At 50.0% G+C, this 279,955-nt stretch overlaps 15 protein-coding genes, 1 long non-coding RNA gene and 1 pseudogene across 40 annotated transcripts; 7 read left to right on the top strand and 10 right to left on the bottom strand.

The window, feature by feature from the left end:
• Window positions 1–54,942: 54,942 nt before the first annotated feature.
• LYPD3 (LY6/PLAUR domain containing 3) lies at window positions 54,943–59,332 on the bottom strand. The gene is made up of 5 exons (XM_030874068.3): window positions 59,210–59,332; window positions 58,520–58,651; window positions 57,581–57,751; window positions 57,174–57,335; window positions 54,943–56,313 (listed from the first exon to the last, which is right to left on the bottom strand). The coding sequence occupies exons 1-5, from the start codon at window positions 59,298–59,300 to the stop codon at window positions 55,793–55,795; spliced, it is 1,077 nt and encodes a 358-aa protein (XP_030729928.1). The 5' UTR covers window positions 59,301–59,332; the 3' UTR covers window positions 54,943–55,792.
• Window positions 59,333–64,436: 5,104 nt separating this feature from the next.
• On the bottom strand, window positions 64,437–84,351 carry PHLDB3 (pleckstrin homology like domain family B member 3). Its single transcript, XM_030874058.3, has 16 exons — window positions 84,297–84,351; window positions 83,465–83,829; window positions 82,608–82,790; window positions 82,247–82,384; window positions 79,190–79,318; window positions 78,784–78,942; window positions 77,671–77,781; window positions 77,426–77,509; window positions 77,002–77,112; window positions 71,100–71,199; window positions 70,858–70,948; window positions 70,687–70,774; window positions 70,377–70,433; window positions 66,847–67,066; window positions 66,154–66,239; window positions 64,437–64,864 (listed from the first exon to the last, which is right to left on the bottom strand). Exons 2-16 carry the CDS (start codon window positions 83,696–83,698, stop codon window positions 64,730–64,732), a joined length of 1,926 nt encoding a protein of 641 aa, XP_030729918.1. The 5' UTR covers window positions 83,699–83,829; window positions 84,297–84,351; the 3' UTR covers window positions 64,437–64,729.
• Window positions 83,764–105,182, bottom strand: ETHE1 (ETHE1 persulfide dioxygenase). 3 transcript variants are annotated; one of them, XR_009560184.1, is made up of 9 exons: window positions 100,395–100,541; window positions 98,701–98,845; window positions 98,444–98,592; window positions 88,193–88,322; window positions 86,446–86,535; window positions 85,973–86,089; window positions 85,685–85,744; window positions 84,297–84,363; window positions 83,764–83,829 (listed from the first exon to the last, which is right to left on the bottom strand). XR_009560184.1 is itself a non-coding variant. In XM_030874070.3 (7 exons), exons 2-7 carry the CDS (start codon window positions 98,843–98,845, stop codon window positions 85,692–85,694), a joined length of 684 nt encoding a protein of 227 aa, XP_030729930.1. In that variant the 5' UTR covers window positions 105,030–105,182; the 3' UTR covers window positions 85,553–85,691. The 3 variants fall into 3 exon arrangements, 2 of the variants coding, with proteins under 2 accessions (XP_030729930.1, XP_030729929.1); XM_030874070.3 differs by lacking the exons at window positions 83,764–83,829; window positions 84,297–84,363; window positions 100,395–100,541 and adding an exon at window positions 105,030–105,182 and having other exon boundaries at window positions 85,553–85,744; XM_030874069.3 differs by lacking the exons at window positions 83,764–83,829; window positions 84,297–84,363 and having other exon boundaries at window positions 85,553–85,744.
• Window positions 99,684–99,940, bottom strand: LOC115862364 (small integral membrane protein 30-like). The gene has a single exon (XM_060289827.1). The coding sequence runs from the start codon at window positions 99,916–99,918 to the stop codon at window positions 99,751–99,753; it is 168 nt and encodes a 55-aa protein (XP_060145810.1). The 5' UTR covers window positions 99,919–99,940; the 3' UTR covers window positions 99,684–99,750.
• Window positions 105,183–105,373: 191 nt separating the features above from the next.
• Window positions 105,374–108,179, top strand: ZNF575 (zinc finger protein 575). 4 transcript variants are annotated; one of them, XM_060289824.1, is made up of 4 exons: window positions 105,374–105,549; window positions 105,828–105,912; window positions 106,335–106,446; window positions 106,919–108,179. In XM_060289824.1, the coding sequence occupies exons 3-4, from the start codon at window positions 106,365–106,367 to the stop codon at window positions 107,575–107,577; spliced, it is 741 nt and encodes a 246-aa protein (XP_060145807.1). In that variant the 5' UTR covers window positions 105,374–105,549; window positions 105,828–105,912; window positions 106,335–106,364; the 3' UTR covers window positions 107,578–108,179. The 4 variants fall into 4 exon arrangements, with proteins under 4 accessions (XP_060145807.1, XP_060145806.1, XP_060145808.1 ...); XM_060289823.1 differs by having other exon boundaries at window positions 105,828–105,934; XM_060289825.1 differs by lacking the exon at window positions 105,828–105,912.
• PINLYP (phospholipase A2 inhibitor and LY6/PLAUR domain containing) lies at window positions 106,381–142,623 on the top strand. The gene is made up of 6 exons (XM_060289826.1): window positions 106,381–106,464; window positions 138,701–138,858; window positions 139,982–140,098; window positions 141,755–141,907; window positions 142,144–142,287; window positions 142,478–142,623. Exons 2-6 carry the CDS (start codon window positions 138,789–138,791, stop codon window positions 142,621–142,623), a joined length of 630 nt encoding a protein of 209 aa, XP_060145809.1. The 5' UTR covers window positions 106,381–106,464; window positions 138,701–138,788.
• Window positions 113,045–137,583, bottom strand: XRCC1 (X-ray repair cross complementing 1). 2 transcript variants are annotated; one of them, XM_030874061.2, is made up of 17 exons: window positions 137,447–137,583; window positions 136,544–136,636; window positions 127,695–127,805; window positions 120,939–121,097; window positions 119,950–120,024; window positions 119,748–119,853; window positions 119,477–119,586; window positions 119,291–119,396; window positions 117,775–118,033; window positions 117,364–117,480; window positions 116,374–116,467; window positions 116,084–116,216; window positions 115,341–115,395; window positions 115,110–115,246; window positions 113,788–113,878; window positions 113,311–113,386; window positions 113,045–113,208 (listed from the first exon to the last, which is right to left on the bottom strand). In XM_030874061.2, exons 1-17 carry the CDS (start codon window positions 137,495–137,497, stop codon window positions 113,095–113,097), a joined length of 1,887 nt encoding a protein of 628 aa, XP_030729921.1. In that variant the 5' UTR covers window positions 137,498–137,583; the 3' UTR covers window positions 113,045–113,094. The 2 variants fall into 2 exon arrangements, with proteins under 2 accessions (XP_030729921.1, XP_060145805.1); XM_060289822.1 differs by having other exon boundaries at window positions 115,341–115,392.
• Window positions 142,624–149,099: 6,476 nt separating the features above from the next.
• On the bottom strand, window positions 149,100–160,207 carry IRGQ (immunity related GTPase Q). Of its 4 annotated transcripts, none has more exons than XM_030874038.2 (3): window positions 159,848–160,207; window positions 151,839–152,370; window positions 149,100–150,581 (listed from the first exon to the last, which is right to left on the bottom strand). In XM_030874038.2, exons 2-3 carry the CDS (start codon window positions 152,366–152,368, stop codon window positions 149,258–149,260), a joined length of 1,854 nt encoding a protein of 617 aa, XP_030729898.1. In that variant the 5' UTR covers window positions 152,369–152,370; window positions 159,848–160,207; the 3' UTR covers window positions 149,100–149,257. The 4 variants fall into 4 exon arrangements, with proteins under 4 accessions (XP_030729898.1, XP_030729896.1, XP_030729899.1 ...); XM_030874036.2 differs by lacking the exon at window positions 159,848–160,207 and adding an exon at window positions 152,829–152,982; XM_030874039.2 differs by lacking the exon at window positions 159,848–160,207 and adding an exon at window positions 152,652–152,821.
• ZNF576 (zinc finger protein 576) lies at window positions 152,400–156,734 on the top strand. 10 transcript variants are annotated; one of them, XR_011376949.1, is made up of 3 exons: window positions 152,730–153,334; window positions 153,837–153,937; window positions 155,229–155,719. XR_011376949.1 is itself a non-coding variant. In XM_030874052.3 (3 exons), the coding sequence occupies exons 2-3, from the start codon at window positions 153,853–153,855 to the stop codon at window positions 156,011–156,013; spliced, it is 513 nt and encodes a 170-aa protein (XP_030729912.1). In that variant the 5' UTR covers window positions 152,979–153,203; window positions 153,837–153,852; the 3' UTR covers window positions 156,014–156,734. The 10 variants fall into 10 exon arrangements, 5 of the variants coding, with proteins under 5 accessions (XP_030729912.1, XP_060144570.1, XP_060144568.1 ...); XR_009559907.1 differs by having other exon boundaries at window positions 152,731–153,484; XR_009559906.1 differs by having other exon boundaries at window positions 152,973–153,675.
• Window positions 160,208–161,579: 1,372 nt separating the features above from the next.
• ZNF428 (zinc finger protein 428) lies at window positions 161,580–169,467 on the bottom strand. Of its 3 annotated transcripts, XM_060288584.1 has the most exons (4): window positions 168,874–169,170; window positions 167,468–167,483; window positions 166,197–166,401; window positions 161,580–162,139 (listed from the first exon to the last, which is right to left on the bottom strand). In XM_060288584.1, the coding sequence occupies exons 3-4, from the start codon at window positions 166,270–166,272 to the stop codon at window positions 161,616–161,618; spliced, it is 600 nt and encodes a 199-aa protein (XP_060144567.1). In that variant the 5' UTR covers window positions 166,273–166,401; window positions 167,468–167,483; window positions 168,874–169,170; the 3' UTR covers window positions 161,580–161,615. The 3 variants fall into 3 exon arrangements, with proteins under 3 accessions (XP_060144567.1, XP_060144566.1, XP_030729914.1); XM_060288583.1 differs by lacking the exons at window positions 167,468–167,483; window positions 168,874–169,170 and adding an exon at window positions 169,236–169,467; XM_030874054.2 differs by lacking the exon at window positions 167,468–167,483.
• On the top strand, window positions 164,364–166,108 carry SRRM5 (serine/arginine repetitive matrix 5; the record flags this gene model as incomplete). Its single annotated transcript, XM_060289446.1, has 2 exons — window positions 164,364–165,478; window positions 165,511–166,108. Coding segments are annotated over exons 1-2 (1,713 nt in total), but the record flags the coding sequence as incomplete, so codon positions are not given.
• Window positions 169,468–171,568: 2,101 nt separating the features above from the next.
• On the bottom strand, window positions 171,569–185,380 carry CADM4 (cell adhesion molecule 4). Its single transcript, XM_030874040.2, has 9 exons — window positions 185,260–185,380; window positions 176,228–176,374; window positions 175,768–175,920; window positions 175,364–175,498; window positions 174,785–174,949; window positions 174,568–174,658; window positions 173,996–174,168; window positions 173,114–173,242; window positions 171,569–172,608 (listed from the first exon to the last, which is right to left on the bottom strand). The coding sequence occupies exons 1-9, from the start codon at window positions 185,321–185,323 to the stop codon at window positions 172,499–172,501; spliced, it is 1,167 nt and encodes a 388-aa protein (XP_030729900.1). The 5' UTR covers window positions 185,324–185,380; the 3' UTR covers window positions 171,569–172,498.
• Window positions 185,381–193,902: 8,522 nt separating this feature from the next.
• On the bottom strand, window positions 193,903–215,765 carry PLAUR (plasminogen activator, urokinase receptor). 4 transcript variants are annotated; one of them, XM_070044228.1, is made up of 10 exons: window positions 215,663–215,765; window positions 214,272–214,471; window positions 208,906–209,044; window positions 208,366–208,502; window positions 206,654–206,764; window positions 205,238–205,378; window positions 198,499–198,651; window positions 197,719–197,853; window positions 195,357–195,503; window positions 193,903–194,459 (listed from the first exon to the last, which is right to left on the bottom strand). In XM_070044228.1, exons 4-10 carry the CDS (start codon window positions 208,415–208,417, stop codon window positions 194,206–194,208), a joined length of 993 nt encoding a protein of 330 aa, XP_069900329.1. In that variant the 5' UTR covers window positions 208,418–208,502; window positions 208,906–209,044; window positions 214,272–214,471; window positions 215,663–215,765; the 3' UTR covers window positions 193,903–194,205. The 4 variants fall into 4 exon arrangements, with proteins under 4 accessions (XP_069900329.1, XP_069900328.1, XP_069900330.1 ...); XM_070044227.1 differs by having other exon boundaries at window positions 208,366–208,461; XM_070044229.1 differs by lacking the exon at window positions 206,654–206,764 and having other exon boundaries at window positions 208,366–208,461.
• Window positions 215,766–224,257: 8,492 nt separating this feature from the next.
• Window positions 224,258–227,871, top strand: LOC138842452 (uncharacterized). Its single transcript, XR_011377005.1, has 3 exons — window positions 224,258–224,355; window positions 226,258–226,398; window positions 227,815–227,871. It is a non-coding gene; the product is annotated as an uncharacterized lncRNA (long non-coding RNA).
• Window positions 227,872–245,327: 17,456 nt separating this feature from the next.
• SMG9 (SMG9 nonsense mediated mRNA decay factor) lies at window positions 245,328–278,444 on the bottom strand. 2 transcript variants are annotated; one of them, XM_030874028.2, is made up of 16 exons: window positions 278,183–278,444; window positions 275,354–275,509; window positions 273,045–273,119; window positions 272,692–272,956; window positions 272,517–272,614; window positions 270,902–271,014; window positions 268,598–268,709; window positions 265,463–265,558; window positions 264,975–265,060; window positions 262,206–262,312; window positions 261,388–261,495; window positions 261,089–261,217; window positions 260,631–260,775; window positions 254,940–259,620; window positions 250,661–251,618; window positions 245,328–245,524 (listed from the first exon to the last, which is right to left on the bottom strand). In XM_030874028.2, exons 2-14 carry the CDS (start codon window positions 275,501–275,503, stop codon window positions 259,542–259,544), a joined length of 1,563 nt encoding a protein of 520 aa, XP_030729888.1. In that variant the 5' UTR covers window positions 275,504–275,509; window positions 278,183–278,444; the 3' UTR covers window positions 245,328–245,524; window positions 250,661–251,618; window positions 254,940–259,541. The 2 variants fall into 2 exon arrangements, with proteins under 2 accessions (XP_030729888.1, XP_060144988.1); XM_060289005.1 differs by lacking the exons at window positions 245,328–245,524; window positions 250,661–251,618; window positions 254,940–259,620 and having other exon boundaries at window positions 260,637–261,217.
• Window positions 250,287–251,686, top strand: LOC115862349 (interferon-inducible GTPase 5-like). Its single transcript, XM_030874032.2, is given in 4 exon segments — window positions 250,287–250,476; window positions 250,479–251,109; window positions 251,111–251,375; window positions 251,377–251,686. Coding segments are annotated over 4 exon segments (1,362 nt in total). The 3' UTR covers window positions 251,653–251,686.
• On the top strand, window positions 254,014–257,155 carry LOC115862551 (interferon-inducible GTPase 5-like; annotated as a pseudogene).
• Window positions 278,445–279,955: the final 1,511 nt, after the last annotated feature.

Below are 279,955 nucleotides of genomic sequence, written 5' to 3'. Positions count from 1 at the left end.
AGCGACACAAAAGAGGATGTGCAGAGAAGGAAGCGATAGGCATTCGGGATATCTAATTCTGTTAAATTAGTGAGAAGCCTTTGATGTAGAGAAAGACATTAAACCAAGAAACAAAATGCAGAGAAATACCCAGATTCAGACAAAAGAGCTGGAGGAGGTTCACTTTCTTTTGTTTCCAAAAGGGAGAAAAGCCACCTTCACAAATTCTCTCATTCCACCTCCCTTTAAAAACAAAAAGTCTATTGGATTTTCTGCATAACTAATTACATCATCTGGAAAAGGAGAATGCCACAGTATATTAAAAGATGACTATACCATATCCAAGTTGAATTTTTCTAGGGAAAGAAATGTGGGCTCAGCATTAGAAAATCTAGCAATTACATCAACAGATTAAACACAAACATCACACAAAATCAGGAGCGCGAGAGAACATGATTCAGTTTTTCCTCCATCAGCTGAGGGGAAGTTTTAATTTGGTGTCACTGACTCACAGAACTAAAAGTGACAGCGATAACAGCTAACATTTACAGAACACTTACAATGAGCCAGGAATACGCCAAGAGCTTTACAGGCATTATCCATTTAATACTCAACCTTTCATTCCCACTGCAATCCTCTGAGCAAGATATTATTTATTAACTTTTTTATACAAAAGGAAATGAAGCCTCAGAGAGTTGATATAACTTGCCCAAGGTCACACAGTAAAGTAGCTGAGCTAGTTTTTTGTTGTTGTTGTTCTTGCTTTTTAGCAGTAGAATTGTTTTTTAAAAAAATAGCATCTTGGGGCTTCCCCGGTGGCGCAGTGGTTGAGAGTCTGCGTGCCGATGCAGGGGACATGGGTTCGTGCCAAGGTCTGGGAAGATCCCACATGCCACGGGGCGGCTGGACCCGTGAGCCGTGGCCGCTGAGCCTGCGCGTCCAGAGCCTGTGCTCCGCAACGCAACGGGAGAGGCCACAACAGTGAGAGGCCCACGTAAATAGAATCTTATGTCAAAACCCTCTGTATAAAACAAAGCAGAACTGTGGGTGAACGCCCTTAAGGCAGTGCAAAAACACTGATAGTTATCATTAAGAAACATACCTTGAATTCTTCTGCTAAAAGTACCTCTACCAGTTAGGCTGCTTTGATTACTCCTGTGCCCCCGTGCTCAGAACAGCACCTGGCACATAGGAGGCATTCAATAAGTATTCCTGAATGGGGGGAAAAATATATATATATATATATGTGTGTATATATATATATATGTATGTATATATATATATATATACACACACACACACATGTATACAAACACACAATCTCAATAGTTATTTAAATATATTTGATAAGCTTTAAATAACTCCCCATTATTAAATAAAGCATCTTAAAATAGAAACAAAATATTCCTTTAACTTGCTAAGAAATATCTTTTCCAAATCCACATCCAACATCATAAGTCATGGTGAAACACAAGAGAAACACAAGTAAAGCAAAAAGCAACAAAACATAACGCTCCTAAAACAAGGGCGCCACCTTTAGGAAATTTGACATAATTCACTAGGACAGAATAAAGAAGCATAATATATAAACATTCAAAAAGAAGATAAAATATTAATACTACTTTTTGTTGGTGGAGTTTTTAGCTTTTAACATTATGTTCAGAGGGGTGTGATTTCATCATCACTATATTTCTTTTTTCTTGTAACTTCTATCTTCAATCTATCCAAAGTATACCTTTAATATACTCACCTGCCTTGTTTTTTTTTTTTTTTTGCAGTACGTGGGCCTCTACACTGTTGTGGCCTTTCGCGTTGCGGAGCACAGGCTCTGGACGCGCAGGCTCAGCGGCCATGGCTCACGGGCCCAGCCGCTCCGCGGCATGTGGGATCTTCCCGGACCGGGGCACGAACCCGCGTCCCCTGCATCGGCAGGCGGACTCTCAACCACTTCGCCACCAGGGAAGCCCAACCTGCCTTGTTTTTGTTAGCTGGCTATAAGCTCCTGGAGAGGAAAGACTGCTGGATTGGTACCTGGGTATTCAGGGTGTATAGCAGGGAAATTTACACCTAATAAACAAATGAATGAGTGCTGCATTTGGGGGTGCTGTGGAGGCAATAAACACCATTTTCATAGGGACTGAAACCAAGCACAACCCTTTGGGACTCTCCCCATGTCCCCTGTCTCTTGAAGTAAAAGACTTTGCTTCAGGCCGCCCCTGAGTCTCAAAAGGCTGGCTCAAGAGTTAATGATTAGGAAAATGTGAACATGTAGTAACAAAGAAAAACTGTTGGGCCAGGAACCTGGTAACAATTTAAACAGTAGGTCAGCCATATAGCTGAGTCACAGGAGTTTTAGTTCCCCCCTAAAGGACACAGATAACAATGTCTGATGCATATTACTGGTTTTTTACAGAAACCAGACTTTCACCAGATGGAAACTGCTAACTACAAGCACATGGACCCCAGACTAATTGAGACCAGAAGGTTGATGATGTTGATGCCCCAAATATCCTGTTACCTCACTACCAACCAATCAGAAGAATGTCTACCAGCTGAGCAGGCACCCTGCAACCCACAACCCTAAAGTTGCCCTTAAAAACCCTTGCCTAATCAAAACTACAATGAGGTACCACCTCACGCCAGTCAGAATGGCCATCATGAGAAAGTCTACGAATAACAAATGCTGGAGGGGGTGTGGAGAGAAGGGAACCCTTTTACACTGTTGGTGGGAACGTAAATTGTTGCAGCCACTATGGAAAACAGTATGGAGGTTCCTTAAAAAACTAAAAATAGAGTTGCCATATGATCCAGCAATCCCACTCCTGGGCATATACCCAGAAGAAACTATAATTTGAAAAGATACATGCACCCGTATGTTTATAGCAGCACTATTTACAATAGCCAAGACATGGAAACAACCTAAATGTCCATCAAAATTGAACAGATAAAGAAGATGTGGTGTGTATATATATATATATATATATATATATATATATATACACACACACACACACACACACACAATGGAATACTACTCAGCCATTAAAAAGAATGAAATAATGCCATTTGCAGCAACGTGGATGGACCTAGAGATTATCGTACTAAGTGAAGTCAGAAAGAGAAAGACAAATACCATATGATATCACTTATATGTGGAATCTAAAATAAGATACAAATCAACATATCTAGGAAACAGGAACAGACTCACAGATATAAAGAACAGACTTCTGGTTGCTAAGGGGGAGGGGGTTTGGGAAGGGATGGATTAGGAGTTGGGATTAGCAGATGCAAACTATTATATATAGGATGGATAAACAACAGGGTCCTACTGTATAGCACAGGGAACTATATTCAGTATTCTGTGACAAACCATAATGGAAAAGAATATATAATATTATATGTATGTATGTATGTATAACTGAGTCACTTTGCTGTACAGAAGAAATTAACATAACATTGTAAATCAACTATACTTCAATAAAATTAAAAATTTAAAAATTAAAAAAAAAAAACAAATCAAACCTTGCCTGAAAGTCATCAGGGAGTTCGGGTCTTTTGAGCACTAGCTGCCCATTCTCCTTGCTTGGTGCCCTGCAAATAAACACTGTACTTTCCTTCACCACAACCTGGTGTCAGTACCTTGGCTTTGCTGTGCATCGGGTGAGCAGACCCAAATCCAAGTTCAGTTACGATGTACAACACATTTTAACAAATTCTAAAAGCACAAACCTTTACATTCTCAAGGTGTTTCTTCTCTATTATTAATGTGTGAGGGATGTTTCCCGCCTCAACCCCCATCCTCAGGCCTGGGAGGGCAGGCATCAGTGCCCACTACATAAAATCAGGAGGTGTATGGTGCCCACCTGGGCTCATCTCATAAACGGTGATTGGTCATTCCAATCAAAACTCTATTCACTCTCTGAGAACTCATCAAGTCCTCAAAAATTCTAAATCTTTTGCTACTTTTCCCCTTAAAATTTTTAATAGACTTTATTTTTTTCAGAGCAGTTTTAGGTTCACAGCCCGAGTTCAATCCCTGATTGGGGAACTAAGATCCCACTAGCTGCGTGCCAAAAAAAAAATTCCAAAAAAAAAAAAAAAAAAAAAATTCCATACACATAGAAAAGTTTAATGAATAGAACAACACATACCCATATGCTCCCCACCCAGGTCAAACAATTATCAACTTTTTGCCATATTTGCTTGCTCTCTCTTCCTCCCCACCCTGCCACTCGTACTGTTGTTGAATCCTTGAAAGTAAATTTAGACATCATGACTTTTCACCCTTACACATTTCAACATGCATCTTCCAAGAATAAGGACAATCTTCTATAGAGACACAATACCATTATCACATATAAGAAAATTAAGTCTCTGGAAACCCAAATCTTTACACGTTTCGTTAAAATGTACATCTCACTTTCATTACTTTAAAAACAATACGGCTGTTACTTGCAATAAGTTTTCCATCCCTGGTAGCAGAAACTACTTTCAATAAGCATTATAAAAATAAAATGGCAAGAGAGGACAAAATTATCATAATCATCAAATTAAAAAAGAACAAAAAGTTAACAATAGTTTCATAATATCATTGAATATATATCTTTGTTTGAACATTTCCAAATGTTCCAAGAATGTCTTCTGAAGCTTAGTTGTGTTTTAACTAAAAGGCAATCTAGGTCCATGCACTGCATTTGGTTGTTATGCCTCTTTAGCTTTTTTTTTTTTGCAGTACGCGGGCCTCTCACTGTTGTGGCCTCTCCCATTGCGGAGCACAGGCTCCAGACGCGCAGGCTCAGCGGCCATGGCTCACGGGCCCAGCCGCTCCGTGGCATGTGGGATCCTCCCAGACCGGGGCACGAACCCGTGTCCCCTGCATCGGCAGGCGGCCTCTCAACGACTGCGCCACCAGGGAAGCCCCGCCTCTTTAGCTTTTTAAATTTAGAATAGCATTCACAATTTTCTGGGGCAAGACTTAGGCAAGAGGGCACATTTTAGAGTGTCTCACACACACACACACACACACACACACACACACAGATCTGGCACTCGGCAATGGTTCAGGACAACCCAAAACCCTAAGCATCAGTTCTTGTGTCTAACACCAGTCAGGCCTCAGAGAAATACTTCTCCACAGCCCTTGCCCTACGTTCTTGAAACAAATATCATAAAGTCCTGTGAGTTGCACCATTATCAAAGCCAGAGATAAACACTCTGTCAAGCTTTGGAGGATGGGAAGGAGTTGACTGACAGAAGCACCTAGGTAAGAGAAGAGAGGAATTTTCCTCTCAGATGAAAGAACACCGAAAGTTATTGCATAATAAAATATTTCCCATCAGTGAAAAGCATTCTCTCTCTCTCTCTTTCAAATAGTCCAAGTTGTGATTCTGGAGGGATTCATAAATGAGTTTGATATTAGTAGTTGCTCAAGGTAGCTGTGTGGGGTTGAATAGTGTCACCCCCCCAAATTCTTGTCTACTCAGAACCTCAAAATGTGACCTTATTTGGAAATAAGTTCTTTGCAGACATAATCGGTTAAGATAAGGTCATACTGAATATTACAGTGGGCCCTAAATCCAATGACTGGTATCTTTATAAGGAGAGGAGAGGACACACACACACACACACACACACACACACACACAGAAGAAAGCCATGTGAAGATGGAGGCAGAGATTGGAGTGGTGCAGCTATAAGGCAAGGAATGCCAAGAGCATTCTTTAATTTCTTTCAGCGATGTTCTGTTATTTTCATTGTACAAATCCTTCACTTTCTTGGTTAATTCCTAAGTATTTTATTCTTTTTGATGCTATTATAAATAGAATTGTTTTTGTAATTTCCTTTTCAGATTGTTCACTGTTCGCGTATAGAAATGAAACTGATTTTTGTGTGTTGAATTTGTATCCTGCTACTTTGCTGAATTCACTTGTTAGCTCTGAAAGTTTTTTTTTTTTTTGAAAGGTTTTTTTTTGTGTGTGTAATCTTTAGGGTGTTCTACATACAAGATCATATATGCAAATAGAGATAATTTTACTTCCTCCTTTCCAATTTGGATGTCTTTCATTTCTTTTTCTTGCCTAACTGGTCTGCTAGAACTTCCCTAGTACCATATTGAATAGAAGCAGTGAAAACAGACATTCTTGCCTTGTTCCTGATCTTACAGGAAATGCTTTCAGTCTTTCACCATTGACTATGGCACTGTGGATTTTTCATATATGACTTTAATTATGTTGAGGTAGTTTCCTTCTATTCCTAGTTTGTTAGTGTTTTATCATGAAAGGATGTTGAATTCTGTCAAATGCTTTTCCTGCATTAATTAAGATGATCATGTGTGTGTTTTTTTTCTTTCATTCTGTTGATGTGATATATTACATTGATCGACTTTCATTTGGTGAACCATCCTTACATTCTAGGAATAAATCTCGTACTTGGCCTTGGTTTATAGTCCTTTTAATATGCTGATAAATTATGTTGCTAGCATTTTCTTGAGGATTTTTGAACCAATGTTCATAAGGATATTGGCCTGTAGTCTTCTTTTCTTATAGTATCTTTGTCTGGCTTTGGTATCTGATTAATGCTGGTCTCACAGAATGTGTTAGAAAGTGTTCCCTCCTCCTCAATTTTTTAGGAAAAGTTTGAGAAGAATTGGTATTAGTTCTTTTTTAAATGTTTGGTAGTATTGACCAGTGAAGCCATCAGGTCAAGGGTTTTCTTTGTTGAGAGATTTTTCTTATTGCTGATTCAATCTCTTTACTAGTTACAGGTCTTTTCAAATTTTCTATTTCTTTATGATTTAGTCTTGGTAGGTTTTGCGTTTATAGGAATTTGTCCGTTTCATCTAGGTTACCCAATTTGTTAGAGTACAGTTAGTCACAATCCTCTCTTATAATCCTTTCTGTAGAATCGGTAGTAATACCCCCAGTTTCATTTCTGATTTTAATAAATTAAGTCTCTTTTTTCTTAGTCCATATAGGTAAAGGTTTGTTAATTTTGTTGACCTTTTAGAAGAACCAACTTTTGGTTTCATTGGTCTTCTCTACTGTTTTCTATTCTCTATTTTGTTTATCTCTGCTCTAATATTTATTATTTCCTTCCTTCTGTTAGCTTTGGGCTTGTCTGCTCTTCTTTTTCTAGTTCCTTAAGTTGTAAAGTTCGATTGTTGATTTAGTATCTTTCTTATTTTTTAATGTAAGCATTTATAGCTATAAATTTCCCCCTTAGCATTGCTTCCACTACTTCTAATTTTCCCCATGATTTCTTCTTTGATTTATTGCTTGTTTAAAAGTGTTGAAAAAAAAAAAAAGTGTTGTTTAATTTCCACAACTTGGTGAATTTTCCAGTTCTCCTTTTGTGATTAATTTCTAACTTCACGCCGTTATGGTCAGATAAGATAAATACTTTGTACGTATCTTTCTTTTAAATCTGTTGAGACTTCATTTGCCACCTAACTTATGGTCTATCCTGGAAAATGTCCCATGTACACTTGAGAATAATGTGTATTCTATTGTTGTTGGGTAGAGCGTTCTGTATACGTCTGTTAGAGTTAGTTGTTTTTTTTGTGTTAAGTCCTCTATTTCCTTACTTATCCACTGTCTAGTTGTTCTATCCATTAGCATGAATGGAGTACTGAAATCTCCAACTATTACTATTTCTCCTTTCAATTTCAGTTTTTGCTTTATATATTTTGATAGTTGGTCATTAGGTGTGCATATGTTATAATTTTATATCTTCTTGCTGTAGTAAACCGTTTATTAATATATAATGTCCTTCTTTGTCTCTTACAAACTTTTGATTTAAAGTCTATTTTGTCTGATACCATATAGCCACCCCACTCCCTTTTGTTTAATGTTTGCATGAAATATCTTTTTCCATCCTTTCACTGTCAAGCTGTTTGTGTCTTTGGATCTCAAGTGAGTGTCTTGTAGACAGCGTACAGTTGGATCATATATTTTTACCCATTCTACCAATCTCTATCTTTTGATTGGAGAGTTTAATCATTTACAATTAAAGTAATTACTGATAAGGAGGGACATGCTTCCGTCATTGTGTTATTTGTTTTCTGTATGCTCTTTAGCTTTTTTGTCCCTCATTTCCTGCATTACTGTCCTCTTTTGTGTTTAGTTGATTTTTTGTAGTAAAATGTTTAAATTCCTTTCACATTTCCTTTTGTGTATATTCCATAGCTGTTTTCTTTGTGGTTACCATGGGATTACATTTAACTCCCTAAAGTTATAACAGTCTAATTTGCATTTATACCACCTTATCTTCAATAACACACAAAACTCTGTGCGTTGACAGCTCCATCCCCACCCCCTTTAGGTTATTAATGTCACAATATTACATTTTTAAATATTGTGTGCCCCCTAAATAAACGAATAATTATTTGTAATGGATTAGTCTCTTCAATAAGGTAGAAAACAAGACTTAGAGTTACAAACCAAAGTTACAGTTATACTAGCTTTTACTAATAATTGGGGTTTTTCTCTTTAAATGTATTAGTTCCTTAAATCATGTAGAAAACGAAAAGCACAGTTACAAACCATTGTTACAATACTAGCTTTTATAATTGCCCATGTATTTACCTTTATTGCGATCTTTATTTCTCCATACAGCTTCAAGTTACTATCTAGTGTCTTAATTCTACTCTGCAGGACTCACTTGAGCATTTCTTGCAAGGCAGGTCTAGTGGTCAGGAACTCCCTCAGCTTTCATTTATGTGGGAATGTCTTAACTTCTCCCTCACATTTGAAGGACAATTTTGCTGGGTATAGAATTCTTAGTTGACAGGTTTTTTTTCCTTTCAGCCCTTTGACCCTCTGTCTTCTGACCTCCAAAGTTTCTGAAGGGTAATTTTCTGGATATCTTATTGAGCATCCTTTGTATGTGATGATTTGCTTCTCTCTTGCTGCTTTCAAGATTCTCTCTTTGTCTTTTGAAAGTTTGATTATAATGTGTCTCAGGGTGGCTCTTTCTGAGTTCATGTTACCTGGAGTTTGTTGAACTTTCTGGATATTTATATTCATGTCTTTCATGAAATCTGGGGATTTTTCAACCATTATTTCTTCAAATATTCTCTCACTGTGCTCTCTCTCTCTCTCTCTGTTTTCTAGGACACCCATGATTCGTGTGTTGGTTTCCTTGATGGTATCCCACAGGACCCTTAGGTTGTGCTCACTTTTCTTCAATCTTTTTTTCTGTATCTCATACTTGATAATTTCCATTATTTATATTCAAGCCCACTAATTCTTTCTTTTGCCTGATCAAGTCTGCCTCTGAATCCCTCAACTGAATTTTTCACTTCAGTTATTGTACCTTTCAGCTCCAGAATTTCTTTTTGGTTTCTTTTTAGGTTTTCTATCCCTTTATTGGTATTTTCATTTTGTTCACACATTGTCTTCTTGACTTTCTCCATATCTTCCTTTAGTTCTTTGAGAATTTTAAGACAGTTGTTCTAAAGTCTTTGTCTAATATATCTGCCATTAGGTCTTTTTCAAGGACAGTTTCTGTTAATTTTTTTTTCCTTTGAATGGCCATACTTTCCTGTTTCTTTGTATGCCTTGTGATTTTTTTTTGGTTGAACACCGGACATTTGAATCTAAGGAAGTGGTAATTCTGCACGTCAGATTCTTCCCCTCCCCCAGGGTTTGTTGTTTTTATTGTTTTCATGGAAGTTTCGGGTTGTTGTTGTTTTTTTGATTGTTGTAGGCTGTCTCTGTGCAGAGGATCAGCCTGAGGTGTAAACTTAAGTTCTTCTCAGGTCTTTTCTGAGCCTCTTCTTGGATATGCACTGTCGCTTCCTAATTTTCCCCATATGTGTAGTTGTTTTTCAATGTCCTTGTTTTTAATGTCTGGCTCTCAAAAGAGGAAAAAGTAAAAATGAACGGGGGAGAAAAGGTACCAGCCAGGTAAGTCGCCTGGAAGTCAGTTTAGCTGGAGAGAGAGGGGCTCACAACAATGGGGGAAGGTGCAACAACCTCAGCTGCCCACCTCTTTGTCTGCGATCAAAGGCGGCAATCAGGGCTTCCCTGGTGGCGCAGTGGTTGAGAGTCCGGCAGGGGACACGGGTTCGTGCTCCGGTCCAGGAAGATCCCACATGCCGCGGAGCTGCTGGGCCCGTGAGCCATGGCCGCTGAGCCTGCGCGTCCGGAGCCTGTGCTCCGCAACGGGAGAGGCCATAACAGTGAGAGGCCCGCGTACCGGAAAAAAAAAAAAAAAAAAAAAAAAAAAAGCGGCAATCAGTGATCAGAGCACAGATCCCCGACATTTGGAGGACAGGGTCCTTGCTGCCCTCTAGCTCCCACAAGCTGCATGCAAATTGCTCCTGGAACACAACATAGCAGCCTGTCACACGGCTGGGGGTGTTGGATGGGTAGCTGCTACTGTGCTGAGAGATGAGATTGACTGAAATGAACCGCAATTTACCATCAAGCTTTCCTCTGGAAGTTGTTAAGCCTTCAACAGACTCCAGAGTTCCAAAACAGTTATATCAGACAGACACTGCCAGTGCAACTGTTGTCCAGGTGGGGAGACAGATTCCTAGTGCTTCTTACTCTGCCAGCTTCCCACTGTTTGCCATAGTTATTTAGGCTGAACAGCTTAGATCGGTAGTTCTAACTACAAAGTAAAAGGGAATTTGTGGGGCAAAGGAGCACGTTAAATGACACCACAGGGATACGATCAGTGAAATCCAGACTGCAGGAACTCTGAAAGACAGTGACCTAGCTTTGTCAAAAGTTCATTTTAGTGGAATAAAAAGAGACAGGAAGGAAGCTACAGCTTAAAAGAGACTTAAACACACAAAATCAAGTGCAATGTGTAAACTTCACTTGGATCCTGACTTGAAAAAACAAGAAAAGATATTTTTATGAGACAGGTAAGGAAATTTATTCATTGATTGGCTATTTAACCATACGAGGTATTTTAAATTCTATTAGACATGAGAACTGAAACTATGCATTTCAACATGACTTAATGGTTTGTTCCAAGAAAGTCTTGCCTAGAAGGATAAGTCTGAAAAAAAATAATTCATTACTTACCCCCGGAAATGCATGCGAACCAATTTATCTAAGCAAACAGTTTATTCACCTGGGCAAACAGCTCCCCTTTCAGGATTACAGATTGCTCACGTAGGCAAAGAGCTCACTTATTACACTACAGTTTGCTTATCAAGAGGCTTGTTTGAAGACTATCGATTCGTTGTGTTCACCAACCCTACATTATTGTGCCATAATCGTTGCTTAATCTTATCCAGTTCCTTGCTTTGAAAAATCCATCTCAAGTAGCCTTACTTAATTTTCCCCTTTGTGGCACTACTGACATTCTGTGGTCTTTGTGAGAGCCAACTGTTAACAGGTATAATAATATTTTTCTGGCATGTTTATTTAAAAGGGGGGGGGGGGCTTAACGTATCTGGACAAAACTGTAATTCAAAAAGATACATGCACCCCAAAATTCATAGCAGCACTATTTACAATAGCCAAGACGTGGAAGAAACCTAACTGTTCATTGACAGATGAATGGATAAAGAAGATGTGGTGTATATATACACAATGGAATATTAGCCATAAAAAAGAATGAAATAATGTCATTTACAGCAACATAGATGGACCTAGAGATCATCATACTAAGTGAAGTAAGTCAGACAGAGAAATACAAATAGCATGTGATGTCACTTACATGTGGAATCTAAAATATGACACAAATGAACCTATCTATGAAACAGAAACAGACTCACAGACACAGAGAACAGACGTGTAGCTGCTAAGGGGGAGGGGGTTTGGGAAGGGATGGATTAGGAGTTTGGGATTAGCAGATGCAAACTATTATATACAGGATGGATAAACAACAAGGTCCTACTGTATAGCACAGGGAACTATATTCAATATCCTGTGATAAACCACAATGTAAAAGAATATAAAAAATAACATGCATATATATATACATATATATATATATAACTGAATCACTTTGCTGTACAGCAGAAATTAACACATTGTAAATCAACTATACTTCAATTTAAAAAAACAAAAAAAAAGGGGGGGACATATTTTTGAAGAAATAGACTGAAGGACTTACAAATTTCATGAAACAAAGTCTGAGATTTGCTTCAATGTAATATGGGATGGAGAGAGGTGGGGGCATAGAAGAAATAACATCGACCATAAGTTGAAAATTGTTAAGCTCATTGGTAGCTACATAGGGTTTCCTATACTATTTTTGTCTACTTATGTATATGTTTGAAATCGTCCAAAATAAAAGTTTTTTTTTTTAAGTTGAGAGTTACTTTTTTTTTTTTAAATAAATTTATTTATTTTATTTATTTATTTTTGGCTGCGTTGGGTCTTTGTTGCTGCGCACAGGCTTTCTCTAGTTGCGGTGAGCGGGGGCTGCTCTTCGTCGTGGTGCGCGAGTTTCTCATGGCAGTGGCTTCTCTTGCTGCGGAGCACGGGCTCTACGTGCGCGGGCTCAGTAGTTGTGGCGCACGGGCTTAGATGCTCCGCGGCATGTGGGATCTTCTTGGGCCAGGGCTCGAACACATGTCCCCCGCATTGGCTAGCGGATTCTCAAACCAGGTGGATTGTTCCCTGTGCCACCAGGTAAGTCCCCAAGAGTTTTTTCGTTTTGGGGGGTTTTTTGCGGTACGCGGGCCTCTCACTGTCGTGGCCCCTCCCGTTGTGGAGCACAGGCTCCGGACACGCAGGCTCAGCGGCCATGGCTCAGGGCCCAGCCGCTCCACGGCACGTGGGGTCCTACCGGACCGGGGCACGAACCCACGTCCCCTGCATCGGCAGGCGGACTCCCAACCACCGTGCCACCAGGGAAGCCCTGCAGGAGTTTTTTTAAGTGTGCTACTCAAACCACATCATTGGAGCTATGCTGGATCTTCCTCTCCTACCCTATTAGCATATCGAACCTTCAAATTTCCTCTAGAATCTGACCATTTCTCATGACCTCCACTGCTACTTCCCTGGTCCAAGCCACCACATTTTCCTGCCTTGGTTATTGCAATGGTCTCTACGTTTCAACCTTTGCTCTTCCCCAATCCCCTTCTATTCTCAACACAGCAGCCAGAGAGATCCTTTTTAAAAATAAGTCTAGGGAATTCCCTGGTGGTCCAGGGGTGAGGCCTTGGCACATTCACTGCTGGAGCCCAGGTTCTATCCCTGGTCGGGGAACTAAGATCCCCCAAGCTGCGCAGCGAGGCAAAAAAAAAAAAAAAAAGGCTAAGAGTCAAGGTCAAAGTTCTTACAACGGTCTACAAGGTCCTACAGTCTCTATACCAACCCCTTTCTCTCTGACCCCTTCCCCTAAGACACATGCCTTGGGCCCCTCTACCCCGTCTACTCCAGCCACATTGACCTTTCTGTTCTGCTAAGGCACCAGGCACACTCCTACCTCAGGACCTTTGCACGTGCTGTTCCTTCTGTTGCCTCCTTCAGGTCTTCACACAAAAGTCCCCTTCTCAAGGAGACCTTCGCTGACCACCCTATATAAAACTGCAACCATCTTCCCCAACCCAGGCACTCCCTCTTCCCCACCTGTTTTCTCTCCTTTGCACTCATCACCATCATATGTCAAACTTTACAGTATTTAGTGTCTCCCTCCTTAGAAAACAAGTCCCACATGAGCAGGGATTTCTGTCTATTCTGTCCCTGCAGTAGCCTGAGTGACTGGAACAGTGCCTGGAACAGAATAGGTGCTCAGTAAATATTTATCCAATGACTTTGGTCACTATTGTCTTCCCTAAGGTGTCCTCGGCCACTTCACGATTCCTCCAGTGTTCAAATTTAGGTGCTAAATCCAGATGGGATACTTGGGAAAGCAAGTTTGAATTTTTAAAAAATTATCCTAGTGGAAGAGAGGCAGGGCCTTAGCACTGCAGTCTACAGCGGTGCATGGAAATGACGCACCGTGGAGAACACTGTGAAGGGTGCCTCTGGGGTGGTGCCCCCCAGTGGTGGACCCAGGTCTTCAGACAATGGCATTACCCATAAATGATCTAGTGTGCCAGCAGATTGGAAAAGATGCTCAATTTCCCTCCCTGGGAACCCCGGAAATGCAAACTAAAACACCAATAAATTACCGTGGCAGCTTTCCAGACAAGGGAAGGAACTAGTCAGAAATGAGCAAACTTTGTTCAAGACAAACTTTGAATGCAGTGTTCTGATTTTCTCAGCATGTCTCAAGACAAATGACTCAGATTCCTGACTCATTTTAAAAGACAGAAATAATAGGAGACTTCCCTGGCGGTCCAGGGGTTAAGACTCAGCACTTCCACTGCAGGGGGCACTGGTTCTATCCCTGGTCCGGGAAACTAAGATCCTGCATGCCGCATGGCTCAGCAAAAAAAAAAATAAAAATAAAATAAAAAAATTATATGGTGGAGTTGAAAAATACCAGTACCCAACTTTGAAAAAAAATGTTTGGCAGTACCTACTGAGACTAACATACGTTTGCCCTATGACCTCGTTAATTCCACATCTGGGTATATACCCAAGAAAAATGAGTGCATATCTCCATAGACAAGGATGCTCTATTCATAATAGCTAAAAACTGGAAAAAACCCACATGTCCATCAACAATAGACTTGGGTAAATAAGTGTGGTACGTTCATAAGATGAAACGCTTCACAGCAATATTTTTTTTTTGGCTGTACCGTGCCGCTCACGGGATCTTAGTTCCCCCGACCAGGGATCGAACCCGGGCCACAGCACTGAAAGCGCCGAGTCCTAACCACCACCAGGGAATTCCCTTCACAGCAATTAAAAAAATAACAATACTGCTACGTGCAACAACATGACTGAATCTCACAACACAATGTTGAGTGAAAGACAAAAGAGTACATCATTGAATGATTCCTTTTATGTAAGTATCAACTCACGGTGAGAGAAATCAGAAAGTGGTCACCCCTGGGTGGTACTGACTGGAAGAGGGCACAAGGAAACCTTCTGGAATGATTAGAATGTTCTATGTCTGGACCTAGGTGGCAGTGACATGAACGAACACATATGTATACAAATATAAATGCATCAAGCTGAACACTTTGTACTCTAAGTTATGCTGCAATAAAAAGTTTAAATTTTTAAAATTTTAAATAAATAGAATAGAATAAATGATTAGTATGCTGGTACTTTCAAGACACGAAATGCCAGAATGCAGGACTGGTCGGGGGAGTACACACATGGAGAACTGGGCCCAGGTTCTTAGATTCCCACTCTCACCACTAGGTGGCTCTCTCTCCTCCCTCAAGCCTCTCTGACCAAGTCTCTGGGAGGGAAAACCAGCTGAAGATGACATTGCCCACTTAGAAATATCACTGGTGGTGGAGGGTTGTGTGCTCCAGGAAAGGAGAGCATGGGCCTAGGGTGGGAATGCTGAATAATGATGCCGGCCTCACTACAGAGGACTGTAGCCCTTTCAAAGCTAGGTTTTGAATCCCAGCTCTGTCATTTCCTAGCTGTGTGACCTTGGGAATGTTTCTTAACTTCTCTGTGCCCCAGTATCCTCATTTATACAGTGGAAATAATAGTACTACATACCTTGTGGTGTGGTTGTTTTTGTTCGTGTGAAATGAGTTAGTCTTCATGAAGCTCTTAGAACATTACCTGGCAAAAAGGAAGAGCTCAAAGTCATTAATTGAATAATCTTAAGAGATGAAATCTCAGTAACCAATAAGGGAAGACCTGGCATCCCACTTCTTCAGAGACCAACTGGGTATGGGGAGCTTGGCTAAACTGGAGATGCCATTCTGGTTTCTATGTTCTCTTCCAGAACCTGATGGCCCAATCATAGCCACCACAGCCAGTGCCGGTCCAAATCTGTGGACCAGAGGGTTTCACGAATCTTTCTGTAGGTACCAAACTTGTGTGCCTCTGTGTGGGAGACAGAATAATGCCCTCCCTAAAATGTCATGTCCGAATCCCTGGGACCTGTGACTATGTGACCTTACATAGCAAAAGGGATTTTGCAGGTGTGATTAAATTAAGGATCTTGAGATGGAAAGATTATCCTGGATTATCAGGAAAGGTCCAGTGTGACTACCTAGGGTCCTTATAAGAGGGAGGCAGGAGGATCAGAGTCAGAGAAGGAGATGTGACAACAGAAGCAGAAATCAGAGTGACGGGGCCAGGAGCCAAGGAATACAGGCAGCCTCTGGAAACTGGAAAAGGCAAGGAGTGGATTCTCTTCTAGAACCTCTTTAAGGAAGACGGCCTTTGATTTTAGCCCAGTAAGACCTATTTAAGATTTCCGACCTCCAGAACTGTAAGTAAGCCAGTGTTATTTTATGCCACTAAGTTTGCGGTCATTTGTTACAAGCAGCAATTGGAAACTGATACCCTCAATTCAAGCAATGTCTGGACAACTTGGTGGTGTTTGCAGTTGTACGTCTGAATTTTCTTTATTCAAACAGGAAATACAATCTCATGGTTCAAATACTGAATTCTCAAAATTCAGTAAGTATATCCAAGTACCGTGGAAAATTGTTTCTCGGTATTTAGCTAAACATATGCATACCCTTTAACCCTGCACTTCCAGCCCAGCCTAGGTACTCAACAGGAGTGCACAGGTATGTCCACCAAAGGACCTCTACAAGAATGTTCCTAGCAGCAATATTTGTAGTTGCCAAAACTTGGAAGCAATCCGAATGCCTGTAAACAGTAGAATGGATAAATAAAGACTCAGCATTTCACACCCAGCCACCCTGGGCCCTGAATCTTTCCCCTTTACAGCGTGAAGGAGTGAGTATCAATGTGCCTGGCAGAGTATGATGCATTATGAATAGTTAAAGTATCAACAGTCAGTATTTATGGGGGGGCTTCCGACCACAGCAGGGTTTGAAGCACTTTACATGGGTCCACTCACCTCTTCCTCACAACAACACTGTGAAGGCAGTGCTTTTACTAGCCCCATTTTACAGATGAGGAAACTGAGGCACAGAAAAGTCTAAGTAAGATGCTAAAAGCATGCTTACTAGTGCAGAGCGAGAATTTGAACCCCAGCAGTCTGGCTCCACTGTGAGAGACACAGAAAGCCAGGAGTAGGGTATAGCCTGGGGGTGCCAAGATTGCCCCTAGGCAGCTGGGAAATGTGGGACCCTCAGGACTCAAGCTGCAAGAGGCCAGCTGCCTCAAGGCCCTGTCTGGAAGCACCTTCTAATCATTGGGCTGTCCCAACAAATGGGCAGCCTTCCCAGGAGGCTGATGGGCACAGGCTGAGGGTGACAGAGTGTGGGGCTGATAAAGTCCTTCCAGCTCCACGCTGGGTGATGGGACATTTGTTCCTGGTGCGATGGTCAGTGCTGAAGAAGCCCTTAGGGATGCAGTGATAAGAGTGGGGAGAGCTGGGAGCATCTTCAGCGTTGCAAAAGCCCAACACTTAGACCAGGTTCTTTGCTCTGGGCCAGAATAGTATCTCTGAGTGGCTGGGACATACCTGTGTCTCTCAGTGCTCTGAGATCAAGAACCAAAAAATCTGAGTTCTGGGCTTCCCTGGTGGCACAGTGGTTAAGAATCCGCCTGCCAATGCAGGAGACACAGGTTCGAGCCCTGGTCCAGGAAGAACCCACATGCCGCAGAGCAACTAAGCTCATGCGCCACAACTACTGAGCCTGTGCTCTAGAGCCCGTGCACCACAACTACTGAGCCCATGTGCCACAACTACTGAAGCCCGCAGCCTAGAGCCTGTGCTCCACAACAAGAGAAGCCACCGCAATGAGAAGCCCGCGCACCGCAACAAAGAGTAGACCCCACTTGCCACAACTAGAGAAAGCCTGAGGGCAGCAACATAGACCCATCGCAGCCAAAAATAAATACATTTTAAAAAAGAAAAAAAAATTGAGTTCTGATTGGTAAAACACGGGGAAATTAATTAACACTCCAAATGCACCATGAGGGACCAAATGTGCAAGACTGAGCTTGGGTTTGCCAGGTGAGCTGTAAAAGGATCACTGTTCTTACGGACTTGAGCTTCTCAAAGCCTATGAGCCCTGAGGATATGAAGGTTACTCCAGACCAGGAACCAGGAAAAACACACACCCACAGTTACTGTAAGAATGACAGCTGCAGAGAGACCAGTCCTGCCATTCTACATCCTGTGGTGCTGGAGAGATGGGAGTGTTACGGGAACCACTGACTGAAACTGCTCACCCTGGCCAGGCACCACAGTAACCATTTGCATGAGTTTCTTAAACAGGAGGTCCTGGTAAGGAATGTGGAACTCACTCGCTACCACCAACCGGAAGAATTCAGGAAAGGTCAAAAGGAGAGAGGAGACTCCAGTCCATATGTCCTACCAGCCTCCCAGAGTCCTCGCTTGAATCCATCTTGGTTGAGTGATGCGAGCTCCACCAGGAAGGACTTATAGTCAGAGTGATTGGCCAGAGAGAACCCGGAAACTAATCCCATTACCATCAAACCCGAAACTGCAAGCCACGTGGCAGAGCAGTCCTCCTGGGTTCCCTTACCCTGCTGCTCTCCGCCCAGGTGCCCCTTCCCAGTAAAGTCTCGTGCTTTGTCAGCAAATGTGTCTCCTTGGACAGTTCATTTCCGAGTGTTAGACAAGAGCCCTGGAAGGGGTCCCCGCTCCTGCAACAGGAGTGTGTCTGAATCCCTGCCTCATGCCCCTGTGCCAGGACAGCTGTCTCTATTCTGCTGGTGACAGCGTAGCCAGCCTCGCTTTTTGTATCCAGGGAAGTTCTAGAATCATCTGGGTCCAATCATTTTTACAAGCAGCAAAAGTTCTGGGAAACTGGCTTGTGGAAACCACTAAATCTTCCTGGCTTGTCAAATGGAAATAATCGTAGTCTGGCTATATAGAGCTGTTGTGATGATTAAGTGGCTTCTGCAGGGCATGCAGCATGGAAGGCGGGTTTGCAAAGCCCAAAGCTTACACAAGAACTAGGAGGAAAGGTTTTGAAATGACTCAAAAGATCTTAGGATGCATGAAACCCCCATCTGCACCATTATTTACAAACCCAGGCTTCACTGAGCCAAAGACAAAAATTCAGAAAAACATAGCCAATGTATAATTGATTGATAGATAGATCTAAATTAATCCATTTAGATGAAAAACCTCAAATCAGATAATGCCATGACTATGATCAACTAAAGCACTCACTCCTCAACCAGATAACGTGGATGGCTTCCAAGCTTCCAGCCAGCTTCCTCTAGGCAGCCACACCCAAACGAGAAATGCAGACACAATAGCTTCTTCCCCCATCCACTCTCTACTACCTCGTTCCCTTCCCCCCACACAAACCCTGTCCACCCTGACCCTGAGTGTTTCCTTCAAAGAAGCATGAAACGGGAGCTCCCTCGGACCCTCTGTCAAATGGCCTCTGACCTCTCCTGCTGGGGAGCAGAGCCCAAGATCTTTCAGCGGATGGGAACTATGGTAGATTGTACTTTTGGCCCCAGTTCCTCACCCCTTCCTGTATCCATGCTCTTGACCATGTAACTTTGTAGCTATATGACTCTGGGTTGGCTGTGTGACTTGCTTTCACCAGCAGAATGAGTTGGAAATGACAGAGTGCCAATCTCCAGCCTACGTCTTAATGGAGGGGCCTGGTACGTTTTTACCTGTACTTTTGCTTCCATGAGAACAAGCCTGGGCTAGCCTCTTGGAAAGGACAGACATGTGGGGCAAAACCAAGTCTCCCAGCCACCCCAGCCAAGACCAGGCTAGATCAGCCAACACCAGATCCCCGGACATGTGGGTAAGCACAGCTGAGCCCAGGAAAACCATCCAGCCAAGCCCAGCCTAAAACTGCCCACCACAAACTTCGTGAGCTAAATAAATGCTACTGAGAGTCGGGGTGGTTTGTTACACAGCATTATTATAGCAAAAGCTAAATGATATGGGAAACCTGCAGGCCCCTGGTCCAATCTTTAAGCTGGGCTGCTTGGATCTGAATCCCATCTCTGCTGTTTGTCAACGGAGTGACTTAACCTCCCTGTGCCTTAGATTCCTCATCTGTAAAATGGGATGATAGCAGTTTTACCTCGACAGATTGTTTCCATCACTCAGGGTCCTGATGTTTATTGAGCTCCTATTGCTCTGGGTGAGGAGGAAAGGATGGTGAGACAAAGTTCCCGCCCTCATGGAGCTGACATTCATGTGGGGCAGTTGCATAAAAAACAGATACATGTACAATAGGATGTCAGAAGAGAGAACTGCTACGAAGAGGGGTAAAGCAGAGTAGAGGGCTGGAGGGCTGGGGGTGTGGAAGAAGAGATGCTGTTTCTCATAAGGTGGTCACGCTCCAGCCGACATGAGAATGAAAGACAGGAAGCCGTCCAAAGATGGAGAGAGAGCTTTCCCAGCAGAGGGGATGGCCGGTGCAAAGGGCTGGGGGTGGACATGAGCTTGGTGTGTAGGAAGAATGGGAAGCAGGCTGCAGTGAAAAAGGCAGGAAGCAGGAGGCAGGAGGTTATATGAGTGGCGGGAGGTAATGTGTGAGAGCGGGGCAGGGACGGGATCATGAGAGTAAGGACTTTGCATTTTACTGTCATGACAATTAAATGAGTTAATATGTGGGCAAAGCTCTGGACAGCGCCTGGGTCACGATGAGTGTTCAGCAAGTGACAGCTTTCACTCTACCGCTGGCGTTTTCACCCACAAAATGCAGTGTCTCCCGGTTCCGGAGTCCCTAAGAGGAAAATCCCCATGGCATGGTTGCCCCTGCTGCAACTAAGAAGAAAGAGACTCACCAGGGAAATCTTTTTCATCTTTATTTATGAAATCTCCAGAATACAGGAAATAACCATAAAAATAAAATGAATTAGTTTTAAAACTGATAATAACCTAAAGACCGAAGACTTCCAAATTTATTCCCTTCTATCTCCAAGCTCATCTACAGCCTCGCACGCCTTGACCTCATTCCCAGCAGCTTATTCCCACACTGACCTTACCCTAGCAAATGCCTTTAACTTTACTCATTCCTTCTATTAGGGGCTTTCCGTGACTCTCGACTCTGAGGGTACAAGAGTGGGAAAAACAAACTCAGACCCTGCCCCAGAACATTCCTTAATACACAGTAGGTACTCAATAAATGCTTTTAGAATTAACAAAATGGTCTCTCTCTCTCTCTCCCTCTCTTTTTTCTTTAAGTCCAAACTGGCAGAATAAAAAGTTGACCACCCTATGTCTGACCTCTAATTTTGTCTTTGAAATTTGCTGGTTCGCAAGCTCCAAAGTGAGTTATAGGACAAAGTCCCAAAGCCAAGGTACTTTCCCAAATGAGTCCTGACCTATTTCCCCAGCCTCATCGCTGGGCTTTCCCGGACACAATGCTGCACCCTCTTCCCAGAACAAGGCAGATTCTCTCAGGCCTTTGCTACTTGTCACCTGCTCCAACGTCACCTCCTCCAAGAAGACATCCTGGAACCCAGGCAGAGTCCATTTGTCTGGGTCTCCGGTGCAGGATTTAGTTGAATGTTGTCCACACATTAGCCAAATAGAAGTTCTCTGCAGAGACAGGGTAGATGCTAACTCAGCTGACAGTGCTCCTCCCAGCCACCAGAGGGCGCTTTCGAAACACCAACCTGACTTCTTGGCTTAAAACTCCCACAGTGGCTCCCAGTTAGTTACTCTTAGCAGTTCAGATTCCTGCTGGTTCAAATCCTGGCTCAGCCACTTCCTCGTTCTGAAACGCTGAGCTAGAGACCACCTCTCCAGACCTCTGTTTCTCCATAGGGTCATCAGGTGGATTAAATACATTGTTTCCCGTAAGGTAGAGAGCTAGTGGGAAGTAGCCGCATAGCACAGGGATATCAGCGGTGCTTTGTGATCGCCTGGAGGGGTGGGATAGGGAGGGGGGGAGGGAGGGAGACGCAAGAGGGAAGAGATATGGGAACATATGTATATGTATAACTGATTCACTTTGTTATAAAGCAGAAACTAACACACCATTGTAAAGCAATTATACCCCAATAAAGATGTTAAAAAAAATACATTGTTTCCTATAAAGCTCTTGGAAGAATGTCTCTTAGGATGTTCTCAGTACAGTTAGCTGCTGCCTCACTCAGAGTCTAAGCAGGAAACAGCAAATCCAAACTGATCGACTGGGGAGAGTTTAATAAAATGATTATTTACTATTAGCCACAAAAAAATGAAATATTGCCGTTTGCAGCAAAATGAATGGGCCTAGAGAATATCATACTAAGTGAAGACAGAGAAAGAAAATATTACATGATATCACTTATATGTGGAATCTAAAAAAATAATACAAATGAATCTATCTACAAAACAGAAACACAGTCACAGACATAGAAAACAAACTTATGGTTACCAAAGGGGAAAGGGAGGGGGAAGAGGGATAAATTAGGAATATGGGATTAACAGATACAGACTACTATGTATAAAGCAGATAAGCAATAGGGATTTAGGGCATAGCACAGGGAACTATATTCAATATACTGTAATAACCTATAATGGAAAAGAATCTAAAATACACATACACACACAAACACACGCAAAACTGAATCACTTTGCTGTATACCTGAAACTACACAATATTCTGAATCAACTATACTTCAATTAAAAAAAATAAAAGACTATTTCCAAAGATGGAGCAGTGAGCAGGGAAACCACAAGGGTGATGCAGCACTTCAGGTCTAGAAAGATGGGAGCTTTGATTACCCCCAGGCCTGAAAGAACCCAGATGTGTGTGGAGTGGACCTCCAGACAGGAGCTGTGGCCTTGGGTGGAAAGACACAGTCAGCAGGAGGCAACCGCCGTATCAGGGAGGGAGTTGGGGAAATAAACACCCCTCCTTCCAATCTCTTGTCAGTGTCCCCACTGGCCAACCCACAGGAAACTAGAGGTCAAGAAAGCCCATGGTAGTCCACAGTGATCAGCCTCCCAAGGTTGGATCCTATTCCTAAGAGTATGACAGGGAAAGGTGGAGAGCGGACCTGAAAGAGCAAACAAAAAAATATCCAGTATATCATCATCATCATCAATAGTAGTGATCTTACTACTAAACTCCTCATCATGGTCTACGAGGGCCTTCAAGGTCTAGCCCCCATCTTTCCACTGCATTACTCCTATCTCCCCTACTCCTTTCTGAAACCCAGAAACGGACCCAGAAGGGGTGCAAGGAAACCTCTAAATGATGGTAAGTTTCTGGTTCACGATAGGAATCTGGCTGGCACAGAGCTACACCTGCGATAGCGTTGAGAGGGAAGTGGTGACATCGACTTTGAAATGCATCAGAAAAATCAGAGGGAGTGACGGATAGACAGAGAGATGGAAAGACGGGTGGATGTGTGATAAAGCAAACAGCAGAGTAAAATGGGAATGGTCAAATCTAGGTGATGGGTACACGAGTGTTCACTGTGAAATTAGTTTAGCTTTTCTCTCTGTTTGAAAATTTTCATTAAAAAGGTTTGGGAAAATGTAAAAATAAAAGTTGATGACGGTGGCCTCAGCAAAGAAATCTGGGTTGAATTGGTTACAGGAGCCAAGAAAATAAGAATTTCTCTGGAACTTTCCACAGAAACCACAGCCACTTCCTTGCAGCATTCAGGAACGAATTATTATGACAACTGTCAAGTCTTGGATCAGAAGGAAGTTCCCCCCCTCCCCCATAGAAAAATGAAGGGAAGAGAGCGGAAGAGACAGCGTCCCACTTCTCAGAAGTCCTCTGATGGGGACTTCCCTGGTGGCGCAGCGTTAAGGATCCGCCTGCCAATGTAGGGGACACGGGTTCGAACCCTGGTCCGGGAAGATCCCACATGCCGCAGAGCAACTAAGCCCGTGCACCACAACTACTGAGCCTGCGCTCTAGAGCCCGCGACCCACAACTACTGAAGCCTGTGCACCCAGAGCCCGTGCTCCGCAACAAGAGAAGCCACTGCAATGAGAAGCCCGTGTACCACAATGAAGAGTAGCCCCTGATCGCCGCAACTAGAGAAAGCCCGCGTGAAGCAACAAAGACCCAACGCAGCCAAAAATAAAATTAATTAATTAAATTAAAAAAAAAAAAAAGAACAGCAGGGAGCAGGCAAGAGAAGAGGAAGCCTGGACTCAAGCAGTAGAAACAGAAGACATGAACAGATTTGAGAGATATTCAAGAGTCACACAGAATTCTGTACCTGCTGGCGATCTCTCCAAATTTCTTATTCTAAAAAAGCAATCAACCTAGCACAGGGAACTCTGCTCAGTATTCTGTAATAATCTAATTGGGAATAGACTCTGAAAAAGAATAGATGGGGCTTCCGTGGTGGTGCAGTGGTTAAGAACCCGCCTGCCAATGCAGAGGACACGGGTTTGAGCCCTGGTCCGGGAAGATCCCACATGCCGTGGAGCAACTAAGCCTGTGCGCCACAACTACTGAGCCTGCGCTCTAGAGCCTGCGAGCCACAACTACTGAAGCCTGCGTGCCTAGAGTCCGTGCTCCGCAACAAAAGAAGCCACTGCAATGAGAAGCCTGCGCACCCCCCTGCTCACTGCCACTAGAGAAAGCCCGCGCGCAGTAACGAAGACTCAATGCAGCCATAAATTAATTAATTAATTAATTTAAAAAAATAGATGTATGTATATGTATAAATGAATCACTTTGTTGTACTCCTGAAAGTAACACAACACTGTTAATCAACTGTACTCCAATATAAACTAAAAAGTTTAAAGAAACATAAAAGTAAAAAATAAGAAAAACCAACCAACCAGGACTTCCCCGGCGGTCCAGTGGTTAAGAGGCCACGCTTCCAATGCAGGGGTTGCGGGTTCAATCCCTGGTCAGGGAACTAGGATCCCACATGCTGTGCGGCCGAAACAAACAAACAAAAACAAAACGAAACAAAAACAACAACAAAACACAATCAAAATAACAATCAAGCAAAATGAGGAGATGTTGGTGAAAGGGGACAAACTTCTAGTTATAAGATGAACAAGTTGTGGGGATTTAACAACATATGGTATGGTGACTATAGTTAATACTACGTATTGTTTACTTGAAAATCGCTAAGAGAGTAGATCTTAAATGTTCTCACCACCCACACACCCACACGGTAACTACAGGAGGTGATGGATGTGTTAATTAGCTTGATCGTGGCAATCATTTCACAATGTATATGTATGTCAAATCATCATTTTGTGCACCTTAAATGTATACAACTTTATTTGTCAATTATACCTCGATAAAGCTGTGGAGAAAAGCAATCAGTAGCTGTGGGGACAAAACATGGGCTCTGAGGGCTGCTTGGAGTAGCAGCTAATGTGAGGCTGCCCGAAGTTTTTCTAAACCAGTGCCATCCAACAGAAATATAATGCGAGCCTCACGTGTAATTCTACATTTTCTAGTAACCACATTAAAAAAAGGCAAAAGAAACGGGGGAGATTAATCATGCTTTCATCCAACACATCCAAAATATTATCATTTTAGAATGGGATCAACATAAAAATCAGGAATGATTTAGTTTACATTCTTTTATTTTTCATACGAAGTCTTCAAAATGCAGTGTGTAGTTTACATGGCTAGCACACTTCTGTTGAGACCAGCCACACTTCAAGGGCTCAGTTGCCACGTGGGGGGCTAGTGGCTACCCTAGTGGACAGAGCAGATCTAGTCACATTAGCTAATTAGGATGTCTTCACAACAGCCCTAGGAAGTAGGAACTGTTTCCATTTTATGGATGAGGAAACTGAGGCACAAAGAGATGAAGGGACTTGCCCAAAGTCACAGACTGGCAGAGGAGCAGGATTTTGGACCAGGTGATGGAGCTCCTGCCATGTAGAACCAAGACGGGCTCCTACACAGGTCACTTATTAGGCTGGGTGAGTGACAGCCCACAGGAGCCCACTCCCCACTCACCAGAGGTCTCCGTAGAGAGAGAACGATCATGGTTCTTGAGACTCCTGAAGGGGAGACCCACAGGGGGACCCAAGCACGGGGGTGTGGTTGGGAATGCAGAGGCCTGGGAAAGGACTGGGTTATCTTGCCTCTCACCCGCCAGAGATTGCCAAGGAGTTAGGAAAATCCCCTTGTGCATCTCACTGCAGACTGGTGGCTGCAAATGCTACTGACTCTTTTTTTTTTTTTAAGTGTAATTGATTTACAATATTGTGTTAGTTTCAGGTGTACAGCAAAGTGATTCAGTTATACATATATATGTATATATCTATATTTTTTCAATTCTTTTCCATTATGCTTTATTATAAGATATTGAATATTGAATATAGTTCCCTGTGCTATACAGTGAATCCTTGTTGTTTATCTATTTTATGTATAGTAGTGTGCATCTGTTAATCCCATACTCCCAATTTATCCCTTCCCCCCCGCTTCCCCTTTGGTAACCATAAGTTTGTTTTCCATGTCTGTGAGTCTGTTTCTGTCTCATAAATCAGTTCATTTGTGTCATAGTTTAGATTCCACATATAAGTGAAATCATATAATATTTGTCTCTCTCTGTCTGACTTACTTCACTTCGTATAATAATTTCTAGGTCCATCCATGTTCCTGAAAATGGCATATTTCAGTCCTTTTTATGGCTAAGTAATAGTTCACTGTATATTTTTACCACATCTTCTTTATCCATTCATCTGTTAATGGGCACTTAAGTTGCTTCCATGTCTTGGCACTACTGGAAATAATGATGCTGTGAACATTGGGGTGCATGTGTCTCTATATCGTCAGATAAAGCAGAAAGTTGGAGTGAGTTCTCTGTGAAGACCCAGACTGGGGGGGAGGTAGGGCCTCTCATTAACGGCCCATCTGCTGTGCCAGCTCCAGAAAAAGAACTCCAGTCTCCCTTGTCATGACCCTCCCTTTACAAACGGGGAAACTGAGGCTCAGAGAAGACACATGGCTTGTCCAAGATCACACAGGAAGGATATAAAGGATGCATCAGGAGGGATGGGAAAATCTCCTCCCACCCCCATCCCGTGGCCACCCGATTCCCTTTCCAGAAGCAAGAATACAGTGATTTCCTGCGATATTTTAGGCATATACAAGCATTCACACACGAGTCATGTTTTTTACACCATGGTAGCACACAATTCTGCATCTTACTTTAATTTTTCACTTAAGATTCTCTTCAGGCTCTCTCCAGATGAATACATAGAGCTGTACCTCATTTTTTTTTTTAATGCCCTTAGAGCATCACACTGTCTGAATGTACTATCATTAACTTAACCAGACCCCTTTTAATAAACACTTAGGTGATTCCTAGTTTTATTGCCATTACGAACACTACTGTAATTAATATCACTTGGGCATACCTCATGCTGGCCATATGATCCATGCCTGTAAGATAAATTCTGAAGAGGAAAACTGCCAAGTCAAAAGTGATGTGCATTTGTCATTTTGAAAAATAGTTCCACACTGCCCTCCAAACTCCTCCCTTTGTCACTGGTTGACTTCCCGTTTCTCAAAAGGGCTTTTTGCTCTCTCTATATATTGTTCGAATGTTTTACAGTGGGGAGGTATTCGTGTATTACTTATGTAATTAAAATTAAATAAGCCCTTCATTTAAAACACAAACCTGGGAAGAAGAGAAACCAGCAAGGCCAGTTCGGGCAGAGCCTCCCCTGTGACAGGTCCCCTGTCACACCTTCCTTGTCCCCAACGAGCCCTGCCTTATGTTGAAATCCATTTCTCAAGCACAAACCAGGGACCTCAAAGATCAAACCTTGGAAAAAATACAGGAATGCGATTACGTCATTTCCTTCTCTGTTGCTTTTTATGCAACTATATTCTCCTGCTCTTCATCGTCTTTCTCCTCCTTTTCCTTCATTGTGACCTCTGTTATGGTGAGCATTACACTGAAAACATTTTTAAGCTATGTCCAGTTCAATAAAAGAACACTTAACTTATGCAGAATCTGGCATTTCTAACAAGGAACAGAAAAGAAAAGGAAAGAATAGCTAGGAGCTTCAAAGTAGAAATTGGAAGAGCAAACCAGTAATCTATTCTATTTTAAACACATCAATCTCTTCCTCTCCTTTCCTATCCTGAGCACAAGCAAGTAGGTGTCTGGAAGAGGGGTTGGAGTAGGGGCCACACAGGACCCAGAATAGGGTGTCAGGACCCAAATGTGGTGAGCAGGGCCTCCACCTCAGGGGCCAGGGGTGCAGGCAGTGGCAGCCATAAGAGATTGGTTACTTTCAGGGGGATCGAATAAATAAGTAAATATATTAAGGGCACTGGGAGCCAGATTTCTCACTGCTGGAGAAATGAGCTACAATTATGTAAAGGGAGAAAACAAGAATAAGCCCTGTAGTGCTGGGTTGGAACTGGAGTTATCAGTGTAAACTCATGACTTTCACTATAGAGAGACAGATGTAGAAAAAAACACAGATGGAATATTACTCAGCCGTAAAAAAGAATGAAATAATGCCATTGGCAGCAACATGGATGGACCTAGAGATTATCATACCGAGTGAAGCAAGTCAGACAGAGAAAAACAAATATCATAGGATATCACTTACATATGGAATGTAAAAAAATGATACAAATGAAGTTATTTACCAAACAGAGATAGACTCACAGAGACAACACACCTGTGGTTACCAAAGGGGAAGTGGTGGGGGGGAAGAGGGATAAATTAGAAGTTTGGGATTAAAATATACACGCTACTATATATGGAGTAGATAACCAATAAGGACCTACTGTATAGCACAGGGAACTATAGTCAATATCTTGTAATAACCTATAATGGAAAAGAATTTATAAAAGAATGTATATATATGTACATGAATCACTTTGCTGTACACATTAAACTAATACAACATTGTATCAACTGTGTTTCAATAAAAATTTTTTAAAAAAAAGGAGCCTAGGGGACTTCCCTGGTGGTCCAGTGGTTAAGACTCTGTGCTTCCAATGCAGGGGCCACAGGTTCGATCCCTGGTGGGGGAACTAAGATCCCACATGCCGCACAGCATGGCCAAAAGATTTTTTCAAAAAAGAAAAGAAAAGAAAAGCCTAGGCTTCTCATCAAAAGACTGGCAAATAAACCCATATCTGTATGTTTTAAGTTAAAATTTTTAAAAAAGGAATATAGATGTAAATCTATATCTACACATATACACACATACATTCCCTACCTCTGCCCACTCTGAGAGAGCCTGGGTACAGGAAGAGGCAATAGCAGTGGCCACATGGAACTCCCAACTCTTGGTTTCTAAACGTCATTCTCCAGCAAAATAGCCCAGGGCTTCCCAGAGTAAAGACTAATTCCAGGACTGGGACAGGGAAAGTACTAGGCGAGCCTGGCACATCTTATTGTGCCAGGAAGCAGAAAAAAAGTTTAAAGAATGATGGGATATATAAAAAAACATAACTAATAAGGACCTACTGTACAGCACAGGGAACTCTACACAATACTCTATAATTGCCTATATGGGAAAAGAATCTAAAAAAGAGTGGATATATGTATAGGTATAACTGATTCACTTTGCTGCACACCTGAAACTAACACAATGTTGTAAATCAACTATACTCCAATAAAATTTTTTTAAAAAAAATCAGTTAACTTCTCCTAAAACAAACAAACGAAAAAAGAATGATGGGGACAGGCGAAAATGACACAGGAGCCAGCTGGAAAGAGCTCCCACAGGTCAAACTGGAAACAACTGGAACATCAAAATAGACAATGACTGTAATAGATTACAATCCCTTGACGCTATGAGTCTATCCTGACATGACTAAATAAATGAATAAATCAAAAGTCTGACAAGGAACAGGGTATTTACATGACCCCAAAAGACCTCCCCAGAAAACACATTAATCACAAAGGGGAAAAGGGGAACTTTACAGCGGAGGAGCCTGAAAGACACCACCGTTAATGAGAATATCCTGATGGGATGTAAGATGCTAACACCACTTTTGTGACGCTCCTGCTCAAGATGCCCGACCAGAATCTGCTCATGAGAAGATATCAAATCCATGGCCATCCTACCCCAGGACTGGGCTGTAATGTTCACAAGAGTCACGAAGGTCAAGGGAAGAATGAAGAATTTTTCCAGACTAAAGGAAGCAAAAGAGACGTGACAACAAAATGGAATGCGAGAGTCTAGATTGGAACCTTTGTTGTGAAAGCCGTTATTGGAACAACTGGTGACACTTGAATGGAGCGTGAGGATTAGATGGTAGTAATGTTTTAATGCTAATACTTTTTAGTTTTGAGGTTGTACTTCGGTTATGTAGGAGACAGTCCTGTTTGTAGGAAACACACTGAACACCCATAGGTGACGGGGCATAATATTGGCAACTCATTATTACATGGCTTAGGAAAAATAATTTCTTTGTACAGTACTTGCAACTTTTCTGTAACTCTGAGATCTTTCCAGAGAAAGAAGTATCATGAAACAAAACATATCTTTGCTTAAAAAGATAATAGCAGGTAAATCTACTATACTTCAATAAAATAAATTTTTTTAAAAGATAATAGCGAATGGACCTAGAGATTATCATACTAAGTAAGTCAGACAGAGAAAGACAAATACATGATATCACTTATATGTGTTACCTAAAAAATAATACAAATGAACTTCTTTACAAAACAGAAATACACTCACATGGACTTCCCTGGTGGCGCAGTGGTTAAGAATCCGCCTGCCAATGCAGGGGACACGGGTTCAAGTCCTGGTCCGGGAAGATCCTACATGCCGTGGAGTAACTAAGCGTGTCCGCCACAACTACTGAGCCTGCGCTCTAGAGCCCGTGAGCCACAACCACTGAACCCGCGTGCCACAACTACTGAAGCCCGCGCACCTAGAGCCCGTGTTCCGCAACAGGAGAGGCCACGACAACGAGAAGTCCGCTCACTGCAACGAAGAGTAGCCCCCGCTCGCCGCAACTAGAGAAAGCCTGCACGCAACAACGAAGACCCAACGCAGCCAAAAATAAATAAAATAAACAAATTTTTTAAAAAAAGAATGTATGCATGTGTATAATTGAGTCACTTTGCTGTACAGTAGAGACTGGCACAACATTGTAAATCAAGTATACTTCAATAAATAGTTTTTTAAAAAAGAATGTATACCTGAAACGTTTTGTAAATCAACTTCAATTTTTTAAAAAGGTAATATCAAATATGGTTTTATAAATTGTTAACATAACACAGGAAAATATATTCCAAGAGACACAGTAAAGAAACAGACCTCAAAAGCACTGGTGGAGACTTACTAAATTGATTTCCTGACCTACAATTTTTGTCCAGTCTTTTCACAAGCATAGTACAAGAGCAAACACATATATAGGTTGTATCATGCCCCAGGCACCGTTCTAAGTACTTTATAGATACTGCTTAATCCTCACAACTATCTTATGAGGAAGGTAACTTTCATTCCCATCTTAAAGTTAATGAAACTGAAGCCGAGAAAGGTTAAGTAATTTGCCCAAGGTCACATAGCCAGGAAAAGGTGGAGCTGGTTTAGAATTGCAGCCTGACTTCACAACACCTTGCAAAAGGAATATGATTATCCTTCATATGACACATTGGGTAACCAAGGCTCAGAGAAACTAAATGGCCAGTCCATGGCCGGGCTGATTCTGAAAAGCAGAGACTAGTCCCCAAGAACAGACTTGGAGAAATTATGTCAATGCTTAGATCCCAAACCAGGAACCACTGTTTGTTCATCAAACTCAATTATAAGAAGCAGCATTCCACTTGCACCAACACTCAGTCTGTGGATCAAGAGCTTTGCTGTCCAACATGGATGCCACAAGCCACACATGGTTGGTTAAATTTAATTCAAATTAAACAAAATTGAAACTTCAGTTTCTCACAACCAACCACCTTTAAACATGCACTCATGAGCTCGGTGACCACACTGCACAGCATAGACTACAGGCCACTTCCATGGTCACGGGAGGTTCTATTGGACAGGGTAGACTCTAGAGATTGCTTTGCAAGGGCTCGACAATTATTGTTTCAAAAGGGGAGACTGCGATATTCTAGGTATTCTTTAATTATATGCAAGAGCACATTCTATCAGATTTTTTCTTAAACACATTTAACTGTGTTTTCATTGAAGTGGCATTGTCAGATTTTTCAAATAAACAAGGCAGAAAAGAAAGCCCACAAGTCCCAATTTGTGTTTCAATCCACGGCCGTGATACCTGACAGTGCTTGTGAACTCCTACCTTGTAGATTTCTAATCCATCAGCTTGAAACCCCAGATACTGCTTCTGTATGGGGCATTCTGTGCCACACAAGGTATGCATTTCCCTGAAGAATTACGGGTGGAGAAAGCAGAAAACAAAGTGTCTGCAAATAACAGCAGCTACCAATTACTAAACGCTCTGCCGGGCTATAGGGCTCTTACTGACCTAATCGTCATCATTCTCACGCTACCGCTAGGAAGCACATGCGATGATGCTCATTTTACAAATGAGACACGGTGGCTCAAGGAGGTGAACTCACCTGCCCAAATCCACACAGGTAATAAATATAGACTATGAACTTAGATCTTTCCACCCCGAACTCCACATTCAGCTTTTTCCTGTGAGTGGATTTACCTAATCTAAAGCAAAACGAGGAGAGACACTGATTCCAGCATAAAAAGAATTCTGGGGCTTCCCTGGTGGCGCAGTGGTTGAGAGTCCTCCTGCCGATGCAGGGGACGCGGGTTCGTGCCCCGGTCCGGGAAGATCCCACATGCCGCGGAGCGGCCGGGCCCGTGAGCCATGGCCGCTGAGCCTGCGCGTCCCGAGCCTGCGCTCCGCAACGGGAGAGGCCACAATAGTGAGAGGCCCGCGAACCGCAAAAAAAAAAAAAAAAAAAAAAAAAAGAATTCTGACTCAGCCCACTGGAAAGTTCATCATGATATGGATCAAAGCAATTAGGGTTACAATAGACTAACAATTGAATTTATGCTGATGGTAGGTCAGAGGGAGGGTGGAGAGTAGGAAAGAATAACAGCCATATGGGGGCAGATGAAACGCCTTTAAAAAAAGATTAAAGATAAAAGTGAGGGGAGGAAACACCCAGCTGGTTATATTTTTTCCCAATCTGTTGCTGACACACCCTCTAACCTGACCCCAATGCTCACCAACATCACCACCACCATGTGGATTGAAATTATAGGTCTTTTCCATATTACCCACTAGAGTCCAGCGCTGTGATGGGAGAAATTTTCACATATTGAAGTATGGGGAAGTCATTCTGGCTTATACATGACCTAACTTAAACTTTTTTTTTTTTTTTTTTTGGCCACACTGTGTGGCTTGTGGGATCTTAGTCCCCCTACCAGGGATCAAACCTGGGACCTCGAGACTGAAAGCACAGAGTCCTAACCATTGGACCACCAGGGAATTTCTAACCTAACTTAAATTATGCTAATTAGAACAGCCTGTTTTGTGGCCTATCAAAGATCCATTGTACATCTGCTTTGACCATGAAAGAAAAGAATGCATTTAAAAATCAAAATGGAGTAACTGTGGTTCAGGCATTCAAAATGGCGCCAGTTGGCCATCGTGGATGTGATTTCAGACATGTTCCTGCATCACAGAACTTGAATTTTCTGAACTGTATCAGACCCAAGGACACCACCAGCCGTTCTCAAAACAGTGTCTGCTAGCTGCCAGCTGTACCTTTATGGTCTCAAGATGTCCCCTTGTAACTAAGCAACCATTTTTGACCCCAACCAATCCTTGCTTAACAAGCACCGTTACTTCCTGCCAGCTCCAGTCTTGACTCCGTGGGACTCGAGGGACATTGTTCCAGCTAATGATTAAGAACTCTCCAGACAATAGGGGCTTCTTAGACAATGGGTGAATTTCCAGGATGTCCGGCCCCCTTCCGAGAAGGAGGGAGATAACAAAATGTAAAAAAGGTGTCTGTCAAAGACCAATCAGGCAGCTGGGGAGAAGGAGGGAGATAACAAAATGTAAAAAAGGTGTCTGTCAAAGACCAATCAGGCAGCTGGGGACAAGTTCCCTCTCTGGTCCGAGCCTAAGCCGGGACCAATCAGCAGGAGAACACAACCAAATCTATAATTTACTACGGGGAAATGGGAACCTATAAAACTGACATATTCGCGCCCCAAAGGGTTCCTTCTTCGACCTCCTACGTGAGGACCAAGGAACCCCGGTGCACCGGCCTTCAATAAACCTCTTGCGTTTTGCATCGGCTTCCGACTCTTGTTGTTTCCTGGGCGAGTCGAAACTCCTAGGAGACCGCGCAGGTCTAACATTTGGGGGCTCGTCCGGGATTCCACTCGCCCCGGACCACAAGAACATCGGGAGTTGGAGGTACCAGGTAAGCTCGAGCTTGATTGTCTGTTTGTCCCTTGTTCTTTGTGGGCCATTATCGGAGGAAAGCCGTAAGAATCGGCTTATTATGGAATCTGTATCGGACCTCTGGCTAGGCAGACGTGCTAATAGCCGGCGTCCATGAGCCCTAGGGGACGCCCTGGTGGCTCATCTGGAAGGAGAGGCAAACTCTGTCTCCCCTTCACTCGGTTTCGGCAGTTCCCTTGGTGATAACTGCCATCTGAAGAGGTTTCGGTTTTGAAGCGAGCTCGCGGTGGCCCATGTGTATATGTGTTTCGTGGAGTTTTTAACTGTTTCTGTATTGTGGTCTATTCTTCTTCTCTGACGGACGACAATGGGACAAACTATGACGACTCCTCTTTCCCTTACCCTAAGCCATTGGACCGAAGTTCGGGCCAGAGCCCATAATTTTTCGGTAGAGGTAAAGAAAGGAAAGTGGCAGACTTTGTGTGCCTCTGAATGGCCAACATTTCAGATAGGATGGCCCCCCGAAGGATCCTTTTTATTAGACAAGATTAAGCTGCTGAAGTCTAAGATATTTAATATAGATCCCCACGGACATCCAGACCAAGTACCATATGTCTTGGTCTGGGAAGATTTAATTCTCTCCCCACCTCCGTGGGTCCGGCCCTTTGTTTCCTCAACAGGTACGTCCGCGCACACATCAGCAGCGTCGGAGATATTAGCCTTAAAGAAAAACCCCAACACGGAGAAGCTACCCGACGCCCCGGATCCACCGAAGGCGATTTATCCTGACCCGCAGTCCGATTTGCTTCTTTTGGATTCCCCACCCCCTTATCCTCCGGCCCCAAATCCCCTACCACCTAGAGGACCCCCAGCTCCACTGCCCTCGGCACCAAAGGAACCATCCATGATGGAAGAAGAAAGGGGTCCCTCAGCGGGCACTAGGAGCCGGAGGGCTATCTCCCCGGACTCCACTGCCCTACCTCTTAGAGAATATGGCCCCCCCGACGGCCAAGGGAATAGACCTCTCCAATATTGGCCCTTTTCCTCTGCAGATCTTTATAATTGGAAAATGCATAACCCAACTTTTTCCGAAAATCCACAGGCCCTTACCGCTTTAATAGAATCTCTTGTTTTCTCCCACCAGCCCACATGGGATGATTGTCAGCAGCTGCTTCAGACTCTCCTAACGACTGAGGAGAGGCAACGGGTTCTTTTAGAAGCCAGAAAAAAAATGTATTAGGCGCCAATGGGCAACCTACCCAGCTGCCTAACGAGATTGATGCTGGTTTCCCACTCGTCAGGCCAAACTGGGATTTCAATGCCCCGGAAGGTAGGGAGCGCCTGAAAATGTATCGCCAGGCTCTGGTGGCGGGTCTCCATGGAGCGGCCAGACGGCCCACTAATTTGGCTAAGGTAAGGGAAGTAACTCAGGGGCCCCAGGAATCGCCAACTGTGTTCCTGGAACGTTTAATGGAAGCCTTTAGACGCTTTACCCCTTATGATCCAACTTCGGAGGGACATAGGGCTACTATAGCAATGGCTTTCATAGATCAAGCGGCCCCTGATATTAAGAAGAAATTACAGAGGCTAGATGGCTTGCAGGGATTTTCGCTTCAGGAGTTAGTAAAAGAGGCAGATAAAGTATATAACAAAAGAGAAACAGAGGAAGAGAAGGAAGAAAGAAAGCAGAAAGAGCAGGAAGCCCGTGAAATAAGACGGGATAAGAGACAGGAGAGGAATTTAAGTAAGATACTGGCCACTGTGGTTGGAGGAAGAAATATAGGGGATAGAAATAGGCAGGAAGGGCGAACGGCAGACAGAAGGCGGCCATTAGACAAGGACCAATGTGCCTACTGTAAAGAAAAAGGACATTGGGCGAGAGAATGCCCTAAGAAAAAGAATGGAGGAAGGCCAACCAGAAACAAAATCTTAACATTGGAAGAAGACTAGGAAAGTCAGGGCTCGAACCCTCTCCCCGAGCCCCGGGTAACTCTTAAAGTGGAGGGGGAACCTGTTCAATTTTTGGTAGATACCGGAGCCCAGCACTCCGTCCTTCTCCACTCAAAAGGTCCTATCTCAGCTAAAAGGTCATGGGTACAAGGAGCCACTGGGAATAAACAATATTCATGGACCACACGAAGGACAGTAGATCTTGGGATTGGACGAGTAACCCATTCATTTTTGATTATTCCGGAATGCCCCTATCCTTTGCTGGGAAGAGATTTACTCTCCAAAGTAGGGGCTCAAATCCACTTTCAGCCAGAAGGTCCCACCATAACTGATAATAAGGGAAGGTTACTTCAAATACTGACTATGAAATTAGAAGATGAATATAAATTATACGAGCAGCCTTCATCCTCACGAGTTAATGTTACTGATTGGGTAACTCGGTTCCCTCAAGCCTGGGCAGAAACTGCCGGAATGGGGATGGCCAAAAATCGGCCCCCGGTGCTAGTGGAACTCAAGGCAACTGCCACCCCAATAACGGTCCGTCAATACCACATGAGTAGAGAAGCCAAAGACGGTATCCGTCCCCATATACAGAGGCTACTAGACTTGGGCATCTTAATAAGATGTCAATCAGCATGGAACACCCCTCTCCTGCCGGTAAAGAAACCAGGAACAAATGATTATCGGCCGGCGCAGGATCTACGAGAGGTAAACAAACGGGTGGCAGACCTGCACCCCACAGTTCCAAACCCTTACAACCTCCTGAGCACTCTTCCACCTCAACATACGTGGTATACTGTTTTGGACCTTAAAGATGCTTTTTTCTGTTTAAGACTCTCTCCCCTGAGCCAACCCTACTTTGCCTTCGAATGGAAAGATCCAACATCGGGAATGTCTGGTCAGCTGACATGGACACGGCTACCTCAGGGATTTAAGAACTCCCCGACCATCTTTGATGAAGCCCTCCATCAGGATTTGGCATTATATAGAGAATCAAATCCCCAGGTAACATTACTCCAATACGTTGATGATATTTTATTAGCTGCTGAGACCCAAGAAGATTGTATCAAGGGTACTGAAAAACTGTTAACGGAACTTGGAACCCTGGGATATAGAGCCTCAGCCAAGAAAGCACAAATATGCCAACAACAGGTCAGTTACCTGGGGTATCTATTAAAAGGGGGGCAAAGATGGCTCACGGAGAGCAGAAAGGATACGATGGCCCAAATTCCGGCTCCCAAAAGCGCCAGGCAGGTTAGAGAATTTTTGGGGACGGCCGGATTCTGTAGACTATGGATTCCAGGGTTTGCTGAGCTGACGGCCCCATTGTACCCCCTAACCAAAAACAGCACTCCTTTCGTTTGGGGCGATAAGGAACAACGGGCTTTTGACCAAATCAAACGAGCTTTACTTTCAGCTCCAGCCCTAGGACTGCCAGATGTAACCAAACCTTTTCATTTATATGTGGCCGAAAATAAGGGCATTGCAAAAGGAGTATTGACTCAGAAATTGGGTCCCTGAAATCGCCCAGTTGCTTATTTGTCAAAAAAATTGGACCCTGTGGCATCAGGATGGCCCACCTGTTTAAAGATAATCGCTGCAGTGGCCGTTCTAGTCAAAGATGCTGACAAACTAACTTTAGGACAAAATCTAACGATAACAGCTCCTCATGCCCTGGAAAATGTAGTCCGTCAACCACCGGATAGGTGGCTAACTACTGCCAGGATGACCCATTACCAAACCCTGTTGCTAAACTCAGATCGCATCAAGTTTGCTCCAGCCACAGGACTCAATCCAGCCACCTTGCTACCTGATCCTGACTTGGAAGGCTCCACCATCATACATGATTGTCAGGAAGTACTAGCCGCAGCACACGGCAGTAGGCCAGATCTGATGGACCTGCCCCTCCCTGATGCTGATTTCACCTGGTTCATGGATGGGAGCAGTTTCCTGGAGGAAGGTAAGCGTCGAACTGGGGCAGCCGTGGTAGACGGAAAACAAGTCATATGGGCAGCGGCGCTACCACAAGGGACCTCAGCCCAACGAGCTGAATTAATTGCCCTGACGAGGGCATTAGAGATGGCAGAGAATAAAAAAGTAAACATCTACACAGACAGTAGATATGCGTTTGCTACCACTCATATCCACGGTGCCATTTACCAACAGAGAGGGCTACTAACTTCAGGTGGCAAAGAAATTAAAAACAAAGACGAAATCGTGGCTTTGTTGACTGCACTCATGCTTCCTACTAAAGTCAGTATCATCCACTGCCCTGGACTTCAAAAAGGAAATACCCCAATAATTAGGGGAAATAATATGGCTGACAAAGTGGCCCGAGAAATAGCATCGGGAGAAGTCATTTTAGGACTGTCAGATAAAGTTCCTGAAAAACGAGGCCGCGATGAAGAAATCATCCCGGCCACAACAAAAGGAACTTTGTCCCCTCAGCAAGCAGAATCCATGTTACAACAGATGCACAGATGGACACATTTGGGGACTAAAAAGACGGTAGCCTTGTTACAAAAAGCCGGGTACGAAACCCCTGGAATGACAAAATTAGCTGAACAAATTGTGCAGGAATGCGTCCCATGTCAACAGGTAAATGCTCACAAAGGGAAACTTGAAACTGGAAAGAGACTCAGGGGGGACCGCCCAGGAACTTACTGGGAAGTGGACTTTACCGAAGTGCGTCCTGGAAGGTACGGTAATAAATACCTTTTAGTTTTTGTAGACACTTTTTCAGGATGGATAGAGGCTTTCCCAACAAAGAAAGAAACAGCTGCTGTAGTAGCCAAGAAGGTTTTAGAAGAAATTTTTCCTCGATTTGGAGCATCAAAGGTAATAGGGTCTGATAATGGTCCAGCCTTCGTCGCCCAGGTAAGTCAGGATGTGGCCAGATATTTGGGGACTGATTGGAAATTACATTGTGCCTATAGACCCCAAAGTTTAGGTCAGGTAGAAAGAATGAATAGGACTCTAAAAGAGACCCTAACTAAATTGTCCTTGGAGACTGGCGGTACCGATTGGACGGTGCTCCTTCCTTTGGCCCTATTCCGGGTTAGAAATACACCTTCCCGATACCATCTTACTCCTTTTGAAATATTATATGGTGCCCCGCCTCCCCTCCTCACTTTAGGAAAAGAAATAAAACCTGATTGTCAAAATAACACTGACTTATATGCTAGGCTACTGGGACTCCAATTGGTCCAGAAAGAAATATGGTCCCAACTCGCCAAGGCCTACCAACCGGGAACACCGGGAGAAACTCATCCTTTCCAAGTCAGAGACTCCGTATACGTCCGTCGGCATCGAACCCAGACGTTGGAACCTCGATGGAAAGGACCATACACCGTCCTCCTCACCACCCCAACGGCCATAAAAGTGGACGGCATCGCTGCCTGGATCCATGCTTCACATGTGAAGGCTGCACCAGCGACGGCATCATCAGGATGGCGGGCCCAAAGAACCGACAACCCGCTCAAACTCAAGCTTCTACGAACCTAAGACTTATAATTTTGGTTTTACTGCCTTTACTGACTGTAAGTGATTTTAGCCCTCACCTCCCCCAACGTTTAACTTGGCAGGTAATTTCTCAGACTGGAGATGTAACCTGGTCCATTAGTCATACTGCACCCCCCTGGACCTGGTGGCCAGATCTTTTTCGTGATGTTTGTAAATTGGCTATAGGAGCACCTTATTGGGATACAGAAGATTCTCATGATATGAACACTGCCCCTTCCAAAGTTTCGGAAACTGATTGGTTTGGGCCGGGTTGCAAAAATGCAGGCAAAAGAATGATGCTTGGTATCCTCACTTTCTACGTATGCCCCGGGTTCCCCCGCCCTTGATCTCTGAATTATAAATGTGGTGGAACTGAAAACTTTTATTGCAAAAGCTGGGGATGTGAAACTACCGGGGATACTAATTGGAAACCCACCTCAACTTGGGATTTTATTACTGTAACGGCTAATTATTCTCATAATGAGGATACCGGACACCGGAGTAAATGTTCAGGATGGTGTCATCCCCTTAAAATTTCCTTTAGTAATCCCGGAAAAAGAGATAAAAAATGGATAAATGGTCATTCTTGGGGCGTTAGATTTTACATGAGGGGATATGATTTAGGAATATTAATGACCCTTAAGCTAAAGATTGAGACTCCTTCTCCTATATCAATAGGCCCAAATCCCATACTTGGCCCCCCTTTGCTTCCCCCGGCCCCTTCAGCTACGTCAACAAAGAATGAGACTAATGAAACCTCTGGATCCAAAGAACCCACAGTTAAGCCTGGGACTCCTCAGGATAGGATGCTTTCTTTGGTGCAGGCAGCCTTTACGGTTCTCAATGCTACAAACCCAGAGGCTACAAAATCATGTTGGCTTTGCTATGCTGCCCCTCCCCCTTATTATGATGCTATAGGATATAGCTCCAACTATACTAATTCTACCTCCTCCGACCAATGTCGATGGAAGCAAGAAGGGACCAGTAAATTAACCCTGTCCTCGGTTTCTGGAAATGGTACTTGTGTAGGAACACCTCCCCAGTCCCATAGACACCTTTGTCATGATTTCAGCCTCCCTTCAGGCTCAGGATATCTTGTACCTCCTCAAGATGGATGGTGGGCATGTAACACGGGGCTCACCCCTTGTGTCTCTTTAGAGGTTCTTAATACTTCAGCTGACTTTTGTGTGTTAGTGCAATTAGTCCCTAGACTTATCTACCATTCAGACTCATCCTTTTTAGATGAATATGTAGAAAAAACAAAAGAGAACCTGTAACCCTCACATTGGCTGTCCTTCTAGGACTAGGAATATCTGCCGGGATAGGAACAGGAACCACAGCCCTCATACAACAACCCCAGTATTATGCAAGTTTAAGACAGGCTGTAGACATCGACCTTCGAGCATTAGAAAGTTCCATAACTCAACTAAAGGAATCACTCACCTCACTTTCAGAAATGGTGTTGCAGAATAGAAGAGGCCTAGATTTGCTGTTTCTTAAAGAAGGGGGATTATGCGCCGCTCTAAAAGAAGAATGTTGCTTTTATATTGATCATTCAGGAACCATTACCAAAACCATGGATAAACTAAGGGAACGCTTAGATAAAAGGCAAAGGGAGAGAGAAAACGAAAAAGGATGGTTTCAATCATGGTTTGATAAGTCCCCCTGGTTTACCACCTTAATCTCTACTCTGTTGGGACCTCTTATTGTTTTATTGTTGATTTTAACTTTTGGACCATGTGTTCTAAATCGCTTGATAGCATTTATTAGAGAACGTATCAGTACTGTACAAGTTCTAATGTTAAGACAACAGTACCAAAGTTTACGAACAGAAGGTTGAGATTCCATGATTGGAATCAATAGTCACAAGAAAAAGGGGGGAATGTGGGACTCGAGGGACATTGTTCCAGCTAATGATTAAGAACTCTCCAGACAATAGGGGCTTCTTAGACAATGGGTGAATTTCCAGGATGTCCGGCCCCCTTCCGAGAAGGAGGGAGATAACAAAATGTAAAAAAGGTGTCTGTCAAAGACCAATCAGGCAGCTGGGGAGAAGGAGGGAGATAACAAAATGTAAAAAAGGTGTCTGTCAAAGACCAATCAGGCAGCTGGGGACAAGTTCCCTCTCTGGTCCGAGCCTAAGCCGGGACCAATCAGCAGGAGAACACAACCAAATCTATAATTTACATACGGGGAAATGGGAACCTATAAAACTGACATATTCGCGCCCAAAAGGGTTCCTTCTTCGACCTCCTACGTGAGGACCAAGGAACCCCGGTGCACCGGCCTTCAATAAACCTCTTGCGTTTTGCATCGGCTTCCGACTCTTGTTGTTTCCTGGGCGAGTCGAAACTCCTAGGAGACCGCGCAGGTCTAACAACTCTTGACAAACAATTTACGTAATTCTGTGGTTTTTGCTTTTATGAGCCTCCTGCATTTTGCAGTCCAGCGAAACAGAATTCAAGTGCTTCTCTTTTTTTCAAGTGCTTCTTGAATCTTTGTCTCCTGGGCTATAGTCCTCAGTTTGGCTGAAATAAAAACTATTTTCTATTCCTATTATAGATTGTTTATTGATTATTTCCATGGACAGCTGTAATAGTGGAAAACTTTATGTCTGAAACTGTTCATACAATGGCCACATGTGGTTATCTGAGCACTCGAGGAGCAGTGAGGAATTGAATTTTAAATTTTATTTAATTTTAATGATTTAAATTTAAATGTATGCAGCCACATGTGGCTGGCGGCCACCCACTGAACAGCACAGCACTAAATGGTTAGGGCATGGCTTTCCCATCTGTGTCCCCCAAAACCTAACATGAGAACTAGTTGTTTTGGGGGGCACCCTCTAGGGTCAGACTCCCTGGGTCCAAATCCTAATTCTGGGAAACCCTGAGGAAGCAACTTAATCTTGTTTGTGCCTCAGTGTTTGCATCTGTTAAATGGAGTACCATAAGTGGGCCTCACAAAAAGTTAAAACTAATATGTATATGTATAAGCGATTCACTTTGTTATAAAGCAGAAACTGACACACCATTGTAAAGCAATTATACTCTAATAAAGATGTTAAAAATAAATAAATAAATAAAAGTTAAAACTTTTTGAATCTAAGTGGAGGGAAAAATGTCCATTGACAGACAAATTCTCCAGCAAAATAGCCCAGGGCTTATAAAGAAGCCCTGGGGTAAAGAAGATATGATAGGCACTTCCCTGGTGGCGCCGTGGTTAAGAATCCGCCTGCCAATGCAGGGGACATGGGTTTGAGCCCTGGTCCAGGAAGATCCCACATGCCGCGGAGCAACTAAGCCCATGCGCCACAACTACTGAGCCTGCCCTCTAGAGCCCGTGAGCCACAACTACTGAGCCCACGTGCCACAACTACTGAAGCCCACACGCCTTGAGCCTGTGCTCCGCAACAAGAGAAGCCACTGCAGTGAGAAGTCCACGCACTGCAACGAAGAGTAGCCCCCGCTCACCGCAACTAGAGAAAGCCTGCGTGTAGCAACAAAGACCCAACACAGCCAAAACTAAATACATAAAATGAAATTTAAAAAATAAATAGGGCTTCCCTGGTGGCGCAGTGGTTGAGAGTCCGCCTACCGATGCAGGGGACACGGGTTCGTGCCCCGGTCCGGGAAGACCCCACATGCCGTGGAGCGGCTGGGCCCGTGAGCCATGGCCACTGAGCCTGTGCGTCCGGAGCCTGTGCTCCGCAACGGGAGAGGCCACAACAGTGCGAGGCTCGCGTACCGCAAAATAAATAAATAAATAAAGTGAACAATTTTAAAAAAAGATGTGATACACACACACACACACACACACAGAGACACACACACTGGAATATTACTCGGTCATAAAAAAGAATGAAATAATGCCATTTGCAGCAACATGGATGGACCTAGAGATTATCGTACCGAGTGAAGCAAGTCAGACAGAGAAAAACAAATATCATATGATATATATGGCTTATATGTGGAATCTGAAAAAATGATACAAATGAACTTATTTACTAAACAGAAATAGACTCACAGACATAGACAACAAACTTATGGTTACCAAAGGTGGGAAAGTGGGGGGAAAGAGGGATAACTTAGGAGTTTGGGATTAACATATACATATACACACTACTATATATAAAATAGATAACCAACAAGGACCCCGTGTATAGCACAGGGAACTATACTCAATATTTTGTAATAATCTATAAGGTAAGAGGATCTGAAAAAAAATATATATATATATATATTTAAAAAAAACTGAATCACTCTGCTGTATACCTGAAACTAACACGACATTGTGAATCAACTATTCTTCAATAAAAATATAAAATAAAATAAAAAATAAGTGGTGGGCAAATGGATGTGCTTTGCATGATCTTTCCAACCTGTCTGTAGGTGTGAAATTTTTCATAATAAATGTTGGAAAGCAAAATGCTAATACTATTTTACAAGAAAAAGTGCTCTGAATACTCAGCTGTGCCTGGAAAGTGCTTCCCATGGTGCTTGGCACATAGAAACAATGGTTGCTTTTAAAAACTGAGCAAGCATTTATCTGGCAAATATCTACTCTTTGTAAGGTATCAGAGACATAATCATACAAGAAATAATAACGTTCAGTGAGTACTTCCTAGATGCCAGGTACTGTCTTACCTGTTTTATAGATATTAGCTCTTTTTTTTTTTTTTTTTTTGCGGTACGCGGGCCTCTCACTGTTGTGGCCTCTCCCGTTGCGGAGCACAGGCTCCGGACACGCAGGCTCAGCGGCCATGGCTCATGGGCCCAGCTGCTCCGCGGCACGTGGGATCTTCCTGGACCGGGACACAAATCCGTGTCCCCTGCATCGGTAGGCGGACTCTCAACCACTGCGCCACCAGGGAAGCCCTAGCTCATTTTTTTTATTTAAAAAAATGTTTATTGAAGAGCAACAGACATACAACAAAGTACATGAATCAAGTGTAAAGTTATATAAATTTCCTACACATTATTTATATTTCTATTCACCTGAGTAATGACTTCATGAATCAAGATATAAAGTATTTATTACACCCCAGATGACTCCCTCATATCTTTTCACGGTCAAGACTGTGCACCACCCACACTCATGCCACAGATATAAGCACTACTTTGAGGCTAGTTTTGCTTCTTCCTGAAATTCATATAAATGGAATCATACAGAGTGTACGCTTTTGTCATCTTTCCCTTAGTATATCATCTTTGAGACTCTCCAAAGTGGCATTATCTTACTATAATAAAGAATGTTTTTGGCTAGGATGCAATAGTTACCGGAAAGATGAGCACAAGACCAATGGCCAAGGTCAGTGCTCTGTTGCACTTGACATTCAGACCGACATGTGTTGTCTGATGGTGCAATTCTCCCCCCATTCTTGTCTAGTTTTGTTTTGAGATTATAAACACCGCAAAAGCACAAAATAAAAAATTAGGTACTATCCTGAGAGAGATATAGATATAGATATATATGCTCCTTTTAATCTTCACAACTACTCTGAGGCAGGTATGTTATTATTCATTTACTTTTAGCCTAGTATAATATGACTAGTTTCTGTTATTTTTCTTTTTGAAGTGTTTGACATAATTTCAGGCTTATCGAGAAGCTGCAGAAATGACACAAAGAATTCCTATATACCCTTCAACCAGGTTCCCCAAAGTTAACATTTTACCACATTTCTTTCTATCTCTATAGAAATATTTTTTCTCTCCTGAACAGTTTGAGAGTAAGAGGCTGGCAGGTGACCACTCTCCCTCTAAATTATACATCAGTGTGTATTTCCTAAAAACAAAGACATTCTCTTCCATAATCACTGTACATTTATGTAAATCAGGAAATTAACATCAAACATAAAGTGTCTAGTTTCTGGACCTTCTTGAGATTTTTGTCAACTGCTTAAGTAATGTCTCTTGTAGCAAAAGAAACTCCTTGTTCATGCAGTGCATTCGGTTTCCAAGTCTCTTTAAATCTTTCTTCTGTAACAGAGCCTCCATCATTCTTTGTGTCCCATGACAGCGATATTTCTGCAGAGCAGAGGCCGGTTACTTTGTAGAATGTCCCTCCGTTTGGGCTTAGCTGATGTTTCCACGTGATTAGATTCAGATTGTGCCCATTTTGCCCAAGACCACGGAAGCGATGCTGTGTCCTTTCTCAGTGCATCATATCAAGAGGCCCGTGATGTCTGTTTGCTCCCTTACTATTGATGTTAACTTTGATCACTTAGTGAAAGTGGTGGCTGCCAGGTTTTTCCTATTTTTGTCACTATTTCCCCCTGTGTAATTAATAAGTATCTTGTGGAGAGATAATTTGTGACCAGGGAAATATCCTGTTACTCCTCAAACTTGAACCCACTAGTTTTAACGTGTATGGATGTATGTTCCCTCCAACACCACCAAGCAATTAACTTAATTCTGACACTATCTACTGGGAGATAGCATCAGATTCCACAGGTTATAGACTCAGTCCTACCCCTGCCCGCCACCTGCAGATGCCAATCACAAGTCCAGTTTGTCACCTGTGCTTCTGACTGACCGGCTATAGCTCAGAGGTTCCCACAACCCGCTCTGTTGATTAATTTGCTTGAGCAATTCAAAGAACTCAGAGAGACATTTTACTTAATGGATTACTGGTTTATTACAAAAAGATGTAACTCAGAAACAGCTAGATGGAGGAGATGCACAGGGCAAGGTACCGGGAGGGGGTGGGGAGCTTCCAGATGTGCCACCCTCCCAATACCTCCATGTGTTCACCAACCCGGAAGCTCTCTGAACCCCATCTTTTTGGGGATTTTGGTGGAGGCTTCATTACATAGACACCATTGATTAAATCACTGGCCGCTGGTGATTGATTTCAACCTCCAGCCCCTCTCCCCTCCTGGGAGGTGGGGCTTGGGGAGTGGCTGAAAATTCCAACCCTCTAACTACATGGTTGATCCCCCAGGCAACCATCCCCCATCCTTAGGTGTTTTCCGAAAGTCACCTCCTAAGCATAACCTCAGGTGTGGTTGAAAGGGGTTTGTTATGAGTATCAAGACACCTTTAACACTCATCACTTAGGAAATTTCCAAGGGCTTTAGGAGCTCTGTGCCAGAAACCAGGATGAAGACCAAATATGTTTCTTATTATAAATCACAATATCACAGCATCTATGACTGAATCTTACCTGAATTAATTACCATTATAAAGGTTGCCAAATGGTGATGTTTTGATTCCATCATTCCTTCCACATCATTCATTAAGTTTTTACTCTAAGAATGCGCTCTCTCCTTTTTATTTATTTTCATTGATTTTCTATCAGTTTGTAGTCACGGATTCTTGTTTTATTCAATGGGTTATAATCCTTTACTCTTATTATTTAATCTGAGCTTCAACTTGTTCCAGATTTGGTCATAGGAAGCCTCTTTAAGATGTCTTCCTGTGTCTCTCTGACACACCCGCATCATTCTTTGAGTATGTCCTTATTTCTAACTCACTTCTGTTTTAAAGATGGGGAAACCGAGGCACAGAGAAGTTGAGTAACTTGCCCAAGTTATCCTGGTGATAGCTGGCAGGACCAAGATTTGAATGCAAGCAGTGTGTTCCAGAATCCAAGCTCTTAACCACTCAACCATGTTGCCTCCATGACTTTTTTTTTTTTTTGGCTGTGCCGTGTGGCTTGTGAGATCCTAGTTCCCCGATCAGTAATCGAACCTGGGCACTCGGCAGTGAGAGCACAGAGCCCTAACCACTGGACCACCAGGGAATACCCTTATATATATATATTTTTTATGTATAATATATTTTTTATTTATTTATATATATAATATTTATACACACACACGTTTGGATTTATTCTGGCATTCTTTTTCTTAAATTGAAGCATAGTTGATTTACAGTGTTGTGATGGTTTCAGGTGTGCAGCAAAGTGATTCAGATACACACGTATATATATTCTTTTTCAGATAAACCATGACTTCTTGTTCAAAGCCATCTCCCCATCACTCAGCATGATGCCTGACCCATAGTTAAGTATTAAATGAAAATGTGTTGAACAAATGAATAAATGAATGAATTTTGTCATATCACTCAGGTCCTTCCAACTTCCGACCTTAAATTCCACTCTTCGTCATTGTAATCACAGCTTTTGCCATATACTCTCAAGTCCCTGGCTTTGTCCTATTAGAAAGGCAATCTGCCAGTATCCAACTTTCTACCCACTCAATGCTTGTACCAGAGTGATGTAAGTGACCAGAGCTGGTGTCAACCAAAAAAAAAGAATGCAGGAGGCTGCAAATAAGAAAAGAGTTTATTGGGGGTCTTAAGAATGGCAATTTGGGAGACGCAGGTTCAGGTAACCCCAAAAGAGTGTTCCAAGGAAGAGAAAAAGTCAGGGGCTCATAAAGATAAAAAGCCACGAGGCTGTTGAAAGTTGCCTGGTGAGGGACTTCCCTGGTGGCGCAGTGGTTAAGAACCCACCTGCCAATGCAAGGGACACGGGTTCGAGCCCTGGTCCGGGAAGATCCCACATGCTGCGGAGCAACTAAGCCCCTGCGCCACTACTGAGACTGAGCTCTGGAGCCCGTTAGCCACAACTACTAAGCCCGCACACCTAGAGCCCCTGCTCCGCAACAAGAGAAGCCACCACAAGTAGAAGCCCACGCACCGCAAGAAGAGCAGCCCCCGCTCGCCACAACTAGAGAAAGCCCGTGTGCAGCCAAAAGGAAATAAATTAATTAATTAATTTAAAAAAAAAGTTGCCTGGTGAGAATTGTGATGGACTCTAATGAGAGTCAGAAAATGTTTGTCCTTAAGGAATCACAAGGTGTTTTAGGGCAGGAGTCCAATAAGTAGATAGACTGCCACGAGTCATTTTAGGGTAGGGTCTGATAAGTACCTTGAGTTTCTGGCAGGTGATCTGATCAAAAGATCAGATTTCACCCAGGCTGAGATGTGCACAAGTCACACTTCCTTAACGTCCTCCTGGCTCCAGAGAGCTCTCTTAGCAATACCAGCTCCATTTTGATTTCCCTCTGACACTGGAGGAAAATCACACAACCCTGATGAAAAGTCTGACTTTAAATCTGTGGTATATAACCTCCAGTGAGCCCTTAATTCTGCCTAGAAATCAGCCTAGACTTTTTGGGTCCATATACTTGCCTGCTTTCCTATTTCATCCCTTCTCAATGCTCCACAAAGCTCCTCCCATTATCCCACTGGATACCACACTAGTGAAAAATTACTCTGAATGATTAGGGACTTCCCTGGTGGTCCAGTGGTTAAGACTCCGTGCTTCCACTGCAGGGGGCGTGAGTTCCATCCCTGGTCAGGGAACTAAGTTCCCGCAGGCCATGGAGCACGGCCAAAATAAAAAAAAGACAAAACAAAAAAGATTAGACTTCAGGGAAATGCATATTAAAACCACAATTAGGTACCACAACACACCTACCAGAATGGATAAAATTTAAAAGACCTATTGGGACTTCCCTGCTGGCACAGTGGTTAAGAATTTGCCTGCCAATGCAGGGGACACGGGTTTGAGCCCTGGTCCGGGAAGATCCCACATGCCGAGGAGCAACTAAGCCCGTGCGCCACAACTGCTGAGCCTGCGCTCTAGAGCCCGCGAGCCACAACTACTGAGACCACGTGCCACAACTACTGAAGCCCACATGCCTAGAGCCCGTGCTCCACAACAAGAGAAGCCACTGCAATGAGAAGCCCGTGCATCACAAGGAAGAGTAGCCCCCACTCGCCACAACTTGAGAAAGCCCGCGCGCAGCAACGAAGACCCAATGCAGCCAAAAATAAATAATTTTAAAAATTCTAATAAATAAGTACAACTTTAAAAATAAAGACCTACTGACAACACAATATGTTGATGACAACACAGAGTAACAGGAATTCTAATTTTAGTAAAATAGTGTAGGACAGTGAAATAGGATAACCAATTTTGAAAAGGGTCTGCTGGTTTCTTATTAAACTAAATATTCCCCCATTCTTTGACACAGTAATTCCACTCCTAGTGTTTATGCAATGAAAGCCTATGTTCATAAAAACAAGTATACAAGAATAGTCATACCAGCTTTATTCATGATAGCCCCAAACTGGAAACAGGTGTCCATCAATAGAAGAATGAATGAACAAACTGGGATAATACCACATTCCAGGACTTCCCTCGTGGTGCAGTGGTAAAGAACCCGCCTGCCAATGCAGGGGACACGGGTTTGAGCCCTGGTCCAGGAAGATCCCACATGCCACGGAGCAACTAAGCTTGTGCGCCACAACTACTGAGCCTGCGCTCTAGAGCCCGTGAGCCACAACTACTGAAGCACACGAGCCACAACTACTGAAGCCCGCGCCTAGAGTCCGTGCTCCACAACAAGAGAAGCCACCGCAATGAGAACCCCGTGCACCGCAACAAAGAGTAGCCCCTGCTCACAACAACCAGAGAAAGCCCGCACGCACCAACAAAGACCCAACGCAGCCAAAATTAAATAATAAATACATAAATAAGTTTATCAAAAAAACCCACCACATTCTGTTGAGTGAAAGAAGCCTTACACAAAAGAGTACAGTATACAGTATATTTCCATTTATACAAAGTTCTGAAGCTTTAGATATTGAGCACTGGAGACGTGACTAGTGTGAATTGAAATGTAATATAAGCATAAAATACACATGGAACTCCAAAGACTTAGTACAACTCCCCCCAAAATATCTCACGAATAACGCTTTCATACTGACTAGAAATTTAAATAATACTTGCATTAAAATATTTTATTAAAATTCATTGCTTCTTCTCTTTTTACCTGTTTGATGTGAACACTAAAAAATTTTTAATTACATATGTAATTTAAATGTTTTGCAATATACTTCTGTTAGGCCATGATGATCTAAAACTTAGAAATAAAACAAAAGGGGAACCACATATAACAGACCCACTCAGGGATTATCTGATTCTCTGGGGGTAACAGGAATATGTCTTACTATTTATTATTGATTAGGGCCCAAACTCTATAAAGTTTAGATATTAACTTTGCAAATGATAAGAAGATTGGTAAGCTGCAAATGGTTTTTGTCTGGTAAAGAGGCAAATGCTTTCTGATGGAATGATTTCTGCCCAGTAAACAGTAAAGCCCCAGAAATTAAGGTTTTATCACCCTGTAAGACCAGAATTCATTTTGAATCTCAGTTTTCAATCTTATTTCAGCATTCTTGCTTTCGATGACTAAATATACTTCATCTCATCCACAAGCTTTTGAATTAACTGTACTATCTTGCTGGTTCCCTATATTCTGAGCACTTACTATATGCCAGGCACTGTACTTGACTTACATGAACAAGTTCAAGTCTCAGAAGAGTCCTAAAGGCAGGAACTATTATCCCCATTTAAGAGATAAGGAAACTGGGACTTCGAGAGAATTTCCCAGCTCAGTTTCACTCAGAATAAAACAAGGTATAGAGTAGTTACACAGCTGAGATTTAAACATGTCTGACACAAGTCTGGCCTCTCAGTCTCTATTCTACACTGTGTCTTTGTTATGAGGGAAACTGTGCCCCCCTCAAAAGAGGTATGTTGAAGTCCCAACCCCCCAGGACCTATGAATGTGACCTTATTTGGCAATAAGGTCTTTGCATATTTTATCAAGTTAAGATGACTAATATCTAATATGACCTCAGAAAAAGAGGGAAATTTGGACATGTGAAGAATAGTCATACCAGCACATACCCATGTGAAGAAGAAGGCAGAGACTGGAGATAGAAGAAGAAGCCAAGGAACGCCCGGGGCTACCAGAAGCTGGAAGCGGCAAGACAGGGTTCTCCCCTAGAGGCTTTGAAGGGAGTATGGCCCTACCAACACCTTGATTTCGGACTTCCGGCCTCCCAAACGATGAGTCAATAAATTTCTGACGTCTTAAGCCACCCAGTTTGTGATACTTTGCTACCGCAGCCCGAGGAAACTAACATAGTCTCTGAAATGGACAACATTAGGCGGCTACATGGATGTGGAGGTGAGAGGGGTACCACCAGCAATATGGGACCCACACCTGGAAGGCATCTTTCCTCCGTCCCTCATCTGTGCTCGCAAAATGCCCTACCCCAACTCACAGGGCGCCGTGTCAGGACAGACTGTGTCGGGGCCTTCACAACACACCGGGGGCTTTCAGAGGTAAAAGCCTTTGTAATGGGCAGAAGGGATTACTGGGTGTCCTGTCTCGCACAGCCTTCTGGGTTAGCTCCACCTTTCACTGTCTTAAACTATGATAGTAATACTAAACCGATGGTAAACTGAGAGCAATGCAAAAGATTCCTGCCTGGCGGAATACAGTTGATTATTTCCCTGTGGTTATTGACCAGTTCAACAGCCACTCATAAATTTATTTCAGCATTCCCGAGCTCCTACCTGTGTGTGTTCTTGGAATTCTCCTTTGAACTGGCTGTAACATTGTATGGGTCCCCTCATTCATAAATGAGTGAAATGAAATCTTTGACACGTGTTCATCTTGTATCTGTATAAGAGCTGATTTTCCTTTCCAAAAAAATATCATCCTTCCTCACCTGCTTCCCCACTTTGGCACCTCCTCCAAAGATGAGAAAACACCCGCACGGAGTGACAGGTAATAAAAGGAGGATTTCCAGCCTCAACACCCTCAGAAACCCCGGAGTCCTCTGACCTACGCCACCAAGATGGCAAAAAACAGACTCGGAGTTACCTCTGAAGAGTGTTAACACGCTGGTTAGCAGGTCCTGCTTGTCAAAGCAAAAACTGCACGGGACAAGTTGGACAGGCAAGAAGTCTTCATTCAAAGTGTTCCAAAAAGAGACAGAGGCCAGAACTCAGTCTGAACTCAATGCAGCTGAAACACAAGGCAGTTGGGTTTTTAAGAACTGAGGTGGGGGGCTTCCCTGGTGGCGCAATGGTTAAGAGTTCGCCTGCCAATACAGGGGACACGGGTTTGAGCCCTGGTCTGGGAGGATCCCATATAACGCGGAGCAGCTAAGCCCATGCGCCACGGCTGCTGAGCCTGCGCTCTGGAGCCTGTGAGCCACAGCTGCTGAGCCTGCGTGCCACAGCTACTGACACCCGTGCACCTAGAGCCTGTGCTCCGCAGCAAGAGAAGCCACCATAATGAGAAGCCCGCACACCGCAATGAAGAGTAGCCCCCGCTCACAACAACGAGAAAGCCCATGCACAGCAACGAAGACCCAACGCAGCCAAAAATAAATAAATAAAATAAATAAATTTTTTTAAAAAAAGAACTGGTGTGGGGGTTGAGGGGGTAGTAGGTCATGTTTGAGAATTGGCTTCACCTGAAGGAAAAGGAAACTTTCCTGCATCTTCCGGACAAGGGGTAGTTTCACAACTTGGAGAAAGGTCCCCACTGAAGTCAGGCTTCTAGGGAAACCGGGAGATAGAGGTGCTATCTCCTTTGACGTTTATATTTCAAAGAGATAGCTCCCAGGTCCTTGTGAAACACATTTCCTGGCTTGTAAAACTGGCAAGAGGCTTTTAAACAGATTCATATACATCTCAAAAGAGCAGAGAAAGAATTTACAATGACAAGTTTTCTAAAGCAAATGCTCTAAGAAACAGGAGGTCCGGGGCATCTGTGGTTAGGTCAACTGGATTCTGTCAGGGACCAGGGTGAGAGGGAGGACAGTACTTTAGAGGCAGGAACAAGTCTATCTAAAGTTTAGTTAAGCTGAGGGGAAAGTTACAGCCCTCTTGTTCATGCTCTATAAGGCCGGTCTGCCTGGGTTCCAATTCGGACTCCGTTGCTTATTAGCTGGGTGACCCGAGGCAAGTTACTCAACCTCTCTGGGCCTGGTTTTGTCATCTTTATAAAAAGCGGATGATTAATACTTAACTCATAGGATGGTTGTGTAGATTAAATATGTTAATCCAAGTACAGCATTTAAACCAGTATCTGGCACATAATAAATTTATACTTGCTGTGGGTTAAATTACTTTACCATTCTGAGCCTGCGTTTTCCCAATCATCCCATCTGAGAATTTAAATGGAAAATTAAGTGAAATGATGGGTGCAAACAACCTTAGCCCAAGCCGGCCATCTGGTAAGACTCTTTTAAATGATTAACATTCCCATAACTATAGTTACTATTACTGATACTGATATTGTTTGTTGCTCAGGCTCTTATTCCCTATTTTGTTACTATAATCACTATTTACTGTTATTTTATTATTAACTCACACTACTCCCTACTATGAATGGTAATATCAGCAGTATTACTTTTTTTTTTTTTTTTTTTGGCCGTGCCACGTGGCTTCCAGGATTGTATTTTCTGGACCAGGGATTGAACCCAGGCCACAGCAGTGAAAGCGGGGAGTCCTAACCACTGGACCACCAGCGAATTCCCAGTATTACTATTATCTCACCATTCTGCACACCTGCTTCCCCTCCATCAAGCAGTCCCGAAGCCTGCCACGGTCTTCCTAAGCCAGGCTTTTCCTCCCTGGGCGCCCAAGCTTTCATCTGATTGGAGGAGATGGTGGTGGGACTCAGGCCCGAAGTCCCCAAGAGGAAGCAAAAGTGGACAGCGGCACCCACAAGCCCTCTGGACAGGTGGGATGCCGGGGCCAAGCCACTGAATGATTCTTTTTTTTTTTTTAATCATTAAGCTAGGCTATTTTTTTATATACAATTTTTTTTTTTTTTTTTTCTTCCGGTACGCGGGCCTCTCACTGTTGTGGCCTCTCCCGTTGCGGAACAATGGCTCCGGACGCGCAGGCTCAGCGGCCATGGCTCACGGGCCCAGCCGCTCCGCGGCATGTGGGATCTTCCCGGACCGGGGCACGAACCCGTATCCCCTGCATCGGCAGGCGGACTCTCAACCACTGCGCCACCAGGGAAGCCCTATATACAATTTTTAAAGGTTACTTTCCATTTACAGTTACTAAAAAAATATTGGCTATATTCCCCGTGTTGTACAATGATTCTTAAGAAACCAGATCGATGAGGGGCTTCCCTTGTGGCTCAGTGGTTAAGAATCCGCCTGCCAATGCAGGGGACATAGGTTCCAGCCCTGGTCTGGGAAGATGCCACACGCCGCAGAGCAACTAAGCCCGTGTGCCACAACGACTGAGCCTGCGCTCTAGAGCCTGTGAGCCACAACTACTGAGCCCACGTGCCACGACTACTCAAGCCCGCGCGCCTAGAGCCCGTGCTCCGCAACAAGAGAAGCCACCGCAATGAGAAGCCCGTGCACTGCAGCGAAGAGTAGCCCCCATTCGCCACAAGAGAAAGCCCGCGCGCAGCAACGAAGACCCAACACAGCCAAAAATAAATAAAAATAAATACATTTATTTAAAAGAAAAAAAAACCGACGGCAAAGTGGTGGGGCCTGAGGACCGTGTACAAACCTGTGAAACAAAGCTCCCCTCTGCTCCCAAACATTGCTAAGAGTACCATTCACCCCTTCATACTGCTCAATGGTCTCGCCCGGTCTCCCCCTCACCAGTGGGATCACCCATAAGCACGGCTAAACCTCAGGAGGTGAAAAGTGTTCAAAACCAACGTCCCTCGGGGCTGCGACTCCGGATCTCAGTTTCTCCATTTCAGTCTTGGCATTCCCACCCTAGCTCAGCTTCAGGAGGCAGAAATATCTCAGGTAGGTTATACTGAGGTAGGTCAGCAATGAGGTAGAAATAACTCCTTTAAAACACTATACAAAGTAATTAAACTTTTATTGAAGCCTTATGTGCCAGACATTGACCACACTGAGGCGTAAGGCACAGTCCCTGCCCTTGAGGAGCTCACAGTCTATAAAAGAAGACAAAGAAGATGCCAAAAAATGATTCCCACAAAGATTCAGGGGCAGGAGGCAGAGCCCTCAGACCCCATCTCTCCTATTCCAGGTTGACTGTGAGAAAGCGAATACGAAGCTTATCACTGTCTCTCCCACCTTCCCTGGGACAGCTCTGACTTCCCTCTGACCTAGGCACCAGGAGAAGACCAGGGAGAGACAAAGATGAGGGGGATACAGTTGCTGCCCTCAAAAAGCTGGAACACCCTGGCAGGATATATACAATGGTAACTTTCTGTCCCAAAGCCGCAAACCAGTGCAGCAAAAGCTAGGGAGAACAGGGGCTGGGCCAGCCCAGTCCAGTGGTGGAAGAGGGAGTAATGGGAAGGGAGGGTACCCATGGCCAAGGAAGTAGGGCAAGAGGTAGAGAAGTTCATAGTAAGGTGACAGTAGCCACAGCCAACAGAAGAGCCACCCACCCCACTGAAGGAGCTGCCGAGCCTTTATTAGGGGGCCCATCTTTTATGGGGTACTGCCCAATATTTCTACGGTCTTGGTGGCCACTAGTACCTCCAGCCGAGGTAGATTCCTCCACCTGGGAGGTCTCAGGTTCGACCTCTTTTGGAGAAGTCTGGCTGGCTGGGGCTGGGGTGGGTTTGGTGGTGGAAGTGGAGGACGGGGCTGGGGTGGGTTTGGTGGTGGAAGTGGAGGCCAGGGTTGGGGCAGAAGTACTGACAGAGTTGTTTGCAGCCAGAGTGGTGGACCGAGGAGGGGGCAGCAGGACAAGGGGCGGGAATTGAGAGGAGAAATAGGTCTTGTTGCGGAGGTCCGAGTTACAGCGGGACCCCTGGCAGCAGGAGCCGCTGAGCGTGAACCCTGGGCCTGTCGCTGAATCCCGGGTGCAGGACTCATCCTGGACGCAGCCCCGGACAGGCAAGGATACAGTCACATTAGCTGCAGGAGGGAGACACAGGTAGGTCCGTGGTTGGAGGGAGGGGGTAGGCACAGCCAGAATGAAACTTAGGGGCAAGACAAGAGCAAGAAGACCCAAAACAGGGGACAGAAGGACTCTGCATCCATTAAACCCAAAGTCTCAATTAGGGCCCCACTTTGAGAAACACTGTCCCACTGTCTTTGGCACACGGTGGACCACATTTCCCATAGTACTTTGAGAAGAAAAATGTGTAGAATGAACTACAAGTCCCACAATGCCTTGGAAGAAAGGTTTGAACTGGGATACAACACCTCTCACACGAGGAAAGAGCAGAAGACCATTGCCTCCCTCTCTCCCCCCACCCCTCACACCACCCCCACCAAAATTCAGTCTTAGAGTCAGAATTACATTTGCCATAATACACCTGGCAGAGGATGGAATTTGAAGAACATCTCCCATGGTTCCCTGAAGCAGAGGCCAGGAGGCTGAACTACATCTCTCCTAATACTTTGGGACAAGTGGGGACACTAACCCTTCAGTTTTAAGGAGTCAGAACTACACTACCCACGATGCCTGGGCAGAAGCTTGGAGGCTTAAATACATTTCCCATTGTACATCCTCCCATTCTGCACCTGGCAGGCCTCTATGAAAATTGTATTTCCCCAAAAACTCTAGGACAAAAGCATTCCTATTCCCGTGCTATACTGGGAATAGGACTGCATTTCTCAAGATGCTCTAGGACAAGCCACGAACTTAGGCCTTCAGTTCCCAGAATGCGCTGAGGTGGGGGAACCCTTTGGGTAAAGGTCTACCTACCACCCATGAGGCCTCAGAAAGGCTACCACAACCTGTGAAGGCCCGGTGCTTCGAGCTCACTCACCTGCCGTCAAGGTGACGTTGCCGTCGAAACAGCCCTTGTACAAGTGGTCGCTGGCGTTGTAGCACCTCACGACGGGCGGCGCCGTACCCTGGCACTCCTTGCGGCTCAGCCCCACGCAGCTGTAGCACTCGACCCCATTAGGCTCGTAGTCACTCTCATTGCCTGCGAGAGGGGCGGGGAGGAAGGAAGGGGTCGAGAGGGTTCAGGAAGCACAGCCCTGCTCCGCGTCCCTCCAGACCACGTCTCCGCCCCTCGACGGACACTCAGCTCAGCCTATAATCCCGCCCCAGGGCGTGGCCCCGCCCCCAGCCCCTACGGAGTTCTCCCGCCTTCCCCTTGCGACCGCCCCTAGCCGCTCAGCCCAGACATGGCTCCGTCCCTGAGCTTGCGGCCCTGCCCCCACCGACCTGCGGGGATGAGTGCTCGCGAGGTGAGGTTGAGCTTCGCGTTGCAGCGGTCCTGGGAGCACTGATGCAGCTGGACGAAAGCCAGAATCCCGTAAAGGTCCAGTCCGCGATCATTCTTGCCCGGGAGTCCCGAACCGCAGCCCCGCACTGCCACCGAGAATTGCCCGTGGACTGCGGAGAGGGGAGGGGGCGGGGTCAGAGGGGCGGGGCCTGGAATAGACCGGCACCAGAGAATAGGCCAGGGTGGGAGGGCTAGGGCCTCAGAAAGAGCCGATCCGAGGGGAAAGAACAACAGACCGAGGGGCGGAACCTGAAAGAGAGGAGTCTGAGGGGACAGACAGGCTGATAGACACTGAACACAATCGACGCGGGAGTGCCAAGAGTGGAGCTAAGACGGAGCACGACCATAGGGAGTCGGAACCGCAGGAAGCAGCATCAGAAGGAGCTGAGACCGACAAAAAAGGCACAGGATCAGAGACGGATGGGGCCTCCTAGGAGCCGTGGCCGCAGACAGGGGCGGGTCAGAGGGGCGGAGCCTCAGCCTAGGGATTTTAGGAGAAGACCTCTAGAGGGATCTCCATCTCCAAGGGCCCCATTGGATGGGGGAGGCTGGGGTGGAGAGGATTCTGGCAGGGACAGAAGTGGGTAGGGAGATCTCAGTGGTCCAGGGCAAATGGATAGGGTGTGCCCTTGAAGGAGACGAGGTCCCAGATCAGGGTTCTCCCAGTTCACGCCACTCATGCGCAACTCTCCGTCCTCATCCCTCTAAGCCCTAATGGCGTGGTTGTGTTGAAGGGCCCACGCCAGGCTGAAAGGGAAGGATGGGGCTGCGTTCAAGGGGGTGTGGCCAAATTCAGAGGGAGGGGCGGGACCATAAGGAGGAGGGGCCCAGATGGAGGAGCGTAAAGGAGTACGCAAGGACCCGGAGGCCCCACTCACTAGACTCCACCGCCCCTACGGCCTCTGTGCAGACGTCCATGCCTGGCGCGCACTTCACCGTCTTAGTCTTCTGCGGAGAGCATCCGTCATCGGCTTTCTGCACGCAGCTGTAACACTCCAGGGCCTGCGCTCCTGGGGGTACAGAGGCAGGTAGAACTGAGCTATCCCTACTGAAGCCTCCAACCCCCAAAGGAGAAATAGTCGTTCCCACTCCCTCTGTCCCTGTGCAATCCTATTGCACACCCTTTTCCAGGGCGGCGTAAGGAAAACCTAGCCGCAAGTCTGAGGCCAGGAGATACATTGTGACCCTTTCCGTCAAACGTCCTATGCCTGCAGTGGGAGCATCTTTCCCACAGCCCTTTATGCCCAAGGTGGGGGATCCCTGCCATAGACGGGGGTGGGGGCACTTCTTCCTACAGTTCTCCACTCAGGATGGGAGAATTTTACCCACAGTCAAGTCAGCTCGGTGAGGGATCCCTTCCCACAGCCCCCCGTCTGCTTAGGATGGAAGAAATTTTCCCACAGTCCCCTCTGCCCAGGGTAGGGAACCTTCCCGCAGCCCACCCCCTCCCCCGACCCCTCTGCCCAGGATGGGAGATACTTCCCACAAGCCCGCTCTGTATGGGGTGGGGGAACCCTCCCTAGAGCTCCCACTCTATCCCCTCCGCCCCCTTCCGGCAGCAGACTCACCTTCTAGAAGCAGCAGCGGAGGCAGCAGCAGCAGCAGCCAGCCCGTTGTCCAGATCGCTACCCGGGAGCCTGCTTTCCTGGCGGGGTCCATGGTTCCGTCCTGCTCTCTCGGCTTCCACTCTAGCTGTGCCGCCTCCCAACCCGGGTCCTCTTACGTGAGCCCAGGATGAGTAACCTCGCCCCAGGCAACCCTGGCCTTGCCCAATCAGGCCAAATCAGCCTCAGCTGTGGGGCGTGACACCCGCCCCTGGATGCGTCACGCACCACTGCCAAGGAGTGAAAGGGCGGGAGTCAAGGTTCCCTGGCAGTTCCCAGGAGAAAGTCTGTGTGTTTGTGGCGGTGGGGAGAGGATATAAGGCTCACACAGAGGGTCTACTCAACATTCAACACTCAGTAAATGCTGAATGAGTGCAGGCTTTGGGCCGGGTGATGCTGGAGACTAAACAGAACCAGTGCTGGTCTTCACAGAGCTCACAGTCTGATGGGGGAGACAGATATTAATCCAATAATCATACAAATTGTTATTTACAGCGAGGACAACGAAGGAAGAAGTGTAGGGAGCTACAAGGAGGTGTGGCGTCTAAAAGTGGGGGCTGGTCAATGAAGCGTCCCTGAGGATGTAAATCATCCAGGTGCCTTACGATCTTAAAGACTTGGAGGTTTAGCCAGTGAAGCAGGTCGGGATGGGGGCAGAGCACATTGCAAAGCAGAGGGGTCAGCACGTGCAGAGACCTCGGCTGGAAGCAGCATGGACCCTTCGAACACAGAGAGGAGAGCAGTGTACCTGGAGCTCCTGTACCTGGAGCTCAGGAGTGAGGGGGAAACTGAGGCAAAAGAGGCCATTCCAGGCCCTGAGGAGAGGTTTGAATTAATTCTGAGAAAGATGGAGAATGTTTCACGGGGTCTAAGTCAGCTCTGAGACACAATCAGATTTGCTTTTTAAACTATCAATCTGGCAAACGATGCAAAAACTTATCAAGAAATGAATTCACTAATCCCAGGGAATTATGCAGCAATGAAAACGGACCAACTACTGGCCTGGGTGCCAACGTGAGTCTCAAAAACTTTATGTTGGGAGTTCCCTGACAGTCCAGTGGTTAGGACTTTGCCTTCCAATGCAGGGGGTTCAGGTTCAATCCCTGGTTGGGGAGCTAAGATCCCACATGCCTCGCGGCTAAAAAACAAACAAACAAACAAAAAACAGAAGCAATACTGTAACAAATTCAATAAAGACTTTAAAAATGGTCCACATCAAAAAAAAATCTTAAAAAAACCCCCAACTTTATGTTGAGCTCAAAAAGCCTTAAACAAGTAGAAGATACCATGTGACTCCATTTCTGTGAAGTTCTAGAACAGGCAAAGCTAATCAGTGGTGATAGAAATCAAAATAGGGGTTACTTTGGGGAGGGCATTGCCCCAAAGGAGTAATAGTAAGGAACCCCTACTATCTTCATCTGGGTGGTAGTTACACATGTAACTGCAAACATGTTAAGAATCGACGAGCTGTACGCTGTACATTTTACATTTATGCACTTCACTGAAGGTGCACTATTCTTACTATGAAATTTTACTCCTGCCTCTGCCATCCTCTTGGTGTGTGACCTCAAGCAACTCCATCTCCCTCTCTGAACTTCAGCTATTCTTACGAAAAGAAAAGGGTGGGGGAGGAGTGCCATTGTGGCCTCAGTAAAAAAGGAAAAGAGTAGAAGGGGCACGAGAAGGCCAGGAGACCGGGGAGGGAGCAGGGCAGTCTCCCGGGTAAGGGAACAAGAGCCTCTGATGGCTGGGAGTTGGCTGGCGGCTCACAGCGATGTCTGGGTGCTCTGTTACACCCCTGCACCAACACATATGCGGCCACACTGTGACCACGATGGAGTGAGACACAATCAGGACCACTGCCTTCTGTGTCTGAACACAGGAAAAAACAAGAACACTGTGCAAACCACAGAATGACTAAGCTTCCACATATATAAGCTAATAGAAGTGATTGCTTGTATTGGGTTGGCCAAAAAGTTCGTCTGGGTTCTCTGTAAGAGGTTACAAAAATCCGAATGAACTTTTTGGCCAACCCAATGTTATGTATTATTTATATTATATTATTATTTAAACTACAGCTTTAGCCTTGCTTTGTTTCTCCTGACTCACAGATAAGATTTACCTATGGCAGGAAAAATAGCGGCTGTGTTCATAAAGGTTTTATCTGTTCTCCGGACCCCATGGGGCACCCCCATCGCCAATAATGACTAGCACCTCAGTCACCTAGGTTGGGTTGCTTGTCATCATGCTGAAGCTCAGAGAGAGAAAGTGAGTGGCTGTGAAGTCATTCAACACTTCCCCCTACCTCCCTGCCTCCCAGCCTTGGAATCCCAGCCTCACTTATGGTTTGCTGTGTGACCCACTAAGTGTCTTCACCTCTCTGAGCCTCTGAGGTGTCTGTTTTATAATAAAGGGAGGAGAGTCTTTCATGGTGGAGTGAGGCAGTGGACAAAGTATTAAGTCTGGAGTCAGACAGACTGAAATTTTACTCCTGCCTCTGCCATCCTCTTGCTGTGTGACCTCAAGCAACTCCATCTCCCTCTCTGAACTTCAGCTGCCTCCTTTGCCAAACAGGTCTGAAACCCCCTGTCTCCAGAGGGATGGAGTGAGGCAGGGCTACAATTCTATTATTATTGTGCACTCAGGAGGCCCTTCAGGTCCCAGCCGTGTGGGAGAGTTTCAGGGAGGAACCCCAACTGGCCAGACCAGAAGATCTGGTGTCTTGGGAGGGAGTGGGACCCAGGGTGGAGAGTCTCCTCTTGCTCAGGCCTGCCGAATCCCGGGTGCTGACACCAACCGCCGCCCCCCCACCCCAAACCTGGCCCAGGACCAAAGAGCAGAGGGAGGTTTAAATACCGGACCTCTACTTAAACCTACTCTGTGACTCTCCCCAGCTCCCCTCCACAGGGGTCACTGCAACGAGGTTTAGAATTGGTTCCCCAGAGAGATGAACAGAGGAGTCAGTGTGGAGGCACCTGGTCCCCAGCCCTGGAGTTCATGCCAGGGCCTCAGACAAGCCTGGGGCCATTTCCACTATGGGTTTCGTGTCCCCTGGGGAAGGGCAGGCTCTGAGCCCAGTGATGTTCCCAGCCTGCCTCAGACCCACTCCTTCTGGGATGTGATGTCTGGGATGCGTCAGAGAAGGGATGGGGTCAGGGCCCGGGCTGGCTACATAATTTGCGGGGCTCAGTGCAAAATGAAAATATGGAGACCTGGTTCAAAAGGCAGGAAGGAGTGTCATGAAATGTACTAAAGGAGAAATGCTCTTTTCCTTTCTTCCTGCATCTCTCTTGACCCCATACGGTGTCTAATGTCATGTTCCCTCAGGCACAGGGATACTGGTGGGGCGAGCACAGACTCTTACAGGTGTCTAGAGACCCTGCCCCACAACTAAAGCAAACTGGTTGCTGGATTCCCCTTCCACCAGCCGCCCGCCACTGTGCCCCACCTGAGATGCCAAGAGGCACAAGTGCCTGGATTTCCCGTGAGCACTCAGGCCCTTGTCGGGGCTGGAGGATGGCGGAAGTCACAGGGCAGAGGCAGGGAGGGGAAGGCAGACAGAACCTATTCCGGGGAGGTGGGAGATGGCAGGTGTGGGACCTCATTTGAGCTGAGGCTCCAGTCCCCCCAGCTCAAGCTCCACACCCTTCAGACTTCACTTACAAAACACAAATTCAAATACAAAATTAAGAATTTCCGGATGGCAATCACAGATGATTAAAGCCGAGAGGGCTCTTCTGAACATGGGACCTGTCAACTGCACTAGTCACATGCCCGTGAAGCTGGCCCCAGTAAGGGGACAGTTTGCAGAGGGGCGAAGGGATGAAATGATCCAAGAATCTAGATGCCTCACACCTGGAGGTAGAGGCCAAGGAACACCTCGGGTCCCCAAGGGCCTGGGGGTTGGAGTGTTTGCATTCCGGGGTTTCAGGAGCACATCTGGATCCTTAAGGAATCCTGGGATGGAACACCCAGGTCCTGAAGAGATGGGAACCAGAGGGACTGGATGCCTAGTTCCAGAGACGTTTAAGGGAGGAAATGACTTGTACCACACAGTGACAGCCTAGAGTGGTCAGGGAGTGGTCCTGTAGTCGGGGAGCTCAGGGGACTGCGGAAGCCCACCAGGGATCAGGGAGAGCTTCCTGAAGGAGGAGACACCTTAGGTGAGATGTAAATGATGAAAAGTTCTATGCCTGTCGTTCACCATCGCCCCATCCTCAGCGTCTTTCTTATCAATTTATTCCCTCAACACCTAGTTTGCCTACAGGCCATTTGCTGTGTGCCAAGCACTCAGTAGTGATGGAAATAGCCCAACCCCTGCCTCCTGGGGCTCCCGCCTAGCACGGGGAAACACCCATCAAACACACGGATGACCCAGAGTAGTCAAAGCCGTGATGGGGAAGGAGCAGGCAGAGTGATCAAGGCTGGGATGGGAAGCCCAGAGGGAGCATCTGACTCAGCCAGGAGAATCAGGGAAGGCTTCCTGGAGAAGGAAACATCTGAGCTATGACCTAAATGACGAGTAGGGTGGAGTGGGGAAAGGTGACTTAGCAAAGGGAACGTTACATAAAGACCCACAGGTGAAAGGATAGCTTTTTTTTTTTTTTTTTCCACTTTCATGGGATGAAATGTGCCCTCTGGTGCTGGGGACACAGCCATGACCAGGACAGCCCTGGCTCTGCCCTCAGGGAGCTCCCAGTCCGTCAGGACATAGATCCATCACCAGTGATGACCCACGATGTTCAGGAATGGGACAGGAGGGCTCAAAGGGGGGTACCTGATCCAGCTGAGGGAGTCAGGAAGGGCTTCCTGAAGGAGGGGACATCCCAATTAAGACGCGAAGAATAAGGAGCTAGGTGGTTAAGGGAAGGGCAGAGGGAATAACATATGTCACGGCCTGGAGGGCAGGAGCCTAGGAGTTCCTAGAAATTGCCAATAGCCCGGTCACGTCCAAAAGGGTGGAAGCAGGCGGGCCCACAAACTGAAAAAACAAAATTGCCACAAGACTAAGGACGCATGCCTCCCCACACCCCCGCCCCTCCCGGCCATGACGTTGGTGTTGAAGGTCTCCATTCCTAAAGGGTAGAACAGCTAAAGGATGCATGGTCTCCGAGGTACCCGTAATTCAGATGTCCTGCCTAGGGGTCGAGGGGCCCCGTACGCCTGTGCTGGGAACCTCAGCAGTAACCACTGTTTTTCCTCCAAGTTTAATTCAGTATCACAGGAGCACCAATAAATAGTTCCTTCCCGCCCCCGCAATCTTCCTCCCACCCAGGGCAGAGCCTCAGCGGCTGGCTTCCGGTCCGGGAAGACACCTGCAGCCCAGAACTGCGCAGCTCAGACCTGCCGAACCGCCGAGCCCACAAAATTCCCGGGAGAGTTCCAAAGGGGCTGGCCCAGGATTTCCAGCAGTGGGCGTGGCTTCGAGGCAGCGCGTGCGGGGCAGAGCCTCGCTGGGATGTCCCCCTGAGAGGGTATGTTCACTCAGGGGTCGTGGTTCTCGTCAGCCGCTGTCACGATGACGTCCATCCAGATGCGCATGGCTTCTGGGCTTGGCGCCGCCATGTAGAAAAGGCGTTCGTAGGTTTTGACACAGAACGTTAGGCGAGGGTTCGGGCTCTGGAATAAGAAGCGGAGTGGAGATGGTTATGAGTCCACCCTAGTTGGAATCCCAGCCTTGCTATTTATAGGCTTTGTGGGGTTGGGCACGTTATTTACACTCCCTGAACGTTTCCCCATCTGTCTTCCTAAATGATGCTACCTACTTCGTTGGGTTATGAGGATTAAATGAATTAACACAGGAAGGCGCTTAGAATTATGGGAGCAAGAGGAATTCAAAAAGAGGATGGGGGCTTCCCTGGTGGCGCAGTGGTTGAGAGTCCGCCTGCCGATGCAGGGCACACGAGTTCGTGCCCCGGTCCGGGAAGATCCCACATGCCGCGGAGCGGCTGCGCCCGTGAGCCATGGCCGCTGAGCCTGCGCGTCCGGAGCCTGTGCTCCGCAATGGGAGAGGCCACAACAGTGAGAGGCCCGCGTACCGAAAAAAGAAAAGAAAAAAAAAGAGTACGGACCCATGTCCCAATCCCCCAGCCTACCTTCTCCTATATTAGAAATAAATACAGACACTCAAATTTCCCCTCCCCCCAAAATCTAGGTCCCCCTGGTTTGTAACTGGGAAAATCCTAGTGTCTACAACCTATTTACTGAGCACCTAGTTGCCAACCCTGAATTAGGTAAATCCTTTACGTCCATTATCTGTTTCTAACCTTCTCAACTCTGAAGAAATGGGCTGAAGAGTGCCGATTCTGCAGGTGAGAAAACTAAGGCTGGAGAATGGAAGTCACTTTCCTGATGTCCCACAGCTCGGATTCCAGACTAAGCTCTAAAAAGCCACAGTTGCTCTCCAGAGCTTTCTAAACATTGTATCAGTTTCTGGCACTGCACTTTTATTGTTTACTTATTTTTATTTTTTTGCACTTTTATTTTTATAGAAGTTCCAATTCCTGCGTTCTCTGGGGAAAAATAAATATGATATGACACCATGGGGCCCATCACCATTTGGCAATGATGGGCAGATGCTAACGAATGATCGTCTCCTTTAGATGCTCCCAGGCTGCCTCAGTCCTCACCCTGCCCAATTCAGACATTTATTCTCAACTTGGCATCTGCGTTTGCCAAATTTCTGCTCTAAAACTTTTGTTCCAAGAAAAATATCAGTGGGCTGAGAGCCAAAGACTAAGCTCTTGATTTTTGGTCCCTGCAGTGAAATGATCTGTTGGTTTCCTGTGCTGGATGGAGTACCACTGGATGGAGTAGGGGCTGTGGGTGGCCTTTCCCAGGGATAAGATCAGGCTTGACAGCCGGGGCTCCAACCAGGAGGGCAGAGCAGCACCAAGCAGGGGCTTCACCTTGAAGGCACAGCGTAAGTGGTCGTAGTAGACTTCCTCGATGGCCTGGAAGTAGATGACGCCTTTGAGCTTGGTCTGTTCTTTGTCTGATGGAGGGAGGTGAGGGAGAAACAGAGCCAGTGAGAGGTGTGTATGGTGGGGGGAGCAGGGGAGTCACTGGGCCCAAGTCCCGAGACTGGGGTGGGGGTGAGGAACATGGTGGCAGAGTCTGTAGGTCCCTAAAGTACTGTGGTTGGGAGGTGAGTGCATGTTGACGGGAGACTAGGAGGGAGACTGGTGTGGTGACTGGACAAGACCGGAGAATGAGGTCTGGGGAGTTGGAATCCTAGGTCCCCTAGTGCCTTGGCCCCTGAGAAGGGCAGGGACTCAAGGAGAGATTCAGCATCATTGATTCTCCTAGAGAGGAAGGAGGAGGGGCCTGGAACCTAGATTTGCGGGCTGGGCACGGGCAATGCTCCTCTAGGGCACCTTAGGAAAATGGGGTCTGGGGAGCCAGAGTGGTACAAAACTGTTACCCACGTTACTGAGGAGGGCTGGCTCACTAAAGGGGAAAGGGGCTGGGGATCCAGACTCGTGGGCCTGAGAGAGAAGGGGGCTGAGGGTGGGACGCCTAGGTTTCTGGGGTGAAAGTCTGTTGTGGTTTCTTCCAGGGGCCTGGGGGCCCGGGTCCCAAGGCAGCCAGGGTGGGCTTACCCGTGTAGTAGGCCAGGCGGCGGGCCTGGCGGTCAAAGCAGAACCACCGCTTCCTCCAGGTCTTGATGCGGCCTCCCATCTTCACCAGGGGTCCGCGGCAGTAGCCCCCAGACACCCGTATGTGCGGGCAGCTTTCCGGGTTGTGGCCCCAGCGTTCCAGGTGTTGCCGGAGATCCAAGACCCGAGGGCCAGGAGGGCGGGATGGGGCTGTGGGCGGGGCCTGGGAAAGCAAGAGAAGGGGGCAGTGACTTCATGGGGTGGGGGGGCAGGTCCTGCAGCCTGGACGCCCCCGAGGGGTGCTGGTCAGAGTAGCTCGAGTATAAGGCCCAGCACAGCCTTTCATTAACAATGACGATCAAGATGATATTTCCAACAGCTAAAGCGATGAACTGACACTCTGCCCAGGGCTTTACCAGCATCCGTTCCTTGACTCCCCACGGCCACCCTCGGGTCAGGGCTACTATGAGCCCCATTTTTCAGATGAGCACACTGAAGTACAGAGAGAAAATAATCCACCCGAGGTCACACAGAGCTTCGAAGTGGCAGAGCTGGGTGGCAAACTCAGGTCTTCCTGACCCTAGCGCTTACCCTGAAACACCGGAGATGTGTTAGAGAAGTGATGGACCCTGGTGGGACCCTCATCTACTGTCTCTGTAAAACAGGGACCAGACAGTGAGTGATCAATAAATGAGAGCACTGTTTCCATCATTATTATTATTGTTATTATTCTTGTTGTGATGAAATTACTGATTATTACCTGTGCTAACAAAACACTTTATAGGTATAATCTGTGTCCTCTCAAACACTTTTCAAGGGGTAAGTACATCATTGTCCCCATTTTACAGATGTGGAAACCAAGGCTCCGAGAGGTTAAGTCACTAGGCCCAAGTCACACAGCCAGAGCTGACGAGCCAGGACTCCCCAGGCAGAGTGTCATCTCAGGAGGCCATAAAGGGGAGAAGAATGAAGGTGATCAAAGTGTCTACTGTTACAAGGCCCAGCCTGATCATACCTATTCTTCCCAAATGATCCCTGCAAAGAATGGTATGATCTCTGTGGTCAAACTGAGGCCTCAGACTTCAGCATGCAAGGGGACCCCCTAGGGATTTTGTTAAAATGCAGCCTGGGATTCAGTCATTCCGGGGTGGGGGTCTGGGGTGAGGGTGAGGTTCTGCACGTCTAACAAGCTCCCAGGGAACAGGGACGCCGATGCTGCTGGTCCGTGGACCACACTCTGAGTATCAAGGGCTGAAAACACTGAAGCAAGGCCAAAGCAAGAATGGATGAGAAACAGAAGTGAGACTCATTGGATGGAGACAGGGGAGAATGAGGAGGAGGGGAAATGGGGAGGAGCCGGGGAATGCACAGGAGGGGAAGGGGTGCTTAAAAGGGAACCCACCAGGGCTACCCTGGTGGCGCAGTGGTTGAGAGTCCGCCTGCCGATGCGGGGGACGTGGGTTCGTGCCCCGGTCCGGGAGGATCCCATGTGCCGCGGAGCGGCTGGGCCCGTGAGCCGTGGCCGCTGAGCCTGCGCGTCCGGAGCCTGTGCTCCGCAACGGGAGAGGCCGCAGCAGTGAGGCACCCACGGGGTCATCTCACCAAAGCCACACGGTAACACTACTGATCACCACGTATGGAAGGTCCCACTCTGTGGCTGGCACTGTGCCAAGTGATCGCCTTGCTGCCTCTCCAAAACAACCCATTACTGCCCCCATTTGACAGACGAGGAAACTGAGGCTCCTAGAGAGGAACTGACTCATCAAGGTCACCCAGGTAGGATGTGGTGGAGCCGGGCCCCAATCCAGGACAGCAGGGATGAGCTTGGGACTGTCAGCTCCCCCACTGCCCACCCGTGTCACCTCCAGGGAACGCCTGCCCCTCTCGGAGCCTCAGTTTCCCTACACTGAAACTACACTGAAACTCGGCGGTGATCACAGCACCCTCCACATGGGGCTGTTTCACGGATGAGCTCGCTGCTGTCAGGCTCCCTGACCTGGTGATTCCACTTCCAGGTGCGAATCCCGGAGACACACTTGCTCACGGGCACGAGAAGGCAGCTTGAGCCGTAAGGGGGTGGGGTGGGGGGGACAGTGCAGTCAACAGGGAACCGTTTAATAAATGATGATGCTACACAGCAGGAGTGCTTCATTTTTAATGAGGTAGAGCTTATGCCTGAAACCAGAAGGCCCCACTGCCCTTCCCAATTTATTTTATTCCTGAACTCTTATCAGCACCTGACGTGCTACTGATTTTACTTACTGATGCTGCTTTTTGTCTCTCTCCCCTGCTACACGCCAGCTTCTCCAAGGGCAGGGATTGTCACTCTGGCCACTGCTATATAACCCAGGGCCTACCACGCAGTAGGCCCTCTGTAAATACTGGATTGAAAGGAATAAGAATATGCCAAATGGTTGAGAGAACCAAAAGCAGGTTGGGAATGATGTGCTCGATTACAAGGAAAATAAATTCACCAAATATGGTTTGATCGGTGTACGTAGGAAAGTATTAAAAAAAAAGATTTGAACGCTTCTCCGCGATAGAAAACACCTGCACTTCTGGAGGTAAGATGAGGGGAACTTCACTTTCCCCAATTCTGAAGTGTCTGTTATAACAAAAAGTATTCATGTTCTTAGTGTAGGTAGAAATAAAATTTTAATAAGGAGCTGTCAGCTAAATCCAGAGTGTGAGAAATTCTACAGGATAAGTGACTTTTCCCACAAATTAATGGCATTTTTTAAAGCAGGGAGGGAGGACTCTATCTCAGGGTTTTAAAAGACATTTTAACTAAATGCAGTGTGCATACTTTGTTTGGGTCCAGATTCAAATAACCAACTATAAAAAGACATTTTGGAGACAATTAGGGAAATGTGAATACGGATCATGTATCAGAAAGTTGCAGAATTATTAATAATCTCATAAACTATGACAGTGGAATTTTTGTTATGTTAAAAAAAACCCTTATCTATTGGAGATACATAGTGAGATATGAATGAAATGTCTGGAATTTGCTTTAAAATATTCCACTGCAGAGTGGGAATTAGGTGAGGATTCAGTACAACAAAGTTGGTAAGTAAAACAAGATTCAACATTGATGATCACTAGAGCTGCGTGGTGGGGGGGTACATGGAGGTTTATTACCTTTGAATATGCTTGAATATTTCTATAATCAGAAGTTTTTTAAAAGAATCAAATAAATAAAACAAAAATTCAAATAATATTTGAAAGCCCCAGCACATGGTTACCCTCATTCTGCGGCAACTGCTGACTCTCTGACACCGGGACCCACTTACAGAAGAGGGGACCCAGGCACAGAGAATGGAGCGTGTCACCCGAGGACACGCCACGAATACAGACGACCCTGATGGGAACAGGAACTAGGCCTTTCGAGTTCCCTTTCCACTTGCCAAGCCCAGGATACCTTCCTGTGCCGTTGGAGGAGACTGACAGGGTGAGATAAGACAGGGCAGAGGCCAGGGTAGCAAGACAGACCAGGGGAGTAGTGGTTGGGGAGGGTTAGGGGTGGGACTGACCATGATAGCAGGTACAGGGGGGTCTGAGGCACCTTCCGTGCTCCTTCTTGTCCCTTCCTGTGAGTGCAGAAAGAAAACATCAACGAGAATGCTAACCAATAATAAGTGGGAAAAACGTACTGGGTTCCTGGGTCCTGAGGGAGGAGGGGTCAGGGGCCTGGACTCCTGGGTCTGAAGGAGGAGGGGACAGGGGTCTGGATCCTGGGTCTAAGCGGGGAGGGGCCGGGGGCCTGGATCCTGGGTCTGAGAGGGGAGGGGCCGGGGGTCTGGATCCTGGGGCTGAGGGAGGAGGGAGGGGCTGCCGTCTCACCCTGGCCTGGAGCAGCCGCTCCCTCTCTGCCACAGCCTGCTGCAGGAGGTGTTCCATACGGGCAATGTCCGGGTGGAGGGCCCCACAACTGGGAGCAGAGAACAGAGATGCGCAGGTTACAGCAGCCCGACTTCTTCCCCCCATCTCCCCACCTTCTCCCTGATGTCTCACCTATTTCTGGGGCCACAGTTCAGCAGCTGATAGAGGGGGTGTCTCCCGGAGTCTCTGGCTGAGGGCGGGAGGGCCGAGGCCTCCAGGGCTCCTGCGGGGAAAAGGGCTGGGGGGCTGGGATGCTCCCGTGTCTAAGCCCCCCCACCTCTACCCCAACAGAGGCAACCAGGTTCCTCCATCCTGTGCTGCAGGAGGGTGGTTAACGGGGGAAGAGCCTACGCAGGGGAGGGGTACGTACGCACCAGTACAATAGAAGGACAGGGGCCGGGGGGATCCCCTCTGGCTCACTCTCTCTCCCCTCTTCCGGGGCAGGCTTCCAGTCCCCTGGAGGCCAATGGAGCCCTGAAAACACACAACGCCCACGCACACAAGAAAAGATGCTCAGGCTCCACCATGAAGCTGGAGAACTGCCAAGTAAAACCACCGTCTCACGGGCACAGATCAAAAAGCCACTGCAAACGTGATGCTGAGTGAAAGCAGCCAGTTACAAAGGACCACACAGTGTAACGTCCAGAACGGGCAGATCCAGGGAGACAGGAAGCGGGTTAGCGGTTTCCAGGGCCTGGGAGGAGAGGGGAACTGAGGGGTGATGGCTAAAGGGTATGAGGTTTCTTTAGGGATAATGACTATGTTCTCAAATTGATTGTGGTGATGGCTGCACAACTCGGTGACTAAAAACCCCTGAGTTGTACGCTTTAAACGGGTGAATTGTAGCATGGGTGAACTATATACCTCGATAAAACTGTTAAAGAAAACCCCAAAAGCCCGCAGTGTTGATGGGAGTGTGCGAAACCCAGGTGTGCTCCCACAATGCTGGGGGCCGTTTTATTGCAACAACCGTTATGGAGGCCAGTTTGGCTCCTTTTTTAAAGTCAATGAAAAAAAAAAAGAAAAGGAAAAGAAAAACAAACAAAAACAGAAAAGAAAATCAAAATGACAAATGCATAGGTAACTTTGAGCCCCAATTCCACTTCTAGGACTATGTGGAGACACTCAGACATGTGCAAAATGACCTGATTTCAAGGTTAATCCCCAAAGATGCCCGGAGACCACCTAAGTGCCCGTCAAAAGGAGGCAGGGATAAACTAGGGATCATCTGCATGGAGGAAAACTCCAAAGCATATAAAAAGGAGGAGGATGCTGTTTATATCAGACAGAATAACAGGGCTTCCCTGGTGGCACAGTGGTTGAGAGTCCGCCTGCTGATGCAGGGGACGCGGGTTCGTGCCCCGGTCCGGGAAGATCCCACAAGCCTCGGAGCGGCTGCGCCCGTGAGCCACGGCCGCTGAGCCTGCGCGTCCGGAGCCTGTGCTCCGCAACGGGAGAGGCCACAACAGTGAGAGGCCCGCGTACCGCAAAAACAAAAACAAAAAGAGGGGGAAAGTATATACATGACTGTTTAAATACAGAGGATCTCTGGGAAGACGGGAGACACTAGTAACCCTGGCCACCCCTGGGAGGTGAACTGTGTGGATGAAAACAATGGTGGGAAAGGTCTTTTCTCTGACTCTCCTCCCATGACCTTTGAACTTGGAACAAAAGGAATATTAGTTCAAAAAATAATAATAAACATGATAACCAAATGCAACCTGTGTTCCTAGGTCAGAAAAAATTTTTTTTTCTTTTTTTGTTTTTTGCTTAAAAAAAAATTTGTGGGACAATTGGCAAAAATATGAATCACATCTGTGGACTTGAATAATATTGTCTCAAGGGTAGCTTCTGAATGTGATCGCTGTACTGTTGTTATGTACGAGAATGGCCTTGACCTTAGGTAATAAAAGTAGAAGTATTTAGGGGTAAAGAGGAATCATGCTTCAGAAAAGAAAAATAAACTGTGTGTGTGTATGTGGGTGGGTGTGTACAGAGAGAGAATAAGAAAGCAAATGTCCAATGTGGTAAAATGTTAATCACAGAATCTGGGTGACAGGTATGCAGGAATTCTTTCTACTATTCCTGCAATTTCTGTAAGTCTTAAATCATTTCAAAATTAAAAAAAACTACCAAAAACTGAAAACAAAATTATTTGAGAGTAATCAAGACAGAAAACTGAAATAATTTCTTAAAGAAAAAAAGAGCAAAAACTCTGTGTGGATAATAAAAATAAATAAGTGGCATAATTTGAACACCAGTAGGGATACTCACTGCTCAAATATATGTAATCCACAAGTTAATAATAATACTAAAATAAAAATTGCATTGGTCACCTTGGAGGATGCAGGAGAACCAACTCTATTCTGAAGACAGGAGAATGAAGTGAAACCATTAAGCATTTTCCCTGCATGTCTTACAAAAACCATATCCCTGGGTAACCAAATAATTAATGAAGGCAAGTCCCTCTTTTTTTTTTCTGGCTGCACCACCCGGCATGTGGGATCTCAGTTCCCCTCCAGTAGAAGCTCAGAGTCCTAACCACTGGACCGCCAGTGACCCCCTGGATGTGATTTTCTAGATTCGTATTATTTTAAAACGTTTTTTAGAATAGTGACTAACATTTATCAAGTGCCTAACAGTGTACTTGGCCCTCGGAAGACCATTTCAGCTTATAAAAGCCCTGGGAGTCGGGAAAGTTTCGCTCTGCTTCACAAAGAGGAAACCGAGTCCCAAGTTCCTGTGGTTCTTCACTCTTTCCTTCCTTCAACTGATATTCCCAGCATTCCCCAGCCGAGAGACCTTAGATTGTTGGCACTGAGGGAAAAGGTGGGTAAGAGAGACCCAAGCCTTGTCTCCATGGCGCTCACATTGTAGGAACTGAATGAGCCATCATATAAATAAGTGTATCATCAGAAATTGCTGTGAGTGAAGAGTGTGTTATAAAACGGTGATATAAAAAAGGATCACCTTCCAACTGGAAGACCAGGAACAGCCTTCTGAACGCTGGACCTAAGGCCCAAAAGATAAGAGCTGGCCAGGGGAAACTCCCTGAGAGTCCAGCGGTTAGGACTCCGGGCTTTCATTGCCAAGGGCCTGGGTTCGATCCCTAGTCAGGGAACTAAGATCTCACAAGCCCTGTGGTGGGGCCAAAAAAAAAAAAGTTGGCCAGGGGAGACTGAGGGGAAGGGTGTTCCAGGTGGCAGGATCAGCAAGTGCAAAGGCCCTGAGGCAGGAACAAGTATGGAGTGCTGGTGGGTCAGTGCTCCTACAGCTGAGCAGTCAGTACAGGGAGGGGGATGGTGAGAGGTGGGCAGGGGTCAGACCACACAGGGACTTGTGGGCCATGGTGAGGAGACTGGGGGAATCATGGAAGGCTTTTGGTGGGAAGGGCTGAAGTAGGAGGGATGAAGATCACTCTGGCTGTTGTTTGGGGAATAAATTATTGGGAGACAAAAACTAAAATAGAGAAAACCGGTGAGGAGGCTGGTATAGGGTCACTAAAACCAGAGATGAGGGTGGGAGTGGGTGGAATAAGAGTGATAAAATTACAATAATACCAATCAATATAACTCTAATCACAGCAACAGGTGCCCACATTACTGAGCACCTGTTATGTGCCAGGCATCAATCACACTAAGAGTTTTAATGCATTAACCAATGAATGCTGTTATTATTCCCATTTTGCAGCCAAGTAAATTGAGGCACAGAGCTGTCTCTAAGGTCAGCCAGCTAGGATGTGGCAGAACAGGTACTGGAACCCAAGGTACTCTTAGTCATCACATGATCCTGGCAAGAAGGTATAGAATTTGAGAAGGATTTAATAGGACTTGGAGGGAGAGAGAGGAAGGGGCAAGGAGGAGTCATTTGTTAATCCCTGCATTCATTTATCCACTTGTTTACGGTTTATCTGGCTGAGTAAATAAACACTCCCTGGGCTCCTCATGTATCCCGAGGTCCCCGGTCGCTCCCTCTGAGCTGGTGCTAACCAGTCACCCACTTAGGTTCTGAAGGATCCCTGCGAAATCCTCATCTCCCGAAAGGCACAGGCTGTGGAAACAGGCAGCCTGGCTTCAAACCTAAGCTCTGCTGCTTAGCTGGGTGTGTGACTTTGGTAAGTCACGGCTCTTCTCGGGGAGATTCCCCCTCTGTAAAGTGAGCAACGTCCCGCTGCCCTGCCAGGGCTGATGCAAGGATTCAACGAGTGACCTCATGCAAAACACACAAAAGAGTGCCCAGCACGGCCACCAGCGTCCAGGGGTCAGTGTCTGGCCCCCAGGTGACACCCAGGTGCAAGGTGGGTGTGGGATCCACGCCGGTGGGTATAGGGTCCACCTGGCCTTAGAAGTTCCATGTACACAGGAGCCAATGACTCAGGTAACACCTCTATAGGAATGGACCCAGCTTCCCACCAAGTATTGATAGATATGCAATTTACTTATAAGGGTCATATTTACCCTAAGTCACGTTGCCTGGCAACACAGCTGACCGTCCACCTTTACCAAGCTTCCAGCTAGAAAGTTACAAAAGCTCTGCTAACCCTTTACCCAGATAATAACAAGACCTACTTCTGCAGGTTCTTCTGAGCAAAAAATAAAATTATATATACATAAAATTTCATGAATATGTAACGTATATTATTGAATTGTATATCCATGAAACAATAATTATATAATATAATATTAGTATATAATAATATAATATATATGAGGTTGAAGCACTTCAAACTGTCAGTATTTGACTGTTTCTCACCTCCAAATAATAGCAACTTCATGTGGCTCGAAGGCATAAGATGGTTTTGAGCAGATCCTGGCCTACGTTAAGCTCTTAAAATTAATATTAATATGAATATTGTTAATATTAATTAATAAGATAATGTTGCATATTATATTAGACAATAGAAACAATTAAATATTATAACAGACAACATTAATTAGATAATAATTGATATTAATTTGTTATTATTATTGTGGGTACAAAGACACACATACATGGATCTTCCTAACAGCATTGCTTAAACTGCAAAAAAACTCCAATCACTGTCCTCAGAGGGAGGGCTGGCTCAGTGCCTCCACGTAGAAGTGTGTGCCACACAGAAGCTCAGAGTGGTTCAGAGCATAGGCTCTGAAAACAGAGTGCCTGGGTTCAAATCCCAGCTCTGCCGCATACTAGCTGGTTAAGAAACTTCCCCTTTCTGCCTCAGTTTCTTCATCTATAAAATGGAAAGAAGAACCCAACTTGTAGGGTTGTTGCAAAGACTAAATGAGTGAATCCACGTGAGGCATTTAAAACAGTGCCTGGCATGCTATGAAGACTCCACAAATGTTAACTGTCATTATGGTTGTTATTGTTTATATCATTATTACAGAGCCATTGAAAAGGAAACAGCAGCTCTAAATGTCTCAGTGGAAAACAATCTCCACGACAGAGTCTTAAGCTAGAAAATAAAAGCCAACTAGTAGCTAATAGACATGTTTCTGAAAAAAACATTTACATGATAGAAAAAGAGCTCCCAATTTCTAAGCGCTGGCCCCCTATCCACATGACTGAAACAAAACTCTTTTCATTGACTATTCACCCCTACCTCACACATAGCACTCTGCCACTGTCTACTCTATTTCATTTTAAAAGGTGGTAGCCGGACTTCCTTGGTGGTCCAGTGGGTGACACTCCACACTCCCAATGCTGGGGGCCCAGGTTCCATCCCTGGGTTTCATCCCTGGTCGGGGAACTAGATCCCGCATGCCGCAACTAACAGTCCTCATGCCACAACTAAAAAAGATCTCACATTCTGCAACAAATATCCCGCGGGCCACAACTAAGACCCAGCGCAGCCAAAATAAATAAATAAATAGATTGATAGATAGATAAATAAATATTAAAAAAAAAGTTGGTAGCAACATACTCAATAAATGTTTTAACCCACTAATAAGCTGGGATCCCCGGCTTTAAGAAGATCTGGAGGAAAGGATATTCAAGAAACAAGTAGCTGCCCTGCTTTTGCGGAGGGAGCCAGGGGCCAGTGGGGTGGGGGGAGGAGGCCTTCTTATCAATATGCCCTGTTGGGTGGCTTTTAAAATTTACACCTGGGTAGGCACAGTCCCATTTCTCCAGGGGAGGGGTGGGGTGTTAGGCAGAAGAAAGAAAATGAATAATAAAGCTGGAGGCTGATAAACATTAATACCACTTGATCGGCCTTCCCTCTCCCCCAGGTGCACTGCAGAGAAAGCCACAGTTACCAGTGAGACCCGGGGTGACGAGGCATTGGGGGGGCACCTGGATGGAGCTGTGAACGGAGAAGAGGCAGGAAGAGGTGGCGGCGGCAGCGTGAGCAGTGGGGTCCTGGAGAACCAGCAACTGGCGATTTGTCTTCTGGGTGAACAGGAGCTGCAGGAGAACAGGTGGGGTGGCTGGCCACTGGAAGGATGCTCTGGCCCAAGCCTCCAGAGCCAGCCCATTTCTTGGATGGAAAAACAAAGGCTCAAGGTCCCAAGAGAGCTGAAACGTGGTCTTCGTGAGGGAGGACTATGGGCAGAGATGTCTGGTTCCCTGAGGAACCTGGAGGCTGGACCTCCTGCGTCCCAGGGGGAAAAGGGATTAGGGGTTGAGAATCGTGGATCCCAAGGGAGAAGGGGGCAGGGGGCCTGGACTCCTGGGTCTGAGGGAGGAAGGGGCTGACAGTCGCATGAAATCCCCATACCTTGGTGAGGGCCTGGCTGGGCTCAGAGAAGTCCTCGCCAGGGGTTCCCTGAAGGCAATTAAGCTTGAGAAGTCTGCTCCGTTCCTAGGGGACAGCAAGACATCAAGGGCTGCCACGCCTCAGGGTCGGAAAGGGCCATCCCAGCAGCTCTCCCTGATGCCAGGAGACACCTGGGGTGCAGGGAGGCAATGGGATGCCCTAGGGGGAAGTGAGGCAAGTGGGACAGGTGCCTGGGGTGAACTTACCTGGGTCAGGGCCTGAAGGGCCTCCTCCTTCTTCTGGCTCAGCCCCCGGCTCTCAGCTGCCATCTGCTCCCCCAGTGACTTGAGCTGCTCCTCCAAGACCTGGATCCGGCGCTGCAGGGCACCCCCAGAGCCCTGGTTACTCAGCTGCCCCAGGGTCCCCAGGCTGGTTCCCCCAGAATCAGGTCCTCCTTGAGAGCTTGGGGCTTGTTCCACCCCGTAACAGAGACCCTGGCATTTGGGTGCCTGGGAGGGGGTGGGGGACTTAGACTTAACCTCCGTGGTGTCCTCCTCCCCTTTGGGGGGGGTCCAGAGAGACTTGAAGTTGAGTTGGAGGGATGGAGGATCCAAAATCCAGAGACCGAGGGAGACGGAGACACAGAGAAAGTCACCGTTGCCAAGAACAGAGAGAGAAAGAAAGGGAAAGACAGAGACAAACCAGAAGAGATACAGAAAAGAACCAAGACAGACCCCAAAAGACAGAGATGCAGAGACAAGACAGAAACAGCACAGAAACAGACAGAAGCCGTGAGACAGAAATGGGAAAAGAGAAAGTGACAGGAAGAAGGTCCAGAAATAGAGGTGGGAAAGGAGACCCACATCAGAACTTTCTAAGCCAAAACCCTGGGAACCTTTGTATTTTTTTTTTTTTAACCTTTGTATTAAATACAGTCAAAATGTTGCTTTTTCCATTGGGACTTGTCAGACCCTTGAATGTGAAGCCCCCAGAAAGGACTAGTGAGAGCATCATTTGGGATGAGGGCTTGAGAGGCAGGGAGCCTAGTGGCGAAGATCTAGTGGGTTCAGATCCCAGCTCTGTCCTTTATGAACTAAGTGACCTTGGAAAAGATTACTTGAGCACCTTGACCTTGAGTTTCTTCACTTATAAAATGGGAAAAAATATTAAGACGTGTCTCCCAGGATTGTTGTAAGGATTCAATGACTCAATACTCGTGAAACATTTAGGACCAGCACATGGTAGATGCTCAATAAATGTCAGCAACTGTCATTACTATTTTGAAGTACGTGACACAGGGAAGACACGAGGCCAAAGAAGGGAGCAGAGGAGACAGAGGGCAACGACGAGGGAGGCAGGGCTAGCCCAGCCCGACTCACCCTGTGCTGCACCACGCTGGCCTGGAGTTCCTGGATCTTGGGGTCCAGTGCCCGGGCCCTGGGACTGTCCCAATCCTCCTCCCACTGGCTCTCCCGCTCCAGCTGCTGGAATTCCAGGTCCTCATAGGCACGCTGGGCCACATCCAGCTGTTCCTTCATCTGTGGGGGAAACACAAAAAGGCTGGAGGCCTGAACCCCTAGGAACCAGGAGGGTAGTGGGCTGGGGCCGGGAATCCTGGGCAATGAGGGAGGATGGGGCTGAGGATCTAGATTCCAGAGTCCTGGGGGTTAGGGAGCTGGAGCCCGAGCTACTAGGTGGGTGGGAAGCAGAGGACTGAGGGCCTGGATGTCTGGGTCCTGAGTGGCCTGGACACCGGGTCCCTGAGTGGGTCCAGTGGACCCTCACCTCCTGCACTCCCTGCAGAAGCCGCTCACGCTGGTCTTCCGGCTGCAAGTCGAGCTGCCCCTGGGCCTCCCGGAGTCTCTGGCGAAGACCCTCCACACGATCCCGCTCCTGGCTCAGGTGCCTCTGTTCCTGAATGAACAACCAGGCTCTTAGCCTCAGCCTGAGCCCAGGGAGGGAAACAGAGGCCAGCAGGGGCCAGGCCAGCCAGATCTCAAATCCCTCCCTGTCTGGGGTGTTGGCTCTATGAGGGCAGGGACCCTGTCTGACTGGTTCACACTTACACAGGCCCACCCAGGGCAGGTGTCAAGTAAACAGCTGTTTAAGAAATGAATGAGGGGACAGATGAATGGATAAAGAAGATGTGGTGTATATATACACAATGGAATATTACTCAGCCGTTAAAAAAATGAAATAATACCATTTGCAGCAACACGAATGGAACTAGAGATTATCATACTAAGTGAAGTCAGAAAGAGAAAGACAAATACCATATGACATCACTTATATGTGGAATCTAAAATATGACACAAATGAACTAATCTACGAAACAGAAACAGACTCACAGACATAGAGAACAGACTTGTGGTTGCCAGGGTTGGAGATGGGGGAGGGATAGATTGGGAGTTGGAGTTAGCAGATGCAAACTATTATATACAGAATCGATAAACAACAAGGTCCTACTATATAGCGCAAAGAACTATATTCAATATACTGTGATAAACCATAATGGAAAAGAATATGATGAAGAATGTATATATATATACATATAACTGAATCACTTTGCTGTACAGCAGAAATTAACACAACATTGTAAATCAACTATATTTCAATTAAATAAGTTAAAAAAATGAATGAGGGAATGAGTGCAAAATATATCCAGGCTGGGTGATTGATACTGGGGACCCAGAAGGGGGTCTGACCTGGGCCCTGTGCTCCAGCAGGGGACACAGCCAGTTACAGTCTGGGACAATCAGGGCAGTGAAACACAGAGACTGTGGGAACCCAGAACGCGGGGAGCAATTTCTACTGGGGTAATCCTAGGCTTCCTGGATGTGAGGATTTTAAGGTGAGTCTCAAAAAAACAGGGAGTATCTGGGAATTCCCTGGCGGTTCAGTGGTTAGGGCCCCATGCTTCATTGCAGGGGGCATGGGTTCGACCCCCGGTCAGGGAACTAAAATCCCACATGCTGTGTGGCGTGGCCGGAAAAAAAACCCCCAAAAAACAGGGAGTATTTAGACTAGTGGAGACAGAGGGGGCTGGAAGGGCATTTTGGATAGAGGGGAACAGCATGGAGCAAATGAATGGAAGTTGAAAAGTACAGGAAGTGTAGGGACAAACTCTGGTCAAGAAGGGAGAAGGTGGGGTGGAGGGAAGAGATGGGGAGCACAGGTGGGACACGACAGTGGAAAGGCAGGCAAGGTGCAGCCCACATTCGGTTTGGCCCACCAGGCTGAGGAGCCCTTATCCTGGGGCAACGGGGAGTCATAGAAGGACTGAAAGGATCTAGGTGTGGAATCATCCCTCTGGGAGGTAGGCTTGAGGGGTTGAGACCAGCTCCTTCATGAGTCCTCCAAGCAATGAGTGAGGTGAGGTCTGAGCAGTGCAGATGTAAAGGAGACAGATTAGAAAGAGAGGTTCAGGGAGCACAAAGAACAGGACATGGTGACTGACAGGCTTGGGGTGAGAGATAAGGAGGCACGCAGAGCGAGGCTCAGGACTCTGACCTGGTGGCCAAAGGGACAGTGAGACAGGGACAGTGTGGAAAAGGGAGTTGCTGAGGTCAGCTTTGGATAAGGTGAATGAGAAGGGGCCAGACTCCTGAGTCTGAGGGAGGAGGGGCTGGGGGCCTGGACTCCTGGGTTAGAGGGAGGAGGAGCTGGGGTCTGGAATCCCAGGTCCTGGGGGAGGAAGGAGCTTCTAGGAACCAGTATCCTAGGAAGTGGGACACGTAGGTCTACATTTTGAGAGGGAAATCAGGGCTGGGAGAAATATAGGCTCTTTGAAGTAAACGAAGACTCAGGACCCAGCCCCAGGAAATTCCAATATATAAGGGCAAAGAGAGAGTTTGATAGAATTACAAAGTTACCATTTTCCAACCTATAGTGCCAGCTGGTCCAAGCAATGACCACCAATGGGTGTTAAAGCCTTTAGGTAAATAACTATTACGAAGGGATCAGACTGACCTCACTGAGGTCTGGAGGACCAGAGACAATGTCCCCCTGACCCAGCACACAGGAAGCACTACAGCACATCTGAATTTGACCCAGCCTCTACATCTAACCAACCACCCGCTTCCAGGAAGAGAAATGAGATAAAGGACACCCCAGGCATGCAACCGGTCACACACTGACCATGGAACAGAAGACTTGGTTTCTCCAACAAATAGTACAGTTAGCAGGGACCATTAGACGTGAAACAATACACACAAGGCATTTCACCAACTACAATATACTGGCCTTTGGGGGACCAGATTCAAACAGCCAACTGTTAGCTGTTTTTGAGACAACCTCGGACCCATGAAAACTGACTGGAAATGAGACGGTGTTAAGAACTTTAATTCTTCAGGTGTGACAATGATATGGGGATAATGTTTTTTAAAAGCAGTTCTTATCTATAAGATAAGAACTAAAGCATTTACAGGCAATATGATGTCTGGGATTGGCTTTCAAAACTAGGGACAGGGAAGCCAATTGGGGGATAGGAAACAGGAACGGAGGATTAATCCCTGCTGAAGCTGGGGAGCACGCCACCTGGCAGCCCATCTGACTCCTCTATCTTTGTTGGTTTGATGTTTTTCACAACATGACATTTAAAGAGCAGAGAGAGATGGGGCAAAGGAAGATGAAGCAGTGAGTCAGGCCCTAAAGTCATGGACAAGGAGGGAGGAGGGAAACAGGAAGAGGCATAGGCCCACTCCCCGCGCCCTGCCCCCAGCCCAAGGATCCCCGTTTGGGGAATGGGGATAACCTCAGGGCCCAGGGCCCAGAAGCACCACAAGGAATGTCTATCCAACAAGGAAGAAAACTGAGGAGGAAGACCCAGCAGGGCAAACAGACCTGTTCCCGCTGCTCTTGGACGCCCTTTTCTGAGTCCACCTGCTGCCCCAGCAGTTCCCAGAGCTGCTCCTCCTTGCGCCAGACGGCCACTCGCTCCCCAGCCAGTTCACCCCGAAGCAGGGCCACCTCCACCTCCATCTGCGGAGAGAATATAAGGCCTGGGACCCAGAGGCCTGGGTCTGAGTAGGAGGGGGCTGGGGGCTCGGACGCCTGGGTCTGAACGAGGGACCTGTGAATCTGAACTCCTGGATTCGGAGAGAGGATGGAGCTGGGCTCCCGCAGTTGGAAAGGACCGGGAGTCTGGCCCTGCGGGGTTCCCCAATAGTTGGGGGCAGAATTCCCAAGAGGTCTGCAGCCTCACCTGGATCCTCAGTTCCTTCCTCTGACGCTGTAGCTCCCTCACTCGCTGCTCCAACAAAGCCACGCGAGTCAGTGCCTCCAACTGCTGGGCTCTAAGCCGCCGCGCCGCCCCTCGCACCCCTTCCCCAGCCTGAGAGGCTGCGGGTGGCGTGGCCGGGATCTGAACGGAAGGCGAAGCCTCCACCTGCGGTAGAAGAGGGCGTGGTCAATTGGGGAGGACTCGCCCCCTGCAGTCACTAAATAGGTCTGTTCTCCATCCCAAACATCCCCTCAGGCGGTCTGAGTCGGCGCTTAACTCTACCACCAAGTTCTTTTAATTCAAGGAGGGGAAGGTGCAGGTCCAGGGATCGCTCGGCCCCGGGAGGTGGCCCAGGGGCTCGCAGTGCCCAGGGGCACAGAGCCGACACAAGGATGGTGTTTCTTTTTCTTTATCCAGTTCCCATACTCTTGGCGTCACGTCTTCGAAGGTCCTGCATCTCTTTCTCTCCCCCCGGGTCTCCTTGAGTCTTTCCCCCTTTTATCTGGGCTTCATCTTCCTGACCCAGTATCTGTCTTCCGTCTCTGAATCGCTATTTCTCTTTCTCCCTTGGAGTATCTCCGTCTCTCAAGGTTTCTCTGTCTCTCTTTCTGTTTCTCTGAGCATCTTTGTTTCTGAGTCTGTGTCTCTATCCCCATCTCTCTGAGTCTCTGTCTCTGGTCTTTCAGTGTCTCTAACTCTTTTGGGTCTGTCTCTCAGTCTCCCTGTCTCTGGGTCTCTGTCTATCTGGTTTTTCTATACCTGTCTCTCTGTGTCTCTGTCACCCGTTTGGGTCTGTCTCTCTGGGTCCCCCCGTGGCTCTCGCCCTCCGGGTCCCTCACCGCATCGCGGCTGCTCTCCGTGCTGCTGCCTTCTCCCGCTTCTTCCTCTTCCTCCGTCTGCTGCTCAGCCCCTTGGCCGCTCGGAAGCTCTGCTGGGGCCTCGGGCACCTCCTGCTCGCGGGAGTCCTCGGGGAGCTCCCGGGGCTGGGCGGCCCCTTGAGATCGGACCTCCGCGTCGCACTCGGGGACCGCGGGCGGCGGGGTCCCCTCGTCCGGGCTGCTCCGTGTCTCCATGGCCTCTGCGGACTCCTGTCGGGTGGGCGGAGCCTGGAGTTCGGGAGGCGTGGCCCGGTAGCGTGGGGGCGGGGCCCAGGAGGGCTCAAGGCCCCGCCCGAAAGCTCTGGAGAGCGCTCCAGAGGCGGGGCCTAAGAGTTCAAAGGAGGCGACTGAGCATTCCTGAGGCTCGGCCTGGAGTTTCTAGGGGCGGGGTTCGATGGCTCCTAGGGCGTCACTCCCTCGGAGGCTTGACCAGAATTTGAGTCCGGGGTCCTAGTCCGCCCCCTACCGGCCTCTCCCTGCTATCCAGGTGTCGAGCCTTGTACTCTCCCAGCAGCCCCGCACAATCCCTTGGACCACTCTAGAGGGACCCCAACACCTTCTCCTTCGCGGACTCAGGAGTCGGGTTCCGCCACGTCCTCTCTGGAGCCCAGTAATCTCAGCTCCGACCCCACTGTGCAAGGGAGCGGGCCCCCTGCCGCCTCACCGAGGGATCCAGGAGTCGGGGCTCCTGGTCTCCCTCTGGACGAACCAGGGGCCTTGAATCCTCGGCTCCTCCTGGAGCTAGATTCCAGAACTCCAGCCCCCTCCACCACCCAAGCCCTGGCCCCCTCACCGGCTCAGGCTTCGGCGCGCTCCCTTCTGCGCTCCGGCGCTGCAGTTTCTCCCCACTAGACAGGTGGCTGGAGAAGAGGGAGGAGAGAGAGGCTGCTCTGTCCCCCTTCCCAGCAGCCCGGAAGTGGATGGGGACAACAGGTCCAACAGCTCTCGAGGGAGGAGGGAGCGACCAGTTTGCCCCGCCCGCAGCCGCGGCATCCGGCCATCCCGGCCCCACCCTCGGAAAGCCCAGCATGACGACCCCCCAACTCTGCCTCCAGCACCCCCGTTCCTCCCCCCTGGAGGGCCAGGCGCCTTGGTCACCTATGTATAATGTCCAGACCCTGGGAATCCTGAAAGGAAGAGAGGAATGGAGATAGGGGCCTCTCCCCTCTAACGAGCCCTTTAGAAGGGCCCCGACCGGTTTGGGGAGCTGGGCAAGGGGCGGGGGGGGGTGCCCTGAGCTGAGTCAGAGACCCGCCCAGAGACAGGGGGAAGTATGTTCCCCCCACCACCACTTTGCTATGGGTGGAGGGCGAGGTTAAAGGTCTCAGCCAGACCCTTTCCTCTCCGGGCAAAAACAGGAAAACAACTGGTATGTGAGAAAGGGTCACTGGGTATCAGGAGCTATGTGTACAAAGTATAAACATTTTACACGCATTAATTTATTTCATCCTTACAGCGGCCTACAGTAGAGAAAGGGATTACTATCTCCATTTTATAGTTAGGAAACTGAGGCTGAGGGGGACAAGTGTCCGCAAGGTCTACACATGTTAATGTTAACACCGTATTTGTTCTCTCGAAAGTCCGTGGTCTTTACCATTAGGCATCCTGTCACTCAAGCCAGGAGGTGCCTCAGAGCTCATTTCAAATGATAGTAACAGTAATAGTGAACACTGATAGGAAGTCTGCTGTGCAGGCAGTGTACCAAGCACTTCATACATATGGACTCATTGGATCATCACAACACCCTATTATTATTACTATTATTCCCATTTTACAAATGAGGAAACTGAGGCTTGGAGAAGTGAAGTACCTTATTCTGGGTCTCATGGGGCAAGTAGTTTAACTTAAGACTGTTCTAATCCAAGGAGCTGAGGAACCCTGCCCCAGATATCTGTTTGCTTCTATCTTATGAGTTAGCAAATCTCCTTCCAGGCTCCCAGGACCTTTACGCGGCCTTGCTCCCTGGCCTATCCAGGGACCACAACTAACCACAGGCATCTCAGCCCAGAAACCCATTGGGTCCCCCAGAAAACAGAAGTCAGATTCAGAGGGAAAAAAATATATATTTTTTTTATTTAAGAAGCTTGAGAGTCTGGTAAGGGAGGGGAAGATAAGAGAGGCTCTGGTGATGGCACTGTGCCCCTCACCCCACCTAGTGCATTATTAACTGGATATGAGCACCTGAGAGTCAGGAAGCGGGTGTCTGGATCCCACAGCGCATGTTAGCTGGAACCGCAAAGTCTGAAAGGAAGAAGCTAAGGGTGAAACCAAGGGGCCCAGGCAGACCCTCCCGCTCTCTCTATGCCCCCACTGGGGACCCAGAAATCCTAATAGTCCTTCTTTGGGAAACTAGAGTTCTGGCCCTGAGGCCCCTCCATCCCTCACACCCAGGAGTCCAGATCCCCAGCACCTTCTCCCTCAGACCCAGGAATCCAGACCTCAGCACCCTCCTCCCCCTCAACTGCTCACCTATCTGCTGAGGTTTGGGCAAGTTCAGTTTGCTCATGACCTTGACAAACTCCTCACAGCTGAGGGTGAGCCGAGGGTTTAGAGTCCGCTCCTCCTCCACAGTGGATACTGTGAGTCCTAGTGGCCAAGAGAGGGGGAGGAATGTTGAGCCGTCCAGTGCCTTGGGCCTCCCAGAACTACATTTCCCAGGAGGCCTCAGGGTGCCTTTCTGGCTCAGGACTAACAGATTGCTTTCCCTCCTCAACGGGCACTATGGGAAATGTAGTTTCCCACAGTTCCCTAAGTTCTATAAGGAAGTCCCAGGAAAGCCTATGCCTTCTAGATTCTAGGCATCGTAGTTTCTACATCCACACTCAGTACACCTAAGCACTTGATCTTTTGGGCCAGAGGAGTTCCTGGGAATTGTAGTCTGCAAGCCACAGCAGTTTGGTGCTCCCTCTCAAATAGTAGGTTATGTAAATCCCACACCTCACCATGGTAATCATGAGCAGGGTAGATCAGACAGTCTCCTGGAAGTGTGAAGATCTTTTCATGAACTGAGTGGTACAAGGTCTTAGCACAGCCTGGGGAGGGAAAACTCAGAGGTCAGTGGAGCAACAGGATGAGAGGAACTCCCAAATCCCTTCCCTTCGGGAAAAGGAGAGGATAAAAATCACTGTAGCTAAACCGTCTCCCTCATTTTCTGCCAGTAGTCCTTTGACTGGGTAGAGAAGGAGAGGGAAGGGCATTCTAGGCAGGTGGAACAGCATGTGCAAAGAATTGGGAAATGGTGAGAATCCAGCATGACTGTAAACAAGGTTAGGATATGACCCTGAAGCACCAAATTCCCTCACTCTGGGGATGCCAAGAAAGGATTCTGGGCAGGGAAAGTGGATGGGAAGATAAGAAACTGAAGACATTAGGCCAAAGAGGAGGATAGAGCCATGGTTCTGACAAGAAGCTCTGAGTCCTAAGTTGGGACAGGGACAAACCTCTCTGGAACGTTCTGCCACCTTTCCTTTCAGCCTAAATCTTTCGATCTCATGACTGTGTTGGGGATGCATAAATGGAAGATTAGGAGCCTCAGAGAGAAAAAGATAGAGACCAAGACGGAGAGATAAGGAAAGAGGAAGAAAGAGGCAGCCTGGGGATCTGGTTACCCACGGCCAGCTCAGCTCGCTGTGGCTCTGTCTCTTCTCTCTCGTCCAGCCTTGCTGGCCTCCTGCAAGGCAGCTAAATCCTCCCAATCTAGTGTCCACCTCACATTCACACACATACTCAAATCTCATACCCTGATATTGTGAAAGTAAACACCCTTCCCGCAGCGAAACCCCTCAATCTAATTGCCCCCAGCAGCTAAACCCCAAATGTAACACCACCTCCTAGCAATTAAACCACTGAATCTAGCAACCTTCTAGCAGCTAAATTGCCAAATCTAACTTCCCCCAGCAGCTAAACCCCTGAATCAAACTCCACACCCCTCCCTGCATCAGCTAAACCCCTTATGGGGGGTTAAAAATATGCCCATGGACACTTTGAAACTCTTCTCTTGAAACTGTGACACATAATTCCCCTTGCCTTGACTTAGTGGTCTGGACTAAGTGACTTGCATCTAATAAATAGGATATGGCAGAACTAACAGAGTTTAACTTCTGAGACAAGCTCATTAAAAAAAAAAAAAAAATTAGGTCTTCTGTCTGCCTGTCTCTCTGATTGTTCCCTCTGGGACAATCCAGCTGCCATGTCATGAAGACACTCAAGCAGCCCTATGGAGAAGTCTGCATTGTGAGGAACTGAGGCCTCCTGCCAACAACAAGCGTCAGTGAGCCACCTTGGAAGTGGATCCTCCAGCCCCAGTCGAGCCTTCAGTCAGCCCTGGCCAGCAGCTTGGTTGCAACCTCACACAAGACCCTGAGCAAGAACCATCCAGTTAAGCTTCTCCCAGAGTCCTAACTCTCAAAACCTGTGTGAGATGATGTTAATCATTGTTTTAAGGCACTAAGTTCTGGGGTGATTTGCTTTACAGCAATAGATAACTAACACACACTCTTGACTCTAACTGTCCCCCAACCACTAACCTCTGAACCCAACTCTCCTCCACTCCGGCAGTAAACTCCTTGAATCTAATCCTGACCCCCTAAAAGTCTAACATTCATCCATTCATTCTTGCAACTGACACTTAAAACCCTGGCACCCACATAACCATACTAAGACCTCGGGCTGGGGAAAGGGGCCTGTGACCTTGCTGGAAGTCTGTCCGCCCACACCCTCGGATAAGCAGGGTATCTCCAGTGAAGGCCATGCTGTGGTCATCCAAGACGAAGGTGACACAGCCTGGGGTGTGGCCCGGGCTGGCCCGGGTCTCCAAGGCCTGGAAGAGAAGGAGAGTACAAAGAGTCACCAATAAGGCTGTGGCTTCACTCTCATGGTGAAACTGGCCTCAGAAGCCCCCCACCCCATCCCATCCCAGGGTCACATCTAGATAACCTCTTTTTGATAAAAAAAATACTGACGTTAGATCCCGGACTTAAACCTCACTCCAGAGTAAACTCCCCCAAAATTAAAAACTTAAAGCAAGAAAATAAAATCATAAAACAGTGACAACAACAAAAATACAAATAAATATATGATCTCTGGTTAGAGAAGAACATCCATCCCAAAAGTCATAAATCATTAAGGGAAAGATCAATGGTTTGAATTTAAATACATTTGATGTTTCTGAATGGCAACAACATCATAAACAAAATTTAAAGGGAATCATCATGGTGGCCAAATATATTTGTAACACAAACACACCACATAGTAGTCAGTGCACTTTATGTACAAACAGATCTTATAAATCAGTAAGAAAAAGATGAGCACACTAATATAAATATGGAATACTAAACAGTCATTTCAAATTGTCAATGAAATAAAATTCGATGATGCTATACACAAACATTTAATGGCAGGAAAAGATATTTACTATCCCGTAAGTGCAAAAAACAGGTTACAAAGCAACTTATACAATGTCATCTCTTAAAAAAAATTTTACTCATTAACTCAAAATATTTTTTTTCTTTAGGCTTTTCCTGTATCATCTTTTTTTTTACAGTAAACATGTCATTTTATTTATTTATGTATTTTTAAAACACGTCATTTTATAATAAAAAATAAAACACAAAATTCACAATAAATGAAAGATTTAAACATAGAAAACCCAAAAAATTCTAGAAGGAAATATAGAAGAATATATATATTTATAAATACATATATATTTATATATATAAAATCTTGAGGTAGAAATGGTTTTTCTAAGCATGATAGGAAATTCAGAGGCCACAAGGAAAAACAGGAACAGATGTGACCACATAGTTTAACTTCATTACAGAAAAAGACAAAAATCAGAGTGACAAGACGAAAAAACTCAAGAGACAACATTAGCACATGTATAAGAGAGTATTAAAAAGTGTGAATAGTCATAATATATAAACAGCCCCTAAGTATCAATAAGAACCCCCAAAGAAAAATGGGCAAAAGAAAAAACCAGGCAATTCATGGTAGAGGGAACAAATAGTCAAAAAACATCTGATAAGATGTTTGATCTTCCTTAAAAGAAAGGAAGGGAAGGAGATATCTAAAAGCCCTATTTTTCACCTAACAGATTGGCAGTTGTCAGAGTTGCTTAGGATGCTTGAGGCAAACCCTTTCATCCCCTGGGATGTGAGTACAACTCAGTATAGCCATTTTAGAGGACAGCTTAGCAGCGTCTAGCAACATCGTAAATGCACATACTTCCTGACCCCTCAAAGTCACTTCTAAGACTCTGGGGGACACGGGTTCGAGCCCTGGTCTGGAAAAATTCCCACATGCCATGGAGCAACTAAGCCTGTGTGCCATAACTACTGAGCCTGTGCTCTGGAGGCCGCGAGCCACAACTACTGAGCCCGCGTGCCACAACTACTGAAGCCCACGTCTAGAGCCTGTGCTCCACAATAAGAGAAGCCACCGCAGTGAGAAGCCCGCGCTCCACAACGAAGAGCAGCCCCCGCTGGCCGCAACTAGAGAAAGCCCCGTGCAGCAGCAACAAAGACCCAATGCAGCCATAAATAAATAAATAATAAATAAATTTATATATATATATAAAAAGACTCTGCGGTTAAGAACCCCTGACACATGAACACAAAAACACCATCCAGGGAATCCCGATTATCTAAATTCCCATGCTCAGTTCAGGGAAGCAACTGTCAGAAAAATCTAACAATCACTTAAAAGATTAGTTCCCACTCACATATCGCTCCTCCTCTCTTAATAGAGGCCTCTCCCACCAATTAGCATCCTCATCCAGGTCAGTCATCTGCTAATTGTTGAAGGACACCATGTGCAGACTCTGTTTTGACACCCAGTATCCATTCTAACCTTCCCCACTCACAGATCTCCAATTTGGTCTGGGGCATCAGTGTGCCCCGCCGAGCACTTTCCCAGCCTCCCTGACAGCTTGGGTGGCCTCTGGCACAGTCCTCTGGCCAATGAGATCTCGATAAGTCTCCTGAGGATTTCTGGGAAAGCTTTTCCCTTCCTGATAAAAGGGACTGGCACCTGCCCTTTCCACTTCATCTGGCTCTGAACACAAGGTGTGATGGCTGGAGCTGCAGCAGCCATCTTGCAACCATGAAGAAAAAAAAAGCCAAGAGAATCCCACAAATGATGGTGCTGCCAAATCGAAGAGAATAGCTACATTCTTCCAAATTTCCTGTTATAGGAGAAAAATAAACTATTTATTTAAGCCACTGTATGGGTTTTTCCGTTACTTTCTGCCAAACACCTTCCTAGCTCATCTACAATAGAAATATATGGGCAATGCAAAACAAGTGCAAAGCAAAATCACAAATCTTGCAAAATCTTGTGGGAAAAATCACATCCCCTGGCCCCCAAAATTAACATTACCTTTTTGTAGTAGAGGGATGATCTTTCACTTTTTATTTTGTATGTTTCCATACTCTCTGAATTTTTTTTTTTTTAAACAAAAAGCATGGGAGTCTTTTGAACTAAAAAGGGGGATGGATATTCAGGAGTAATGTTCAAAATATTTAACCATAGTTATGGCATGGGTATTGGCCAATCAGAAGGACGTCAGTTGTAAACAACCAGTAGTTAGAGTATATACAGTTGACCTTTGAGTAACACAGGTTTGAACTGTGCAAGTCGACATATAGACAGATTTTTTTCAGTAGTAAATACTACTGTACTACACGATCTGGTTTGGTGAATCTGTGGATGCAGAGGAACCACAGACAGAAGGACCAACTGGAAGATATACCGCAATTTTTATTTATTTTTTGGTAGTATGCGGGCCTCTCACTGTTGTGGCCTCTCCCATTGCGGAGCACAGGCTCCGGACGCGCAGGCTCAGCAGCCATGGCTCACAGGCCCAGCCGCTCTGTGGCATATGGGATCTTCCCGGACTGGGGCACGAACCCCCGTCCCCTGCAGCGGCAGGCGGACTCTCAACCACTGTGCCACCAGGGAAGCCCAATATACCCCAATTTTTGAATGTGGGGAGGGTCAGTGCCCCTAACTTCCTAGGTTGTTCAAGGGTCAATGGTATATGGTATATATAATTGTCTTATGTGTATAAATTGAACAAAATTTTAATATCAATTGAACACAATCCAGCTTGCCACATAGATCAAGATCCCCTAGGCCCTTAGTGACTGAGTCTGTGTCTCAAGTGGCTTTGCTGATATCAGCCTCCCTGTTTATCTTTCCCTTCTCTAGAATATCTAGAATTTACCCTCTATCAACCCCCATAATCCTGCCCATCTCAGGCCTCTCCTGCTTGGGCCCACTGACAGCCTCCTCCCTGGCCTACCAGCCTCTAATCCACCTCCTACATGACCCTGAGGGGGGTTTTCTATCACCCAGATCCAATTTTGTCCCTCTCTGCTCAAAACCCTTCCCCAGCTTCCACCGCCCCCAGGGCAGAGTTCCAGCTCCTCAGCCCCTGCTCTGGTGCCTGCTCACTTTTCTAGCCCCATGTCCTATAACATCCTCCTTTCCCCAGCTACTCCGAACCCCAGAGTCATTTCCAGAAAATAGCACACTTCTCCACACCTCTTTGCCCCTGCAATTTCCTCTTCTCCCATCAGTCCTGTCTACCTACTCTTTAGAAGCCTGGCATTGATTACCCTTTTTCCTGTACCAGGCTCTCTTCTAAGCACTTTACATGACTGAACTCATTCAGGCCACACACATCCGTATGAGGTAAGTACCACTCCTGTCCCCATTCTACAGATGAGGAAACTGAGGCACAGGATGAGAATGAACAAACTATAACTATATGCGACAATATGGATGACTCTCACAGACGTAACCATGAGCAAAAAAAAAGCGGGCTAGACATAAAGAGTGGAGTGGGGAGGAGTGAGATAAAGTGGGAAATCTCAGTGTGCCTGGTACACAGGAAGGGTAAGTGGTATTTCACGCAGCTGAGGTTTCAGTGCTGAATCCAGATGTAAAATATTTCTCTCTTGGTGAGGGCACATGGATTAGTGGTTAGGAGCAGTCTCTGGAGCCGGGTGACATGGGTTCTAATTTTGGCTCTGCTATTGCTAGCTGTGTGACCTTGGGCAAGTTACTTCACCTCTCTGGGCTTCTCTGCTCATTTGTAAAATGGGCATAATAATTGTCCCCACTTCATAGGGCTATTATAAAGATTAAATTATTTCATGTATGTAAAGCATTTTAAAAATGCCCAGGGAATTCCCTGGAGGTCCAGTGGTTAGGACTCTAAGCTCTCACTGCCATAGGCCCAGGTTCGATCCGTGGTCAGGGAACTAAGATCCCATGAGCTGCGTGATGCGGCCAAAAAAAAAAAAAAAAAAAAAAAAAGCCCAACACAATAATTCCTATATTATAAAAATAATAATGTTTTAAAATTCTAAAAACACTGATCTAGTGGAAACACCAGGTCTCCTGGGTTCAATTCCTCGCTCAGCCACTTTCTCAGTATAACTTTTGGGCAAGTCACTTTCCCTCTCTGCACCCCCTTCTCTGTAAAATGGGGAAAATGTTTCTGATCTCACTATGTGGTTAGGAAGGTTTAATGAGATCTATCTATCAGAAAAGACACAGTGGAGGCTCAAGAACCAGGTTCAGCCATAGCAATGTTTTGTTTGGACTGCTCGGTAGTTATTAAAAGTCTGAATTTGTTGTTTACCCTTAACATTTGGAAGATTTTTAAAAAATGTATATTTGCAGCTTCTAATTAAAAAAAAAAAAAAAGGCTTTAAAGTAGACAGACTACATTCCCAAGCATGAATAATCAACTTGAATTATGTAGTGAGTGTCCTCCATAAATGGGGCACACACCCCAACACTAGCCACGGGTCCCACCTCTCCCTGCTCCCAGGAAGTGATATTTGATTCTGAAAATTGTGTGAGATACATGCTGAGAAAATGCACTTTCTCACAATGCTAAGTGAGAAACAAAACACTCAGTATTTCTTAACTATTATTAAGTTATTTATTATTATTATCATCCAATACAGAAATATCTGCAATCTACTTCAGTTAACAGCAAAGAGAAGTTTTCAAAGAACAAGTTAAGTAACACCAGGAGGAAACAACCAGACACATCCAGAAAGTGGGATATTCTGCAAGACAACAGGCTGGGAGCTTCAAAAGTCAATGTCATGGGGCAGAAAGGGTCTGAAACTGTTCTAGATTAAAAGAGACTAAATAGACCTAACAGCCAAATGCCATGTGTGAACCTCCATCGGGTCCTGGTTCATATAAGCAGCTGTAAAAATGATTCCTAAGCACTTGGAGAAATTTGAACATGGGCTGGATTTCAGAACAATTTAAGAATTATTGTCTATGTCGTTAGATGTGACAAAGATTTTGTAAAAAGAATGGTTCTCCAAGTGGTGTAGTCGAGGGAACCCTGAGGGTCTGCAAGATCAAAACTATTTTCATAATAGTGTGAAGAGGTCTTTTGCCGTTTCTCACTCTCATTCTCCCCTGAGAGTTCAGTGCAGTTTTCCCAGAAGCTCCATGACTTGTGATGATGTCATCACTCTGACAGCTGATGGAATGTGTGCTTGTGTATTCTTGTGTTTTAAAACAAGTCTCACAGGAATAAAGACACAGACCTACTAGAGAATGGACTTGGGGATATGGGGAGGGGGAAGGGTAAGCTGTGACAAAGCTAGAGAGAGGCACGGACATATATACACTACCAAACGTAAGGTAGATAGCTAGTGGGAAGCAGCCGCATAGCACAGGGAGATCAGCTCAGTGCTTTGTGACTGACTGGAGGGGTGGGATAGGGAGGGGGGGAGGGAGGGAGACGCAAGCGGGAAGAGATATGGGAACATATGTGTATGTATAACTGATTCACTTTGTTATAAAGCAGAAACTAACACACCATTGTAAAGCAATTATACTCCAATAAAGATGTAAAAAAAAAATTAATAAAAAATAAAAAAAGTCTCAGTTTCAACTTCTGATACAGTAAATATGTTTTGCATATCTAAATACTTATTTTTTATTTCTTTTTTTTTTAGCCTCACCGCGCAGCTTGTGGGATCTTAGTTCCCTGACCAGGGATTGAACCCAGGCCCTCCACAGTGAAAGCACAGAGTCCTAACCATTGGATCACCAGGGAATTTCCCATTTCTTTTTGAAATTGAGATATAATTGACATGTAACTAATACAGTAAATATTCCTTGATAGAACCCAGGTAAACAAAAGCTTTTTAGGGCCCTCCATAATGTTTAAGAGGGTTAAGGAATCCTGGGGACCTGGGATTAGTATCTTGAGCAGCACCCCCTCTATATCGCTGTATTTAACGGGCAACACTAACTTTCGGAATCCGCCAACCCTCTTGGGAGTTAGAATGTTCGAATCTCAATCATTGCTTATTAAAACAGTAAATCTATTCTACAGTGAAACCGTACAAATTTGGCTCACTGTGAATATAAAATGTAAAACCAGTTCAAAAAGATGTTTGGGGCTTCCTTGGTGGTACAGTGGTTAAGCATCCGCCTGCCAATGCAGGGGACACGGGTTTGAGCCCTGGTCCGGGAAGATCCACATGCCGCGGAGCAACTAAGCCCGTGCGCCGCAACTACTGAGCCTGCGCTCTAGAGCCCGCGAGCCACAACTACTGAGCCCACACGCCACAACTACTGAAGCCCACGTGCCTAGAGCCTGTGCTCCGCAACAAGAGAAGCCACTGCAATGAGAAGCCCGTGCACCGCAATGCAGAGCAGCCCCCGCTCGCCGCAACTAGAGAAAGCCCGCGCCCAGCAACGAAGACCCAACACAGCCAAAAATAAATAAATAAAATAAATAAATTTGTATATTAAAAATAAAAAAAGCTGTGTGGCAGTTTCTGCTGAAGTTAAATATGTATCAGTTCTAAGACTCAGCAAGCCCACTCCCTGGAATTGAGGGGAATGTCCACCAAGAGATTTGTACAAGAATCTCCAGAGTAGCATTATTCACAATAGCCCCAAACTAGAATCAACCATCAAAAGGAGAATGGATATAAATTGTCATCAATTCACACAGTGAAATGCTCTACGTCAGGGGTTGGCAAACTGTGGTCGGTGCACCAAATTTGGCCTGCCATCTGCTTTTATAAGAATTTTCAGTGGCCATAAATAAAGTTTTACTGGAGCCCAGCCATGCTTATTCATGCATTCATTGTCTGTAGATGATTTCACACCAATAGGAAAATTAAGTAGTTACAACAGGGACCATATGGCCTGCAAAACTGAAAATAGTTACCATCTGGTCCTTTACAGAAAAAGGTGGCCAACCACTGCTATACAGCAAAAAAGGAAAGAACTACAATTATACACAATAGTAGGTAGAGTGAAAGAAGCGGACGTAAGAGTACACACTGGTTTCTGTTTATAAGGTCCAGAACAGGCAGAACTAATCTACGATTAAGTAAGTCAGAAGAATGGTCCCTTGGTGGGGCTGTCAATGGCCAGGAAGAGGGACAAGGAAGACTTCTGGGGCGATGGGCACGTTCTGGATCTCGATCTGGGCAGTGGATACTCAAGTATAGACATATGTTAAAATCTACAAAGCTGTACATGTGTAATATGTGCCCCTTTTACTGTATAATATGCATGTTACAATTCAAATTTTTTAAGTGGGAGGAGGAAAATGAGAGGGAAAAAAAGTGCCCATCTCCAAAGGTTTACAAAGAACTCGGAGGAAAACCAAACAAAATGCTGAACAATCATAAAGACAGATAATACAAGTGGTAACAAGGATGTAGAGGGACTGGAACCCTCACACAACTGGTTATGGGAACATAAAATGGTATAGCCACTTTGGATAACAGGTTTTTTTTGCTTTCGTTTTTGTTTTTTTTTTGCGGTACGTGGGCCTCTCACTGTTGTGGCCTCTCCCGTTGCGGAGCACAGGCTCCGGACGCGCAGGCTCAGCGGCCATGGCTCACGGGCCCAGCTGCGCGGCGGCATGTGGGATCTTCCCGGACCGGGGCATGAATCCGCGTCCCCTGCATCAGCAGGCGGACTCTCAACCACTGCGCCACCAGGGAAGCCCCCGGATAACAGTTTTTGATAGCAGTTTGGCAGTTCCTCAAATTGTTAAGCAGAGTTCATATGATCCAGTAATTCCATCCTAAGTATATACCCAAGAGAGATGAAAACATACATCCACACAAAAATTTGCACATGAATATTCATAGTGGCATAATTCATAAGAGCCAAAAGTGGAAGCAATTCAAATGTCCATCCACCGATGAATGAATAAATAAAATGTGATATATCCATACAATGGAATATTATTCAGCAATAAAAAGAAATGAAACACTGATACATGTTACAACATGGATGAACTTTGAAAACATTATGGTCAGTGGCAAAAGCCAGTCACAAAGGGCTTCCCTGGTGGCGCAGCGGTTGAGAGTCCGCCTACCGATGCAGGGGACATGTATTCGTGCCCCGGTCCGGGAGGATCCCACGTGCTGCGGCGCGGCTGGGCCCGTGAGCCACGGCCGCTGAGCCTGCGCATCCGGGAGCCTGTGCTCCGCAACGGGAGAGGCCACAACAGTGAGAGGCCTGCGTACCGCAAAAAAAAAAAAAAAAAAAAAAGCCAGTCACAAAGACCACATATGATACCATATTTCTATGCAATGTACAGAATAGACAAATCTATAGAGACAGAAAGTAGTTTAGTGGTTAGTAGCCCACGTGCCCACGTGCTGCAACTACTGAAGCCCACGCACCTAGAGCCTGTGCTCCACGACAAGAGAAGCCCCCGCCCGACGCCACAAGAGAAAGCCCACGCGCAGCAACGAAGACCCAACGACCCAATGCAGCCAAAAATAAATAAATTTTAAAATAAATAAATAAATAAGCCAAGCACTAAAGCTAAATCTTCCACAGCTAAGCCCTTCCATGTTGATTCATTGAAAACATCACTCATCCAGTTTAACAAAGGGCTCTTCTTGACACAAAACTCCAACCGTTTCTAACACCTCTAAGGCTTCTCAACCCAAGAAATGCTTGTTAGCACCTGCTTATTACGTACAGTGTACCTAAATGTACAATGCATTTTCTTTTTTACCTGCTTCCAGAAAAAGGCTTGAAATAAAGAGGCTGTAACCAGTGGAGCTAAACCCTCTGATCCCACCCACAGCCTTTATTTCCCCAAACCATCTGACTCAGTTTAACTGGCCTCGGTTAGTAAAACCCTCTAACCTGGAGGTCAAGTCCAAGTGACATTCTGTCCCCAAAGCCAGCCAAACTCTCTAAGTCTTTAGCAACTTTGATCAGGAAAAAGTCCTGCCAGCTGTTCCCCCTCCCTCTGAGGGCAACCCTAGCACCTCCTCACCCATCGTATTTCCCTGGGTTGAACTTCTGGCCAGAAACCTGCTGATTCTGCTTGAGGCAAAGAAAGGAGAGGAGGTAGGAACCTTCAGACCTTTCCTGTGTGAGGCAATAGCAGGGCTGGGGTTAGGGTGAGGCAAGCAGGCTCCTATAGGGAGCAACATTTAAGGAGGCGCCCACTAGAAGGTGCCAGCTCTGCCTTTGCACCACCCTGAGAATGAGCGCCCCCTTAAATGTTGCACCCTGGATTCCTCTCTTGCCTCACCCTAGTCCCGGCTCTGGGCTCTGGGCAACTGCATGCGCCTTCCTCCAACAGTGGCTCTGGGAAGATAGGGCTGGGGCTCTCCCTCAGCCATGACCTTGTAATTCCAGCTCCCAGTCAAATTTTATGAGACTCCAGGCCAAAGGAGTTGCCCCAAGGTTATAGGAAACGCCATAGATGTTGTTGACTTAAGGGGATGGGCCAGAGACACACCTGCCCAGAGCCTCTTGGCTCAGTTTTTCACCTGGGTTTATGGAGCCCTTCTCCCTGAGACAGAAACTCAGGAGTCAGGAGTCCAGGCCCCCAAGCCCCTCTTTCCTTTAGTCCAAAAACTCCAGGCCACCACCCTCTCGGGGACCCAGCATCCAACTCACGAAGCGCCCGAAGCGGATGGGGTCTCCATCTTCAATGTGCATGTCAGCCTGGGCCCCACTAAGGCGGGAGATGACAGAGCGGCAGCCGGGGAGTAGGGACCGGAGCAGCCCGGAGCCGGTAATGTGGTCCGCATGGCAGTGGGTATTCACTGGGAGAGAGAGGAGAGCCAGGTTCAGGAGGGCACAGAGAGGACGCAGGATTCCCAGCCCCCAGCCCCCTCCTCCCTCAGGCCCAGGAGCCCGGCCCCCAAACGGACCAGCATACAGCAGCTGTAGCCCCAGTTCCTTGACCAACTGGGCATCCCGATGCGCTGTCTCCAGAACCGGGTCGATCAGAATGGCCTCTCTGGACTCTCTGTCACCCAGGAGGTAAGTGTAGGTGCAGCTCTTGGGCTCAAACATCTGGAAAGGGGGTGGGGACAAGTGAGAGCACAGATTCAGAACCCCCCCTTACTGTGGACCCAGGAGTCCAGGCCTCAACTCCATTCTCTTCCTAAGATCCAGAAGCAGAAGCCCCTGTCCCCCCCCTTTTTTGTTTTTTACTTAATGGGTTTATATTTAATATAGTACTTCTCACCATGGAGATGTTACCCGTTAATATAAAAATTTTTTTGTTTTTGTTAAACATTAAATCTCTTCTCCATTTCAATGTCAATATAAAGTATTTTTTTACATTAAATCTTTTCTCCATTTCAACGTTAGGTACAACGAATACATTTTCTAAACTTTTTCCCCCACCAAGAGATAAGTTTTAATTTTTGACCAACTGTATTTAATATCTACGTACAATATTAACTTGGGAGATAACGAAACAAAAATCCATTAAAAATATGGAGAGTTAAAAAAAATAAATAAATAAATAAAAAAATAATAAACTGTCGTGAAAATCAAATGGAAAAAAAAATATGGAGAAAAGACTCCTCAGTGTTGCAGAAGGCAGTGATTATAACTAAACAGTGGCAGTTTCCTAGGATTCTGGGCAAGAGTTTTCTTCTTCCTATTGAGAATTCTTAAACTATGAAATATTACTTTTGCAAAGTTCAGCCTTCTCACTTCTTTGACCTTCTTTCTAACTAGCAAATGCAAATTACAGATGGCATTTTTCAGTGCATTATTTGTTGTGAAGAAAACGTTTTGTTTTCCATTTAATATAGTATACCAATTTGTTCCTATTTATAGGGAAACCAAGACTATGAAACTACCCTATTTACTGTTTCTTGGGAACTTTCAGACACCAAAACTCAGTTCTGAACCTCAACAGCACAAAGGTTTTCAGGACAAGGTTTGATTCAGGAGGTCCTTCAAAGTCACATCTGTCCATTTCTCCTTCGTGCATATACCCCCAAACAAGCATAAATGCCTGTAATACTGAGAACGAGAGCGATTGCATCTCTGGCTTCTACTGCTTCAACAACAGGCAACACCAAAAGCAATGAAAAGAGGACTGGGAACAATTGTGTTGAAACTAAGATCATGATGTTGAGATCTTGAGGTGACTGGTTCTTAAAGGCTGAAGGTTTCAAAGAAAGCGGTATTTGTTTAATTCTATCAGTTCAGGATGCTGAGGCTTAAGAGGTTCCACGTGACAGCGCCTTCAAGTTAGCAGCCATTACAGGAATCCCCCTGCCCGGAGTCAGGAGTCTGGGACCCCAGCACCTTACTCCGTCGGAACCAATGAGTCCCAACTTTCATCCATCCCCAAACCTGGGTCCCCGTCATCCTCTTCTGTAATGGAAGCAAGAGTTCAGACCGAAGCCCAGATCGGGGTCCCATATCTGGGACCCAGATCACTCCCCTTTAAAGGACGCAAGAGTCTAGCCCTACACCCCTTTCCGCAAAGATCCAGGCGTCAGGGCCCGGGTATCTCTCCGGATTTAAAGGACCCAGGCGTTCCACCCCTACCGCCACCCAGGATCCAGTAATCTCGCTCCCCGGTCCAGCCACTGCGAACCTGACGTAGGAGGATGGGGGCTCCAGACTCGCTGTATTGACTGAGCTGCCGCCCAGCGACCCTCAGTGCAGACCCCGCCATAGCGCCCGAGGCTGGAGACGGAGCGGTGCCAGCGGAAACCGAGCGCACCTAAAGCTGAACCCCGGAGGGGCGGGGCGGGGCGGGGGCATGGGCGGGGCCCGCCTTAAAGGGGCCACAAGTGCCTGGGGCCGAGGGAGGGGCGGAGCGGAGCGGAACGGAACCCGGCTGAGGACCGATGGGGAGACTTTAGAGACGGAGAAGACAGGAAGACCCAGAGGAACAAAGAACAATCACCTCACACCAGTCAGAATGGTCATCATCCAGAGGTCTACAAACAATGCTGGAGAGAGTGTGGAGAAAAGGGAACCCTCCTAAAGGCTGGTGGGAATGTAAACTGGTACAGTCACTATGGAGAACAGCATGGAGGTTCCTTTAAAAACTAAAAGTAGAGCTACCATATGATCCAGCAATCCCACTCCTGGGCATATATCTGGACAAAACTATAATTTGAAAAGATACATGCACCCCAATGTTCATAGCAGCACTATTTACAGTAGACAGGACATGGAAGCAACCTAAATGTTCATCGATGGAGGAACGGATAAATAAGATGTGATATATATACACAATGGAATATTACTCAGCCATAAAAAAGAATGAAATAATGCCATTTGCAGCAACATGGATGGACCTAGAGATTATCATACTAAGCGAAGGAAGTCAGACAGAGAAAGACAAATATCATATGACATCACTTATATGTGGACTCTTAAAAAATGATACAGATGAACTTATTTACAAAACAGAAGCAGACTTCAAAAACAAATTCATGGTTACCAAAGGGGAAAGGTGGGGGTGGGGTGGGATAAATTAGGAGTTTGGGATTAACATACGCACACTACTATATATCAAATAGATAAACAACAAGGTCCTACTACATAGCACAGGGAACTCTACTCAATATTTTGTAAAAACCTATATGGGAGAAGAATCTGAAAAAGAATGGATGTGTGCATATGTATAACTGAATCCCTTTGCTGTGCACCTGAAACTAATACCACATTGTAAATCAACTATACTCCAATATAAAATAAAAATTAATTTTTTAAAAAACCAGAGAAACAAAGAACAGGGAGACATTCAAAGGGCAAGGGAGACACACTGGGAGAAGCACAGACTTCTCTCCCTGGAGAAGGAGAAACCCAACAAGAGACCCCAATACACTCATAGCCCCAGGGCCATTTTATAGGAAAAGCAGGTGGTTGGACCTTCATTGTTACAAAGAAAAAAAGTTTGGTTCAATGTCATTAGTGTCTTGAGGGGCTGTTGGTTGAGTGCCTGGTCCCAGAAGAAGAGATTATCCCATTAAACTTTATTTAAAAATCACTTAAGTATTTTACCAGGAATGTTTATGTCTTCCCAGGAAGAAATCATTAAAAAAAAAAAATTTTCCACAATGTCTTGTAAAATCAGGTTGGGGATCATTTGGCTTCTCTTGGAATGTGAACCTCTAAAAATGGCTTTTGTTCATTTACACCAAGGACCTAGAGTTGAGACAATGTCTAGTCATGGGCTGTCTGAAAGCTTGCTCTTTGGAATCATATCAGTAGTGAGAATAGGGCATCCCACTCTTGTCTGGAGGATCTAAGTCACTTTGTCACAGATACAGAAGGCCAACTGTACCACACCATTCGATATAAGGGACTTGCACATTTGCCAATTTTGGTATCCATGGGGGTCCCGGAACTAACCCCCTGTGGATACCAAGGGAAGACTGTGACTCTCCCTGTGTTTGGGGAGACAGCCCGTACTCCCTCTGCAGTCCTCTACCCTTAGCTACAGCAAATCAATAAATCCCAACTTTGCCAGACTTCTAGTATATTCCTGGTGGGCTTTATCAGGGGAGAGACTCAGGGAGCCACTCAGAGACAAGGAAGATGCTGAGACTCAGTGATAACAAAGAGAGAGAGAGAGAGATCTGGAGAGACTTTCAGAGATACATTGGGAGATACAGAATTGAAATGGGGTGTCTGTCAAAGAAATATGGTCACTTAGATACACTCGAAGATTCTAGGAGATCGTGGAGGTGGGAAGAGATGTGGGGAGCAGGGAGCATTAGAGAGGGGAGAAATGTACAGGGAGAAGGACAGAATCTCTCAGAACAGGGAAACACCAAGAGAGGGGAGAAACAGGCAGAAAGAAAAGCTCAGACTCAAGGAGAGAACTTGGTTCAGTTATTCCTCACACTGAGGTCTCCTGAACGTCTGGCTCAAGCTGAGCGAAACTGGAGGCCCAGAGGTGAGTCCTCAGTCTGGTTGGTCTGGTTGGTGGGGGAAAGAGGTGCAGACATCAGGGCTAAAACAAGGAGAGGTACAGGGATTGCCTGGAGCTCAGGGGAGAGAGAAGCCAGGAAAACAGGGACTCTGAGGCACACTTTACTCTGAGGGTCCCCCAAATAAGACCTCTCCACCCTGGGGCCCATTTCTAATTGTTTCTGCAGGATTGGTAGACGCTTACTTGTCCCTTGAAGGCGTGCACACCCTCTGGGGATTTTGTAGAGTCAGCTGCGAGTTATCCTAAGAGTTAGAAACTGGTATCACCCTTCCCAAATGTGTGACCTCAGGCTCAAAACTAAACTCTTCTGGGCTTCTCTTTTTTCATCTGTAGATTGTGGTTGAAAATAGTTCCTCCCTCACTGTGAAGATCTAAGAAAAGATACATGTGGGGACTTCCCTGGCGGTCCAGTGGTTAAGACTCTGAGCTTCCACTGAAGGGGACACGGGTTCAATCCCTGGTCGGGGAATTAAGATCCCACATGCCGCACAGCCAAAAAAGAAAAAAAAAAAAAAAAAGATACACACACCCCAATGTTCATAGCAGCATTATTTACAATTGCCAAAATACGGAAGCAACCTAAGTGTCCATCACATGAATGGGTAAAGAAGAGGTGGTATATATATACAATGGAATACTACTCAGCCATAAAAAAGGAATGAAATTTTTCCATTTGCAGCAACATGGATGGACTTGGAGGGCATTATGCTAAGTGAAATAAGTCAGACAAAGAAAGACAAATACTGTATGATATCACTTATACGTGGAATCTGAAAAATACAACAAACGAGTGAATATAACAAAAAAAGAAGCAGACTCACAGATATAGAGAACAAACTAGTGGGTCCAGTGTGGGGAGGGAGGGCAAGATAGGGGTAAGAGGTTAAGAGGTACAAACTACTAGGTATAAAATAAGCTACAAGGATATATCTTACAACAGGGGAACATAGCCAACATTTTATAATAACTATAAAGGAGTATAACCTTTATACATTGTGAGTCACTAGATTTTACACGTGTGATTTATATAGTATTGTCAGCAACTATACTTCAATTTAAAAAAGAAAAGATCCAATGAGTTCACACATACAAAGAGTTTGGGAGAGGACCTGGCACAGAACAATTGCTCAGGTGTTGTGCTCTCAGGGAGGTGGCTATCACTATTTCATCGTCATCCGTGACTCCTTCCTCCTCTTGCTACTTCCTCCCAATTCATTACTAAGCCCTGATGAATTAACCTCTCCAACCAGACCACTTTTCCCTCATCACGCCCTCTGCCCCAGTCAAAGAGGCAGCAAAGCATAGATGCAAATTACATGGATTCCAGGGTCAGGCTGCAAGTGTTCAAATCCTGGCCCTGCTATTTCCTGGCTGAGTGACCTTGGATAAGTTTTAGTGCCTCATTTTTATCTCTGTACAATGGAGATGATAGTAGCGCCTCCTCTTGAAAAACTGCTGTCAGCATTAAATGAATGAACATACATAAAACACTCAAGACAGCTTCTGACATATATCAGATGCTGTAATTAATAACATAATTATCATATAATATAATTATCGATATCATATAATAATATAATTATAATAGTACTTTTTAATAATTACTAATATAATTAATATATAACAGCCGCCTCACTGGCTTCTGTCTTCCACTCTACCTCCCTGTAATCCATTTTCCACGCAGCAACCAGTGAACCTTTTAAAATGTCAATGAAGACACTGAAAAGTCAAAGCAAACAAATTCAACTTGTGGGTCTTGTTTAAGTACTGACTGAAACAAACCAAGTGTAATAAAAAGATTTTTATGGGATATGAGGTCTGGTATATAGCTTCAAAATCATCTGGGAGGAGTGAGTGGGGAAATGAGCCCAAATAATCCTTCCGTGTAACTCCCACGGCTCCCAGGGTTCGCCAGATCTTGTGGACTATCAGACTGAAGACCCACCCATGCGGGGGTGGTTTATGGGCACTTCACGGTCATTCCTGTACGGGGCGGGACGGTGCACCATAACTTCCCAGGGGAAGGGTGCCAAGCAAGCCACCCCGGGCCTGGCACCAGGAGCTCCAGCGGGGAACAAGGGGGCCCGGGTACCTGGAGACCGCCGCCCTTCCGGCCCCAGGGTCGTAGTATTAGGGTGGGAGGGGCGGAGAATCCAGAATCACCCAGCAGCGAAGAGTGCCGGGCGCTGTGCAAATAACGTGACTTTTACTGGGCATCAGCTCGCTCTGAACCCGTCCCGCTCCCTCCCTCTCTCGAGGAAAAAGCTAGCCTTTACTTGCCAGTGCCTTGAGGGGTAGAATAGGCAGCGGGCTCTTGAAACTGATTCGGGAGACGGAACTCAAGCTCCGAGCGGAATTCTCGAAAAGAACGGGGACATACAAAAGGGAAGTTGTCTCAAGAAATCTCTTGAGTTAGGTTTCCCCGTGTTAACTCCTGCACGTGCTTGACTCCAGTCAGCCACCGTAGGCCCTGCAAGCCTCGGCACACTTTCCTCCGGTCCCTCAGCCGGTATTGCTCACCAATTGGCTTGCCTTGCGCACCCACCCCCTCCTTCCATCCCGTCTCCCCCGCTGCAGCCTCCGCGGGCCGGACCGCGCATGCGAACTAACGCCCCCACCGGGGCGGAGGAGGAGGGAATGGAAATGAGGCTGGGCCCAGCAGCTAGCGCGCGCTCCCTCCCCTGCCCTCCCATCTCAGGGCGCGCGCCGGGCGGTGCAGAGTCCGAAGGCAGCGCCGCAGTGGCCGCGGCCCCCGAGGGAGGGGCCCGGAGCCCCGCCCCCAGGGAGGAGCCGCCCGCAGGTGAGGGGTCAGCGGTCTGGGCACAGACGCCAGGGTCTTCGGGAAGTAGACTGGGGGTGCTGATCGCCAGAACTCCCGGAACGGGGGAGGGTCCTGATGCATAGGTTCTGGAGGGGCTGCATGGGCGCCTGAGCCTTGGGAGGGTGCATTGGTGCCCGAATGCCATGATCCCAAGGGGTGCGTGGAGGCTCGGAGGCTTGGGACCTCGAGGGAGAAGTCCATTAGGGGGTCTCAGAATCGCAACACACGAGCCACGCTCTTTCTGTGTCTTCCTCCAGGTCTCCCCTCTACCCTCCACGGTTCCAACTCCACGCAGGGGTTGAAATTTAGTGACAAGAAGAAGGCAGTTCAAGCGGCGTCAATGTGAATCCCGCCCACTGAGCTCGTAGGCCCCTCCCCTGGGACAGAGTTGCTGAGCAACCGACTTTGGGTCTTATTAGTATAGCTCCACCCATTCCCGTCTTAGGTTCCTCGGCCGGTTCCGCCCACTCTGGACATAGGCCCCGCCTGCTCCGCGCTCTGGGGCGGCTGGGAGTTAGTTATAGAGGCCCCGCCCACTCCGCTCGAAGGCTCAAACGCTGAGGCTAAGTTCCAAATAGACTGCGTCTGGGTCGGGTTTGCATAACCCCGCCCATTGTGCCCTTAGGCTCCGCCCACCCTCGCCTTATAGGACCCCAGAATTAAATAGACCCTGCTCCTAAACATACTGAGCCTTGATTGTTAGGCTCTCAGCCCTTCCCCCAACAGCCTGATAAACACCGGCGTCGCCCCCTCTCCCACCCTAGGCCCTCCCTTTAGGTTTCTGGGCCAGCAAGATGCTGGAGCGGGACGCTGAGTCTGTGGCCCGGGGCACCGATCCTAGTCCCACTGGCAAGGAGCCTGTGACCAAAGGAGAAGGTGAGGGCGGCTCCACCGGTGAGTAGGGGGGCATTCTCCAGGAACTGGGGCCAAGAGAATCGTATGTTGAGGGAATCTCAGGGTGAAGTTTTGAAAGCCCAGGGTGATAACCATTTCGGATCCCCAAGAGCGCCAAGTTCTGGGGAATCCTCCAGGTTGTCTTGGAGGGACCCCTCATTTCTAGGGGAGATGACATGCGGGATTTCAGGGTGATCACTTGGGAAGATACTAGAAACGGACAGTTTAGTAGCTTTGGGGAAGCCTTAGCTCTGGGGTTCCAGCGAGGTAACCCTTTGGAGCCCCTTAGGATGATGCATGGCAGGGGTGAGAAGCAGGAACACGCCATTTGGGGAATCTCAGTATGACCCTTCAGGTGTCCAGACACACTAGAATGTCAAGGTCGAGGGGGAGCCTGGTGTAGACTCAGGGCGTTGGCTGCTTCCTGGAGCACACCAACCCTCCTGTCCCCTAGCTCCCTACCAGGGCTCGCCGCAGAAGCCCAGCCAGTTGGTTCCAGGGCCCGCCACGTCTGCGGGGGCGCCTTCCCGACCCCGCCGGCGGCCCCCGCCCCAGCGCCCGCACCGCTGCCCCGACTGTGACAAGGCCTTCTCGTACCCGTCCAAGCTGGCCACGCACCGGTTGGCACACGGCGGCGCCCGCCCCCACCCATGCCCCGACTGCCCCAAGGCCTTCTCCTACCCCTCCAAGCTGGCAGCCCACCGCCTCACGCACAGCGGCGCCCGTCCGCACCCGTGCCCGCACTGCCCAAAGGCCTTCGGCCACCGCTCCAAGCTGGCAGCCCACCTCTGGACCCACGCGCCCACCCGCCCCTACCCGTGCCCCGACTGCCCCAAGTCCTTCTGCTACCCCTCCAAGCTGGCGGCCCACCGCCATACGCACCATGCCACGGACGCCCGTCCCTATCCTTGCCCGCACTGCCCCAAGGCTTTTTCATTCCCCTCCAAACTGGCCGCCCATCGCCTATGTCACGACCCCCCGACGGCACCGGGTAGCCAGGTCACTGCCCGGCATCGCTGCTCCAGCTGCGGCCAGGCGTTTGGCCAGAGACGCCTCCTACTCCTTCACCAACGCAGCCGCCACCAGGCCGAGAGCCCAGGGGAGCGGGAGTGAACCCTCCCTTTGGCTCACTGGCTCCCTGTGCTGCCAGCCCCAGTCAATAAAGAGGTGGCATCTCTGAGCCAGGCTGTATGGACTTGCCTCTTCCAGGTAGCCGGAAGGGAGGTTGGCCCCCGCGCTGGACTCAGACTTAGCAGGAGGAACTCGTTTCTGGGAGGGGAAAACATCACCCACAGAGTTAGCATGGGGCCCCAAACCATGGACCTGGAGGTGTGGTTTGAAAGCCCTGGCTCTGGTTTTTCACACCTCTTCATATGGCAAAGGTTAAACATCTGCTAGCATCCTGTGCTGCTGAGGAGTGTGGCGAGACAGGCTCTCCTCAATGTTGTGAGTTTAAACTAGTGCCTCCACTTTGGCCATTGAGTGTATGTATAAAAAATTTTAAATGCACGCATGCTCGTGTCAACGATTCCACTTCTAGGAATTTATCCTATAGATAAGCACGTGAAAAAAGGTATAAGATTAAGGATGTTCACTGCAGTGCGACGGCAGTGGCCAAAGATGGGAAACAACCCGAGTGCCCATCAATAGGGGACCAGCTAACGAATTTACAGTACAGCCAGAGAATGGAAGATGTAGCTGTAGGGGAAAAAGTCAGCTCTACATGCACTGACGTGGAAGTATTCCCAAGATAAGCTAAATCATAAAGGCAAGAACAAGGGGTGTATACCAGTAGAGTAAAAACAATTTGAAGGCCAAGCTTTGGAGCCAGCCCTGACCCACTAAAAAGCCGCAGGGCCTTGGACGAGCTTGTCGCTTCTCTGAACTCAGATGCCTTATCTATAAAATGGGAGGGTTTTTTGTTTGATGCTGCGGGTTTTTAAATTTGGCTGTGGCTTGCGGCATCTTAGTTCCCCGACCAGGGATCGAACCAGGGCCTCGGAAGTGAAAGCACCAAGTCCTAACCACTGGATCGCCAGGGAATTCCCAAATGGGAGTATTATAAGGCCTTTACAAGCAACTTCTCAGGCAAAGATGGTTCCCCTCTTGGAGCCTGTTTCTCCAGCTATAAAACAAGGATGACTGAGCGAACATGGGACTGCTCTTCGTTCTACAGATAGGAATTAAGCAGGTACCGTGTGCCGGGCCCTGCACAGGGTGTTAGGAACACAGCAGTGAACAAGACAGACCTGGTCTAGTGAGGGAGGTGGACACCAACCAAGTAGTGGCAAACACAAAGTAAAGAAGCCAAGTCCACTTTGAACAACAAGTAGGGGAGCCTTGCCTCCCTTCATACCAAGAATTATTACAAAGCTGTAGTAATAGGACGGTGGTGCTGGCTTGGGAATAGGCTAGTGGGAGGGCACTGAGAGCTCAGGAACAGACCTGCGCTTACGAGGTGCTAATAGGAGGTGGTCCCCACCTGTAGATCAGAGGTTGGCAAGCTTTTCCTATAAAGGGCCAGACAGTAGATCTGTTTAGATTTTGCGGGCCATACTGCGTCTGCCACAACTACCCGGCACTGCTGTTGTAGCGCAAAGGCAGACACATGCATTGTGATATGTGGACGAGCGTGGCCGTGTTCCGATAAAACTTTATTTACAAAAACAGTAGGTGAGGGCTTCCCTGGTGGGCGCAGTGGCTGAGAGTCCGCCTGCCGATGCAGGGGGCACGGGTTCGTGCCCCGGTCCGGGAAGATCCCACATGCTGCGGAGTGGCTAGGCCCGTGAGCCATGGCTGCTGAGCCTGCGTGTCCGGAGCCTGTGCTCCGCAACGGGAGAGGCCACAACAGTGAGAGGCCTTCGTAATGCAAAAACAAACAAACAAACAAACAAACAGTAGGTGGGCTGGATTCTGCCTATGGAGTGTAGTTCGCCAGCCCCAGCTATAGATAAGTGGGGAAAGGATAGCTAATCTGTGAATGAGCTGAGAGATAGGGAAGAAAATTAAATGAGACCCTGTGGTAGGCAGAATAATGGTCCCCCAAAGATGTCCACATCCTAATCCCCAGAACCTGTGAGTGTGCTCGCTTCCACACAGCAGAAGGGACTTTGCTTATGTGATGAAGGATCAGCTCTTAAGATGGGAGATTATCCTGATTATTCCAGTAGGCCCAGTGTAATCACAAGGGTCCTTACATGGGAAAGAGGGAAGCAGAGGAGTCAGAGGAGGTGTGCCAATGGAAGCAGAGACTGGAGTGATGTGGGACCACGGGTCAAGGAATGCAGTCAGCTTCTAGAGGCTAAAAAAGGCAAGGAAATGGGTTCTCCCCTAGAGCTTCCAGAAGGAACACAGCAAAATAAAAATTTAAATAAGTAGATAAATAAAATAAAAAATAACATTAAAATAATTTTAAAAGACAGAAGGAACACAGCCTGGCCAGCACCATGATTTTAGCCCACTCAGACTGATTTTGGACTACCGACCTCCAGGACTATAAAATAAATTTGTGTTGTTTAAAGCCTATGATTTTGGTAATGTGTTACAGCAACATAGAAACTAATGAGGCTCTCTACCTCACAGCATACACGGAAGTTTCTAGTGATTTAAGATCTAAGTCTGAAACACAAAACTCTAGAGCATTTAGATGGAAATAAAGGAGAATCCCTTAGTAACCTCAGAGGCAGAGAAAGTATCTTTAAGACACAAAAAGTACAGATCGTAGAGGAAAAGACTGGTAAATTTGATCATAAGCAAACCAAGATACAACGATGATAGAGAGACAGTATTATGAGGGTAGACCTGGCAAATACGGTTAGATATAGAGGGTGAGGAAAGGCCTTCTTGAGGAGCTATTGTTCAGAGCTCAGATCTGAAAGCTGTGGAGGATGGAATGAGAGATGGTTTGTGGAATCTCCAGCATGAGGCTGGAACCAAGCAGACAAATGGAAATCAGGGGGCCTCAGGACTGCAGGCTGCTCAGCAAGGCCCTCGGGGGAGGGGGAGAGGCAGCGGAGGGGCAGGCTCCCTCCCCCAAAGCCAGCAGTATGGCTTGTGTCCATATTTACCGTGGAGCTGCCCCGGAAGATTTCCTCCAAAGCGACCCCACCACCATCAACGTTTCAAGGACACAAACTCATCTTGGGGGTGTCCATCCGGCCCAACCTTACTTTGTCCAGATGGGAAAGCTGGGTGCAGGAGGGATGGGATTTGCCCGCAACCAAGCAAGGGACAGTGCTGAGTCAGGGTGGATCCTGGGTTTTCCTGGTACCCCGCCCAACACCCTGCTACTCCTCGCACTTGTCCTGCCTGAAGACCTCTGCACTTGCTTTTCCTCTGCCTGGAATGGTTCCCCCGGAACCTCCCTTACTTCTCCCAAGTCCCTGCAGACAGGCGAGTCCTCTGAGACACCTTCCCTGATGACCCGATCACTCTCATCACTGTGTAACACTGCCTGGCTTTATCTGCTCACACAGCATTTATCGCCACCCCACAATGCGGGACACTTGCCTCTCTCTCCCCCAGCAGAATGTCAGCCCCGTAAGAGCAGGAGACTCGTGTCTGTTTGTTCACTCTGCAGCCCCACTGTCTCACACATGGTGGGTGTGGTTGGCAGAAAAACGGCCTCCCAAAGATGGCCACATCTTAATCCCTGGAACCTACGGATATGTTATGTGGCAAAGGTTGAATTAAGGCAGCATAAGGAATGAAGGTTCCTAAGTGGCTGGCTTTAAAACAGGAAGATTATCCCAGGTTATCCAGCTGGGCTCAGTGTAATCACAGGAAGAGTCAGTGTCAGAGTGACACAGCGTGAGAAGACTCGACTGGCCATTGCTGGCTTTGAAGATGGAAGGGGCGTGGGTCGTGGGCAGCTGCTAGAAGCTGGAAAAGACAAGAACACGGATTCTCTCCCGGAGCCTCCAAAAGGAGCGCATCCCTGCCTACACCTTTTTTTTTTTAAATTTATTTATTTGTTTTTAGCTGCGTTGGGTCTTCGTTGCCGCGTGTGGGCTTTCTCTAGTTGTGGAGAGTGGAGGCTACTCTTTGTCGTGGTGTGCGGGCTTCTCACTGCAGTGGCTTCTCTTGTTGTGGAGCACGGGCTCTAGGCACATGGGCTTCAGCAGTTGTGACTCGCAGGCTCAGTAGTTGTGGCTCGCGGGCTCTAGAGCGCAGGCTCAGTAGTTGTGGCGCACGGGCTTAGGTGCTCTGCGGCATGTGGGATCTTCCTGGACCAGGGATTGAACCTGTGTCCCCTGCACTGGCAGGCAGACTCTTAACCACTGCGCCGCCAGGGAAGTCCCCCTGCCTACACCTTTATGTTTAGCCCAGCGAGACCCATTTTGGACTTCAGACCTCCAGACCTAGAAGGTTACACCTTTTTTTTGTTTTAAGACACTAAGTTTGTGGTCATTTGCTACCCAGCTCTGACCCTGCCCTTTGCCCTTCGACCCCTTCCTGACCTCCCCAGGATGAAGTCCAAGCTTCTCAGCCTGCTGTTCACAGTGCTTCTGGACCGTCCTGTCCTGCTTTCTACAGCGAGGGAAAGGCTCTCCATCGGTGCTGTCCAGCCCAGGAGCCAGTGAGCACTTGAACTGTGGCCAGTGTAACTGAGGAAGTGAATTTTTCCTTTTGTTTCACTGTCCTTAAGTTTATTTTATTCATTTATTCATTTATTTATTTATTTATTTATTTATGGCCGCACCGCGAGGCATGTGGGATCTTAGTTCCACAACCAGGGATCAAACCCGGGGCCCCTGCAGTGGAAACACAGAGGCCTGACCACTGGACCACCAGGGAAGTCCCTGTCGTTAAGGTTAAATAGCCACCTGTGTCCAGTGGCTACTGCATTAGACGGCACAGCTGCCAGGACTGTGCCCACCTTTCCAGCTAGGTCTGCCCCTAAAGCCTCGTCACCAGAGGGGCCGTGCTCCTTCAACTGCCCCCTGGGCACCAGGCTGGCTCCCACTTCCCGGCCTTCACCCACACCATGGCCCCATCCCAACTTCTACCCTGATTCTCTAACGCCCAGTTCAGTTCCCACCTTAAATGTGGTGGATCCTTGAAGGGGGTTCAGGATTTGGGGGGGGTGATTAAAATGCCCCTTCCCCCAATTCTACCTCCCAAATGAGGTGATATCAAACCAGGCTGGTGACAGTTTCACAGCTACTTCTGAGAGCCCTGGAGAAAGGGAGATGTCCCTGGCCCAGAGAGCTGAGACTTAGAGAGAGAGAGAGGCCTATCCCATGAATATGCCAGTCCCCAGTCCAGGACCCCCAGAGGGACAACCGAGACACAGGAATGGGCTCCAGGGGGGTCAGAACCAGCTGAGGGTGGTGCTATCAGATTCCTAATTCCCTGCCACCTGCCACCAAAGGGGGGAGGGGCCCCGAAGAAGTGACAAAGAGCTCCTTCCCTACCAGACCCCAGATAGAGAGCCCTTCGTTCTTTCCGGGACCCCAGCACAGGGGTCATTAGGCAGCCCAAAGACCCGGCCTTCAGAGGGGAAGCAAAACCAAACATAAGACAGAAAGCTGGGAACCTGCTGTGGGTTCTGGGAGACACAGGTGAGAGGGGCAGCTGCTCCAGACCACGTCACCTTTATTAATAAACTCGTGTGTGAGAGCACGTACTTCATGCCTGGGGCACCACCCCGTAGAGCTGGTGGGGAAGCAACTTCTGCTTCTCGTTGCAACTGTAGATCCACCGGGGCCGGACGAACACCAGGGAGGGGTTGTCCATCAGGGCCTGCAGGGGGGGGCGGGGGGCGTGCAGGAGCATGTGAGCCAGGAGGGGTCGGGGGATGTGAGGGCAGGTTGGGCTCCCTCTCCCTGCCCCTTCAGGACTCACCTCCTCAAAGCTGGGGTCCCACTCCTGTGCCGTGATCACAAACTGGACCCGGTCGCTCATATAGTCCTCAAGCTCCCTGGCAGGAGAAGAAAAGGGGCAGAGAACTGGTGTCCCCTCTCTTGACACCCTACTCCCCAGCCATCCTCAGAGGCCGTTCTCCATCCCCACCTGTGTCCCCTATAGGCCGCCTTTGGGTCCCCCACTCTCCCACGTGCCAGGCTCGCCACAGCCCCGAAGCCAACAGCTCCCGCAGGCGCCAATCCTTTCAGAAGGGCACTGTGCGGCCTCGCTTTAGAGAAGAGGAACCCGAGGGGAAGCTATGCATCCAGGGCTGCCCAGCGGCGTGAGCAGGTCTGGCACAGAACTCCACAGCCTGTGCCCAGCCTGGGGGTACGACCTTCTCCATCCTCCCGAAGGCCTTTCTCCCCACGACCTACCACACCTCCTCCCCTACCTCCCCTGTCCCCGGAGACTGACCCGTTGAAGGCTGTGACGTAACGGCTGAGCGTCCGCCGCTCATCCCCCGGGAACTCCCCGTACAGGAAGAAGTGTTTGCCCTGGAAAAAGTCTGCAGGGGAGATGGCAGGAGAGCCGAGCGTGAGGCCCCTGGAGTCCCAGGGCACCAGCCAGGAGCCACAGAACACGCAGAGGCAGGACAGCAAGGCCGGCGCAGCCACCGGAGGGGGAAAGGGGTGTCTGTGTACAGCCTGGCATGGGAATAATCCATGACAAGCAGTGGTTCCCGGCCAGGCCCATCTGAGCCTCTGGGGAGTTTTGCTTTGTTTTGTTGCAAGAATGATAAAAGACGCAATTATTATTATTGCAACATGTTTCTTACACCAGGTCAATCACTTCATTAGCTTGGCCTGGCTTGGAAATTTCACATCCTGCCGCTTCCTCGCCATGGCTGTCCCACTCCTTTTTAATCAGCGCCTTCTCTGGCTCTGACCTTCAGGGTGGTTCTTCGTTCCAGTTTGACATGATTTGCCATCAAGTTGCCAATGCCGTGTTTGGGGCTTTGGAGGATCAAAGTACTTTCCTGCCCATCACCCATGAGGAACCGAGCAGAAACGGCTTCTTCCAGTGGCCACTGACCCTCACCTCTGCTCAGACCCTCTGACTGCCCGGCTCTCCCTTCATTCTCTCTGTTTTTTTTGGCCTCACCGCGCAGTATGTGGGATCTTAGTTCCCTAACCAGGGATCGAACCTGCGCCCCCTGCAATGGAAGCACAGACTCCAGAGTCTTAACCACTGGGCCGCCAGGGCAGTTCCCCTCTCCTTTCATTCTTGACCTGGCCCTGACCCACGCCCCCCGCAATCATGTCTGGGGTGACGAATAACAATGCTGGCATCATGTAGGTCCCAACAGAGATCAGCGCCCACGCCCACAGCACCTGTGTTCCCCAGGCCCCACCACACAGTGACAAAGCTGAACCTGGGGGGTGGAGCCTGGGCACCTGCAGATTTTAAAAGCCCCTGGGTGATCCTGAAGCCTAGGGAGTGGGAGGCCCCCGGCGTGAGGGAGCGGAAAGCCAAAGGGGGTCTCGCCTGGGGCTGGGCTGTGATGCAAGCGGTCACAGCAGAAGTCAGGACAGGGACGGAGAGGGAAGTCAGGAGAGGATGCTGAAAGGAAGGGAACAGGCCTAAGAGGACAAGGAGGTGGCAAAGGCCAGGGACTGGGGGTGAGGAGCCTGAAAGACAAGTCACAGGGGGCAGCAGCCAGCCCAGGACCGGCTGGGGCAAGTCACGGCAGAGAAGTAACAGGGCCAAATCCCACATCAGGAGGGAGGATTTCCCACCTGGGAGCTCGGGAATCGGCAGATTGGGAGACTCCGGGGGACCTTCATTGTCCGTGTTCTCATCCGTGGATCCTGCGTACGGGTCCTTGCCATTCTCCTCGCCAGAGGGCGGCCTTTGTTCCTTCTGCTCAGCCACCCTGGAGAGGCCAAGAGGGGTGGGGTAGGAGCATGCAGACCAGATGCCCCTCCCCGCAAGGCCAGGGCCACCCTGACCCCCAGCCCAAACCCTACCTTCTCAGCTCGTCCTCGGTGTCCCCAGAATCTTCTGCCCCATTGTCCTGTCCTTCTGCGAATGGAAGCTTAGTCAATGCAAGGCCCATGCCTTCTCGTCTGGGAAGACCGGTAACCTTCCCTCCCAGTCTCATGCCTGAGCACAGATGCAGGCATTCCAACCCGCAGGCTCAGTGGCCCTCCAAATCCAGTCAGGGGTTGTGGGGGGTGGGACAGCCACCCTCTACCCCAGATCCATTGCCTGGAATCCAGCCCCTCCTCCCTCAGACCCAGAGTCCAGGCCCCCAGCCCCTCCCCCCTCAGACCCAGGATCCAGACCCCCGGCCCCTCCCCCCTCAGACCCAGGATCCAGACCCCCGGCCCCTCCCCCCTCAGACCCAGGATCCAGACCCCCGGCCCCTCCCCCCTCAGACCCAGAGTCCAGGCCCTCAGCCCCTCCCCCCTCAGACCCAGGATCCAGACCCCCGGCCCCTCCTCCCTCAGACCCAGAGTCCAGGCCCCCAGCCCCTCCCCCCTCAGACCCAGGATCCAGACCCCCGGCCCCTCCTCCCTCAGACCCAGGATCCAGACCCCCGGCCCCTCCTCCCTCAGACCCAGAGTCCAGGCCCCCAGCCCCTCCCCCCTCAGACCCAGAGTCCAGGCCCCCGGCCCCTCCTCCCTCAGACCCAGGATCCAGACCCCCGGCCCCTCCCCCCTCAGACCCAGGATCCAGACCCCCGGCCCCTCCTCCCTCAGGCTCTGACCTGACTGCTCCCCCTTGGTGTCAGTATCTTCCTGGGGCCCTGGTGAGGGTGGTTTGGTCTCTTCTGGGGTTGGGGGTCTCTGCGGTGAGCTAGGTCCTGCTGCCTGAGAGGGCTTGGCTTTGGTCTGGAGGCGCTGAGGAGGGAGGGTGGGTCAGCAAGGACGGAAGGGGCAGCGCGGGTGTGAGCGTGGGGGGCGCCTGCAGGAGGCAGGAGTGGAGAGTTTGGGTACCATGACACACCCATGCCCCCCCCCACTCCACCCTCCCCCGCCCGGGCCGGGGGCATCAGACCTTTCCGGGAGGCTTGGGGGCTTCATCCCCACTGCTGCCGCCATGAGAGCCCCCCTCGTCCTCGCTGCTCGAGTCTGGCCCAGCCATGAGGTACCTGGGGGAGGAATCAGGCCTCAGACAAACAGCAGATGTGTCCTCCGGGGGAGGTGGGGAGGGGGCTTAGGAAGCAACAGGCACTGGCTGTTCATTCAGTATTTACTAAATACTCAGGGTGGCAATCGTGGCTCCTCTCCTAGCCCACCCTCCTCCCAGCTCCGGAAGGGCCCCAGAGACCCCCAGCCACCCACACCGGAGACCAGAGCCCTTCCTGGCTTCCCTTCCCTCTTTGGGAAGAAATGACTCATTTCAGAAAAGGAACAACAAAAAAAATCAGAAATAATTCTCCCCTTTGAGAATCAAAGTCAGTTTCTCATTAGGCGCTGAGTGCCCCTGCAGCTCCTCTGGGCAGACACCAGGCTGACTCCAACCCCGGCTCCTCCGCCCAGGCATGCTCTCCGCCTCTGTTCAGCCTGGCAAATCTGTTCTCTTCCTTGAAGACCCCTAGCTCACTGCGGTCCTCCCCTTGGGCCTGCCTCCAAACTGTTTTAGAGCTAAGTCCGGCCCCTCATCAAAGTCAGAGGCCTTCGAGGGCAGGACCCGACGTCGGGGGCCAGCATTGCACAGCCCAGCCTGGCGCCAAGCAGGGGCTTCGGGTGAAGGAATGTGAACGGGCGGGCGCTCTCTGCCCTGAGGCTTGGGAATGCTGTGTCTCCAGCCTGCAGTGTCCTTTTCCTTCGCTAAGCAGACTTCCCAGAGCCCTGCACGGACCGCCCCCCCTGCCCCCCACTGTGTCTCCCCACCCTGCCCCTCCTCCTCTGGGAAGTCTGCTGACTCTGGGCCAGAAGGGCCTGGCCTGATTTCTCTCCAGATCCCTGACACTGCCCAGCATGGGGACAAGGGGCAGGGTCGGGGTGTGCGTGTGTAAACCACATGCGCGCAGCGAGGCCTCACCTCCGAGAGGGCAGCCGCCGCCGCATGCGGTGACAGTCCAGCACCCACTCTTTCCGCACGATTCGGCCTCCGAGGCCTAGGACCTGGCTGTACTTGGGGGTGTTGGCAAAGGCGCAGCTGGCAGAGAGCGGAATGGAGGGTGTCAGCCCGGTGTGATCTGAGAGGTGAAGGGCAAAGAGGGACAAGGGGCACAGAAAGAGAGAGACAGGGAGAGACACGGGGCAGATGTGGGAGAAGCAGAAAAGACACAGGGAGGCCAAGGGGAAGACTTTAAGAATCAGAGGGAAGAAGAGAAAGAAAACAAGAGGCAGAGGATACAGAGAGGCGAAGTAAGAGAGAAGGCAACACAGAGGAGACGAAGGGAGGCAGAGGAGAGGCAGCAGGGAGCGTGGGGAGGGGTCGCAGGCCTACATGAGGTGGGTGCTGTCTGGAGTCCAGTCTGGCCGATACTTGGCCCCCAGCTCCAGGGCCTTGTCCCGGAGCTCCGAGCGGAAGGGGTTCTGGAAGCCGCTCAGCACCACCACCACACCCTGGAGGATCTTCGCCAGCTCCTGCGGGCCGGCGCGGGGGGCCCTGGGCTCGGCACCTTCTCCTCGGGGCTTCCCTGGCGCCGCCCCCCGTGCTGCGGCAGGGACAGGGGCAGTGGCTGGGGTAGGGGTGGGAGCTGACACTGGGGAGGCCAAGGAGTGGATTCAGTCAGTAGCTGTAGGGCTACACCCCCAGCCCTTCCCTACCCAGACCCAGGATCCAGGCCCCTGGCTCTTCCTCCCTCAGACCCAGGATCCAGACCCCCGGCCCCTCCCCCCTCAGACCCAGGATCCAGACCTCCTGCCCCTCCCCCCTCAGACCCAGAATCCAGACCCCCGGCCCCTCCTCCCTCAGACCCAGGATCCAGACCCCCGGCCCCTCCTCCTCAGACCCAGGATCCAGACCCCCGGCCCCTCCCCCCTCAGTCCCAGGATCCAGACCCCCTGCCCCTCCTCCCTCAGACCCAGGATCCAGACCCCCTGCCCCTCCCACCTCAGACCCAGGATCCAGGCCCTCGGCCCCTCTCCCCTCAGACCCAGGATCCAGGCCCCCGGCCCCTCCTCCCTCAGACCCAGGATCCAGACACCCCCCCCCTCCCACCTCAGACCCAGGATCCAGGCCCCCAGCCCCTCTCCCCTCAGACCCAGGATCCAGGCCCCCGGCCCCTCCCCCCTCAGACCCAGGATCCAGACCCCCGGCCCCTCCCACCTCAGACCCAGGATCCAGACCCCCTGCCCCTCCCACCTCAGACCCAGGATCCAGGCCCTCGGCCCCTCTCCCCTCAGACCCAGGATCCAGACACCCCCCCCTCCCACCTCAGACCCAGGATCCAGGCCCCCGGCCCCTCTCCCCTCAGACCCAGGATCCAGGCCCCCGGCCCCTCCCCCTCAGACCCAGGATCCAGACACCCCCCCCCACCTCAGACCCAGGATCCAGGCCCCCGGGCCCTCCCTCCTCAGACCCAGGATCCAGACACCCCGCCCCTCCTCCCTCAGACCCAGGATCCAGGCCCCAGGCCCCTCCTCCCTCAGACCCAAGATCCAGACCCCCGGCCCCTCCCACCTCAGACCCAGGATCCAGACCCCCGGTCCCTCCCCCCTCAGACCCAGTATCCAGGCCCCCGGCCCCTCCTCCCTCAGACCCAGAATCCAGACACACCCCTCTCCCCTCAGACCCAAGATCCAGACCCCCGGCCCCTCCCACCTCAGACCCAGGATCCAGACCCCCGGCCCCTCCTCCCTCAGACCCAGGATCCAGACACCCCGCCCCTCCTCCCTCAGACCCAGGATCCAGGCCCCCGGCCCCTCCCACCTCAGACCCAGGATCCAGACCCCCGGCCCCTCCCCCCTCAGACGCAGTATCCAGGCCCCTGTGGGAACAAGGAATCCAGTTTGCTCACATTTGGTTCTCTTGAGGGCGGGTGGTGAGGGCTGGGCGGATGGTTTGCTGGGGGTCTTCTTTTCTTCGTGGCTCAAATCCAGCTTCCTCTTGCCTCTGGGGGACTCCTGAGGATGAGGGGGTAGGATGGGCCGAGGCCTCCAGCTCATCTCCTCCCTTTCCACCCCACCAGGTCCGATGATCTCACCTTGGAGGTGCTGCCTACTGTCTTGGAGGCCGGAGAGGCAGAGGAGGCGGCACTGGAGGCCTGCAGTGTAGCAGCTGCATAGCTGGGTCCTGCTGGGTCACTGGCTGCGACTGCAGAGGGAGAAAGTGGAGCCAGGTCGAGAGGGCTAGACCCTCAGATCCTTCGGCTCCTATCCATGGGACACAGAGTGTTGTTCCCAAGACCTGAGAGTGACCCAGGAGTCCAGGCCCCCGGCCTTTACTCATTCAGGACCCAGGTTTCCCGCACTCACCTGGAGGGGTCTTGTTGATCCGGCTGAAGAAGAGAGCCCCGGGTCTCAGGGAACTGGCGCTCTCATCCTCCTCCTTCACGCGGAACTGGCCGAGCTTGGTCACTTTCTAAGGTCCCACAAGGTCAGCGCAGTGGGAGGGCTGTCAGCAGGGTGGGGTGAAGAGGTGGGGAGAAGGCTCTGGGCGGTGGCAGGTAGAGCTTACCTGGGATGAGGCCTCGGCCTCCTCTTTGTCTGGGGGGCTGTGAAACCTTACAAAACTCAGGCCATAGGGGGCATCCTGGGAGAGGAGGGGTGGGAATCAGGGAGTGTGGCCAAGGACTAAGGCTTGGCCCCAATCCCTTTTATTTACAGAAACCCCTTTCTGGCTCTTTCCCTCCTATGGACACACACATGCGGGGAAGTGACCGCATGATAATGACAAGGATGATAACAGCAAGCTGTCATTGAGCCCTAACTTGGGGTCAGGCTCGGTGCAAAGCCCTTTACATGCACCAGCTCCTTAAGCCTCAGACCAACTGGCAAAGGCTGCTGGGTGTCTAAGCAAATCCACTCTGCGTACCAAACTCCTGCCTGTGGAATGGGAGGGAGGCCTGGGTATCACTTCTGGAACTCAGAAATGCTCCAGACTCTTTCCCCTTCTGCTGGGTGGATGCAGAGCCATGAGATGGAAGGAGACTGGGTCCGGGATGACTGGCCAAACACCTCCCGGGACAGATCCAGAGGTATAAGAAGTATACCTTTACTGTGTGCTGTCATTACATACTCGGGTCTCGTCACCACAGCTTAGCATCCCTAACTTACAGCAACCCCATAAGGATCAGCAAACTGAAGCCAGAGGTCACACAGCTAAGGAGTGGAGAAGCCAGGTTTTAAACCAGCGTTCTGACTCCAGATCTCGTGATATTAACTCTGAGGCCCAATTCTACGAGGCCCCATCTCCAACAAGTCAGCAGCTCCCTCTCCCAATTCCCCTGAGGTCTTGCAGGTCATCCTTCCTCATCTCCCTCCAGGAAGCGAAGATTCCTATATGGGGAGGACCTCAAACAAATTTCAGAGAACGCAGGGACCCAGCCTCCTTGGAATCCCACGGGGAGACCAACTGTCCGGTCCTCCCAGCCCTCTGGGACTCAACATCGGCCTCTCGTCTCTCTCGTGGCTCGGGACCAAGGACCCCACTCCCACCCTGGGTACCTTGCTGTAGGGCTGGCTGCAGACAATTTTGACGCGGTCCCAGCGCTTCTCTGCTGCTGCCCGGACCAATTTGTCGGGCCCAAAGATGCGAACGCGGTTGGAATTTGAGCCACTGCGACTCTCGGAAGGGGACATGAAAGACGAAGTGACCAGAAGGACCTGGGGAAAGGCACAGAGGATGAGAACCAGGCCTGGCTGGTTTCAGTGACACCTCCTGGGGGCTGGAAGAGGGCAGGGGCCTGAGCAGGGACCAGGGAGTCGCCAGATCTAGCTGTACCTCAATCTGCCTCAGGGCCTCTAGACCCTTCTCACTTCTGGGCCTCCAGTCAGTCCTTCCCTGACACAGGCCCCAGAGGGGTCCTTCTAGTGCCAGATCTGAACCACCCTTCTCTAAATTCTTCCAGAGTCTTCCATATCTGGCCACATGGCCGGAACCCTCAGGACAGGGAGCTTCAGGAACCCTCACCAGCAGAGGATATTCACAATGACTGGCACAATATTCATACACCTTATTGTATTTTTTTTTTTTTTTTTGGCCGTACCACACAGCTTGTGGGATCTTAGTTTCTTGACCGGGGACTGAACCTGTGCCCTTGGCAGTGAAAGCGTGGAGTCCTAACCACTGGACCTCCAGTGAATTCCCTCAAACACCTTTTTGAAATGCACAGCTGAGTCAGCAGAAGGGAATTATTCGAGGCCAGAAATTACAGTGCAGAATCCAAAGAGGTAGGGGAGCTGCACCCATTACTAAGTGGCTGTCTCTCAGTTCAAACCCGCCCTCAAAAAACAAACAAAATAAATAAATAAATAATAAAATAAAATAGAAAAAATACAAAAGAAGAAAAAACAAAAAATATTTTAAAAAGAAAAGAAAAGAAAAGAAAAGAAAACACCCCACCCTTGGTAGCTCAGCTCTGGGATGCTGGGGACGTTTCTAATCTCCAGCTGCTCCTTGTCAGGCTCTGCCAGCAGGGGGAGCTAGAGAGACAGGCTGGAGGAGGGAGGCGGGACCTGAGCCGCCTTGCAGATCCCCCGAGCAGCACCCAGGTGTGCTTCGCTCCTGCGTCTGCAGCTGTTGTTCTTCCCCCGGGGCGGCAGATGAATCCAGTTTGCAGCTTCCCAACACCTGCAGAACTGGCCTCACTGCACCCTCTCAGGGACATACCAGAACCAGCCAGGGAGCTCCCCTTCCTCAGGGTCTGAGTTTCAGCTCCAAGGGCCCCACCTCCAAGCTTGGAAACATCTACCCTTCAGTCATGCCAACCTCTTCCTTTTGTTCCTCCAACCCTAAGGGCGGTGACTGCCCCCTGCAGTTGCTTCCGCGTCCTGCCTTCGTCTTCTGGCCTCTTCAATTCAATACCTTGTTACTAATTCTTTACGTTAATTCTCTCTGTTAAACTAACTGGTGTGGTTTCAGTCTCCTGGTGGGACCCTGACTGATACAGTGGGTGGCACTGATGTTGGTGATTCCCGGTGGCACAGAGCTTGATTTTAAAGGGCTCTAGGGGGTGGTAGCAGGAGAGACCAAGAAAGAAAGCCTGTGCTCCAAGTCAGGAAGAAAGGCATCTTGGGGACCGTGCCACAGAGCAGAGAGCTGGGCCTCTCCAAAGGGCAACACCCTCCGTGGGTAAATTAGGGAGGAATGTGCCTTGTGGGAAGAGTCAGTGGGAGGCTTTAGCTCTGGGGGGACAGCAGAGAAAAGCTGAAAAATTCTCTCTGGAGACTCCTAACCGCAGGTCTGTACTCTCAAGGATTTGCAGTAAAAATCCACACTAGTTATCTGCGTGGAAAAACCCAAGGTGAAAACTTTAAGTGGTCCCATGTATGTAGTATCACCTGGTGCCGGGGCAAATCCTCTTCGGAGGAACGTACTTCAAACCAGGCCCTCAAAGAATTCCCACAGATACATTCCCCAAAAGCAGAATCCACACACACACGCACGCACGCACGCACGCACACACACACACACGCGCACACACACACACACACACACACGCACACACACACACACACGCACACACACACACACACACGCACGCACACACACACACACGCACGCACGCACACACACACACACACACGCACGCACGCACACACGCACGCACGCACGCACACACACACACACACACACACACACACACACACACGCACACGCACCCCCCCCCCCCCATGAGGCATAGGGAAACAGGCTGCCATGATTTAGGGTCAGCAGAAACTATAAACTGCAGACTCAGACCCACAAAGACTGCACATATTGACATTATCAAACACACAATGTAAAAGTAATTGTGTTTAACAGTCTAAAGAGATAAACGGAGCTATTAACAGTATGACGAAGGAACAAAAACTGACCAGGCAGTTTTGAAAAGCAGTGCAAGAGCTGCGTGCCCAACACTAAGGGATGAACCATGATTGGTCCAAGTGGTCCGGTTTCCTCTGCCAGTGGCTGGTCCAAGGATGGGCAATTTGATGTTAAGAGGAAGGCTGCTGGAAGCTTTTGGGAAAGATTTTCCTTCTTCATTAAAGAGAAACAGAGGATGGAAGAAAACCACTGCTTTTCTGCCATTCCACTCCTCCGCTTTCTGCTTTGGATGCTACTAGGTGATGGATGGAGCCACAGCAACCACCTTGTGACCATGTGGGCAAAGCCCAAAAGAATCAAGAGGTGCCCAACCAAGCACCCTGACTTTGTTCAGTTGCCCAATCAACTCTGGGTCTGCCTAATGCTGGACTTCCCTCCTAAGGAAACAATATATATTCTTAGGCAGTAAGCCAACTTTAGTTGGGTGTAATCTGTTACTTAGCCTCTTTTCTAACTGACATGCTGTGAAATTAGAAAACGAAAGCTTTTTGCTGGGAAAAACAGAGACTGTAACTAGATATCTCTTTGTGCTCAGCTCTTGATTATGAAAAGGAAACAGCAAAGATGACAAAAATTATACAGAAGGGAAGCCAGCTCCCTGGCCTTGACTACACTTGTTTATAAAAGGGCTGATTCTGAGCCGATGGGAGAGCTGAATTACCATCTAGTGACTAAATGAAGGGGCAACGCAAGCTGTGGTTGGCAGCTGCCACCCACACTAAGGGGGAGCCTCCCTCTGAATATACTCTCCTCCCACTCATTGTGAAGAGAAAACAACTCCAGTTGTTTTATTATCCAATACTGTCTTTAAGGTTCTAGGATTAAACCTTTATTCTCTAGACTGCGCTAACCTTGCAAGCTTAGATATCCCCTTTGCAGAACTTGGAGGGGTTAAAAAAAAAAAATGTTGGGACTCCCCTGGTGATCCAGTGGTTAAGACTCCGTGCTCCCAAGGCAGGGGGCCCAGGTTTGATCCCTGGTCAGGGAACTAGATACCACATGTCGCAACTGAGACGTCCGCATGCCGTAACCAAGACCCAGCACAGCCAAATAAACAAACAAATAAATAAACAAATATATATTTTTAATGTTGATGATTTTGTAGAAAATGTCACTAGTTATTAAAATACGTGCCTTTGGCTTCGTTTGTATGGGTGACATCAACACGGACCAGCCCTGCTCGGCCCTTTTTCCTTTTCTTTCTTGACTCTTCCAACCGTATCTAGTCTCTGGGCAGAAGCCAGACCTTATAAGTCCCAGAGTCTTTAATTCAGTCTTGGCTAGCAGTTATAACAAAACTTCCAGCAGAAGTTTAATTAAAAACCTTGACAGGGGCTTCCCTGGTGGCGCAGTGGTTGAGAGTCCGCCTGCCAGTGCGGGGGACACGGGTTCGTGCCCCGGCCCGGGAAGATCCCACATGCCGCGGAGCGGCTGGGCCCGTGAGCCATGGCCGCTGAGCCTGAGCGTCCGGAGCCTGTGCTCCACAACGGGAGAGGCCACAGCAGTGAGAGGCCCGCGAACCGCAAAAAAAAAAAAAAAAAACCTTGAGAGAATGGGAGACTATTGACAGAGGGGTTTTCAGACTCTGAAAAGATCAAGCCCTAAGCTAACCACTCCACCTTTCTAGGTAGATAAGATAAGAATAATAAAGAGTCACATGCCCGATTAGATAAAGTTTTAGCTAACAATGCACTTACCCTGTTTCCATAATTATAAAGTAGAATTTTGATCTAAATCTGTTTGCCAAGAAGAAAAGAAAACTTTTTTTTTATAGTCCCAAAGATGGTTGATTTTATTTAAAATTTTAAACAAGGAGGCCATTAGACTCAGTGACTCTAGTGCTTTAGGTAGCCTAAGTAAACCAACCAAAATCTAAGCCAGAGTTGGTGTACTCGAATCTAAGAAAATGAAATCAACTAATCGTGAATAGCCAAGTCACTAGATTTTCCCAAGTAAGGGAACCATTTAAGCTCTAGCCAATTAAATAATTGCTTTGCTTTGCTTCCCTGTTTTCTCTCTAAAAATCTCTGTCCTAGCCCATTGACACAGTACCCCTAATAATTTTTCAGTTTGGGCTGCCTGATTTGAATTGTTTGCTCAAATAAACTCTTCAAAACATAATGTGCCTTAGTTTGCCTTTTTACAACTTATAGAACTTTTATTTTATTATTATTAGTTTTTTGGCCACAACACATGGCTTGTGGGATTTTAGTTCCCCGACCAGGGATGGAATCTGGACCCTCGGCAATGAGAGTGTGGCATCCTAACCACTGGATCTCCAGGGAATTCCCTAGAACCTTTAGAATAAGAATGTGTGTTCAAGGAAAACCTCACTGGTTAAAATGTACCTTGTAAGGTGGAAAAAGCACTTGATAAAATTCAACACATATGCATTTAAAAGACTGGCAATATCAAGTATAAGTAAGGATGGGAAGCAAAAAGAACTCATATACTGCTGAAGGGAATATAAACTGGTACAACCATTTTGGAAAACTGTCCATTTCTAATAAGGTTAAAACCTATATCTACCTGAAGACCCTGCAATTCGACTCTTACGTATTTACCTAAAAGAGATCTCTATACAGAGGCTTGTACAAGAATGTTCACAGCAGCTTTTTTCATAATAGTCAAAAAGTGGTGGACTTCCCTGGTGGTGCAGTGGTTAAGAATCCGCCTGCCAATGCAGGGGACATGAGTTCGAGCCCTGGTCCGGGAAGATCCCACATGCCGTGGAGCAACTAAGCCCGTGCGCCACAACTACTGAGCCTGCGCTCTAGAGCCCACGAGCCACAACTACGGAGCCCACGTGCCACAACTACTAAAGCCCACGCGCCTAGAGCCCGTGCTCCGCAACAAGAGAAGCCACCGCAGTGAGAAGCCCACACACCGCAACGAAGAGTAGCCCCCACTCGCTGCAACTAGAGAAAGCCCGCGCGCAGCAACAAAGACCCAATGCAGCCAAAAATAAATAAATAAAATACATAAATTTATTTAAAAAAAAAAAAGTGGTGGGGAGTTCCCTGGCGGTCCAGTGGTTAGGACTCAGCACTTTCACTGCTGGGGCCTGAGTTCAATCCCTGGTTGGGGAACTAAGATCCTGTAGGCTGCACAGCATGGCCAAAAAAAAAAGCGGCAACAGCCCAGATGCCCGTCAACAAGAGAATCGATGAACAAATTGGGATCTACGCTTACAGCGATTCGGCTCAACAATAAGGTGGAACAGACCGCTGACATGTATATGATACGTTAGAACACCAAAAAAACCAGTACGTTGAGTAAAGCCAGCCACAAAAAAAGAACACATGCTATAAAATTCCACTTATGTGAAATTCTAGGAGACAGGCAAGAAAAGAGATGAGTGGTGGCCTGAGATGAGGGTGGGAGGAGTGACTGCAAAGGGACACGAGGGAACTTTCAGGAAGGCCAGCGATGCTCTACGTCTTGATCTGGGGGACAGTTACGCAGGTGTGTACATCTGTCAAAACGCTGACCTGTGCATTTTATTATATGCGAAATATACCTCAACTGAAAAAAATTTTTCACTGCAAGAAAACTGATTTGTTCACTTAAAATTGTAACCTCTCTTTTTCACAGTAGGTTTATTTTTACCCCAAATCATTTTGCTGATTGACCAGCTGGCTCGTTATGATCTCACCACTCTGGCTTGAATTCATTCAACTGGTTAAAAAAAGGATTGGGCCGATTTTTAAAATTCAGTAAGTCCCCTACATACAAACTTTCAAGTTGCGAACTTTCAAAGATGCGAATGTGCCCCTGTATGCCAGCTGTTGTACTGTACTACTGTACTTTTCAAGGTACTCTACTGGAAGATTAAAAATGTTTTCTTTATTTTCTGTGTTTGTTTTTTATGTATTATTTGTGTGAAAAGTATTACAAACCTACTACAGTACAGTACTATACTACTGTGTTAGTTGGGTACCTAGGCTAACTTTGTTGGACTTACGAACAGGCTCTCGGAACGGAACTCATTCATATATGTAAGGGACTTACTGTATTTGTAATAGAGCAAAAGGCTTGTAAACATTTGTCACAAATAAAGTAACTAAGAGAGGCACCCCAAGCAATTCGGAATCTCAACTGGCTGCGACATCTCTGAGAAGTTCTGGGACCAGAAGCAAAGGAGTTTTGCTCTCAAGCAGCGACTGAATCGTAGAACGAACAGGTGCCTCTGGTTGTTTCTGCAACCATGTTGTAATTTCAGCCAAATCCCTGCTGCACACAGCTTATCACCTGGGTCTGCTCTTTGTCTCCGGGAACCCTGGGCTCCTCCGGAGGGCCACCGTCAGTGTGACTCGCCTCCACCCTGGCCTGGCGCCTGGGAGGCCTGAGGCCTCAACGGGGGCAGCTGGGGCAGGGATCAGCAGGGGGCTTACCTCGTAGTCCTGCTCTCCGGCCCCTCCAGCTGAGCTGCCCACCAGCACCTCCACGAAGGCCGAGCCGTCGTTCCCGATGTCCACGCTGTGTATCTGCTCTTCCTTCTCTAACTGCAGGGGAGGGAAAGCGCACTGTCAGTGCCGCTCTGCCCCCCTCCCCCAGCTCTCTGTGGACCTCGGAAGAGGGATGACCCCCATCCGGGCCCCCTCGTCTCCTTGCAAAGTCAACTCGGTGACAGTGAAGACAGGGCTGAGTGGGGCCACTGCGTCCCCTGCACGCAGCACAGGGTGTAGTCAGAGCTCGAAAATATTCACCGACCGACTGCATAAGCTCCCACACCCACTTCCCTGACTGCCAGACTGCCGGATGGGCCGCTAACCCGCCACCACGGAGGTCTCCTTGGTGGCGCTATGCAGACAAACGGCACATCTGTCACCCCCGACCCCAATTACACAGGGCTCCGGGGAAGCTCCCTGAGGGGAGGGGCCTAGTCTGGTTTGGCTCACCACTGATTCCTGGGTTTGAGTCCCGGCTCTGCCACACGCTAGCTATGTGGCCTTGTCAGCTCACCTCTTGGAGCCTCAGTTTCCTCATCTGTAAAGTGGGGATGGTCACCCTATCTAGGATTATGCGCATAAATACTACGGCCTCAGGGCCTGGCATGTAGCAGGCACCCTGCCACTGCCAGTCAGGAGGCAGTATTAGTCACTGCTCGATGACCGTTTGTCAAAAGAAGGAAAGAGCAGACTGTAGGATGGCTTTTGCCCCCAAAGTTTCTGCCATTCCTGTCTGACAGTAAAGGCCACGTGGGGGTGGAAGGCAGTTAAGAATGGCTGAAGCAAGTCTCCTGCTTTCCACTCTGGGGATCTTTTATTTGGCTCCTAGAATGACACGTTACTACGACTCCCAAAGGTACCTAGTCTGCCACCCTACACCAGGATCATCCGACGGTCCGATCTGCCCTGTCACCTCCCTGTCGGGAGGTGGCCCGGACACTGCCTGCACCCTGCGGCAGGAAGGAACATCCCTCCGGGGAAGGAAGGAGCCTGGGCTTGTGGGGAGGTCAGCCTGACTTCAAATCCAGCCCTGCCACTGCCAAGCGGTGCAGCCCTGGGGGGCGTATAACCTCTCTGAGCTGCAGTTTCCTCACAAGTGAAAGGGGAGGGTCATCGTAACAGTCCTCCTTCCGAGGGGAGTCTAGATGACACATACTAACCACTGCAGCCCACAGCCACTGCAGCGGACGTCTAAGTGCTCAGACGTGGCAGACCCATAATAGCTGTATCTTCTCTCCGCCCCACAGCTCTTCGAGAGACAGGAGATGTTATTATCTCTATTTCACACGTAAGCAAATGGAGGCAGGAAGCGGTTGTGTCACTTCCCTGAGGTCACACAGCTGGCGCCCAGGCAGCCTGGCTGGGCTAAAATAAAGGTGTCAGCAGGGCTGCATTCCTTCTAGAAGTTCTGGGGGAGAATCGTTTCCTTGTCTTTTTTTTTAATTATTATTAAAGCTTTTTTTAAAAATTATTTTATTTTATTTATTTTTGGCTGCGTTGGGTCTTCATTGCGGTGCGCGGGCTTCTCACTGCAGTGGCTTCTCTTGCTGCGGAGCACGGGCTCTAAGCTCGCGGACTCAGTAGTTGTGGCACATGGGCTTAGTTGCTCCGTGGCATGTGGGATGTGGGATCTTCCAGGACCAGGGCTCGAACCTGTGTCCCCTGCATTGGCAGGGGGATTCTTAACCACTGCGCCACCAGGGAAGCCCGTTTCCTTGTCTTGTTTCCAGCTTCTAGAGGCCCCTGCATTCCTCGGCTGTGGCCCCTTCCTCCATCTTTGGAGCCAGCAATGGCATTGCTCCAACCTCTGCTTCCGTCTTCACATCTCCTCTGACTCTGGTTCTCCTGCCTCCCTCCTTCCCTTATAAGGACCCTTGTGATTACGCTGCACACACACACCCCCACCCCAATCATCCAGGCCAATCTCACCATCTCAAGATACTCAGTTCATCACATCCACAAAGTCCCTTTTGCCACGTAAAGGACATATTCACAGGTTCTGGGATTAGGAGGTGGATATCTACTGGGGGCATTATTCTGTCTACCACACTTAGCTGAGCTCTTCCTGGGCCAGGCATCACTGAATCCTCACAACCACCTTGGAAGGAAGGGTCTGTAACTCTCCCAGCTTCACAGATGGGGAAACGGAGGCTCAGACAGGTAAATAAATGGCTCACATGTCACACGTAGCTAGTGACTGGAAGAGAAATTCAGACCCAACTGCCTGATGACAAGCCAACACTGCTTCCCAATTCCCCAGTTTCAATCCTTGACATAAAAACTCAACAGCGTGGGAATTCCCTGGTGGCCCAGTGGTTCAGACTCCGAGCTTCCACTGCAGCGAGCAAGGGTTCGATCCCTGGTCGGGGAACTAAGATCCTGCATGCCGTGGGGCGTGGCTGAAAAAAAAAAACAAAAAAAACCTCTGCCTCTCCCACATTTAAAGTATGGGGCCCTCCATCTAGTAGGATGTATATATGTATATTTTTTAATGAATGGTTCTTATTTCATATACGACTACTTCTACTTTAAACACACACATATACTCCCCTGTCTTTCTTTTGATAAATAAAAAATCTCTTATAAAAACATGGAAACAACCTAAATGCCCATCAGTTTATGAATGGATACACACTGTATGACATTCCCTACAATGGAACAGTATTCAGCTGTAAAAAGGAACGAAGCACTGATCTAAGCTACAACATGTAGGAACCCCGAAAACCTAATGCTAAGTGAAAGGAGCCAGACAAAAGGCCACATGTTGGATGGTCTTATTTATATGAATGTCCAGTATAGACAAATCCATAGAGACAAAAGGTATAGCAGTGATACATGTACACACTAGTATATATAAAGTAGAGAACCAACAAGGACCTACTGTATTGCACAGGGAACTATACTTCATATTTTGTAATAACCTATAATGGAAGAGAATCTGAAAAAAAATCTAAAACTAACACAACATTATAAATCAACTCTACTTCAATTTAAAAAAATTGGAGGGACTTTCCTGGTGGCGCAGTGGTTCATACTCCATGATCCCAATGCGGGGGGCCTGGGTTTGATCCCTGGTCAGGGAACTAGATCACGTGTGCATGCCACAACTAAGAGTTCACATGCCACAACTAAGGAGCCCTCAAGCCACAACTAAGGAGCTCACTGGCCTCAACTAAGGAGTCCACATGCTGCAAATGGGGAGCCGGCGAGCTGCAACTGAGGAGCCCGCCTGCCACAACCAAATAAAAATAAATAAATGAATTTTTTTTTAAGTTTAAACTAAAATAGTAATATATTTTTTCTTGAAGATTTAAAAATTAAAAAGAAGGTTAATATCAAGTGTTGATTTAAATGTACACCAGCAGTGTTAAATGCAGATTAATTCAGTAAATTCACTTGAGTGAAAAAAATTAAAATAAAATAAACAATTGAATTCCCTATTTTAACAAAAGTACATCGGTGGTTGCCAGCAGCAACCTGGGGAAAGGGGAATAGGGAGTGATCGCTTAATGGTTTTCGGTTTCTTTTTGGGGTGATGAAAATGTTCTGGATTAGACAGCAGTAATGAATGCAGAACATTGTCAATATTCTAAAAAACCCTGAATTGTACACTTTAAATGGTTAAGACCCTTACATTACGTGAATTTTACCTCAAGAAAAAAGACGTGAGTGTTCAGTAAGTATCAGCTGTGAGGAGAAAGGCTTAAGCACAGGATGAGTCATCTGTGGCCCAGGTTTGTGTGCGCCTTTCCCAGGAAGACAGAATTCACGACAGTGGAAGAAATGAGACATGGAAGGTTTGCAAAGTCCCAGAGACATCTTATTAAAAAAACTGTTCCAAGACAAACATCATATTTTATTGCTTATATGCTGAGTCTATAAAAAAAAGATACAAACGAACTTACCTACAAAACAGAAAGAGACTCACAGACTTAGAGAACGAACTTATGGTTACCAGGGGGAAGGGTTGGGAGGAGGCACAGACTGGGAGTTTGGGATTGACATGTACACACTGCTATATATAAAATAGATAACCAACAAGGACCTACTGTACAGCACAGGAAACGCTGCTCAATACTCTGTAATAACCTGAATGGGAAAAGAATTTGAAAAAGAATAGGTACATGTATTTGTATAACTGAATCACTTTGCTGTACGCTTGAAACTAACAGAATATTGTTAATAAACTCTACTCCAATATAACAACAACAAAAAAACTGTTCCACATCCATGAAAGAATAAGGTAGAACTTGATGCGCCGTTAAAAAGAATAAGATAGAACTTGATGCACCATTAACGAGAATAAGGTAGAACTTGATGCCATGACAATGGATCTCCAAGATACAGTTTCTTGGAAGAAAACAAGGGCGAGGACTGTTTACATACAGTGTACTTTTTAAAAGGCCGGGAGGGGTGGATATATACGCTTGTACATGGACAGAGTGACCAGGGGGTAACATGAGAAACGGCTCACAGTGGCTGCCACAGGAGGGAAGACCTGGGCAGCAGAAATCGGGAGGGCGGGGGTAGGGAATGGAAGCAGGTGGTGGGGAGGAGTTTTCCTTTTCACTGTATACCCTCCCTTTTGTGCCTTTTGAGTTAACCACCATATGCATATAACACCCATTTGATAAGTAAAGTTAATAAAATCTCAGCTGTTATCTCCAACAATGGAATACTAGGAGGCCGCACCCAGCAAGGAGGATGAAACTAACAAAATGAAACTAAGAAACAATGTTGGGAAAGAAAAGAGCAGTCAGAGGTGAAAGTACTATATACCGTGATTCCATTTATGAACAATTCAAAGCCAGCCAAAGCTAATCAATGCTGTTAAAAATCTACGCCATGGTTACCCTTGCCGGGGAGCAGTGACAGGAAGGAGCACGAGGGGGCGTGGGAGGGGGTGTGTTCTGTTCCTTGATCTGGTTGGCAGTACACGGGCTGCAGTTGGTGATGATTCACTGGACTGTATGCTTTGCTGTACGCACGTGTCATGTCAAAAGAAGGTAAAAAATTTTAAAACATCACAATGGCAAACTGGGCGATGAGAAAACCACTGAAAAACAGAAACAGAACGTGTCCACCTTGCTACTGAACATTTTTTCTAAAGAACACGCCTCAGCGGGGGGGGGGGCAGTTACACCTGGGCTGCGTCTCAGCCACTCCCACCGGCCCAGGAGCGGTTAGCAAAGAGGCTGGAACTGCCCTCCTGGGAGCAGGTGATGGGTTGGCGACAGAGCCTCTTTCGGCCACCGCAAACGAAAAGGCGTGTGGGGCTGTCACCACAAGCAGAGGGCTGAACCCCAGATGGTAATACAGAGATTGTGAGGTGCTATTTGAGGGGAAAAAAATACAAGTAGTAGGAAAATCCACAGATCAATCTACGTGTCTTGGTGTCCTGAAGTTTCCTCTCATCACTTGCTTGAAAAGAACCGAAATTAGCACTCGGTGAGCCTGGAGTCACCCTGCATGCTGGCAACTGGCAAACGCCATCAGATTTTCCGAAGGGTCTCCGACGCGAAATAAATCGACAACCACTGTGACAGTGCTGCCTGCTCCAGCACTTTTCCCCTGCAGTTTATTCTCAACCTGGAAACCTCACAGAAGATTCTGGGAGAGGGGGCTTCCCTGGTGGCTCAGTGGTTAAGAATCCACCTGCCAATGCAGGGGACACGGGTTCGAGCCCTGGGCCGGGAAGATCCCACATGCCACGGAGCAACTAAGCCCGCGAGCCACAACTACTGAGCCCGTGAGCCACGACTACTGAAGCCCGTGCGCCTGGAGCCCGTGCTCTGCAACAAGAGAAGCCACCGCAATAAGAAGCCCTCGTGCTGCAACGAAGAGTAGCCCCCGCTCCCCGCAACTAGAGAAAGCCCGCACGCAGCAACGAAGACCCAACACAGCCAATCAATCAATCAATAAAAGATTCTGTGAGAACCTAAGTCACATTCTGTTCCTCCTCTGCTCAGAGGCCTTCCACGGCTCCCATCTCATGCAGAGTAAATGCTTAATTCCTTACAATGGCTTTTAGGCCTTACGTAGGTTAGGGGTCCTCTACCCCCACCCTATCAGCACCTACCCCTCTCCCCTGTCAACTCCACTCCACCCACACACAGGGCTTGCTGCTGTCCCTCCAGCCCGCCAGACACCAGCCAGGCACCAGCCTACCAGGCACCGGCCTACCAGACGCCAGCCTGCCTTGGACTCTGTTTCTTTCCCAGGTACCTGCATAACTCAGGAAGGCCTTCCCTAAACCCCTATTTAGAAAAAAACCTCTTGCCACTGCCTCATCTTCCACTGGAGGCATTTCTCATTCCTCTTTTTTTCTTTTTTTAATATTTATTTATTTATTTGGTTGCACTGGGTCTTAGTTGCGGTAGGCGGGCTCCTTACTTGCGGCTTGCCAGCTCCTTAGTTGTGGCCCGTGGGCTCCTTAGCTGTGGCATGCGAACTCTTAGTCACGGCACGCATGTGAGATCTAGTTCCCTGACCAGGGATCGAACCCCAGCCCCCTGCATTGGGAGCGCAGAGCCTTAACCACTGTGCCACCAGGGAAGTCCCTCCTCACTTCTCTTAACCATGTAATTTCCTCCCTAGCACTCATCACCTGACATACGTACGTTTTACTTATTAATCGGTCAGTCCTTCCTTGCCAACGTAAAATCTCCACAGGACTGACGTACGTTTGTCTTGTGCCGTCCACTGCACTATGCCCCAGTACCTACAACAGTGCTGGGCCTACACAAGGTGCTTCTATGAATGAATGAACAAATGAATCCATCCACTCCCAAGTCTCCAGGGCCTGTCCCTGTGCTGACAACTCCTACAGCCCTATCTCCAGCTCCATGTCCAATCGCTAGCTGTCCCCTGGATGTCCCAAAGTCGTAGCAAACCCGGACATCCCAACCAATGTGTCACCTTCTCAAGCTGCCCCTTGTCGAGGTTTCCCACTTTGGTGACAGGTGCAATACCCCCTTTGGTCTCCCAGGGCGGAGAATCCTGTGGCTTGTCTGGCTCCCTCGCTCCCCATATCCAGTTTCTTCTTGTTCCCAGTGCAACCGGGGTGCAGACCCAAATGGGATGTTCCTGATCATCTCCTGACCAGAGAGCCCAGCAGACTCAGCGCCCAGTAATTAACACATGAATCCCTCCCTTTACACAAACACCTGCCTGCTGACAGGGCACTTTTGCAAACATTACATCACCGGATTTTCACAGCAACCCTGGGCTCAGATCACATTATTCCCAATGGGCAGATGAGAAAACAGGTTCAGAGAAAAGAAACCATTTGCCTGAGGTCACAGGGTGAGTAAGAGGGACATGTGGGGTCTTAAATCCATGTCCCAAGACTAACTAAAAAAAACATTGGCTCTAGGCAAGTTGTATAACCTCTCTGGGCCTAGTTTCTTCCTTGTAAATGGGGATAATAAAGGACTCGAGGTCATGGGGTTTTTATGAGGATTCAATGAATTAACCCATGTGAGGTGTTTAGAATGGTGACCGGAAGTTGTAATTTTTTTTCCTTTTAGTTCCCTGACCAGGGATTGAACCCGGGCCCTCGGAGCATAGAGTCCTAACCACTGAACCACCAGGGAATTCCCAGGCAGCTATAACGTTGAATAAATGTTAGCTCTCATTATTCTTACTATGTTAGGGACCTAGGAGATATTTAAATTCCTAAAATCATTCAGAAAATCTTGTGGGTCTGTGTATTTTTCCTGGGAAGAGAATTCTCAGATTCTCCCTAATTCTCAAAAGGTTCTGTGAACCAAAACTTTTTCAGAACCACTGGGCAAGAGAGAGACAATAATATGTTTTAACACAATCAGGTAAGCCTTGCCCCCAACATCCCTCCCCAAACACCCCCTACATTCAGAAGGGAGGAATGTGGCCAAAATCAAGAAAGCCAAGGTATGAACACAGAGCAGCAGGACAAAGTGGCTAAGAACACCCACAGTAGGTTCAGGTCTTAGCACCGCCATTTATTAGTGGTGATAACAGCCCCTACATTATCCAACTCCATGAAGAGTCGGGTCACACAGGTAAAACACCCAGGCCGGCGGCACCAGGCAAAGAGCAGATGCTTGGCAACACACCTAGTTCGCTTCTCCCACCAGCTTCTTATGCCGGAGAGGAACAGCCTGTTTGGAATTCTGTAACCATCTTGGGTCAAACTACCCTTTCGTCTTTGCCTCCCTCCAACTTCACAGAGAATGTACCAACGCGCTCAGCATTCCAGACATGGTAGCTTAGACTGGCCACTTCACTTCGCCCTGCCCTATGCCCCAGTTGCCTCATCTTTAAAATGAGGTTGACTGTGGACTTCCCTGGTGGTCCAGTGGTTAAGACTCCACACTCCCAACGCAGATCAGCCCGGGTTGGATCCCCGGTCAGGGAACTAGATCCCGCATGCCACAACTAAGACCAGCGCAGCCAAATACATAAATATTTTTTTAAATAAAAAAAATAAAATGAGGTTGATTGGCTTAGATGATATGAGACAACTTCCAGCCCTGAGCCCAGAGACTTTAGAAGGCAGGATACATGGCAATGATTCACTCTGTTCCAGCTGAGAAAACTGAGGCCCCGACAGTAGCAGCAACCTAACTGGGCCACACACTGATTCACCCCTGGCCTAGTGCCTGGATCACATTTCTCCCCTGTTAGGGGGCACAGGGATCACACTGCCCATTTTCCAGGTGAGGAAGCTGAGGCCCCTAGGGAAAGTGCCTCAACTCACTGCCAGTTAACTCCAGACTCCTATTAAGGAGATGGGGGGAGGGCAGAATCACCTGGAGCACCACAGAGATGGTCTTCTCGCCCGCCTTGGCCGCGCGCCACTTTCGGTAAGTGTCTGCCTTGAGAAGGTTTTCTGCACAGTAGGTCTGGAGAGAAGAGTGGGAAAGGGCAAGTTAGGGTACAGAGATGACAGCTAGGTCCCCAGCTCTCAGATTATTCCATTGAGATCCCCCAGATTTAAGTTTCCCTATTAATCCCCACACACTCTGCCTTGAGTCCCCTACGGCATTTTCCCCTGGAAATTCTCCCCTGGGCCTTCGAAGGAAGCTCCCCTATGCCTCCTTTTCTCTCTGAAAGTTCCTCTATCCCACATCTCTGTAGAATTCCCTTATGGCCTCTGAGAAATTCTCCCAGGACCCTCCTTAGAATTCCATAAAGTCCCTTTTGTGAAAGGAAAATCAAAATGAAGTCGGTATTGCTAAAAGCGCTCTCTAAAATGGAGCTGGGTGGCCACCAAAGGAATTGGGACCACGCAGGTCTCAGCCTGGATGGAATGTGACCTTTTGACCACTTATTGCATTCAACACAGGCATCCAAGACATCTACCAGAAACTCGATACTTATCGGACACTTACCGTAAAGTAACTCATGACACCCTATTCTTTACAGCCAAATATTTCTTGTATCAGAGGCAATTACAATTCTCTCTAGACAACTTTAACCACCTGGTGACCTTTGTCCTCATAAGCCCCTGACTCTCTCTCCCAACACACTTTAGGTTTTACGGAAATCTGTGTCTCTCTAATATCAGTTCCTAAAACCCCAAATAAAGTTCTTTTTCCTTCGCAGCCCGGAAACTGATTATTGTTCAACCCCTTTTGGGCTCCAAAAGTTCTCCTAGAGTCCCCTCAAGAATTCCTTTACTTCTTCCAACCTCCTCCACGCCAGTCCCTCACCGAGTCCTGGCTACTGCAGGATACCACATGGCGGAGGCGGATCTCCGGCATGTCAACGTCGTGGGCTTCGCCTGACCAAGAAGATGCTGGAGGGTCTGAGTTTAGGGTGCAGACAGCTGGGGCGCCCTGCGCGGGCTTAACTGCGCAAGCGCACGAGGCTCGGGCCTTTCAAACAGCGGCGCGCCGGAGGTCGCGTCAACACTGCGCAAGCCCAGTGCGTCTCTCCCGAGAGAGGTGAGAGGGGCTGAGTTGCCTAGTAACGAGCTTCTCCCGCCTCCCTCTGGCCAAACCGCTCTCTAGCTCCCCCTTCCGGTGACTTTCACACTAGGTCTTCCGGGCGCCTAGCAACCGGCGTGGCCTCCAGGACTGGTCCCCAGAAGAAATTCGCCATCCTCACCACCCCAACTTCAGTTGGAAAGCAAGAGGCCAGCAAATCTGAGTGGATTTTTGCAGGGAGCCTGGAGCCTACCGCAATAGGATCTCCTCCACCGGTTGCTGGCTACCCTCCCCATGCCCGCCACCAACACACACACACACACACACACACACACACACGCACGCACACACAATCTCTGATCTCTCAAGCTTATGCCTGCGGCAGAGAGAGTGGGTAAAGAACCTAAATAAAACACAATGCATGTGCCCAAACACACATCCAGCTTTGAGTGCTTCCAACCATGCCTCAGTTTTCCAATGTGACCTATGGGCATCTGTCTCGTACCACGCCCACCCCTGCCCGGTGACAAGCACCCCTCTGTTCCGTCCCCGAGAGACCCAGAAGGGCATCTTGGGGTGGGGTCGGAGCTAGAGACAACCCAAACACGGAAAAGTGAGTATGAACCAAGCGTGCCCCTACAGAACATGCTGGACACTCCCAGGTAGGGCCCCACCCACGCTGGGCACCTCCTTGGGAAGAGAAAGAAGGGTATCTCAGTCCTAGCAGCCGCCCTACCCTGCAGGGAATCAAATGACCCGATTCTGAGATTCTGATCTTGGGCCTCAGGTCAGAAAAAAAAGAAAAGCGGGGATGGGGGGGTGGGGGGGTGGGGGGGTGGGGTTGGGAATGTGAGAAAATAGGGAAGTGATCTTCTGGGTCCTGACGGAAGAGAAGGCTGGAAGTCCACCTGGGGTCCCCGTGGAGGAGGGGGCTGGGCACAAGATGCCCATGTCGCATTCGGATTCTGGTTCTGCCTCCCCACCCCAGAGCTACAGAGACCTGCCCCCAGATCTTACGTCACTTCTTTCTCACCCTAGGGGTAGGGTGGGTCCAGACCCACCCCTCCTCAGCTTCCTATAAGAAGAGCTGGGGACCTGGGACTGCAGGTTCACTCACTCATCCATCATGAGGCTTTCCACGAAACCCCAGACCTTCCTGCTGGCTTCCCTGCTGCTCTGCACCCTCCTGGGTCTGGGTAAGTGACTAGGGGCCTGGAATCCTGGGACCTTCGGAAAGAGGACTGTATGAGAGGGGCATTCAGCAAGGTCCTTCAGCGGGGAGGGGGAAAGAGGAGGTGTCCTGGGAATTCAGATTCATGGCAAAGGCAGAGGGTAAAGGACAGAAAGACTGGGGCCCCAAGGGAAGAATAGCTCAGAAACTTGTGTGTGTGAATCCCTGAGAAAGAAGGGGATTTGATGAGCTTTGAATCCCCTGTCCCCCAGGCAAGGTCTCAAAATAAGCCATCTGGGGACTTCCCTGGCGGTCCAGTTGTTAAGACTCTGCGCTTCCACTGCAGGGGGTGGGGGTTCGACTCCTGGTTGGGGAACTAAGATTCCGCATGCCATGCAGCTCGGCCAAAAAAAAAAAAAAAAAGACGTCTGAATTCTAGAAAATCAGAGTGTGATTAGAAAGGGAAATTTTTTTAAAAAAAATGATGGGGCGGGGGAGAGATTTTCTTTCTCCCAGAACTCTAGGGAGTTCAGACCCCTGGTGTCCTCCCCTAGATGCAGGAATTCAGGCAAGCCCCACCTTCCCCAGGATGCAGCTGCCCAGTGTCTGGGCCCCCAGTTGCCTCCTCTCTCAGTACCAAGGGGTCCATGCGCTTGCCCTCCCGGTCCGTGCTCTCCCTTCTTGACCTGGGATGCAGATCCCAGCCTCAGGTACCCCTGCCTGGGCTCCTACTGTCTACAAGACCTACGCGTGGTACCTACAAGGAAGAGGATCTCACTTCCGAGAACCAGCTTGACCTGAAGCTTCACAAAAGTCCATGGAAACCTTCACCAGGACCCCTCCCTGTCCCCAAACTTTCTCAGAGGACCCTAGCATCCAAAGTCCCCAGCCTTGTAATTAGGTAAACTTGCTCCCTGGTGGAGTCGCTTCCCACCCCTGAAAGCAGCTTTGCTGGAGCACCACCGCGTCTCTGCGGGAGCTTCGGACAGTTCCCTGGACAGGCGCCAATGCCCCGCCCAAGAACAATCAGGGAGATACCTTTCCCTCCTCCCTCAGACCACCCCCCCCATCCCCCTCTGGACTCCGTCCGAAGTCTTGGTCCGCAGACCACACCACCCTTGACTAGAGCCCTGCTCTCTACACTGCAGGGTACCCACTGAGCTGTGAGGTGTGTACAGGCTCCGGACCCACGTGCAGTGGAAATGTGCAAACTTGTGACCCCGACCAGGACTCCTGCGTGGTCATCGTGGCTCACACCAACAGGAGTAAGAGCTCAGGGCGTGGCGTCAGATCCTGGGGAGGGGGCTGTGCTTTCGGGGTAGCAGATACCAGCACGCGGGGAGGAACCTTCCAGTGGTGAGCAGGCAGGAAAGAGGGAAAGGCAATCTCGAGGTGGATGGAGGGAAGGGAATCCGATGGAACGACAGAAACCACTGTTGTCAGGGATTTCTGAAAATTAGACTCCAAAGAGTTGATGGGGTGGGGGTGGGGGGGGGCAGATATAGAGACTTTCTTAGGCAGGAGGGGATTAGGGAAGGAAAGGACAAGGGGGAAGAGAGAAATCGCGAGAGGGGGAAAATCTAATATGCAAGAGGTGGAGGGGGGCGTGTAGAGGAGAAGGAAGGGGCTGGGGTGGGTTGGAAGGAATGTGACCAGGTTGACCATTTGGGGTGGGAGGGATCCCCTAGGGATGCAGGTTGGAAGAGACCATTCCTGACAAGAAGAGGAGAGATGATATTGGGGTAGAGGGAGAGATATAAAAGAACAGACAGGAGAGGGAAGATATTCCTGAAGCATGGAGCAAGTTATCACAAAGAAGTGGAGCTGCAGCAATGGGGAGACATATGAGTAAAATGGGAGAGGAGAGGCAAGACTTAAATGGAAGGGACTCTCCCAGGCCTCAGGGAGGATGGGGGAGAAGGGGCGCAAAGGAAGAAACCACGGGGGGTGGGGTGTTCATTCAAAGCTGAAAGAGACCCAGAAACCCTTAGTTAAAGGAACATGGTGGGGCACGGCGTGAGACTGGAGAAGGAAGGATGTGATGGGAGGTAAGGCCAATGTTGAGTACGGAAGGAACCATTCCGACCGGAGGGGATGTGTAAGGTAAGTGGGATAGAAGATTGCACGCTGCCCTACTCACCTAGCAAGAGTGGGCAGGTGGGGGAAGGACCTGAAAGTCTTGCAGAGGCCACCCAGGAGTATATGGGAGGGAGATGGGACCCTGGGACCGCAGGAGGAAGTTGGGGGGGAAAAAACACCTTTCTGTGGGGTAAAGAGGGGAAACCCTAGGGTTGGAAGAGACCACCGTACTGTGGGGAGGGGGAGGGGGAAGGCTGTGGAGGCTGGACGAGACCACTTCAGGCAAGACCTGAGAGTACCCAAGGAGGGCAGCAAGAGACCATCGGTGGGAGGTCTGGGGAGTGACCCTGGGGAAATCTGGAAGAGACCACGTTAGACAGAGAAGGATATGGGTGTTACAGGGTGCGGGGGGGGGGGCGAGGGTGGCATTCCAGTATTTGGTGGAAGGGATTCCAAGGGTCAGGGGAGGGCGAAAGGCTGGAAGAGACCATTTCACACCGCCATGGAGATAGCCATAGGCGGCCTGAAAAAGACCACTACAGGTGTGACCCTTAGAGGATGGCAGTGGGGTGGCGTGGGGCGGAAGGGACCACTCAGGCAGGCACCAGGGCTTGCCGATGGGAACTGCAAGAGACCACCAAAGCCTGGAGGGGGTGGGGTGGAGCGGACCTAATAAACAGTCCAGACCATGCCCCAGGCAGATAAGGGGGTATGACTCTGGGGGGCTGGAAGAGAACTCCCTAGACAGCAGCGGGCTGGGGCAGCTGTAAGGTTGGGAGAGACCTGGAAGCCAGGGTCCAGGCCAGGGCCCCTGAGCCCTCCCCTCCCTCGCCATCCTGCAGAGGGCCACCAGTCGCTGAACACCTATAAGGGGTGCATGAAATCCAGCGCCTGCAGCTCAGGATTCGTCTCCATCACCATGGACCCTGAGAACTACATGGTGTCCAACACACGCTGCTGCCAGAGCGACGTCTGCAACCACGATCCCCTGCCCGGTAAGGGCCAGCTCAGCCCCACAACTGGAGTCCCTTCCTGCCCCGCCTGAGAGCCTGCTGTGAGCACCCGCCACTGACCCGCGCTGTAACCTTTGGCAAGCATCCTCCTTGCTCTGAGCCTCAGGTCCTCGCCTGTAAAATGCAGGGTCCATTAGCAACCGGCGTCCCCAGGGTTGCTGTGAGGTTGGGAAAGGGTTTAACGTCCCTTACACCTTACACTCCACCCTCCTCCCCAGCTCCTGAGAACAATCGTACGGAGAATGGCCTCCAGTGCCCTACCTGCATCACCCACTTCAAGGAAACATGCTCTTCAACTGAGAAAGTACTCTGTGTCGGCCAGGAAAGCCACTGTATCACCTGCGCTGGCAAAGTGCAGACTGGTGAGGGGCACCTAGATTTCTGGGGGAGGGGACAGGGAGGCTCCCAGAACGGGAGGCTCATACTTCCAGATTCTAGGGGAGAGAGTGGGTCCAGAGAACTGGGTGAGGAGGTGGCAGGGGCATGACCCCGGGTCATGAGGAGGGAGGGGTTGGAAGTCCTGACTCCAGGCTGAAACCCCTCCCCCAACAGGTGTCATATTTGCTACTCGGGGCTGCGCTACGGAGAATGCCTGCCACACCAAGCCTGGGACCCTGGTGCCCGCGGCCTCTCGTGTCTACACCATCACCCAGGCCGACTGTCTTCCAGGCCCCCAGCCTTCTGGCAAGGCTAAGTGAAGAACCGAGGCGTATGCCACGTTTGGTCTTGATCTGTTCTCAGCTACAGCTTCCCATGGGCCAATATATTATTAAACAACTTAACAGAACAAGCCTGAGTCCTGGTGACGTGATGCATTTCAGGGAGGTGGGATGCAAAAAGCAGGGGTCTCAACCTTTGGAAACCCCCTCTTTGGAAGGAAGAGAGGGAAGACCCTACCTTTTTGTTAAGGGATTACTCCCTGCTGGGTCCCCATGCTAAGGGTTTTCCTGCGGTACCTCATTGCATAGTCACAACAACTCTGTGAAGTTGAAAGAATTGTCCCCATTTTACAGAGGAAAAAACTGAGGCACAGGTTGCGGTGTCACTTGGCTTGGGTCAAACAGCTAGGGAAGATCAGACTCCAGAGTCCATGATCACCTCTCTGGTTAACCTCTCCCTCTTTTGCCTCCGTTTTCACGTGTGTAAACTGTGGCTATTAATAGCCATAACCTCAAAGGGCTGTCTTAAGAGTCAAATGAAAGAAAACTGAAAAAGCACTTAGTGCAGTGCCCCGCACCTTTAAGACAATGTTGGTTCTGGAGACAATGTGTCTGGCCAAATAGTTATCGTCCTAATAGCTGCCACTTACTGAGCGGCCATTAGTTGGCAGGTGCTGGACCCTGGCATCAGTCAGGACAGAATCGATTATGCTACAGTAACAAACAAGTCCCTAATCTCCGTGGTTTAAAGCAACAAAGTTGTATCAGTCGATTCATGCTGTAGTAATGCTTGTGTAACAAACCACCCCCAAGCCGAGATTGTAACAACAATCATTCTTCTAAGGGTTTGTAGGTGGCTGGAGGAGCTCTCCTTCTGGCTGTGCTTTGATGGGTTTGGGTCCCGTTTGGGAGGGGATTCAAGTTCTCCTCCATGACATTTCACAGTCTTCTGGGATCAGCGGCTCCCTGGCTGATGTCTTTCTCATGGCAGATCACGGAGTCCTCGGCTGAGGTCGGGGGTGCTGACGTTCCATGGAGTAAAGTAAATCATATGGTCAAAGCCCACAGCAGTGGAGCAGGGACATATACTCCCCCTCCAGTGGGAGGGAGAGGAGTGGTATTTGCTGAAGAAGTACCCATTCACAAAAGGTTGATTTAAGGGACCTCCCTGGTGGTCCAGTGGTTAAGACTTTGCCTTCCAGTGCAGGGGGTGCAGGTTCGATCCCTGGTCGGGGAACTAAGATCCCACACGCCTCGCAGCCAAAAAACCAAAACATAAAACAGAAGCAATATTGTAACAAATTCAATGAAGACTTTAAAAATGGCCCACATCCCAAAAATCTTTAAAAAAAAAAAAAAAAGGTTGATTTATCCTTGACCTTCCATGTCTAGCACCGTCCACAGGGCGTTCTGCTCATCATAATCGTGGAGCAGTCACCAACTTAATGCCGATTTCTGCACACAGGAGAGAGCCCAGGAAGGTTTCACGTGGATGATTAAATGCTGCCCACCCAGAAGTGACCTGACACAATTCACTGGGTGGAGCTGGTCACAGGACCCTACCAAACCCCACCGGGAGAGGAGGAGGAAGCACAGTCTGGGCCCCAAATGCCCCACCTGAGCCCCCGCCTGGCCAGACACATTTCATAACCAGCACGAATGGCCACCATGACCTTTGGGGCAGGGTCTCATTTTGTCTTCACAACTACTCCACGTGATAGGCGCTAGTATTCTCATCCCTGTTTTCAGAAGAATCTGAGGCTCAGAGAAGGAATGTCACATTGGTGGTCGTAGCAGCTAAAAAGTGGCAGAGCTTAAGAGTTTAGTCATTGGGTCACATTGAGGGGAGAAAGAGACCACATCACAGAGAGAGCGGACAAGCCTGTATCAGTTATCCTTTGCTACGTAACAAGCCCCTCCAAACCTCAGATGCTTAGAATAATCGGTTGGCAATGTGGTCTGGGATCAGCTGGGTGATGGTTCTTCTGGTGTCTGCTGGGTTCAGCTGCTGGTCAGCTAGGCAGCTCTCTTCCAGAGGGTTGACACTGATTGGGGTGTCAGGGCTGACTGGGCCACATGTCTCTTATCACCAGCAGGTTAGCCTGGACTTCTTTTTTTTTTTTTGGCCACACTGTGGGGTTTGCGTGATCTTAGTTCCCCAGCCGGGAATGGAACCCGTGCCCCAGAAATGAAAGCGCCGAGTCCTAACCACTGCACAACCAGGGAATTCCCTAGCCTGGACTTCTTGATGTGGTGGCAGTGACAGGGGTCCCCCGGGTAGCAAGAGAGGAAGTCCCAATGCATGAGCACTTTTCAAGCCTCTGCCCATCATCTTTGCTGTTGTCTCAGTAGCCAAGCAGATCCCATGACCAGGTCTAGAGTCAGGATGAGAAGGGACAAACCAAGGGCAGGGCTGCAGAGAAGCTGAACAGACTGGGGGCATGCATGGGCCAAGCTGGTTCCGGAGCTAAGATGTTTACCATCACAGCCCCCAAGGTGTAAACAATTAATAGTCCGCTCCAGCCCCTCCAGGGTGGCAAGACTCAAAGTCTCTCAATTCCAGCCCAATGGATTCTACGCTGCACAGACTCCCACTGTCCCTCCTCTCCGGGGACCCAGGAGTCTAGGTTTCCAGCTCCAGTCAAAATCCCAAGTATCTTTTTTTCCCTTTAAACCCCGAAAGAACAGACACACAATGGAATTTCTACTTTTTTATTCACTCCTCCAAAAAGCACCACAGGCCAACCCACCCTTGATTCACCCGCCTTCATGGTTTCCTACCTCAGTGGATACACGTCTCTCCATCATTATGCAGACAAGTATGAAACTCAGCTAAGGTAATGAGGCTTTTGTGCCTCTTCTGCTTCTGGCGATGGCAACGCCAAGATTCACCATACTTTTCCTTGAATTTCTGCCTTCAAGGGCCTTCCAGCCTGCAGGTGCCTTGTAGACACACCCTGATGGCAGTCAGCAATCCATCCAAAAGGGAGCCTTAGTCTTTTCTGCTTGGATGCTCCCAGAGACAGATGCCTCACTAGCAACTTGGTGCCTCTACAGAGCCTAAAATTCAATCCCTTTAAAAGTCATGATTTAAAAGGCAACCACTCTAAAAGATAGTCGTGACACCCAAGGGCACCAATGTGCAACTACATAAACACAATCAGCACACTCCACAACGGACAGCAACACGCAAAAACAAAACTGGGTCTTGCTTTCTCAGATTTGATCTCAGGCATGATTCCCATTGGCATGAGGGAAGAGGGAATTTGGAACAGAGGCACGTAGAGAGCAGAGATGTCAGACGGGACCAAGTTAGAGATGGTGGCAAAGCAGCACGAAGAGAGGAGGGCACTCCGAGCAAAGGCATGGGGGTGAGGCGACCGTTCGGGCTCCCAGTGTGCCGGCTTCCAGGAGGGGCTGCAAGTTCGTTGCTGTGCACGAGAGAGAATGCATGCACATACGTGCATGCACTGAATTCTCACCATAACCCTGTGAGGTAGATGCCATTTGCTGAGTGACTTGCCCAAGGTCACCCCCATGGTCAGTCAAAGGGCTGTCTGACCCTAGAGCAGTGTGCACAGAGTTCTCTTTGATAATGGGAAGTGTTCTAGGGCAGTGCTACTCACCACGTGTGCCTGGTGCAACGGGGAAACTGCAGTTTACATTTTAGTTACTTCTGATTGATTAAAAAATTGCTACTCATCTCAGTTATTGGAAAACTATCCAATATAATTAGGACAACTTGGGTATATGAATCGACTTCTCCAAATATGAGTTTTCTGAAATCTAAATTGAGGTCAGATATTTCTGATGAAAATCTATCATCTGAATTGAGATGTGCTGTGAGAAATACACAGCAGATTTCAAAGACTTAGCATCAAAAGAATGTGAAATATCTCATTAGTAGTTTCCTGTACTGAGTACATGCTGAAATGATAATATTTTGGATATACTGAGGTAAAACATACTAGAATTAGTTTCACCTGTTTCCTTTTCCTTTTTTAACGTGGCTACTAGAAAATGTGAAACTACCCGTGTGGCTCACATCCTGTTTCTATTGGACAGCGCTGCTCTGCGCGTCTCCTGCTTCTGCACGCGGCAGGCAGGCTTAATGCAGATGCTTGAACGCTGGACTTGAGGAGGGGACAGTGTTGTACTGGGTATTACAGATATGGATGAGGGACATTCTCCTAAGGCCAGAAGAGCTTTGAGGACGATGCTTGGAGCCATTCAGTATAGAGCCAAATGCTTTTCCCCATCTTGGCCATCTCAACTTTGATGGGACAGATTGTGCCGGTGGTAGGAGTTCAAGGTAGACATGGTGGAACCGCCCCTCGGATTGGTCACCCTTGCCTTCAGCTGTCCAAGGAAACAGGATCTCGGAAGTGTTTATTGTTCTTGTCCAGCCCTTTCATTTCACAGGTGGGAAAAGGCAAAAAAAGGCACTGGCCCAAGTCACCTGGAGTGACAGTGGCAAAGCTGTGTTTGCTTCCCAGGTCCCCCGACCTCAGACAGAAGCTTCCTCTCCCACGAGATACTTGTTTCTCCCCCATTTCACACCTTTTCCCTGTCTTGTGGCAAGAGGCTGATGACCTAAATTCCAGCCCTAATTCTGCCACTGATGAATGAATTAAATATTTACTGAGCACCTTCTGTATGTCAAGCACTATTCTACGTGCCGCGGGTACAGCAGAGAACAGGACAGGTATAGGGATAATAGCCAATAAATAGGTAAATAAATAAATAAGGTACTTTTCTACAGTAATAATTGCTACAAGGAAAAATAACCGGCCAAGACAAATAATAGGGGTGGGGGTGTGAGCTACTTCAGTTACAGAGGTCAGGGAAGGCTTCTCTGAGGGGACACTTGAGCTGAGACTTGATTGACAAGAAGGAGCCAGTCGTGGGAAGATCTGGGAGCAGAGCATTCTAGGCAGAAATAACAGAAAGTGCAAAGGTCCTGAGGCAGGATCCCAGGTGGCCCACTCAAGCATCAGAAGGAAGATCAGGTTGATTGGGGGGACGGGAGGGGGCAGGAAATAAGAACAGGCAGGGGCCTTGCTGCGTGCTGTTGGGCCTAGAGCCTGCCCTCTCTGGGCTTTGCTCTCCCCATCTAACATAACAGAGATTCTGCTGGATGGCCTCTCAGGTCCTCCCTTTCTGTTTTCGGCATTGAAGAGTTCTGTGACCTGTGGCTTCTCCTCTACTTGTAGCTGGCAGCTTAGAACATTCCAGGCACTGTGGTTTTCTGCCTTTGCCCCACTGTGGCACATTCCCACGGTCTGGAACACCTGCCCAGCTGCTCCGTGGGTCCCTTGCTCACTGTGGCATTCTCTGTGTCTCTCTCGGGGACACCTGAGGTAGCCAACACAGAAGCGTTGGGATCAGTGCAGCAGTACGGTTGCTTTTCCCAAAAGGCAGGTGTATATAATACCAAGGTCAGAAAGGGTTAAGGTTTAATGACCAAGACCAAAGCCAAGACCAAAAAAAGATAGAAACCCCTAAAGGAGAGAGGGACAGACGAACAGAGTCCCCAGAGAGCCCCATAGTCGCTCAGCACCTATAAAATGGGGGCTGTCATATCCCTTTCCAGTCCAACTCAGAGAAAGGTAGCTAGTTACCAGGATCCAAACCCATTAGGGACTTTGGGGAGATACCTCTGAGGGAGGCGTTTCTGTCCTTCCACACCCAGAAGGCCTCATTCCCGGTCCCTGGCTACCCCCCAGAGCCCACCATGCCCAGAACGCTTACTTCCTCTCATTTTTGTGGTACCATTCTCCCCACAACAACTGGGAAAGAAATCTGGGTCACCAGGCCCCTGGTGGAGCAACTTTTAGAGACCCCTCTACTCCCCAAGAGGAACCAAAGGTCTCCAGCTCTCTTACACAGCCCTCTATTCCCCCCTCTAGATGGAGACCTTCCACCACCCATGAATTAGGAACCAAGGTCCACAGCCCTCTTGGGAGACAGGAGTTCTGAGACTCCAGAGATCCTTCCTCCCCCCAATGAAAATTCAAAGCCCCCTTTATATGCAGGCCTATCCCCCCACCCCGCAGAAACCCAGACCTTATACCCCTTTGTGGCTCAGAAGCCCAAGGATTCCAGCTCCCTGGGGAACCCAGACCCCCTCCTCCATGCTAGAGTCCCCGGTGTGATGCAGACCCCCTTCATCAGGAATCAGGGCTTCCACCTCCTCTCCCCGTGGAGGACTAGACACCTAATAGATCCAGTTTCTACTCTTTGGAGACCAAGATATATCCCCTTAGAGGAGTCCCAAACCCTCAACTCCCTTCAGGAGTTCAGGAGTCTAGGAGTCTGAGGGTCACACCCTCTGGTCCCCCAGAGAAATCAGGAGTCATGTCCCCCGAACTCTATTCCCCTTCAGGACCCAGGAATCCTGGTGACGAGAAGTCACACATTCCAATCGGTGGTCAGACCCTCATCGCCTTCAAGCATCCAGGATTCTGAGTGGCGGCCCCCGCGCCCCACCCCCCCCCCGCCCCCCGCCCCCCGCTCTGTGACCTCACAAACCCAGACATCCCATACTAGCATGCCAGAGTCTGGATCACCACGCCCTCTCCCTCTTACGGCAACTTGCAGTCCTCAACCCCTGACCAAGCCGAGCAGCCGGGACACGGGGCACCCCGGAAGCCCCGGCCCTCAACCCATCCCCTCACTGCGTGGGCACCTGCGGTGCCAGCACTGCTTCAGCGTCGGCCCGCATCTCATCGAGCGCCTGCAGCAGGACGCCGTGCGCCGCGCGGTAGCCCAGGCCCCCGGTGGCCGCCGCACCGCCCGCCGGCCACAGGAAGGAGAGCGCGCCCAGCGCCGCGCCCCCGGCGGTGCCCTCGCCCGCCCACGAGCCCAGCCTCGCCTCCACTTCGGCGCGCGTCACCGGACCCGGGAAGCGTGTCCGCTCGGCCAGCTCCCCCGGCGTCAGGCCCAGCGCGCGCTCGCGTCGTGCCAGCGCCGTGGGTTCGAGCCCCAGCGCCCGCCGCCACTCGGCCAGCTGACCTCGCAGGAGCGCCACGTCGCAGGCCCAGCCCAGCCCCGGTACTGGGGCCGCCGCCGCCGCCAGGCTAGCCAACAGGGCCGGCCGCCACGCCCCGGCCCGCAGCGCCGCAGCCTTGGTCCGGGCCGCGCGGGGAGACGCGGGTGGCAGAGCCAGAAGCAGCGCCCCGGCCTGGGCCGGGGGTAGCGCACGCCGCAGCCACTCGCACAGCCCCGGGAGGCCGCCCGGCCGCAGCGGGAACACCGGCGGCGGCGCCTCCTCCAGCACCTCCCACGTCTCATCTTCTGGGCTCAGTGCGGCCGCGCGCTCTGAGTCCCCGCTGCCCGGTTTCTTCACGCCGACGCCAACCGGCTGCAAACTCTCGCTGCCTGCATCCTCTGAACCTTCCCCACTGCCTGCTTTCTGCGATCCAGGGCCACGTTTCTCCCTCCCCTCACTGCGTGCATTCTCAAACCCCCCTCCGCCTGCGTTCTCTAAGCTCTCGCCGCTCTTTTCCTCTTCGTCCAGGGACTCCGGATCCTCGCCCTCGCCGTCTGTTCGCACGCAGACCAGCGGCGTATCTGGTAGCACCAAGGGCCGGACTTGGGCCCAGTCCTTCTCAGTGGGGGCCCCAGGGGTGACGAGGATGAGAGCGTCGTAGTGGGTTGGGTGGGGGGCGGCAGCAGTGCCCGCGGAGCCCAGAGGCACGGTCCAGAGCACCACATTGGGGCGCTCTGGGGCCGGGTAGGGCATGGGCTCCGCGGGCGCCGAAGCAGGCACCGCACCTGGGTCGTCAGGATCTAACCCGAGTAGCATGTTCAGCACAAGGCTCACGTCAGCCCTACCGGCCACGGCCAGGTCCAGGCGCGCGCTGCCCAGTCGCTCCAGGCCGGCCCGAACCCATGACAGCGCCGCCTCCAGGCCACCCGTCTCGAAGGCCTCGCGCACAGCCTCCAACTCTGCAGCGCCCAGCACCTCGAAGCCATCCTGAGCCGGTGGCAGGAGCCTGCGGGGAAAGGGAGGGATGGGGTCAAGGGCAGAAGAGGGGCTAAATGCTGGCGAGCTGGGCTACGGGGACAGGACTGGGCTATGATGACAAGGCGGAGCTTTCTGAATAATCAGGAAAGGGAGGGGCCAGACTAATGGCACATAAACAGAATCTGAGGCTATGAAGAAAAGGGAGGGGCTTAAAGAAGGGGTGGGACGGCTGGATTGAAATCAGAAATCAGGTTGCCAACAGAGTCGAAAATGGGGACCCGGCTAAGCCTTCCCCGGGGTTACACTCTGCGGGAGCGGGTCTTTCGGAGGGACCTGCAGGATTAAGAAAAAGCCCTGCTGGGCGGGGCAAAACTCATAGAGAGTGGAGTTTAGAGCAAAGAAAGAATGGCGACTGTATTGAGGACTAAACGAAAATCGAGCCCTATTCGACAAGGGCAAGGTCACCAAGGGCGCTCTTTCCTGAGACTAGGAGTTAGGAGGGCTGTAAAGACAGGTGAGGGGAGAACCCTCATCTACTAGTTCTTACCAAGGGTGTGTGGCTAAGGAAGAAAGACGAGTGGTGGGCCTGGGGAAGAGGCTGCCCCTCCCTGAGCCTCGTTTTGACGTCTATAAAAGGAGGCCGCTTGGGGTTGGGGGAGAAAATTCACGAGGTAGCCAGCAAGTGGACACAGAAGCGAAAGGGGATTAGAAAAAGGAAGTGGGGGAGGGCCCCCGAAACGACAAAGCTCGCTTAGGGTGTGGCTCTCCGGAGACTGGGGTCGCTTGAGAACCAAGCAGATGGTGAGCAAGAGGGTTAAGACTGGAGAGTGGAGTCTTCGGGTAAAAGCTTCGCGGGGACCACCAGCTTGCCTGGAGAGAGTGAGCCCTCGTTCACACGTTGGCCTGGGGGCAGTGTTTGGGCGCTAGGTCCCGGTCCCTCCTAGAATTCTCGCGAGGGAGCGGGGGCTCAGGACCTCAGAGCGCTCGCAGGAGGCGGAACCTGGAATGACAGGTCCGGACTTCTAGCTGACCCTTGGCCTAGATGATAGAAAAGGGTCAAGCACAGAGCGCTAGTTTGAGGTGGAACCTCGTGGACCTCAAAACCTGCGCTGAGGGTCGGGATTTGGACGAGGGAGCAGGGCTTTCAGCAGATATCCCGTTAAGGTTGGCCCCAAACTCGCTGAGGGCGGGGTCTCGCAGACCTCAAAGAGCACCTTAGGGGTGGGAGGTACAGACTAAATAAAGCACCAGTCCTCTTCAACCCACCCTGAAACGCCGCGCTCACCTCTGCAGCGCCTCCGCCTGACTCCGCAGCGTTGCCCGCAGGCGCTCCAGCTCCTCGCAGCCGTCGCTGCTGCGGCAGTCGGTCTGTAGCACAAAGAGAGTCGCGGCGCCCAACCCGGCGCTGTCCAGCCGGGCTGCGGTCTGATCCCGAGCCTGGGCTACATTCTGTGACTCCTCGGGACGAAGGTTCCGCACAGCCAGCAGGGGTGTTCCTCGGGCCAGGGCGGCCCGCGCTGCCTCCCCCAGCGCTGGGGCCAGGGGTTCCTCATTCCCCTCAGGGCCGGGCAGCACCAATACCAGCACGTTGGCTTCCGCCGCCCAGGGCCCCGGCGCTGCGGGTGGGCAGCTCAGCTCGCCCAGGAAGAGGCCTGGGCCTGCAGCTCTCAGGCTGGGGAGCCCGGAATCCGGCCGTCCGTCGGGGATCTCTACCGTCTCCACATCCTTGTCGCACAGCGCTGCGATCACAGCAGACTTTCCCGAGCCCGGAGGCCCCAGGAATAAGACGGTCACGTCACCCCGCGGCGGAGGCATGGCTGGAAAGTGGGGAGAGAGGAAGACCCGGGTCACGGAGCACCCAACCTTTTTCTTTCGTAGCTTCCCCACTCTGGTCTCAGACTTCAGCCTTTTACCCTGACCACTTCTTTCCTTCTCGGGTATCACTGACAGGCACCTAGAAATCTGGCGCCCAGGCCCTATTCCCCAGGGACCTGGGAGTCCTGTCCGCCCTCTTTCTGGATGCCTTTCCCTTTACGCTTCAGAAACTCAGAAATCGCCCTCTAGCCCCCTCCTCCCTCAGGGACACAGATGTTTTTACCCCTCACTCCTCCCTTCCAAATCACCGACCGAGCAAACAGCCGGCACACGGGACTGCGCAGTCGGTAGCAGTCGGTCAGCCGCTGAGAAGCTCTGCCTCTGGGGTCCGAGGACGGAGGCCCATGAGGCTAAAGCGCCGGGATTTGGGGATGTCCAGACCCTTTCCGGGGGCTCTAACCTGACGTCATTCCTTTTAGGAGGGGGTGTGTCTCGAAAGCTTAACCTCGGGGACAGGGCCCTTTGCAGCGCCTGCGCAGAACGGCCGAAGGGCACTCTCTCCTCGGCGGTCGCCGAACCTTGAACAATGAGGGAGCCAAAGCGCGTGCGCGTCAGGAGCGCCTAACACACTTGCGCAATAAGCTTAGGTCTGCACTGCAAAGGAGGCTTGCAACGTCATCATTACGCACCCCAGTGCAGAGAAGGACCCCTCCCCTTATTTTGAGGACCGGGTTGGCGCGACTGAATCACTGCAGTCGGATGGCAACCCGAGATCTGGGCTTCGAAAGGCTCATCAGGCGAAAGGCCGTGGAAACCACCGGGACTTTGAGACTCGGTGGGCCCTACCCCGCTTCACTTCGGGTGACGGCGCTGTGACGAGCAACTGACAGGCGCAACGAAAGGCAGCCCTCTGCTGTCTGGAGAAAAGCAGAGGCCTGGGCTACCAGCCTCGGGAGGGAGCTGAGGGCAGTGTTTGGGGCAGCGGGTCACAGCGGCTGAAAGCGCGCGTGGGAAGCGGGGGTTCTAGGTGCAATAAGAGTTTCGGGATGTCAGAGAAAGATGTCTCCCGGAAGGAGGCAGGCTAAAGCGTGGGTACCACTACCTGCCTCAAGACAGGTGGGAGAGAAGGGGATGAGGCTGGTGTCAAAGATCAAGGGTCCCGCGCTCTGAGTTCAGGGAGTTAGTTTGATGTAGGAGGCATAGGTCAGAGGTCTCACGCAAGTGAGAAGGCTCTAAGGGGAGTCACAAACCGGGGTAGTTGAATCTTCTGGGAGGACTGAACCTTCTCTAGCGAGCTGCTCTATCAGGTTAGAATTCAAGGAGATGTTATCTCGTGGGGGGTCGGCCAAAGGCTGGCAAAGCCAAGCCTGTCAAAGGTCATAGGATTGGCGGGCCCTCTAAGACTCGCTGTAGATAAGCGACTTCACTTGATTTACTGTTCTGTCATGCGTGCTCCTCTCTTGACCAGAGGGGTCTCAGTCACCATGGAGGACCGGCACCCCAAAGAGACCATGGAGCAGGAGGATTCGTCCAAGGAGAGAAGTCCCCAAAGTCCGGGAGGTGACATCTGTGAGTACTGCTGACCAGAGATGGGTGGGGTGCAGGAGCTGTGATGCTAAAAGGATTTCTATAGCATTTCAGTGTCCAGGGCGTTGCGGGGATTTGCCTGTTGGGAAGGAGCTGTTAATGGTCCCTGAGCTGCTCTCCCAGGACCTGCTACTCCCTACCCCTACCCTTATTACCCTCTGACGTACCCATCCTGCTCTATCCACATAAGCATGAATGGGATGCAGTTCAGAGGCACAGAGTGGCATCCAGAGAGGCTTGGGGTGGGAGAGCTGGCTGGGAAAGGGCAGAGAGCCCCAGTCCCAACTCTGCCCCAGACTTTCAGTGTGACTTGGGCCTCCGTTTCCCTATCCGTCAAAAGGGCTTGCCACTACTCACCTCATGGGGCTGGCTGGTATGGGGTTTAGCGGCAGAAAAGGGGAAAGCTTAATGTTAATGAAGGCAGCCAACTTGACCTAGGATAATAGCAACAGCTTCTACTGAATGCTTATTATGTGCTAGGTGCATTCTAAGAGTTTAACGTTTGTTATCTCATTCCGTCCTCCTAACAGACTCTGTGAAATTGGTAATTATCACTTTCACATGAGGGAACCGAGGCAAAGAGAGGTTAAGTATTTATAACGATGAAAGCCACAGTGTCAATGCTCTCCAGCCAGAGACCACCAGGAACACACCTGGAGTTGACCAAGTTGGGCTTATTGCTCACTGTGCTGAGGAAGCACACATACTGTGGGGCATCTCAGTAATAAGAAAGGACTTATTACAGGATTTAGGCTGTGGTAGGTGATTTGGGGAAGGGTTCAAGAAAGGGGTTTTGCTGTGGATGGATGGTGCCAGGAAGCAGGGGCAGTTACATGGCTGGCTATCTCAATACCTAGAAGGAGGGAGGAACAAAGCAAGGCTCCAGGTGTAATTGGCAAAGCAGCAGCAGGCACTCATATTAGCCATGACGGGCCGGGGGAGGGTGTCTGGCCATCTTCGTGGCTTGGACAGTGTTCACGTTTTGTCTGTGTGTAGAAGGCATCATGGCATGGTCTTGTCTTGATTCGTCTCAGTCACAGCATGGCCTTGTCTGACGATGTTCTGTGAAATTGTTTATGCTGAACAGAACACCGAGGCCTAGCTGTGAGTGCCAGGCCAGCTCCTAGCTGTGGGGCTTCTTTTCTGTCTCAACGATAATTATTGCAAACCATTGTGTAGCACTGTTCTAAGCACTTTTTATACGTTAATTCGTTTATTCCTTACAACAGCCCTGTAAAGTAGATACTGATATGGTCGTTACCCCATTTTCCAGATGAAAACGCCGTTTCTACTTGCCTCGGAAGTGGTAGAACCGGGAGTCAGTTCCAGGCGGTCTGGCTCGAGACTGTGCTCTAATCACATGGCTCTGTAGGAAGGGCGGACTCCCCGGGTTCCAGTCCCGACTCCGCCATTTCATTTCCTAGCTTCATGACTGTCGGCAAGTTACCTAACCTTTTTGAGCCTCAGTCTGCTCATCCGTAAAACAGGTCCAGTAAGTCTGCTGTCCAGGCCCGGCATAGCACCTGGCACATAGTAAGCCCTGCATGCTCACTGTTGGTGCGATTCTGAGGCTGGGAGAGGCCCTCGAGACTCCTGCTGGCCTCCCCCAACCTCTCCTCATGTCCCTCAGGCCACTTGGGGGCCCTGCAGTGCACCCGCTGCCTCATCACCTTCGCAGACTCCAAGTTCCAGGAGCGTCACATGAAGCGGGAGCACCCAGCGGACTTCGTGGCCCAGAAGCTGCAGGGGGTCCTCTTCATCTGCTTCACGTGCGCCCGCTCCTTCCCCTCCTCCAAGGCCCTGATCACCCACCAGCGCAGCCACGGTCCAGCGGCCAGGCCCTCCCAGCCGGCTGCGCCCACCACCACGCCACCCACCTTCCCCTGTCCCGACTGTGGCAAGACCTTTGGGCAGGCCGCTTCTCTGAGGCGGCATCGCCAGGCGCACGAGGCCCACCCCCTTCCTGGCCCCTTCGCCTGCACTGAGTGTGGGCAGGACTTTGCCCAGGAAGCAGGGCTGCATCAGCACTACATCCGGCATGCCCGGGGGGAGCTCTGAGTGTGGCTCCAGCCCTCCCTAGGGCAATGGAAGCTCTGTGGCTGGTGGGACACCCATCTGATATGGGATGGGAGGGATTTACTTTCCTCCCTGGAAAGGCAAAGGACTCCTGATCAATAGGACCCAGAAGATGCTCATTTAGAGCTTCCGTCTTTGGAGGACACAAAAGCCTTCAGGGAAACAGTAAAATCAAACAATAGTGAGAAAGAAAGAAAGAGGGAAATTTGTTATTTGTATCTTCCTCGTTCCCAATGAAATAGTTTGAAATCATAACTAGCTGCAGATTGTGTTATCACCATTAATTCTTCCCAGATGGAGGCAATGGGGCTGCAAGAGCCAAGTGCCTGGATCTGGGCCTGAATCGGGGAGGGAAAGTGAGGTGTTGCCTGCCTGTAATGCCACCGAATGGGTCCCACACGTGGAGCAACTTGAGCCTTTGGGGATGGGACAGCAAAGTCGGAGGCGGCACTGAGTCACGTGAGGGTTGCAAACTGGGCCCTTGTCTCTTCCCACCCCCTGCCAGCCTTTCCCACTCAAGGTGGGGCCGTGGCATTGGATGGCTCTGCCTTCCTCCCCCCCAGATAATTTATTGTTCATTGAAATAATTTTATGTACCATTCTGGTCACGGAATATTTTTTGTATGTGTAGGTGAGATGGCATGAATAAACTAACAGAAGTAGTATCTGAAAACAAAAGGTCCATAATAAAATGTCTAAACAAGGAACTCTGGCTTTTGAGCAGGAATTCCCAGAGAACATAAGGGCATGGGGAGTGGGGAGCTCAGGGCAGACCTGGCCTGGCCCTATGGTTTGGAGTCAAACAGAGATACCTTCTGTTTCCTGTTGTATTTGGCCAACACAGGGAGATATCCCATTAAGATCCTATTTTCAGCTCTTGAAAGACCCAACCCTGGGCTGAGTTCCACTGGACCAGTTTTACTCCCTTGCATTACCTGCCCTGCCCCTAGAGACGATGGTCAATGCCCTGCATACAATAATCACAGCCCTGCATACAACAATCACAGACTCTGCTTGAATTGAGGGATATTTTGAAAGCCCACAGGTGAGATGGATATGGTAGAGAGTGAGCTATCTCCCACTTATTAGCTAGGCACACGGTGGCTACAAAGACAGCCTTTCCCAGATTTCCTTGCAGCTAGATGTGGCCATGTGACTGAGCTCTGACTAAATTCCTGGGTAGAGTCCTCAAGCTTCAGAAAGGAACCTGCCCTTCCTCGACCTTCCCGCCTGGAACGTGGACATGGTATCCAGCCATCTTGGACCATGAGAGCGACAACAGGATGGCAGAGCAAGGAGACAGCAGGGGGCTGGGTCTGCTACCACGACTGCTCCCCCACCCTTCCAGTCTCTCTACGACAGACCACCCCCTGTGTATATGTAAGTCAGCTTACATCACTCCTCATTCAAAACCCTCCAACAGCATCCCATAAGTAACATCCAAAGGCCTTACCCAGGCCCACAAAACCCAACAATGACGAGATCCCAGCCCACTAAGCAATCTCAACTCCCTCCCGGTTCTGTCTTTTTCACTACACTCTAGCCACACGTGCCAGGCTGGCATCTGCCTCAGAGCCTTTGCACTTGCTGTTCCCTCTTACCCAGAACTTTGCAAGGCTTCCTCCTCATTATTCAGGTCTCGATACCTGCCACTTCAGAGGACAGCACCTCCAACCCTTAGCCTGATTTAGTTTATTCCCAGCACTCTTCAACACTTAGAATTATCACACCTGTGTTTCTGTCATCATCTGTGTCCCTCCTCTAGAAGCCAAGCTTCTGAGGGCAAGTGGGTTGTCTCCCTCATTGCTTCATCCCCAGCACCTAGGACAGCGCTTACCGTGGAGGCTCAAGAAAGAACTTGACTGCGCCCAGTCGTTTACCTGTTTCTCAGCCTCAGCCCGCCCTTCCACGCTGCTCCATGAGGCTGGGCTTTCTGCAGCTACGCTTCCCAGACTCCCTGGAAAGCTGGCTTCCTTAAGTTCATCCCACAAGAGGTATGGGAAGAAGGAAGGTCGGAAGAGGGGAGAAGGGACTCACCTTGCCTTAGGCTCCTGCTGGAACCCCTCCAGCAGCAGTTCAGGCTCCAATACCTGTCTACACTCTCAGCACAAGGCACCGTGCCCCTCTTGGGGTTTAAGCAGCAGCCGTGTGGCAGCCAGCCCCTGCACCAGCCATACACGTGGCGTGGCCTGCCCACCAAGCTCCCACTGGGTTCTGGTCATTGCGCTTCTCCTTCTGCATCCCAGTCCTAGAGGTGGGAGCTTCTTGCAGACACTAATTTCTCAGTTACCTCACTTTTCCAAGTTTGTGCTCTCAGTGTTTTAGTACCTGTGTAACCAATTCCTGGTACTGAATCCTCTGGAATTCCTAGCTTGGTCTCCATACCCTGCCTGGGCCCTGAAGAACTGAATGACCCCACTGGCAGGAGACTAGGTCTCTTGATTCCCAGTCTCTCGAGATCCTTAGGAACTTCTGATGATGAATGGATAATCTGCTACTTCTGTGCTTAGAAAGCCCCGTCTGAGGGCAGAAGAGGGCTTAGGCATGCTGCTCCAGGAAAAAAGATGCATCCATGTGGTTTTAAGGAGCTGTGGATTTCTGCTGTGATGATTCTGAGATTCAGTGATGCTAAGCTATAGTGGTTATGAAAGTCTCAAAGAGTGCATAAGTATAAGATTCTGAGCTTCTAGGATGAAAAGTATGGGTTTTGAAAGATGCTTTGGTCAAGGTCCTGTAACAGGCGTCAGTGTGAATGCTCTTTGGGGCCAGGCAGGTACCATAAATCAGTGAGGCAAGCAGGGTGTAAGGGGCCCAGATGCCAGGCAGTGGGGACTGGGCATGCGGGAGGGAATGCCCCATTAATAGGAGGTGACCCCTACTCAGCTCCAGCAAACTACTGCCCCATGGGATTGTGGGTTCAGCAATCAATCTCACAAGGAAGCCAGAAACTTCCATTTTTGTGTCAAACCTGCCCATTTTTAAATGTTGGTAACCAACGTGATTAAAAAAACCTCAATAACTCTGGAGACCAAATACACTCCTGCAAGTCAGATGGTGGCTGTGGACAGCCATTTCTGGTGTGTGGCTTAATGGCTAAGAATGGGTGCCTTAGCCCTAGTTGTCTGGATTCAAACCTTGCCTCTGCTTCTTCCCAGCTGTGTGACCTCTAGAAGATTACTCAACCTCTCTGTGCCCTGGCTGTAGCAGTTGTAAAATGGTCGTGATAGCAGCCCCTACGCCTCTAAGAATTATGATGATGACGACACACTCGGAGAGAAAGTCAGAGTCGGTATTAATGGCCTGTGTGACCCGGTCCTCTTCCCCTCTGCTTTTCTCTGCCCGTCTCTGCTCTTGTGTTCCCACCAGTCTTCCCCCTGCCTTCCTCAGCAACAGCCTTGTGGCCCCAAGTGCTCTTCAACAAACATCCCAAGCAGGTTCCACCTCAGGGCCTTTGCACTTGCTGTTCCCACAGCCACATGGCCCGTTCCTCCTCCTCTAGATCTCTGCTTTGATGTCACCTTTTTAGTGAAGCCTTTCCTGGCTACCCCATTTGAAACTGCTTCACACACACACACACAAGCCTCCCCGTCCCCCTTCTCTTTTCCTCCACAGCACTTATAACCTTCTAACATTCTAAACATTTTACTTAAATATTCAAGTATCTGTTTTCCCCTTTATAATATAACCTCCACAAAGGCAGGGATTTTTGTTCATTGTGTTCACCACTCTACTCCCAGCTCCCCAAATAGTGCCTGCATCTCCTAGGTATTCAATAAATCACTGCTGAATGAATGAGTAATAAGTAACAGTCCCTACCTCATAAGGATCCGATGTGATCGTCCATATAAAGCGCTTAGCCCAGGGCCTGGTCCGCTGTGAGCCATTATGGTAATTCAGGTTCTATTCTTGAAGGTTCTTAGTTGCCAAGCTTCTATGAGTTAACACATGTAAAGCGCCTTAGAACAGAGCTTGGCACACAGTAAATGCTCAGTAAATGGTAGCTATTATTATAATTAGGCTTCTATTTTCAAAGGAGCTTCAGTGCCAAGCTTCTGTGAATTAGTACTTCCCATCTCAGAGCAAGAGCCTGTGTTTCCACAAGGCTGTAATAAGCTGACCCTCTGTTCCCCTCTGACCTCATCCCTCCAGCTCTGCCATCCCTTATCCCCTCCAGCCACTCTTGCCTAATTGACACGTGGGGCAGGCTCCTGCCCCACCCCCCCTCGCCTAGATCGCTCTTCCCACCCGTGTGCCAGGCTCCCTCCCTCCCTTTCTCAGGTCTCTGCTTAGGTCTCTGTCACCTCCTCAGGGAGGACTACACTATTTAAAACTGCACCCTCTTCCAGAACTGGTCCCCCTTCTCTGCTCTATTTTTCTCCACAGCACTTACATCCAGCATATGTCACATCCTTCTTGCTTACTTTTTGTTTACTATCTGTCCCCACCGGTGGCCCCCTCCCACCTCCACGTAAGCTCCACGAGGACAAGGATTTTATTTTATTCACTGGTGTGTTCCCAATGCTTAGCACACAGCAAGTATTCAAAAGATATTTGTGAAGTGAATTAATGGATCACAGTCCCTACCTCGCAGTTATTCTAAGGACCCGATGATCTCATGTAAATAAAATGCAGCACTCTGTAAGTGCTGGGAAAATGGCAGCTGTAATTATAATTAAAGTTCTATTTTTGTAAGTTCCTAGATGCACAACTTCTCTAAGTCAATATACATAAAGCTCTTGGACTGGCACTTGGCACCCAGGAAGCACTCAGGAAGCGGAGCTGTGATTATAATTAAAGTCCTCTTTGTGAAGGTTCTTGGATGAAGTGGCAGAGAGCACGGGCTGTCTTCCACAAACCATTTTCTGGGCACTTGCTTAGACCGCCTTTCCCAGACTCCCTTGCAGCAGGCTGTGGCCATGTGACTAATCTCTCAGCAAAGGGACGTAAGTGGAAGCACTATGTGCCCCCTCCAGGCTGGGGCTTCTAAGAGAACATGTGTACCTGTCCAGGCTCTCTTTCCCTGTCCTCTGGCAGAACCCAGGCCATGGACACCCAGCCATGACCATGTGAATGCCAAAAGGCTTACAGGATGGCCTGGGTCTCCAAATCACCATATGGAGGTTACCTGCCAACCTGAAACACCCATCCTGGACTATGACGTGAGCAAAAAATTCTGTTGTGTGTGAGCCTGTGCATCACGGGGTCCATGATGAAATAATGGGAACCACACTGAACATATGCACTTAGTAAACGTTAATTATCTCAGCAACAACGATCCTTAGCTCTCCCCAAGGAGCCCAGGGATGGTGAGGTAAACGCCCAGGCGCATGCCTTATACACTCGAGCTTACACACACACACACACACACACACACACACACACACACACACAGACCTCAAATGCACACTCGGCCGACACACAGAATTTGGCTTTTATTCTGGCTTTCACACAACTACTGCTAAGACGACACAGATCAGTGGGACCCCATCCCCGTGACCACCGCGACCACCCCGATGTCCTCAGCCCCCTCCTCCCACCCCACCCGCCCCACCCCTCTGCCAAGCTCCCTAGGTCTGGGCGCTCCCTACACCTCACCCCGGGCATGCAGCATGAAGTGCCCGTGCAGCTCCCCGAGGTTGTCAAAGGAATCCTCGCACTCGGTACAGTGGTAGGCGCCGCCCTCCTCCTCCTCCTCCTCCTCCCCCTCCTCCCCCTCCCCCTCCTCCCCCCTCCCAGCTGGTCGGCCCTCCCCAGCCCGAGGCGGCTCCTCCTCTTCCTCCCCGAGGGCCCTGCTTTCAGGAGCTGGCGCTTCCTGGGGGGCTGTAGCGGGGCAGCAGAGCCGGCAAGGTGGGGTGCCCGGTGGGGCCTCCCCAAGGGCGGAGCGGCCACAGAGCTGGCAGGGCTGGGCTGGGGGGCCCGGGAGCTGGGCTGCACGGGGGGCCCGACGGGATGGGCCCCCCCGGCCCCCCCCCAGGCGCTGCTTCACCTTGTAGCCAGGGTCATATTCGGGGTCATCAGTGGTCTCCTCTTCCTCCTCCTCCTCATCTTCTTCCTCTTCGGAGTCCGGCTCTGAGAGAGTATATTCGGAGTCAGAGGAATGCTCCGGGCCTAAAGGGGGCGGAAGAGGAAAGACGGCGGCATCAGGGGACAGAGCGCTGTGCCCGGCTGTCCCCTCCCTGAGCCCCGTTCAGACTCGCCACAGTATGGAGAGGGCAGCCCGGGCCCGACCCTGCGCTCCCCACAGATGGATCCCCATCGTGCAGAACAGGCAGCATCTGTGTGTCAAGCAAATGAACGTCTTGCAAGAACTGCATCTTAGGGGTTTAAAGAGAACAAAGGAGGAGATGTAGGAGTAATAAAAGCAACAATGACAGTGTCCACTACTGTTTTAAGAACCTTGTTTTTTATATATTAACTCAACTAATCCTTACAACAACCCTGAGGGAGGTACTATTATCCCTAAGTGACAACTGGGGAAACTGAGGCACAGAGAGGTTAGGTGACTCACTGGCCTCCAGTCACACAGTTAAACGGGGAAAAAGCTAAATGTGGGTGATGGCCTACACTGGATCATTTTAGGGAGACAAACACGTGAACAGGTACTTCAGCAAATTAAAACACATACACATACCCATACTCTGATATATGTGGTTTTTTATATATATATAAATATATATATATATATAAAAATATCTAGTTAAGTGAGTTAAAATATTTATTTGTAAATATAGATATATTACTGTGATTTCATGGGTATGAAGGACATGCCTAGGACAAGTTTAGGTTTAAAAAAAAATGGAAAGTCACTGTACAGGAAGGGTGACACCAACAACTGTTATGGGGGGTGTGGAGAGGGAAGCCCCCACTACGGCGGCAGCAAAATACCGGCTTCTACAGACGTGGTGGCAGAAGCCTGCCCAAAGCATCTCCTAGGACTGTGACAGCCTAGCCCTGTACCCACTGGCCCCCCTTCCTCAGTTTCCCCCGGCAGCGTACAGGGACCCCGTTACCACTGAGCCAGCCCCACTGCCTCCTCACGTCCCTCAACTCCCCGGGCCAGCACCCAACTCAGGGCCTTTGCCACCCTTTCTGCAGAGGGACTAAGGCTTGATCCCTCCCCTCTGTCACATCTCTGCTCAAGTGTCACTTCGGTGAAACCCTGGTCAGTCCGTCTAGCCAGCAGTCCCTCCCTAGCACTCTCTACGCCCCTAACTCTGCTTTATTTTTCTCCTCAAGGTATTGTATGTAACACCTGCTTATACGTTTACTGCCTGTCCCTGAAAGCAGGGACTTCGTCTGGCTCATGACTGCGTCCCTAGCATCTAGAACACTTTCTTTGTGCCTGGCATTCAATTTGACAGGCTTTTCTGCGGCTTTCACACATGCCATTCCCTCTGCTGGGAATGTCTCCCGTTATCCTTTAAGGACCCAGAAGGAGGCTTTCCTCCCTGGTGAGAGCATCCCAGATCTCCTAATCCCAGGCAGCCGGTCACTTGCTCTTGCCCCCTGGCTGTCCTAGCCCCGAGCCTGCAAGGCTGTGGTCACCTGTGTTCCAGTCCTTTCCCCACCAGCCCAGCAGGCAGGCCTGGTCTGACTCAGCGCTGGGTCCCCGGCATCACCCAGCTCAGAGAACAGGTTATGTTTGCTGAGGGTCCGTCCTTCCCTGCAGCTCTCTCTGTCTCTTACGTGTTCCTGCCTCTGTCCTGCTGTCTGTCTGCCATTTAACAAATGTTTCCCGAGGCCTTGGCGTGGGCTGGTCCCTCTGCCTGGAACGCTGTTCCCCACTCTATCTGCCTGGCGATCTCCTACTCATCCTTCAGGGCCCGGCACAGGCTCTGTCCTCCATGAAGTCACCACCCCCGATGACTTCAGGCAGAAGATCTCTCCCCTGTTCCCTCCACCCTGGCTCCATCTCCCCTGTCACTGTTCTAAAGGCTGTAGCCATCTGGGCCCCAGAATGTCTCCTCCTTCAGGCTAGAAACCCCTCAGGGGCAGCTCTGACTCATCTGGGGTCTCCAACGGGATGTGTGGATTGAATGAACAAGGGTGGCCCTGCTCTCCCTCCTCCAGGCCTTCGCGTCTGCTCTTCTCCCACCTGGAGCGACCCTCTCCTTCTCGACTAGCAAACTCCTGCTCCTCTTTAAGGTGCCAGCTCCACGTCACCTCCTCTGTGAGGTCCTCCCTGACTGCCCAGGCGGTCAGTGCCTCTCTCGTCTGGGGTCGCCCTGCCCCCTAACACACCCTGACAGCCTGGACGGTGACGGTCTGGGTCTGGGTCTGGAGACTCCTGGAAGGCAGGACCTGGGTCTGACCCATCTCTGTGTCCCTAGCAATGCTGAGCATAAGGCAGCCTGGGGAGGCATTTGCTGAATGGCTGCAAACCACAGACGAAGCACCTCCAGCTTTGAGCTGGGGCTCCACCCCTCTTTCTCCTCCCATCTCTGACTTCACACCACCTGCCCTCCGGAGTCTTCACTGCCCACTGCGACTTCATGAAGTTGGCCTGGGAAAGGCAATCAGGTGGTCACCCACGGCTACCAGGCCTTTTGTGTCCACCGTGACTTCCTGGACCATAGGCCATTTTGCAGCCACCCTGCCTCCTCCACCTGCGAGAGCCCGGAAGCCCAGCATGTCTCCGGCGTCCGTGGGACCCTTGATGCCCACAGCGTCTCCCAATCCTCCTGCCTCCTTGAAGACCACCAAATCGGCCATGCCCAACAGCCCCTCTGTGTCCACCAAACCTGTGACCGCCCCTAACTCGGTCACGAGCCCAAGCATGTCCGAATCTCCCAAATGGGCAAGTACAAAGGCAGCCCCTTCTAACCAGCCCAGCAACAAGTCCCGAGCCCACGGCACGGCCCGAACGCCTAGCAAAGCCAGCACTGACTCCAGGACCAGCAAAGCCAGCAAGGCCAGCAGGGTAAGACGCCCCCGGCGCAGAGGCACCCACGGCCGAGGCAGAACTCCCGGCAGAAGCGGAAGCCGCAGCTCCAAGAGGTCAGCCAACAGGGCCAGCACTCCCAGCAGGAGAAGAACTAATGGTGCCAGACCAGGTGTGCCCAGCAGGGTGAGAACTCCTACTTCCCAGCGAAAACAGAGTTGGGGGAAGAGTTACAGCCAGCTGAGAACCGACAACCGGGAAAGGAGTGACAGCCAGCCTAGAAATGTGAGCAGAAAGAGGAGCTGCAGCCCCCCAGGAGCCTTGGATGTGGGGAAGAGCTCCAGCCTGGCTGGAACCCCCAGTAGGGCAAAGAGTTATCGCCCCGCTAGAACTCCCTTCGAGGAGAAAGGTCACTGCCCGTCTCCAGCATCATCGAGGAGGGTGAAGGGTTATAGTCAGAAGATCACCCCCAGCAGGGGATGGAGTTACAGCCCTACTGAAGTGTTCAGCAGGGTCGAGAGTTACAACCAAGGTAGTGCACCCAGCAGGCCCCAAAGTCACAGCCAGTCTAGCACCCCAGCCAGCCCCGAAGTCGCAGCTGGTCTAGAATGCCTAGAAGGGCAAGAAGTCGCGGTAGGGAGAGGGCCCACGGCAGGGTGAGAGGTCACAGCTGGAAGAGAAATCATAGCAGGGCAAGAAGTCGTACCCGGAAGGGAACTCCCAGTCAGATGGGAAGACACAGCCACTCTAGAATCTGCAGCAAGGGGAAAACTTATAACCAATTTAGAACCCCCAAAAGGGAAAGACGTTACAGCCAGTCTAGAAGCCCCAGCAGGGAGAGAAGTCACAGACGATCTAGAACCCACAGCAAGGAGAGAGGTTGCAGATGGTCTAGAAGCCCCAGCAAGGAGAGAGTCCACAGCCGATCTAGAACCCCCAGTAAGGAGAGCGGTCGCAGCCACTCCAGAACCCTCAGCACGGAGAGAGATTACAGCCGAACTAGAATCTCCAGCAAGGAAAGAGATCACAGCCGATTCAGAACCTCCAGCAAGGAAAGAGATCACAGCCAATCTAGAACCCTCAGAAAAGAGAAAGATCCCAGCCAATCTAGAACCCCCAGAAGTCTCAGCAGGAAGGGATCCCCTAGCAGGGCACAGAGTCCTAATCAGAACAGAAAACCTAGCGAGATAAGGAGCCACTCCCCATCAAGATTTCTCAGCGGAGCCCCAATCCCAAACCAGGAAGATCGTCAAGCCAACACCACCACCTCGAAGGCCATCTCACCTGGAGAGAGGTCCTCATCGTCTTCCTCCAGGCTGGCGTAGCCCCCAGTCTCGGCTGGCTCACGGGTTTCTGTCATGGCCAGGGGAGGGGACAGGAGACAGGAGCAGAGCAGCAGCTGGGCAGTGTCCCTCCCTGGCCAGCTTTCCACAGCCACACGTCGGCCACGAGTCCTCTGATGCAGGATGTCAGCAGGTAGAGAGGGATGCTGGACAGGGGAAGGAAAGGCCTGTGATGACTCAATAAACTTTTACGTAGCATCTGCCTCCCCGGGACTCAGTGTGCTCAGACCCCAACCCTGTCCTTGACTGCCTGAAGGGCCTTGACTGCCTACAGAGCCTTCACTGCAGGCTCTGCCCCGCCGCAGGCCTTAATTTCCCCATCTGGTTCTCATTCAATGGGGTGGGGAAGGGTGATATTCCAAATATTTGACAGCGAGCACCAACATGGGCACCAGTCAGAACTGAGAGGGGAACGTGGGCCTATGCCAGGCATGAACCCTTTGCTTGCTAGGCTGTGGGAAAGCCTGGGGCGGGGGGAAGAGTCCAAAATGGCAGCTGGGGGTGGGGATTACTTGGAAGAGTGGTGATATACCAACCAGTCTAGAAGTAGTTCTATATTTTAAAAACTAGTACGGTTGCACTGATTTGTGAATGTGAGCCCTCTTTTTTTTCTTTTAATTTAGTTTTTATTTATTTTTGGCTGCATTGGGTCTTTGTTGCTGCACACAGGCTTTCTCTAACTGCGGCGAGCGGGGGCTACTCTTCATTGTGGTGCGCGGGCTTCTCATTGTGGTGGCTTCTCCTGTTGCGGAGCACAGGCTCTAGGCGTGCGGGCTCAGTAGTTGTGACTCGCAGGCTCTAGAGCGCAGTAGTTGTGACACATGGGCTTAGTCGCTCCACAGCATGTGGGATCTTCCTGGACCAGGGCTCGAACCCGTGTCCCCTGCGTTGGCAGGCGGATTCTTAACCACTGCGCCACCAGGGAAGCCCCTGCCCTAATTCTTCATCAATTTACACCTTGGCAAGATGATGCCTAGGTTTGAATCCTAAATCTGCCACATTCTAGCTGCGTAGCTTCAAACAAAGGACCTTTCTTCTCTAGCCTGTTTCCTTCTAGGTACAAAAAGGGCTTCTAGGGCTTAACTTACATACTTGTAACCACATTGAGACATTATTATCTCCTTTGCACAGATGAGGAAATTGAGGCACAAAGAGAATTATCATACCAACTGGTAGGTGGGTGAACTAGGATTTGAAGCCATGTCATCCTACCTCTCATAAAATGATCCTTCAGCGGAAAAGATTTTTTGAAGATTCAGTAGGCTCGTTGATATAAATTGGTGGTATGTGGCAGGTACTCCATTAGCAGTGGCTATTACTACCCGCAACCCCAACCCTCTATAAACCCCCACCATTCCAGACTTCTCACCTCTCCCTGTGCACAACAGGACTTTTCACATCTGTGGGTCTTAGTAAATCCTACAACTGCTGTCTAGAATGTGCTCCTTCCCCCATGTCTGCCTGGAGAACTCTTACTCTCTCTCCAAAGCCCACCTCAAACACAAGAACCTCTATACTTCTCCTCAGCCAAACACCACCTCTGCCTCTTCCAAGAAGCCTTCTCTGACTCTCTCCTTTCTCTCCCTCTTCATCAATACTCCCTACACACACACACAGACACACACACACACACAGCACTTCTTTTTCTCCCACTGTGCTCCCTGAGAGTAGAGAGCCAGGCAGAGCAAGTTATGAAGGGGCTGGCAGCCTCAGCTGCACTTCTTATGCCTGTGCTGGGCACTGGCTAATATGGTGGAAAACGCATGATTCCCTTCAAACTCTAGGTGTCGAGTTTAATGCCGGGGACTAAAGAGAAAAAGATTAGGATTGAAGCCTGGAGGAGGCTGGGGCACGGGAAAGCTGGCATCAATGGCAGGTGAGCTTTCTAAAGACACTTGGATTGGGCTTTAAGGACAGAGAGGATTCATAACCGGCAGAGGAGAGTTCTCATAATACCCTATTGCCTATAGGGCTCCATTTAAGTTGGGAACTCTACTTTATGCCAGGATAGGTTGCCAGATTTAGTAAATAAAAGTATACAATACCCAGTTAAATTTGAATTCCAGATCGAGTCTTTTAGAAATGTACACCTCAAATACTGCATGGAACATGGGTATATTAAATAGTTCTTTGTTGTTAACCTGAAATTCAAATTTAGCTGGGCGTTCTATATTGTAACTGGCAACCATACACCAGGGACAATCAGAACTTCCTATGGGATTAGCAGGAGACATTGCTCACCAGTGCAGCCTACCCTTCCCCAAGCCCACATCACACAAAGCCCCTTCCAGAGTATTCCAGATGTCAGGAATGGAGGTAGTCCTTGGTGCCCAAGTCCCATACCTACAGTGAACATGGCGGCCAGACAGGCTTCTACGATCTGAGAGGGGCATAAATGAGGTTCTCTCACTACCATAACGCAAACCGTGCCGGAGACCCCACAGTGTCATGAGCCTACAGCAACCAACTCCCAAGATGCCATGCGCGAACATAATAGGCACCCATTCCCACAACGCTAGGGAGAGGAGGCAAGAACAAAACCTTAGACAGGACCATAAGGCCCAGTCCCCCCTGCTGCTGCAGTTTTCCCCAGGATGCCTCGGGCCTATAATGACCACCTTCCAAGGCGCTCTTCGTCGAAGCACTCCAAGCTTCCAGGATGCTCAGCGGAAGGTGTATGACAAAAGGCACGGTTCCCCACAAGAAGCTAGGATAATCCCAGAATTCAGCAGGCTCATAACGACTAGCTGACAGACTCCCACAATGCTTTAGGGCACGGCGTCCCATTTTCCCAGGATGCCCCAGGACGGCACGGAGATGAGTTGGGGGAGAAAAGGGAGCCTGGATTTCGCGCTCAAGCCGTCACGGCCCAAGACTGCTGCCGGCTCCTCCGTGACGGGAGCCGTCACTCCCATCATGCAGCGGTGCCGTAGTGCCCGCTTCCCAGCATGCCCCGCGCACCTCCATCCCGGACACTCACCGGCGCTGGCGGCCCCAGCTGCGGCTCGGCGGCAGCGGCTGCACGCCCCGGCTTTGCGCCTGCGCTGCAAGTGGGGTAGGAGGGAGTGCGAGGGGCGTGAAGAGCCTAGGGCGCTTGCGCGGCGAGATAGACCATTCCTGTAGCATAGTGGGAAGAGGGGCTGAGTCGGGCCATCGACAAGGCTCGCGCAGGGGGTTCCGGGCCTTGCCCCTCGCTGTCCGGATTTACTTGGTACAGTCCGCAGCCGGACTGAACGAGAGACTGCAAGGCTTGCGCGTGCGTGATCGATCGTGAACGCGCCTTACAGAGAATGGGATGCGCTGGGGGTGGGGTGGGGTGGGGGTACCAGCTCTGCCTGGATCCTGGACCTGAGGCCTGGTCATTTGCATAACCTTAGCGCGGGACAATGGGAGGCCTCGGGCGATGGAAGAGCTGATTTGCATATTCCCCGGAGGGGCCATACTCCGGAGCGCATTGATTAGCATATGAGGGGCTTTGCGGGGGGGATGGAAAACGCCGGGCAATAGCGCATGCGCACAGGGACTGCGGACTAGCGCGAAGCGGGCATCCTCAGTTCAGTCGGAATCAGTTTGCATCCGGAGAGGGGGCACAACGAACAAGAACCTTACCAACCCTCGCAACCCCCTCCCCATAACCAGGATAAATATTTATTTCTCTCTTGTGTGTCAGGCCCTGTGCTAGAGGGCACTATGGTTTCCGTAGTGAACATACCCGGCCTCTATCCTGCTGGCCCCCCAGTCAAAGGAAGGAGATTCACACATAATCAGAACCACAACCCGGAGTGGTCAGACTTGGGGATGAATAAAGCAGAGGAAGCTGTGGGAGCCACAGGAGGCGCCTGCCCCAGGGAGTCTTTCTGGCAGAGGGAACAGCAAGGGCAAAGGCCTAGGGGCAAAAAAAAATTGCCTGGTTGGAGGAAGTGAAAGCAGTTTAGTGTACCTGGAACAGAGTCAGAGAGGGGAAAGTCTCCTACAAGCGTCGTTAGGAGCTCAGACTTTACGATGAAGGTATAGGAAGCTATTGCAGAATTCCAGGCTTCCTGGACGTGACTCACATTCCAGTTTAAGATTCTCCAATGAGCTCCCGTTACATTTAGAAAAAAATCCAAACCCTTTATCATGGCCCAGGAGCTATACACATGGTCTAACCCTGCTCATCTCTGACTTCAACCCCCATCCCCATCCAATCCTATCTACTTCCACTTCCCCTCTAACACCCCAATCTCTTTACCATCTCAGGTCTTTGCCCTTGCCGTTCCCTTTGCCTGAAAATGCTTTTCCCTCTGATCTTTGAGTAGCTGCTCTTGTGCTCATCATTCATATCTTGGCACAGATGTCAATGTGACAGGCTTCCTCTGATCTTTTTAAGATAGCACCTCCAGATTGGCTTTAGAGAAGTGAAAGGGTTATGGGATAAAGCAGGATTGGCTATGAGGTGATGGTTGTTGAAGCTGGGGTGACAGAAGCATGGGGCTTCATTGTCCTGTTCTGTCTACTTCTGTATGTTTGATGTTTTCCATAATAACAAGTTAAAAGAAAACAATACCCACATCCCCTTACTCTGTATTTTATATTAATAGTACTTATGGCAATCTGAAGTTAAGTTTTTGTTTTGTTTTGTTTTTTCCGTCCTTGCTGTAGTCTGGTTTCCTCATGAAAGCTTTGTGAAGCTAAGACTGGAGTCAACCTTTTTCACTTTGGGTCCTCAGTGCCTAGAACAGGATCAAGTTTGCGCTTAGTGCTAAGCTGTCTGGAACCCCTAACGTTTGCCTGTTTTATTCACCATGGCATCTCCAGCCCTTTGAGCAGTGACTGGCACTCAAGTAAGGTCAATATATTTTTGACTCAAAAATTAGAATCACTTGTCTAAAATTTAGATGAATGAATGAGGGGCCTGGAATGCCAGGCTAAGGGGCTTTGACTTGATCTAGAGATGAAGGGGAGCTAGGGAAAGATTTTTGGGCAGGGCAGGGACAGGTTTTGACAGGGCAAGGTGTAATTGAAAGCTCCTCTGGAGATTGATGTTAGGGGTGGGGGTAAGCCAGGGGAAGGATCCAGGCTATTGGGTGGGGATGGGGTAGCTCACTGGCTACTGAAGAGACAAGACTTGGTGACTTTTGGCTGAAAGACTAACCAGGAAAAAAACAGGTTTCTTGGAAGGGTGGAGGTGCCCTTGGAGAAGTAAGGACCCTCTACTGGCCTACACTGTCCACCAGCAACCATCACCCTCCCTCCCTCCTCCCTCAGTTCAGCACCCCTCCCAACATGGTACAGCTCTGGGCAGAGGGACAGACACACAGCCACCCCAAACACTTGTTCTCTCCTCAGTTTAATGGTGGTTAGTGGGATTGCCAAACCCCCTCCCCGTTCCCCTCCCTGCCCCGTACAAAATGTGTGTTTTTTTTTTTTTAAACAAGAAAAAGGGGGCAAAAGCCAGGAATGGGGGGAGGGGGGCGCAATCTGATATTTTCATACAGATTTTTGATTTTTTTTAATATATTATATATAAAACCATAGAGAGCAACGCACCCTCCCCCCAGACTCCTTTCTCCCTCCCCAGGGGGCCTGGAGGAGAGATGGGGAAGGCCCCCCAAGGAGTGGGTGGACAGAGAGACAAATATGGAAGGGACAGATGTGGGGGAAGGAGGTAGAGGGAAGGAGAGCCCAGGAGCCTGGGGAAGGGGAGATTGGAGAAAAGTTGGGGCTGTCTCCCTCATCGCCCCCATCAAAGTTATGACACAAAGACACAGAATCCCTGTTTCCACACCCTCCCCCCACCCTTACCCCCACCGTGCAAACATGGCTTTGCAAAGAGGTGCCCAGAGCTCTGTGGAACTCCTCCAATGGCTGGCATGGGGTCTGGGACCCCCAAAGATATCTCTGTTCCCCTTCCCTGCCCACCCCACCCTTCCCAGAATCTGACCCCTCCCCACAAGACCTGGTTCTGCAGCCTAGGGGCCTTGGCCTTCCCCCAGTTATCTTCCCCCAACCCAATCCCTACCGCCCTCCCTGGACTTGGGGGTCTGGACCTTTGGCCCTTGCCCCCCTGGGGGACCCAGACCTCTGGGCCCTTGCTTCTGGCCCTTGCAGAGACCCAGGCATCCGACACCCCCATCCCTGCCCAAACGTCTGAGGTGTTAGTGGTGGGGGGAGAAGCCCACCATCCCAGACTCCGGTAAATGTCTTTGCAGCTGGCAGTGGGGTGGACCCCAGCCCAGGCCCATGCCTGGGGTGGAGGTGGGGTCAGATAAAGAATTCTTCTTTCCTCTTGTGTCCATCGCTGCCATTGAGAAAGGCTTCTCTTGCTTCTCCCTGCTCATCCAGGCCACTGGCCTCGTGGGTCAGATAGGAGCCTGAGGGGTGACAGACCCCGGGGCAGAGGCAACAGATATGTGTGGACCCAAGAGTCAGACAGGGAGGCCGACAAGACATACCAGACGAAGGAAGAGAGAGACGGAACATACAGGGAGAGGGAATCAAGTCCAGGGAAGAGCAAAACAGGGGCAGAGGAAGAGGTAAAAGCAGAATTAGGAAGACTCCAAAAGTTCACGGAACGATCAACCCTTATCCGTTCTCTTGATAGTATCCCCTTGCTCTGCTCCCAACGAACTCAGCAATTAGGAATTCAAACGCATGGTCTTAATTCAGCTTCAACCCTTTACCTCTTTTAGGGTCCTGGAGCAAAAGACCCGCCCCTTTTCGGGATCTGGGCCTCAGGTTTCAAATCCTGGATCTAGGTTCCTCCCCCTCCCGGCTCTACGCCCGCCCTCTTTCGAATCGGGTTTTAGGCCCCACCCCTTTCCGAACGCCACAACCAACCACACCCCTCGCTGAATTTGAGACCCCGCCCCCACTCACCCTTCTGCCGCACTGAGCACCAGACCATGCCCACCAGCACACAGATGATCAGAAACACCAGTAGCGCCAGAATGCCGCCCACAATGGCGTACGGCACCGACGTCTGAGCCTCTACCACCGCACCAGGGTCTGCCAAAAGGACAGGGGGGCAGGCCCAGGTCATCAGAGGACGGTCCCAGCCCGGGCCAATCGCTGCCAATCTCTTAAACCATTCTGCACGCCACGTCCAACCGTACCCCTTATGTGCCACGCCCCTCAAATCACTGCCACCTGGTGGCCCCTTCCCCTGGTGCCATTCTTAATGCTCCGCTTCCTCAAGGAATGCGTGTAGGTTTGTACAATGCCCGACCCGGCCCCCGAGTCATTTCGCTAATATCTACCTGCCTCCTCCCCCCCGCCCCACCCCACCCCCCAGAGAACAGAAAGAACACATCCCTTTTCTTTTGTCTTCAGGTCCAAGTCCCTCCCCATCTTTTCTGAAACGCTCCAGGTATTTAAAATGCTGAGCTAGGGCCCAACCACTCCAAAATTCCTGCCCCACCGTCATAGGAGCTGAACACATAACACTTACTTTGTGCTAGGGGCCTCCAACCGTTTTATATATTTAGCTCATGTAGTCTTCACAACAACCCTATGAGGTAGGTGCTGTTGTTTATTTCCACTTTACCGATGAGGAAACTAAGGCACGAAGTTACCCGCAACAGGACGCTGCAGAACTGAATCTGAACCCAGACGATCAGTCTGGCCCCAGAACTATAAGAACTCTGTGGGCTTTTGACCCCCTGGAATCATTCTTTGCCCACACAGGACAGTGCGGAGACCCAGGGAGGCCCCGCCCCTACCCTGAGCCCTGCCCCCAGGCCTGCCGCCGCACGTCCTCACCGTAGACCACGAGCACATAGAGCGCCCTCGCGTGGCCGTGCTTGTTCGACGCCTCGCAGGTGTAGGTGCCATTATCCGCGGATACCAGGCCGGGCAGCGTAAGCGTCTCCCCGACTGCCTCGGCCCGCTCTGGCAAAGACTCATTACCGCGGTTCCAGCGGATCTGGTTTGGCCTGGGCGGGGGTATATAATGAGAGTTAGGGACGCAGGTGTCAGCACCCGATTCTGACGTTTCAGGAATCTAGACATGCCGCATCTCCAAATAAGAGGGTCCTTATTAGCCCTTTCCTTCCTAGAAAACCAACAGTCCCGGACCCAGCTTCCACCCATCACCAGGGTCTCAGGAATCCCAGCCTTTCCCCCAGCCCCTTCCACCCTGAGAATCCAGGAGTCCGGGACCCCACGGCCTCCTTCCTCACGATCTAGCTCCAGACCCCTCCTTTCTCAGGACTCAGAAGTCTGGGCCGTAGCCCCCTCTGTTAGCCCAGTCCCCTCTTTCCTGAGACACAGGGTGTCCAGGTTCCCAGCCCTATTCTCCTCAGGACCCTGAAGTCTCGGGCCCCAGAGCTCACCTGGGGTTCCCCGTCACAGCACATGTCAGCACCAGCGTGTCTCCCTCCCTCACCACAGCTTGGGAGGCATGGATCCGGGCCGTGGGGGAGTCTGTGGGCAGAAGTGAGATGAGAGAGTGGTTGTCCGGGTCATCATGCAGACTAGGAACTCCCCCGGGGACAGGCGGTGCGGGGTGGTACACTCCCTCCCCCGGGTGCTGGCCCGCCAGGCACTTACACTGCACATCCAGCACGTACTGCGTCTGTTTGCTGTGTCCGGAGGGCAGCGCCTGGTTCTGCGCCTCGCAGATGACGATACCGCCGTCGTCCTTGCGGTCCACACGAAACCGCACTGTGCTCGCCACGCTCCAGACCTTGCCATTTTCCTGGCTGCTGCTCACTCCTGCCAAGACCCGCCCAGACACTGTCAGGTCGGGGTTATGGCTCCGCCCACCGAAGGAGCACCCCACCCCCAAGCCAGTCCCGAAGCAGGCTATTTGCCAAGCTCCGCCCCTCATCCACAGCCCTCGCCTCTACTTCTCCAAACCACGCCGTCCTCGAAAGAGGCCCACCACCCCACGTGGCTCTTCCCAAAGCTCACCCCTCTTTCACCCCACGCCCTCTCATCTATCAGTTCATTCAATAGCTATATATTGAGTGACTAGTGTCTGCCAAACCTGTGCACTCTTCTTCAGGCCCCGCCCACGTATAAACCAGCCCTTCCCAAGCCATGCCTCCTGGAACCCCGCCTCCTCTTAAGTCCCGCCCTTCGCTGGCACCTCCCCCGCCCACCCGCATCCCTGATCCCAGGTAGTACCTTTCAGCTCCTTTCGGTCCCGGTGCCAGCGCAGGACGGCGGCCGGGCGGGACCGTGGAACAAGGCAGCTGAGCTCCACCTCGCCGCCCTCCACCGCCTGTTCCCGGACCTCCACTACAGGATTCTCCGGGGCCACTGCCGCAGGGAGAAGGGGGCAAGGAGGAGATCAAGGGAGGCACCAAGGTGGGCTCAAAGTAACCAGGCTGCGGGATTCCAGGGACCAAAGGGAACAAGGGTCTCAGGTGGCAGGGGTCAAACACAGAGGCCAGAGGTCAGGAAGGCCGGCCTTATTTACTGGGACCAGATGTCCAGGAGGTTAAAAACAGCCAGGGTCAGGTCTCAGGATAAGGGATAAGCAGAGAAGAAAGGAGAAGGGATGGGTCTGAGGAGGGGGAGGCCGTTACCCAGTACAGTGAGCGTGGCAATCTGGTGGTGGGTATCCTCCGTGTAGAGCTGGCAGAAGTAGCCCCCCTCGTCCTCCAGGCGCGCATCTGAGAGCCGGATCCGTACCCGGCGTGGGGAGAACTCCTCAAGCTGGAAACGCTCATCCTTCAGGGCTAGAGAGTGAACGACAAGAGTGAACTTGGGGAATCCTGACCTCAGAAGTCCCACCCTTTCTCCAGGAGCTTCGAGTTCAGCCCTCTGCCTCTTTTCTCCAACCATACGCATGCGTCTAAGGTGCCCACCTAGTTACTCCCTTGGGTACCCAGAACGTTTCATGCCCTTCCACCCACAGGACCAGGAGTCCAGGCCCCCAGCCCCCTCCTCCCTCAGACCCTGGAGTCCAGAGTCTCAGCTCTGTCCTCTGTCAGGCCCCAGCCCTCTCCTCCTTCAAGACTCAGGATTCCAGACCCCAGCACTCACCACGGGTACCATTGAAGAAGAGGGTCTGCCGGGCGGGGTTCTGAATGACAACTATAGATCCATCATACTGGTGCAGACGGCAGGTTATCTCGGCCACCCCACCCTCAGCCACTGTCACATTCTCTGTCTGTACTTCCTGTCCTGCCCCTGGACCAGCAGACAGAGAGACAGGATAGGAGACTCATTGAGGGGTGCAATTCAGTCTTTGCTCTCTCCCTCTGTTCCTCGCCCATCCAAACCTCCAATCCCTCTCCTTTCCCTCTCATTCAGTTCCCTCCTTTCCCTCTCATTCCCTCCACCCAACACTTCCTGCAGGCTGGAGTCCGGGAGATGGAGAAAACCTGCCCCCTGCTCTAGAGGAGGTGCAGTCAAGATCCAGCGGAATATGTTCTAATGGGGGTAGCACAGGGCACGCCGGGAGCTCAGAGGAAGTGGAGACTAAGACCACCCAGGGAGAGGGGTGATCAGGGAAGGCTCTACAAGAAAGCTCCATTGGATCCACATTTTAAAGAATGCACAGGAGTTCACCAGCTACGGGAAACTGCTATGTGCTCACCAAACCCCGTCTTTCACACCTGAGCACACGTGGTAACTCGTCTGTAGAGACGGCCACGATATTCTTCCCATCCCTGTATGTGCCCTTTGTGAGCTGACTTTGCTGCTCTTCCCATTAATGAAGCACTCTGACCCTGCGGATCTGGGGAGGCCTTGTGACTTGCTTTGAAGTGAATATCACTTTGCTAGAAGTGATATTGTATGAGTTCTGGAGCCTAGGTCTCAAGAGACCTTGCAGCTTCCGTGCATGCCCTCTTGCTGCCCTGACACTGTCAGGTGAACATGCCCGAACCAGCTTCCTTGAGGATGAGAGACCACATGGAGAGAGAAGCCCAGCCGGAAGCCAGCACCAACTGCCAGCCATGTGAGTGAGGCCATCCCAGACCACCCAGCCCCAGTGGCACCACCAGGCGACCGTAGCTACATGAGTGACTCCTGGTGAGACCAAGAGAAGAGATACCCGACTGATACAGTCCAAACTGCTGACCCCCAGAGTCATGAGCAAAAAACATAATTGCTGTTTAAAGACCTATGTTTTGGAGGGTCTCTGAACACCGCTAAAGTTAACTGGTACCACACTCTATTAGGCTACATTTCCTAGGATCCCTTGTGCTTAGGTGGGGCCATGTGACTGATTTCTGGCCGATGGGCTGTAGGCAGAAGAGAGAAACCCCTCTTCCAGCCTGGCTCATCTCACTTGCAATCCTTCATACTGGCTGAATGGAGAGGACTCCCAAAAACCCAGAGGAGGACAGGATCACAAGCTGGAAGGAGCCCAGGGCCCTGACTTCCTGCCCCCTGTGACCTGCCTGCACAGGACTGTAGCATGAGTGAGAAATACACTTTTTTCTTAAGCCATTGAGATTTCAGGGCTGTTGTTATAGCAGTTAACTGACCCTGATTAATCCAACAGAGGGACAAGGTAAGGGGTTAGTAAGGGGGTGTTCCCAGCCAAGGAAACAGCGTAAAGCTCAAAGCTGAGATTAATCATCAACAGCATCATTGTCACCGTCATCTTCAAAACAACAATAACCAAATAGCTTCTGTTTATTAGGCACTTCCTGTTCCAGGCTTTGTGCTAGGGGCATTACCTATATAATTTCCGTTTAATCATCACAATACCTGAACAAGGGAGGCATTATTATCAATCTCCAGTTGTTGTTTTTTTCCCAGTTCCCATTTTATAGATGAGAAGATGGGTCCAGAGAAAATGACTTGGCCAAGGTCACAGCCTGAGAGTGGCAGAGGCAGGGTCTGCCTCCAAATCTTTCTGATTCCGTAACCTGCATCCACATCCACTCCTGGTTCTCTGGGTGAAAAGTGTCCAGCATTGGTGAGGGGTTGTGGGATGTGCTCATGAAGGGCCTCAAATGCCAGGCTAGGAGATTAGCTTTTATCCTGAAGGCCAGTGGAGCAACTGAAGCAGGAAGGAGTCATGATCAGATCTGGTTATTTACCTTTAAATGCTGGACAACTATCGCTTCATGTCTCTTACATACGGTCTCATTCATTCATTTGAGCAGCGGGGAGGTTTTCAGGGGCTGGGTGCCCAGAGATGAGTCACATGAGGTCCCTGTCCTGGAAGGCCTTCAATATTTATGGGGAGGTAGACACAGATCACTGTAAAATCCCATCAGAAGTGTTATGGTCCCTGTAAGAGGGACAGGTAACCTGATTTTGGGGGCTGAGGGGTGGAAAAGATTAATTCTGGGGAGAGGAGGCAGAGACAGCAAGCTTCCTACCCAGCATCCATTCTTCCCTTTCTCTTTAGAAAAAGAACCCTGGTTGTATTTTACGGTTGCCCTATATCCAGCAGAAAGAGAAATTTCCCAGACTCCTTTGCAGCTAAGTGAGGCCATGTGACAAAATTTTGTCCGACTGGGTATCAGGAAAAGTGTCATGTGATAATTTTGAGGACTTTCTAAAGAAAGGGGCTAAGTCCTTTTTCCACCAGGTCACCTTTATGGAATTAGGATGTGATGGAATTCTGGAACCCAGAGCTGGAAGGTGCCTGGGTCTCTGGTGATGATGTGGAGCTGCCATAAAAGGCCTGGATGCCTACTTCTGGCTTCTTTTATCTTTGAATATAATGCTTTGTGAATTTAAGCCACTACTAGGGGTTTATCTAGTCCTTCCCAGAATATCAATTTTAACATGTCCAATCCTTGCCCCAAATATTTTCCTTCCCACGTTTTCTCAGTCTCGGTAAATGTCACAACCTGGTGGCTCAGACCAAAATACCTAGAAGTCATGCAAGTTTTCACCCTTTCCCTCACCTCTAACATCAGCAAGATCTATCCATTCTATTTCCAAAATATATCCCAAACCTGTTCACCTTTGGCTACCTCACCTACCATCACCTAGTCCAAGGACACCATCTGTTACCTGGTCCTTCAAGAGCTATTCATGAGTCTCCCTTCTTCCCCACCTGCCTCCCCTCAGGCAAGTCTCAACACAGCCAGAGTGTTTACAACACTCCGAAGGCTGTCCTTAGAATAAAATCTAGACCCCTTCCCTGGGTCTTCAAGGTGCTTGGTGGTAGCCCTTCTCTGACCACAGTTCTGACCACCTTCCTGCTACTCACTTCACTCTGGGCCCACTGGCCTTGATGTCCCTCAAACATGCTGAGCTTGTTCCCACCTCAGGGCCTTTGCACTGGCTCTTCCATCTGCCAGGAATGTTCTTCCCCCTTGATCATCCCAGGACTGCCTCCTGTTCTCATTCAGGCCTCTGTGCCTCAGATCAGAGACACCTTTGCTCACTCCCTGGGCCTTCCCCTCCAGAACACTTCCTATTTCATCACCACTGTTTTATTTCCTCTATGGAAATTTCACTGAACTTATTTTATTAATTTGCATACTTGTTTGTTGTCTGTTTGTCCCTCATCACTCGAACATACACCCCATGAAGGCAGGGATGTAATCCCCTTGGGTTTACTGCTGCACCCTGGCGCCTGGAAGTGTGCCTGGGGACGCACATGCATGGGGATGTCTCTGGGGAGACTGATGCATGAATCGCACGTGTCAGGCAGGATCTCATTTCATCCTCACAACAACTTTGTGACATCACATTATTCTCATCTTAAACACCTGGGTGGATCCCAGCTGGACCACTTGCCATCTGTGTGACCTGGGACAACTGGCTTAACCTTTCTGAGCCTCAGATGCCCTGTCTGTAAAGTGGGGATGATGCCAATGCCTGATTGACAAGGATTAGCCCAGGACCTGAGGCTCAGGGAGCCCTCTGTGCAAAGCTGCTGTTATCATAACCTCCGGAAACATGCCCATCCACCTGAGAACTGGCCTGCCTGCACATTCTGGTACTTTAAAAAAAAACATCTTGAAGCCTATCCATGGATCCTAGACCTCAGGACTAGCCCAATGCTAGCCCCCATTTTATAGATGTGGAAAACGAGGCTCAGGGGTCCCAGGCAAGTCAGTGGCAGAAACTCAACATCTCTTGGGAGCCCTCAGGACCTCTGGGTCTGCCCCCCTCAAATGTGTCCCCTGCTCTCTGCTTGAGGGTGCACATGGGGTTAGGGTGGGGGGCTTTTGTCTTATTCCCTCCCCCTCCTGAGGAGTCAGTAACCAACAGTGTCTGTGCCTGGAATATTAATGTCCTAGGAGCTTTTGTTTCGGGGTTGGGGGGTGGTGAGGCAGGACTTTCTGGTCAGAGAGGGGCTGAGCTTGGGGACTGGGGCACTGGCCCTTTAAACTGTGTTGACAGCCTGGAGTCGTCATGGGGATGGTGACTGGAAAAGGGACTGGGGGGGGGTTTGGGGAAGAGTGGCTGAACAGGTGACATGTAGAGACCCAGAATCCAGCACTCTTCCCCTTTAGACCTGGAAATCCGGCCCCCGCAGCTGCCTCCTCTCCCAGGATCCAGGAGCCCTGGTTTCTAGTGCCCTCCTCCATCAGGATCAGGAATCGGGGTCCTCGGCATCTTCTTCCCTCGAATCCTGAAGCCCCAAGCCCTCAGCCTTCTCCCTCCTCAAATCCAGGATTCTGGGCCTCCAACCCCCTCCTCCTTCAGGACCCAGGAGTCAGGGGTCCAGACTACACAGCTGGTGGATGTTTCCACGGAGACTAAGCCGAGTGGGGGGAGTACTTCCTGGGTCCTGAGTCAGCGAATACCCAAGGGAGTCTCAAGGTCACAGTTCCGGGAAGGTCACAGCCACCACCTCCATATCCTCTCCCCAGGGGGATCGTGGCATCATGCCTCCTTCCCCCACATCCTCCCCTAGGGAGGTGGTACATCCCTGCGTCCTGACCGAACCCCCCCTCAGCCCCCCATCAATGGCGGAGTCCGAACATCCTCGCACAAAGCATCAATTCTTCCCCAACTCAGCCTTGTGAAGGCGCCTGTATTCGAAGGACCTAGGCATCAGGGTCCCAGCCCCTCCTCCCTCAGAAACGTGGACTGGGACCCCCAGTCCCTTCCTCTCTCAGGACTCAGGAGTCTGTACCCACCCCACCCTCCATCAAGATCTAGGAGTCTGGGACCCCAGCCCCCTTCTTCCTCTGGACACGGGAGTTCAAGCTCCATTCCTCCCTCAGATCCAGGAGTCTAAGACCCCAGGCCCTCCTCCCTCAGACCCAGAGTCCAGACCCCCGGCCCCTCCCCCCTCAGAGTCCAGACCCCGGCCGCTCCCCCCTCAGACCCAGGATCCAGGCCCCCCGGCCCCTCCCCCCTCAGACCCAGGATCCAGGCCCCCGGCCCCTCCCCCCTCAGACCCAGGATCCAGGCCCCCGGCCCCTCCCCCCTCAGACCCAGAGTCCAGACCCCCGGCCCCTCCCCCCTCAGACTCCGGATCCAGGCCCCCCGCCCCTCCCCGCTCAGACCCAGAGTCCAGGCCCCCAGCTCCCTCCTGGGAACTTCTGACTCCAGCTCCACAGTCCTCAACCCCCAGAACACAGCCCGGCTCCGCAGCGCGCTTGTCCTCCTCCTGTCCGCGAAGCAAGCATCAGGTGGGGGCGTAGGGGTGAGTCAGCAGCTCACACACAAAGTTCCCCCTGTGGTCCTCACGTTCCTGGGATACTTAGAGCTCCCTGGATTCCGGGCCTCAAGCCCAGCCAGGGGGTAAGGGAGTCCTCCAGAGGTTCCCCCTGGGTGTGGGGTCAGGGGAAGAATTCCTGCTCCAGGAAGGGGGTGAGCCTGCACTGAGCACCCACTGTCCTCTCCTCCACCCCCAGCGCCCTCTATTTGCCCCCTTCCAGAGGAGCCCGGGCTCTGCAGCCGCCCTCTTGCCCCACCGGGTGCCGGCTGAGGAGCCTTGGTGCCCGGTTCCCAGAGGACCTACGGGCCCGGGGTCTGCACAGGCAGGAACCAGTGGGTGCTTGTGTCCTGGTGCCACAGGCCAATGGGTGCTGGCGAGTCCAACGGTCTCCCGGCACCCCCCGCCCCTCACCCCACGCAGAGAGAGAAAGCTGCCTTTGTGTTCCCCAAGACGGGGACAGGCCAGGCTCACACGACATTAACCCACCCCAGGCCCCAGCCCCGCTGCGTCTAAGGTCTTGGAATCCATCACGGAACCTGACCCCCACTCTGGGGACTCCGGCATTCGGCTCATGGGTGGGTAAGGATCAGTGACAGAAGCCTGTTTTCAGAGTGGCTGGGCAGAGCTTTAGGAGGGAGGGAAGACTGAGTCACTTGGGAGGGAAACACGATTCGGGATCAACAAACGCTCCCTCCACAAAGCCCCCCAACTCTTCATAGCTTCTTTACCTTTTCTTTGGATCTGGAGATCTGTTTCCTCTGCTCCTTTCTATTCCATCCAGTTCCTGGCCTGTGGGTCTCTGTTTCTGCCCGTGGGCATCTTTGGGCAGGCAACCCATCTCTCTCTCACTTCCTCTCGCCCACCCACCCTGGACCCCTTCTTTCTCTTGGCATAAATCTCACCAGCCTCTGCTGGTATTCTTGGTAGATGAGGGAGCCAGGAAAAAGAGAATACAGTTTTGAAAGGGTGTAAATGAACCCCATCTTCCATCCCTACTACTGCTGGCTGGGCAAGGTGAGAGGGGAAGGGGAGTGACTAAAAGGGAAACGTGGGGACCATGGACAACTCCTAAAATCTGGGGGCCAAAGCCATTCAGAGATAACCAAAGAAAAGGAAAGCATGAAGGGTCCTCTGAGATCAGGTACTCCAGCTGCCTACTCCATGCTTTACAGAAGGGGAAGTGAGGTTCAGAGCGGGAAAGGGCAGGGGCTGACCCAGAATTACATCAGGGAGGCCTGGTTCCAGAGTGCTTCCCATGACACCTAGCTCTCTCCCAACTTGTTAAGTCCCACACCATTTTATTTAGAGAAAGTTTATAGAAGGGATTAGTGTACCAGGAAGCAGTGACTTTAAAACCAAACAACGGACAAGCCACAAGAAGTGCTGGAGAAAGGATTTTCGAACTGGGAAGGTGGTCGTCTTAGGCTATACTCTGATTCTGAGAATCCAAATTCCTACGATTCTAAGCCGTCAAGATTCTAGATGTCAGAGGTGTCAAGATTCAGGATCTCCAAGAGGTCAAGGTTTCAGAATTGTGAAGATATCAGGAGGCTAGAATGCTAATGCCAGCAAAGATCTGGAACTTGAAAGGTGTCAAGATTCTAAAGACTTTGGGATTCTGGAAGCCTAAAGATGTCAACGGTTCTAAAATACCCTCAGGTTCTTTGTTTACTGGATTCGTTGGTTCTAGGAGTCTATGAGCCTGGGTTTTAGTGCCTAACAAAGAAAGAAAGAAAGACAAAATTGGATGGAGATGTAGTTAAGGTACCAAAGTGCTCATCTGGGAAATTGTGGCATGTCCGCCACAAAGAAAGGAGGTAATGGTGAAAGTTTTGAAGCGATGGCAGAAGACTATAAAAGAAAGCAAGGTGGAGGGTGACAGGTCCATTCTGCCCCTCACCTTGCCCCGAGGAGAGGAGAGGGAGGCTTTGCCTCAGACTCGAGTGGGGAAGGTGTCACTGCACCCAGCTTGCCAGAAACCCCTTCAGGGGTCCAAGTTGCAGTTCCTTTCCTTTCAGGTCACCGAGTTCAACATCCCCACTTTACAGAAAGGGAAACTGAGGCCCCGAGAGAGGAGGGTGCTTGCCATTGGCTACCCTGGCAAATGGCAAGAGGCAGGATTTAAACCCAGGCAGGCCCCCAGCCCTGTGCCATCTGGTCACAGCTCCCAAATTTTTACAGGACATACGGCCCTCCCACTTCTGCTCAGCCACCTCCCAGTCATCCATTCCCCCCAGGAGTGGCTTCCCGCACCGGGGACAGGGTGACCTGTGGCAGGTACCAGGCACACACAGTGTGAGAGTGTGAGTGTGGGGCTGACATTTCCTGACCTTGTCCTGGATCTCAGGGTCACCCTATCTTGGAGGTCTCCAGCTTTTCACTGTGCGTGATAAGGGTATGTGGAGGGCTCCCTGGAGGTCCTGGAGGGGGCGTCTCTGTAGGTCGTGGCCTGGGTGTGTGAACGGGTGGGGAGGGGCAGCGTTTGGAAGGCATTTGCTGAATCCACGTGTGTGTCCACATGCCAAGGTTCCCCATACACATTTTCCCTCCAGGGCCCTTCAGGATGCCCTCCCTGACTCAATTCCTCTTCAGGGGCACAGAGGGATAGAGAGATGGAGAAACGAAAGATGGCAATGGGGGAGCCCAGGATGGAGGATGTAAGGGTAGAAAGGAGAGGCAAGGGTAGAAAGGAGAGGCAAGGGTAGAAAGGAGAGGCGGAGAGACAGGGAACAGGGAGACAGTGGGACAGAGAGAGGGGAGAGAGTGGGGAATGAGGGAGATAGGTGATAGAGGGGGCTAGAGAAACAGAAATGATAGAAAGAGGACAGAGAGACAAGGGAATGGGACAGATGGGGGACAGAAAACCAGAGGTGACAGTAAGACAGGGACAGAGAAGGAGAATGGGGGCAGAGAGGGAGGGCAAAAATGCAGGGGGACAGAGAAGGGAGTCGAGAGGGTGATGGGGGGCAGGCACAGTGACCCAGTAAAAAGGGACAGAGACCAAGGGACAGATGTAGGGGACAAAGACAGGATAGAGAGCTGGGGGACAGGGAGGCAAGGAGAAAGGGGGACAGACAGAGAGGGACAGCCTTGGAGACTGAGGGACAGAGGACAAGGGTAGGGGGACAAGGAGAGAGACTGAGGGACTCAGAGATAGGCGGACAGAGGGACGCAGAGACCGGACAGAAGGACAGCGGGGCCGGCCCCGAGAAGGCTGGCTTGGGGCTGGACTGGGGGTCTCGGGCCCTTTGTCCCGCCGGGATCAGGGCCTGTGCGGGGTGGGGGGGTGCTGCGGCACGGCGGCCGGGGCCCGCGCCCCCTCCCCCGCTCGCGACTCCCGGCTCGCGGCTCCCGGCCCGCGCTGCGCTTTGTCCCGGGGAGGGGGCCCGGCCCGGCCCCGCGCGCATTGTTCCGCTTCTGCGGCCCCGCGGCCGCCGGGCTGTCACTGCGGCGCGCCCCCCGCCCCGGCCCCTGACCCTACCTGGCCCCGCCGCGGCCGCCCACAGCAGCAGCAGCGGCCACTGGAAGCGCCGGGCCCGGCCCATGGTGGTGCCGCCGCCGCCGCCGCCGCCGCTCGCTCCCGGCCGGCACCTGCACCTCCCGCGCAGCCCGCCCCGCCCCGCCCCCGCGCCCCTCGCCCCGCCCCCTGCCCGCCCGGGGGGCGGGGCGCCGAGGCCGGGGCGGGGCCGGCGCAGGGAGGGGCAGGGAGACGCGGGGAGGCCCCAGACAATGGGGGAGAGGGCGCCGCGAGAGGGTTGGGGGAGCCGGACTGAGGGGAGGCGCCGGAGAGCTGGGGGTCCGCAGGCGGAGGCGTGCAGGAGGCGTGTGCGAGCTCGACTCGTGGCCGGAAAGTGCGGGGGCTGGGTGACGGCAGAGGGGGTGGGTGATGGAGAAGAGGGGAGCGCGTGCAGGGGGTGTGTGAGGGGGAGTGTGTCACGTGAAAGGTGAGGGTGCTGTTGGAAGGGTGCGCCACGGTGCGGGTGTGTGTGGAGGGGAGAGTGTTGAGTGAGGATGTGTGTGAGGCTGAGTGTCCAGGGAGGGGGAGTTCGGTGGGAAAGGTGAGTGTGAGAGGTGTTCAGTGGGCAGGTGGAGGTGCTCCGTGGACAGGTGGGTGGAGGTGAAGGCGGGGGCGTGCACATATTCCAGAGGGGGAGTGTAGGTGAAGGTGTGAGCGTGGAGGGAACGGGAGTGGGCTATGGGAAAGGTGACTCTGAGAGGTATTCTGCGGACAGGTGAGTGTGAGGGTGAAACTGTCATGTGACAGGCTGTGAGCTGAGCCACTCTGAGAGGGAGGCAGCAGCTTGTTGTCTGGGCAGGTCCAGGATCTCCCAGGGCAGGGCTAGGCTGCCCTGGGGTCAGGTCTCACCCTCCCTCCTGTCCTCACCAGAAACTCCGTGTTTCTGCATCATTCCCCAGAGGGAGAGGCTCCGGTGGACCCCTCCCAGGCCCGAGCGTCTAACTTCCCCAACCTGCTTCTCTGCTCTTCCAGCCCCAGTCTCTCTTTGTGTCCCTGTCTCTCTATGTGCTCTCCCTGCTTCTCTTCCATTGTTGGTGCTGACTCACCTCTCCAGACTTGAGTCCCTTCTCCCTCCTGGGACGTTAGTCTCCCTGAGCCCACTTCTGTGGGACCTTGTAGACCTGGTGCAGGATATCACCCTTAGGACCCAGGAAGAGCGAGAAACCATGGAAGGTAGGAGCCCTCAACCTCTCCCACCACCATTTGACAATCAGGGAAACTGGGATATGCCAACTATGAAAATCCTTGCTCTTTATCTCCATCACTACCAAAAACTCCTACATCCAGGTCCTCCAACAGACTTCAGCTCCCGGCACCTCTTCTGTCCTCAGTGCCGAGTTCTCAGGATCCAAGCTCCTGTCAACCTCTGTATCGCCAGGACCATGGCTCCCAGCATCCCTTCTGTCCTTGGGAGCCAAGCTCCCATCAACCTCTATGTCCCCAGGGCCACAGCTCCAAGTGATTCCTTTCCTTTTCAATTCTCAGTTTACCTTTCTGTAAACTGGGGAAAGAGGTGTCGTGCTGGATAATCTCTAATCTTCCCAGGGCTCATGTTCTCTGTGTTAAGATAAGTGGGAAAGAGGTGTCCAACCTGGATTTGGGATACTGGGTTAGGGGTTAGCTAAGGGTTATCTTTCCTCCCAAGAACCTATAGGTCCCCTGCTCATGGCTCTAACCAATGTCTCCTGCTGCAGCTGCAGGGCACCCTGTGGGATGTTGGTTTGGTTCTCATCTGTCTTTTTTTTTTTTTTTCTTTCTTTTTTTGCAGTACGCGGGCCTCTCGCTGCTGTGACCTCTCCCGCTGCGGAGCACAGGCTCCGGAAGCGCAGGCTCAGCGGCCATGGCTCACGGGCCCAGCCGCCCCGCGGCATATGGGATCTTCCCGGATCGGGGCACGAACCCGTGTCCCCTGCATCTGCAGGCGGACTCTCAACCACTGCGCCACCAGGGAAGCCCTCATCTGTCTTTTTTGGTTCCACCTTTTCTTCCACCTGAGGTGGTCCTGTCCTTATCCTACTTCAGGGTACTTTATCCATTAGGGTTTTCATGCCAGTGACAGAAAATCCAACCCAACTGGGTTAAGAAAAAGAGGATTGTTTCACATATAAAAAAGTCTTGGGGGGCTTCCCTGGTGGCTCAGTGGTTGGGAATCCGCCTGCCAATGCAGGGGACACGGGTTCGAGCCCTGGTCCGGGAAGATCCCACATACCACGGAGCAACTAAGCCCGTGCACCATAACTACTGAGCCTGTGCTCTAGAGCCCATGAGCCATAACTACTGAGTCCACGTGCCACAACTACTGAAGCCCACACACCTAGAGCCCGTGCTCCGCAACAAGAGAAGCCACCACAATGAAAAGCCCGCGCACTGCAACGAAGAGTAGCCCCCGCTCACCGCAACCAGAGAAAAGCCCGCGCACAGCAACGAAGACAACACAGCCAAAAAAATTAAATGAATAAAATAAAAATAATAAAATAAATAAATTTATTTAAAAAAAATTCTTGGGTATGACTGGCTTCAAAATGGTCTGTCCTAAGGGTAAATAGTCCCTTCGTGTTGCAGGATGGCTGGCAAATACCTCTGGGGCCACACTTTTCCCTCACATTTGGAGAGGGATAGAGAGAGAAAAAGACAGACTGAGAGAGTCAGACTGTGGGAGACTGAGCAGAGGAGAGACTTGAAGAAGCTCCCTCAGCAGAGTGAGGAAACATTTTTCCTTAGAAGCCCCCCAAAAACCTTCCATTGTGTCTCATTGGTCCAGATGATGCCACCTGCCTATCACTGAACCAATATCACTGGCCAGGGGATGAGATTAAGCTGGTTAAATTAGATATGAGCCACAGGCTCCCCCTACCATGAGGTCAGAGGTGAAATTAGATTTCTCAAGCAGAAATAGACATTGGGGAGACAACTGCTGTGCCTGCTCTTCTGGGGGGATGGGCTGCACACCGTGCGTTGACTATTCTTGAGTTTTTGAGGTCCAGGGATTTTGTTAGTTGTTTTCTCAGCATTATTCTGCGAGATAATAAAAATATATATTGGTCTCTGCCCCTGGTTCCTGGCACGGAGCTCCTGAAACCCTCGTAGTTACCTAAGTGATAAGAACACCAGGAGAATCTTTTGTTCTAATATTTAGTCTTTGACCCCAGTTCCCCACACAAGGATCCTGAAATCCTTGTCATTTCTTGGGTGATAAGAGTGTCTCTTGTTCTAATAGGTGATATTTGGTGGGCTTCTGGATGAGGGCTGGTCACCGAAAAGACCGAACTATGATTACAAGCATGGAATTTTCAGCCCTGATCCCCATTCTCTTGAAAATGGAGTTAATGATCCATGATGCCTACATGATAAAGCCTCCATAAAAATCCCAATAGTATGGGGTTCAGGGAGCTTCTAGTTTGGTGAACACGTGCAGGTGCTGGGAGGATGACATGCCCAGAGAGGGCATGGAAGCTGTGTGCCCCCTGACACATACCTTGCCCTATTCATCTCTTCCATCTGGGTGTTCTTCTGTATCCTTTTATAATAAACTGGTAAATGTAAGTAATTGTTTTCCTGAGTCCTGTGAGCCCCTCTAGCAGGTTAATCAAACCTGAAGAGGGGGGTCATGAGAACTTCTGATTTGTAGCTGATTGGTCAGGAGCACAATCTGGACTTTCAATTGTCATCTGAAGTGGGGACTGTGGGACTGAGCCCTTAATCTGTGGGATCTGATGCTATTTCCAGGTAGGTAGTGTCAGAATTGACCAGAAGGTGTCACAGAGAATTGCTTGGTGTGGGGGGGGGAACCCCACCCCCACATTTGGTGACCAGAAGTGTTGTGAGTGTGGTAGTAGTGTGAGAATAAAGGAGACACACAGGAGAAAGACACTGTAGGGAAGAACTGAGTTGTTCCCTATACAGGAGGAAGACTGGGTAGGTGTTTTTTCCTAATACACATTCCCTCCTCCTTTGTTGCTTCCTAAAAGAATCCTGATTTTGTTCAGGCATCAACCTTTCTTTAATAGCCAGATGATGTGTAGGAAGCCCTAGGAGTAGGGTCTGAATATACATCACCAAATATTGTGGTTCCATGCCCCTTTCTGTGAATGCTATAGGCATGGGGGTATGAAACAAATCAGGTGAATAAAATGTGGGGAGAGCAAGTCAGCCTGGAAGTTTTGGGATAAGCTTTCTTTGCTTTAAAAAAGACACCCAAGGGCTTCCCTGGTGGCGCAGTGGTTGAGAGTCCGCCTGCCGATGCAGGGGACACGGATTCGTGCCCCGGTCCGGGAGGATCCCACATGCCGCGGAGCGGCGGGGCCCGTGAGCCATGGTCGCTGAGCCTGTGCGTCCGCAGCCTGTGCTCCGCAACGGGAGAGGCCACAGCAGTGAGAGGCCCGCGTACTGCAAAAAAAAAAAAAAAAAAAAGGCACCCAAGAAGAGATGGCCCTTTGTTATTGCTTCTGAATGTGGGTGTGATGTCTGGAACTGCAGTGGCCATCTTAAGGCCATGAGGTAGATAAGCTTGAATGGATCCTTCAGGACATAATGGAAACATTGAATAAGTCAACCCAAGAACCGCCCTAACTCCTGAGCTCTTGTTCTGTGAGATAATCAATTTCCTCTTTGTTTCAACCCTTTTGAGTTGGATGTCCTCTTAAATACAGCCCTGGCTACCATATTGCCTGCGATTCACATAGAATACATGGAGGCAGCCCTGCTTGCAGATTAAAACACTGTAAGTGGTAGTTTTCTTTTTCGATTGCTCCCCCATCCTTGTGATAGGATCTCTCTCACAGAGGTGGTTTTCTCAGCTCTGGCCAAGTGGGTTGTTTATCATGAGAATTGCCCGACCAGTGGATGCCTGTTTACAACCTGAACAACTGTATGTGGTGGCTTTGACGTAAAGTTCCCTGGCCATAGCCGTGGAGGTCGTAGGCAGAGCCCTCACCCAAACTGGACCCCACCAGAGAAGAGTCTGTCCGTTAAAATTTTAGAACCAGACAAAAGTAGTTCTTGACATTTCAAGGGCATATTTGGCTACTATGCTTGAAGCAGAAGGTAGTCTGTGAAGAGACAAAAATAAAGTGAAAGCCCAGCCCATGAGGGAAACCACACACTCAGGGTAGGAGAGAGAGTGACACAGAGGGACAGAGAGATTTTGCAAAACAGAGACAACATTGATTTCACACAGCTTTTCAATTCTGTTTCTTGTCCCTGGTGCAGCCCAGAGACCTAGCTCTTGCTCGGATCTAAACTTCCAATAAAGCTGTCGTTTTTGCTTGAGTCAGCTTAAACAGATTTTATTTCTTGCAACAGAGATCCCTGAACAAAAACTTGGGAGCCATTTACTGTGAGGTCCTGATCACAAGGTCTGGTGTAGAACATTCTGAGAAATTTATCTCTAGCCTCAATATCTGCACCATGGGACATGTATTTCCAACCTTTGATCCCCACAGTAGGGCATCATGGGAGATGCAATCTTAGACTCCAATCTCTGCCATAGGGTCTCCTGGGAAATGCAGCCGTAGCTTCAATTTCTGCTGTAAGGCATCACGGGAAATGTATTCCTTAGCCTCCAATCTCTGCCGTGGGGTATCATGATGGATGCAATCCTAGCCTCCACTTGTCACCCAGGGGAGCAATCCGAGGGTCCCTAACCCACACTTAAACTCTCTCTATAAAACATGTACACCTATCTTACACAAGGAGGTAAGGAAGCCACCCCCCACCCCTCCCATTTCTAATAAAAACCTCACTCTGGGCAAACTTGCAAAAAACCTGACTGTATCTGTATTTTCTAGCTGTGTTTACAAGACAGGAACAAGAGAGCGTTAACCATAAGACATCGGTATAAGCTGACTGAACTTCAAAACTGGGATAAAGGTTGCTCTACAGCTCATTACCATCTCATTGTAACAATAAGATCTCTGCCCACTGGGCCATATTGGTTCAACCCAATTCCCACCCAGACACTCGAGGGCCGAACAAGGGCAGAAAAAGGCATGAACTGCATTCTGGGAAATCACCACCCATTTCCATGAATCAGGATGACAAAAGACCTCCACCCCCAATAACCTTTTTCACCTTTTTCTATAAAAAGCTTGTCCCCGGTTGTAATCAGAGCTTCCCTTCTCCATTCTTGGGCCATTGAATAAAAACCTGTCTTGCTCGCGCCAAACTCAATTTCGTTATTGGCAGAACCTGAGCGGGAAAGAACTTCCTGAAGGACGGGGTTGAGGTCGGGTGGGAGGCGGGGCTTTGGTTCCGTTAGGGCCCCACGATGGGGGGGCCTCCCATCTAATTCAGTAACACGTGATGTAGGGCATCACGGGAAAGGTGAAACTAGCCTCAATTTTAATTATGAAGCATCTTAGAAAATGTCATCTTAGCCTCATCTCTGCCTTAGGGCATCATGGGAGATATAGCCCTAGCCCAGGTTTTGTCGTAAGGTACCACAGAAGATGTAGTCTTTCCTTCCTTCCCTCCCTCCTTTCTTCATCACCTGCCATGTCCTGGGCGCTAATCTAGGTACTGAGAATACAGTAGAGAGCAAATAGAAGGGCTTGCCTTTTAGGGAGGTTCTAGTGGGGAGAGTGAGCAAAAAAACAGACAAACAAGTGACTGTTTCAGCCAACCACTGCAGCATAACAGAATACTCCAAAACTCAGCTATGTAAAACCACAACCTCTTTATTTTATGTTTCTGTGGGTTGGGAATTTGAGCAAAAGGCATAGTGAGATCAGTGCGTATCTGCTCCACAGTGGACCGGGGCCAAATTGGGCTGGCTTGAACAGCTGGAGATGGATGGGCTGATTCATATCTGAAACCTTGGTGCTGACTGTTGGCTGGTGGTGTGGGTTGAATTGTGTCCCCCCAGAATATGCTGAAATCCTAACCCCCAGGTTCCATGAATGTGACCTTATAAGGAAGTAGGGTCTTTGTAGATGTGATAAGTTAAGATGAGGTCAAACTGCGTTAGGGTGGGCCCCTAAATCCAATGACTGGTATCCTTATAAGGACAGAGAGATCTGGAGACACACAGTCCTATTCACAGGAAAGAAGTTCACGTGACAACAGAGGCAAGGACTGGAGTGATGCAGCCACAAGCCAAGGACTACCGAGCATTGTCGGCAACCCTCAGAAGCTAGGAAGAGGCCCAGAAGGATTTTTCCCCAGAGACTTTAGAAGAAGCATGGCTCTGCCAACACCTTGATTTTTTTGTTTCTAGTACCCAGAAGTCGAGAGAATAATAAGTTTCTGTTGTTTGAAGCCACTGCCTTTGTAACTTTGTAGTAATTTATCACGGCAGCCCTAGGAAATGAAAACAGCTGGGTTTCTCAGGTCTCCTGCACATTACATCTGCTGGAGTTGCCGTGTCCAGGGTAGCTCCTTCACTCACTTGGCTGGTGTGTGGGCTGAGATGGCTGGAACATCTGGGGCTCTGTCTTCAAGTGGCATCCAAGCACGAGTAGCTTGGGTGTCCTCAGAGCATGGCAGTCTCAGTGCAGGAGGACTCTGACCCAGCAACGAGCTTCCCCAGGGTTGGACGGTTTCTGAAACCCCCGGCCCAGAGCATGGCATGGCGTCACTTCCACCACATTCTCTTGGCCAAAGCGGTCACGGAGCCAGTCATGCTCAAGGGGTGGTGATGTTGACCCCATCCCTTTAGGCAACCACAGAGACAGTTGCTGATATGTGATTTGAGGAGATCCTAAAAAGAAATCCTGTCCCTCAGGGGGGGAGGGAAAACTGGGAGTTTGGGATTGACATACACACACTACTATATTTTAAAAAGATGGGCTTCCCTGGTGGCGCAGTGGTTGAGAGTCCGCCTGCAGATGCAGGGGACACGGGTTCGTGACCCGGTCCGGGAAGATCCCACATGCCGTGGAGCGGCTGGGCCCGTGAGCCATGGCCACTGAGCCTGCGTGTCCGGAGCCTGTGCTCCGCAACGGGAGAGGCCACAAGAGTGAGAGGCCCGCGTACCGCAAAAAAAAAGAAAAGAAAAGAAAAGAAAAGAAACCCTGTCCTTCACCTGCCCCCAAATACCACAGAAAATGCCCTTTTTCTTCATCAGCCATAGGGCCCCAGGGGAACGTAATTTTGTGCCTGTGGGCTTGCCTCAGCGAACCATGGAAAACATGAATTCTGCCATGGTACTCAGTCCCACTGAAATGGTAGTTCTGTCTTTTTCTCAGTTTGTCTGTGGGTATCCTAGGAAATATAGCCCAGCCTTTATCTCCTGCCCCCAGGGCAGCAGGGGAATGAGGTCCAGTCTCTACTCCTCACTGCAGGGCATCCAGGGGTCATCTCCTAGTCATCTCCTATCTCAGAGCCCCCTAGGAAATGCAGACATGTCTCCTTAGAACAACAAAGTAGTCTGGACCTTTGGATGTGGGAGAAGAGACTGGAAGGTTAGTGCTTGGGTGAGTGAGTTGGAAGGTTGCATTTGGAGCCCAGAAATAGATGTGGAAGTGGCTTAGGGTGGAAGCCTGCATGGGACAGCTCCCAAGGCTGGGACCTCGAGTGCTTGGGCCCTACAATATGACCCCTAATTCCAGGAGCCTGAGGAAACGTGTCCCCCAATCGTCCTCTCTGGAGAAGGGCAGATCTGGCTTTGTTCACTGATACAAAAATCTTTATTTAAGTACAAAATATTAAATAAAACAAATATTAATTAATAATAACAGCGGCAACAATATTAATATCACAAGAGCTCTCGCCTGCTGGCCCGTAGCCTTCCTCTAGTTTTTCTCCTCTGATTCTCACAGTTCTCTGAGATAGGTGTTTCGGCAGCTGGGAAAACTAAGGCCCAGAGAGGGGAGCACACTGGTCTGAGGTCACACAGCAAGTCAGTAGGTCTGGGAGCTAAGGGAAGGGCAAAGGGGTCCCCTGGATCCAACCAGGGCAGTGGGATTTTGGGGTTCAGGTGCAGAGGAAAGTACCTCCCCACAGTCTGGCAGTTATAAGCAGGGTGACAAAGAGGCTGAGGTGGGCAGGGCCAGGCAGGGGGGCACCCCCCGTGTGGGGCTGGGTAACCAGGTCTGGATGGTTACAGCCATTTCCAGTACAGCAAGAGACGTTGAGATGGGTGAGGCTGAAAGCTTCAGCCACAGGGAGGCGTTGGCACCAGGAGGGGGTGGCACAGCCTCTTATGGTGTAGCTTGGGTTCCCCAGTCCTGAGGAGAGAGAAGACCATGTGAGACTCCCAGCTCTCGGGCCTGGGACTGGAATTCTCACTGGGTACCAGTGAGAATACTGGTACCCAGTGAGAATTGCCCAGGTAGAATACTACCTCGTGGTGGGTACCCCCAGAGAAAGCAGCAGGTCTAAGTGTGGTCCTGGGACCCCTGGGGCTCCTTCCCTCAGACCCTTCCAGGGGATCTGTGAAGTCAAGCTTATTTTTGTAATAATGCTAAAACCTCACTTGCCTTTTCATGCTCTCACAAATATGTTGTGCTCTCACAAGGGGTTTCCTAGAAACCCTAGGACATGTGATCTTGCAACAGACTGAACGCAGAAGCAGATATGAGGGTCCAGCTGTCTTCTATTAAGCCAGATATTAAAAAGATTGCAAAATGGTAGAACAATGCCAGTCTTCTCGTTCAATTTTTTCATTTTGGACAATGTCTCCTTTTTTTCTTTCATAAAAATATGTCCACATGTCGTGCGTTTTCAATTGTTCTTTTAAAATGAACAAATACTATAGATATGACTGATGTAAGCAATAATTTTTCAGAGCGAGAAGGAATTTTGAGAGCCCAAAGTTTGAGAATCTCTGGAATAAAGGAACCTGCCCGAACTTCACAGGATAGGATCCTGGGAGGTCCACCGGAAGTCCCACCCACCCACGGAAGTCCCACCCCCAAAGAAATCCACATTTCTGTGGCCCAAGTATACATTTCCTAATGAACAAGTCCTAATTTCTTACTGCACTCTGCACTCTCCTGAAGGAAGTCCCACCTTCTCCAACAGGATGATCCACCTCAATTAAGTCCAGCTTCATGGGAAGTTACTTCTTGCAGAACCCCCCATCCCCCCGATAAGTATCCTCTCCCAGCCTCCTAATGGCTCACCATTAGTGCCAGTGGCTTCCAGACATTGATTCATGGGGCCTCGGCAGTCAGTGAGGGAAGTCTCTTTAGAGGAACATCCATGGGTGCTGTTCCCCTCACAGCTGTAACACTGGAAGCCGTTCAGTGGCAGGTTTTGAAGCTCCAGGACTTGGAAGAAGACCAAGTGACACAGACACCAAAGAAATTAGCATGAGCGGTTCACAGCATTACATCCCCAGGACTCCCAACTCTCAGCCCTAGATGTCGTGGAGCCCTCTTGTGGTCAGGAATTGGAACAGCATCCTCTTTTGGGGGGGTTCTCTAGGGTCTCAGAGAGAAATTCCAACCCTCAGCTCCCCACGAGCCCCCACCTGCCTAGACACAGGGTAAGACGAAACAGTCCTTGCCCTCAGAGAACTTACGATTTAGAGCTACACTGTCCCATATGGTAGCCACTAGCCACATGTGGTTGTTTACATTGACATTGAAATTAATATTAAATAATAAAAAATTATTGCTTATGCTAGTCATATCTATGGATATTTACTGCATTGGAAATGAAAACCAAGAGACTTTTAAAAATGTATTAGTGGGCTTCCCTGGTGGCGCAGCGGTTGAGAGTCCGCCTGCCGATGCAGGGGACACGGGTTCGTGCCCCGGTCCAGGAAGATCCCACATGCCGCGGAGCAGCTGGGCCCGTGAGCCATGGCCACTGAACCTGCGCATCCGGAGCCTGTGCTCCGCAACGGGAGAGGCCACAACAGTGAGAGGCCCGCGTACCGCAAAAAAAAAAAAAAAAAAAAAAAAAAATGTATTAGTTCATTTTAAAAGAAAACTTGAAAACTCACGACATGTGGACATATTTTTAAAAAATAAAAAGGAGACATTTTCCAAGTATCAAGTGCTCAAAAGCCATGTATAGTAGAGGCTACCATATCCGACAGCACAGATACAGAACATTTCCATCACCATGGAAAGTCCTGTTGGACAGTAGTGATTTATAGAGACAGAAGAACACAAAGGATCTAGATTATATTGAAGGGCAGAGTTAGGGAAATTTTCCCTGAGGACAATGTTTTAAAGCTGAGACTTAACGAATCAGAAGTAGCCAGCCAGGTGAACTCCTGGGGGAGAGGTGTTCCTGGTGGAGGGTACTGCATGTGCAAAGGCCATGAGACAGACACATGCTGGATTAGAGAGGGCATAGTAGAGTCTTTGCATTGCATTCTAAAAGCAAGGGGAAGGCGTTGAAGTGGTTGAGGAAGAGTGACATGATTTGATTTACAGTAAGCTGTTGGTGGGAATGTAAACTGATACAGCCACTATGGAAAACAGTATGCAGGTTCCTTAAGCTAAAAATAGAACTACCATATGACCCAGCAATCCCACTACTGGGCATATACCCTGAGAGAACCATAATTCAAAAAGAGACATGCACCACAATGTTCACTGCAGCACTATTTACACTAGCCAGGTCATGGAACCAACCTAAATGTCCATTGACAGATGAATGGATAAAGAAGATGTGGCACATATAAACAATGGAATATTACTCAGCCATAAAAAGAAACGAAACTGAGTTATTTGTAGTGAGGTAGATGGACCTAGAGTCTGTCATACAGAGTGAAGTAAGTCAGAAAGAGAAAAACAAATACCATATGCTAACGCATCTATATGGAATTAAAAAATAATGGTACTGATGAACCTAGTGGCAGGGCAGGAATAAAGAGGTAGACATAGAGAATGGACTTGATGCCATGGGGTGGGAGGGCGAAGCTGGGGCGAAGTGAGAGTAGCATCGACGTATATACACTACCGAATGTAAAATAGTTGGCTGGTGGGAAGCAGCAGCACAGCAGAGGGAGATTGGCTCGGTGCCTTGCGATGACCTAGAGGGGTGGGATAGGGAGGATGGGAGGGAATCTCAAGAGGGAGGGGATATGGGGACATGTGTATGCATATGGCTGATTCGCCTTGTTGTGCAACAGAAACTAACACGGTATTGTGAAGCACTTATACTCCAATGAAGATCTATTAAAAAAAAAAATCACTCTTGCTGCTGTGTTGAACATTGGCTGTAGGGTAGCAGGAGGACAAGCAAGGTCATTGCAAGAATCTAGGTGCGCAGCCATGGTGGCTTGCACCAGGATGGTGAGCAGTGGAAGGATTCAAGAGGATATAGAAGCATAAAGCACAGGTCTTGGTGAAGCTTTGCTAGTTTCATTGAATTCCCACAAAATCCTTCTTTGAGAAAGGGCTTGATAGGTCCACTTTTCAGAGAAGGAAACAGAGAGGAGGGTTTCCCTTCAAGCAAGCAGCAGTCAGCCTGAGTGCACCTCCCCACCCCAATCCCAGTCCTCACGTCGGGTCCCCTGCCCCTTACCTGGGCCCCCATTGCATTTGGTGGTGTTGCAGCACCGCAGGAAGTGGAAGGTGTGGTTGTTGTGGAAGCCAGTGGGGCCTGGGCAGCCAGGAAGGTTGCCACAGCCTCGGGAGTGGCGCTCATCCCTTGGACTCTCTGTGGGGGCAGAGGAGGAGGTCAGATTGTTGATGAGGGGCTGAGATTGGATTTGCCCATGGTAGCAGTCCTCTGTCCATCCTCTGCTTCATCCTTCATTATAGGACCCTCATTTTATTGGAAGCAACCATATATCTAGCCAAAAGACACAATTTCCAGCCTCCATAGGTAGAGTCAAGTGGCTAAGTTCTGGTCAACGTGATCTAAGTAGAAAGATTTTATGGGACTTCTAGAAAGGAGAACCTCAAGTGGCTAAGTTCTGGTCAACGTGATCTAAGTAGAAAGATTTTATGGGACTTCTAGAAAGGAGAACATTTACAGAAGGAGGGGTGCCCCCCTTTTGCCCCTTCTTTTCCCCCCTCCTTCTTCCTGGAACTTGGACATGAGGTCTGGAGCTCAGGCAGCCATCCTGGACTATGAGGCAATCTTGAGAATGGAAGCAATATGTAAGAAATGAGAAGACATTTGGGTTCCTGGTGACTGTGGAACTGTCCTAGTGGCCCTGGACTTCCCATCACTGGACTTTCTGTGTGAGTACTAACTTTCTACCTTGCTTAAATCCTGGTTGTTTGGGGGTTGTTGTTAAGTGCAGCCTTGGGGAGGAGCAAAGCAGGGAGGGGGAGTTGCTGGCAGGTTGGGGCTCACCTTCCAGGCTCTGGTGGGTTACCACATCCAGGCACTGTTCTCCAGGGTTGCGGCATTGCAGGGTCTTGTCCCGGCCCATCTCACAGCTCAGATCTGACGAGGCACAGGAAGCACATTCGAGGTAACGGCTTCGGGGAAAGTTAGAAACCTGGCCTGTTTAGGGAGGATTAGGAGGGTGAGACTCCATGGGGAGAGTCCTGGAGACCCAGCTTCCTTGAGGACTCACTTCAGCATCAATTCTTCCTTATCCCACCCTTCAGCCAATCATCAAGTGCTGTCCATCCCACCGCCTGAATCTTTCTAGAATCCATCCCCTCCTTTCCAGCTCCATGACCAGGTCAGACCTCCTTCAATACCAGCTTCCTCTCTGGCCTCCTGGTTTCCATTCTTGCCCTTCCCACCCCAGTGCATCCCACATAGCCCTAGAAGTATGTTCCTAATACGCAAATCTGACCCTGCCTCTCCTCTGCTCAACACTCTTCCATGGGTCCCCAGTGCCTTCAGAATAAAATCCAAGAAACTCAGCGTGGCTTTCAAGTTCCATCAAAGACTGGGTCCTGGTCACCTTTCCTGCCTCATCTCTCTCCACCAGCCACTCAGACTCTACACTGGTTTTCCTCAATCCCTGAGTATACATGCTGACTCCTGCCCAGCCTTTGCATCTGCTGTGGTCTTTGCCTAGAACCCTATCCCTGCTCCCTATTTTCCCTATCTCCTACTCATTCTTCAGAGGCCATCTTCTCCAATTTTGCCTCCTCCGAGAAGCCCTCCTTGACCTCCCAGGCTGGATTAGGTGCCTCCCGGGGCTCCCCAATCCCAGCCCTGCCCACTCTGGGTCATCCCCGTCTGGTGACAAGTCTGTTTCCCTCATTGTCTGTTTGTTTTTGGTCATGCCACATGGCTTCTGAGATCTTAGTACCCCCACCAGGGATGGAATCCGTGCCCCCTGCAGGGAAGCATGGAGTCCTAACCACTGGACTGCCAGGGAATTCCCTGTTTTTTCTTTTTTTCACTCTTTTTGTTTGTTTGCTTGTTTGTTTCCTTCTATGGATTCAGTCCCAGGAGGGTAGGGCCAGGGTTATCTTGGTCATTATTATGTCCCAACACAACCCAGCACAAGGCTGGGGCCCGAGAAGATATTCAATAAATATTTGTTAAATGAATGAATGAATGAACAATTACTTAAAACCCTTCTATTGTTCCCTGTGGTAGCCAGCTTCCAAGATGGCCCCCAGTGATCCCTGCTTCCTGGTATTTGTCCCTTGTGTAGTCCCTTCCCATAAAGAATAGAGCTGACCTGTGGAACCAGTAGGATACTGTGGAAATGATGGTGTGTGACTTCTGTGTTAGATCACACAAGACATTGAGATTTCTTCCCGGCTCTCTCTTGGACCACTTGCTCTGGGGGAAGCCAGCTGCCATGTTGTAAGGACACTCAAGCAGCCCCACCGTGAGGTCTACATGGTGAGGAGCTGAGACTTTTGCCAAAGCCATGGGAGCTGGTCATCCGTGTGAATGAAGCTACCTTGGGCGCCTTCTGATGACTGCAGTCCACTGTCATCTTGACTACGACATGATGAAAGACGCAGAACCGCCTAGCTAAGCCACTCCCAGAATCATGACCTTCAAAAACTTTGTGAAAGAATACATGCTTACTTTTGTTTTAAGCTTTGGGGCAATCTTTAATGCGGCGATAGATATTTAATACACTACCCAATCATGTCAGAGGTCAAAGCCTCATCTGATCGATCTGTGATAAACTGGCCTCTCACACAGACCTTCCAGTCCAGGCCAAGTGGATGAGTTACTTTTCCCTGGAAACACCAGAGTCATCCCTCTGCCTAGGCCTTGGCTCACACCATTCCCAAGCCTGGCATGCCCTTCCCTTCGTGACCCCAGATACCCGAGTTTGAGTTTGGGCCAAGTCTTAGAGAAATGAGAGGGCTCTCTGAGCCAAGGCTCTCCACGGGCAGGCCAGCAGCTGTAATTAGGCGAATCACCCACCTCCAAGCCAGATCTTTCCCACCCTCTCCCAAAAGAAAAATAACTAGAAGGCTGACAGCCCACACCTTCTAATATGAACCACCATGAAAATGAAAACACGAGCTGCCATCACTGTCAAAATAGCTCATACCACGCGTGGGTCTCCTCTGTGAGCTCTTCTTCTTATGTCATTCTTCTAAACGTGGGTGATCCTCAGGCTCTGTCTTAGGCCCTTTTTTCATTTCTCATGGTACACACTCTCTCCCATGGGATGTTATCCATTGACAGAGTTTTATCTCCACCTATCTGCTGGGAACTCAGAAATCTCTCTCCAGGTAAGACTTCTCTCCCAGCTCCATAGCTGTATACCCAAGGGCCTCCTGGAGGCCCTTCAAACACCTGAATCTCTACCTGCCCCCAACAAGACTCTCCATCTTCTCCAAACTGCTCCTTCTCCTGAATTCCACATCTCTGAGATGGCCCCATCTGGTCCCCCAGGGTAGAATCCTGGCAGACTCCTTGATCCTCCATATCTAGGCACCCATCTGATACTTCCACTGCCCTGTCTTCTGGTTCTGTAATCCTTTTGCTCTACTGTTTCTGATATCCAGTAAGTACATCTATTGAGTTCTTAATTTTAGTTCCTGTTCTTTTTTTGGTTTTATTTAGTGCCTGTTCTTTATTTCTGTTGGAATCATTTAAAAATTGGTTTCCAGATTTCTGCTAAAAAGTAACCTTTCCTCTATTTTCTTGAATATATTGATCATAGCTCTTTTAAAGTTCCCCTGTCTAGTAACTCCAATATCTGATTCATGGGCTTCCCTGGTGGCGCAGTGGTTGAGGGTCCGCCTGCCGATGCAGGGGACACGGGTTCGTGCCCCAGTCCAGGAAGATCCCACATGCCGCGGAGCGGTTGGGCCCGTGAGCCATGGCCACTGAGCCTGTGCGTCCGGAGCCTGTGCTCCGCAACGGGAGAGGCCACAACAGTGAGAGGCTCGCGTACCGCAAAAAAAAAAAAAAAAATATATGATTCATGACAAGTCTGTTTCTATTGTGGGATTTTTCTCTTGGTTTCCGGTCAGTTGGTCCTTTCTGTTCTCTTCAGGGTACCTTGTACGTTTTGACTAGATGCCAGACACAGACGGCTATTTGTAAAAGCTCTAAATGATGTTATATTCTGCCAGAGAGGATTAGGTTTTCTTTCTGTCTAAGATCCGACGTATGCATTTTTAGGGCTGGTCTATTTCAGTTTTGCCCTTACTCCTAGGATGTGGTCCCAGGGGAAAGCCTGAGACCTCTCTTTCCAGCGGGGCAACTTCGGTCCCCCAGCGTCATATGCCTGCTGGAATTCCTGCTCAGTGCTGTAGCTTCCCAGATACTATTTTCTGTAGAGTTCCTTGGAGTCTCACCCTATGCATGCACGGCTTGCCAATGACTTGAAGGAAATTTGCAGATTTGGGGACTCCCTTTTCTGTAGTTCCATGCATTCCAGGATTTTACTTCTCATTTTCCAGACACTCTGGCAACCCCAGACTCCAACCTCTGCCTTGTCAGTCTAGCGACGATCTCTTTTCTATTTGCGTTCTAGTTCCCTTCCAGAGCAGTGAATTGGCAAGTGCATTCAAGGAAAAAGCCAGCTTGTCTGTGGAATTCGACTTCTGTGCTCCCCTTATTTCGAAGATTGGAGCACCTCAACTTCCTCTCTTCATTTGCTTGCTCTTGAGTGACTTTAATCATTGTTTATAATTTGTCCAGCTTTTATAACCGTCATTGGCAGGGGGGTTGGTCTGATACAGGTGACTCCACATGACCAGAACTGCATAACCACCCCTACATCTAATCCATTATCACACTCTGCTCATCTACCTGCTAAATAGCTCGTAACTCCAACCACTTCTCTCCATTTGCACAGCAGACACTCTCTTCTTCTTCTTCTTCTTTTTTTTTTTTTTTCCGGCTGCACCACGCGGCATGTGGGATCTTAGTTCCCCCACCAGGGAATGAACCCGCGTCCCCTGCAGTGGAAGCACGGAGTCTAACCACTGGACCGCCAGGGAAATCCCTACACTCTCTTCTTTATCTGGACAACCTCACGCACCTCCAAGTTGGTCTCCCCTCATCTACCTTCCCTCCATCCTTCCTTCCCTCCATCCTTCCTTCCCTCCTATCTCTCTTCCACTCTGAGGTCAGAATAACATGTCAAAAAACACAAATCTGAGGGCTTCCCTGGTGGCGCAGTGGTTGAGAGTCCGCCTGCCGATGCAGGGGACATGGGTTCGTGCCCTGGTCCTGGAAGATCCCACATGCCACGGAGCGGCTGGGCCCGTCAGCCATGGCCGCTGAGCCTGCGCGTCTGGAGCCTGTGCTCCACAATGGGAGAGGCCACAACAGTGAGAGGCCCGCGTACAGGAAAAAAAAAAAAAAAATCTGATAGTGATGCTCTGTACTTGAAACGCTTTCATGACCTCCCAGTGTTTCCCAGATGAAGTCTATATGCCCCACCATAGCCTAGAAGGCCCTGTATAATGTGACCTTGCCAATTTCAGCAGTTCCTCTTGCCCCATCTCGCCCTTCCTCCAGCCATGCTACTCTCACCCTCCTCTGGGCCTTTATATCTGTTGCTCCCTCTGTCTGGAAAAGCCTTTCTACTGTCTTTTTAACAGTCTGACTCCTATTCATCCCTCAAGATCCAGCTTAGCTGTTGCTTCCTGTATAGGAAACCTTCCCTGACCTGAGTCAAGTATCTCTTGATTCTTAGTTATCTCAGCCCTGATCACTCTGGCCTCTGTTTCCCCTGTCTCAGCCCTGACAATTCTGGACTGTGCTTCCCTATTACAGCTCTGACCTCTCTGGTCTCTGTTTCCCCTATCATGGTCCTGACTCCCTTGCATGTGCTTCCGCATCCCAGCTGCGACTAATCAGGGCAGTCACCGTCAGGTGATGGGTCCGTCCGCCTCCCCCCAGCCCCGCCCACATACACATACACGCTAGACTATGAGCCCCATAGGGGCAGGGCCCAAGGCTATCTTGGTCACTCCTGTGTCCCCAGTATCACAGAAGAACAGGATGTGGTTTAACCAACTATTCTAGTCATCACAAACAGGGTAAAATGGTGTTAGATATGGGGCTGATAGGGACTTCCCTGGCGGTCTAGTGGTTAAGATTGAGCACTTCCAATGCAGGTGGCATGGGTTCGATCCCTGGTCAGGGAACTAAGATCCTACATGCTGCGTGGCACGGCCAAAAAGATAAAAGGGGGGAAGCTGATATAGATATATTAGTTATTAAATTACTGAATTGACAGCTGCTGCCCAAGAGGACCCCTGACCGCTCCCAACCCTCTCTGTACTTTATTTTTTTGGCCACGCTGCACAGCTTGTGGGATCTCAGTTCCCCGACCAGGGATTGAACCTGGGTCACGGCAGTAAAAGCCCAGAATCCTAACCACTAGGCCACCAGGGAACTCCCTGCAAACCTGGCTTTAGAACTCTCATGTCCTCAAGATCCACTAAAGGGGTGACACCAGGCCCAGCAAGTGGCCTCCAGTTCTGACTGGTCAATATTATTCTGCGGCACTGACCAATATGGTTAAATATTTTGACTAGTATCTCTGATTACGAGTATTATTTAGACTCAATTACAAGTGCTTTCCTTCAGCACATCTAACAGAGAGAGGAAGCCATCTAACAGAGAGAGGAAGCCAGCATCCTCTCTTGTCATTTCCTTGAAAATAAATCTCTGATTCAGTCCCCACCAACAGATGAAAGTTCAAGGTCAGGATAAATGAAAATCTAGTGTAATCGGGATGGATGAAGAACAAGGGAAAAAACCCAGTGCAGAGGCAGGTGCTCTGCTTCCTGACGTCATTGTGACTAGACTGGCCTGAACCCATTTCCTTCCTCACCAGGGCCAGAAAGAGGAATCTGTCTGACTGTGCACCATGGGTCCATTCGCTCCCCAACCTTCCTCTGCTGTGAGAACTTGGGGAATTTGAGCCTTTCTAAGTCTTTTTCTTATGCTGACCAGAGCCTAAAGGCATGAAACTCAACAAAAAGCCTTATGGAAGTTTCTTCACATTCTTATTTGTTGCCCAACTTAAGAATCATCGATTCTAGGGAACTTTCCAAGCCCACGGCAGCCTGTCTGATTCCCTCCTATTCTGACTTCCCTTTAAGAACTCTGAGTCTTTGGTATCTCTGGTCTTTGTATCCCTTGCTGAGCATCTATTGCTTGAATCATCTCCTGTCCCATGAAAAAAGTTACATGGCGAAAACATCAGTGAGATACCTCACGTACCTCTCAAGTGGGTGTGTGTGTGTGTGTGGCTTCTTAAAGGCAGGTGTTGCATCTTATAAATAACAACCACACACACACACATACACACACCCCCACAAACACATATGAGATGGGATAGGATTAGGGATGGGATGCGTTTGTAGATGGCAGTGGGATTGGGGACAGTTGAGATGAGGTGGGGTTGATTAGGGGATAGGATGAGAGATGTCTTTGGAAGGAGGATGGGTTTGAGTTGGAGCGTGTTGAGGATAAAAGGAAGTTGGGGACGGGATTGGAGGTGAGGTTGAGTTGGGGTTGGAGCCAGGCTGGAGATGTGTTTAGGATAAGGAAAGGTTTGGGCCGGGGTAAGGCATGGAGCTGGGGTTGGGGTGGCCTAGGATGAGGGATAGGACCAGGATGATGATGGAGGTTGAGCTGGGGATGGTTTGGGGTTGGGGATGGTGAGGGCTGCCCTACTCACCAGGACTGGGCTTGTTGCACAAGTCTGACCCACACACGGCCTCTGTCAGGGTGATGATCTGCGTGCCAGTCCGATAGCTCATGGTCCTGTTGGTCTTTTCTGGGTGGGTACAGCCTCTCTCCACCACCTCCAGCTCATCACCTTCAATAAGGAATGTCTCATTGTCACCGCAGAGGCTCCCCTGGGCCCAACCAGCCTCTGACACTCCTGGTTACAAGGTCACCCGCTCCCAGGGCTGATCCCTGCCAGGCCTCTCCTCTTGCTTGAGTCCAACTCTCTCTGTTCTAGAGCTATGCACCCTCCCCCCAAGCCCCTACACTGGAAGCCTACTTTCTTTTAGTGATAACACCATCCCTGGGACCTTCTGGATCCTTCTACCCGCTCCCTCCTAGCTTGGTGATCTTAGCAGGGAGATGCCTCTGATAGGAACCTTTAAAGGAAAATGCTTCGAGCTTACCAAAAACATAAGAGAATGATGTAATAAATACTGTGCTTTCATCACCAAACTTTATAAAATATTAGCATTTTGCTATATTTGTTTCAGATCTTTTTAAAAAAAGAAACCAAGTTTAAAAGACAGTTAAAGCCTCCTGGTTACCTCCCTCCCTCAAATCCCACTTCCCTTACGCTCTGTCCAGAGGCAGCCACAGGTGTAGGTAATTCTAACACCTCTGTATGCAGAATATTTATTATTGTTTATTTGTATATCGTTTATTTATTTTGATTGTTAGATACTATTTCTATTAAAAGGTGTCAAACTCTGCAACATGCTTTTTTGTTTTTCTTTCAACCTTACATTTTTGACACGTATCCAGGTTAATACCTGCAGCCCTAGCTCCTTCATTTAAGCTGCTGTGGGGTATAATGCGTGATTATACGGTAACGTTTTTCCTCTGCTGACAACTGACTTCAGTCTTTCCGGTTTTCCATATCACAAACGTTCAGTCTAAGAACATTCTTTGACAGGTGTCTCTGGGCAAGTGTGGCCAAGGTTCTCTGGGGTCTCTACATTCCTAGAAGTCCAACTGCTTGTTGTAGGGTACGTTCATCTTTAACCAGATGTTGCCTATTGCCACGTGGCTCTGTTTGGTGGATGCACCAATTTACCCCCTAACAGCAAAGCCCGCATCTCCACAGCCTCATCGACCTCAGTATCGTCAGATTTTTCTTTTTTTTTTTTGCTGCACCAAGTGGTAGGCCGGATCTTAGTTCCCCAACCAGGGATCGAACCCGTGCCCGCTGCACTGGGAGCACAGAGTCTTAACTACTGGACTTCCAGGGAAGTCCCTGTCAGAGTTTTAAATGCTTGTCCATCTGGGGGCTTGTAACCGGTCTCCGTGTCTTTTTCATGCGTATTTCCCCGATGGCTCGTGAAATAAGGTTTCTTTGTCACTCCCGTTCCCTGCTCCAGCTCACCTTCCCATATGCGCAGGACCGTGGTCCTGCAGAGGTCCTGGCCGGGGGCACACTCTTCCACCCTGCAACTCCCGGTAGTCTTACACAGCATGCACCGCAGGCCCCAGGAGACTGGGGGCAGAGGGGGGAGAGGAGAGGTGTTATCGCTCTGCGCCAGGATCCCGCTCTCGCCCCCTTAAGCCCCAACACCTGGACCAAGTCTCCAGGCCAGGTGCACTCAGGTTCGGACTCCACTTTTGCCCGCCCCTGGGTTCCAAGGCTGGTTTCCAAACCGCTATACCATCCTTAGGCCAACGTTCTATCTCCACCCTCTACCCTAAAGTTCTTTCTCCGTCCACAGGTCCTTCCCAAGTCCAGCCCTCGCTCGCTTTCCCTTTCACTCTGTCTGAGCGCCGGGCCCATCCTGAAACTCCAACCCCCCTCCTCTCCGCGGGTGTGGACGTTCTAGCCCGGCTCCCAATTAGGTCCTTTCCTCCACCCCGCCCGCCTCGGCCTACTCCGCCTCGCGAGCTCTCCTAGGGGTGTTCTAGCCTCACCAACTCCAGCTAGTCTTTATGTTCTACCCCCGTTCCCGGTGCCCTCCACTAATGCCCACTGGCTCTCCTCCCCTCCGTAGCCTCTCCCCAGCGTTCTCTCTCTCCACCCAACAGTCCACACCGAACTTCTAACTCCGCGTATCAGCCGTGCGGAGATTCTAATCCCACTACTACCGTGGCCTCCCCAGAAGTTCTCCCCGCTCCCACTAGCTGCTCCGGAACTGTTAGCTCCTCCCACTTCCCCTCCCCGAAGTTCTGGCCCCGCCCACTAGCTCCGCCCCAAGGCCTATCCCTACCCATCACGTCTCCCTTGCGGTCCCTTCCCCGCTCCAAATTCGGAGTCCCCTTCCAAGTCGTTACTCATTCTAGGCCTCCCGCGGTCCGGAAAGCTTTCCCGGTTATTCATTACCGAACCATCTCCCAACCCCTACCCCCAACCCGGCCCTGCCGCGCCCTGACAGCAGTTCCTTCTCAACTTCCTTTCGTTTTCCAACCCTTTTTAGATTTTCCAGAGAAAGGAGGTGAGAGGTCTCGTCGGCTAGAGGATAGTGAAAGGGAAGGCACCTCGAAGGACGAGCCTTGGGTCCCCGGCCCCCGGCTCCGCGACGCTGAGCCTGACTTTCTTTAGACCTTTTGTTAAATGAGACGGTGTCCTCCCTGTCTTGCAAATGTGTCTGTGTGTGCGTGTGTGTGTGTGTGTGTGTGTAGGGGGGGAGGGGGTGATCTGATAGAGGGGAGAGGGCTGTAGGAGCCCCCTGCGGGTCAGAATCCCACTTACAAGGACTTGCTGTGTGACCTTGGACCAGTTACTTAACCTCTCTGTGCCTCAGTTTCTCTGTAAAACGAGGTTAAAATAGTTCCGCCCGCCCAGTTGGCAGTTGCAAGGAAGGAGCTTAGAAGAGTGCCTGGACTAAAGAGCGTACTCACTACATGGCGGCTGTTGTTAAGCGCCTTCGCTCTACGAATATTTCCTGAGCGTCTACTGTGTGCCTGGTACCGTGCCGTGTGAGGCTGCAGACAGCAGGAGAATTATTATTTGAATGTGGGTGGAGGGGCTGGGGACTGAGCCCTCCTCCAAGTCATCAGACTCTGAGCTCTCTTCCCTTCCTCTCCCGCCTCCCTTCCCTCCGGTCTGACCCGGTCCCCAGCGCAGAGATTCGGGCACCCAGCCCCTACCTGGAATGCAGGTCTGAGCCAACAGTAGCAGCACAGGCAGCGGGCGGCCCATGTCCGGCGGCGGCTCCTCTCCGCGGTCTCCCTGCACCTCTCAGTCTGGCCCCCGGGAGGAGACAGTTATGTGGCCCTGGGGGCTCCTCCCAGAGGTTTGCGAAAGAGCGAGTCAGCTCCAGATGCGTGGGTCATCCACCCCCACCCACCTTCCTCAAAAACTTCCTTTACCAGGACGCGCCAGCGAGGGGTAGGGGGGCTGGCTCTGCTCTGACTCACGCTGGCCGTGGTCACAGCTCTCCCCAGACTGCCTGGGTGCAAATTCCACTTCTCTCTCTTCCTGCCATGGGACCTTGGGCAAGGGCCCTCACCCCTCGGATTAAAACTTGCCACGAGGGGAAATATGGGCCTATTATTAGATAATACAGGTCTTTCTTTAGTTTTGTTAGGAAGGATAATTGTATTGTGGTTATATGGGAAAATGTCTTTATCATTTAGAGCTGCACGCTGAAATATTTGGGGATGAAATAATACAATGTCTCCATTTACCTTAAAACACTTCAGCCAAAAAGTAGATATTGCTGTTATGACCATGGTTTTGTGGTTATGTGGAAAACTTTTTCTTATATTTTACAGAGATGCGCAATGAAATATTTAGAGGTTGAATGTCATCGGTGTCTGCATTTACCTTGAAATATTTTAGGAAAAAAGAAAGGCAAAATAGCAAAATAGCTGTATCAATTATATCGAGGTAATTTATATGCCATTCTATCTCCTCTGTGTTTGTAAAGGTTCATAATAAGTTTTTTAAAAGGAAAATAAAGTGCCAAAGGTAACATAGTCTCTCCCTCCCAGTCAGAACAATTTAATGCAGTTGAATTAAATGCCTGAAACAGTCACTGGCCCACATGGAGGGCTCAACAATCTCTGTCAACATTTACTGAGGACCTACTTTGTGCCAGGCACTGGTCCAGAAGCTGGGGACACAGCAGTAAAGTCCCTGCCCTTGTGACAATAGGGAGTAAATATATGTTATCTAATCTATTGCTGTCAGGCTGTGATAAGTAAAGTGCAGAAAAACAAACCAGATTGAAGGAGGTGCAAGGGTACAAGTGAGGCAAGGTTGGTTTTAGGCCAGGTAATCCAGGAGGGCTTTCCTGAGGAGGTGATATTTGAAGAGCGGCTGAAGGTAGTGAGGGAAGAAGTCCAGGCAGAATTCCAGGAAGAGGAAACTGCCAGTACAAAGACCCTGAGGTGGGAGCAGACCTGAGGAGATCTAGGAACAGCAGAGAGGCCAGTGTGGCTGGAACAGTAATAGGCTATGAGTAAGCAGGACCTGCCTCTACCACTGCAATAATGATTAGACTATTGTCATTCTTACTAATGCATCAAAATCTTAAGGTAATCATTTTAAGATAAGGTAAGAAAAATCCCAAAGAAATTCTCTTTTCTAAGAGGTTAAGAGTGTGGGGGCTGACACCAGACTGTGAGGGTTCAAATTTTAGCTATTCAATAGCTGTGCTGCCTTGGGCAGGTTACTTAACCTCTCTGTGCCTCAAGTCCTCTATCTGGAAAGTAAAGCTAAGCGCCTCCCTCCCAGGGCTTGTGGGCTAGCGACAGAAAAGTGTACACCCAAGGCACTTGCACAGTGCCTGGCACATAGCAAGTGCTCAATAAAAATCATGTGGAGGGCTTCCCTGGTGGCGCAGTGGTTGAGAGTCCGCCTGCCAATGCAGGGGATACGGGTTCGTGCCCTGGTCTGGGAAGATCTCACATGCCGCGGAGCGGCTGGGCCCGTGAGCCATGGACGCTAAGGCTGCGCATCCGGAGCCTGTGCTCCGCAACGGGAGAGGCCACAGCAGTGAGAGGCCCGCGTACCGCAAAAAAAAAAAAAAAAAAAAAATCATGTGGAAAATGGGGTCCCTCTTGGGGCTGGCGTGAAGACTGAATGAGATATTACTGCATATGACGTGGGGAGATAGAAAGTCGGGGTGTTGGTCCAAGTAGGCTTGAGACCCAGCTCACCTACTTGCTCCTGGGCGACCCTGGGCAGATGGCTTCACACCACAGATCTTTGCTTTTCCCAGCTGTGACATGGATCTGGGGTGGGTGGAGGCATCTCTCAGTGAAAGGTAGGTTCAAGTTTGGGATCACATGGAGCTGTGTGGTCTGGCACAACCACTTCCTGGCCGGATGACCTCATTGCTCCGGACCACGATTTTCTCTTTTTTAAATATATTTATTTGTTTATTTATTTTTGGCTGCATTGGGTCTTCGTTGCTGCACGCGGGCTTTCTCTCGTTGCGGCGAGCGGGGGCTACTCTTCGTTGTGGTGTGTGGGCTTCTCATTGCGGTGGCTTCTCTTGTTGCGGAGCACGGACTCTAGGTGCACGGGCTTCAGTAGTTGTGGCATGAGGGCTCAGTAGTTGTGGCTCGTGGGCTCTAGAGCACAGGCTCAGTAGCTGTGGCGCACAGGCTTAGTTGCTCTGTGGATGTGGGATCTTCCCGGACCAGGGCTCAAACCCATGTCTCCTGCATTGCCAGGCGGATTCTTAACCACTGCGCCACCAGGGAAGCCCCACGATTTTCTCTTTTATTTGAAGAATGAGAGAAATAACTTGGAGCCTTCCCATCCCAACTTCAGACTGCTCTGGTCTCCCGATCTGTCCATCTGTCTCTCCCTTTCTGTTTCTCTGTGTTTTTCTGTCTCTGTCTTGCTCCTTTTCTTTGCCTCTCTATGTCTCTCTCCATCTTATCTCTCTGACTCTCTGTCCTCTATCTCTGTGTCTCTGTATCTTTTTTTCTGTCTCTCTGCCTCTGTTGTCTGTCTCTCTCAATGCCTGTCTTTGTTTCTTTGTCTCTTTCTGTCCCTCTGTCTCTGTCTCTGACTTGTTCTCTCTCTCCCTCTCAAGTGACACACACTGTGAGGTCCAGTGACGTGTTACAGGAGGGGGCAGGCAGGGGGCTGGGCCGTGCACAATCCCAGAAAAGCAGCAGGAATGTCAGCTCCTTCCTCCCCGTGACTCACCTGGGCCTCACCCAGCTCCTACCTGCCTGCTGGGTCCTGGGCGAGGCCCATGGGTTTCGGGGGCTTCCCGGGGCTGAGTAAAGGAGAATCTCGTGCAGAGACAGAGAGGGAGAGAGATCGAGAGAGACAGAGACAGAGAAAGAGACAGACAGGAAGGAGAGAGAGTGAGAGAGAGATAGAGCCAGAGGCCCAAGACAGACAGACTCAGGGGAAATCAGAGAGGGAGAGAGACAGAGACTTGACATATACACACTACTCTATTTAAAATAGATAACCAGGGACTTCCCTGGCGGTCCAGTGGCTAAGACTCTGCGCTTCCACTGCAGCGGACACAGGTTCGATCCCTGGTCGGGGAACTAAGATCCCGCAGACTGCGCGGCCAAAAAAAAAAAGTAGATAACCAACATGGACCTACTGTATAGCACAGGGAACTCTGCTCAATATTCTGTAATAACCTAAATGGGAAAAGAATTTGAAAAAGAATAGACATATGTATATGTATAACTGAATCACTTTGCTGTACACCTGAAACTAATACAACATTGTAAATCAACTATAGTCCAATATAAAATAATTTTTTTTTTTCCAGTACGCGGGCCTCTCACTGCTGCGGCCTCTCCCGCCGCGGAGCACAGCCTCCGGACGCGCAGGCCCAGCGGCCATGGCGCACGGGCCCAGCCGCTCCGTGGCATTTGGGATCCCCCCCGGACCGGGGCATGAACCCGCGTCCCTCGCATCGGCAGGCGGACCCCCAACCACTGCACCACCAGGGAAGCCCTAAAATAAAAATTTTTGAAAAAAGATGAAAAGGTTCTGAAGATTGGTTGCACAACAATGTGAATGTACTTAACACTACTGAACTGTACATGTAAAATGATTAAAATAGTAAATTTTATGTTACATGCATTTTATCAAAATTATTTTATTTTATTTTATTTTTTTTTGCGATACGCGGGCCCCTCACTGTTGTGGCCTCTCCCGTTGCAGAGCACAGGCTCTGGATGCGCAGGCTCGGCGGCCATGGCTCACGGACCCAGCCGCTCCGCGGCATGTGGGATCCTCCCGGACCGGGGCACGAACCCGTGTCCCCTGCATCGGCAGGCGGACTCTCAACCACTGCGCCACCAGGGAAGCCCCCCAAATTAATTTTTTTTCATTAAAAAAAAAAAAGGAAAAAAGAAAACAGCAGCTGAGAGCCAAGCAAGAAACAGAGGGACAGAGAGAGACTGACAGATGGAGTTAGTGAGAACGACCTCCAATTGCCTTTACTGAGAGAAAAGTAGAGACAGATTGACAGATACTGTGTGTGTGTGTGTGTGTGCGCGCGTGCGTGCGTGCGTGTGTGTGTGCGCGCGCGCACATCCAAGACCCCCTCAGCCTCTTGCCACCTGCCTGAGGAAGTGACCCCCTCTGGCCTGGGCTGAGAGTGGGGGTGGGGCTTCAGCTGTTACCTCCCCAACTCCAGGAGGCCTGCCAGGTAACACTCATGGGCTTTCCCAGCCTGGCCTGGCCGCCTCCTACCTGGGGGACATCTCCTCCCAGGGCTTTGGCTTTCCCTCTGCACAAACGAGGGACAGAAGAGGACTCCCCTTCAGGAGCAGCAGAGCTGGGAGACCCCTGAGGTCTGCACCCATCATTTTCCAGACAGAGAAACTGAGGCCCAAAGGGGAGACTGTCAATGAGGCTCTCCCTGTCTCAATCTGACTGGATGCCAGGGCTATGCAAGACACTGGTCTGAGTGCTTTCTCTCTATAACTCGGTGACTTCTCACGGTCGCCTGTTTTACAGTGGAGGAAACTGGGGTTCACAGGGGTGTGGTAGGCTGAGCCGTGGCCTCCCAAGATATCCAGGTCCTAAGCCCTGCAACCTGTGAATGTTTCCTCATGTGAAAAAAGGGTCTTTGCAGATGTGATTAAGTCAAGGAGATTAAGATGGGACATTCATTATCCTGATGTTGTGCGTGAGCTCTACCTGTAACCACAAGTGTCCTTATAGAGGGAGGTAGGTGGACCTGTGACCAGAGACAGACTGGAGGAAAGCAGGGTCAGAGAAAGATGTTTTGCTGCTGGCTTTGGCGATGGAGGGAGGGGCCACGAACCAAGGAATGCAGGATGTGCAGCTCGAGCTACTGAAAAAAGGCAAGGAGATCACTGCACCCCTACGGTCTCCGGAGGGAGTGCTGCCCTGCTAACCCCTTGGTTTGGAGCCCTTAAGACTCATTTCAGGGAATTCCCTGGCAGTCCAGTGGTTAAGACTTGACTTTCCAGTGCGGAGGGTGCAGGTTCCATCCCTGGTGAGGGAGCTACAATTCTACATTCTACATGACTCGTGGCCAAAAAAAAAAAACATAAAACAGAAGTAATATTGTAACAAATTCAGTAGAAGACTTAAAAAAAAAAAAAAAAAGAAAGAAAGACCTGGACTTCCCTGGTGGCGCAGTGGTTAAGAATCTGCCTGCCAATGCAGGGGACATGGGTTCGAACCCTGGTCCGGGAAGATCCCACATGCCATGGAGCAACTAAGCCCGTGTGCCACAACTTCTGAGCCTGCACTCTGGAGCCTGTGAGCCACAACTACTGAAGCCCATGTGCCTAGAGCCCGTGCTCCGCAACAAGACAAGCAACCACAATGAGAAGCCCGCACACTGCAATGAAGAGAAGCTCCCGATTGCCGCAACTAGAGAAAGCCGGCGCACAGCGAGGACCCAAGGCAGCCAAAAATAAAAATAAATAAAAATAAATAAATTTATATTAAAAAAAAGACTCATTTCAGATTTCCAACCTCCAGTGCTGTAAGAGAATACATTTCTGTTCGTTTAAGGTACTAAGTCAGTGGTAATATATTACAGCAACAATAGCAAATGAATACAAGAGGTTAAATCACTTGCCTGTGATGACTTGTAAGTACAGAGTCAGGTTTGGACCCAGGCAGTCTGTCTCTACCACCTGCTCTCATAACTACCATACTGAGTATCTCTGCCTTCGGGGGACAAGAACCAGGAGCTGGAAGCCCGCAGCCTTTTTCCATCCCGTCCTCCACCAGTCCTCTTTGCCATGCCTCCCTCTGGTTTCATGATGCTGGGGTGACCTGGGGAGAATAGGGGAGCCAGAGGGAAAAAATGTGCTGAGTTTGTGCAAAGAAAGGTTTTCCTGCCTCTAGCACTTAGCAGCTCAAGTTTCCCCACTTAGCTGCAATAGCAGAAATAACCATTGCAATCCAAGGGCTAATGTTGCTAATAGATAAAAAGCTCGTATCAGGGATTGAAGGGTGTGCCCCGCCTCCAAAACAAAAGGAAAGAAAGAGAAAAAGATATGTTGAAGTCCTAACTCACCTACTCACAATGTGACCTCATTTGGAAACAGGGTTGTTGCTGATATAATTAGTTAAGCTGAGGCCACAGTGGAGTAGGGTGTTCCCCTCATCCAATGTAATTGGTGTCTTTATAAGAAGATAGCCATGTGAAGACAGAGACACAGGGAGAAGGCCACGTTATGCTAAAAGCAGAGATTGGAGTTATGGGTTGCCGGCCAAAGACTGCCAGCCAGTTACAAGAAGGCGCCAAGAGGCAAGAAAGGATCCCCTGATGGGTTTCAGAGACAGCACAGTCCTGCCAACACCTGAATTTTGGACTTCCAGCCTCCAGATTGTGAGGCAATACATTTCTGTTGTTTCAGGCCACCCAGTTTGTGGTACTTTGCTGTGGCAACCACAGGACACTGAAACAGCGCCTATGAATCAATAGAAAAATTAGGAAAGGATGGAAGAAGAAACACAATGACTCTTGTAAAAATGACACTGAAATACCATTTGCATCAGCTGGCTTTTGCTAGATTACACCACCCCAAATTTGAGTGGCTTGAAACAACAAACATTAAGCCTTGAGATTCTGTGGCTTGGCTGGGCCCATCTTGGTCTAGGCTGGCTCAGCCGGGCCTGGTTGATCTTGGATGGCTTCACTTGTAGGTTGTCAACTGGAATGGCTGGGATGCCCAGAGCCTCTGCCATCCTACAGGAGGCAAGCTGGTTCGCACAGTGGCAAAAGGGTTCTCAGCAGCAACAAGGTGATGACAGAAGCAGCAATTTCCCCTTAGGCAGAGGCTCAGAACTCATGCAATGTTAATTCTGCCACATTCTATGGTCAAAGCAAGTTCCAGGACTGGCTCAGAGTTGAGGAGAGGGAAATAGACTCCATCTCTCTCTCTCTTTTTATATTTTTTTGGCCACACCACCCTGCATGGTATGCGGGATCTTAGTTCCCCAACCAGGGATTGAACTCACGCCCTCTGCAGTGGAAGCATGGAGTCGTAACCACTCCACCAGGGAAGCAAGGACCGCCTCTTGATGGAAGGAGCCGCACAGAATTGATGGCCACCAGTGTCCTACCACATGCCTTCACCTACGGATTGGCAAAAATAAAACAGTTGGATGATACACAGAATTGGCCAGTCTGTGGGGAAACGGACACTCCCCCACTGCTGGTGGGAGTGTACATTGGTACAACCCCATGGATGGTCATTTTGCAATTGCTCTCAAAATTACAAATGTAGAAAACTTTTTTGATGTTGCAAAACCACTTAACCACTTCTGGGAACTCAGCATCTATGTTCTTCTTTCACGGCAGCATCGTTTGCAATACCGAGTGATGGGAACACACCAAATTGTACAAGAGGTACAATTATCCAATGGAAAAAAGAAAGAGGGAACTATGTAATTCAGCTTACATGATTGTCAGGTGGAAAAATCTAGGGGCAGAACAGTGTGTATCATATCCTGTTGTTTGTACATAAAAGGGGGGTATGCATATGCCCATATTTACTTGGACATGCATTAGCGAACTGCTCTGATGTCCCCTCACCTCCAGGTTTCAAATTAAGGGCAGGGAAACGTCCACCCCTGCCTCCCTGCCCTTCACACTCTTTACCCTGAAAGCCTCATGTTTGTGCAGCTCATGGCCTGTTTACCCAGCCTGAGTTATCAGTTAACCTTTGACGAGAGCAGCTGCTAGTCACGAAGCCCCAGGAGCCGCTCCCTCCTCCTGGACTCCAGGCTCCCTGGGGACTGTTCTCCCTTCTGCCCACTGCTCCTGGACCAAGGGGCTCAAGACCCACCTGGGAAGGAGGTGGGCCTCCTCCGCAAACTTGTCCCTGCTACAGCACCCCGTCGGGAAGAGCCACCCCCAGCCTCCTGTTTTTCCCCCTTAGGACTGGCACCTTCCAGAGAGAGCTCCTTGACTGTACGCCCTGATTGAGGGCCCTTCCCCAGAGTCTGGGAAGCCTGACAGTCCTGCGGAGTGACCTTGGATTGGTCGTTTCTCTCAGTTGGGCTCTCTTGTCTCAGCCAAGGGGGTAGGCCCATCCCAGCCTTGCCATACCCGCAGCTAAATGATGATGATGATGATGATGAGAATGATGAGGTAATGATGATGAGAGGATGATGATGAGATGATGATGATGAGACAATGAAGATGATGACGATGAGACAATGAAGATGATGACGATGAGAATGATGAGGTAATGACGATGAGAGGATGATGATGAGATGATGATGATGAGACAATGAAGATGATGACGATGAGAATGATGAGGTAATGACGATGAGAGGATGATGATGATGATGATGAGACAATGAAGATGATGACGATGAGAATGATGAGGTCATGACGATGAGAGGATGAGGATGATGATGATGATGATGAGACAATGAAGATGATGACGATGAGAATGATGAGGAAATGATGATGATGAGACAATGAAGATGACGACGATGAGAATGATGAGGTAATGACGATGAGAGGATGATGATGAGATAATGATAAGGTGATGATGGTGATACAGAGCATCTATTGTTCTCAGTGCTCTTCTCTGATGCATCAGTTCATTTTATCCTCACAGCAGCCCTGGGATGTAGGTCTTCCCATTTGCCCTCTTTGACAAATGAGGAAACTGAGACTCAGGGGGGTGAAAGGTCCAAGACCACCCAGCCTGAAGCAACAGAACTGGAACTTGAACCCAGGCCTTCTGGTTCCGCGGTGCTCATCCGCCTCTGCATGGGTGTGAGGTTTCCTTGCAGCCTGAACATCACTAGTGTGAGTCACCTCAACCGTCGAGTAGCCGACATTTACGGAGCGGTTACTGAACGCCCTGGCTTGATGCCAGTTAATGTCACCAGGGCAGTGACATATCACTCATCTTATCTGCTTAGGGACTGGTGGAGGCCTGATGACCTAACGTGTTTCCTTCCTGGGAAGTGCTAGCCAAGCTGTGGTCTCCTAAGATCTAATATGGATCCTGCGGGCGGGGCAGGGATCCCTGACGTAACCTCTGAGGTCAGAGCCTGAGTTTGCAGAAGAATGGAACTGTCCATTGAGGATTAACAATTCTGATTTAAAATCATAGGGCTTGGGACTTCCCTGGTGGCGCAGTGGTTAAGAATCCGCCTGCCAATGCAGGAGACATGGGTTCGAGCCCTGGTCCGGGAAGATCCCACATGCCGTGGAGCAACTAAGCCCATGCGCCACAACTACTGAGCCCACGTGCTGCAGCTACTGAAGCCTGTGCACCTAGAGCCCCTGCTCTGCAACAAGAGAAGCCACTGCAATGAGAAGCCCGCGCACCACAACGAAGAGTAGCCCCTACTTGCCGCAACTAGAGAAAGCCCGCGTGCAACAATGAAGACCCAACACAGCCAAAAATTAAAAAAAAAAAAATCCAGAATCGAAAGAAAAGGATCTCAGTGTTCAACACAAGGCCCCAATCAAGGCAGGGGATAGCCCCAGGGTTACTCTACAAAGGAGAGGCCGGTGGGGACTCAAAGCTTGTAAAGAGACATTCCAAGCGTCGGGCTGGAAGGCCCTTCGTGGGTGGTTGAGATGGACCTTATTCCCATTGAACAGATGTGCAAATCAAGGCTGCCCAGCAGAGGCGGGGCAAGAGAGCAATGCAGGCCTCATCCAGAGGAAGGGAGCTGTCTTCCCTCTCCCCTCTTGGTGAAACCCAATGTCAATTCAGTGGGGCCTGCGTTCAAATCCTGATTGTGCCAATGTCCTCACTTTGTGGCCTTGGGCAAGGCCCTGGACTGCTCCGAGCCTTAGTTTCCTTCTCTGTTAGATGCGGAAACTCAGGGCTGATTTCAACTGTACCAGTTGTAAAAATATTGAGATACCTCCAGATTTGGTTGGTAAAAATCCGCTCCCCCAAGACCCTGGTTGCCCCCTAACCTATGGCATGTCTGGGTCCTCCCAGACATCCCCAGGTTCTACTAACTAAAAGGGAAACACCAGGTCAGTGGAGGGCACCAGGACATTGCTCTAGTGATGGGGCCGAATTGTTACTGCTGCATAGCCAGGCCTATACTGACTGATGCTCAAAATATTTTGAATATGCCTCCTGGGGTTAATGGTGATAGCCTGTAGGATTATTGTAAGGATCTAGTGAGTTAACATCTCTATGGAATGACCAGCAAACCTATTAGTAATAATAATAATAATAACAACAAGAACATGCTCATCATTCTTCTTTGGCTTCGCTGAGGAGCCTCCAGCTTGTCCTACATGCCCCTCAGGACTCAGTTTCCCCATCTCCACATTCCCTAAGCCCTTTCCCCCACTCCCAGTGGCCAGGATGGCGGGTGGGCCTGCTATCTCCCCAGCCTATTTGCTCTCCCTCTTCTGGGGCTGCCACCCTAGCCAATGCCCTTGAATAAAAGGGCAGGGCACCTGGGTTCTGCTTCCTCCTCTCTGGCCTGGATCATGCTCTGGCTTCTCTCTCCTCTGGCGCTCCTGGGAGCGCTGGCAGCCTCACAAGGTAGGCGCATTGTGTGTGGTCCCTCAGAGAGGGAGAGGGTGGGCCCCAAGGCCACATGGGTGGTGAGAGTCTGAGTGCCAGCTTCTTGTATATTGGCTTTTTGTCTAATGGAAGCAGCTGCAGGGAGTGTTTGAGAACGTAGTTCTGGAGCCAGGCTACCTGGGTTCAAATCCTGGCTCTGCCATTTCTTAGCTGTGTGACCTTGAGCAAGCCACTTAACCTCTCTGTGCCTCAGTTTCCCCATCTGTGAAATGAGGGTGATAATGACTCTGCCTCAGGGGGCTCTTGGGGGCATTCACTGAATTACTATGTTTGAAGAGATAGAAAAGCGTTAAATTCATTAACTTGAGATGTCTGGGTTTTGGGGGGGGTTAATAAATTTATTTATTTTTGGCTGCATTGGGTCTTCGTTGCTGAGCGCGGGCTTTCTCTAGTTGCGGCAAGCTGGGGCTACTCTTCGTTGCGGAGCACGGGCTCTAGGTGCGTGGGCTTCAGTAGTTGTGGCACGTGGGCCCAGTACTTGTGGCTTGCAGTCTCTAGAGGGTGGTTCAGTAGTTGTGGTGCACGGGCTTAGTTGCTCCACAGCATGTGGGATCTTCCTAGACCAGGGCTCGAACCTGTGTCTCCTGCATTGGCAGGCAGATTCTTAAGCACTACGCCACCAGGGAAGTCCCTGGGTTTTCTTTAATTAGCAGTAGTCTTTTGATGTTCGACTACCTGTGGGGTTTTTTGTTTGTCTTTGCAGAAACTCCTATATACCCTGGCTCCTCCCCTACCTTTTTGGAACAGTCCCTCAGAACTATCTGAGAGGGTGTATCCCAGGCTTAAGTCCTCAGGAATGCCTGAAATAAAACATAATCCTCAACTTAAAAAAAAAATTCTTTTGTTTGAGGAGCTTTTTAAGAGCTTAGAACAGTGTCAGGTCATAAGTGGGCCTGCCTGAAGGTGAGTTATTATTCATAACTTATTATTATTCCTTTACCTCGTCTGCCTATCTCCCCCCTGGTTCTAGTTCTACCCGCTTTGGCTGGGAATTAAGTGGTCAAAACCTAGCCAGGACCTTGCTGCTTGAGACTCTAAGTACCGCCCCCCACCTCCCCGGCTTCACTTTCCTCATCTGTAAGAGGAAGGTATGAGTCAAGGTCAGAACTTTTCAGACTCTGTGTCTTAGAGCCTTGAGGTTTCTTGGAAGAGCCTCAGGGGCTTCTTGGGGGTTAAGATGAAGACTCACTAGACATTGTCCTCAGCCCAGCTGATAAAGAGAAATGATGAAGGGAAATGACACTCTTAACTGTTCACTTCTGGACTTGGAGGGGGGAAACGTTGCGAGAAAGAGTTCCACGGTGAGAACTGATAGATTACACGGAGACTCTCCTCAGCCCCAGCTTGGAGGTGCTGCGATTCCGGCTCCCAAGGTTTGCCCACACTGTTTCGCGCACCTGGAATGCCATTTACTCAGCACCAGGAAAATGTTCCTGGATCTTCTCCCAACAGTCCTCCCGCCCTCAGCCCTTAGTTCTATTCTTTATTTTTATTATTATCATTTTTTGGCCGTGCCAAGCGGCTTGCGGGATCTTAGTTCCCCAGCCAGGGATTGAACCCAGGCCCTTGGCAGTGAATGGGCCGAATCCTAACCACAGGACCACCAGGGAATATTCCCCCTTGGTTCTGTTCTTGAATTGTGCGTGAGAGTGTGTGTGTTTGTTCCCCTTTTTTTCCTTCTCAAATCACAAGTTCTGATCACCTCTCTCTCTCCACAGGGACCTCCAAGATGTGTCCAGTCTGCTCTCTACCAGGAAACTGCACGGAGATAACCTGTCCTTCAGCCCGGGACGCCTGCTTGTTAAGCCAGTTGCAGCTGGGTGGGGGATCGGCCAGGGGGTGGGCAGGGAGGATGGACAAAGTACCCAAAGTGGGTGGGCAGGGGTCAGAGGGGAGAGGCCTGGACCTGCCGTCCTGGGACTGAAGGTTCCAAACTTTGCCCGGTAGCTCAGCTCACTGCCGCGGGGGGTTGGGGGCTGGGGTGCTCTCAACACCAGCTGAGGCCCCAGATTGACCTCTGGGCATTGCTGCAGAGGGGCAGAGGTCTGGGAGGGCTTGGGGGATGGTCTCTAACTTCCCCTCCTCAACTTCTGTCGCCAGCAAATGGGACTCTCGTCAAGAATGGGTCCTGCGTGGCCCCTGGGGAATGCCGAAGAGATGTTTACTCCCTGACCTATGGCCCTGACTTGAGTCTCTGGATCAGCACAGCCTGTTGTGAAAACGGCTGTAGCGGGTTTACCCGACAAGGTTGGTCAGCGGGACCTGGGGGTCACACACCCGGGTGGGGTGACATGGGAACTTGGCCTTGGTTTCCGGCTCTGCCTGGGACAGGAAGAACCTCAGTTTTCTCATCTGGAAAATGGGTGTGAAATAACTTTGGCAGGGGGTGCGTCCAGCACAGGGCTGGCATATAGTAGGCACTCTATAAATTGTAGCTGTGCTTATCCAGTTATTGGTGGTGGGGCTGGAGAGAAGCCCCAGACTCTTATTTCTCCTTAGGAGAGGGGCTGCCCCGAAGGATAGTCAAGCAGAACGAGAAATGTCATGGGTGGTGATGGGCTCTGGTCTAGGGTAAGGGGAGGTGCTCATTTTCAGGTGCTGACTTTGCACTTGTTCGACCTTGACAATGAACATCTCCTTGCTGGCTCACTCCAGACCTGTCTCTGAGTGGTGATAAAGATCACTTTTGGTTGCCTGGTTATTTTTTCCAGAGAAGGAATTTTGTATTTGGCAGGTCTAGCGGTGGGGAGACTTGAGACAGCTCCACATTCAGGGCTACTAGCCATCCTTCCAGACACGTGGGATTTCCGTCCTCCTAAACTGTGCACGTCAACCAAATAAAATAGCCAAGTCCAAGCCGAGAGGTGGGCATGCTTTTCAGCACATAAAATGCCAATTATGAGCATAACTGCATCAAACAAAACTCCTACGTGTAAAGAAAGGTTGAAGGGACTACCTCGGAATACTCTTTTATTATTATTAATTTTTTTTATTTTAAAATAAATGTATAGGTATATCCATTCTTTTTCAGATTCTTCTACTGATCATTTTTATTTTATTTTTTGTTCTGTTTTAAATTTTTTTTTAGTATGAAAAATTCTTAGCATGATGTTTTTGTTTTAATTTTTAAAAATTTATTAAAAAAACAAAACATAATGGTACAAAAAGGTTGAAAGTAAAGAAGTTGGAAAAGATATACTGTGCAAATATAAACCAAAAGGAAATTATATAATAACAGATACAGTAGGCTTGAAAGCAGAAGTGTTACTAGAAATAAACAAGGACACTTCATATCAACAAGACCAATTTACCAGGAAGTTTTAAATTTGTATTAACTTTTTATTTTATATTGGACTATAGTTGATTTACAATATTGTGTTAGTTTCAGGTGTACTAGAGTAATTGTCTCTCGGTAGATGCTGAGAGCAGTGCTGTCTGTAGAAATACAACGTGAGCCATATTAGGGAATGAAAGCCTTTCTATTAGCCACATTCAAAAGCACAAAGAAACCGGCGAAATTAATTTAAGAATCGACCTTATTTAAGGTACCATATCTAAACTATTACTTCAATATGGAGATAATCAATATAAAATTATTAATGAGATATTTTACTTTCTTTCCCCAAACTAAGCCTCTGAAATCTAGAGTGTGTTTATACTCACGACTCATCCCCAAGGGAACCAGCCACAGTTTAACTACTTAATAGCCATGTGTAGACAGCAGCCACGTATTAATCAGCACAGTTCTCTACTTTTCTATATCTGCCAATGTTTCAGTATAAACCCATGTTAAAACGATATGTGCCTTAGTTCTGGGGGTTTTTTGCTTTGTTTGTTTTTTTCCTTTTTTTTTTTTTTTTGCGGTGCGGGGGCCCCTCACCGTTGTGGCCTCTCCCGTTGCGGAGCACAGGCTCCGGGCGCACAGGCTCCGGGCGCGCAGGCTCAGCGGCCATGGCTCACGGGCCCAGCCGCTCCGCGGCATGGGGGATCTTCCCGGACCGGGGCACGAACCCGTGTCCCCTGCATCGGCAGGCGGACTCTCAACCACAGCACCACCAGGGAAGCCCATGTGGCTTAGTTTTGACTCAGGAAAAACATGCTTAAATGGCTTCCTCGTAAATGTTTCAGATCTCTAAGAAAACTCTGAAAAGTAATCAGGTGGTGGAGTACCACTCTTTTGTAGAACACCAAAATATCTTAAAACCTAAAATAACAGGATCACCTTTTCGTCACATTTGGAACTTGGGGTCTTTGAGGGAGGCCTTCTGTCTGTGTGGTCAGCGCTGTGTCCTGAAAACAGGGCCTGGCACACAGTAGGTGCTCAAGAAATGTTTGTGGAATGAATGCAAGAAGGCTTGGGATTCAGCCTGAAGGTTTGTGCAGGACAAATGAACAGAGTGGGGCCAGCTCCACCTTTGGCTCTGTTCACTCTGCTCCTCGGAATAAATCTTCAAGGGCCAGAAGGGTGTCTGAGACCAGGCTGGTCCCACTTTGGAGGAAAATGCTCTGGGTTTTTTTATTTTTGTTTTTTTAAAAAAATTTTTTGGCTGCATTGGGTCTTCATTGCTGTGCACGGGCTTTTTCTAGTTGCGGTGAGCGGGGGCTACTCTTTGTTCCAGTGCGTGGGCTTCTCATTGTGGTGGCTTCCCTTGTTGCGGTGCACGAGCTCTAGGTGCGCGGGCTTCAGCGGTTGCGGCTTGTAGGCTCAGTAGCTGTGGCTTTCAGGCTCTAGAGCACAGGCTCAGTAGTTGTGGCGCACGGGCTTAGTTGCTCCGCGGCATGTGGGATCTTCCTGGACCAGGGATCGAACCTGTGTCCCCTGCACTGGCAGGTGGATTCTGAACCACTGCGCCACCAGGGAAGTCCTGCTCTGGGTTGTTGTGAGTGGAAACAGCAAGAACAGAGGGCTGGAGGGGGAAAAGAGGACTGAGAGGGGTGTCTCCCTCAGCCCCATCCTACCCTCACCACGACCGCTCCCTCCAGAAGTGAGACCCGAAGCTCAGCCCAACGGGGTGAAGTGTTCCTACTCTTCTGGGAATAAGTTGGCCCCATGTGACCCCCTTCCGGTCATGAACTGCACCGGGAACGAGACTGTGTGTTTCACTCTCAGTGGGACGTGGCGTGGAGGTAAGTGTTCCCTTCAGGAGGTCAGTTGCATGGCTGGCCTCCCTCCCACCTGCACAAATCAGTCTTGAGGTTTATTTGCATGTGTGTTCTGGTTACCTCTTGCTACTTAACAAATCACTCTCACCCGTAGTGGCTTAAAACAACAACAATCATTTTACGAACTCTTACAGTTTCTCTAGGCTGGGAATTCAGGAAAAGTTCAGCTGGACAGTTCTGGGTCTCTCATATAGTTACAGTCAGAGGGTTGCTGGAGCTAGAACTGCAGGGCTGAGGGCAACTAGGGGCTAGATGAGCATCTCATACATGTAGAATCCAGGCTTTTCCATGTGTTCTCTCCACATTGGTTAGATTGGGCTTCCTCACAGCATGGCTGCCTTGGGGCTTTTTGTATGGTGGCAGAGACTCCAATACACTGAATAATACAGAAACAAGGCAGCAGCTTGGGCTAGTTGGCCCCCTTCTCTCTCCATGTAATCTCCAAGCTTCTCTGTGTGATTTCGCCTCGTCGGTCAAATTGGGCTTCCTCACATCATGGTTGCCGCCATCTTTACATGGCAGCTGAAGAATTCAAGAGCAAGTATTCCAACAAACAAGGTGGCAGCTGCATGGTCTTTTATGACCTAGCCTTGGAAATCACACCTTGTCACTTCTGTCATGCTTTATTGGTTGAAATGGTCACAAAAGTCCATCTGATTTCATGGAGAGGAGGTATAGACCCTCACCTTTTGGTCTTAAAGAATTTGCAGATGTATTTTTAAATCATCACTATTGCTTGCAAATGGTTAGAGCAGAGGCTTTTTGAACAAAAGTCTTAGCATAGAACCAAACTGATCAGAGAATAGACTAACTATGAAGGCAGCAAAGTGAAAGAGAGAAATGGCCTGGGCTTCTGTTCCTGGTAGTCTAGCCTGGCAGACTAGATTCTCGGAAGGGTCTTTCTTCTACAAACAGTGGCATGCTGGAAAGGTGGAGGTGGGAGGAACAAGAATGGGGGGAGTGGTCCACTCCAGTGGAGAGAGGTATTTTATCACCACCAGTGTTTAGAAATGCGGATATATGGTGATAATAAAAAGCAGATTGACTTTCAGTTCGTTTTATTACTGTTTTTAACTGCTCTGCAGACAATACACCCTCTTATAGCCTGCTTCCAGGACGGATTGCTCCCACCACCCATCCCCCTTGGTACCGTTTACAGATGAACGAGATGCTGTCAAAAATGTTTTTCATGATTTTGGGGGCTTATGGGAAGTTAGGGAAATTTCCACGGCTTCCCAAATTAAACTAATATGTGAGCAGAAATCAGGAAGGAGATCAGTGAGTGAAAATGAAAGGCGCAGTAAGAGCGAATGCTGATAACAGTCTGGTTTAAGTGACTAGGTCTTGGGTCCACAGCACGGTTGGGTAGCTGACTCTTTAATCCCCACATAAGCCAGGGACCGTGGAAGGAGGCTGAAATGATCCCAAGTTGGTAGCACCTCCTGGCTCTCAGTATAAACAAAGGCAAATCGTCTCCAGGGAAAAGCCCCCAGGACTCCCACAGATTGACATCAACCAAATGGGAGCTGACAATCCAGAGACCATGACATGCGTAAGGAAACAAGCCACCAAGAGCGATAGCAGAAGCCACAAACAACAGATAGAGGTCCACGAGGAACTCAGCTATTATCATGAGCAGCTACAGAACATAGCACAGCTATATGTGACATACATGAAGGAATGAAGTTAGAATCCTCCAACTGAGCAGGCAACACACGGTTATAAGAAATGACCAGATAGATGTGAAAATGAATCCTACAGAACGATCAAGTGAGCTGGGAACTTTCAGACAGAGAAAGACAGACATCAAGTTGGGAAGGCTCAAGCTCTGAGTCTCCCCCCTCAAGCTTCCCCCTGTGTCTGCAGGGGGCCCCCAAATCCTGAAGGGCTGTGCTACACCGGAGGTCTGCCACCTGCAAGCGAACACCACCCTGGGCCCGGAAGCGTCTGGATTTCATCTCACCGCCAAGCCTGAATGCAACCACGTGGCTCCTACCACCCACCCAGGTGCTTTGAACCCTGACTTCCTGAGACCCTACCCTTTCTGCCCTCTCTGGATCCCAAATGCCCTTCCCGATCCTATGTGTTCCCAGGGTATCCCCTCCCCCTACCATCATGCTCCCAGGGAGTGCAATTACCCATATGCGCGTGCACGCGTGCACACACACACGTACAGACTCATACCACTTGACACCTGGAAGCAGAAAATCCCATTGGCATATATCCACACCTCCACAGACATCTACATTTACATCCCAGCACCCAAAACACACCTACAGAAGAGCATGTACTTCAAAACACGAACATCCTGTTGTGTAAGTGAGATTAGACATCTAGACTCGATTTAGATAAGAAATCTGGCTGTCTTTCCCTTTTCTTCACTTCCTTGCTTGTGAAAGAAGCCAGATTTGCCAATAGTCTTCTTTCAGCTTAACAAAGAACATTGACAATAATTTTCGTCTTCCAGAAAAGAGAGATGTTAATTGAGATAGTATTTACCAGGGCAACGGCTTTTGAAGTGAGACAACTGACCAGAATTACAGCCATTTCAGACCAGCAGAGAAAATTTTCAAACCTGGATAGAGCAGTATCCCCTCAGCTCCGGGGATGTAGAAGATGCTCTTGTTAGAAACCCGCACAGCAAGGACAAGTTCTGTGATGAAGGGGATCTGTTTGCTGAATCTGCAGGCAAAGCAGGAACATTCTCACCTTCACTTTCTCGGATTACCAGCTGCTAGGCGGTTTACTTTTCAAAACTAAGCAGAGGATTAAATGAATGATCACGATGAAGAAAAAAAAAAAAGGAAGACTTGGGAGCTAAAATTTACGACGTGGAAAGGGAAAAAGGGCAAAATAGGATTACTAACCACTGGAAGATGGGACTTGGAATTTTCATGTATACAGTCCCTGCGGGCATATCACATATCTGTGCAGGGACACATCGGTTGTCAGATCCAGACACGTGGACAGGGAAAGAGACAGGTACAAACACACAAACATACAAAAGTACAAAATATACACAGACATACTGAAACACTTTACTAACATCCATGTCTGTGCGCCAACATATATATCCAAGCACCCCAAACCTTGCTGGAAACACGCACCCCCCCAAACAAGCCTGCCACATCTATGCGTAAACACAGACATGCACATAGATACCTATACACACAGGGGCCCACGGAAGCAGACACACAAACATCCCCAGCCCTCCTCAGACAATTCCACACGTACACATGCACAACCACGTGACCACATGTGCACACAGAGAAACAGACCTGCATGCTCGTACACGCAAACTGCATCATCGCAGCAGTGCATCCAGGCAGCACGGTCACAGGCATATAGCTGTGTGCCCAGAAGTGTACACACACACACACACACACGTTGTCCTCCAGCCAGTTCATCTTCCTCTCTCCCCAGGTCCCCATGTACCTGGGACCCACACCAAGGCTAAGGTCACCGTCTGTTTCATCTGCTCAGACCTCCACCATTGCAACCCTCTCCCCTGCACGGAAGATAGGAACTACTGCCTTCAGATAGCGGGCATCACAGGTGGGTGCCCCTGTGGACAGGATTGGGCAGGAGAGGAAGAAATGGGACCTGAGACACCCAAGACCTCTCCTTGCCCTCCTGTGTTTGCTGCCTTGACTCCAGCCGTGGTAGCCCTTTTCTGGCCATGGAGGACAGAAGCTGGTGGCAGTGGAGGACGTGAGCTTAAAATCCGATGTCACGTTTGTCATAGTTATTCCTGAGTAACCAAGCAGCTCAAGATGTAGAGGCTGAACCAGGCACAAAGGACAAATAGTGTATAATTCCATCTACAGGAGGTAGCTACAGTAGCCAGAATCATGCAAAAAGAAAGTAGAATGGTGGTAGTTTCAGTTTTGCAAAATGAAAAATTTCTAGAGATCTAGCATACCACAATGTGAATACTGTTAACAGTACTGAACTGTACACTTAAAAGTGGTTAAGAAAGTAAATGTTATATTATGTATTTTTTTACTACAGTGATAAAAAAAACTTTGTGACTTAAAACAGCAATGATTTTGGGAGTTCCCTGGCAGTCCAGGGGTTAGGACTCAGCGCTTTCACTGCCATGACCTGGGTTCAATCCCCGGTTGGGGAACTAAGAGCCCACAAGCCACACGGCAAGGCCAAAAAAACCAAAACCCAAACCCAAAACAATGATTTATTATTTCTCACCACTCAGTGGGTTGACCAGGCTCACCTGGGCTGTTCTTCTGCTCCAGGGGTGAAGGCTGAGGTCCAAGGGGTGTGGCTGCACTCAGCTGGGAACTCAACTGAGGCTGCAATGTTCAATACAGCCTCTCACCTTCCGAGGCCTCTCTCCATGTGGTCTCTCATAGTCTGTAGCCTAGTTGAGCTTCCTTACAGTATGGTGGCTGGCTTCTGAGCAGGGAAAAGTGGAAACCACTGGCTTCTTAAGAGATAAGCCCAGAACTGGCACGCTGTCACTTCTGCCACAGTCTATTGATCACAATAGTCACAAGGCCAGTTCAGATTTAAGAGGTGAAGAAATTGATTCCACCTCTTGATGGGGGAGTGGTAAAAAGTCATGTTGCAAAAAAGCATGTGGCATGGGAGAAACAGTTGTAGCCATCTTGGCATCTACTGCAACATTCCGGGCAGGGAGCCCCCAAAGTTCCCTGTCGATCTGCATCATAAAGGGAAAAAACTGGACTCTTCTGTAAATGGGAAGAGGGATTAAATTAGAAACCAGCTCTTCTCTGGGATGAATTCCAAGATGCACATGAATAGCTGAGTTAGGAATTCCAGCAATATAATTAGGAATAGTAAGGATAATGTACCAGACCAAGTGCTGGGCGTTTCTGGGGTCCTAGAGAAGTTTCTGGCTAAGCCTATGTGAGACTCAGGGACAGGCTGGGGAGACATTGCCAACAGGTGTACCTGTTCATCGCCAATGAACAGGTACAGAGTCACCTTGTTCATTGAAACCCTAAGGGGAGAAGGCAGGGGACTCTGCATCTTTTTTTCTTTTTTAAACATCTTTATTGGAGTATAATTGCTTTACAGTGGTGTGTTAGTTGCTGCTGTATAACAAAGTGAATCAGCTATACGTATACATATATCCCCATATCCCCTCCCTCTTGTGTCTCCTCCCACCCTCCCTATCCCACCCCTCTAGGTGGTCACAAAGCACCGAGCTGATCTCCCTGTGCTATGCGGCTGCTTCCCACTAGCTAGCTATTTTACATTTGGTAGTGTATATATGTCAGTGCTACTCTCTCACTTTGTCTCTGTCTTCCCCCCCACTGTGTCCTCAGGAGGATTATATGTCTCATGCTCAATGACATCAAGTCCATGAGGGGGAATCTCAGACAGAGTGCATGCCAACAATGGCACCCAGAGGGATTTGGGGGCCTCCGTTGGGTGGTGGCTGGTAATTGCTTCTCCTCATGAGCCTGCCCTCCATATCCTTCCAGTCTTAGGTGCAAGTAACTGTTTCCTGGAGAAATGGTTCCTGTGTGGCCTCCAAGGACTGCACATCTGACAACTCCATCTTTGCCTTGAACTACAGCATTGGTTTTGGCTTCCGGGTCAACACCACCTGTTGCCAAGGCAACTGCCAAGAGCCCCCTCCTCTCGGTACGCTGCCACCAGAAAGCAGTCAGATGGGTGGCCAAGGAGGGGGTGGGGTGACTTTGGAGGAGAGTTTGTCCTGCGTTGAAGAGGGCGTGCACTCAACACCCATTCTCCAGCCAGGCTATCCTAAGGCGCCCTGACCCCAGTTCAGTGGGAAAGCCCGTTAATGTCATTCCCTTGTAGTAGAGCCTAGGAGCGCACGAAGGGCCCTGGGAGGTCCTCAGAGTCCTCCCGGCTGACTATCACTCTCCCCTACATAGCCACCCTGCCGGCCTCAGGCACCTTGAGCAAGTTCTTGTGTCCTACATGTCCTGGGGGCCACTCAGGGCCCTGCAACCACTTCTTCTACATGCAGTGTCCCAGTGGGGAGACAGAGTGTGTCCAGATGAACCTGGTGTCTGAAGAAGGTAAGGTGTGTGTATGTGTGTGTGCACGTGTGCACAAGTGAGCCTGGGTGCACTGGTTTTGGATACAGGCATGCCTGGGTTTGGGGGTCCATCTCCCTCATTGACTCTGTGTGACCCAAGCCACTTCATCTCTTCGAGCCTCAGTTTTCCCTTACGATAAATGGGAATGCTGGAAGAACACCTCACAGGGTTTTGTGAGGATGAAATTAGTTCATGAGAGAGGTGATGGAGTGGAGGGCATAAAGCAGGACTCTGGGGCCAGGCTGCCTGGGTTCAAATCCTAGCTCTTATGAGCCAGGTGACCTTGAGCAGGGGACTTTCTTTCTCTGTACCTCAATTTCCCCATCTGAGAAAGGGGATAATTATAGTCTCTTATCCCCAAGACTGCTGTGAAAATTAAATAAGATAATCCATGAAGCTTCTAGGTGAGTGCTGTCCAAAAGAAATACAATGTTCACATGCGTAAATTAAAAATTTCCACTAGCCTTATGTAAAAGGTAACAGGTGAAATTAATTTAATAATATATTTTATTTAACCCAATATACCCAACAGTTATCATTGCAACATGCAAATGATATAAGACCTCGTAAATGAGATATCTTACATTCATTTTTGCCTGCCAAGTCTTTGAAACCTGGTGTGGCTTTTATACTCACAGCCTGTTCCAGTTCAAATCAGCCACATGGCAATTGCTCAGGTACACATACAGCTACTGGCTACTGCATTGAACAGTTTAATTCTTGAACATAGTTAGGACTGTGTATGGCATTTCAGCAAATCTAAGATGTTACCGATGGGAAGACAGGAAGACAGCTCTATTCAGGAATGTTAAAATGTGTGTGTGTGTGTGTTGGGGGATGTGAATGTGAGTCTTGGAACTGATGACTTTCAGTGTTAGTGGTCATCATTATTATGTGTGTATAAGGCTTATGTGGACTGGACAGACCTTCAATCAATCACTGTCCAGCGAACGGATGTGCTGGGGAACTTGTGTTTGTGTGCACAATGGGTGTGTGTGTGTGTGTGTGTTTCTGGGGGAGGGGTGATATGACAGTGGGCAGGGAGGCTGGGCACGTTGGTGTGGATTGTGTTCTGGTCTCTGGGGCATCACGGGAGCTGTTTGTGACTGAGATGTGTGTGTGTGTGTACACGTGTGGTAGGTGTGCATGATAGTGGGTGTGGGACCATGACTCACAAACATGGCTCTATGGAGGAAGCATACTCCAGCATACTCCAGGTCAAGATGAGACAAATACAGACAGTGCTGTGAGGCTTACATTTCTTTTTAACTTTGGTATTATGGAAAAATTCAAAGATAAATAAAAGAGCGAACAGTTTAATAAGCCCCAGGTACCCTTCACCCAATTCTGAGAATTATCCACTCATGGCCGATCGTGTTTCATCTCCACCTTGACCCCATATTATTTTGAATACACACAGATATCTTATCACTTGACAATAAGTATTTCCACATATGGCTAAAACTTAAGGACCTGAAAATAACCAAGAGTTGTGGTGAGGTGTTTTTCTGTTGGTAAAATAACACGATTTCACTTTAGCATTTCCCATCAAGTCCTCCACAAACTGGTTACATCGGTATATTTACATTTATATATAAATATATCCCATCCTATCATATTATACCGTATATGGATGGCTCCGAGGACGCATAGGAAATAGTTGGGAAACCGGTTGGAGGGATGTGTGAAGCTGAGTGGCCTCCAGGTGTCATAGTTTTTATTAATATTGAACACAAGTAAAAGAACACCTGTAACACACGTGTAAGGTATAAAGAATGACGAAAGGGACGGCCGTGACCAGCCCCAGATCAAGGATCAGAACATTCTTGGTGAGTTTTCCCCAAGGACATGGATTTGAGGGCCGGCCATTCCCTCCGAGGTTGGCTGGCTCCCATGTTCCCTTTTCCATGTGTCGAAGTCTTTTAGGAAGGCGACCCCGCGGGGTTGGAGGGAGTTTCAGGGCAATCTGCTAGATTGGAGGAACCCCCGGAATCTGGGGACAGCGACGCAGGGCTGGTGCCAGTGGTGGCGTGCGTGTGCCAGGCGCGCGCGCGCAGGGGGACACCTGCCAGCGCGCATCCTCACGTCCCCCTCCCCACCCGCGTCTCCGCAGGCGGCCGGAACCTGAGCGTGCGCGGCTGCGGCACCCGCGACCTGTGCCAGATCGGGGGGCTCCCGACGCTCCCCGGCCACCGGCTGGCGCGCTGGCCGGTCTGCAGCACTTCCCAACGCGCCGTCCTGGACTCCGAGTGCCACTCGGGCGCAGCGCCTGGCCCCCGCCTTGCCCTGCCTGTGCTGATGGTCGCCCTGGGCACCGTGGCCCGCTCCTGAGCCATCCGACCCGGACCCCCGACCCCCTCCCCGGAGCCCGCCTGCTTGTCCCGCTAGATGGCGCCCTGGCTCCCCTCTGCTAGGGCATCTCTAGGGGCCTGGAAGCTCCTGCTGAGAAAGTCAAAAACCAGGGGTGGGCCTCCTCCCTCAGGCTAAGAGCTTCCCCAAGGCTAGTCCTCTTTCTTCACGCCAGGACCCCAAAGGCTGTACCTCTTCCCTCAGGCTAGGCTGTTTTTCTTCCTCAGATAAGAGAAGCCACCATGGTTACACATTCTCCTTCAGATTGGGGACCCCAAAGACTAAGCATCCTTATTCAAACTAGGGGGTCCCCATCACCAGGCTACTCCCTCAGACTAGGGCTGCATCTCTTCTCAGGAACATTGGGCAACAACTCCTCTTTCTCTCTCCCTCTTCAGGGTCTAGCAAAGTCCTGGGCAGTCAACCTGGGGCTTGAGGACCAAATACCACCTCCCCCACCAGTCTTTTAGAGCAGCCCATTCCACCCCCGCCACGGGCCCTCTTCTGTCTGGGCTCAGTCTCCCAGCTGCACAAATCTGAATGAATCGCCTTGCACCATGCCGAGAAGTTTGAGTTTCCTTTTTCTGACATTGCAGCCTCAAGTGGGGCCTGGATGGGGTCTACTCTCACCTCTGGGGATTCTGGGACCTGGGGGGACCTGCAGAGGACAATGTCTGGGGGCCAGAGTGGGCATAAGATCACATGCTCAGTCTGGAGTGAGTGTCATTTTAGAGCAAGCCCTGGACCCAAAGGACTGAGCAGAGAGGTAACATCGAGGAACCCACAGGAGGCAGAATGCCAGGAACATTTGCTTGCAGCTGAAAGTAATAGAAAGTCCAAGGAGGAGAACTGAAGCAATTCACTCCGCGTTCATTTAACAAGCATGTATTGATCACAACACTATGCGTCCAACATAATTCTAGACACCAGGGGTACAGAGTAAACAAAATCCCCTGCTTTCAGGAAGGTTATGTTTTCGTGGGGGAGATGATAAACCTCTCATATGATATTCCAGATAGTAATGAGTACTCTGGAGAAAACAGTGCAGGGAAGAGAAGTGGGGATACTTCCAAAGGGGTGCACTTTTATGCAGGGTGGGTTAAGAGTGACATCTGAGTAATGACCTGAAGGGGCTGAGGGAGAGGGCAGTGCAGATGTCTGAGGAGTGAGTGGGGGGCATTCCAGGTGGAGGGAATGGCAAACACAAAGGCTTTGGGGTAGGAGCAGTAAGGAATACCTAATATTATACAGCATAACAGAAAGAATGGAGATGGACATACCCATGGGTCATTAATTCAGCCGTTCCAAGGAGTCATTGAGAACATACTTTGCTGTCCTGCCGTCCTCAGCATGTTGGTGTTTGCACGATGACGGCCAGAGCTCCAGCATCAAGCCCTCTTACAACCATATCCAAAGCTGGAAGAGGTGGCTTCCCATCTTTGTCTTGTCAGAAACCCCATCACCTAGCAGACATCTCTTACGTCCCATTTGCCAACCCCTGGCATGGTGATAGATTATTCTGAATGACTTTGCCTAATCAAGAGTCAGTCCCTGGGGTGAGCGTCGAGAGAAAGAGAGAGAGAGAGAGAGAGAGAGAGAGAGAGAGACCTAGCCTATGAAGACAGGCAGGATCACTTCTGCCATATTCTCTTCATCCAGGCTCAAGGAAAGGGGAGCTGGACTCCACTCTTGATGGGGAGTGAGGAGTGACAAGGCTCTAAAAGAGCATGTAGGATCAGAAATACTTTTGGAAAAATACAATCTGCCATAGGGAGTATTCCACTGATTAGCAACTGCAGGTAGCAGGTCCCACTGCTAACGCCAGGCAAACCAAAGGGAGGAGGTGGTGTTAGCACACCTAAGAGCCCCTTGCTACTGTACTACAGGGCAACTTGTGCTGGAACCATGGGTGGGGGGCTGTGTGGCAAGGGCTGGGGCCACAGAGGAGGCACCACACACAGGCACAGTTCCATAGATAATGCTACAAGCAGGGGCGGAGGAGGCTCTTTTTACCCTCTGACCTGGAGTGCTTCCTCTTCGCAGGAGTCAGGTGGCAAGGGATCCTGGGAAATGTAGTTTTCAAAATCCCCCAGCCCCAGCATTACAGGGCAGAGAAGGGTAGATATGGAACTGAGGGACCACAGGTAAATAACAATGACATTAAACAGGTCCCTTCCTGCTCAGTTCCTTCAGCTGTAAAATGGGAGTAGTAACTGTTCCTGAAAAGGCGAATGAATATAGAGTGCTTAGTAGTTAATAAGTAACTACTTAGTATTAACTACTTAGTACTTAACTACTTAGTATTAACTACTTAGTACTAACTACTTAGTATTAACTACTTAGTACTAACTACTTAGTACTTAACTACTTAGTATTAACTACTTAGTACTAACTACTTAGTATTAACTACTTAGTACTAACTACTTAGTACTAACTACTTAGTGCTTAACTACTTAGTACTTAACTACTTAGTATTAACTACTTAGTATTAACTACTTAGTACTTAACTACTTAGTATTAACTACTTAGTACTAACTACTTAGTACTACTTAGTATTAACTACTTAGTACTACTTAGTACTAACTACTTAGTACTTAACTACTTAGTATTAACTACTTAGTACTTAACTACTTAGTATTAACTACTTAGTATTAACTACTTAGTAGTTAATAAGCATTCATTAGATGGCAGTTGTTAGGCTACTTGTCTTAGTTGGCTCAGGCGGCCATAGCAAAATACCATAGACTGGAGAATTCCTTGGTGATCCAGTGGTTAGGACTCTGCACTCTCACTGCTGAGGGCCTGCGTTCAATCCCTGGTCAGGGAACTAAGATCCCATAAGCCACAAAGCGCAGCCAAAAAAAAAAGAAAAAAGAAAAAAGAAAAAGAACCCAAAACAAAAAACCATAGACTGGCTGGCTTAGCCAACAGAAATTTATTTTCTCACAGTTCTGGAAGTTGGGAGTCTGAGATCAGAGTGCCAACATGATTGGGTTCCCGTGAGGACCCTCTTCCTGGCTTAAAGGCAGCTGTTTTCTCATTGTGTCCTCACATGGCAGAGAGAGCAAGCTCTGGTCTCTCTTCCTCTTCTTATAAGGACACTAATCCCATCATGGGAGTCCCACCCTCATGGCCTCACTAAACCTAATTATCTCCCAGAGGACTTGCTTCCAAATATCATCATATTGGAGGGTTAGAGCTTCAATATATTAATTCTGAGGGGACACAAACATTTAGTCCCTAACATTACTTAAAGGAAAGAGGGAAGGAGGTAATATTTCTGATTAGCACTGTGTGGGTGTTAAACATAATTAATCTTATTTAATGCCCTGTGAGTTAGGCATTACAGACCCTCATTTTGCAAATGAGAGATGAGTCCTTGAGTCTCCATCTCAAGGTCAGCCATCAAGTAGCTGGACTCATCTATGATTACTGATTCATGTGGGTTGAAGTGTCATCAGGCCTAGTTTGAAAGAATGGGGATGTCCTTGCAGAGCCTCTGAAATGTGGGCAGAAGCAACAGGAGTCAATTCTGGACAGAAGTTTTAAGAGCCTTAAGAGTGGTTTGCCGTATCCCTGCTCTCTCTACCTGGATGACCCCAAGGCAGAGTCCATCAGGCTGACCACCATGAACATGTGATGTGAGTGAGAAATAAACTCTTGTTGTTGTAAGCCACCAAAGCGTTGTGGGGCTGTTTGTTACTGTAGCTTCACCTGGCCTATCCTGACTAGTACAAAGGTCACAAGGTAATTAAAGGCAGAGTTGGGGGTAGAACCAAATATCTCACGTTGTTGCCTTGGGTAGGGTAGTGGTTAAGATCTCTGGACCTGGGAGACCTGGGGTCCTGACCTGGGTTTGTAGTGCAGATTCACAGATTATCTGTTGTGTGGCTTTGGACAAGTCTCATAACCTCTCTAGGCTCTGTGTCCCCATTTGTAATTGGGAGATATTTAGAGTTTGACCTCCCATTATTGTAAGGCATGTAAAGCTTAAGGACTGGCACGGTCTAAGTTTTCAACAGATGGAAGTAGTCATCTCCTGTGGTTGCTAATCATCATGATAACTGTACTATTATTTATCTGCATTGTGAAGAAGACATAACTGAGACTCAGGTGGGATAAAGGACTGCTAATAAGTGTCAGCAATGGGATTCGAACCCACATCTGTCTGACTCCAGAAGATAAAGTTTTTTCTACCTTAAACACTAAGGAAATGTCAACATAGACAAAAGTGGAGAAAATACCTTTGTGAAAATGTGTTAGGGAGACCTAACTCAAAACTGGAGCTGGGAAGCCACAAAGGGAGGGCTCTCGTGCACGTCACGTGTTGCAGCTTGTATAGTCCAACAGGAAGAAGGAAGATTTCCTCTCTTCGTTGGCAACAGCAAGCTGCAGGTGCCTGACAACAGCGAGCTGCCCTTGTCTGCAGTCAATGAGGAGCCACCACCACTTCAAACTCTCATTTTCCTTCACTGAACTTTTGCTCAAAACAACCCCTCCCCAACTTCCTCTTTTCTTCTGTAAAAGAATACTTTCCTCCTTCGTTTTCTGGATTTACATATGGTTCTCCATGGTTTGCTTGTTCTGAATTGCACTTCCTCAGCTATTCCTGAATAACCTCAATTTCTGCTTAAATAAAATTGCTCTTTTTTCTGATTAAGGTTGATATTTCATGGTGTTGATGCCGAAAGCTCAGCTTCTCTGTACGTGGCGCCAAATCGTATCTCCGAGACGGAGTTTTGGGTGAAGTAGAAAAGAATAGCTTTATTACTTTGCCAGGCAAAGTGGGACACAGCAGGCTCCTGCCTTGAAAAACTATGGGTCCCCCCTTGGAGAGTAAGTAGGAGTCGGCATCATCAACCTTCAGGTTCCAAATGGTCTGGTGTCTACGTGCTTGTGGCATACCATCATTAATTGTTAACTTCTCCCACCTGGAGAGGGTTTCAGTATCTGCAAAACAGCTCTAAGATGTTGTGTGTATCTGTTGATGGGGAAGCAGGACCTTGCCCCAAGGCTGCACTATTGTTTCTCTCCACTGTTTCTCCCTTTTCTCGCATTCCCTCCCTTCCCTAATGAACAGCTGCTTGAATCTGCCCGTTGGAACTCCGGGAAGGTCACGGAGGCTGAATGAAGGCTATCTTCTGTAATCAAAGAAATGGGGGACTCAGAAAGGCTTTGTGCCCAGGAACCCCACAGCGCCCTGCTCGGTATCCGTGTCATAAGTGGGATCCGAAGGAAACAAACTCCTGAGGAACTAGCAACCCCCAGAACCATGTGCGTTACCCATTTAAGCCCCTTGTGCTCTCTGCTTCTGTGAACCATCTCCTTCCTTTTGGTTTGGTAAGTCTTCTCTTGGATTCGCGCTCCCTCCTTTTGATTGAGCTCTCTAACTTTATTCGGGATTCTTTTTCTTGAAGGCATCGTCTTTTTGGTGAGTATTTATTTGTTTTCTGAACCTCTGATTTTGAAGTATGGGATCCCAATCCTCTAAATTATCTCAGGAGGGTCCTCCTTCTGGGATCCTGGCCAGCTTTATATTTAAAAACTATGGTCCCTCGTCATGCGCATTTTTAACTACGTGGATTAACCTAACCAAAGATAATTTAGAACTTCAATGATCATTACGGGGCATTTTTTGATCTCCCCAAACTTGTTTTTCTCAAAACTAAATTTGAAGACTGTGGATCTAAAATAAAACAAATGGAATGGGACGCCTATCTCTTTACAAAATACTATTCTAAATTGAGGTAAATAAACAATTGAAAGAAAATAAAAAGGCATCAGAGGCCTCTTCACCCCCTTTACCCCACTGCACTAACTTCCCCTTTGGCTACTGTACCTGCCCCATCTCCTTTGTACCCTCCACTTCCCCATTCTAATCCTCTCCCTGAACTTCCCCTTTTCTCTGAACCTCCGGCTGTCACTTCCTCTCTTGACCTATAGGTTCTCCTAAAGTTGACGAGACTCCGAGGGATTTCCTGGTAAACTGCTACGTTATTCCCTTAAACTGCTAAGGGAAAACTAAATTAAAAATTAATAAGAAAACCTTGCCAAATTCTGGTAAATATTGGAGCTACACTATCCACTTGAAACCCCACTTAGAACCTGTAGATGCAATCCTTAAAAAATCTGGCAGAAGCCAACAAAAGGTGAAAATTCTTACTAAGATCAGCTCTCCCAAATCTCTATCTGTAGTGGCCAGTTGGATAGCAAAATAAAATTTCACGTTGCCTCTTCTTTCCAGGTCCAGACTCATTCATTATCGATCCTTTCTCTCCTAGAGATAGCTACTGCCTTCTTGCTTGTCGTGTTTTGCATCTGAAGACCTTGACTTGGCTTTCTACCTGCCCGGGACAAGCAGCTGTTGGTTCCTCCTTTTGGCTATCTGTAGGAGTGACTCTGGATCTCGGGAAGGTAATAACCTTTGCACCTTCTTTGAGGACACCTCTTGGATGGTGTTATTTAATACTGCCAGAAATATTTACTGTTTGTTCCAGCTGAAACCTGACAAGATATTTGAAAGGATTTAGTAACGTCATGATCAGAAATTTGGCCAATCTGGAAGCTAATATACAGATCCGGATAGGAATTTTCTTTTAGACCCTTTCCTTTAAGCTAAAATATACCTGGGTGGTGGAGGAGAGCTTTAGCCATCTGAGAAGATAAACTTAACTTGTTCCAACTGTCCTTTTATAACTAGTGTGCTTGGTATGATTGTACCTGATTCATGGCGTAAATTTTAAAATGAAACTATAAGGTCTCTGTTTGCATCTGTCTCTGTGCTTATGTGTGTCAATAAGTGTGTTGTAGATGTGTGGGATTTTCTACCTTTGGACGGTATCACAAAAACTAATGTGTAGGGACTTCCATGGTGGCACAGTGATTAAGAATCCACCTGCCAATGCAGGGGACACAGGTTCGATCCCTGGTCCAGAAAGATCCCACATGCAGCACAGCAACTAAGCCTGTGCACCACAGCTCTCGAGCCTGCACTCTAGAGCCCATGAGCTACAACTACTGAGCCCGCGTGCCACAACTACTGAAGCCCGAGCTCCTAGAGCCCATGCTCCGCAACAAGAGAAGCCACCACAATGAGAAGTCTGCGCACCGCGACGAAGAGTAGCCCCCCTCTCGCCACAACTAGAGAAAGCCCACATGCAGCAACAAAGACCCAACGCAGCCAAAAATAAAAATAAATAAATAAATAAAATTAATGTGTAGTTCGATTTAATTGGCTTAAAGAAAATAAAGAGCTTGTATAAATTAAGTATTCATAAACTTTCAAGAAATATAGTAGAACTCCACCAAAATGCTTTTCAGGTTCATGTGATATGGGAAAATATTGTTCGGTTAAAATAATTTGATTAAAATGGACATGTCTTAGAGTTATAAACATGGAATGTAATGCAAACATACAACTTTTATTCAACCTGGGCTTATTAGTCAAATAAGTTCATATTACAAAATTTGTCAGCAAGAAAAGTAACTTGGTATGATGAAATTTTCATAAGTAATCTAAACATTGTTGTTAAAAATGAGTAAATTAAGTAGATGTAAGTAGGATAAAAAGTGTTTAGGTGAATTTAAAAAATAGTTTCCCCAAATCTTTTGGAACCTGAAACCTTAGTTTTGCTAAGTTCAGTTAAATAGTGAGTTAAGTTGAATTCACTGAATATCCAAATCATCTCCAAATAGATAAGACACTGAAACATTAAATATTTTTTAAAAGATTTATTTATTATTTATTTAATTTATTTTGGGCTCCGTCAGGTCTTAGTTGTGCAGGCTTAGTTGTGCAGTGTGCAGGCTTCTCTCTAGTTGTGGCGCGCAGGCTCCAGAGTGCATGGGCTCTGTAGTTTGCTGCACACTGTCTCTCTAGTTGAGGCGCGTGAGCTCAGTAGTTGTGGCGTACGGGCTTAGTTGCCCCGCAGCATGTGGGATCCTAGTTCCCTGACCAGGGATTGAACCCACGTCCCCTGCATTATAAGGCGATTCTTTACCACTGTACCACCAGGGAAGTCTGTGAAACATTAAATATGGAACATAGGTTTATCCATTTTGGGCTTCCTTTAGACATTTGGGTTTATTAGTAAACATGTTTTATGCCACACTGAGAAAATTTTCTATGAGAAAGTTTGTTTCTAGAAATTATAAAAAGTATTCGTAAATTTGCCAAGCCACAGAATGCTAATTAGAAGAAACAGTTCAGAATTGTTTACTCTTTTATTTTCACTAAAAATTAAGGTTTCTAAGGGTTAAGAATTCTAATTAATATATGCAATTAAAGCTACTGGAAATAATAAGAGAAATAACTCAGTATGCAAGAAAACTAGGATATGGGTTTTTTTTTTTAATTGTTGTTATTGTTTTAGAAAGGGTGTGAGGTATGGAGATGCATTTTTGTTGAGGAAGATGAAAGTGATTTTGCCCTAAAGTAAAGCTGGTTATTTTGGAAAGGGAAAGAAACTAAAATGAACATAGATATTTGTAGAAGATTCGTGGAAAAGGACTCTTGGGAATGGAATTTTATGGTATGATCAAGCTGGATAAGATTGAAAAAATTTGCTATAAAGGTTTTTTTAAAAAATAAGCTTTAATATCAATAGTGTACTTATGAATAAAACTGGAACTTAACTTTCTTCCACCTGCTAAAATGACAAAGTTTGCTTCTACTATTGGTCTGCTTCTGAGAGGAGCTTGTAAAAGGTTTTTCCTTACTTTTTAAGCAATATGCCTAGAAAGGAAAGATTTTGTGTGTTTTTGTTAATTAATTAATTAATTAATTTGGCTGCGTCAGGTCTTAGCTGTGGCATGTGGGATCTAGTTCCCTGACCAGGGATGAAACCCAGGCCCTCGCACTGGGAGCACAGTCTTAATCACTGGATCACCAGGGAAGTCCCTGTTTTTTTCATATTTAAGGAAACCTTTTGTCTTTTAAAAAATATTTATTTTTATTTATTTATTTGACTGCTCTGGGTCTTTTTTTTTTTTTAATTGTATATTTTGGCTGTGTTGGGTCTTCATTGCTGCGCATGGGCTTTTCTCTAGTTATGGAGAGCAGGGTCTACTCTTCGTTGTGGCGTGTGGGCTTCTCACTGCGGTGGCTTCTCTTGTTGCAGAGCATGGGCTCTAAGCACGTGGGCTTCAATAGTTGTGGCACACAGGCTCAGTAGTTGTGGCTCGCGGGCTCTAGAGAGCAGGCTCAGTAGTTGTGGCGCACGGGCTTAGTTGCTCCGTGGCATGTGGGATACACCCGGACCAGGGATCGAACCGATATCCCCTGCATTAGGAGGCTGATTCTTAACAACTGCGCCACCAGGGGAGTGCGCCGGGTCTTAGTTGCGGCACGTGGGATCTTTTAGTTGCCATGCGAACTCTTATTTGCAGCGTGTGGGACCTTATTCCCTAACCAGGGATCGAACCCGGGCCCCCTGCATTGGGAGCACAGAGTCTTAGCCACTGAACCACCAGGTAAGTCTGAAACCTTTTGTCTTAAGTTATCTATGACTTATACCAATTTGGCAAAGTATACCTTTGTAAACAAAAATGAAACATTTACTTTCTCTTCCTACCTGATCCCTCCAAAATTTGGAAATTCTTGCATATCATTTTCATGGCAATATAGTTACTTATTTACATAAGTTCAATAAAAATCTGTTCTCCTTGTAACAGGACAATTAGAAACACTGGCTGTATTACCAAGGTGTTGACTGGAATATTATATTCAAGAGAGATATGCATGGAGTCAAATATGACCAAACAGCTTTAAGGAACTGCCTTAAGTTTGTCTTGACTTCCTGGACTCGAGGGGTTTCTAGCATTTAATCTGAGATTCCTTATAAAAAGTTCCAACAAAGCAGTCTTAAAAAGAGATTATATGGTCAATCACTGTTCTTGCTGCATTTATAATCAGGGCAAATTGAATGCAAATAAAGTTAGTTTTACTGTGTATCTTTGATTTAAATGGCGGCAGTTGTAGAGAGAGACATCTGTCTATATTTCAATCCTGTTAATAGTCTCTGAGATTTTGTTATATACCTGTAAACCGGACTGGATCCTGAAGTCTTCTAGTATCCTCAAATATCTGGCTATGAATCTCCACACTAATGTTTCAGTCAGTAGGAACAAAGACTGCCCTTGGGTCTCCTAGGAAGAGACTAACCATATCTTCCTCATTACCTGGATGGCAGCCAAACTTCAGGGACTTGAAACTTGGATATACATCTCACAGCTGAAAAAGGCTCTGCCTGGCATCCAGTCCTGTACAAATGCCAGAGACCTCCAAATCAACTTGACTAGGAAGAGATATAGCTGACATTGAGGTAGACTGCCTCCTCCCTTGATGCTGGATAAAGACTTCTTACTTTAGCTAAATATAAAACACTTCCATTCTTCTTCCCTTTCTTTCCTTTACTCTGGCATTGGTCTGGAAAGATAATGCCATTCTCCATTTGTCTCAGGCCATTGTTAAGGGGGATAACTTTTCGGACCGCTGGATTTGTCATCAAAAACTCTGATCTGTCCGTGATTCTAGAGACCCCCCTGGTCCATTTCCCTTTCTCTTGTTAAACCCAAACATGGGTCAATTTTTGTCCAGGCTCTGTGTAAAGAAATGGACATAAGGAAAGAATAACAAGAATAAAACTCCGTTTGGTCTAGAGACCATTAAGATTTTACTGGCCTCCGTGGCTGTCACCTTTCCAGTCCTGAGCCACAGATTTGGGCATGAACAACTTGGAGACATACACGCCTCTGGGGTTGCCTCCCTAGGGAGAGCCTTTCCCCCTTGAGTTGGACTTAGTGTCAATAAACATATGATCAGCAATCTCTCCCTAACATTAGGAAAACTGGCCGATTCCACAGCCAAAGCAATAGCAGCCCAACAACCATTACTTGACTTGTTAACTAAAATAGTTTTGGACAATCACATAGCCCTTGGTTACCTACCTGCTGAAGAAAGAGGCATCTGTGCAATAGCAAGTACCTTTTTCACATGGATAAATGTCTCTGGAGAAGTAGAAACTCAATCACACAAGATCAGGAAACAAGTGCATTGGTTACAACAAATTTCATGTGAATGTCCACGGTCCTTTAACTTGTTCAGTTGACTACCCTCAGGTCTGGGTTCACGGTTCAGGATGATTATACAAACTGGATTTGTCATACTACTTTAAATTCTGCTTTGCATAATTATTTTAAAACTTTACATCTGTTGCCTGTCAAACCTCTGCAGAAACAATGCACCAGATAGAATAATGTTGGCTCAGTGCTTTGCAGTGAATTTTAATGCTTATAAGCGTAGGTATGATCTTGTAGAGTGAGAATGCCTGAGAGTCACCCCTTCTATCTTCCTTGTTACTCAAATGTGGCCTCAAATCGTTTCTGATCACTATGCACTTTCCCTCTGATGTTGGACATGACACCCAGGAAAGGTCCTTCCTGGTACCAAAGGACAAAAATTATTCTAATAAGGAACAGATGACCCAACTTTTGATCAGCTGTGCTTTCAGAGAAAGATCTTGATCAAAAGGAGGAAATGTGAAAATGTGTTAAGGAAACCTAACTCAAAATTGGAGTCAAGAAGCTGTGAAGAGGGATTCCCTGGCGGCACAACGGTTAAGAATCTGCCTGCCAATGCAGGGGACATGGGTTCGAGCCCTGGTTTGGGAAGATCCCATATGCCACGGAGCAACTAAGCCCGTGCACCACAACTACTGAGCCTGCACTCTAGAGCTCGCAAGCCACAACTACTGAGCCCACGGGCCACAACTACTGAAGCCCGCGCGCCTAGAGCCCGTGCTCCGCAACAAGAGAAACCACCGCGATGAGAAGCCCGTGCACCGCAACAAAGAGTAGCCCCTGCTTGCTGCAATGAGAGAAAGCCTGTGCACAGCAATGAAGACCCAACGCAACCAAAAATAAATAAATAAATTTATGAAAAATTAATAAATTTAAAAAAATATTGCAGTAAAAAGATCATTTATCTTGATAACTGAGTTTTTTGGCACCCCCTTAAATTTTGCACCCAATGCCAGCTTATTGACCCTAGTCCTGACTAGTTCTGACCAAACTGCGTCACTGAGTGCAGAAGGATCCCCCACCTCATTTCTGGCCCCCTCGTGACATCCCCCCAAAAGCCTTGGATTCCCCCACAGGTAAAAGGTATATGAATCCTCACCGCCTAGCATGAGACCTGGGCCCTGACCACCTCTCAGACCTCATGTCCTAGAACTCCCTCCCTTGTCACTCTGCTCCAGCCACACCAGCCACCATGATTCTCGCCAGACACACCAGGCTCACTTCTGCCTCAGGACCTTTGCACGTCCATGCCCTCTGCCTGGAATGCTCTTCCTCCTAATGTCCACAAGGCTTGTTTCCTTACTTTATTAAGATAGAAGAATGTTACCTTTTTAGACGGGACTTCCCAGACCACTCTATCAAAACTAGCACACTCCCTCTCCCAAATCATTAGGCTATTAAGTGGCGTAAAACAATGATTTAATATTTCTCACAAGTCTGAGGGTTGGCTGGGCTCAGTTGGATGGTTCTTTTACTTCCACATGGTATCGGCTAGGGTCACTCCTGTGGGTCACTCCTGTGCGTTCAGCTGGAGCTCAGCTGGGGCTGGAACATCCTGGATGGCTTCAGGCCCATCTCCACATGGTCTCTGTTTCTCCATGGGGTCTCTACAGCAGGGTAGCAGGACCTCTATATGGTAGCTCAGGGCTCTGAGAAGGAGAAAGCAGAAGGTTCCCTCTTAAAGCCTGGGCCTAGAAATCCCAGAATGTCATTTCTGCTACATTCTGTTGATCAAAGCAAGTCATAAGGCCAGCTCAGATCCTGGAAAGGACAGAGACTCCCCCTCTTGATGGGAAGGGTGGCATGTGTCTAAGGAGATGGGAGAAACTGTTGGCAGCCATAGTTACAGGTGATCCACCAACCCTCCGCCCCATCCTGTACCCTTGCTATCTTGTTCTTTTTTCTTATCACTATCGGACACTACCTTATTTTTGTTTATCACCTATATCTTTCCAAAAATATAAGGTCCATGAGGGCAAAGGCCATCTGTGTCTTGTTCACCAGTGTGTCAGTGCCCAGAACTGTGTCCAGATCCAGAAGGCAGCCAATACGTATTTGAATGAATGAATGAATGAATGAATCCCTGGGGACAAGCTTCAGGTTTCCCCCGGGTGATGGCAAATGGCAGGAAGGTGAAGGTCATAATGTGTAGATATTTCTAAGGCGGTGCTTTAGGATTTTTCAGAGACACACAGAGAAAGGACAAAGAGGAAAGGAAGATGAGAAGCGGGAAGGAGGAATGGGAGGAGGAAGAGGCGGCAGAGGACCGGGAGCTTCAGGAAGGAAGGACCAGGGACCGTCTTAGTCCTGGCTGTATCTCCAGCCTTGACCAGCACAGGGCCTGGCACACAGCAGGTGTTCAGAAAACGTGTGCTGAGTAACTTTCTCCAAAAACCCTTCGCTGACCTGGCACCTCAACACTGCTGGGTCAAGCATCCCCTGGCTCTCGCAGCCCTGTGGGCCATTCCATCCCCACCTCACCCGCTGTGGGTTGTCACGGCCAGGGGCTGGGTCTGTGTTCCCCACGGGACTCTGAGTCCTGTGGGGACAGGGCTGGGGCTGCCTTGGCCACTGCTGGGTCCCGAACATCGACCAATGGGCCTTGGCCCATAGTAAACGTATACTGCACAAACTTCCTCCCTGCGGGAAATACCGTCTGCGTCATTGCGGTGTTCCCGGACTGGCAGACGCAGCATGAGCACTCAGGAAACACCTTCATCGATTCTCAGATGCACCCCTTTCATCCCCCCTGCATTTTAGCAATTCTGAAATCAGGAAGAGTCCCACCCAGTCAATGGTGCTTTACAGACAGGCGGCCATTGTGATGCAGCTGGCCCTGCCTGGGTGTCATCATGGAGCTGCCTTTTCTTTTTTTGTTGTTTTTGATGGTTAGCAGTTTTAGCAGTAAAGGTTTTTTTTGTTCATTTTTGTTCGTTTTTAAAAATATTTTTAATTGAAGTATAGTTGATTTACAATGTTGCATTAATTTCTGCTGTACAGCAAAGTGGCTCAGTTATACATATATATATATATTCTTTCTTTTTCAGGTGGGAGAACAGAATTCTAGACCAGGTTAAGTGAGTTACTCCATCTGACAGGCTTCACACACCTGGCGCATCATAAATGCCAGTAAGCGAACACTCAGCCTTAGCGTGTGAGCGACTCAGCGCACCCACCAGCCCGGGAGGTGTGTAGGAGCAGGGGTGAGTGTGAGTCACATCTCTGGACCAGCACAGGGACTGGTCAGGTCTAAACAAATGTTTGTGGAATGGCCAAATAACTGAGTGAATTACTGGGCAAATGAGAGCTTCCTCTCAGCTTAGCGTCTTTGCATAGGTTGGTTCCTTAGCCTGGACGCAACTCCCTAGCAGGCGATCTGGCTCACTCCTTCTCTTCCTTCAGATCTCAGCTCAGATGACTGTTCCTCCAGGAAGCCCTCCTTGAATCCTGAGCTGGGTCAGGTGGCCCCTTGGTACTCCCACAGTCCTCTGGGGTCCCCCATCCCAGTCTGGCCCCGTCTGGGCCATCACTGTGTGAGGATGGATCTGACTCTGCCACTGGACTGTGAGTCCTGTGGGGACAGAGGCCGGGGCTGTCTTGGTCATGGCTGCGTTCCCAGCACCTAGCCCAGGATGAGGCCTGGAGAGGTGCTGAATGTTTGATGGATGAAGAGAGAAGAGGAGACTTGGCAGACAGGCATGGGTTCAGCCTCTCTCTGGCTGGTGCTCTCAGGAGCTGGGAGAAGCGCCCCTGGCAGCGTGCCAGCCTGCATTAGCTGCATTTGTGCAGGTGCCTGGCAGCTGTCTTGGCCCACAGTCACCCTGGGCTGCTGCCATCCCCCTTTCCTCCAACCTGGAGCCTCCAAGGGCCGAGCCTAGCCTGATGTACTTCCGGGGCCCCGGATCACGGCCGGCCACATGGATTAGGAGCTGGAGCAGAATGAATGGATGTGGTGGGTTTCAGGGGATGCCATCTGTATACGTTGTCTGCGTGTGTAATTGTGTCTCTTCCGGTCTGCAAGTCTGTGTGTGCCTGAATGTGTGTTGCTTGCGTGGCTGTTATATCTGCACATTTGCCTGCGTTTGGCTTTTCTGTAATGACTCTGTATTTGAGGGTCTGTGTCTTTCCTTCCCCTTTCGGGCCAGGGTTGCGTGCTGTGGATTCTGGGGAGGAAACTTAGTCTGTGTTTTTGCTGTCTGGGAATTTCTGAGAATATTTTCATCTCTTGGTCTCTGTGTTTGTGTGGTGGAGTGGCGGTCCCGTGAGCAGCTGGGGGGTCCTCTGACATCACCCTCACATTATTGTATCAGGGCTGGCTGACCAATAAGCTGCGGTTTGCTATTATAATGGGTGGGTCCTGACCTTGTGCTAACGGGGGGCCGGGGGAGGCCCCAGCAGCGGGGAGAGTGAGAGGGGAGAGAGAGCCTGCAGGGCAGGTGAGTTCCCCGAGGGCAGGGCTCTCCAGCTGGGCCCTGTCCAATCCCAGTCCCAGCTCCCTCAACCCTAAGCCCACCCCAGGGGCCACTGGCCTGTCCGCCCCTTGCATTGGGACCTGTCCCAGGATCCCCCTCTCCTCTACCCAGGCCATGCCCTGGGATGGGTTAAGGGGACAGGGCACAGGAGGGACTGGGTATAGCCTGGGGGAAATGCCCCCACCTGGGCTGGGTGATCGGACCTGGAGGGAACAATGGAATAAGGACGGTCTTCTGTAGGAGGCTGGGTGCGGCTGGGGACAGGGGCAGCCGAGGAGAGAAGGGGGAGGCAAAGACGTGTGGTTGAAGGGAGAGCAGCTCTTCAGAGCGACCTGGGTTTGAGTCCCAGCTGTGCCTCTGAGTGGGGACATCCCTTGTCTAGTCTGAGCCTCAGTCCGTCTCCGTCCGATGGAGACAGTGGTCCCTGACCTGAGCGTCTCTCCCAGGGTTCTCTGAAGAGTCTTAGTCAATGAGGAAGTGTATTTTAGAGGCGATGGACAAGAAGAGCGTGTGACTGGGAAGAGGGAGGCCAGGGAAACTCCAGGGTGAGGAGGATGGGGTCACAGGAGAGACCATCATGACAGGCTCTGCGAGGTGGGAGGGGGCTTGGCCTAGGAAGGCCTGCCAAACAGGGCTGGGTGTTTAATGAGACGCCCGGTGTGGGGGGGCACCACCTCCCGTGCCCGGCTGCACCCGAGAATGTCTTCAAAGATGGCCTACAGAAAGACAGATGATGAGGCTTACGATGGTCACAGCAGCCCTGTGAGGTGGGCAAGGTTATCTTCCATGGTGCAGATGCTGCAGGTGAGGCTCAGAGAGGGCAGGGACGTCACACAGCTCAGAATATTAATAATGATCAGAACAATGACGGTGATGCGGATAACGCAGACCACCTGCTCTGGGTCGGGCACTATTTTATTTTATTATTATTTTATTTTATTTTTTGGCCATACCTCAAGGCTTTTGGAATCTCAGTTCCCCGACCAAGGATCGAACCCTGGCCCCCTGCAGTGGACGCTCGTAGTCCTAACCCCTGGACCCCTAGGGAATTCCCCGGGCACTGTTTTAAGTGCTTTATATGTACGAACTCATTTCATTTTCAACAGCCCTAGGAGGTGGTTTGCTGCTATGATCGTTATGATCCTCATGTGTAAGATGAGGAATGTGAGGCAGAGCTAAGGAACTTGCCCCCAAATCTCTCAGTCAGTATGTGGTTGGCCCCGGATTGGATCCCAGGCAGTGTGGCTCCAGGGTCTGGGTCCCCGTGGCCATCACTTCACACTGCTTCCGATCACAGTAGAAGCAGCAGGAGAGCAGCTGCTCTCTTTGCCTGGTCGGCAGGAGCTGGGCTGAAGCCCCTTCCGTTGCAGGTCTGGCTAAGTAAATTTCGGGGCTCAGTGCAAAATGCAAATGCAGGGCCCCTGCTTCAAAGAGTTACAATTTTCATCAGTGACATCAGAGTATTAAGCAAAGAGCTGGGCCTTTTAAGCGTGGAGCCCCGTGTGACTGCATGGGTCTCAAGCTGCCCATGAAACGGTCCGAGTTCCTAGGTTATCCCCAAGACTCTTCAGCCCCTCAGTAGGCAGGTCAGTCATTACGCCCATTAAGCGGTGAAACAAACAGGCTCAGAGAGGTGCCTCGTTTTGCCCCAGGCCACACAGCAAGTTAATGGCAGAGATGGGATGGGAACCTGGGCCTACCAAACTCCAAAGCCCCCTACCTCGTGTCCAAAACGTACCCCGGGTTTTTGAGAAGGAGAGGGTGGCGGGGCTCCAGAGGGACTCCCCTTATATCCTCGGTGTGTCTCTCTCCCTGCCCCACGCCAAGGCCCGGGAGGCGTGAATGGCTCCCTTCTCCCCGCTCCCCCGCAGACGCTGAGGATCACGCGTCCGTCCGAGACTCTCCCCCAGCCCCCACGCCCTCTGAACCACCGGTCACCATGGCTACTGCGAAGTTGCCAGCGGTGCCCGGGGAGGAGGAGAACACCATCCTCATGGCCAAGGAAGAGTTGGAGGCCCTGCGCACCGCCTTCGAGTCGGGCGACATCCCTCAGGCCGCCTCCTGCCTCCGGGAGTTGCTGGCCTCTTTCGAGAGCACCCGGCTGGAGGTGGGCGTCACAGGCGAGTCCGGGGAGGCAAGTCGTCCCTCATTAATGCCCTCCGTGGCCTGGGTGCCGAGGACCCCGGCGCGGCCCTCACTGGCGTCATAGAGACCACAATGCAGCCCTCGCCCTACCCGCACCCGCAGTTTCCAGACGTGACCCTGTGGGACCTGCCGGGGGCCGGCTCTCCAGGCTGCCCGGCCGACAAGTACCTGAAGCAGGTGGACTTCGGCCGCTATGATTTCTTCCTGCTGGTCTCGCCCCGCCGCTGCGGCGCCGTGGAGACCCGCCTGGCCTCCGAGATCCTGCGCCAGGGCAAACAGTTCTACTTCGTGCGCACGCGCACCCAGCGACCCTCGGGCGTCAGCGAGGCGGCGGCCCTGCAGGAGGTCCGCGAGCACTGCGCCGAGCGGCTGCATGGGGCCGGCGTGAACGACCTGCGCGTCTTCCTCGTGTCCAACCTCTCGCCCGCGCACCACGACTTCCCGCTGCTCGTGTCCGCCTGGGAGCACGATCTGCCCGCGCCCCGTCGCCAGGCCGGCCTGCTGTCGCTGCCCGACATCTTGCTGGAGGCCCTGCGGAAGAAGACGGACATGCTGCAGAAGCAGGTGCTCAAGACGGCCCTGGTGTTGGGCGTCATCCAGGCTCTGCGCGGGCCCGGCCGGCGGCCGCTACGACGATGCACTGCTCGTCCGCTCACTGCGCGGCTACCACCGCAGCTTCGGCCTGGACGATGACTCGCTAGCCAAGCTGGCCGAGCAGGTGGGCAAACAGGCAGGCGATCTGCGCTCGGACATCCTCTCCCCGCTGGCCAACGAGGTCTCGCCCGAGACTGTCCTGCGGCTCTACTCCCAGTCGTCCGACGGTGCCATGAGGGAGGCCGGGGCCTTTGAGAAGGGCATCCCCCAGCTCGGAACGCTGGTGGCCGGGGGGCATCAGCTTCAGCACCGTCTACACCATGCTCCGGGGCTGCCTCAACGAGATGGCCGAGGATGCCCAGCAGGTCCGCATCAAGGCCTTGGAGGAGGAGGGGTCCCAGCCTGAGGTCAGCCTGCAGGCGGCTGGTGACAACGGCATGGAAAAGTGGGGATCCGGGGAGGGGAGCGGCGAGGAAGACCCGCTCTCGACCTGCCAGAAGCTCGGCCTCCTCCTCAAGTACATTCTCCACAGCTGGAAGAAGCGAGATTTGTCGGAAGACAAATGAAAGTGCGGCCCCCAACCCCCTGCCTCACCCACAAACCAAGCCTTATCGAAACCTACCAGCCAGACAAAAAAGGCTGAAAATGAGAGCTGCAGTTGCTGAGGGGCAGGGTGTGGAGGGCTGAGGGTGGCAGGTGGGCCCAAGTCCAGGTCCCGAACCTGGGATAGGAACTGACCTTGGGAGGGAGAGGTTCAAGGTATGGACGGGGGGCGGGGGGTCAGGGCTCTTTAATAGTCTCTCTCTCCCTGGTCCCCAAGTGACCATGAGGGATTTGAGGGCGACAGGACAGCCCGGCCTGGATCCAGGACAGGAGCCCACTGTCACCTTGGATGGGTGGCTGAGTGGGCACTGGGGCCTGCAATCTCATGTCCCTTTCTGAGAACCCCCGAGTCCCAAAGGCCTGCTCTGGTGGGAGAGGGGTGGCCAACGCGTGCCCGGGATCGGCACGATGGTGCCTAGCAACTGGGTTAAACAGAGGAGGGGGAGATGGGACATCCTGGGCCAGCCCTGCTGCCTGTGAGTGACGGTGGGGGGGGGGTGGCAGGGAGAGGGGAGGCCAGGTGGCCACGGGGAACCGTGGGGAACCTGGGGGAACAGAATGAGAGCGGAGGTGGTGAGAGGGCAGGTGGGCAATTCTGTAAGCATGCAAAGAGGGAAGAGGCAGGGGCGCAACCGGCCACCTAGAATGAGTCTCGTTTCAGAAATATGGTGAGTGGGTCCGCGTGTGGATGTGTGTGGCGGTGAGCTTGCTGGTGTATCTGTGATTGGGAGGAATCTTGGTATGTCTCTGTGATTTGGATGCTGTGGTCTAAGATGGTAAATAGTTGGCTGAGACTGGGGTTCCGGGTCTGTGTGTGCGTGGCTGCGTGGCTGGGCGCAGATGTTGGGGATGATGCTGAAAGGCCACGGGTCTGACAGGGAGGGTGCCTGTTGGGATTTCTGCGCGAGGCTTTGAACGACAGAGGGTGTGTAACGCACTGAGTGACGGTATTAGCCTGGCGCAGGAGACCCTGGGAACCCAACTGCTTGGCACATCCTCTGGCTCTGTGCTTGGCTTTTTGGCTGGATGCAGACGGAAATCTGACACCCTTATCTGCTCAAGCCAAAACTCACATGCCGAGTCAAGGGTCATGCATGTTTAAAAACGGACCACCAGACTGGGGGGCTTGGACAGGACAGGGGTTGCCCCAAGAGCATCTGTGGGCTTGGATGAGGGTCAGGGAAAGGTGGGATTTAGGTGCAGAGAAGGGCGAGTTTCCAGGAATTCAGAAGGCATCTCTGGTGCTGTGAAGCTGGCCTCACTAATACTCCCTGAGGGTGTTCCAGGACCTGGTGATGGTTCTAGCCCCATCTGGGGGCCTCAAACTACCCCTGACTCTGGGAAACAGACTAACAGGGTCCACTTTTACCTGGAGGGTTAATGGCGGTGCCAGTTTTCTTTGCTGAAGAGCTCTGTGCTTTGCAAAAGATTCCCCTCTTCCCAGAAGGCCTCCCATTGGCTCTGCAAGGACTACTTGGGGTTCATGTGGACCTTTTGGCACCAAAGGAGGTGCGAGGGACCATGGTAGGTTCCCTTAGAGGCACAAGAAAGAAGGTCCCTTCCAAATCCATTCTCAAAAACACAGCCCACATCCCTATACCTGTGGACCCTCAGAAATCATCCTAAGCACAGGACTCACCAACCCCAAATGGCTGAGATGGAAAGGTCAGGCGTGCTCTCACCACACTGGGCCTAAGGTTAAGAGAGACAGCCTGGGTGACTTTTGTCTTCTGCTTCCAACTAGTGGCCTCGTCCTGTCCCTTCTGCCTCCACCGTTCCCTTTCCCACCTCCCATCTCAACCCCCAGCCCTTGTTCCAGCTGAGGCCTCCCCCTCCACACCTAGGTCCTGCCCCAGCCCCTCACCTTGTCTCCCAGGCCCCAGTCTAATGCACCGTAAGGCCACGGAGGGTTCGTTTTAAAATTATTTTTATTATTTATTTATTGGCCACGCCACATGGCTTGCAGGATCTTAGTTCCCCAACCAGGGATCGAACCCAGGCCCTCGGCAGTGAAAGCGTGGAGTTCTAACCACTGGACCGTCAGGGTATTCCCAGGAGGGCTCTTTCTAAGGTCCACCTCGGACCCCTCCCTTCCCTGCTCAGAACCCTTCCATGGCTACCCACAGATAAAGATCAAGCCCAGCCCGATGTTCCAAGCCCTTCCCAAGCTGGCCTCTTCCTGAACCTCGCCAGCAGTAAGACCCCGAGTCTTCCTAGAACAGCAGAGCTGGGAGGGCTCGGAGGAGTCATCTCTCCACTCCACAGGTGAGGAAACTGACACCACCACCCCTCACAGAGGGGAAAATGAAGGCTCCAGAGGGGATATGGCTTGCCCCATGTCACCCCACAAGTCCCTGGCACGGTTGGGATTAGACGCCGTCACGCAATCCCAGGATGTGAACGTGGCTGCCCCATCCATCACACCGGTGAGGCCTCAGAGGCCTAGAGGCAGGACGGGGCTTGCCTAGGTGTGCCCTGTGGCTCCCGAGCACATGCACGTACTCAGGAGCCAGGCAACGAGGATGAGTAATGTTTCCACAAATGCACTAGACCCGTCTGTTTTGCTAGTGCTGGAAATGCAGCACTCTTGGCACGTACTGAGGGCTTAGCTGTGCAAAAATTTGTGGGGGGAGGTTGTATGGCTAAAGGATCAGAGGGAGCTGGCCCATATCCTGGTTCTGGTGCAGGCAGTAAGACGTTTAGCAAGGGACCTTTATCTCCCTGAGCCTCAGTTTTCTGCTCTGTAGAATGGGCACTTGATGAAATCATGTATATGGTTAGAACAGTGGCTGGCCCAGAGTAAACATCAAATAAACCTGATCTATGATTACCAGCAATGACGAAGATTCCAGCTCTTAATCACTGCCCTTTATGGTTGATCCCAGTGCCTGGTGCATGGTAAATGCCCCCCAAATTTAAGACTTTGAATTCCAGGACCAAAAGATTTCAGCCCCATTCCCGATATCCCCAGGAATCAGCTGGAGGCCTTGGGCAAGTGATCTATCGTCTCAGTGCCAAATGTGGAGAGGAAGGGAGGGAATCTTTTCTGGCTGTTTTGAGGATTTGATGAGATACTCCAGGAGGAGAAGCTGGTGGTGATGAATAAATGCGAACTTAAATAAAGCACTTAGCACCGGGCCTGGCATCTTGTAACACGCTCAGTGCTATTACTGGTGATGCCGCAAATACTTCAGGCAAGCTGAGGGAAGTAGAGAAGGGAGGGCAACTCAGAGTGAAAATACTCCCTTACCTGTCCTGTCCAAGGTCATCAAGTCCTGAAGACGGAGAGCTGGGGGTCAGGTAGCCCATGGCAAGCAAAGTCTTCCAATCATGCCTCAGCCAGTCCAAGATACTGGAGCTCTCGCAGGGCACCAGGGCTCTGAAGGAGGCGGGGGACCCGCCAGCAGTAGCTGCCACGTTACAATCTACGCTTCATCCTCTGGAGAACGTCGGGCTGGACATTGGTGTTACCGGGGGAACGGACTCAGGCAAGTCGACCTTTGTCAACGCCATCCAGGGGCTGGGGGGGCGAGGACCCCCACCTCGGTCTGCACGGGAGTGGTGGAAATGACCGTGGACCCCACGCCATACCCGCATCCCAAGTACCCCAACATCATCATCTGGGACCTGCTGGGCATAGGCGCACACACCTTCCGGGCTGACAAATACCTCCAGCGGGCGCTGCTGGGCCGGTACGACTTCTTCCTCATCGTTACGTTGGAGAGCTTCGCCGCTGACCATGCCCAGCTGGCCCTTGAGATCCGGGGCGGCGGGGCGAGCGCTTCTACCGCATCCACTCCAAGGTGGATGTGGACGTCGCCGCCTCGTGCAGCCGCCGCCTCAGCTCCTTCTCGGAGGAGAGGGTGCTCATCCAGCCTCGGAACGACTGTGTGCGGAGGCTGGAGGGTGAGGGGCAGGCTCTGGAGGGCTGGATTCGCTCTGGGTTTTTTTGGCCGAGCGTCTTGCGGGATCTTAATTCCCCAACCAGGGATTGAACCCGGGCCCTTGGCAGTGAAAGCAGAGTCCTAACCGCAGGACTGCCAGGAAATTCCTATTTCCTTATTTATTTTTTAAATTTTTATTTATTTTGGGGGGGGCTGGATTCTTGAGGGCTTGCCTCCCCCTTCCCCTTCATCTTCCCACCGAGGCCCACAGTGGGGTGAGGGGTCGCCCATGGTCACATGGCCCCCATGGTGAAATGCTGCTTACAGCTGCCATTTCAGTCACCTGTGATGGAGACCAGTCACTTGCATTAAGGAAAAAAAAGGGTAGGTACTGGCTTATGTATTGGCCAAGTGAGAGCAGTGCAAATGCTATCCGCCCGTGCCCAGGCGGATGCTGGCAACGCGTCGCGGCCGGCAGCTGTTTCTTGAGGGCTCACCAGCGGCCACGCACCACCTTCACCAGCTCAGTTCACCACCATGCCATCCCTAGGAGGTAGGTTACAAGCATCCCTTGGTTTTACAGGTAAGTACAGGAAAGCCCAGAGAGGTCTGGTAACTAGCCTGATGCCACACAGGGCGTAGGGAGCGAGGCTGGGATCTGAACTCAGGCAGCCTAGCTCCAGGGCTGACGGTCTTAAGCCACATGCTGTGTAGACCCAGCCTGCACCCAGGCAGCTCTCAGGACAGCTGGGTCGGCTTGGCGCGGGGACCCACTGAAAGTGCTTTTGTCTCCTGCAGCGGAGGGCCTCAAGGACCCCAAAGTCTTCCTGCTGTCCATGTTTGAATTGGGCGAGTACGCCTTCCGCCTGCTGGAGGAGTCGACGGTGAGGGGCCTAGAGAGCCACAAGCGGCGCACGTTCTTGGTGGCCCTGCCCAACGAACGTCCCCAAGCCCGTGCTGGAGCGGAAGGCGGCCTCGCTACGGCAGCACATCTGGCTGGTGGCCATGGTGGCCTGCGGGGCCAACCCGAGTCCCGTGCCGGGCGTGCCGGAAGTGGCCTGTGACCTGTGCACACACGCTCACCCACTCCCTGGAGGGCTACCGCCACAGCTTCAGCTTGGACGAGGACTCCCTCGTCAGGCTGGCGGAGCAGATGGGCCGGCCCGTGCACAAGATCCTGGAGGCGCTACAGGGCCCGAAGACCAAGACCACCGAGGCGCTGGTGGCGGCACTGCTGGGCCAGGCCTCCGGGGATGCCTCGGCGTTCAGCCAGGAGCCCCTCAACGTGCCCATCCTGGGCTCCCTGGCCGCCTGCGGACTCTCCTTCGCCACTGTTTACCGATGCTCTGCACCTCCCTGGATGTGGACACCTAGAGCGTGCTGGTTGAGGCCTCCCTCGACAACGCTGAACACAAGCTCCCAGATAAATCCAGTCAAGGATCCCAGCCCTGAGCCTGGGCCAGCTGGAGGTGGCAGTGAGGGGCTGGGAGCACGCAGGCTCCATCTGTGCCGAGGCTGGGTGGCACTGGGGGACGGGAAGGAAGAAACTCAGCAGCAACTCTCCTGTCTGCGCCTGTGTGCTCTCGTGCTTCTGTGCTCTGGGTCTCACGCTCTCGCTGGCATTGCCCCCACCTTCCCTACTCTGGTGAACCCACACACCAACCAGCACTCCCCTGGGAAGCAAGGGGAGGGAACGGCACACGGGAGTGCTAAGTTCTGATAAGGCAGAGAAGAGCCAGCTGTCAGGCTGGAGAGAGTGGCCAGAAAGGTGTCCCCGCAGATCGGGCACGGCGGCAAAGGATGCAGAAGCATTTCCATAAGAGGGCAGTGAACAGCTCTCAAGGGCCTGGGGGGTCATGAAGGGAGGTTCCCGCCTAAGGTCTCAGCCAGTGGTGGCAGGGCCAGAGCCTGCCCTGGGCCTCGTACCTCCCAGACCTGGGGTCTGCAGACTCCCCACTTCTGGCCAGACCTTCTCTGGCCTGACTGCTTTCTTTACTGACCCCCACTCTACCCTCTTCAGCTGTGCTTTTTTTCTCAAAAGACCCCGGGATTCCCATGACCTGGACACCAGGACTGTATACAGGGTATGTCAGAGGGCAGGGGGAAGCCAGGGAGACCAAAGTGGCATGGGGGGTGGTGGACTGACCAGATCAGCTGGTTGGACTGGAACCAACTGCTTTACTGAAGGGTGGAGTGGTATGATTTGAGGGCCAGGACTAGTTTGGGATTAGGGTGTGGTGAACAGACCAATCTGGAGACATACTTTGGGAAACACTAAACGAGGATGATGTACCATATTTAACTGAGCAGGTGAGGATAGGTACTACATTGAACTGTATGGTGTACTTAATTGAGGGTAGGTTCTGGATTAAAGGGAGGGACCATTTCTCAGCAAGAGCGGTTGAGGTTTAGAGAGGAAGGAAGCCACCATGTGTAAGGGTAACATCATGTGTAAGGATAACATATGAGTATTTGAACAAGGGTAGAACCTGTTTTGACTAAGGGGAAGTACAGTTGGCCCTCTGTATCCGAGGGTTCCACATCCGTGGATTCAACCAACCTTGGATTGAAAATATTTGAAAAAAAAATTCCACAAAGTTCCAAAAAGTAAAACTTGACTTTTCCAAGTGCTGGCAACTATCTACATACCATTTACGTTGTATTTACAACTATTTACACAGCACTGACTGGTGGATTAGGCTTTTTTGTTTGTTTGTTTTTGCGGTACACGGGCCTCTCACTGTCGTGGCCTCTCCCGTTGTGGAGCACAGGCTCCAGACGTGCAGGCTCAGTGGCCATGGCTCACGGGCCCAGCCGCTCCGCGGCATGTGGGATCTTCCCGGACCGGGGCACGAACCCGCGTCCCCTGCATCGGCAGGCGGACTCTAAACCACTGCGCCACCAGGGAAGCCCGGCAGGTGGATTCTTAACCACTGCGCCACCAGGGAAGCCCATGGATTAGGTTTTTTAACCAGTCTAGAAGATGACTTACAGTAGATGGAAGGATGTGCGTAGGTTACATGCAAATACTGTGCTGTTTAATATACGGGACTTGAGCATCTAAGGATTTTGGTATCTACGGGGGGTCCTGGAACCAATCCCTTGTGGATACCGAGTGACAGTATACTATATTGACTAATTGTATTTAACTAAGGACGTGTTCTATTTTTTAACGAATTGAGTTAGGCATTGCATTTAACTAGGCATTTCACCAAAGGGAAGGCACCGTCTTCAAGTGAGCAGAAAACGAGGGCCCTGTACCTTCCTCTCCATGGCACACAGAGACAGGAGGCTTGATATCACCCCAGGAAATAGAATACCCCTTTCTAGAGGCTTCCTCCATAGCAAAGACTGGTCTTTAACTACCCCTGGCAACTCTCTGACCTACAGTGGATGTGCCCACGGGAAGTTCATTCAGGCTCCAATGGGAGGCCATGGCTAACCTGCCCCCAAGGGCTGGGACCCAGAACTGGGGGGATTCCCAGGACAGCACACTGGGGAGGGGGAAGAAGATGAGCGCCAGAACAGGCTTGCGTGACTGTTTTTATTCCAGCCACCAGATCTGCCCCAATAAAGAGCTCCCAGACCCTGCCTCACCTTCCAGGCAGGGGCCTGGAGTCAGGGCAGAGGGACCTGCTGCTCCTGTCCCTGCAGAAGGAGGCCGACACGGAGTCTGGGCTTCCTGGTGACCACTCAGGCTCCTCCCGCCGCCTGTCCCTGTGGGGGCTGATGATGGGCTACCTCGTCCAGGCTGGGGGCGGGATCTCAAAGTCACCCCCTGAACAACGCTCCCTTGAGGATGGGGGACCGGCCCTGGACACCTCGTGTCTCCGGGTGAGGAAGTCACGGTCCCTTGTCCATCAGGCCTGCTGCCGCTCTCCGCCCCGCGGGGAGAGGACGTGGGTGCCCCTCGCCACCCACTGGGGGCCCGGAAGGGGGTTCTCTGCGAGCCGTTCCTCCCCTTGGCCTCAGGCCAGCAGGCGGCTGTACTCGGCCAGGGCGGAGGACTTTTTCACCCCGTCCCAGATCCGGGCGGCGTAGTGGAACCTGTGAGGGGAGGTCAACAGTCAGAGCTGCCCTGGCTGTGGCCCCCTCATGACCGTAACGCCTGGGATACAGGGAAGATGCCAACGCCGATGCTAGGTGACCTGATCCCCTCACCTCCCCCAGGGGAAGCGAAGGTGAAGTCCTCGAGCGCCCACCTCTGGGCCCAAACTGCTTCCCGCTCCACTCAGTGCTGGCCTTTGTGGGTAGGGGTCTATCTCTATATCCCTCCAGAGTCTTGTGATGATCAGAAACGTCTAGCAGCTGCATAACCCCCCACCTCCCAAATTCTCCCCTCCCCGCTAGGCCCTGGTTTAGACCAAAGAGAGAAACAGAGCTCCAGAGTGGCTTCCTGCTGTGTCTGCACTCCCTGCCCCTTCTGCCCACAGCCGACTGCAGACAGACCCAGGGGAGCCAAGCTGCAGCTACTTCTCAAGTTTCTGTTTCTCTGGAAAATGAGATGAGGCAGCCCCGGGTCTGTGGCAGCACTGCTGTGGGCTCTGGGCATAGAGAGCCACGTAGAGTCGGGGCTGGGGAGGCAGCGCAGGGCTTTGTGAAGGAAGGTGGAGAAAGCCAGAGGCAGAGGCTCCCAGTGGAGGGGGCTAGTCAGGGGAGGGGGGGCCTGGAGAACGCGGCTCCCGTGGTTCCCGACAGCTTTCCGCTTTCCTCTCCGGTGCAGCTATGCTCTCTGCACTCAGGGCCTCAGAATAAATCTTTAAACTTGACTGGGCTAACTGGCCCTACTCCTTGCAGTCAAGGGACACCCAACCACAGTGCATGACCTTGCCACGTGACACTTCCTTCTCTGAGGCTGAACCTCCCCACTAGTAAAACTGGTGACAAGATCTACACCCTCCCGGCTGATTGGGATTCAAAATCCCATGGAACGGCAACAAGATGGTAGCACTCATCAGTGCTCCAGGAAGGGAAGCTGAGGTGTGGAGAGACCTCCGAGACCCTCAACACGGTGGAGGTGGGGCCCTCACGCTGACTCCTCTGCCGAGCGCTCTCACCAGTTCTTCTCGGTGAGGATCGTGTGTGACAGCTGCGGCCGGGCCATGGACATCACTTGGCTCCGGAGCTTGCTCACCAAGGACTGGAAGCTGGGGTGGCCTCGGTACCCAGGGAGCAGGGAGAAGAGGGGGCTGGAACTGGGTCCTGGAAAGTCAGAAGTTAGGAGGGGAGGCGAAGGGGGACAGCCCGCCGAGAGAGGCCCTTCGTCCCCGTCAACAGCATCCTGGCCTGCCAGGAGCGCCTGAGTTCAGCCCCGGCCCAGGTCCCCCCGTCCTTCCGTGACTCGGAAACGTGCTCCCACGGAAGGAAGGGTCTGAGCACCTTAGGGACAGGCTTGAGTCTCCCCTCAGACCAGGGCGGGTCCCTGTCACCCCCAGACCGGGGCAGCCTGTGTCTCCCTCTAACCAGGTGGGCCGTGTCTCCCTACGGACCAGATCCCCTCGAGGCGGAACCGTACCTGCTCTTGGGGGGGTTTCACTCTCTGCCTCGCTGTCCATGAAGGGCATCAGGAACAGATTGACCTCGGAGTCCAGGAAGTCGGGTGGGAGCCCAGGGAAGACGTTGCACTGTAACATGGACAGCGTACCTGGCGGAGGGAACCCGTGAGGCTGCAAGCACAGTGCTGCAGGGCCGGGGGAGGTATGCGCAGGGTGGTCAAGCTGGGGTCAGGGGATGGGTCTGGGGGCCGGGGCTTTGGGACTGGATTGGGAGCCAGAAGGCCACTGGCCAGCTTGGGGGGGGCTGGGGGACCCTCACCCTTGTACCGCAGGTGGGAGTGGGCCATGAGCTGGTCAATCATCAGGTGCATCTGCCGCAGCTTCCGAGGGCAGAAGTCCTCCCGGCGAGCTTTGTTCTGCAGGAAGACTGCGGGTGGGAGGAGACGGGGAGCTCGCGCTCGCCACTGCCACTCGCCACTCGCCACTCAGACTCCCCTTCTCACACCAAAGACCAGCCCTGCCCCTGAGTTCAGATCACTTGTATTTACATGATAAGTAACTTCCCTTTAGTACCAGGCCCTGTGCTGGGCAGCGCTGGGGACCCAGAGAAATGAGTCAGTCTGTTTCTGCCCTCAGGAAGTCCCCAGTCTGATGGCCACCTGCTCAGGAGCCTGGCAGAAAGACCAGGGGCTGGGCCAGGTGGAGGAAGCAGGGAAGACCCTGCCTGGGGTGTCATAAACGAGCCGGATCTTTGCAGAGGAGCAGTGCGTCAGAGCGCAGGGCAAGGACAGAGCGGACCAAGGATGCGCGAGTAGGGGCCCAAGCAGGGTGAACAGGGTGCGTGGCGCCACTGGGGCCGACGCCACACTCCCTGAGCCCCATGCCATGGACCCAGAAGCAGGCAGACTAGGGTCCTGCCCCCAAGGGGCTCCCATTCTGATCGAGGGGCCAGAGCTGGACTCGGGGGTCACGCCCTGATGGCCAGGGGGACACTCAGAGGAAGTGGCAGCTAATCCTTTTTGACTCTCCTCACAAGCCCCACAGGTGCTCCTCCCAGCGCCCCCTCCGCAGAGTACTCCCGGTTTCCGCCCCCCACTCTCCCCTGCCCACCAGTGCAGCCCCCGGAATGCCTCTCACCCAGGTGGGGGTAGTACTCAGTGCCTTCATCGGAGCCTGACGAGCTGCTGGACTCATGGCTGGGGGACGGGGTGGAGGGCTTCACCATCTCTGCTGTCTGGAGGAACCTTGGGGTTTGGGGTGACAGGTTGGTACTCTGCTGCCGGCCCCCCCATATCCCACAGCCTGGGGAAGGAGGGGGCTCCCTTCACGGATCTGATTAAAGCTACAGCCACACTCAGAAAAATGCCACATACACACCGTATTCCTCACACAGTTTTAGGGAACCCAGAGACAACCCTCTCAGACACTGATCCCTGGACCCATGTCAACACGTATGTATTTTTTTAACGAGTTTATGCCATCAAGAAAAGTACTTTACTTTTTAGAGGAGTTTTAAGTTCATAGCAAAACTGAGTGGAAAGCAAAGAGAATTCCCACGGACCCTCCCCCCCCGCCCCCAACACACAGCCTTCCCGCTTGGCAACATTCCCATGATCCTCCAGTGACACACCGTTGCCACCCGACGTCCGTGGCTTACATTAGGGCTCCCTCCTGGTGGTGTATGCTCTACGGGTTTTGACAAAAACCACATAAATCCACCACTTGTATCACACGAGTAGTTTCGGGGCCCAGAAATCCTCTCTGCTCCACCTATTCACCCCTCCCTCCCCCTCCCAACCCTGGCAGCCACTGATATTTTTACTGGTCTCCATAGTTTTGCCTTTTCCAGAACGTCACAGAGTTGGAATCATACAGTATGAAGCCTTTTCAAATTGGCTTCTTTCACTTAATAATCTCCATTTGAGGCTCCTCCATTGTCTTCCATGGCAGGACAGCGCATCTCTTTTTAACACCGAATAATATGCCATCGTGTGGATGTACCACAACTTATTTATCCGTTTATCTACCAAAGGACATCTTGGCTGCCCCCGGTTTTGGCAATTATGAATAAAGCTGTGCAGGTTTTTGTATGGATATAAGTTTCCAGTTTATGCTATTTTAAAGTAATTCTTCCAAATATATAAAAGTATATATAAAAGTAAATAAAATAAACCTGAGATAAGGGCTAACGGGATCTGATAAACTATGGCCCTTCTCCTCGTACAGACACGTACACAAAGCAATCTGGAGTGACTGGGGGGGGCGGGAAGGGACGACAGAGTGGAAGCTTCCCTCAGACCAGCCCGGGGTCCCTGATCTCAGGACTCAGCTGAGGGGGCCGCAGGGCAAAAGCGCCTCTGAGCCTATAAGCAGCTACTATGCGCCCAGATTGCACTGGCACCTCCCTTCCAGGCCATCCCTAAATCGGCCACAAATATGGTATCCACAATTTCCAGGGATTCACCTGCTCTGGGGAGGCCACCTGTAGACTCTGGCTTAAAACCGAGGCTCTGCAAGGGCCAGCCTGAGGCCACACCCCACCACAATGTGACCTCCACAGGGCAGCCTGTGTTACCTGTTTGTTCACACCTGTATCCCCAGAGCCCAGGACAGAGACCAGCCTATGTAAATGCCCAATATATTTGTCTTTTGAATGAATTCCAACAGACGACGGTGGTAGGAGGGGGTGTTTCAGAATGAAGTCACTTAGATCTGGTCACAACAGCCGGCTCCCCCAGCAGCTTGTTTTTTTACTGTTGGCCAGACCCTCAGCTCCCACCCACCCCCAGAGTTACTAACACAAACCTTAAGCTCCCACTTAATCTACTGCTTACTAGGCACCAGGTGCTGTGCTGAATGCTTTACATTCTTTAACTCACTTCATCTGCAGGACACCGTTTGCCTATGAGGAAGTGTGGAAAAAGCAACCGCTCGCCTAACAAGTACTGGGATTCAAACACAGGGCTGCCTGACTCCGGAGACATCTGCTTCCTTCAGCTCGGCTCTCCCCTCCCCACAAGCTCCCGTTCCTTCCATCTGTCTGTCTGGGCCCCGTGCCCAGGGCTGCTGGCCTCCCCACAGCTACCTCCTGGGGCCTGACGCCAAGAGGATCGGAGCCAGTCCTATCTGGGGGCATTTCTGGAACCTCCAGCTGCTTCAGGCAGTACTCCTGCCAGATCCTGACTCCCTCCCTTCCCTGCCCACCAGGGACCCGCGGGAATGGCACCTACGCCTGGAGATGGACCACAAGGCTCTAAGGAGCAGTTCCTCAGCGTGCTATTTATTCAACAAACTTGTTAAATATCCACCTTGTGCCAGGCACTGTGTGAGCCACTGGGGCTTACATTCTAACGAGGGAGACAAGACCATAAAAAGGTCCACACCATCCTGTCAGGGAGTGATACGTGCAGTGAAGGAGAACACAGCAGGGTAAGAGCGGGAGAGTCACAGGAGAGGCAGTTAGCAGGTTGGGGAGGCCTCAGGGGCACGTGAAGGGCATGAGGGAAGGGGCCTGGCAGCCGCGGGGAGAGTGTTTCCAGCCGAGAGGTGAGGCGTGCAGAGGTCCTAAGCGCCACGAGGGACAGCCGTGGGGCCACCACACTTCTGATGGAAGGAGTGAGGCAAGTGCTGGGGGAGGTCGGGGCGGTGACCGGGACCACATCACGTAGAACCCTGTTAGCCATGCATGGGGAGGACCCTGAATTTTACTCTGAGTGATGTGCACAGTCCGTGGAGGGTGGTAAGTGTGTATGTGTGCTGAGAGAGGATTAGGTGGCAGTGATCCTCTCCAACTCACGTTTTCAAAGGGTCCCTGTGGCTGCCGTGTGGAAGTGGTGAGAGCTGTGCAAGTGGCTGAGTCTCGGGGCCCCCGTCCCTAGCCTGGCTCCGCTCCCGACAGCGCCTCACCTGTACAGGCTGAGGTCCGTGAACCAGTCCTGGACGACAATCACCACGTGGCAGACAGTGAAGAGGAAGGCAGCGATCTGGAGTGACTGAGGGGGGCAGGAAGGGACGACAGAGTTGAAGCTTCCCTCAGCCCAGACTGAGGTCCCTGATCTCAGGACTCAGCTGAGGGGGCCGCAGGGCAAAAGCGCCTCTGAGCCTATAAGCACCTACTATGCGCCCAGATTGCACGGGCACCTCCCTTCCAGGCCATCCCTAAAATGGGCCAGGTGGCAATGATCAGCCCCTTTTTATACAGGCGGATACAGAGGCTTGAAGGGGGGATGATTTTGCCGAGAGGCAGAGCCAGGGGCTGAGTCAGGTCTGACTCTTGGTGCCGTCCTCTCCCTCCAGCTCTGGGGTACCCAGGGCTCTTATGAAGCAGAAACTAGCCTAACCCGTATCCACTAGCGCTCCATCCTGGACCACCAGGCCTGGCTCGGCCCCCTCACCTGCATCTCCACGTAGGTGTGGGGCAGGCTGTACTCTGGAGGCAGCTTGCGGTCGTTGTTGATGAGGTGGTCCAAGATGGAGGGGCTCAGGATGGGCTGGAGCAGGAAGACAGGAAGGTGTCAGGGAAGGGCCGCGGGTCAGGATCCCAGGGGACACAGCCACCAAGTTCCACCCGATGACTGCAGATACATCACCTCTCAGGACAAAATAATGTCAGATACACGGGCAGTTTCTAATTAGGAAAGAACTAGTCAGTGAGAGGAGGTGACAGAAAAAGAGTTTCAAAGCCGACACACTTTCCCCAGCCCTCTCACAAGTCCCCACTGCTCCCAAGTGCTGCGTGCCCCAGAAGAGCGCTCCTAGTGCTGGAAAATCGAACATCCACTTGAATGAGTCATGTCCCTGCGACACCCTTATTTTGTTGTTTCAAATGCTGTCAGGCCTTCCCTGGTGGCGCAGTGGTTGAGAGTCCGCCTGCTGATGCAGGGGACAGGGGTTCTTGCCCTGGTCCGGGAGGATCCCACATGCCGCGGAACGGCTAGGCCCGTGAGCCATGGCTGCTGAGTCTGCGCGTCTGGAGCCTGTGCTCCGCAACGGGAGAGGCCCCAACAGTGAGAGGCCCGTGTACCGCAAAAAAAAAAAAAAAAAAAAGTATCAAATGCTTTCAAAACTTCACTAGGATAATCACTCAGGTCAAATAACAATGGTTAATGTGAAGACTAGTGAGGATTTAAAAGGCTGCATCAGGGCTTCCTTGGTGGCACAGTTGTTAAGAATCCACCTGCCAGTACAGGGGACACGGGTTTGAGCCCTGGTCTGGGAAGATCCCACATACCGTGGAGCCACTAAGCCCGTGTGCCACAACTACTGAGCCTGAGTGCTGCAACTACTGAAGCCTGCACGCCTAGAGCCCGTGCTCCACAACGAGAAGCCACCGCAATGAGAAGCCCACGCACCGCAACGAAGAGTAGCCCCTGCTCGCTGCAACTAGAGAAACCCAGCACGAAGCAACTAAGACCCAACACAGCCAAAACAAACAAACAAACAAACAAAGAACTGCATCAGTGGGTGTAAAAGAGTCATCTGTGAGCTCATCACCTTTTCTTAAAGGAACATCCCACTAAAAATACAAGAGGTTAAATTAGTGGATCATCTATCCACTTCTTCCTGCCCTGGATGGAATTAACTTTAAGAAAGAGGCTTGGGGCTTCCCTGGTGGCGCAGTGGTTGGGAGTCCACCTGCTGATGCAGGGGACACGGGTTTGTGCCCCGGTCCGGGAAGATCCCACATGCTGCGGAGCGGCTGGGCCCCTGAGCCATGGCCGCTGAGCCTGCGCGTCCGGAGCCTGTGCTCCGCAACGGGAGAGGCCGTGGCAGTGAGAGGCTCGCGTACCGCAAAAAAAAAAAAGAAGAGGCTTTCCTCTTTCCTCTTTCATCAATCCAATGGCTCACTTTCTAAAACCCCAAACACTGCAGTGTTCCATTCTGTCTTTTTTCATTCATTCATTCATTCATTCATTTATTGCTTGCTTGTTTGCTTGCTGCATTGGGTCTTCATTGCTGCTCGTGGGCTTTCTCTAGTTGCGGCGAGCGGGGGCTACTCTTCCTTGTGGTGCGCGGGCTTCTCGTTGTGGTGGCTTCCTTGTGAAGCACGGGCTCTAGCTGCAAGGGCTTCAGTAGTTGTGGCTCGCAGGCTCTAGAGCACAGGTTCAGTAGTTGTGGCACATGGGCTCAGTAGTTGTGGCTCGAGGGCTATAGAGCACAGGCTCAGTAGTTGTGGCGCACGGGCTTAGTTGCTCCACGGCATGTGGGATCTTCCTGGACTGGGGCTCGAACCTCTGTCCCCTGCACTGGCAGGCGGATTCTTAACCACTGCACCACCAGGGAAGTCCCTTCCATTCTGTCTTGTTCTAACTTCTGCTCTGCCCCATGGGGGGCCCGGACCAGCCCGCAGCTGGTTCAGCTCGGCACAAGGTCTCGGTGGTCCTGTCACAGGGCCTGGCACACAGGTCTCACACCACATTTGTGGAAGGTTTTCCACCCATCAATGTGTACGGTGGCCAGAACTTTGTTCCACTAACATTCATTGAGCATCAGCTGTGGGCCAGGCCTCTCCCTGAGGAGCTGCAGACCGGATAGGAGCGGGCACAGAATGCAAGAACCAGATTGTGGTAAGCCACGTGCTGCGCTGGGAGGTGCACATGGGTGCACATGGGCACCGGTGGGCGCTCAGAGGAGGGGGAGGCTTCCGGGAGGAGGCAATGCCCCTGTGGAGTCTTCAGGGAGGAGAAGGCAACAGCCAAGCAACAAAGCAAGGGGAGAGAGAATGTTCTAATGGTGACGATGCTGACAGCCAAGAGTACTGAGAACCCACTTCATGCCAGGACTTCACCTGTGTTAATTCACTGACACCTCACAGAAACCCCACGAGGGAGGCAATGTTGTTTTTCCCACTGAAGAAAACTGAGGAGTGGAAACGTTAAACAACTTGGCCAAGGTCGCAGAGCTCAGGAGCGAGACTATGGCAAGGCTTGGAGGTGTGTATGGTGGGGCCCGTGTTTACATCAGAGAGGGGAGTCCAGGGAGTCTGACAGGCGAGCCGCACAGGCCCCGGCTGCCTAGCTAAGGAACAGGGATCTTGGAGAAGCTGAGGAAAGCTGCCAGGTAACGCAGGACAGGCCAGCTCTTGTGACAGTGAGGCGCCTGAAGGCTCGCCACGCACCATCCCGTGCCCAGCACTCTGCCTGGACTGTTCCACTGACTCCCTGCAACCCTCCTATGAAGCTGAGAAAACTATCACCCCCATTTACAGATGAAAAAATGGAGGTGGGGGGGTTAAAACTTACTTAAAGGCCAGCTCTGGCTGTAGACTGACTCCAGGGCCCACACTTCCAACTGCTATGCTATAAGATTCTTTAGGCTCCTGCGTACACGGATGGATGGGAGTGGAGAGGGGGTGAAATCTGACAAGAAGAGACTAAGGGCCAAAAAGAGACACAACTTGCCCAAAGGCACTAGCATGTCCGTGGCTTGGCCGAAGCCCCATGGAATCCAAGCAAGGTTCTGGCTTAAACACATTTGGGGATGAAGCTGAGTGCTGCACGCAGCAGGGTGGGGTGAGTGGGGGTCAGCACCTGCGTGTCCAGGAAAACGATCCGCTCCTGGGTAATGAAGAAGTCAATGCCACTGGTCTGGTTGCCCCCTCGTTCCTTCATTTCGGCGCTCTGGGCCCGGAAGACATAGGCCCTGTGGAAAGGAGCAGGTGGGGGCATTAGAGGTCAGGTTCTTGGCCTTTGCCGCCTCCAGAGTGTGGCCCTGTGAGTGAGACCATGAGATGTGATTCCCCGCCTGCCCGCAAAGCCTTCCATTCATGGCCCCTGCTGCCTAGGGGGCTGTGTTTTATATCACATGACTTCATCCCTACCCCTACCCATAGGTAGACCTGTTAAGTCTTAACAAAATCAATAGACTGAGGTGTTTAAGAGCAAGGACTTTGCTGCACTGCTGGGATTCAAACCCCAGCTCTGCCTCTTCCTGGCTGTGTGGCTTTGAATAAGTTCCTTAATCTCTTTCTCCTCGGTTTCCTCGTCTGTAAAATGGGGACAACAATAGTCTCAATCTCTCAGAGTGACTGTGAGGTTAATATACATAAAGCGCTTAAAAGAGTGCCTGATACACGATGATATAAAATAGCTAGCTATTAATTATCAAGTGTACCTGCCATGTGCCAGGTATGGGACACACAGCACTGAATACTCTCCACCGCATGGTGAGAGGGTGCGGGGCATCCAGGCTCCCAGTTCTTGCCCTGACTGGAGCGCTTTCCCTGCTCCCCCTCCTCAGCGTCTGCTTGTTCTCAAATGGCCCCTTGACCAGCTGATTTATACAGGAACCTGGCCCCAGCCACCTCCCCATAACCCCTTCCTGTTTGATTATCATCTTCTAATGTGCTTGTTTATTAGCTCCCCATTAAAATGCAAGCCCCACGGGGACAGAGATTTTTGCCACTTTTGTTTACTGTTGTAGCCCCAGCACCCAGGACAGGGCCTAGCCCGTGGTAAACACCCAATAAATATTTGTTGAACTGAAGCAGGGAGACCAGTTAGGAGGCTCCTGGCCTCCTCCAGGGGAGATGGCAGTGGCCTGGACCAGGAGATGGGCGTGGAGGAGAGGAGCAGATGAATTCTCAAGATAATTAGGAGGTAAAACTTATGAGACCTGGTGACAAGAGTTGGTACCAACGTCTGCCATGTCACAGGCGGACCTGCCTCAGAAGGACACATTAGGCCGACAGGATTCTAGCTCAAGTATCTGAGCCGACGGCCACAGGGAAGTTTTGCTAGTTGGGGGTGGAAGCTGAGATGGAAAGGATGCCGGCCACGAGAGCTGCAGCTGTGCCAGAGCGGGGCCCAGCTGAGCTGAGGTCATGAGTGAGCAGAGAAGAGTGGGGACGGAGCCGACCTGGGAGGCGGGGCACCGCAGCTCGGGGTCTGGTGACGTACGTTCTCACCACAGGGGTTCTTAACCTGTTCCGGGTTTCCCTCAGGCCCCTCTGAGAGCTGGTGGGAACTATGGACACTTTCCCTAGACTGTAAATGTGTGTAGAATCCTGCATATACCGTTCGGGGGTTCATGGACCCCTGAGGCCCATCCATGGTGTCCAGGGTGACATCACCGACTTTATAAAAACCAAACTCCTATGCTTTAAGATAACCCTAAGTGGCCACAACCCCTGCTCACCCCCCATCTTGATTCTTCCCTAATTAGACTGTCTGTGTTCCCTACCTGACTCCCCAATCCCTGCCTTTCCCTCTTTCCTTCCCTGCCCTCAGTTTGGGGCTCTAGTGCTCAAGCTCCCTCCTCCCCCAAAGGACTCCCTCCTTTACCTTCACAATCATACCCTGTCCTTACTCAGCAAGGCAGGACTGAGGCTGGTCTAGAACCCACGCCCTTCACCCAGGTCTCCTGTCCCAGTGTTTCCCAGGCCACATCAGCCACATCCTGTGAGCACTCGCTCTGTGCCAAGTTCTTGTTAACTTTTGCCTTCCTGATCTTGTCTCATCCTCCAAAAATGCACTTTACAGATGAGAAAGTGAGATACCAGGAGGTGAAGGGACCTGCCCAAGACCAGCCAGCTGGTGAGCGGCAGGGCTGAGACTGGGGTGAACCTAAATCCAAAGACTTAACGGATGCGCCATGCCAGCTCCTGGCTGGTCCTGTCCATTTGCTGGAACGAGGAAGGGAGGGAGGGAGGGAGGTACAGGATTGGTGTCCTTGGAGCTACACGAAAGTTTGGTCCAGACTGGTCACCATCCTCATCTGACAGAGACATTGAGGTCAAGGTAGGGGAACACCAAACACCACCTGCAATATCCAGGCCCACCCTCCCCTGACCTAGGTGGGTGCCACCTCCCTTGCAGACCCAACGTCCCCCTCACCTCTGGTCCTCCTCAGGAGTGTTGGCTGACAACAACGACATAACCATGGACTTGCCTGTCCCCTGGAGGCCCAGGACACCAACCACCAAGACATCAGTCTGATCCAACAGGTACTGCGGGAAGAGGCAGGAATGAGACCCTCAAAAATCTGTCGGTTGATGGAGTGGGAGTGAGGAAGGGGCCCTAAAGACTTCCATGGCTCGCCCACCTACCTTCTCAGATATAAAGAAAAACGTTTGTGCTCCAAATCCCCTCAACTGGGCAAAGGGCGGGGGAAGGGGGGTATATGGAACGTTCTGGGCACAAAGAACAGCATTTGTGAGAGCTCCAACGCAGAAAAGAGCCTCCCTGGTCAAGAAGGTACTAGGAAGTCAGAGTGGCTGGAACACAGAGGAAAAGGGGCGCCTGACTTTGGGGAGAAGGGGAGAGGCATAGGAACAAAAGGATGGGTGGAAGAAGCCAGGACTGGGTAACTGAGGGCCACTGGAGCAGACTCCTGGGAGGCTTTGGGCTTCAGGCAGGTTGGGAAAACATGGGAAAGCGTGATAAAGGCAGCAGTAAGCAGGAAGGGGAGACCAGCCCGTCCTGGCTCTGTCTGTGGGGTTTAAGAGTCCTACAGAATCCTGAGACCTTCACCTCTGGGCTGCCAGCTCTGCTGATTTTCACCACCAGGGGGCATAAGAGACACTCCTCAAGGAAAAGAGTCATGTCCTCAACGTGGCTGCTGCACCTTAGAATCATCTGGAGAGCTCTAAAAAAACCCCTCTAATCCTGGGCTGAACCCTAGACCCACTAAAGCAGAATATCGAGGGCTAGCCCAGTTCAATATGGTAGACACTGACCACATGTGGCTACTTAAATTTAAATTAATTAAAATTAAACAAAACTACAAATGAGTTCCTCAGTTATACGATCCACATTTGGGGATTTGTGGGTAAGTGCTCTATAGCAGGGCCTGGACAGCGGCTCTTTTTTTTTTTTTAAAGCTTCCCAGTTGATATCAACATGAGAGTGGTAACAGATGGGCCTGGTTATGTTGTTAGTAAATCCAAGCTGTTGGAGAAGGAGAGGGAGCATACCTGGGAGAATCTGAGTAATGTGACAAGCCTGGGAGGGAAAAAACAGGACGGGGGGAAATGAAGACTGGGACACTGGAAGTAGATATGATGGTCCAGAGGTGTGAGGTGTGGACTACAGTGAGGGCTGTTGGGATGGAGGCGGAACCTCCGGGGGCTAACATTCAAACCAGTTCACACTGGTACTGCATGGGTCTTGACCAATCAGGAGGAGGACTGGAGCAGGCCCAGGAGGCTGCCCTGCTGCGTGCGAGAGCGGGCAGGAGATCCCAGGGCCTCTGCGGTGGTAATGGGTCCCTCTCCGCCAACCAGTATCAAAGTATTTCAGCATTTTAGCAACCAGCACAGCTGAGCTAGTGTGAGCCACTGAAATTCGGCCCGGCTAGGTGAGAACGTTCTGATCCATTCTCTCACTGCTGCCATTGCCCGAAAGCTGTCTAGTCTGGTGCTGCCTGCCAAGGAGCTGGGGGGCGGGGAGGAGGTGAGGGTGTGGGGCCCGGAGAAGGTCGAGCAGGGAGAGAGCCCTGACCCCCCAGTACCTCAATGGCACTGTCGCACCAATTCATCTGGTCATCCACCAACTTGATGCTGTGCTTCATGCGCTCTGGGGGCAGCAGTTTGGCCTGGCCCACGACAGCTGCAGACAAGGACGTGCTGACGGTCTGTGCGAGGGGGTTCCGGCTCCCAACCAGATCCCGCCCGGCCCCAACTCACGGTCCATGGCTGCCGGCGCGGCAGTCCCCATGCCCCGGTTCTGGATCTGGTACACAGGCTGTGTGGGTCTCTGCCCCTCCTTCTCCCCCTTGGGTGGCGCAGGGGCTGCAGGGGGTGGTGGGGCAGTGCCCTCGGGGGTGGAGGCATTCGCTGTGGCCGCAGGCCCTTTCCCCTCCTCCCGTGGCTTCATGAGGACAATGGGCTTCTCAAGAGGGGCTGGGGCAGGCGGGGCGGCAGGGGCCGTTGGAGTCGGTGGCTGCTTTGACTACGGGCGTGAGAAGGTTCCGGTCAGTGGAGAGATCCTTGCCCTAACTGCTCCCAGCCTCCCCTTCCAAAGCGTCTTCCCCACTCACCCGCTCTGCTGGAGGCTTTGAGAGGATGATGGGGGTTTTCTGCATGACCGCCGTGCTTGTCTCTTCGCTGCCATCCTGTGGTGAGGGAGGGTAGTTACTCAGGAGTGACTCCCCTAGCTCCCTGGACACCCCTCTAAGTGTCAAGTATCATTCTAAACGCCTTCAGACATAAACTCCTCCAATCCTACCAACAGCCCTGTGAGAGATACCTTTATCCCCATTTTTCAAGTGAAAAAACTGAGATCCAGAGAGGTTAACTGGCTTGCCCAAGGCCACACAGCCAATTAAGCAGTGGAGCCAGGACCTGAAGCCAGACAGCCGGGTTCCAGAACCACGCTGCCAGCCACTCCACTCAGCTGCCTTTGCTAGACAAGCCCAAGCAGAAGGCGCTGGGGCTTTGGAGCGAGAGAAATCTGCATTTGAACTTGGCCTTGGCTTTTGTTGGTTGTGTGAACACGGATAAGGAATCACCCTCACTTAGGCCCATTTGCTCATCTGGCGAATGGGGATAGGAATTCCTTCCTCACAGGACTGTTAAGAGGCTGAAAGTAGACAGGACTAACAAACCGTCCACGGAGCACTGGGCACGTGGCAGGTGCACAGTATCTAGAGCTGCTCTCCTGACAGCCCTGCTGTCCCAACCTCCGCTCCTCAGCCCCACCCGGGCTCGCCAAGTCAGCGGACTGATTCCCATGCCTTACCCTCTTCACGCCTCTTCTGTCTCACCCCCACCTGCCTAAGAAAGGGGAGAGACCTGAGTTTGAATCCTGTTCCTTCTGTGGTACCCTGAGTAACCCTGGGAGAGTCCTGACCCTTCAGTAGGTCTGTTTCTTCACCTACATATTGAGGATACTTATTTAAATCCTGCTCACTCACTGGCCTATGACGAAGGACAAACCAAAGGATACGAACGTGCTTTGCAAAGAACAGGTGAGGGTGAAGAGATGAGGATGGATAGGAGATACAGTCAGGAGGCACCATGTACAGCACTGGTGCCCGATGGGCGTGGGGGTGACCAGGATGAGACCTGATGGGCCATCACTAGTAGCGGGAGGAAGAGAATTGGCAGGAAGACGCTGAGGTCAGCAGGAGACATGGAGGACGTGAGGAGTCCATTGGCCAGTTAGGAGGCTGCCAGGGTCTCAAAGACAAGACATCTGGGAGCTGCTTGTTCAGGGACTGAAGCTGAAGGTGCAGGAGGATGGTAACATTCCCCAGAAAGATGTGTGTGGAAGGAGGAGAGACTGCGTGTTGTCATTTATGCTGTGGCCCAAGGGAAGGAGTAAGCAAGAGCCAAGCTCACTGTGAATAAATTTCCTTCATGATTTTTGCAGTTTTATGGCTCAGAAACTGTCCCAACCATTATCTTCTTCCACTCCCCCCCCCCAAATAAACAGCCCTTAGAGGCGGGCAGGGCCCTGGAGAAAGAACCTGGGGGGCAGGCTGTGGCAGTGAGTCACCTACACACAGGAGAGGAGCAAGGCTGGACCGGGCCCACAACGACGCTCCCGACTCCCGATTCCCGGTCCAGGACACTCTACAGCAGACACAGTGGTGCTGCGCCTGAGGCTCACTTGGATTCGGGTTCAAGGCCTGGCCCCAAAGCTTATTGACTTGTGACTTTGGGTAGGTCCCTTCCCCTCTAAGACTCATTTCCTCATTAGTGAAAACTGCATCTATCATAGGCTCTACTTCATGGGACAGCTGCAGGAGCTCAGCAAGACCCAAAGGATGGAAAACACTCTGCAGAGCACCAGCACACTGCACACTGCTCAATAAACAAAAAAGGCTGCTATTATGACACAACTCTGGAAAACAGGGGCTTCTGGCACCTCTCAGCTCAAACTCCCATGCCAATTCCAGTCAGTGACATCCAAAGTTCTTTCCAAGGCCTATCAGGTCCCACATGATCTGGCCCCAGTTTCCTCTCTGATCTCATCTTCTATCACTTCCCCTTCTTCATCCACTGCAGCCACGCTGGCCTCCTGGCTACTCCTTGAACACACCAGATATAAGGCCTCAGGGCCTTCGCATTTGCTGTTCTTTCTGTTTTGAATGCTCTTCACTCAGATTCTGTCAGGACTTGTCCCCTTGCCTCCTTCAGGTCTCTGCTCAAAAGTCAGCTGTTCAGAGAAGCCTTCTCTGACTGCTTCATCTAAGACAGCCCCTTTATCACTCTGAGCGCAGTCCGTTTTGTCAACAGTTATATCCCCAGCATCTAGATGAGGGCCCGGTGCCTAGCTGGTGCTCAATAAACATTGGTGGAATGAGTGGACACATGAATGCTGCCCTTGGGCCCAGATACTCACCCGTCTCTCTCTGTCCCAAGGTGCAGTGTAGTCCCTCTCCCGACCACCAGGCCCGGAGAGATTCTGGGGGCCGCCAGGGCCGGGCTCCTTCCACCGCCGCCGCCTGTCTATCCCATAGAGCCCAGGCTGACTGTGCCCAGACTCAGACATGGTCACCTATGGGTAGAAAGAGGTTGATTCCAGGATGAAAGAAGTCTCTCCCCACTCTATCTGGCTTACCCTGGACTATAAGGCACTTCCTTTCAAGAGAGCTCTGTGGCTGTGGCAGTGACTGCCAGCAGGATCTCAATAGCCATTCTTCACTACTTCCAAAGAAATAAAACCCTCAGTTCTGAGCTGGACACCTGGCTATCCAGAATATACTTCTCAGCCTAGTCTGCAGTTAGCTGCGGCCATGTGACTAAGCTCTTTCTGGCCAACGGTATGACACCAGAAGCGTGTTTTGGCAGCGTTCAGAAACTTTTCTTCACAGACACTGGCACCTGCCTTTTGTCCCTTCCTCCTACTAGCTGAAAGGAATGCGGGTGTGGAGGCTGGAGCTCAAGCAGCCATTAAGGTCTGTGAGGCAGCTTAATGGAAGGAAGGCATAAGAGACAAAACACAAGGTTCGGGGACTCCCTATTAACCTTAAATTGCCTATCTCTGGATGCAGTGACAAACAAATCCCCTTCTATCTCTTGTAGCCAAAACTATTCCCAACTGTTAATCACTTTTCTCAACATAAATACTAACACATGGGGGAAGGTCACATAAAAATGGGACATACTCTTTCCCAAAGTGCAGCAAAGCATGTCCATACAAATCTGTAACATGACCCCCAGTCCGACAACTACCCTTTTGATTACCCAATACTGGCACATGTGGGGGTGGGGCACCTGTATTCAAGGACCTGTTTTCACCGGGTGTCCCTCTACTTTCAGTGTGTTCACCTTCCATTACTGACGGTCTGCCATCCCTCACCCTCCAAGGCCTCACCAGGAACATTATATGTCCCTCACCAGGGTCATTATATGTCATTATATGTCTCACATCTAAGACATTATAAAATGTATGGTTACCTATATAACCCACTCTCTACCATTTAACTAGCTGCTTATAGGCCCCTAGGGAGTTTCCCCAGCTGTTTACACTTCATTCCAGGGAAGTCTCTTGAGTATGTCTGTTTGCAGGGCTCCGAGGCCAACTGCTATAGCTCACGGGTCCATATCTGGTCTGCCTTCTGTTGTCGGAAATAAAGTTTTATTGGAATACAGCCACATCCATCAATTTTACAAGTTGTCTATGGCTGCCTTCTTGATACAATGGCAGAGGTGAGTAGCTGAGACAGAGATACTATGGGCTGCAGAGTCTAAAGTAATTATTCTCTGGACCTTTACAGAAAAAGTTTGCTGACCTTTGCTTAGCTCTGAAGTGCCTTCAAATCATTCTATGAATCCCTCCACCTCCCACCCCAGTACAGTGACATTAAGAGGTCCTTGTGTAAGACTCTTTCCCCAGAACGGAAGTATCTGTTTACAGGATGCAGGAGTAATTTTGCTAGCCAGGTAGGGGCTTGTCTAGCTCCTCTCAGCACTGCTCTACGTGACCTCTCCCCTAGCCACAAACTAGGTGGAAGACTGCCTTCTGAGACAAAGGAGGGCAAGGCCAGTTTACAGATGCTTATGCAAACTGATTCAGCACTTAAGTGACTGTTTACAGTCTCCTGAAGGACAGCCTCCTCAGAAATCGAGACTCTTCCCCGCCTTGCAATTAAGGCTCTCTTTACACTTTATCCTGGAGGCCTCCAGTGCACTTAATTGTCTGTTTTCTTGCCTCAATAGGGATTCTGCTCCACCACTAAAGTATCTGTTTACATAACCCATGAGGACCTTCTTCCCATGCATGTTATTCTGGGAACTTCCACAGTACCTGAGTTTATTCTACAGCCCCTATGGCAAGCTCCCCAGAATTTAAGAGTTCACCTACAAGCATTTTGGGGACTCCCAATAGTTTCCAGGCTCCTCTGGTGATCCCCCCCCCCACACAAAAGTATAAAGCCAGTCTATTTGTGTTTATTTACAGGACTCTTAAGGTGACCTCCCAGAACTACAAATTACAAATTCCCCTATTACAAATTCTTTGGGGGGTTTCCTCAGTACTTAAGCATCTCTTAACATGCTCCTTTTGGGGGATCACCCAGAATCTATTTGCAAGTTATTTGGGGAGACTCCCAATTCCTAACTCCGTATTTATGGTCTAATGGAGCACTCCCACCCCAGAACCTGGGTCTATTCACACTATTTTTCTACAAGACTCTCCAGCAATTACATGTATATGTACAGCCTCTCATATGGGGTCTCCCCTGGAACTTGAGTCTGTGTTTTATTCAGGGGACTTCAGCATAATTAGGCACCTGTTTACAGGCCTCCTATAGGGAACCCCAGAACTTAAGTTTCTATTTACATTACATCCTGTAATTTCTATTACAGGAATTTGGAGGACCTCCCCACTGTTTAAAAATCCGTTTGTAGGCCCTCTACGAGTGTCCCCAGGGCTCTGCACGTTATTGGAGGGATTTCGCAGTACTTTACCGCCAGTTTACAGGCCCTCAATATAAATGGTCTCCCAGAACTGAAATTTTTCCAATATACACATTATCTGTCTCCTGCCCACCCCACTCCCGGTAACGCGCTTTTTAACGCGTTGCTTTGACTCCGAACTTAGTTACGCACAACCGCCAGGCGTCCGAACGACCAGTTAGCGGTCAAGGAGGAGCCGGGCCCCGAAACACGCCCCGTGCCCCGCCCCCCGCCGAGGCGCCAGCCTAGCGCAGGCACGCGGGCCACTTACCTAAGGCGGCTGCTGATTGGTTCCCGGGGCGTAAGGGGGGCGCGCGCTCTCCGAGATGGGGGTGGGGTGGGGAGGGGGAGGTTCCACTGCAAGCCACCGGCCTGTAAATGGTGTCTGGGAACCCGGGAGCGTGGCGGGAGAGAACGGGTACCGGTCAACCCACAACCGGTGGGAGCATCCCGGAAGCGGCGCCGAAGGTAGGCCGGTCCGAGGGAGGAAGAAGTCGAGAAGATCTCGCGGCGCCGAACCGAGATCACGTCTCGCGGGCTGCCGGCCGTGCGCATGCGCCGCAGGCTGGGCGCGCGAGAATCGAGCGTGAGCGCCGGGCTGAGCATGCGTTGATGTAGGTGGTTGGCTTCAGCAAGCCGGCGGGTTGCAGAGGGCAGTTGGGAGTGCGCGGCGACTCCGCTTCAGTACGCGTGCTTATCGCAGGGGGCGTACGTGGGCTTGCAGAGAAGCTGGGGAAGCGGGGTGGGGCGGGGACGCCGGAGGCTTTGGGTTCGAGTACCGCTTCAGCTGTGGTGTTGGCAGGACGCGGTGGGGTGGGACGGCAGGAAAGAATTTTAAGTGTCCCGGGCTGAGTGAGTGCTGAGAACACAGGCATGAATCAGAACTGGCGTAGGCCCTGGATGGGATCCCGGTCTGTGGAGGGAGACGGCTAGGGAATCAAATCACTTAGGAAAGGATGCGGATACGATTGGACCTTGAAGGGCAGGCAAGGACACTCCAGGCGAGGGAACCCCGGGAGAAAGGTCCAAACTGGCTTGGACTCATGGAGTTCCACTGGGGTGGGAGGTGAGGCAGCAGACATGGGCAGGTCAGATCCTGAAGAGATGTGAGACGTGGACTGGTGGGAAGAAGAGCACGTATAAACCCTTCGGGGGCTGCGGTGGAGGAGGGATACAGTGCTAAGAGTCAACAATTCAAACGCCTGCGGTGGGAACCCTGTGCGCGCCTAAGATGAATACCGGGCGGAGAGTGAGGCCCGCAAAGACCGCATGCGCTGTTAGCCCAAAGGCCTCCGCGACTTAGCTGAAGCGGGTGGTTGCCAATGGGAACGATAGATGCTTCAAGAGAAGAGAGAAGGGTATATATACATATACATATATTCATAGATATATAGGTGAGTGAGGAATTTACCATTTTTCATTTAAAATTACATTTGGGTACCTCCCCGGAGGTCCAGTGGTTAAGATTCGGCTTCCATTGCTTGGGGACACAGGTGGTCCCTGGTCGGGGAACTAAGATCCCACATGCCGCGTGGCGTGGCCAAACAACAAAATTATATTTGGACAGGGAATACATGTACATTCTGACAAAAGTCGAGAAGTCCATGGGGTAGACAAGAAAAGTCCGTCTCCTCTCTGGTTCCCATATTCCATTCCTAGAGCACCGCTTCTCAGTTTCCTTCTGGAGCTACTGTTAGAGCAAAGCATTGGGGTTGACAGCTTGAGCCTGGCCAAGTTCCTTAACCTTTCTGCGTCTGTGTCCTGTTTCTACAATGGAGATGAGGGCACTGAATGATGATACTGGCAGAGTTAAATGGGTGACAGTGCCTAGAATAGTGCCTGGTGCATAGTAGCACTGTGTGTTGTAATTTTTTTTTTTTTTTTTGCGGTACTCGGGCCTCTCACTGTTATGGCCTGTGCAGAGCACAGTCTCCGGACGCGCAGGCTCAGCTGCCATGGCTCACGGGCCCAGCCGCTCCGTTGCATGTGGGATCTTCCCGGACCGGGGCACGAACCCGTGTCCCCTGCATTAGCAGGCGGACTC

This window comes from Globicephala melas, chromosome 19, assembly GCF_963455315.2.
Source record: "Globicephala melas chromosome 19, mGloMel1.2, whole genome shotgun sequence".
NCBI classification, from domain to species: domain Eukaryota; kingdom Metazoa; phylum Chordata; class Mammalia; order Artiodactyla; family Delphinidae; genus Globicephala; species Globicephala melas.
The sequence above is the reverse complement of the archived record's forward strand: the minus strand, read 5'-3'. Positions and strand labels throughout refer to the sequence as shown.

Coding starts and splice junctions, on each gene's coding strand:
- LYPD3 (XM_030874068.3), bottom strand. CDS start 59,300: ATGGACCCCGCCAGGAAAGCAGGCTCCCGGGTAGCGATCTGGACAACG. Junction 58,652..59,209: donor TCCGCTGCTGCTTCTAGAAG/GTGAGTCTGCTG, acceptor CTGTACCCCCAG/GAGCGCAGGCCCTGGAGTGT. Junction 56,314..57,173: donor CAACGTCACCTTGACGGCAG/GTGAGTGAGCTC, acceptor TCCCTCCTGCAG/CTAATGTGACTGTATCCTTG.
- PHLDB3 (XM_030874058.3), bottom strand. CDS start 83,698: ATGGAGACACGGAGCAGCCCGGACGAGGGGACCCCGCCGCCCGCGGTC. Junction 78,943..79,189: donor TTCTGCAGGGAGTGCAGGAG/GTGAGGGTCCAC, acceptor TTTCCCCCACAG/ATGAAGGAACAGCTGGATGT. Junction 70,434..70,686: donor AGCGGCTGCTCCAGGCCAGG/GTGAGACGGCAG, acceptor CTGCACTCACAG/GAAGGGACAAGAAGGAGCAC.
- LOC115862364 (XM_060289827.1), bottom strand. CDS start 99,918: ATGATCTTAGTTTCAACACAATTGTTCCCAGTCCTCTTTTCATTGCTT.
- ETHE1 (XM_030874069.3), bottom strand. CDS start 100,475: ATGGCGGGGTCTGCACTGAGGGTCGCTGGGCGGCAGCTCAGTCAATAC. Junction 98,846..100,394: donor CCCCCATCCTCCTACGTCAG/GTTCGCAGTGGC, acceptor CCCCCTTTCCAG/ATGTTTGAGCCCAAGAGCTG. Junction 86,536..88,192: donor GCGGACAGACTTCCAGCAAG/GTCACAGGCCCC, acceptor TTCCCTCCCCAG/GCTGTGCTAAGACCTTGTAC.
- ZNF575 (XM_060289825.1), top strand. CDS start 106,365: ATGCTGGAGCGGGACGCTGAGTCTGTGGCCCGGGGCACCGATCCTAGT. Junction 106,447..106,918: donor GCCTGTGACCAAAGGAGAAG/GTGAGGGCGGCT, acceptor CCTGTCCCCTAG/CTCCCTACCAGGGCTCGCCG.
- XRCC1 (XM_030874061.2), bottom strand. CDS start 137,497: ATGCCGGAGATCCGCCTCCGCCATGTGGTATCCTGCAGTAGCCAGGAC. Junction 119,587..119,747: donor GATCAACAAGACCCCTCCAG/GTGAGTGCGGGA, acceptor CTCCCTCTGCAG/TCGCAGCCAGTGACCCAGCA. Junction 115,396..116,083: donor CACCAAGGGGGAGCAGTCAG/GTCAGAGCCTGA, acceptor TTCCATTCGCAG/AAGGACAGGACAATGGGGCA.
- PINLYP (XM_060289826.1), top strand. CDS start 138,789: ATGAGGCTTTCCACGAAACCCCAGACCTTCCTGCTGGCTTCCCTGCTG. Junction 140,099..141,754: donor CGTGGCTCACACCAACAGGA/GTAAGAGCTCAG, acceptor GCCATCCTGCAG/AGGGCCACCAGTCGCTGAAC. Junction 142,288..142,477: donor CGCTGGCAAAGTGCAGACTG/GTGAGGGGCACC, acceptor CTCCCCCAACAG/GTGTCATATTTGCTACTCGG.
- IRGQ (XM_030874036.2), bottom strand. Junction 150,582..151,838: donor CAGGCGGAGGCGCTGCAGAG/GTGAGCGCGGCG, acceptor CTTTCCCCGCAG/GCTCCTGCCACCGGCTCAGG.
- ZNF576 (XM_060288585.2), top strand. CDS start 153,428: ATGTCTCCCGGAAGGAGGCAGGCTAAAGC. Junction 153,457..153,836: donor GGAAGGAGGCAGGCTAAAGC/GTGGGTACCACT, acceptor TCTCTTGACCAG/AGGGGTCTCAGTCACCATGG. Junction 153,938..155,585: donor AAGTCCGGGAGGTGACATCT/GTGAGTACTGCT, acceptor CATGTCCCTCAG/GCCACTTGGGGGCCCTGCAG.
- ZNF428 (XM_060288583.1), bottom strand. CDS start 166,272: ATGACAGAAACCCGTGAGCCAGCCGAGACTGGGGGCTACGCCAGCCTG. Junction 162,140..166,196: donor CGATGAGGACCTCTCTCCAG/GTGAGATGGCCT, acceptor CGCCCCCTTTAG/GCCCGGAGCATTCCTCTGAC.
- CADM4 (XM_030874040.2), bottom strand. CDS start 185,323: ATGGGCCGGGCCCGGCGCTTCCAGTGGCCGCTGCTGCTGCTGTGGGCG. Junction 176,375..185,259: donor GGCGGCCGCGGCGGGGCCAG/GTAGGGTCAGGG, acceptor CTGCTGGTCCAG/GGGCAGGACAGGAAGTACAG. Junction 174,169..174,567: donor GCTGTGACGGGGAACCCCAG/GTGAGCTCTGGG, acceptor ACCCCCGCCCAG/GCCAAACCAGATCCGCTGGA.
- PLAUR (XM_070044228.1), bottom strand. CDS start 208,417: ATGGGCCGCCCGCTGCCTGTGCTGCTACTGTTGGCTCAGACCTGCATT. Junction 205,379..206,653: donor GGTCCTGCGCATATGGGAAG/GTGAGCTGGAGC, acceptor TCCTTATTGAAG/GTGATGAGCTGGAGGTGGTG. Junction 195,504..197,718: donor CAAATGCAATGGGGGCCCAG/GTAAGGGGCAGG, acceptor TCTTCTTCCAAG/TCCTGGAGCTTCAAAACCTG.
- SMG9 (XM_060289005.1), bottom strand. CDS start 275,503: ATGTCTGAGTCTGGGCACAGTCAGCCTGGGCTCTATGGGATAGACAGG. Junction 271,015..272,516: donor GGTGCGACAGTGCCATTGAG/GTACTGGGGGGT, acceptor CTCTTCCCGCAG/TACCTGTTGGATCAGACTGA. Junction 268,710..270,901: donor ACTCCTGAGGAGGACCAGAG/GTGAGGGGGACG, acceptor TCCTTTCCACAG/GGCCTATGTCTTCCGGGCCC.